At 50.2% G+C, this 282,644-nt stretch overlaps 4 protein-coding genes, 4 long non-coding RNA genes and 1 pseudogene across 27 annotated transcripts; 5 read left to right on the top strand and 4 right to left on the bottom strand.

Annotated features, from left to right (window-relative positions):
• The first annotated feature begins 559 nt into the window (after window positions 1–559).
• On the top strand, window positions 560–831 carry LOC147824702 (U2 spliceosomal RNA; annotated as a pseudogene).
• Window positions 832–1,635: 804 nt separating this feature from the next.
• Dnmt3b (DNA methyltransferase 3 beta) lies at window positions 1,636–101,370 on the bottom strand. 14 transcript variants are annotated; one of them, XM_087188858.1, is made up of 24 exons: window positions 43,781–44,090; window positions 40,904–41,072; window positions 25,840–26,002; window positions 24,903–24,964; window positions 22,325–22,438; window positions 21,278–21,403; window positions 20,439–20,648; window positions 18,956–19,114; window positions 17,099–17,206; window positions 15,979–16,123; window positions 15,462–15,521; window positions 13,962–14,084; window positions 13,775–13,819; window positions 12,501–12,580; window positions 12,113–12,225; window positions 11,495–11,678; window positions 10,655–10,739; window positions 10,101–10,246; window positions 9,450–9,540; window positions 8,989–9,137; window positions 8,297–8,382; window positions 5,713–5,782; window positions 4,771–4,889; window positions 1,636–3,211 (listed from the first exon to the last, which is right to left on the bottom strand). In XM_087188858.1, the coding sequence occupies exons 2-24, from the start codon at window positions 40,949–40,951 to the stop codon at window positions 3,070–3,072; spliced, it is 2,628 nt and encodes an 875-aa protein (XP_087044984.1). In that variant the 5' UTR covers window positions 40,952–41,072; window positions 43,781–44,090; the 3' UTR covers window positions 1,636–3,069. The 14 variants fall into 14 exon arrangements, with proteins under 14 accessions (XP_087044984.1, XP_021102536.2, XP_021102533.2 ...); XM_021246877.2 differs by lacking the exon at window positions 43,781–44,090 and adding an exon at window positions 39,772–39,915 and having other exon boundaries at window positions 40,904–42,436; XM_021246874.2 differs by lacking the exon at window positions 43,781–44,090 and adding an exon at window positions 41,234–42,436.
• Window positions 44,017–44,744, top strand: LOC110346313 (uncharacterized). The gene is made up of 2 exons (XR_015442008.1): window positions 44,017–44,084; window positions 44,319–44,744. It is a non-coding gene; the product is annotated as an uncharacterized LOC110346313 (long non-coding RNA).
• Commd7 (COMM domain containing 7) lies at window positions 58,942–86,386 on the top strand. Of its 2 annotated transcripts, none has more exons than XM_087188869.1 (9): window positions 58,942–59,171; window positions 73,050–73,103; window positions 73,219–73,321; window positions 83,263–83,319; window positions 83,400–83,437; window positions 83,854–83,944; window positions 84,210–84,259; window positions 85,132–85,180; window positions 86,021–86,386. In XM_087188869.1, exons 1-9 carry the CDS (start codon window positions 59,088–59,090, stop codon window positions 86,095–86,097), a joined length of 603 nt encoding a protein of 200 aa, XP_087044995.1. In that variant the 5' UTR covers window positions 58,942–59,087; the 3' UTR covers window positions 86,098–86,386. The 2 variants fall into 2 exon arrangements, with proteins under 2 accessions (XP_087044995.1, XP_087044996.1); XM_087188870.1 differs by having other exon boundaries at window positions 59,010–59,171; window positions 73,053–73,103.
• Window positions 97,638–114,952, bottom strand: LOC147824701 (uncharacterized). Its single transcript, XM_087188586.1, has 3 exons — window positions 114,948–114,952; window positions 114,470–114,893; window positions 97,638–100,301 (listed from the first exon to the last, which is right to left on the bottom strand). Exons 1-3 carry the CDS (start codon window positions 114,950–114,952, stop codon window positions 100,152–100,154), a joined length of 579 nt encoding a protein of 192 aa, XP_087044712.1. The 3' UTR covers window positions 97,638–100,151.
• Window positions 114,953–144,135: 29,183 nt separating this feature from the next.
• On the top strand, window positions 144,136–153,024 carry LOC147824700 (uncharacterized). The gene is made up of 3 exons (XR_015442007.1): window positions 144,136–145,517; window positions 145,873–145,989; window positions 148,857–153,024. It is a non-coding gene; the product is annotated as an uncharacterized LOC147824700 (long non-coding RNA).
• Window positions 153,025–161,860: 8,836 nt separating this feature from the next.
• Nol4l (nucleolar protein 4 like) lies at window positions 161,861–279,420 on the top strand. 6 transcript variants are annotated; one of them, XM_004840574.2, is made up of 11 exons: window positions 161,861–162,196; window positions 204,754–204,909; window positions 210,637–210,748; window positions 218,146–218,255; window positions 251,875–252,016; window positions 267,312–267,589; window positions 269,733–269,918; window positions 270,003–270,194; window positions 270,486–270,608; window positions 271,044–271,245; window positions 274,893–279,420. In XM_004840574.2, exons 1-11 carry the CDS (start codon window positions 161,876–161,878, stop codon window positions 275,111–275,113), a joined length of 2,043 nt encoding a protein of 680 aa, XP_004840631.1. In that variant the 5' UTR covers window positions 161,861–161,875; the 3' UTR covers window positions 275,114–279,420. The 6 variants fall into 6 exon arrangements, with proteins under 6 accessions (XP_004840631.1, XP_021110545.1, XP_087044981.1 ...); XM_021254886.2 differs by lacking the exon at window positions 161,861–162,196 and adding an exon at window positions 197,994–198,434; XM_087188855.1 differs by lacking the exons at window positions 161,861–162,196; window positions 204,754–204,909; window positions 210,637–210,748; window positions 218,146–218,255 and adding an exon at window positions 242,446–242,467.
• LOC110348309 (uncharacterized) lies at window positions 179,874–183,770 on the bottom strand. The gene is made up of 3 exons (XR_015442006.1): window positions 181,469–183,770; window positions 181,333–181,383; window positions 179,874–180,422 (listed from the first exon to the last, which is right to left on the bottom strand). It is a non-coding gene; the product is annotated as an uncharacterized LOC110348309 (long non-coding RNA).
• Window positions 183,806–230,546, bottom strand: LOC147824699 (uncharacterized). The gene is made up of 3 exons (XR_002393420.2): window positions 230,387–230,546; window positions 217,065–217,100; window positions 183,806–184,298 (listed from the first exon to the last, which is right to left on the bottom strand). It is a non-coding gene; the product is annotated as an uncharacterized LOC147824699 (long non-coding RNA).
• Window positions 279,421–282,644: the final 3,224 nt, after the last annotated feature.

Genomic DNA, 282,644 nt, shown 5'->3' with positions numbered 1-282,644 from the left:
AAGTAATATGGCAGTGTGACAGACCCTGAACACAAATCCACCAGTTCCAAAAAAGGCTTACAGTGGATGCAAACAGTGACCTCTTTCCCAGTGTGTCCATCATATTCTCCCATTACCACAGAGCCTGGAAACACTCAGATCCCAGCCTAGCCCCATTCTGGGAAAACACAGTAATAATTACAAGTCCTCCAAAGCATACCTCAGCCTCCCGAACAAGCAGGCCGACACATCCCAGCGCCCCTCACCTGGAGGGCTAGTCCACCTCCTCTCTTGGGATTTCGAGGCCAGAGCTGCTTATTTTGCTTCATATCTTGTGCTGGCATTTGCTACAGAACTGTACACAAGATGGCTTAATTGCACAGCTAAGGCCCCTTGAGTCCCAACACTGCAGAGGAGGAGTTCAAGGGCAGCCTCTTGCTAATTGCCAGTTGTCTCACTATGACAACTCAACTGGGGTGTTCTAGCCCATTGTAATTTTCCCATCTCACATTCCTGAAGCTTCTTCCCTCCCCAGGTAAGGGCCCAGACTCTTTGGGAACCTGACCCATGACACACAATTGCCACTTCTCGGCCTTTTGGCTAAGAAGAAGTATGGTATCTGTTCTTACCAGTTTAATAGCCAATACATTATCCAAGATGGGGCTGGGGATTTAGCTCAGTGGTTCTGCCACCTGCCTTGCAAGCACAAGGTTCCCAGTTTGATCTCTGGTACCAAAAAAGCAAAAAAATTATCCAAGGATGTTTGCAGCATGGAGATGAAATGAAAGCTTGTTCTACCCTTCCCATGAATCAACTTGGTATTGCAGTGCTTCCAAGAATGGTGCATCTTACCTCAAAAAAGAAAAAAGGATAAGCAACTATCAAAGATATAGCCATGAGGGCCAGGTTTTAGCTCAGTGGTTTGGCCGCCTGCCTTGAAAGCACAAGCTCCTGGAGTTCAGTCTCCAGTACCCCAAAAAAACCTTTTTTTTTAATAGCCATGATTATAACCCATGTCAAGGAATGAGGGCCAGGTATAGTGGGACATACCTGTAATCCCAGCACTCAGGAGGCTAAGGCAGGAGGATCACTGTGAATTCAAGGCCAGACTGGACTACTGGGTGAATTCAAGACCAGCCTAAATAAACTACATAGTAAGACCCTGTTTCAACCGGCCAACCTCCACCAAAAACATGAGAGCTCAGAGAAGAACAAAGTCTCACTGCTGTTAAACTGATGAACTACCCTGTATATCCCATCCACATCTTACACCCTTGAAGAGGTTTTTTGCCTCTGGACTCAGGACACTTGTGTAGCTGGCTGGCCCCAGGGTTCTTGAGATGGTTATCTAAGAAAAAGGTCTGGTGAGAGGTGTCCTAGACATTGAGCCTTTAAATGAAGGCTTGGAAACCAAGGTTTAGATATTCAGCATACTCTCTAAACCAGCAGCATCAAATTCCTAGAGCTCACACTACTTTTAGAAGAGAAACTGAAACTGGGTCATAACCAGTTATCAGGAGCCCTGCAGGGGAGGACTCCTGATTCACTGGACTATACTTGAATTAATGGGCTGCCACCAACCAACCCTTACACTTTCACCAGCACGCAGCCCCATCCCACCCACCTGACCTGCAGAACAAAAGGAACATCAGACTGTTATAGAGAAATACTGATTTTAATTAAACAGAATAAGGTAAACTCTAGGTATCCATCATTGTTTGGCCTAAAAATTAGCAAAAACTGTTGAAACAAGGCACAATATTCTCCCCATACTTGTTACGTGGCTCCACTTACAAAAAAAATTTTAATGAAAACCTTAACATAAAAATAGAAGTCTGAGTTTTTAAAAACTGTATATAAAGCCCCACAAACTTGTCAAAGTCGTTCCTTATTCTACGAAATAGCACCAGCAAGAAGAGTAAAAAGGTGTTAAAAACCATTACGACAGCATTTCTGAAATGCAGCTTGTCTAACCTCCCATCCCCCTAAAAAATGATTATGGAATAAAAAAGGATTTTAAAATCTCTGGAAGCAGGATCAAGCTTTTATTGTAGTTCCCACCATCTCTAAGATGAAGGGGCAATGTGAGAAATATGCTTCTGCTCCTGTCACAGCTTCTTGAGTCTAGAAGATAGATGAGGAATTAGGGTATGAGGCTTCTCATCAGAGGACCTGCATCTATAGAGGGCACATCTTTTAGGAGGGGGTGGGGAGTCTCTTGTCTAAACTCCTTCCCTCCTTCACGTCCCTCATATAAAAGGGAGATGGTGAGGTGTGAAACTTGCCCACCTAATACATGGCAGCTTGTACGATAAATTCAGCCACCCTTTTCCTGAGTTCCTCAGAGGGTTCTATTGCAGTTAGGGGGAGGGATTTAGTTAAGGGTGGCCCACACTGCCCTTGGGTCTGTGGGGAAAAGTAGCCCTGAATGTGGTGACGATGACATCATCCCTGCTGAAATCATCATCATCATCATCATGGGAAATACTCTAAAGGCAGACCCCAGCCCTTGCACAGAGGCAGGGAAACATGCTGGGTAAAATTCAAGAAAGACATACACATCACTTCCTCTTCCACTAGCCCTAGAAAAAAGACATCCTGGGCCCTTAAAATGTCCCTCAACTATGTGTCTACAACTGAAAGCTCCTGTACACATGGAGTTGAAGACATTTCTAAAAAGGTTTGCAAAAACTGTCTTGGATTATTTTGCAGCATTAACCTGAGTCTGTCAGCACTGAAGTTTTGGTATCTTAGCTATCATTTCTCTGAGTGGTATACCCAGGAGGGGGGAGAAAAACATTTCACTATCTACTTCAAGTTTTAAAGTTTTAGAAGAAGAAAAATGAGCACCATGTTTGGCTACTCTGAGCAGCCAGGTCTGAATTGTGCACAAGGAGGCGGCACCTCAGGCTCGCCTGCATGAGAGGGTCAGGTGGCTCTGCTCAGACTGAGCAGGAGAAAACTGAGGTACAGTGAGACCCCACACAGCTAAGCTGAGGAAGGGCAGAGCTGGGGGCAGCAGCTTCAGGGATCAGGACACCTCTGTGGCCCTGGCTTTGCCCCCAGTGCCCCAGTTAGGCCTGTGCAGAACTATTCACATGCAAAGTAGTCCTTCAAGGGGGCGAAGAGGTGTCTGATGACTGGCACACTCCAGGACCTCCCGAGCAGCTTCTGGCGGGCACCACGGCCCATGTTGGACACGTCCGTGTAGTGTACGGGAAAGCCGAAGATCCTGGGAGAGTACCGGGGTGAAAAGACAGGGAGTCAGAAGTGCCCGAATCTCCCAAGAACCACTGGAAGTCCTTACTTGGTCAGGTGGCTAGCTATACTCTCTGCTGTGACTTCCCTTTATCCCACCCCTTCAGTCATGCCCACTGGGCCTTCAAATGAGCCCTTTCCTGCCTGCCAGGAGATCCAAGTTCTGCAGAGCACTTGCTCACCAGTGTCTTGTCCAAGAGGACACATGTTTGGTGCATCCCAGCACTAGCACTATGTTCTTGGCACATATTTGGAAACAAGGACTTTTCTTGAATGTATCATGTGAATTAATAACTATGAATAATGCCAAGCAATCCAGCAACCTTACATGTATCTTCCTTCCAATTCCTTGAAGGAACAAGGTCACTCACAGAAACAGACCAAAAGAATGTCAACCATCACAGACCAAGTTACAGTGAGTATTCCTAAGCATCCCTATTTTGTATATAGGTTTGACCAGGCCTGTAGGAGGGTACAGATGACGCTGGATTCCAGTATTACCCAGTTTTACAACTTGATTAAATAAGCATGTTCACTAAGCAGGTGCAAGACCTACACAGTGAGAGCCATCTGTACCATTCTCCTGGGACAGCTCCACCCAAACTTTTATATATTTGGGTCTCAAAATCCAGAAGAATCCACAGCACAGATTGAGCGAAGTTATCTTTCAGTCTTTCTAAGAGATCTATTGTTAAGTCAGAGAAGAAATAAAACCAGAACTGAAATGTCTGGAATGAAAATACTCTAAGAAAGTCTCTGGAATACAGTCAAACATGTAAGAAAAAAATTCATAGCTTTAAACTATAATATCAGGAAGTAATTATTTTTAAAAGTAAAAGGGGCCAGGGATTTAGCTCAGTGGTACCATGCCTGCCTTGCAAGCACAAGGTCCTGAGTTCGACCCCCCGTACCAAAAAAAAAAAAAAAAAACCAACAGCAACAAAAAGTAAAAAATCCAGAAGACCTGAAACCAGACATGACTCTTTGTATTTAAATAAACAAGTTTGGCCTAATAAAGGGCAAAGGGGGCCGGGGATTTAGCTCAGTAGTTCCGTCACCTGCCTTGCAAGTGAAAGGTCCCGAGTTCAACCACCGGTACCAAAAAAATAAAAAATTAAAAAATAATAATAATAAAGGGCAAAGGGAAAAGACAGGGTATGGCTTAAGCAGGAATCAGCTATAGGATTAACAATTTGACAAAGAACTCTTCCAAGGAAGAGCAATGGGGTTGTCTTTAGCTGGTTCCTTCTACATCCTGCAACTCAGCATGTCTGAACAGGAAGATGTGAGGTGGTGCTGTCTCATGATCTCATGTCTCAGATTCCTCACCACCACCACCTGCCATTTCTGCTGGGAAACAAGGGCTAACTGAACAGGTTCTGTATTTACTCCCAGACCCAATCTCAGGTGACTTCTGAGACTATTTAGAATTAAGGTAAGCACCTTAATTTATTTGTGCTGTCAGCCTGAACTATATGTTGCTCCCCTTTCTGTCTGTGCACCATTTCCCTCTCCAAGTGCAGCCTTGCTCACCTCTCGAGCTCAGTGCACCACAAAACATCTTCTTTGCCATTCATGACAACAGGGAAAAGTTGGTTTTTCCCCTGTCTGATCGAGTTCGACTTGGTGGTTATTGTCTGTACTTTCTTTAACTGGAGAACAAAATGATATGGAGTGAGCACAGAAGGAATAGTTCCAGGTGAGGTCAAGACACAGAAGTGCCCAGAGCAGATGAAGGAGAAAGAAGTAGCAGAGCTGGGCTTGCAGGAAGAATTAAAAAAGAGATTTGAAGGGATAAGAATGTTTTGTGCTTCCCACAAATGCCAAGAAGTTTGTGAACAGGAAGGACCAGCCTCAGAGAGAATAAACAAAAAGTGACCATGGGTGAGATCACATGTGGGATAAGACACCAGAATTACTAATCAAGGAAGAGTAAATAAAAAGGAAAAACCACCCAGATACAGAGAATGGTCAAGTGCAGTTTGGACAAATGGATCTTTGCTTGATACAGAAATTAAGAATTAGATTTTAATGTATTAACTGTGACTGACATCATTTTTTCTTTTATTTTTTTGTTTTGTATGCAAAAGTATCAATTATTCTTTTATTAATGGAAGGGACAGCTGAATTCTGTGTCTGTGTATCCAGTGTTAACAATTAGGAAGTCTATGGGCTGGGGATTTAGCTCAGTGGTTTCACCACCTGCTGTGCAAGCGCAAGGACCCGAGTTCGACCCCGGTACCCAAAAAAAATAACAATTAGGAAGTTAGTTGCCTTTTCTCATAATGATTACATATTTATCAAGAATATATCCTACTCTCTGTAGGTGAAAAAGGGATAAACAATTATGTGGGAAAAGAGGGCCAGCACCAAGGAGTCTGTGTGGAGGAGTAGGATCAACTGGACACCACACCAAGGTCACCAAGTGCATTTCCCAGAGAACAGCAGTACAGGCCATTTGGAAGCACATCTTACCTTTGCTGTCCTACTGTATTCCAAGCAGTCCTGAAGCTCGAGTTTATCATTCTTTGATGCTATCACAGGCCTGGGAACAGCCAAAACCCATTACTCTGTGGAGAGGCCTCAGCTAGGCACCTCACAGGGCAAGTAGGGGGATGACCTTCATTGCAAGTGTGCTCTGGCAGAGAACAGGCTACAAATACATTCTCCCAGCGAGTCTGGGGACACCCCACCTGCCAGGATTGACAGAGCAACGAGCACAAGTCTGCATTCCATGTCAGAAAGGGTCAGGCCAATGTTGGGTGCAACTGCAGCTACTGCTAAACTTTTTTTAGACAGAGTCTCACTATGCAGTTAGTTCAGGCTCGCCTCGAACTTGCAGAGATCCACTGGAGGGGGAGCCAGGAAAACTCTCTGGCCCCACCTCCACAGTGCTCACTGGCTGAGTGACCTTGAATAAGTCATGCCACCTGCTTGGGCTTCAGGTCTATTTTGGGGATTTTCTGGGGATGGAACCCAGGGCCTTGTACATGCAAAGCCAGTGCTTGACCAGAAACATCCCCAGGGCTTTATCTATTTTATTTTGAGAAGAATTAACTACATCTTTGTGGATCTACTTGATACTACTAGCAAGTCCCGTCCCTATGATCTGGTGGCTCAGAAGCAAGCTCAGCAGGCTTGTCAGTGGGTGCCATCCTCATGGGAAGGCCATAAAAGGATTCACAAAAAAGACTAATTACACTTTTAACCTTTACTCTAGAAGTCTGTTTTGCAAATGGAGCATGGCGAAGATAATTTAGAAGAGCAAAGAATAGAAGCAAAAGGTGTGTGTTGAGCAGTTCCAGAGCAGAAACCAGTTAAGAGGTCTACAGAGTTGATGAGCATCTCAGTAAGCCTTCTGGGACGTTCAAGGCCAAAAGGACCTCAGAGGAGAGAATGGAAAATACCTACAAGGAATCGAGAAATGAGATCTTTCCCTACACTCCAGACTTCCTTAGCCTCACCTTTTAGGTTTCCAATAGCCAAACCTTCCTGAATGGATCGAAGGGAGCTGAGGGACCAGGGCCAAAAGGACATGGGTCAGTCCAGCCTTGCGTAGGTTTGAGGAATTAAAAACTACACAAACTAGCCAGGTATGGCGGTGCACACCTATTATCCCACCACTCTGGAAAGCTGAGGCAGGAGGATTTACAGCCTGGTCAATTTAGAAACTTAGCAAGACCCTGTGTCAAAATAAAAAATAAAAAGGGAATAGGGATATTGCTCTTCAAAGACCCTGGGTCCAAATCCCAGTACAAAAGGAAAATAAAGCCTGCATATACTAGATTTGGGTTTCAGCCCAAGCAGTGCTCAACATGCACACCCCATTACCTTGCAAGGCTCAGTTGTCACTACCCATACTTTCTGCTCCACCTTCTAATGCATAAGCAAATTATTGCAAGTCCTACCCTTAAAGTGTTTCAACCGTGAGCTTTTCTTACCATCTCCACAGGACTGCCATGCTACAAACCTGAGCCACCACTCATTTATGTTCTCCACAGATGACTTCTCCTGAGGCACAGCACAGTATCATCAGCCCTAAGCTGAGATACCCTCACCAGGCATTCCTATCCCTTCCCTTCTGCCTGGCTCTATTTCTTCATTTAGAGCCCTGCTGGCATGGGACACCCTCACCATGAGCACTTCCAATGCCCACCTGCCCAGACATGCAACTGCAATCCTTTATTGTCTACCTTTCCGCCATGAGCAGGTCATCACCAGAAAAGCCATTGACATCAGTGTGTCTACCACTGAAACGGCAGCAGTACAACAGTGCCTGGCTGGCTGAGCTCAAATTAGGTGAATAGGCCCATTTCATTCCAAACATGGGCATGGTATCATTTGATTAGCTGATCAGCATGTTAAAAGATCATGATACCCAACAGAAATCCCCCAAGCTACCCCAGTGCCCACTTACTCTGTCCATACTTGGCTAAATGCCAGAAAATGATCATGGATCCAACACTACCTTGTAAAGGAAGTGTTCTAGAGAATCCTCAGAAAAGCCACTTGACTTGCTTTTTGTCTAAATGTATCTAACCAAAGAGCACTTATCTTTGGTATGACAAAAAGGTAAGGGATTCTTTTGATTAAGAAAATCTGAAGGAGACAGTATTTGGGCTACCATGCCATCTCAGCCCTACCATCTGGTTTGTAATCACCAGACTGATCCAGCTTCATGTCTGGGACAGGAGGAATGAAACTTTAACAACCTATTTCCATCTCCTACTAAGGTATTGCCTTAGCAGCAGAGAGAACCAAGTAGAGTGCAGAAGCAACAAGTCACATCCTCACATTCATCTGGCCCAAGAATATAGGACCTTTAAGAATCAGTACCACCTGCAGCTAGAACAATTGCGTACTAAGACTAAGGGATCCTAACAGATTTTCATGTATTTCTGCACATCATTAACAGAGATCACAACACCACAGGTTGGTCTGAAGCCCAGGGTGGGAGAGTTTCTCAGCACAGCCATCAGTTTCTAGAAAGCTGGAATGACAAAGGTGATGCCATTGGCCAATACGGCTGTGAGCTGTCCCACTCAGAGCTTTGTGTTACCTGTTCATCCCAGGTAAGTTCCCCCAGAAGTATCGGGCCCTGTGAGCAGCAGAGACCTTGATGGCATCGATCATCACTGGATTACACTGCAGGGAGACAGGAAGGGAGCTGCTAGGAGCCCTCAACAGAACTCAGGCATCAATCAGAGCAAGGCTTGAACCTGTGCAAGTGGCAAGCTGACCCTGCCTAAAGAAAAGGCATGGATCCAAACAATGAGAAAAACAGACCAATTCCCATCAAAAGTCTGGCTAGAGACAGACTCGTCTCCCACATAATCCGTAAAGAGTTTTGATCAGACCCAAATTCTAAGAATCCCCTGGGTCATGTCAAATGACAAAATGTGCTACCAAAGTAAAAGCACTAGTTCTATCACATCAGACCTAAGCTGTCACATTTTTTGGAAAACTAAGTGACTTCAGTGTACAAAAAGTATTTACTACAGGGCTTGATACATATTAAGCAATATATATTTCCTTTACTCTAAAGCAACTATTTTCAGAAAAAAGATTAGAAAAAGCTCCCTAGACTAAGAGCTGAGTTCATGGGTTTTAGCAATATTAGCAATAACTGTTTCCAATGCACAAAAAGGACCCACAGAATTGTGCATTCCCAGATGTAACCCACACCCTCTTGAGCAACAAGGCCTTACCACCCCAGTTGTCTTTGACAATCAGGCCCCTGGGTTCCCTCACCTCCAGGAACCGTGAGATGTCCCTCTTGTCGCCAACCTTCATGGCTACAACATTCTCAAACATCCAGAAGAATGGCCGGTCATCCCCCTCTTTGGGGCGTGAGTAATTCAGCAGGTGGTAGAACTCAAAGAAGAGTCGGCCAGTGCCCTCTGCTCAGGGAAAAAAAAAAAGAATGAAGACCAGGGCTTTATCCATATTTCCTGAGACCCACAGGTCCCAATCCCCAGTGTCCAACCCCCTTGGGGCACTCTGGAATGATAACAGCAAGGACACAGGTACAACAGTGTACTATTTGTTAGTGTCCTTCCTTGGGCCAGGGATTTACAATGGTGCGTGGAACTAAGGACCAAAAAAAGTCCCAGTTAAGGTTGGACAGGAAGGAAGAGCGCCTTGTCAGGAAGCTCTACTCAGATCAGGCATCATAGGGTCTCTGAGGGCCTCCACAAAAAAGAGGTGCTCACCATACAGGCCTTTTCTGGCTGGATTCACATTTGAGAGGTCATTGCATGGGCTTCCACCAATCACCAAGTCAAATGGGCCCCACTCTTCAATCTAAAGGAGAAAAACAGGCTCAGAAATAGGGAAGGACAGAAAGCCAGGATATTCAAGTTATTACCAAGAAACCCAATTCTACAATCTTGGTCAGCAGCCCCACCTCTAACCCAAGAAAGCTCAATGCTGGCTCTGTATCTCAAAGGTAGAGCATTACCTAGCATATACAGGATACTAGATTCCATCCCCAGCACCAAAAACAAACCACACACAAAAAAACCTGGAAGCTCAGTGCTTTAGATTTCCAAGACCTCAATCACTAAATTATTTCTAAGTGACAATTCTTACCACTACAACTTGAAGTACCAGGTTTTATTATACCTACAACCCTGTGTGCTAGGGACAGAGACAACATGCAAAAGAGGAAGGGGGTTCAGTGTGGAGGAGGCAATGGAATCATGGTGGCACATGCCTATAATCCCAGCACTCGGAAGGCCGGGGCAGGATAATTGTGGTGAGTTTGAAGCCAGCCTGGGAAACATAGTGAGTTCAAGCCTGAACTGCACAGTGAGAACCTGTCTCAAAAAACTAAAAGACATAAACAAAAGATGAGTCCTTACATTTTTCTTTGTGATGTTCCTAACATCATTCACATATTTGATATTTCCCTCATGCTTCACGGTTCCAACAGCAATAGACTCTTCACATACTTCTGAGGCGACATACTTCTCCACTTTAATGCCCAATTCTTTAAGCACTAAGTACCCTAGAGGGAAGGCAGTGTGTTAACTCAGGTAGGGCTGGGGATTTAGCTCAGGGGCACCCTGCCTGCCTCACAAGAGTTGGATCCTGGGTACCAAAACAAACAAAAAACCACAGGCAGAGCCCCAAGGGTGCCTTGCCTATTGGCTGGGCTAACTCCATTATTTGGGGAAACCTTGGGAAAGGGGCAGGGGCCAAGGCTGAGGATGGTGATAGTTGTTGCTAACTGGATGTACATGGAATGAAAATTCATTTTTCAGATACATGAATAAAATAAAAAAACAAAATGCAAGAGCTGAGACATGTTTCCTTTAAAGAGAACCAAAGGGTGCCAGCTGGTGAGAAGGCTGAGAAAAACAAGAACGGGTGCACACAGGTAACACTCAAGACTGCCCAGCAGTGAACTACTCACCTGTGGCAATTCCATCAAACAGTGACAGGACTCGAATGGGCCGCCTTCGGGCTGCGGGAATTGCTGGGTACAACTTTGGGGCCTCCTGCCAGATGAGGAAAAAGTGTGAGGGAGATGAAGGAGCAGGGGGAAGTCTCAACATCAGCAGTAGACTGTCCTTCCTTGGTGGGGTTCAAACCCTGCTGTGTCTGTCAGAGAAGCTTTGATGGCAATTGCCAGTGAACATGTAACACGCCAGCCTGCACTGGGCACAGAATGGCCATTCTATCCTGGCACAAGACACAGCTGTGTGGTACAAATGCAACAGGAAAAGACATGGCCAGCAGGTAGCAGAACATGCCTATAACCCCAGCTATTCAGGAGACTAAAGCAGGAGGATCACTTGAAGACAAGCGGGGCAACTCAACAAGATACAGAGACATGTGTGCGCGTGCACACACACACACACACACGACCCTTAATAATGACTGCCTCTAAGAATGGTAAATTCACTCCTACAAAAATTTGAGTGAGGGGCCGGGGATTTAGCTCAGTGGTTCTGCCGCCTGCCTCGAAAGCACAAGGTCCCAAGTGCGATCCCCGGTACCAAAAAAAAAAAAATTTTGAGTGAGGAGCAGGTGAAAAAAATTTAAGCTACAGGCATCCTTGCCCTCTTGACCCAAACTAACCAAGATGGCTTCATTCTACAAGCTTCTCTTAACCAGTTCTGGGAAACCCACACACTGAGAAGTCAGAACTGTGGCCTTGTTAATGAGGCTCAGAGAGGCTCCTCTGAATAATGCATCTTCATTTGCATTAAATCCAGACCCATTCCCCTGGGACCTGTGGGGGTGGGCTTACATAGTCAAGGTCTGCATCGCTGGTGAAAAATGCCTGCAGGCGCACATTCCAGTCCTTCCTGCGCCTTAAGACACCGTGGCAGCGCTGCGGGAGACACATGTAGCAGCTCCAGGGCTCTTGCAGCTTGGCTTCCGCTGCTGTGCCTGTACCCACCAGCACCTCCAGACATTCCACACAGAAGCACCTGCACAGAGACCAAAGGGACACATTTGTCACCAGGCAGCTCTCCCACTTCTCTACAGAGATGGTGACACAATGCCTTACAACTCTTAGGCCTCAGCTACTCCAGTGCAGCCCACCAAGATGAGGTCTAACAAACATCTTCCTTAGGTACGCTACTCCTCTAAATCCACAGGCTCTTGGCAAAGCAATGCTGCCTCTTCACTAGTCAAAGGAGCTGTAAGGAGGAGCTTCCCTAGACACCTCATTCCCCTCCCTCACACACCTGGATGACCATCCTTATGCGTATATTCTCAGTCCTGACACAAGGACAACAGCTGCCCTATACAATGACGGTGTCCTGCCTCCAGTTCAAAATCCTCCCAGTCCTGTGCCTGGGATTGCATTAAACACAGCTGCCTCAGGGCTGCAGAAAGCATAGGATGCAACTGTACTCACCGGCAGCAGCTTGTGTTGCTGCAGAGAAGCAGCTCACGGCCCTCACAGCACACAGTGCAGTAGGACTGATACCCGTCATCATCATACATGTAGAACAGCTCCAGGAAGCGATCCTGATAGGTAGGGAGAAACAAATGCCCATGAAACCAGCAACTAGAGCCAGCCAGCCCCAGCTTGCCTACTGGCTGTGGCACTAGAACATAGCCATGGAGCCAGTAGCAGATAGTCTGCGGCACTTTACAGGGAAAACTTGCCATGTTGTCTGCTGGGGACAGTGGCACCCTGGGAGGCACCACTAATGAATGGGGCAGGTGCTATTTTGGGGGAGTAAAAAGAAGGCTGCAAAGGAAGGAAGGGGCATAAAGTGCAGGGCAGGGGTAGGCCTTACCCGGCATGTCTGGCAGAGCCCACCCTCAAAGAGTGGGTGGAAAGACACAGGGTTTTTCCTGCCACAGGACAAGCAGCTATCTGTAAGAAAGACAGGGTCAGAGATTATGGCAATTATGGCCCTAGCACCAGCTGCTGACACCTTGGGACAGACAGTTCTTGACCATTTATTCCAGCAATGTGCCAAGGACTCTCAAAGCTTTATGCCATGTTCCATGCTTATACTCTATTCTTTACCAGTGTTTCAAATTTCCACCCTTTTTCATAGACTGGAAAAGTCAAGTTCACAAATAGAAGATGACACAAGATAAGCTAAAGGGCTGCTGGGGAGGAAGACCCAAGCCAGGATACTGAGCAGAGGAATGAATTTTAAGGGCTTGCATGTTCTTTAAAGAATAGGACATCTGAAGCATTTGCAGTGACTGAGTGGCTGACTAGCTGATGAAGGACTTGCCCCATCACCATACTCTAGCAACACAGCACATGGATGCAGCCCCAAAGCCCAGATCCTTAGAAGTAGGCTACTCTTGGGCATTATGAAGGAGGGAAATGAGGGCAAATGCATCTTGGGGTGTATGAAGGATCATGGGTCCAACCTCAAGAACTGTCCAAGACTGCTCCAAACCCAAGCATTCCCAAGTCTCTGGGTCAGAGGGTACATTTTCTTATCACATCCAAAGAGACAACTCAAGAAATATTTCTGCATCAAGGGACACAGGGCTGAGAAGCCCTCTTACTCTCTCATTCAATTCCATTAGGTTTGTTCTGGGCAGTTTTTCGTCTAGTGGAAGTTCCCACCTGGGGTCAGCAGAGTTAGCTTGCAAGCATGACAATGGCAAAGCAAATCTGCTTTGCACTGATGCACTAGTTCCAATTTTAGCGTAGGATGACGTGTCAGGATGCCACTGCTCTGAGTTTTACATTTGGGTTCTCTTTGGCTGAAGTGACCCAACCTCCATTGTTACCCTACCTTAACTTCTCTACTCATTTACCTCAGGGGAAAAATCAGTCTCAAAATTAATCACACCCCTCAGTCTACACAATGGAGCAAGTAAGATACGGGGAACAGAAACAGGCTTGATGTGAGCTAAGGCCCAGAGCTACAGGTTAAACCCAGGCAGGGGGCCAGGATTTAGCTCAGTGGCACTTAAGCCTGCCGGGTCCTAAGTTCAATCCCTGGTAAAAAAAAAAAATAAACAAAACAAAACAAAAAATAACCCAGGCTGGGGAATGGGGATGCGGATGCGAAGGTAAGGCTGGAAGGAGAAAAGGTACCTTCCAGATTGCTCTTGTTGTTGGTGACATCAGAAGCCATTTGTTCTGTTGAGGAAAGAGGGAGAAGGCAGGCGATGAAGGCAGGGAGCCTCTGCTTCGTCCACTCACCCATGTTCACCACAACGGCCTACTACAACATGGTGCTCAGTCTGACACTCTATAGACTCCTGTCCAACCCAACAATCACCTCGGCTCTGATCTTCTTCTCTGTCTTTGCCATTGTTATAGCAACTGGTCTTCAGGCGTTTGGGTGGGGGACAGTAGTCAGAAGTGGCAGAGTCATCAGCTATGCGTCTTCGACTCTTGTTCTCTGTGAAAGGTAAGCAGAAGGTGGCCAAGGCTCAGCTGAGGGTCCAGGGAGATGGTAGGACCCGGACAAGACTGTGCTGTGCCTGGGAGGCAGCTGCCATCTGTGGCATGACACCACACTGGGTGTACAGGGCCCATGAAGGGCAGCCCAGGATAGGATCCCACTTGAACCCCTCATACCTGAGAAGTAGAACGATACAGGTGCGTGGGGATTTAAAGATCCACATGTAAAAAACACATCCTTTCGAACCCACCTCAAAGGACAGCAGAATACCTCCATCCACAGCTAAAACTCAAATATCTATGTCTAAGATGCCCCATGTGCTGGGCGACTGCCACACATGTCCACTGAGCACTTGAAACACACCTGGTGACCGAGGAACTGTACTTTACAATGATCATCAGTGTTGATTTTTAAAAATCAACATGTGACTAACAAACTGGTTCAGTTGGACTAACTTGGACTTCTTTTAAATTAGGGTGGGGTTTGAAATGGGGTCTCGCACTTTAATCCAGGCTTATCTCCAACTTGTGGTCCTGCTGCCTTAGCTGAATGAACCCTGGTTAACAGGCATGCACAACCACACTTGCCTTGAACCTACTTCTGCAAGTATAGATTTTATGAATTTAGTTAATATACTCAAAGTCAATATTTGTATTGTTAATATGTATTTAACACAGATGCGATAGTCCCAGCAAAAGTTTAACGTCAGAATTGAGATGTGTTTTGCAAGACATGTAAAACACATTATTTTGGAGACTGTTGAAATGCTAGTATTTTGCAAATGTTAGGTTAGACAAAATATGAATAGTATTCACTTCACCTGTTCCTTTTTCTTTTCAATGACATTATTAGAATATACTTTACTTTGGCTCCTATTCTATAAATGGGACTCTACAGTTACATTTATATATGTATATTTTTTTGGTACTGGGAATTGAACTCAGGACCTTGTGCTTGCCAGGCAGACACAGTGCCACTGAGCTACATCCCCACCCCCATGTATATTTATATTTCTACTCAATCTGTGGAATCCTAATGGGCATGGCTAAATTCAACTCTTCACCTAGGAAAGAATATCATACAGTCATTCAAAATCACAAGGACTCTTTAGTGACAAATGCCATTTGGTAGTGCTTATAGTATTAAGGTTGAGAACAAAGAGAAAGCAGGAATCCCAATGGTGTTCAGAAAAGGCAGGAAGGTTGTGCACCCAGTGTGAGGCTAAGTGTCGGTGGGGACAGGGAGTGAGGTGGAGGGCTAGTTCAAATCACCTCTAAGAAATCTGATTTTTTCTCAGTGACCACTGCACATTCTAAGAAATCAAAAGATAGACCAAAGGAAATAGAACATAGTTAAAAAATGGGAAGGAAATACCGTGTTTCCTCGATCCTAATTTCCTACTGCCTGCACGATGAACCTTCGACTTATTAACCACTTTTTTGGAGAAACAAAACAAAACAGAAAACATCACATTAAATATATGGACTGTTAAGACCTCCTACACTTCAGGAAATCACAGATATAACAGAGGAGATACAGTATTGGACAAAATGTTAGGATATAACATACAGCATTTTTTTTTTGGTACCGGGGATCGAACTCAGGTCCTTGCACTTGCGAGGCAGGTGCCAGAACCACTGAGCTAAATCCCCGGCCCAGCTTTTTTTTTTTTCAACATTTAAATTTTCTCCAATGACCTCAAAAAAAAAAGTGATTATAGTTTTCAGAAGAGATTCAATTATATGCCCCTGACCTTTAACAGGAAAGAGACCAGGGAAGCCAGGGAAGAAGGCTGCATCTGCTGTCAGATGCAGAAACTGTTTTTCATCACCCTGGCTCCAGAGAGCACAAGAGGTGGGCCTAGATCCAGCTGCCAGTTACTCATTCTCACCTGGTTGCTTGCTGTTGGGTTTGAGGCCCTCGATGCCAGTAGGCTTGAACCCCCCCTGGGCCCACTCCAACATGGGCTTCAGCTGGTCCTCCAGTGAGTCTCCAGGACTACTGGGGAAGTTTTTGCCAGCTCGCACCCTGGCTTTCTGTAGAGATATAAAGTCAGAGTTTGTGACAAATGGAGCACAGAAGGCCCCACCCAGGGACCCCATTGCTGAGGCCTACATTCCCCTCACACTGGGCCCTTTCATAGCCAGACAGCTGTCCTGGACTGTGGTATGTGGTGAGGAAGGAATGGCCTGTGGCAGGAGACAGGCATGAGGCCACGGTTGCAAAGCGGGGTTAAGTCTCCACTGAAACCAAGGGGGTAGCTTCTCCGTAGAAAATTAGAGTGATCAGCTTGCTCTCAAAGCCGGGAACCCTTACACAGCTCTGCTGCTTTAAGATACATGAGCAGCGTCAGCCTGTTTTCTTCTCTCTTGTCTACGGCAGCAGACTTGTTTTATTGTCCTAAAGAAACAGGCCTGGTCAGGTGTCCATTAGTAAATGGACTGCGCATTTACGTGTCTAATTAAGCATGTGACAAGTAGCAGAGAGGCTGCCTCAAAATGCTAGTGGGACAAAAGCAGTTCCAATGGAGCTAGAATATGGGACAAAGCCAAATAGCTCACAGGGAACAGTGTTGCCCATGGAGAAGGGGAGGAGGCAGCTGGCCTCAGCTGCTGCCCAAGCTTGGCCTTGCACCCCACATACTACTCGAAGAAAGGAAGCTATGGGCTGGGGATTTATCTCAGTGGTTCCGGTGCCCGCCTCAAAAGCGCAAGGCCTCAAGCTCCATGCCCAGTACCAAAAAAAGAAAGGAAGCTCTGAGGTCTCCCCATCCCCACTTCTAATGTGAATGCCCTACTTCCTAAGGCTTCCTTCTCAACTCAGCAGCCATTGGAGGTTCTGGCAAAGCTTCAAATCCCTTCACAGACAGGCCTAGGAGCCACCTTCCAATGGTGTTCACCTCCTCCCTAGTGGTCCTCTCCCCTCCACGCCATCTTTGGCAGTATCTAGTCTGCAATAGCTACAGGGTTCCTCCCTACTCAGGGCCAGGCCCTTCCCCACTCCCATGTTACCTCTAGGGCATGGTACATGGCCTTCCTGTAAGAAACCAGTTTGTTATAGGTCGCCAGGTTAAAATGCTGGCTGAACAGCCCCAGAGCCACCAGTTTGTCTGCAGAAACCTAAAAGAGAAAGACATCATCAGCATCACCCACACCTGTGCCTGAGGTTGTGTGTGCCCCACAGGCCATCTATCAGAAGGGAGAGCTCTTACACATAGCCTACAGCAGTTGTGGCAAAGCTATGGCATACATGCCACAGCGGGCTATATCACTGAAAGCTCTAAAAGGTTCACTATGACTGTCCTAGAGCCTGTTCCTGGTCAGAAAGCGCACAGATGCCAACTCTAAAGGAAAGAAATGAAAAAGCAGAAAAGAGAAATGGTACAGAGCTCTAATGTACCCTATAGATAAAAACTTGACACCCACAACTCTGCACATGTCTAACTGGGACACTACCAATACAACCACATATGTTCTCCTGCGTGTAGCCTTAATAACCCTGTTATAGAGCAGAGACTTAGTCCGAACTTCACTCTAGATGCACCTGTAGTTGGGATTCTATGTTCTTCTGCTCATCCTATGCTTGAGCTCAAGACTTTCATCTTTAGCCACTTTATTAACGGAATTCATCTCACTGTAACAGAACAGTGCTTGGCACAGAGTGAGCACTTGAGTTATTATGATTACATGATTCTAAGTCTATGTCATGTCCACAGGCCTTACCTGAACAGATCAAGCCACCATGAGTGCAAGAGATAAACTGGGTGTTGGGCCGGGGATTTAGTTCAGTGGTTCCACCACCTGCCTCGCAAGTGCAAGGAACCGAGTTCGATCCCCAGTACCAAAAAAAGAGATAAACTGGGTGTTCAGGATACTGTATTGTGCAGAACTGTAGGACACAAGGGCTCCAGCATACATACATGTGTTCATCTTCACTTCTAGCCCAGAGCCTCACCTCTCTACCATGAGGTGTGACCACCATTGTTAAGAAACAGCCAACTGTTCCACTTAATATGAGCAGGTAGTTTGTTTTGGCCCTCTGTCAGCCAAAAAGCCAGACCTTTATGGTATTCTCATTCTAAAACTATCGGTTCTGATCTGCAACTTATTAGTATCAGACCTTGTCTGCCAAGCACATTTCATTGCTCACTGGGCTCAAGCATCTTCCTTAGTTTCACAGGAGTTAACTGCCTGCATATATCAGCCCTCAGGCACTTCAGGGCCAGTATAGGACCAGGACACTGGTCCTTCTGCTCCCTCTGCTGATCAAAGAGGGGATCTACATGCCATGTTTTACCAGATTTCCTCCATGTCCCCACAAAGCAGCATAATTCAGGGGAAAACCCAAACCTCAAATTGAGTCTGCATCCCTAGAACATACTATTAGGCAGCCCTCCCTTTTTACACATTTTTTTTCCATACTTCCCACCTTGCTGCACATTAGCATTTCACATAATCCCTCTGAGTTCCCAACTCCCCACTTGGCCATACTACTGATTTTGTCCCAGAAAAATAAATGCAATCAATGTGGCTGTAGCTCCAGAGAACTTTCCAACCCTTTACCCCTGTGCCAAAAGGATGAGTACTGGCCCCATAGAACCCAACTATCTATTCGAGCTGGCCATCATTGGTAGTTTGTTTCATACCAGACAGTATCAAAGCCTGGTCAAACCTTTCTTTAGAAAGCTGTCATTGGGCCAGGGATTTAGCTCAGTGGTTCTGCTTCCTGCCTTGCAAGCACAAGGTCCAGAGTGCAATACCCGGTACCAAAAAAAAAAAAAAAGCTGTCATTGAAGTGACTACAAAAGGAAAGGAAGTCAGACTTTCCAGGTGTGAGGGCCAGAGACCCTGCCTTGGCCCTCAACTTACCTCAGAGAACTTGCCATCTCCAAACCACTGCACCCATCGCATGCCGGCCATGGCCTGGCGTTTTGAGGTAGCCTTCCAGGACACCACCATGGCAGGCCACCAAGAGAAGCCCTTGATCTTTCCCCATACGAGGTCCCCTATGCCAAACTCTTTCCCGTCCTGGAAGAAAAACCACATGAAGGAAATCAGTGACAAAGAAAGACCAGCACAGTCAAATTCTGCCCACTCTACTAATGCTGACGGCAATAATTAGCTTGTCATAAAATGTGAGCACCAGGTCAGGGAAGTGGAGCTCAGTGGACATCCACATGCATCTCAGCATCAGGGGGGAAAAAGGGAGATGTCAGAGTGTATCTATTCAGGGGTGGTGGCCATGCCTGCAAAACCAGCACACTGGGAGGCTGAGGAAGAAAGGTCACAAGTCAGAGCCCAGCCTGGCCAGCAGAGAGACTTGGCAAGACCCCATCTCTTAAAAAGTAAATGACAGGGGGTGTAGCTCAGTGTGAAGCCCAGGGCTCAATCCTCGGCACCACAAATCAATAAAGTATATCGACACTACAATGTACTCTGAAGTATTACACAATAGAAAATAGGCAGCTGGGCATGGTGACAATGCCTGGATTCTAAGAACTTCAAAGGCTGAGGCAGGAGGATCCCCAGGAGTTTGAGGCCAGCCTGAGCTACACAGCAAGACCTTGTCTCCAAACAAACAACAACAACAAAAAAAAACCCGGAACCTAAACACCAATATATGTAGGTATGGAGAGCTTCAAGATGCAATGCTTTTGGCTAATTAAACTATGATCCACAACCCTGAATGTACTGGACATATGTGAAACAACTCTTAGCTCTAAATAAAAAGCCAGTATAGGGGCCAGGGATTTAGCTCAGTGGTTCCACCGCCTGCCTCGCAAGCGCAGGGTCCCAAGTTCGATCCCCGGTATCAAAAAAAAAAAAAGCCAGTATATAATCAGATGTACATGGACAGAACCATATTATCTTACATATAGAAACAATACTTCTATCTACAACAAGCAATGTTCAGAAAGTCAGTATTCACATGGTAACGATGGTACTTAGGACTATAGTATAAAGGAAAGGCCATACTGCATATGGAAGCTATTTATAAATATTCAAATATGATAAAAATTAGGAAATTCACTAGGCACAGTGGTTCATGCCCATAATCCTCACATTGTGGAGGCTGAGGAAGGAGGGTCACAAGTTCAAGGCCAGACTACATAGTGACACCCTGTCTCAAAAATAAAATAAGCTGGCCAGCACTTGGGAAGTTGGGACAGAAGGATTCCTTTGAGTTTGAAGCCAGCCTTGTATGCATAGCAAGACCCTGTCTCAGGAAAAAAATAAAAATAGCAATGAGAAAAATTATAGCACCAGTTTATCACTGTAAGTTACCAACAGTAGGTGGCAATTGTTTTCCTTTCCTCTTATTTAAGGTCTTCAGACACATCTTTTTGTGTACCTGATACTCCACGCTATCTGTATCTCTGCCCTCTGCGTCCACCTGTGAGGACTCCAAGCTGTCCTGATGGCTGTCCTGGGCTAGGCTGGTGTAAGGGGTACTGCTGCTCTGGGGTGTTACATCGTCATCTGTGAGATCGATGATGAGGTAAGGGCTGGCAGGAGACGACCATGGTGTGCCTGCAGATGCAGTTGCCCGTCGCCTCAGGGACTGTGGACAAAAGGACAGTTTGGGCTCCAGTACAGCAAAGCAAGTGGGTGACAGGGATCATGTTCTCCCAGTGGCTTCCCACACATGCAGAAAGGGTAGAAGAAACAAGTGAAGGAGGCAGAAACCACCAAGGACAATTTTCCAGGAGCAAATCTCCCTGAAGTGGTAGGAGAAAGTCACTGTAACAGTCCAGAGGTGGACACAGAGTGGGGGTTGAAGGCACAATAACAAGAGGCTCCAAGGACTGAGCTCAGAGAGGGTCACTGGTTGAAGCACCCACTGCATGCCCAACTTGGCAAAAAGCAGATTCTGCTGGACCCTCTGGGGCTGCCCAAAGCCTAAAGGCAGCTGAAGGTGTAAGGAGAGAAAACAGTCCTCAAAATCAGTGGCTTCCAGCTCAATTCCAAACTGAGGCAAGAGCCCAATAAATAGATTCTTGCTCCATCCAGGACCAGGACAGGAAGAGAAGCTGTTGGCCTAAGAGAAACTTACCCACACCCAGGAGAGAATGGAAAAGCAAGATGCTGAAAAGCAGGTGAGTGAGTGCAGAAAGGACACAGGACACCCGCCATAGCTGGGTGTGTGAGGCAGGCAGACTTCCCATCAGAGACCGTGGTAGGGGGACCAACCCTAGTAGCTGGGAACTCCACGGGGGTCTCATCCATGTGACTGCGGCCCTGCCGGCCTCGGGTGGAACGTGGGGAGGGCCTGTACCTCTCCCGGCTGGAAGCACTGCTGTTATTTCGGGTTCGAACCTGGAAGCAAGATAGGATAAGCTCGGGCCTTGGGTACCTGGAGAAATGGGGACAGTGGCAGGAGGCTGAGCATTCGGTCTTGAGGTGGCCAAGGATCCCTGGTGGCCTCAAACCAACTAGAAGTGAGCAAAGTCATTAAGTAAATGGAAACTTCTAGACTGATTTCTAGCCCAGAAATTGCTGTTAAGTGGGGTGAGGGAGGTGAGGTGGTCATGTGACAGTCCAGCCTACAACAGGTCCTGTTCTGCTGTCACAGAAGTAAACTCAAACCTGTACCTACAAACTGGGATTGAAAAATAAAATCCATATTTACTCTAAACTGAACTTTTTTTTCAAAATAGAAGCATAAGGCCAATTATTGGAATATTCAAATCAGAAGCACTTAGGCCCTATGTTTTCTCAAAATGGAATAATTGTAGGTCTTGCAGCCCTATGTTCAAATTCTGTAGATAAGAGTTGATGTGTAAGCTTGGAGAGGTTATTGGAATCTTCTCTCATGTGTCAGGTGAGACACGCCTCATGCCTGGCAGGTGAGATTATAGCCACAATTGTAAATATCTGTTAGGAACTGGATAGCCATGAACAATAATGGCCTTCCTTATCCCAGACCTCAGACCATGGTTCTGTGAGCCATAGAATCGACCTGCAGGAATGAGAGGGCTCCCACAAGAAACTAATAGTGGAGCTATTGCTTCACCACCAAACATCAAACCATCTCTTCCAAGATAGATTCAAGAAAAAACTCAACATCTACCACAGAAAAGAAATGAACGGCATGTAAAATTAAACATACCAAGAACAACGGTGTATGTACCTTGCTGTCATCTTGCTGTCATTTGTGTACCACTCTCACTCAGGAGTGTGTATGTTTTCTAAGGACTGAGTGGTTAGAAGGGCCTTGGCTCAGTGTGTGGAACTTACTGCTGGGCTTTCCAGCGAAGTCCTGGTTTCACGGAAGAGTTTTGGCATCACTGGAGTGTCAGAGCCATCTCCATCTTCCCCTTTGCCATCCCCGTCTCCATCGCCAGTCAGATCCTTTGCAAAGGAAACACAATGAAAATTTTTCTTAGTACTGGGGATTGAACCTAGGGCCTTTTCCCTGAACTGCATCCAGTCCTTTTGGAGACAGGGTCTCACTAGGTTGCTAAATTTCCCAGGATGTGATCTAATTTCTGATCTTCCTGCCTCAGCCTTCTACAGTGCTGGGATTACAGGTGTGCACCCCAAAACCTAGCCACAAGGTTCTGAATTTTTTTTTGGTAGAGGGAATCAAACTCAGGGACTTGTGTTTGCCAGGCAGGCACTGCACCACTGAGCTACATCCCTGGCCTTGAACTATGTTTCAATATAATTGAATTACAAGCAAAATAATTAAAAAAAAAAATCAAACCTATTAAAATCCATCCTAATATTAATCTCATAGTATTAGAGACCCATATTGTCAATTACTTCATTTGTCCAATGAGATATATTTTAAATTGAAAATAGTCAATCATATTGAAACCTATCACAATATTAATTCAACACTCAAAAATATTGTCAGCTACCTTATTTTATTTTGGTGATACTGAAGGTGCTGGGAATGGAACCAGAGCCTTGCACCTATAAGCAAGCACTCTACCACCCACAAAGATTTTATAACATCTCTCCACAGGAACAAACGCAAGTTAGGATTATCTTGAAAACAGGACAAAACCCCAAAGCAACACAGGGTAGAAATGAGAGGAAGGTAACATGCAAGACTAACTGACTGGCTACAGCCAGCAGGGCAACTTAGCAGGTCTGTACTGTTCACAGCACATGAGAAAAGACACAGGTCAATGCTCAAGGGAGATATTTCTTGATATAACAATTACACAATGGCACTAATTCTGCACTATACCATGAAGACCCCCAGTACAAACCTCCAGCCTCACACCAAATCTGACACATCCAGAGAACAAAAATGCAAGCACTGGCTCAGTCTTAAGAATTTCACTTGTAGCCAGGCAGAGTGGCACATGCCTGTAATCTTAGCACTCAGGAGGCTAAAGCAGGAGGATCACTCCAAGTTTGAGGCCAATCTGTACTGCAGAGTGAGCTCAAGGCCAGCCTGAACTACATTACAAGACCCTGTCTCAAAAATAAAACAAAAAGAACTTGGCTTGTCACCAACTCTGTAGCCTTTTTCAAATCCACTCCTCTCCCTTTAAAATAACAGTATTTCCCTTACAGTGCAACTCAAATACTAGGAGAATCAAATACTGTATGCTTAGCCCAGTGCCAGACACAAGGAAATGTTCAGGTTTTGGGCCAACCCAGTGGGTAGTTATTCTCCGCAGCTCTGGGTATCACCTGGATCCCTCACTGGGTGCTCATCTAAGCCCAAGAGAACTCGCCTTCTGGAAGGATGGATTTTCACTGTTTGGGACTATCTCTGGCTGTGCCCAAGGTATAACAATGGCTCTTTGAAAAGAGTAACTAACCTACAAAAGATTAATTATAAAACTGAAGGCCTAAATAAAAAACCATGATATAAAAAGTAACTTTGAAAAACTGATGAAGTACAACTGTTTAAAATCTTCTAAAAGTAACTTAAACAAGTTTTTCGCAACTTACAAAAAATTTTTTTTTAATTTGAGGCACATAGGGCTGGGGATTTAGCTCAGTGGTTTCGTCACCTGCTGCGCAAGCGCAAGGACCCAAGTTCGATCCTCGGTACCAAAAAAAAAAAAAGTAGTAATATAATTTGAGACACATAAACTGATATCAAAACCACACATTTACAGAAACAAAATCCTATCTAAACTTGAATCATGAATAGATGAATTTTTTAAAACTCAAGGGTTAAAGCTGTAGGTAGGTAAGTGGAGGACTTGCCTAGCACACAAGGACCCTCAATTGGATTCTCCTCACTGTAAAACAGGGGGTTTTTTCTCATTTTTTTTAATTCATTAAGTTTATTGGTACATTTGAGCTTTACAATATGATGACATTTATCATGGGGTATTTGTACCTGTACATGATATATCTTGGTTCGTTTTTCCCCCCGTTCTCTTGCCTAAAACAGTTTTATCTCAATGACCTAATAGGGCCTATTCCAGGAATAAATGGGCAGGTTGCTATATTACCATTTAGCGAAGCCACCCATCATCCAGATGGAGCTTTAAAGGTGCGCATGATACAGGCCTATAATCCCAGCACTCTGAAAAGCTGAAGCAGGACTGCAAATTTAAAACTCAAACATGGCCTGGGATTTAGCTCAGTAGTTCCGCCGCCTACCTCACAAGCGCAAGGTCCCGAGTTCGATCCCCAGTACCAAAAAAAACTCAAACCAGACTGAAAAGTAATTTCACAAATATAAGAGGCATCCAGTAAAACATAACTTTCTGATTTAGTAAAAAAATATACAATGTAAGGTCTTAAACTATAGATGCCAATTTTTCTGAGCCTAGGGACACCCATGAAGAATGCTAAAGGAAATGTCCTTGAGCACTGGAATTGAAGTAGAAAGCCTTACCTGAGTGTAACTGAGCAGACTGGAGACCTCCCTCTTGGATAGTCGAGAGCTTGATCTGCGCCCTGCAGAAGAGTCAGAATCTGAGTTTGAGGAGGGATAGGCAGTGCCAGGAGAACAGTTTTGTTGACAGGAACTCCTCTCAGGGCTGTGGTCTGGGATCTCTCCAAATGGCTGTCATCCTCAGGGGTTAATATGTCTTAGCCACTCAGTGCCCCTGGCCACTACATGCATTCATTGTGCAGTGGGGCACAAGCCAGGGACACAAGACACAAACATTCCCACAGATACTGAGAGGAGCCATGGAATTAAGAAAGGTGCTGTGCAATTCAATGACCACAAACTGCAAATAAATAATCATTGCCTGCCCTATGGGCCCACTTCCAGTGCTCAGGTGTGTGTTGACTGGCTATCGCAGTAAACAGTGCAGGAATAGGCTGCTTTCAAAAAAAGCAAAAATTCTGGAGGACACAGATCTCAGTAAGAACAGGAAGAGATACTACAGGGGGTTCCAAGGCAGCAGGTTCTCAGTTGGGAACCACTAAGAAAGGGTGTAGTAGGAACTAAGCCTCAGACCACCCTGCCTTGCTCTACCCTGGGCCATATACCCTAGTGCCAGCTCTGGGGGGGAAGAGCTCACACTGCAAAAGGGCCAAAGATCCCAGCCCATGCCAGGAGCATCCCTACGGAGCTGGCAGATGGCAGGGGACCATCACCTTCAGAGTCGTAACTGAGGTGAAAGTGCAGAGTGGGTGGGCAGAGATGTGTAGGGCTCTGGCTCTGTCAGCACAGCACCTTCACAGGTACTTGTCTTCTGCCTTCTGGGGAGGGTAGAAGGTATCAGTGTACCTTTCCCTAAAAGCAGAGCCTGCAGGAGCTCCACAGCGACCACCCACTGTGTCAGCCCTGGTCCCACCCAACTCCCCACTGGCCCAACCACCTCTGATCTCCGGGGTGCGGATGGCCTCCAGGATTGGGGGCGAGGGGGCGTCCTTGGAGTCGGAAGACTGGTCACTGCAGGCCCCGTTGACGATAATGGAGTCATCCCTCCCGCTGGTGCCCTCCTCTTCATTGAGGTGTCTGGTGTCTCCCTTCATTGTTTCCTGTGGGAGAAGGCCAGAATGATAGGGGAGCAGGCAGTCAGGGGTGCCAGGAGGCAGCACACCCCACAAACTTCCTGTCAGTGGCTATATGTCCTTAGGCACAGAGGCCCATGATCTAATCTCAGGGTGACATCCTGCCCAGGACCCCACCCAGGCTGCCCCCCATTATCCTGTGTCCCCTCACCAAACTCGGAGGCTCTGGACTTGGTTCCATGTGGGCAGGCAGTCCCAAAGGCTCAGACGCCAGCACCCAGGACAGAGGAGAGAGCCAGGGCTGGGGTTTGAGGCTCAGGCTACTCTGTGCAATTAGCCGGCACCTTCAAACAATGCCATTTAGGACCTGCTTGCCCTGGCCTGCAGGCAGCCAGTCTTAAATCCCTGTGCCTGGCCCTCTCTCCCAGCCCAGCCTCTTCAGGGCCTCAGGAAGCCCGTGCATTATTTTCCCTCCTGACCCCTTTGTTTGCTCTCTCCCTTCTCCTCAATCTCCAGGTCCTCTTCCCACCGCCCCCTCCTCCCCCACAGAACAGCTTCTCTCCTCTCCATGGCAGCACAAGCCCCGCCCCACCCCATCCTCAGAGGCCCATTGGTCTGCTGGTCTGTCGCTCACTTGCCTCCTCCTTCACCAGCTGGGGCTCTGTGTCCCAAGTTCCCAAGAAGATGGAGGAGAGGCACAGACAGAGGGCAGGGGGCAGTTAAAAAGAGGGGTGTCCAAGCCTATAGTCTGCTGCAGCCTCCACCCTACCCTATTGGCTTGGTCGCCCCATCACTGTCCCTCCTGGTACCTGCATTATCACTAGGTAAACCAGACAGGACACAGGGCCAATCTGCATAGATGGATTGATGGGCTGTATGATCTCGAGCCTGGCCCATTGTTTGCCAACACTATTGGCACTAATTAGAAATGTGCTGGATACAAGAACCTGCACCTTCCCAAAGGTAACTGTAGGGCCATTTTATAGAAAAAGAATACAGATAGACCAGATTAGTTTCTTAGATTAAAAAAAAAACTATCAGACTGAGTGTTGTGACACACACCTATACTTCCAGCACTCTGGGAGGATGAGATGGAAAGATCACAAGTTTAAGCCCAGCCTGGGCAACTTACCCCATCTCAAAATAAAATATGAGACTAGGGACATAGCTCACCGTGAAGGCCCCGATTCAATCCCTAGTACTGCCAAAAATAAATTTTTTTAAATCACATCAAGCCAGGTGTGGTGCCACATGGCTCTAATCCCAGGAGGATCACCTTGAGTTCCAGGCCAGTTTGGGCTACATAGTGGGGTTAATAAAGGTCAGCCTGGGATATGTATCTAGACCCTATGTCAAAAACACACACACACACACACACACACAAAATCAATTATATCAAAGGCATAGGGGCCAGGGATTTAGCTCAGTGGTTCCGCTGCCTGCCTTGCAAGCACAAGGTCCTGAGTTCGATTCCTAGCACCAAAAAAATTATATCAAAGGTTGATGACATCTCCATGGTAGAGCACTTGTCTAGCACGTACCAGGCCCTTAGTTCAATCTCCAGCACCACACCCACAAACACCCAAGAGGTAAAGCTGGGATCAATTTTAGATCAGGTTAACAGCCCAGAAGCACAATTTAAACCAAAAGTCACTGGCCTTGGCTTTCTTTTATTCCCTTTGGTTGGGCAAAAACAAAGCCTAGGCACAAGAGTGTGGCTCTCAGACACTTATTTTTCCTCCAAACACCCGAATCAGACACTCACATCATATCCTGTCCTGCAATTCTGCGTGGGAAAATCTTGCCCCAAAAAGCTGCTGGCTGTCTACACCAGGCCCTTGCCCTGCCCGACCCACATCTGAGACTCAACAGGCCGCCCAGTTAGAGGCTCTCCTCTCGTTAGAAGCATTAACAGTGGGCCTGGCTACTAGATGCACTTGTGCTGTGTCCACCAGGGGGCGTTGTGGGACGCAGTTTGAAGGGCACGTGACACTCCGGGCGGATTTATAGCATGTCCCACATTTGAAGGACAGTACGTCCCCAGGGGCCCCAATTCCACCCTTTGCGCAGGCCATCCCAAGCAGAGTTCCCCTCTACTTCCCCATCTGGCCAAGGACCAAGAACCCATAGCCTAGCTGCTTCAAACTTCAGAATCTCAGGTACCATCCTACATTGGTTCCATCAGGATTTTAATTAAACTTTACCAAGATTGGGGCGGGGGATTTAGCTCAGTGGTTTCGCGGCCTGCTGTGCAAGCGCAAGGACCCAAGTTCAATCCCCGGTACCAAAAACAAAAAAAAAAACTTTACCAAGATTTCAGGGTGATTAATATGCATATTAGAAAAGCACTATTGTTATAACAGGGGTGTAAATCAGTAAGTACGGCCACTATGGAAATCAGTTAGAATTTCCTCAAAATACTAAAAAGAGCCAGGTGCAGTAGTGCACACCTGTAATCTCAGCACTTGGAAGCCTGAGGCAGAAGGATCATTGCAAATTCAAACCCAGCCTGGGGTACAAAGTACATTCTAGGTTACCTAACTAGTGAAACCCTGTTTCAAAAAGACTAAAAATAGAGCTACCATTTGATCCAGCTCTACAACTCCTTGGTATAGACCCAAAGAAAACAAATTTAGCATACTATAGGAATTCCTGCATACCTACCTATTGTGGCACAATTTACAATAGCCAAGACCTGGAACCAGCCTAGGTGCCCATCAACAGATAGAGCTGGGCATGATAGCCCACACCTGCAATCCTAGCACTCAAGGCTGAGGCAGGAGGATCATCAGGAGTTCGAGGCTAGCTTGGGTTTCATAGTTCAAGGCCATCTGAACTACATAGTGAGACCCTGTCTCAAAAAACAAAAAATCATGACCAAGTAAGTCTTCATCCCAAGGATACAAGTATGTTTCAACATATGCAAATCAATAAATGTAATATATCACCATAAATAGAAGGACAAAACAAAAATCACATGATCATCGATACAGAAAAGGCCTTTGTTGAAATCTAACTTGGTTCATGTTTTATAAAAAAACCTTGAATAGGTACAGAAGAACCTTATTTGATAAAAGCCATTTATGACAAACCTACTGCCAACATTAAATGGGGAAAAACTGAAAGCTTTTTCTCTAGTATCAGGAATAAGACAAGATAACCACTATCACCACCACTATTCAATATATTATTCAAAACTTTGTAAGAGTAATCAGGCAAGACAAAGAAATAAAAGGGATAGCTACAGGAAACGTGGCAGTCAAACTATCCTTATTCACAGATGACATGAACCTTTACATAGAAGACCCAAAATATTCCACCAAGACTCTTAGAATGAATAAATCCAGCAAGGTGGCAGGATATCAAAATCAACACACAAGTATTCCTGTAGACCAATAATGAACCCACTGAGAAATTAAGGAAATAAAACTATTTCAAAAGCTTCAAGAAAAATTAAATATTTAGTAATTAACCTGATGAAGTGAAAGACCTCGATAAGGAAACTAGTGTTTCCTACAAGAGAACATCAGAAAATGAAGATTATCTCATTCCTGGATAGAAGGAATCAATACTGTCAAACTAGCTATACTTCCAAAAGTGATATATACATTTAATGCAATCTTAATCAAAATACCAAGCATATTTCTCACAGAACTAGAGAACAATCCTAAAATTTATATGAAACCCAGAATAGCTAAAGCAATCCTGGGCAACAAGAATGAAGCAGGAGGCATCGCAATTCCAGATTTAAAGTTATATTACAAAGTTGTAATGATTTTTAAAAAACCAGCATGGGGCCAGGGATGTAGCTCAGCTGTGCAGCACTTGCCTGGTAAGCCCAAGGACCTGAGTTCGATTCCCAGTACCAAAAAAGAAAAAGAAAAAAACCAGCATGGTACTGACACAAAAAGTGTGGATGAATGGAACAGAATAGATGATGCAGAAACAATCCCACGCACATTCAGCTATCTGACCTTTGACAAAGAGGCCAAAAACATGCTGGAGGAAAAGTACCCTCTTTTACAAATGGTGGTGGAAATACTGGCTCTATACATGCAGAAGATTGAATCTAGACCCATATCTCTAAACTAAAAATATCAAAATGGATCAGGGCTGGGGATTTAGCTCAGTGGTTTCACCGCTTGGGCGCAAGGACCCAAGTTCGATCCCCAGTACCAAAAAAAAAAAAAAGTAGAATTCAAAATGGATCAAAGATCTAAATGTTTAAACGAGAACATTTAATCTACTGGAAGATAAAATAGGTAAAAAAAAACCTCTTGAAGACATTAAGTATAAGCAAGGGTTTTCTAATCAGAACCCCAGTTGCACAAGAAATAACATCACGAATCAAATGGGATTATGTCACATTAAAAAGCTTCTGCTTGGCCGGGAGCAGTGGTGTAGCCTGTAGTCTCAGCACTTGGGAGGCTGAGGGCAGGAGGCCAGGCTGGGCTACATAGTAAGTTCAAGGCCAGCTTGAACTACATAGTTAGACTGTCTCAATAAAAAAAGAAAAAGCTTCTGATACTTTTTTTTTTTGGTACCGGGGATCAAACTGGGGTCCTTGCACTTGCGCAGCAGGAGGCAAAACCACTGAGCTAAATAAATCCCCGGCCCAGAAAAAGCTTCTGTATAGCAAAGGAAACAAGCCAAGAGTAAAGAAACAAACTACAGAATGGGAAAAATTTTTTTCCAGACACTCCTTGCACAGAAGACTAATGTCTAGAATACATATAAAGCACTCCAAAAATTAGACCAAAGGGCCGAGGATTCAGCTCAGTGGCACTGAGCTGGCCTTGCAAGTGCAAGGTCATGAATTCAATCCCTGGTATCGAAAAAGAAAAAAAGAGACCCCACAAAATATAAGACCCAATCAAAAAATGGGCAACTGAAAAAAGTAGACACTCTGAGAAGTACAATGGCCAATAAATACATGAAAAAATGTTAGGACATCTCTGGCCTTTCAGGAAATGCAAATTAAAACACCTAGATTTCATCTCACTCCAGAAAGAATGGTTATCATCAAATTGCTGGTGATGATGTAGCACAGTGGTAGAGCCCTTTCATACCATGTATGAGGTCCTAGTTCAATCCCAAAAACTGCCTGAAAAAGGAAAGGAGGGAGGGAGGGAAGCAAACAATAAGAAATCCTAGCAAGGCTGTAAAGGGAACCCTTCTACATTACATTGTTGGTGAGAATGTAAACTAGTACAACCACTATGTAAATCAATATGGAGACTCCTTCAAAAAACTACAAATAGAAATTCCATTTGACCCAGGTATCTACCTATTTCCCCTTTTAGCTATCTTTCTTGAAGACTCAGACATCATTAAAGAGTTAAAGACATTATGGCAATAAATCCATACCCATGTTCATAGAAGCACAATTCATAACTAAATCTTGAGAGTGGCCCATCTGTCCATCATCAGATGAATGAATAAAGAAAATGTGGTATATATGCACAAGGGGGTACTACTCTTCCATAAAGGATAATCTTGAGCCATTTGTAGGAAAACAGATCCACCTTGAGAGCATAATGTTAAGTGAAATAAATCAGACACAAGTTATCATATAGCTTCACTTATATGAAACTATAAATAAAAGAGTAAAATACAAGATATGGAACAGGGTGGCAGATCTTTTGCATATAGTAAGGGAACCAAGAGTTGGAGGTAGCAGGGAGGGAGGGTAAGGGAAAGACTTAAGATGTTACATACATGTAGCAACTCCCCATGAATGTGATCCTTATGTACTTCAAACATGCACTAATAAAAAGAATAAGGGGGAGAGGGAGGAGAGCATAAGGACAGGGAACAGGGAATAGATATGGTAAAGATGTACCATAGGAATCAAAACCAAAAAGTGAAACTGGGGGATGGTTGAGTAATGGGGTGATGGGGATTGAAAGTGATCAAAGCAAGTTGTGTGAATGCACAAATCTGCCAAAATGAAACCCATCATCTTTTTTTTGGTTTTTTTGAGGTGTTTTTTTTTTTGGTACTGGGGATCAAACTCAGGTCTTTGCGCTTGCATAGCAGGTAGCAAAACCACTGAGCTAAATCCCCAGCAAAACCCATCATCTTTACAACCTATATGTACTGATATAATAAGATGTGAAAACAAATGGAAATTTCAATTACACTGATAAAGGCCCTGAAGTGTACAGACCAATGCACATCATGTGGCATTTCTGTGCCCCACATGACCTGGGCATGTGTGGTTAATAGCTCCTGGACTCTTCCTAACAAGGAAGTTCTTCTCCTTGCCCCTCGAGGACTGAGGACAGACATGTCAGGATGCAGCCCTGTCCTCTCAGCCCCCTTCTCTGGCCCCCTTCTCTGCCAAGGCCTGACCCAGAAGAATGGGTTGTGACCTGTGGCCATTGCTGTGAGACTGAGCTGCCAGAATTCAGAAAAGCTCCCCACAAGTAGCTCAGAATAATTAATTTCCCAGTATTTCACCTCAGGCAAAAATCAGTAAAGTGGCCTGGCTTGGGTGGGAGACTGTGCCATGGAGTGGGAGACTCCATGAGGGTCCAGCAACTCAAGGCCTTCTGTGTGGAGGATGGCCTTGTAATCAGGAGCTGACGGTGGGTCACAGACCCACCCTAAAGGATAAGGCCTCTCATCCAGCACCAGGGTCAGTGGTGGGTTCTCAAGGCACTGCTGGATTTCAGTCCTTTGGACAACTCCTAACTGTGTCAACAAGAGGCCAGACAAGAGTGTCTCCTCTTCTTAGACAGGTCCAGATGGAGCCTGCAGCCCAGAGCTGACAATAATTAACTAGCACGCACCTTCTCGTGGGGTATAAGCGGTGTGTACTTGCCTGTCTGCCTGAAATATGGACAGCGTCCCTTCATATGCCAGATTCCGACATTCCAGAAAACCTCCTGAATCTAGATGCATACCCATGGGTACTAGAGCAAGTCCATGGAAACTTGCTTACCGGCCACTGTTACCTGGGTGCCCGGGGATGAGCTGCAGAGGTAAAAATGCCTTCTTCCCATTGCACAACTCAATGTGATTTCATTACAAATTCTTCCCCTGTGTGTTTATCATCACCCTGGCGTTACCCTCACTGCCTTACAGGCACAACTGCAGAAAACACTCACCAGCCTCCAGGCCCTGCATCCATGATTCAACTAGGCCCAGCTCAGTTCCTCTCCCATCTGTGTTCTGCACACAGACCACACAAACAAATCCAGCCTCCAGGCGGTGCTGCAGCTGTTCCTGCAGCCTAGAAGATTCCTATCTCTCGTCCACAAACCTCTACTTCTTGGACTTAACAAGCTAGGAAGGGTTCTCCCCTAGGGCCTCTCCAAACCATCTTGTCCTTTCCTTCGTGGAGACAGATACATAAAACCTCATCCAATACGGTGATTTTTTTCAGTGCTTAGGATATATCAATCAGGTGCTATTCTGTGTCTCACCTATAATATTGGTATTAATTCACTTAGCCCCTAATAGTACATATAATTCTTATTAACCCTATTTTGCAGATGGGAAAACAGATACTAGGAGGTTAATCAACATAATGAAGGCTGAGTGTGTAGCTCAGGGGTAGAGCTTGGCTCAACATACACAGGCTGAAAATGCATCCTTGATCAAGTATCCAGGAAAATGAAATATGAATGCACAAATTTAACTACATGCTCTTCAAAACAGGAAGACAGAAATCACCAGAAATGGTGTGTAATGCTAGATAAAATCTTACACTTCTTCCCTTGTGTCTGTTTGGCTTCTAGCAATTCAAACTTGGCATTTTGCAGATAATGTGCCCTCCATCACATGCAAATGGCTTTATCTAATGTGATCAGTCCAGTGCTGAAGGACAACCAGTCTGCTACTTCCCTGAGGGAGGTGGCACCTTCCATGAAGCTGACATGCTGGCTTTAGTTAGGACAGTGGTGATCTACTCCTGCTCTTATCCCTGTCAATAGGTCCCCATCTCCATCCTATCCTGGGGCAGGGCCCATTATCAACCTGCTTTTTTGCAGGCTCAGAAAGTTAATTAAGTCACCCAGCAAAGTGGCAGTGCCAAGTCTCATGCCCAGGCAGTCCAGGGCACATGTCTAACCAAACTCCATGCCAGAGATGAAGCAGCAAAGAATTTTACAAGTTATGAACAATGAATGAGCCATCCCAGGGACTCAGCACTGTCCAGCTGAGCCATGATCCTCCTGCTGAGTACTTCCCTTCCCAGGCAGAAAAGGCTGCCTAGCCTTGTGAGGGCGGGTGAACTTTAACCCTTTCCTAGAGGCTGAGGTCCACCATGTGATGGTGGCTTGGCAGCAGAGCTAGGACCAGGTCAGACATGCTTAAATGTGATGTGGCATATAGAGCAGTATGGGGCACCCCCAATTAGACTCAAAAGAGGAGGCTCAAGGCTCCCCCTCCCAACCTGGAAGCTGATAACTGAGGCCATTCATTTCCTCCAGGCAGTCATGGGGGGGCGCAAAAATATTTCACAGCACCTTGTAAATGGTAACTGTATTAAATGTCACAGATGCACAAAGGATGGGGTCAGTGGAAACTGATGGGGGAGCATCTGGTTATCTCTGCCTCACCTCGAGCCCCAAAGGCAAAGAAAGTAAAATGGTTGAGGTATAAAGATACTCCTATTCTTCCCTCATTTTAAAACTTCCTCAGCCTCCTCAGCCTGTGGAAGGGAAATCTTAACTCAGGATTCCTCCCCTGAACTGCTCCTGTCTTTCTCAGCTATTTCCATTGTCCACAATTCCAATGGGTGTCATGGAGAATTTCCTATGTGCTTCACAAACAGAGAAGTCAAGTTACAAATTTTACAGAGTACACTATTGCTCAGTGGAAATAGATGTTTTGCCCAGGCTCAGGCAGCTATGAAGAGACAAGAGCTTTAGGCCTAACATAGTAGACAGATCTTAAAAGGTATTGCAAGGTAGTTAAGTATAGGCATAATCAAGCCAGGTGTGGTGTGACAGTCTTGTGTAAACTCAGCTACTCTGGAGGCTAAGACAGGAGAGGAGCATCAGCCTGGACAGCCTGTCTCAAAACAAAACAAAAAGTCAGTTACCTGCCTTGCAAGTGCAAGGTCCTGAGTTCAATCCCTGGTACCAAAAAAAAAAAAAAAAAATCTGGGGACATAACTCACCTCTTGAACATCTGCCCAACAAGCACAAGGCCCTGGGTTCAATCCCCAGCACCAGAAATAAACAAGCAAAAATAAATACATCAGAGGATCACTCCTCTTAGCCAAGGGCATGAGGGAAAGAATCCTACAGCAGGCACAGCACATAAGAAGGCCAGAACAGAAACAGCAGGGCACCAGGTCTCAGTTAACTGCTTTTGCTGACAAGAAACCTCCTTGAAATTCCAGGATAAATCAGCCTCCTAGGAAAGAAAAAGGCTTCAGAGATTATCTGAAACCTCAGTTTTATCATTCGTGAAATGAAGTGACCACACCTGATCTTAAAAGGCTGAGGCTCCCCAAGCAGATGACTCAGTCTGAAAGCCAATACAAAAAAAAAGCACTATCTGCTCATCTGCTGTGACTCAGGAAGCACTGGGGAATTGCTTAGTGCCTGTAGGCTACCGTCACATGATGCACCCTGTCATCCTACAGTAAAACTATCCCTTGGCATAGTAATCAGCATTATGAAGAATTTATCCAGTAGAGAAAATTGCACAAGAAAAATGTTGGCCATGATGCTGCCCTTTGCAGTGTTATTCATAGAAGCAAAGTGCCAAAAATACTAGATGTGTCATTGATTGGAATGAAATTATATGTACCACTATCTCTTAGATAATTTGCAGGAAAAAAAATCCTAAGAGAATGAAGATTGAAAAGATATAGCAATTTCAACTGCAGTTTAAAACTTTACGCCCTATATAAATAAAATGTAAGTGACCAGTTCATTTCCTTAAATTGGTTTTGGGAAACCCTTGGAAGGGCATGGTGTGTGATCAATATAGTAACAGAATGAGGGGTAAGGAAGTGTAAGAAGCAGAGGACTCTGGGAGCTACCATGGCCACTTCCTGTGGCCATCTACCCCTTGACAAAAAGGGAGAGTGCCAAGGGCCCATGTCCTTTCCCCAAGGGTCTAAGGATAAAAAGGAACCAATATTCTCAAGGGCCAACCCTAGGCCTCTGCATCCCCCCACAGCATGACCCACACATTTGCTACAATTCAGCTCAAGCCATCTGTACACAGATGCAGCAAGCACGTACAATACACTCAACCTGTGAGAGAGCAACCTTGACACATCATCCAAAATGCCAAGCTGCCAAGCATCCCTATCCTGTTATACAGGACTCTGCACTGCTGGGAATCCACCCAGATTCCTGTGGTGCAAGGGTGGTCTCTGCAGCCCTGCTGGTCAGAGAAAAAACCACAAAGTGGCCACTGATATGTTAGGGAACTGAACTCCCTGCAGCCACCATAGGGAACACTACTAGGAGGGACAAAGAACAAGGCAGTTATTGTTATTATAAAACAAGCAAGCAAGCCTGCATAATACAACAGGGTTGTTAATGTCAGCATATGCATTAAGGCATATTTCTCTGGCATTTTTCTTCTCTCACTGTAAAAATGAACGTCTCAGGAGGGTGACCCTGAACTCACAGCAATCCTCCTGCCTCAGCCAACCAAGTGCTAGAATTTCAGGCATGAGCCACCATGCCCAGCAGAAATCTAGTACTTTCCCCCACAAGGAAAAGTCAGACTCTCTTAACAAGGCCTAGTATGTCCCAACCCCACCTGATCACCTGATGTAAATTACCAAGAAAAATATCAAAATAAAGCCTATAGGAGCTGGATGTGGTAGCACACACCTTAATCCCAGTACTCAGGAGGCTGAGGCAGGAGGATCACCAGCCTGGGCTACATTCTGAGATCAAAGCCAGCCTGAGCTACATAGTGAGAGCCTGTATAAAAATTTTTTGAGTGATTTTTTTTTTTGGTACCGGGAATTGAACTCTGGTCCTTGCGCTTGCACAGCAGGCAGCAAAACCACTGAGCTATAATGCCTGGCCCTGTATAAAAATTTTTTTTAAAGCTTGCAGGTAAGGAAATGGCTTGCTGCAATTAGCTAAAAACAAAATCCAAGATGACTCACAATAACCACCTTTTAAAAACTGGCCACATTGCCTGGAGAGAGGTTCAGATCTGCCTATCTCTTTTTTTTGAGGGGGGGGGTCTTTTTTTGGTACCACGAATCGAACTTGGGTCCTTGCCCTGCAGGCTGCACACAATAAAGTGGCATTAGCACAGACCTGTGCCTCAGCCTCTTGACCTGACTGACACACCTTGTGTACCCTGTAGTTCTATGGGTTTGAGCCTGGTGGAGGCAGAAGCCTAGAAAAGACATTTGCAAGAGTATTTCACTGAAGATTCCACTCCTTGTTAGTTATGGTCTCTCTACCTCTGTTCTGTGTTCATAGCTCAGCACCAAAAACTCTAGGACACAGGTGAGACTTGGAATGTCACCTAAGCACATTGTGGTAAAAGTTAGGGCTCAGGCTGGGAATTTAGCTCAGTGGTTTTGCTGCCTGCTGCATAAGCACAAGGACCCGAGTTCGATCCCCGGTACCAAAGGAAAAAAACAAAAAAAAAAAGATAGGGCTCAACTTCAAGCACAACTTTTGGTCAGGGCACAGCTGACTCCTAGTCATATATATCTACTAGAGTGGCTGTGGGGGCTAAGAGCAGGTGGCATGCCTGGCAGGTAGACACTCATTTTCACCACAGCCATCTGTTCCACACAAGAGGGGTCCTACAGACAGACGGCTGTGAGATGCCCTTCAGTGACCTTCTGCTTCCAAACCACTCTCATCCAGGCTTCGGGTGATGTCTGCTAGACTTCAGGAACCACGCTAGGCACTGGGGATTCAGGCAGCCCAACAGGTGGGGTTGAAAAGAGTGGTTGCATTTGATCAGTGGACACTGCATCCATGCATGGAATACTGCTAATTCGTACAATGAAGGTGTTAATTTAAAAATGATTTTTTAAAAGGTGGGCAAAGATACTTATGGAGCTGCCAAGAAGGTAAGGAATGAGTGGTCGCAGAAAACAAAGACTAAATTAACAAAGTATGTTCAGGCCTAAAACCTACACTGCTCTTTACCTTATAGAGACAGGAGCATTAAGAGATCAAGACTTTGTCAACACCTCTATACAGTACTTGCTCAAGATTTGTCTAACTCTTAATGCAAACTGCCTTCCACGAAACACAGGACAGCCCACTCCTGCCAGCAGCACCTGCCTATCAGGGATCTAACCCTTTTAGTTAACACTCAAAATATCCTACCTCATCACCACGGAGGCTGATTCCATTCAGTTCATCCTGTCTCCTTTGTTGTCAATGCTGCAGCTACTGGAGGCTCACCCAAGGAAATGCCCACTGTTATACCTTTAGATGTTGCACATAGCCCACAAGCATGAAGCCAGGATGCCAGCACACACTGCCCAAGAAGTTACCATCCCATCTCCAGGAGCTGGAGTCCAGTGGAAAGCCTGGGTGTCTGCCCAGGCTCTGGGGCAAGCACAGCAAGCATGCGCACTTGCATGCTTACAACAAGAAGCAAATGTTGATTACTTGAGAAGGTAGGGCTGCACGGGGGCTGAAAAAGTGAAGACCTTCCTCTCCCAGAGCCCTTCCACAGCCTTTTTGCAGACAGCCTCCACCCAGCGTAAGTCCAGGACAAAAACCCAGAAGAGACTATAGATTGGGCCAAAAGGAGAGAACTAGACTAAGGTCTCTATTTCCTAGGACCCTTACCCTGCAACCTTTTCCCTGCCCTTTCCCTGCAGCCAGGCCTGTATCTCTCAGGCAGGGCACTGGAAACTTCCTCTAATCTGGACGTAAGACTCAGTAGTACAGAACTTTTATTTCGAGACCAAAGACAAACTGAATTCACTGCACAACAAAAATGTTCATCAGGCTTTTTGGGAGGCAGTGCTAGGGATGGAACCCATGATACCGAGCTTTTATCCCTAGCCCAAATCCACCTGCTTCTAAATCCCATAAACAATCATTGGTCTAGCTCAAATAGAGGTAGATGTTGTAAAATTAAATATTAAAAATAAAACCAGAAAACAATAAATATTAGAACCAGGCATGATGGTGCAGCCTGTAATCCCAGCCCTCTGGGAGCATGAGACAAGATTGCCAAATTCAAGCCTGGCCTGGGCAACTTAGATCCTGTTCCAAAACTTAAAAAAAAAAGCTGGGTATGTAGCACAGTACAAATGCCCTGAGTTTCATCCCTAGTTCTGCAATCAATCAATATTGAGAATGGCGATGAAGCTCTGTGGTAAAGCAGTTGCCTAGCATGTTCAGGCCCTGGGTTCAATACCCCCCCAATCAATCAATCAACCAAGGAAGGAATATCAAAGATTAGAATGCTCTTCAGTGAGTTCAAGATCAGGCTGACTACACAGTGAGATTCCAGCTCAAAGAAAGCATTAAGTCAGGCACAGAAACTCTGGCCTAGGGCCAAGAATGTAGCTCAGTGGCACAGTGCCTGCCTGGCAAGCACAAGGCCCTGAGTTCAATTCCCAGTACCAAAAAAAAGAAAAGAAAAAACACAGGCCTATAATCCTAGCACTAAGGAGGCTGAGGAAGTTCAGAGCCAGCCTGGGCAACAGTGAGATTCTGTCTGAAACAAAAGTAACAGCTGAGACCAAGTTCCTTGCCAATCTCTGTATTACTTAAGGCATATCCCTTTTCATAGGAAAGTCTTGCCTGGTTCTACCTGCATTTTTCTCCTTTTCTAGAAGAAATTGAGAAGCCCCAAAATGGCAAAACAGTGATTACCTTGAGATGATGAGATTATAGGAACCATCCAAACTTCTGAAGACTTTAAAATTTGAATTTTTACTCATAAAGAAGGGGAAGCCGGAAATTTAGCTTAGTGGTTCCACCGCCTGCCTCGAAAGCACAAGGTCTGGAGTTCAATCCCTGGTACCAAAAAGAAAAAAAGAGGGGGGAGGAGGGACTGGGTGTGGTGGCACGAACCTGTAGTCCCAGGTACTGGGAAGGCTGAGGCAGGAAGACCAAAAGTGAGACCCTGTCTTTAAATAAAAATTAGAAAAGGGCTGAGGGTGTAGCTCAGTGGTTCAGGGCTTGCCTACCTTGTGGGAAGCCCTGGATTCCATCTCCAGAAACAAAAAAATAGGCAGGTGAGTGAGTGTATAGAGCAGTATAGTGCTTGCCTGGCATTGAGGAGGTTCTGGGTTCAATCCCTAGCACCAAAACATAAAGTAGAAAAAAAAATATATTTTTTGGCCCAGTGTTGGGGATCAAGCCAAGGCCCTCATACATGCTAGGCAAGCACTCTTATTGCTGAACAAATCACCAGGCCATAAACATTTTCTTAAAAAATCTCAGCCAGGTGTGGTGGCACAAGCCTGTAATCTCAGCACTCAGGAGCCTGAGGCAGGAGGATTTCGGATTGCTGTGAGTTGGAGGCTAGCTCGGGCTACACAGTGAGTTCAAGACACGCCTGAACTACACAGTGAGACTGTTTCAAAAAAATAAATAAATATATGGAACGATCAGGAATGTAAAGACCTTGGCCCCTTTGGTCTGTTACCTTTGGCCACCTTGGACACCACAAATAATGAATGAGCTTTTCATACTTAGGGCTCCTCCAGCCCCAGCTAATTTTGTGAATGAGCAAATAAAATTTGCTAAGCTAAAAAGCCCCAAATTCCATTTGGTCCTCCTAGCAACCATGCTGGGTAGAGGCGTACTTGTACCCAGTTCACAGATGGGAAGCACTCTTCATTAGTACAGCTACCCCATGTGCGGGCTTCCTCTATTTGCTGGGCCACTCTCCAGCCAGGGCCAGACACATGAGAGTCTGCATGGGGCTTCTATCCTTCTGGAAAGAAAAATGTTGGGCTGCCATGGTGATGGGTGGAAACATGTTCTGAAAAGCGCTCACCACCATGAAGTGGAAATGACTGATCTCGCAGAGCCTCAGTTGCATCATCTGTAAAGGCACCCCGTGACAGCCCTCACAAGAAGGTAGAAGTCAGCCCAGGACCTTGGCAGAAGCGTGGTGTGCAAATGAAACAAGGAATTCCATACTTCAGCCATGGTTCACCATCAACCTAGAAATGAGCCAGACTGTATGATATAAAATTTTAAAACCTCACCCAAATGAACACAACTGGGCAAAGGCTCTGCACAGACAACAGACTGGGGGAAAAAAGAGCACTGCCCACATTACAGGACCCAGGAAGTTTTTCCGATTTAGCAAGGACTGTCTCACATGAAACTGGAGGTTCCTGAGCATGGAGATGTTGCAGCCAGGACGGAAGATGGCCAGGACAAAGGAATCCTGAGGTCATTTCTCCCTGGGGAAGGTATCCAAGCCCCCTCTGGAGGTTAGGGATATAGCTCAGGGATAAAGCTCTTGCCTAGTATGCAGGAGGCCCTGGGTTCCATCTCGAACACTACAAGAAAAAGGAAAAAAAATGGAAGCAGGTCCCTGGGGCAGCAATGAGGGGTACAAGTTTCTATAGGTCACAGGCCCCACGTGGCAGGAAGAGAAGTCAGGGAAGCAGCTTCCCCAACCCCAACCTTGCTCCTTCCTTAGCCCCCTGCAGTGCCAAGATCCTCTCCTCCCCTCCCCCAACCATCGAAAGGGGTAGGAGTTCTGCCTATAGCTTAAAGGAGGATGTGGCTGGCCGCAGCCCTGGCCTCTTTGTCTCAGTCCTCTCTACTCCAATGGGGGGAAAAGTACAGGATCTCTTAGCTCTGCAATTACACCTTACTGTGGGCCCCAAGCTGGGAGCTGGGGGTGGGGGGTTAAAATGGTCCCAACCCATAAAAAACTAAGGCTCCTTTCAAAATGGAACAAAAGCGGTCCTTCCTGCCAACTCCCCAGTCACAGACAAAGATGATTTGGAGAAGCTTTCATGGCTGGGGACTATCTTAGGTAAGGTAAGAGAAGCAGGGGCCAGCAGAAGTGCCTCTTCCTTCTATCCTTAATTCTGGTAAGGCCCACCCTTAAAAGATGGGCTAGTGGTTCATACTGATATTAATATTCACTAAGTACCAACTCCACGGAAGGCACTGTTCCTCAGAGTTGTTATTCAAGCCAAAGGATATTACATCTAGATATCTGAGGAAGATGGAGGGCTGAATAAGTTAAATTATATATAAAACTGGCTTCATTCTTACACAATTTTTCCTATTTCGCAGATGTATTAACTAAGGCACAGAGAGGGCAACAAACTTGTTGAAATAAGACTTAAACACATGCCTGAGACCTATCCTTACCAAAGGAGGCCAGGCTGCCTAGCCCATGTGATAGCTAATGAAGCTAATGAATTGCAAGCTTTTATTGAGTGCTTACTATATTCCAACCCTATTAAAGTAGATTTATCACCTTGGGGCTGTGGGTGTATCTCATTGGTAGAGCTCTTGCCTAACATACAGGAGGCTCTGGGCATGATCCCTAACACCGCAAAAAAAAAAAAAAAAAAAAAAAAAAAAAGCTATCATTTCAGCTCTGAAAAATAATGTCTGCACCTGGGGCTTCCAAGGGCCAGCAAACAAGAAGCCCCAGCAGGTCTGGTGGGTGAGGGCAGAGGAAGGTCAGCGTTCAGAGCCTCCTAAGTGGGACCCCAGCAGGAGCTGTCTCCCAGAAACAATTGCCACCAGTCTGCCAAACCCCACAACATCCACAACTCCGGGGGCAGTTCAAAGTTCATACTCTGCCCTTAATTCCCTTTAATTCATACACATCTCACCGTGGGGGGGGGGAGGCAGAGGGGCCGCGAGCCCCTGCCCCAGAGCAGCGGACCCGAAGGGTGGGAGGGAGATGGAGGCAAAAGCACGCGGAGGCCCAGGACTCTGGCTGCAGGTGAGGCTCCCCCCAGGAACCTGCGCCCCAGGGCGGCCCTCCCTCGATAACTCGCCCACTCTCCACTTTCTCCGCCTCCACTTTCTCCCCTGTAAGCCAAAGCTCTACAAATCCCCCCAAACAACTACATGGGCACCGAAGCTCGACTTCTGGGGTTGCTGAATGCTCCCAGCAGTGAAAGAATTTGGGTAGTGGGGTCAGCCTCACCCCGGAAGAAGGTTCAGAATGGAAAGTGAGCCCCGGGGCAGGCAGCACCGCCCGCGGCCGGCTCCTCCCGGGCCAGGTGCTCGCAGGGCGACCGCGGCCCCTCCTCCGGGGGCGTCCCCTTGCCTGGTGTACCGCGCCCTCAGGGACTCCGTTGCGGGGGGACCCCTGGGAGTCGCCCCTCTAACTGGCCCTAACATGTGGGTGCAAGCAAGCCCACCTGCCGCCCGTACCGACACTATCCCAACGTGTACGGGGTTGGAAAGTTCTCTCGCCCGACTCCCCATCCAAGCCAGCAGGGACTGACGCCCACCTGTACCCCAGCACTTGCCCCTCTACCTTCCCCAGCTCCTCCTCTAGGAGGCTCCCCCTAAGTCAGTGGCCAGGTAAGGACGGCCCGCCCGGTAAGCAAAGCCCCTCTCCCTCCGCTCTTCAGAGGGCACCTCATTCCCCTGATTCCCGACCCCCAAAAGGTTGCATATTTCCTTTCCGCGGACGAACTCCTCTCCTGGGGGGGGGGGGGGTTCTGGAGGGTACCGGGGCTAACCCTTCCCCTCGGGACCCGGTCCCAGTAGGACCCATCCCCGCCTCCCTGCGCCACGCCAAGCAGGGTAAGGGGACCTGCCCCGCGACGCCACCCTGCCCGGCCGGGCTCCGCAGGGGGTCCCCATGGCAGAGCCCTTATCCCCCGCCCACGGCCTCGGCTCCACGGGACCGCAAGTGCCCGGGGCGGCGGGACCTCACCTGCCGCGGGGCTGGTGTGGGCGCGGCGCCGCGGTCACGCCGCGGGTCGGGTCCGGCGGGCGGGAGGCCGGCGGACGGCGGCGCAGAGCGCCCGGCTCGCGAATCTCCGGCGCCGATCGCCGCGCTACGTTTACTTGGGCAGCTTAATTAACCCCCGCACTGCCGGCCGGGCGCGGCCAACCGCGCGCCAGCGGGCCGGTGCTGTCCGTCGGGGGGCGCTCGGCGCGGGTCGTCCGCGCGAGGTGCTCTGGGTTGGGGCGGCTGCCGCGAAGAAGCGACGCTGCGGGCCCAGCGGCTGCAGAGGGTGGGCAGGGGGGCGGCGCCGACTCCCCTTGTAGCCCCGGCACGGCCCTCGCCCCGCCCCCTCCCGGGGGGCCCCCCCCGCCGCAGCCACTCACAGCCCGGCCCGGCGCGGGGGCGGGGGAGCGGGGAGCAGGCGAGGGAAATTTGAAATCACTCCGGAGCCTCCCCTCCGCCCCTCCTCCGCGGCTGCCGCCTCGAGTCTCCAGGCCACTTAAATGGCTTTCCCGGATCACAGGCCCCGAGGGAAACCCAGATGTCCCCCAACATTCCTCTTGAGACCTCGCCCGGCCCTCCAAGCTATCCGGACCAGAGACACAGACAGATCTGGATGTCTGGCCCAGAGAGGGACGGGCCCATGCCGCGGTCACACAGCAGCTGGGACGCCACTTAACTCCACTTCCATCCTCACCTGGACGCTGCAGTGTCCCTATGCTAGTCACCCCGCTGTGGACCCTCTAACTGATCCTTCCTTTTCCCACCCAGCTCGGCCTTAGTCAGCCATCTTGAGGGGTAAGGAAAGAGGCAATCAAGTACGGGCTGCCTGGGTTCCCAGGGCCCGCCAGCATCCACCAGCTGCAGCAGAGGTCCCTTGGTTAGCAAATCTCCGCTGCCTCTACCATTGGGTGGGCATTGAACTATAGAAGCGCAAATTGGCACCTAATATTTATCGTAACTGGTCTTTTTGTTTGTTTGCTTGTTTGTCAGTTAATCTGTCTGCACACATCCGACAGTATAGGATCACAGCAGATGCTCAATAAATATGTCATAAATGAATGAATAGGGCCAGGTATTTAGCTCAGTGGCACCGGGCCTGCCTCGAAAGTCCAAGGCCCTGAGCTCGAGATCCCCAGTACCAAAAAAAAAAAAAAAAAAAACCACAATAAAGGAATGAATGGGAAAATAAATGATTGAAGGCACTTACAGACCCTATAGGAGCTGACCTGGCCTACCTTTTGGGGCATTTTCTACACTCATTTCTGACTTCACTCCAACGTTCTCTATTTGCTGTTCCTCAAAGACAAGCATTTCCCTACACGTGGGCCTTTGGCCTCTCTCTAAGACCTGGACATTCTTTGCCCAGATCTCGGCGTAGCCACTTTCTCAGTACTCAGAACCCACTCCCTATCCCCCAAAAAGGAACTCTCCCAAAATGTCACCTTCAGGAGAGGCTTTTTCCTGACTACTCCACTGAATACTGCCTTCTCAACCACTTCAGTTCTGTTTCATTGGTTCAGGTAGCACTTAGAGCTATCTGAAATTGTTTTTGCATATTTCTTATTTACATCGCCCTTCATGCACACTCACACTGTAAAGTTCCCTCCAGGAAACAGAAACCACATCTGTCTATCTTGGTCCAAGCTGTGTCTCCAGCATGGGGGTGGGGGTGGGGAAGCAAAAGGAGCTCAATATAAATTTATTGAATGAATGAATAAATGAACACAGGTTTCCCACCTCTGGGGCTCCAGCTCTGAGTTAAAGTTATAGCTTTCTCTCTGTATCTCTTACTGGTGAGTGAGTAAATGGTAAATTCTTTGTGAGCTGCAAAACTTACTGAACTTACTGGATTTTGTTCTAAATAAGAGCCCAGGAAGAGGCTAAAGACATACCAGGAAGAAATGGGCTCAAAGCTCTGCCTGAACCCCTAGAGGACCTCACTTGGAGGGAGAGCAGGAATGATCTTTCCTTTTTTCTTTGTGGTATTCGATATTAAACTTACATCTCTATTGAACTACACCCCCAGTCCCTTTTCAAAATTTTATTTTGAGATAAGGTCTTGCTAAGTTGCCCAGGCTGGCCTCAAACTTGCAATCCTCCTGCTTCAACCTCCCAAGTAGCTGGGATGACAGATGTGTGTCATGTTTCATGGCCAGCAGGGACTTACTGGTATTCTGGATAAACATACAAAAATGTGTTCCAGTCACTGGGTACAGGAAGAAGGGGATCTCTTGAGAGGACTAGTGGCTTAGCCTCACCATCCCCTTGCAGTATTAGAGATGAACCCAAGATCTTCCCATCTGGCCATGTCCCCAGTCTTTTTTTTTGGTACCGGGGATCGAACTCCAGTCCTTGCGCTTGCTCAGCAGGCAGCGAAACCACTGATCCAAATCACGCCCCCCCCCCTTTTTTTAAACAGGGTCTCACTAAATTGCTTAGTTGTCTCTAGGCTGGGCTAGAACATCAATTCTCCTTCAACCTCCCAGATTACTGGGGTTACAAGTGCAGGCCACCACACCAGCTAGGTCGTGTCTTTATTGGAAAGAAAATATAAAGGATATGAGTTAGTGGACTTGTGAGAAAGGCTTCTGGACTTCTGCTTTCTGAACCTGAAACCAGGATCTGCCACCTGGCAAAGGACGTCTGTGCCACCAACAAGAATCCTTGACAGGCCTAGTTCAGAAGCCTGTGGGCTGAGTGTGCTGGGCATTTCTGGGATAGCTGACTGCCTGATTCCAGGGAAAAAAAGATAGACGGAACTGTATGAATGAGTTGGTGATCCTGGTCCTGTCATTTGGGAAGATCATAAATATTAGAAAAATGGGTTAGAAGAAAATTACTCTCATGACTTCCCACAGTTCAGAACTTTACAATTTCCAGAGCTCACTGGTCATAGTCACCATCTCATTTAAGCCTCACAGTCACCCACAGGAAAGGAGAGCAAGAAGAACTGGGGGCCCTATTTCACGTGAGGGAACTGAGGCCCTGAGGACACAGGGATTGATTAATACCGAGTCAGTTGTGTAGCTAGACCTGACTGAGCACCTGCCATGTGGGAGTCACCCAGCAGTCTTTCTAGTAAAATGGCTTGTGCCAGATCACAATCGTTATAATCATGATGATAAACATTGCTCAGTAAGGAGATAAAAATTCTGTGATTAGGGCTGAGGTGTAGCTCAGTTATAAAGCACTTTCTAGCATATATGAGATCCTGGGTTCAATTCCCAGCATAGAAAAAAAAAATCAATTAAAGGCCATTTGGTTTATATCACAAAACAAAAACATTTACAAAAGAATGACCTTGCTAGGCCCAGCTTGGTGGCACACAACTGTAATCCCAGCACTAAGGAGGCAGAGGTGGGAATATCACCATGAGTTCAAGGCCAGCCTGGGCTACATAGTGAGACCCTGTCTCAAAAACAAACAAACAAACAAACAGAATGTCCTTGCTCCTGGGAAATAAACACTGAGGTAAAGGGGCATAATATCCCTAATGTACCCTCAAATAGTTCAGAAAAATATCAAGCATGTGTACAGGAAGGGAGATTTTAAAGCAAATGTGGCAAAATACAAACAAATGGAGAATCTGGTTTTTAAAAATTCAAGAGTTCCTTGTACTAGTCTTGTAGTTCTTCTACAAATTACAGATTACATCAAATAAGTTTCCTCCATGAAAAGTACCATTGAAGGGCCAGGGATTTAGTTCAGTGGTTCCGGTGCCTGCCTTGCAAGTGCAAGGTCCTGAGTTTGATTCCCGGTACCAAAAAAAATCCCCCAAAAAACCATATTCTAAAAAGTACCATTGAAAAGGAAAATACATATGCATAATAGATCCTAGACACCCTTCCCTCGTGCTAATAAATCAATACATCCATGGACTTAAACCAATGCTGTGCTTCAACATTGTATTTGCGTTGAATTATGTAATGTTTTCAGCTCTTAGAACAACAACAGGTTTTTTTGGTTTTGGTTTTGTATTTTCCAGTACCAGGGATCAAACTCAGGGCCTCACACTTGCCAGGCAGGCTCAGGACCACTGAAGCAACAGGTTTTTGTTTTTTGTTTTTTGGTATGGGAGATCGAACTCGGGTCCTTGCGCTTGCACAGCAGACGGCGAAACCACTAAGCTAAATCCCCAGCCCAGCAACAGGTTTTTAATAACATTTGCACAGTGCCTGATAAAGATCCTTAGTATAGAGTAGGTATTTTTATAAGCATCTGACATTACCTTCTCTAGCCTCAATCTTTAAAATGGAGATAATAATTTTACCTACTTCAAAGGGTTGTTATGAGAATTATATGAGCTGATACACATCAGGCATTTTAAATGGTGCTTAGCTCATTGAAAAACACAATTAAAAGTGCTCATTAGGGCCGGGGATTTAGCTCAGTGGTTCCACTGCCTGCCTGGCAAATGCAAGGTCCTGAGTTCGATCCCCGGTACCAAAAAAAAAAAATGCTCGTTAAATAAAAACTATATTGCCAGGGATTTAGCTCAATGGCACAATGCCTGCCTTGCAAGCGCAAGGTCCTGAGTTCGATCCCTGGTTCCAATAAATAAATAAATAAAAACTGTATTGTTATTGTTGTTCGACAAACAGGGTCAAGTAGGATGAGCCCCGTTTTAGAACTAAAGAGACAGGTTCAGCAAAGGAAGAGAGTTTTCCCCAGAGCCAGAGCTTGTTGGTGGCAGAGTTGGGTCTGGATCTCCAGCTCAACCCCCCAACTCTGTGTAACCCCCACCCCCATACAATGCTAAGGAGCTTGTGCTCAGTTATCTCCCCACTCTAATTGGAATAATAATAGTAATGCGGACTTCCCAGAGGGACCGCAGGGATCCCCCAGCCCTTGTATGTGAAAGAGCCCCATTGTAAGGTACTCCCTCTTAATCGCAGTGTCATTAGAGGCCACGTTCACTTGCAAAGTGAGTTCTTCACTTTTCATTTTTAACGGAACACCCTGGCCTCTGTTTTCTCCTTTTAAAATCCCAGTTGAACTAGTTTTTTTTCATGTGCCTTGCTAGAGAGGTACATACACGTACATACCTGCAATCTGACCAGGTAGTGTTCATCAATGGCTTTTTTTCCACTTATTTTTCTTTCTTTCTTTCTTTGTTTTTTGTGGAACCAAGGATCGAACCTGGGTCCTTGCGTTTGCGAGGCAGGTGGTGGAAACACTGAGCTAAATCCCCAGCCCTCCACTTATTTTTCGAGGCTCAGGAGGTACACAGGGCCTCATGAACTCTAGGAAAGCAGCTGGCCACTAAGCTACACCCTGTCTCTCCTTCTTGACTTTAATTCATCGATGCATTGAGCTAACTGGAAGCAGGGAACACCTCCATCCCACATTAGGCATCAATAAATGTTCCCTTGAAGCTCTGGCTCATTACCATCTCACATCCACCGTCAGTCAAACCAGTAAGTACCCCTGGACCTGGCTTTTTTTTTTTTTTCACAGTCTTGCTTTGTAGTTCAGACTGGCTTTCAACTGTCTATGTAGTGAAGGCTGGCAATCCTCCTGCCTCAGCCTCCCAAGTGCTGGGATTACAGGTATGTGCCACCACGCCTGGATTTCCCTTATAGTCGGATACTTAGGCATGACCTTTGAAAAGGAAAAGATGGCTGGGGGAAGAATCTTGGCACCCTCAGTTCTGTTCTCACTGAGGGGCCTTGAGCAAGTGTCTCCTCTCCACTGCCACATGAGGCAGATGACAGCATTGAGTGAGCTCCAAACTCCAGTGTCATCCTTGAATCTTTTCTGTTGCTTGGATTCGGGTCCCAGATTTGCTACAGGTCTCCTGCAGAGCACTGGGAGAAGGTGGGGCTGAGCGCTCCCAAATGCGCCTCCTCCAAGGCCTTCATTGTCTAAGGCCTGAGTTGACAACTCAGACTGCTGAACCTTTGTTCATCTTTCAGGCTTACTCAGTCTGCTTCTCCCTCCTCCACTAGTGGGGTTTACCCCACTAAACCTGCTGCCCATCCCACTCTCCTTCCTAGCACTTACTGCTTTTCTGTGTGTCTGTGACTCTTCACAGAGGATGTGTCTTCTGGGTGTGTCTTCCTCTTTAGGAGGCAGCAGTCTCTTATTCACTGTTGTATCCCCAGCAGCTAGCACAGGGATTGGCACATAGTAGGTGCTCAATAAGTATCTGCTGCCTTAATGAATGAATGGATGCCTTTTTTTTTTTTTTCGGATAATGCTAATAGTTTAGAAGGAAAAATTCTCCAGGTGACCGCTCCCCGGTTATACCTCAGGTCCGGTTCACAGCACCCAGCAGGGATATGCATTGCAGTCCTCCATGGGGGCCAGGCCGGGCATTCATTTTATAATCATTCTGAAAAGAAAAACAAAGCAGACAATAGAGATCTGAGGCCTCATTTTCTCAGGCAAAGCCGTTCCTCCATGAATTTGAAAGGAGGACTGAGATTTCCGAAAGGCATTTCACCACACACACACCCCAAAAAAACTAGAAAATGCCAAAGGGCCTTTTGAAAAAACAAATTTCTATAGGTGACAGTCTTAATGTCCTTTGGAGCTTAGGCATGAGAATCTTAAAAAGATGCAACCCGTACCCCAAGAATTCTGCCTTGAAATTTTATCTCAATAAAAATCTTGAAATTTGGAAGATTTTTTTTTTTTTTTTGAGACAGGGCCTCACTAGGTGGCCTTGAGCTCACTATGAGGCACAGGCTGGCCTCAAATGCTCAGTGATGGAAGGGAGATTTTTGAACAAGCAAACAAATTCATCACCAAATCCTACGCAGGGCTCAGAAAATTGGAACTTGTCCTTTAAGTCCAAGAATAGAGGATTCTTTTCGGTGGGAAGAGAAAAACTAGAATAGAATTGACTCCTCTCCCTGCACTGCCAAGAGCCAATTTGAAAGCTAATCAGTACTCTCTACTGCCTCCTATGTTGGTGTTTGCTCCTGACCTGGGCCAGGCTTGTTCTGTTTGTTCTTTTTTTCACATGTGCTGCAGGGGATCTGCCCAGGACCGTGAGCCAAGGAGGCAAGTACTCACCACTGAGATAAACGCCAGCCTCATCTTGTCTTTTTTACTCTCGTTTAATCAGGAATGAGCCCCCAGACTTTATCAGTGCCTTACATGACATAGATGTCAAGAGTCTAAGCCAACTATTATTTTTATATTTTTGTTGTGTGATTTTATAATAAAGGTGCTAATATTGAAGAGTAACGTAAGAATAACAATAATTATAACATGAAAATATCCATCCTGATTTTTAACTCTCATTTTTTGGTAGAAAGAGGACCTGGGGCTTGTCTGCTCTGTGCAGATGCTGGGGCGGAGTGTGATGCTAACATTCTGAAGTCTGACTGTGTCAGTACCTTGCTTGTGATATTGTTGAGTCTCTGTGCATTGAAATACACTGGGTAAAGGGGACACAGGATAGGGGATCTGGGTTATTTCTTACAACTGGATATAAAACTACAATGATCTCAAAAGTGTTTTTTTTTTAATGCCCTTTGGCATTCAGAGTGTGCAGGGTCAGACCTTTCACCTGGGGAAAACTTGGCCCCTGGTGCGATTCCCAGCAGGGATCCTCTGTGCTGGAGAAACTGCTTCCTAACTACCTCCTTTCACTTGCAGGGCAGGGAGGGGTGTGGAGTGGGGACTCCTCCAAGGCCCTCCATGGGGACATTTTAAAGTGAATGAAAGGAGCGTGGTACCTCATTAAGTCTGAAATGGGGGCGGAGGTTCTCTGGGAGGCCTGGCCCTGGCCTGCATTTCCTGCTACAGTTAGCGTGTCATCGGTAGCCCCTTCCTTCGTCTGAGTGTGGATTCTAAAGATCGCTAGAAATGAAATACTTTTTTGGGTTTGTTTGGGGTTTTTTACGTTTTTAAACCTATTAATCCAGGAGCGATAGTGGATGCCTGAAACTTGGGATAGTAGAGAACTTTACATTGTGTTTTTCCCTCTACACACAGACCTATGATGAAGTGGGTTTTATGGGTTGAGATGGGGCCTCACTATGTTGCCTAGGGTGCTCTGTATTCAAGGGATCTTCCCGCCCCTGCCATCTCCTGAGTGCTAGGACTGTCACCATGCTGGGCTGCTAAAGTTTATTTTATAAACTAGGTGCAGCCAGAGCATGGTGGTGCACACCTGTTATCCCACCATTGGGGAGGCTGAGGTGGGAGGATCTCTCAAGTTTGAGGTCAGTCTGGGCTACATAGTGAGACCCTATCTCAAAAGGAAAAAAATAAATAAATAAATAAATAAATAAATAAATAATAAGGCACAGTAAGAAATTAACATTAGTATTAAAATAGGGCAATTATAACAATATGCTATGGAGCCGGAGATTTAGTTCAACGGCACCGCGCTTGCAGGTCCTGAGCTCAATCCCCAGTACTATTAAAAAAAAAAATGCTATCATAACAGCCACGTGAATGTGCGCTCTCTCTCCCTCTCTCTCTAAATATTTTATTATACTGTCTGTACTCAACAGAGCCAATCTGGCCTGTTCTTTCATGTTTCATGCCCTGGTGCCTCCTTTACACTGTCCTGCATGTAGGTTCTCCTGGGCTTCTTCCAGGAGCGCTCAGTGTCTCACATTCGAAGACTAACATTGGTGTTCTTCTCAATCAACATCTACGACTTGGCTAGAAACACGGCAGCAGCTTTTACATGAACAGACCAAAGCTCTCTAGTAATTTTCTTATTCTTCAGTCCAAACCGATTCCTGACTCTGTGTAACCTTATTTGTTTCATGTCATTTATTCCAGGGGAGCCCTTACTAAGCCTTCACACAGGCCTAATGTGTTTTGGTCCAACACATTGCTGCCAATGGAAACATGTTTTCTTTCTTCTTTTTCTTCTTTTCTTTTGTTGTTTTGGGGTTTTTTTGTTTGTTTTTTGAGACAGTCTTGCTATGTAGTTCATGTGGGCCTTGAACTCACTATGTAGCCTAGGCTGGCCTCGAGCTCACAGCAATTCTCCTGCCTCAGCCTTCTGAGTGCTGGCATTGGAGGTATATGTCACTACACCCTGCTGGAAACATTTTCTATTCGCAGGTCTTTCACTCACACACTTAATGCCTCTTCTGTCTTCACTAAGTACCAGTCATGCACTGCAGCTGTAACTTTTTGTTTTGTTTGTTTTCTGGTACCGAGATCAAACTCAGGTCTTTGTGCTTGTGCAGCAGGCGATGAAATCACTGAGCTAAATCCCCGGCCCACAGCTGTAACTTTTGCAGTGTAAAATTTTGTTTTGTTTTGTTTTATTTTGTTTTGTTTTGCTTTGTTTCTGTACCTGTGATCGAACTCAGGACTTTGCACTTGCAAGGCAGGTGAAGTGCCACTGAGCTAAATCCCAGGCTCTTGCAGTATGAGATATGCTGTAAACCTGGCATGAATTCTTTTCCTTCTTAATAATTTCACAGATAAAAGATTTGTCCTTGGGCTGGGCATTTAGCTCAGTGGTTCCGGTGCCTGCCTCAAAAGCGCAAGGTCCTGAGTTCAATCCCCAGTACCAGAAAAAAAGAAAAAGGGCCAGGGATTTAGCTCAGTGGTTTCGCTGCCTGCTGCGCAAGCACAAGGACCCGAGTTCAATCTCTGGTATCCAAAAAAAAGACTCTTGGAATCTCCTAAGAAGGCTACAAGATTTGTCCTTACTATACAGGTCTTAACAACTTCAGCATGCATTTTTTCCGTATTAAATCTGAAATTTTCACCTTTTCATTTCAAGGAAGCATTTTACAGTTTGTTTCTGTTTGGCATATACAAATCGCTACCATCATAGAACTTTTGCACTTTTGGACTTTTTTTTTTCCAGTGCTGAGGATTGGTCCCAGGGCCTTGCTCATACTAGTGCTCCACTACTGAGCTGTACCACAACTGCTTTGGGACCATTATTGAGCAAAACAAGCACTAGAACACTAAGATATCTAAAGTAACCAAGAAGGCTGAGTAGCTAATGGGCAGATAGGATATACAGTGTAGACACACCAGACAAAGGGATCATCATACAACTGAAAACTACAATTTAAAAATTAAAAATTGTGGGCTGGGGATATAACTCATCAGCAGAGCACTTGTCTAGCATGCTTATGGCCCTGAATTTGATCCTTGGTAACACAAAATAATAATGATGATGATAATAATAATAATAGTAGTAGTCATAGTTTATTTTTTGAGTTTTCCTTTTAATGTTTTCAGACTATTGTTGACCACAGGTAACCAAAATCTTAGAAAGTAAAGCCATGGATTCAGAGAGAATACTGTATTGTCTTTGCTAGTTGCATGGTACTTAATCTTTTTTAAAAATGAAAAAAACAGGGGCCGGGATTTAGCTCAGTGGTTTCGCCGCCTGCTGCGAAAGTGCAAGGACCTGAGTTCGATCCCCAGCACCAAAAAAAAAAATGAAAAAATTGCAAGCTGGTGGCACACACCTGTAATCCTACCACTCTGGAGGCTGAGGCAAGAGGATCAGGATCACTGCCAATTCAAGGGCAGCCTGGGCTACATAGTGAGTTCAAGGCCAGACTGAACTACATAGCAAGACCTTCTCAAAACAAAGCAAAACAAACAATAAGAAAGAAAGAGGAAAAATATTGCAAATAAATAAGCAACTATACTGATTCATTATGGGATGTTAATGCAACACTTTGTGATTTTTTATGCAGCATTTATTTATTTATTTATTTATTTATTTATTTACTTTTGGTAGCATTTATGATTGGAGCCCAAAAGGGCATTGTCTGAGATTTTGAGATTTCTTTTAGAGGACCTGGGTTTCTTTCCCCTGAGGTGGAGAGGATGTGAGTTGAAAGGAGGGTGGTCCCCAGAGCCTTGTTTATGGGTGTTCCCAGGGAGACAGTTCATAGTCGGCCTCCCCCCTCCCCACCCCGACCTGGGATCAAACCCAGGACCTTGTGCTTGCAAGGCAGGTGGCAGAACCACTGAGCTAAATCCCCAGCCCAACAGTTTATAGTCTTGTTTCTCCCTGCTTTGAAGACTCATCCATCTTTAAAAAAAAAAACAACTCGAAAACAAAAAGCAAAACTCATCCATTCTCATGATATTTAGAAACAAAATGTCTGAACATAATATCCCTTGTCCTTTCAACCAGGCATGGTGGTGCATGCCTGTAATCCCAGCACTCTGGGAGGCTGAGGCAGGAGAATTGCACATTTGAGTCTGGCCTGGGGAATTTAGTGGCTGAAGGAGACCCTGTTTCAAAATTTAAAAATATAAAGAAGCTGGGGATGTAGCTCAGTTCAAAGGCCCTGGGTTCAATCTCCAGGACCACCAGTATGAAACAGAACAAAGCCCTTGACCTTTCTAGGAATTTCTCCTGAAGGAATAATCAGATGTGGAAAGAGAATTGTGTACATTCTCTTTATAAGATTGAAAAACTGGAATAGTAATAACAAGCATTTGTTGAGCACTTTCCATGGACCTTACAACCTTTGTCTCCATAATGGTTTCCATTCTACAGACAAAAAGAAATAGCACAGAAGGCTTAGTAATTTGCCCAAGACAACAGAATTAGTATATGGGGGAGACAAGATATGTAAAAGACAGCAATAAAGGGCTAAGGATTTAGTTCAGTGGTTCTGCTGCCTGCCTTGTAAGCGCAAGGACCCAAGTTTGATCCCTGGTACCCAAAACAAACAAACAAACAAATGAATAAATAAATAAAATAAAAATAATTTCAATAGCCAGGTGTGGTGGTACACACCTGTGACCCCAGAACTTGAGAGGCTGAGGCAGGAAGATTGCTGTGAGTTTGAGGCCAGCCTGGGGCTACAAAGTGAGACCCTGCTTCAAAAAAAAAACAAACACTTTTTAAATGAAACATTCTTATAATCTTAGCTACTTAGCTACTCAGGAGTTTGAGACAGAGGATAGCCAAGTTCAAGGACAGCATGGGCAACTTAGTAAAATCCTTTCTCTAAATAAACAAATAAACAGGGCTGGAGATGTAACTCAGTGGTAGTATACCGCCGGGTTCAATGCCCCATTACCAAAAAGTAAAAAAGAAAGTTAACAAAAAATTAAAAAATCACCTTACAACAGGTCCGTTTCATTTATTTACTTGCTTATTTACTTTTTTTCCCCTGGTACCGGGTATTGAACTCAGGACCTTGCACTTGCAAAGCAGGCACTGCATCACTAAGCTAAATCCCTAGCTACTTAATTATTTTTAATTTTATTAGTACACATTTACAGCATATGCAATTTATAATCATCTTAATGGTTACATGTACATATACAGCTTGTTTCCTTCTATTTTTTTGGTACTGGGGATCAAACTCGGGTCCTTGAGCTTGTGCAGCAGGTGGTGAAACCCCTGAGCTAAATCCCTGGCCCTAGCTTGTTTCCTTTTTTAAAAAAATCTCCTTCCCCTTCCCTCCTCCCCCAATTTTCCTATCCCATTTTTCACTTTTTTTTTTTTTGGTACCAGGGATCGAACTTGGGACCTTGCGCTTGCAAGGCAGGCGCCAGAACCACTGAGCTAAATCCCCAGCCCCTCATTTTTCATTCTTGTTGCCATTAATAATCTTAGCTCATATTATGGCATATAATGTTTACATCAATTGAGGTTATTGGGTTCCTCTAATCAGGTGCATCTTATTGCATATAAGTTATACCTGAACAAAACTGACTTAACACTTAAAGATATAAATAAATATAATGTCCTGAAAGGGATCTGTTAGAGAAGAATAGCAGGATGTGGTGGTGCATGCCTGTGATCCCAGCACTCAGGAAGCTGAGGCAGGAGGATTGCCCTCAAGTTCGGGGCCAGGCTGAGCTACAGAGCAAGACCCTATCTCAAAAAATAAATAAATTGGGCCGGGGATTTAGCTCAGTGTCACCACACCTGCCTCACAAGCACAAAGGTTCTGAGTTGGACCCCTTGTACCCCCCAAAAAGAAAAGAAAAATAAATTAGTTAATTAAAATAAAATAAAAAATTTAAAAGATTTTGGCTGAGGATGTAGCTTAGTGGTTTTGAACCCTAACACTAAAAAAAAAAAAAATTCCTGGGTGGTGAATATGGACTGTGGGTTCAGTCTCTGTGTCTGCAGCCCAAAGGTTTACTTTCTTCCAGGCACACAGGACTTGGCCTGTGCCCTGTACACATCCTGAAAGCACCTTGTACTTCTTGGCATTAGTTAATAGTGTCACACATGCCTGAGTGTCACGTTTGTGTCTGACTCTCTGAATGAACTCACACTTCTCAGAGACCAAGTACTGCATCTAGTTTTGTCACCCTCTTCATGGTATCTGGCCCACAGCAGGTGCCCCACTATTTGTTAACTGAATGTGTAAGTGAAATAATGGCTACAGGAGATGGGCTTGGCCTCTGGGTAGGAGACTCCTTCATACCTTTCAGGAAGAAATTTTCAGGGAAGGGCAGCAGCAAAAACCTGTCTGTGAAGGTCAGCTGATCCTCCCTAACATAATGCCCCCAGCCTCTGTATGTAGGTTCCCCCTCCATACCCTCAAGCTGGACTCAGGGTAAGGTGTAGCTCCTAGGCTTTGGGGTCAAGTCCTACATTTCAGGAAGCATGCCTCCATTTTCTCATTGTCCAATGGGGTTCAGGATAATGTTCACCTGGGGAAGGAGGGTCCCAGGGAAGAAAGTAAGGGCCTTAAAGACTTTGAGGGCAAGTGGGGTACGCTGTCACATGTCTGTAATCCCAGCACTCAGGAGGCTGAGGCAGGAGGATTGCCGGGAGTTCAAGGCCAGCCTAGGCTATATAGTGTGCTCAAGTCCTGCCTGAACTACATAGCAAAACCCTGACTCAAAAAAACAAAATCAAATGGAATTAATATGAGAAAATGAAAAAATGGAAACAAAGTCTTTGTAAATAGGGAGGGTTGGAGGGGTTGAAGGGAGGCAGAGGAATGAGGAAAAAAATAAGAACCAAGATAGATTACATAAAGGTACAAATTTCCAATGATGAATGTCATTATATTGTATACCTAAAATGTGCCAATAAAATTTTTTTTTAAATCAAGGGGCTGGGGATTTAGCTCAGGAGCACTGTGCCTGCCTCGCAAGCACAAGGTCCTGAGTTCGATCTCCAGTACCAAAAAAAAAAAAAAATCAAAACCCATCCAAAGAAAAAAAAAGAAACCCCAAATTTAACTTAGTGACTGAGACCCTGTCTCAGAATAAAAAATAAACAGGGCTGAAGATGCAGCTCAGTATGAAGGACCCCTGAGTTCAACCCTCCAGTACCAGTAAAACAAAAACAAAAAATTTCCCCTCACCTACCTGCCCCTGACCTCTTACTCTTACAGCCTTTTTTTTTTTTTGGTACCAGGGATCAAACTCTGGACCTTGCGCTTTCAAGGCAGGCACTGGAACCACTGAGCTAAATCCCTGGCTCTCAACAGCCTTTTGAGTAAACTTTAGTGGACTAGATTCTTCTACCTGAGAGGTTCTCAAAGTGCAGTTCCTGGAAACTCAAGGGACTCCACATTGGGCCCTGCTGTTCAGAGACAGGGGGCGGGCCCAGTAATTGGCCTAGTAGCAAGCCATCCAGGTGACTCCTCAGAGGGACTCTGAGTTCGAAACCTTCAGCTTTCCTCTGCGTTCGAAACCTTCAGCTTTCCTCTGCTCTAAGTTCCCAGACCAGCACGCTGGCCTGCTTAGTTCCCTTCCCTTCCCTCTCTGTGGCCTGACATCAGGTCGGGGTGCAACAGGTACTTACTACAGGCTGGGGGTGTAGCTCAGTGGTAGATAATTGGCCTTGCATGAGCAAAACCCTGGGCTCAATCTTCAGCACCGCCAAAAAAAAATAAAATATAAACATTTAAAAGTATATAAAGAAAAATTAATGAACATTTAATAACAAGAGTGATGGGCTGAGAATGTAGCACAGGAGTAGAACACTTGCCTAGCATGCTTGAGGTCCTGGGTTCGATCCTCAGTGCCATAAGAAAAAAAATTTAATATGATTATGATGGTAGCAACCAGTCATTGAATGTTTTGGGGGAATGAACTCTTTCAGTAGCCACCGCCAAGGATCATTTTACAGACAGTGAAACCAAGGCTCGGGACGCCAAGCGCTCTCTCCGGGGTTCCCTGGCCGCAGACCTGGTAGGAACCCCGCGCGTGTCCTCGACACCCGAGCACCCCAGGCCCGTGCACCGGGACGGCGGGGAGAGCGGCGGCGGCGGCGGCGGCGCCCGTGGCGAAAGTGCTGTTGCGGAAGCGCGGCGAGGCCGGCGGGGCAGGAAGCTGGGACGGCGGCGGCGGCGGCGGCGGCGGCGGTGGCGGTGGGGCCGAGGCTGAGGGGTCTCGGAGCGCCATGGGCCGTCTGCACTGCACGCAGGACTCGGTGCCCGAAGCCGTGGGCGGCGACATGCAGCAGCTGAACCAGCTGGGCGCGCAGGTGGGCCGGGGCGGGTTATGGGGTCCCGGGTGACCGCGGGGCGGGGCTGGGGCCTGGGCGTCCAGGCTGTGGAACCCGGGGTGCGTTTGGGGAGTGTGATCTGGGCTGGGAAGGGACTGAGGGCAGTGGGGTCTGAGGAGAGTGTCAGGGGAGTCAGGGACTTCTGGGGAGTCCTGGGACGAGGAGAGTTTGTGGGGTAGAAGAGGGACCAAGAGGAGACCATGGTGAGGCTGAGGAATGAGGAAGAGACGAACGGAGTCGGGGGCCTGAGAGGACTGGGGGAGCAATGGAGTCCAGACTGACATGAGTCTGTTGGCTGTGATCAAGGAGAAAGAACCCAGCAGCCCAGGGCCCTGGGGAAGCCTGGCAGGGACCGGAAGTCTGATGACAGGAGAACTGATGAGAGTATCAGTAATGACTAGGCCCCAGTGGGGCCCCGGGCCGTTCCTGAAGGGTTAGGGACAAGGCTGGGACCACCCCTCCACGCATGCATTTATCAGTGCCCGAAAGACCCCAGGCAAAGAAATTACAAGCACAGTGGAGGACCAGACCTCAGTGGTGGGAGAGCTGGCAAAGCTCCCTCTTCCCTACTAATACTGCAGGTGGCATTTTGCCCATCTGATGGTTGGGATGCCCCTTTATTTTATTTTATTTTTTGAGCAGTGTCTCAGTGTACCTCAGGCTGACTTTGAACTTACTATGTTACACAGGTTGGCTTTCAACTTGCTTTGATCCTCCTGCCTCAGCCTCCCGAGTGCTGGGATTATAGGTGTGTGCTACCATGCCCGGCTAAGGGATGCCCCTTCCAAAGGATCCTCACCGCAGCTTCTCAACCACCACTGTAAAGATACATCTTGTTGCCCACAGTGGATTATAACTTGCCAGGAGATTAGGCCCCTCTCTTTTTGTCTCAGTATCCCTCATAGCTTTTCATACATGTAATAGTAGTCCTGGTTGATGAATTAAAAAAAACAAATTTTTTTCATAAAGTAATGGTAAGGAGGACTATAATGCCAAGCATGATCTAAGACTGCATTGTCCAATAGAAATATGTTGCAGTCCGGGTGGGGATTTATCTCAGTAGTGCCACGTCTGCCTCACAAGCTCAATGTCCTGAGTACTGCAAAAAAAAGAAAAAAAAGAGAGAGAGAAAAGAAAAATTAAGTTGCAGCCATGTGCAGTGGCAAACACATGTAGTAACCTGAACACTTTTAGAGGCTGAGGCAGGAGTCCCAAAAGTTCATAGCCACCCAGGTGTACTGGCTCATGCCTGGAGTCCCAGCACTCAGGAGGTTGAGACAGGAGGATTGCCATGAGTTCAAAGCCAGCCCGGGCTACATAGTGAGTTCAAGGCCAGCCTGAACTACATAGTGAGCCCCTGTCTCAAAAAACAAAACAAGGGCCAGGGATTTAGCTCAGTGGTTTTGCCGACTGCTGCACAAGTGCAAGGACCGGAGTTCGATCTCTGGCACCAAAACAAAACAAAACAAGATCATGGCCAACTTGGGCAAGTTACTGAGACTCTATCTCAGAAAAATAAAAAGAGGTTAGGGTTGGGGATGTAGCTCAGTGGTGCCGCACCTGCCTGGCAAGCAGAAGGTCCTAAGTTGGATCCCCAGTTCTGCAAAAAAATAAAAAGGGCCAGGGATTTAGCTCAGTGGTTCTGCCGCCTGCCTCACAAGTGCAAGGACCGGAGTTCAATCCTCGGTACCAAAAAAAATTAAAAAAAAAAAAAAAATTAAAAAAATTTTTAAAAAGAGCTGGGTGGTGATGTAGCTCAGTGCTCTTTGGGTTTAATCCCCAGTACTAAACTAAAGTAAACTAAACTAAGATAAAAATTGCAAGAGCTGGGGGTGTAGTTCAGTGGTAGTTTTTTTTTTTTTAAGCAGAACCTTTATTGATACATTTTGGATATACATAGTGATAACATTCATCATAGGGAATTTGTACCTGTACATGATATATCTTGCTTTTTTTCCCATTTCCCCCTCCCTTTGACCCTTCTTCCTCTCCTTATTTACAAAAGCTTTGTTTCCATTTTTTCCTTCTGTTTTTTCCTTGTCTCTTCTTTCCTTCTCCCTCTCCCCCCACCCTTGATCCCCTTCTCATTTGAACATTTTTCTTCCCATTTCCCAATATCTTTTATACATTTTGGTCCTTATTTCCACTTTTGGTTTTTCAAACCAGAAAAATGCAGTATTCAACATGTGTCTGGTGTATCTCACTTAAGAGTATGGTCTCAAGGTGCATCCATTTAGCTAGAAATGTCTCAAGCTTATCCTTCTTTATGGCAGAGTAGTACTCCATTGTATAAAAAATCTTCTTTATCCACTCATCAGTTGATGGGCATTTGGGCTGTTTCCAAGATTTAGCTATTACAAACTGCTATTATAAACATGGGATGTGCATATATTGCAGTGGTATGATGCTTTTAATTCTTTTAGGAAGATACCAAGAAGGGAAAGAGATAGGTCAAATAGAACCTCTGGTTTTAGATTTTTGAGGAATCTCCCACACTGATTTCCACAGTGGTTGCACCAGGCTACACTCCCACCAACAGTGGAGAAGGGTTCCTTTTCTCCCACAGTCCCACCAGCATTTATTATTGGTTGATTTCTTGATAACAGCCATTCTTTCTGAGATGGAATCTCAATGTTGTTTTAATTTGCATCTCTCAAATGACCAATGATGTTGAACAATTTTTCATATATTTATTTGCCATTTCTACTTCTTTATCTGAGAAGTGTCTGTTCATTTCAGATGTCCATTCTTAGACTGGGTTTTTATTTATTTATTTTATTTATTTTTTTTTTTGGATTGGGTTTTTATGGTTTTTCTTTTTTTTTTTTTTTTTTTTTTTTTTTTGGTACCGGGGATCGAACTTGGGACCTTGCACTTGCGAGGCAGGCAGTGGAACCACTGAGCTAAATCCCTGGCCCTGGATTGGGTTTTTAAATGTGGGGGATCTGATTTTTTTGTGTGTTCTTTGTATATTCTAGATATTAGTCCTTTGAGAAACAGCTGGCAAAATTTTTTTCCCGCACTGTGAGTTCACTCTGTTGGTGGTTTCTTTTGCTGTGCAAAAGCTTTTTTTTTTCCTCTGGTACCGGGAATCATACTCGGGTCCTTGCACTTGCAAGGCAGCCGGCGGAACCACTGAGCGGATTTCACAGTGGTTTCACAGCCTACTGCACAAAAGCTTTTTAATAAGATGAGATCCCTGTTGTTGATTCTTTGTGATATTTCCTTTGCAGTTGGGGTTTTGTTCATAAAGTCTTTACCTACACCAACATCTTCAAGAGTTCTATCTATTCTATCTTCCAGCAGATTTAATCTTTCTATTTTATTTTAATATTTAGATCTTTGGTGAATTTTTATTTTAGTTTAGTTCATGGTGAAATATATGGGTCTAGTTTTAATCTTTGGCATGTGGAAAGGCAGTTTTTCAGCACCATTTGTTAAAGAGGCTTTCTTCCAGTGAAGGTGTTTGACTCCTTTGTCAAAGATAAAGTGGCTGAGTATGTCTGGAGTTGTTTCTGCATCTTCTAATCTGTTCCCTTGATCTTTGGGTTTGGTTTTTTTGTGGGTGGGTATTGGGAATCAAACTCAGGACTTTACGCTTGCAAGGTGGGTGGGGTGCCACTGAGTTAAATCCCCGGCCCTGTTTTGGGGTCTGTTTTTTGGTTTTTTGGGGTTTTTGCCAGTATCATGCTGTTTTTTTGTTTTGTTCTGTTTTGTTTTGTTACTGGGGATCTAACTCAGAACACTGCACTTGCTCAGGGCACCACTGAGCTAACTCCCTGGCCCTCCGTGCTGTTTTTATCACAGTAGCTTTGTAGTATAATTTCAAGTCAGGGATTGTGATGCCCCCTGCCTTGCCTTTGTTGCTCAGAATTGCCTTTTGCTATTCTAGGTCTCTTCTGGTTCAAATGAATTTTAGGATTGTTTTCTCTAATTCTGTGAGATGTGGTATTGGAATTTTGATTGGGATTGCATTAAATCTGTATAACAATTTTGGAAGTATGGACATTTTCACTATATTAGGTCTTCCTACCCAAGAACCAGGGACATCTTTCCATTTTCTGATATCCTCTTTGATTTCTTTTGTCAGAGTACTGTAGTTTTCATTGTAGAGGTCTTTTACTTCCTTTGTTAGATTGATTTCTAGGTATTTCATTTTTTTAAATGCTATTATGAAAGGTGTTGTTTCCCTAATTTCTCTTGGTGAGTTTGTTATTCATGTACAGGAAAGCTATTGATTTTTGAGTGTTGACTTTGTATCCAGCTACACTACTGAATTTGGTTATTAAATCTAGAAGTCTTTGGTGGAATTTTGGGGTCTTCCATGTAGAGTATCATGTTATCTACAAATAATAACTTCTTCTTTTCCTATTCTTATTCCTTTTATTTCTTTCTCTTGTCTAATTGGTCTGGCTAATGTTTCCGGAGCTATATTGAATAAGAGTGGTGATTTAAAAAGAAGAAAAGAGTGGTGATGGTTGATATCTTTTTTCTTTTTTTTTTTTTTGGTACCAGGGATCGAACTCAGGACCTTGCACTTGTGAAGTAGGCAGCAGAATCACTGAGCGAAATCCCTGGCCCTGGATATCTTTGTCTTGTTCCTGATTTTAAAGTGAAAGCTTTCAGGGTTTTTGTTTTTTTGTTTGTTTGTTTTTGGTACCAGGATGAACTCAGAAGCTTTTAGGTTTTGTCCATTTAGTATGATGGTGGCTGTTGGTTTGTCATAGATGACTTTTATCAGATTGAGATAAAGACCATCTATTTAAATTTTCTATAGGGTTTTTATCATGAATGGATGTTGGACTTTGTCAAATGTTTTTTCTGCATCTGTTGAGATGATCATATGGTTTTTGTCCTTGGCTCTGGTAATATGGTGTTTTACATTTATTGATAGGAGTATGCTGAACCATCCCTTCCTCCCTAGGATGAATCCTACTTGGTCGTGGTGTATAATGTTCTTGATGATTTGTTGCATTCTGTTTGCCAGCCTCTTATTGAGGATTTTTTGCATCTATGTTCATTAGAGAGATTGGTCTGTAGTTCTCTCTTTTGGTTACATCTTTCTCTGGTTTTGGTATCAGGGTAATGGTTGTTTCCGGAATGAATTTGGGAATATTGCTCCCCTTTCACTTTCATTAAAGAGTTTGTGAAGTAGCAACATTAGGTTTTCTCTAAATTTCTTGTAGAATTCAGCAGTGAATCCGTCAGGGCCTGGGCTTTTCTTTGTTGTTCTTTTAAGCTACTAGACTGTGTCATCCTTGAAGTGACATCCACTTCCTTTAAGAACAGAGCTTGACTCATTTTGAAACCCACTCTTAACCTTTACCTTTGTTTTTAATACAGAAAGCATTCTCCTGTTAAGGAATTTACCAGAGTTATTTGGACCACTTTTCCTCCTTTTTAGTGGATAATCATACTTTTCCGAATACCCACTCTTACTAGCTAGATTTATCTTAAAGTCTGAGGTTCAGGCATAGAGGAGCAAAGGACACCTTGTATTAATGTTGGCACCATAATTTATTGATCAGAGCCGCTAAATCAAGTGAGATTTACAAAAGATTTGATGGCCGTAACCTCTTGGGGAAGTTATGCTTTGCTGCAACAGGAAAGAAAATAAGGCAGGCATGGAAGTTGAAGCGGGAGGATCTTGATTGGAGGCCAACCTGAGCTACACGGTGAGACCCTGTCTAAAAAAGAAAGAAGTTAAGGAGGCCTTCAGTACTATGTTATATATAAAATTAAAGAGGCCTGCAGTCATACTAAATTGTACTGAGAAGCAGTAGGAAATTTGGGATTTTGTTTTTGTTGTTGTTGTTCTTTTTGTTTGTTTTGAGTCAAAGTTTTCTTATGTGGTTGGCCTTGAACTCACAGCCATCCTGAGTGCTGTGATTATAAGCATGCACTACCATGCCTGACTTTTAGGATTTTATGTATTTATTTGTTATTTATTTATGCAGTGCTGGAGATCAAACCCAGACAAGCACTTTGCACTTTACTGCTGAGCTACACCTTGGCCCTTTAAATTTTTTAAATTATTTTTTGTTTTTGTTTTTATTTATTTATTTTTCCTTTTTTTTTCTTTTCTTTGTTTTATTTTATTTTTTCCCTGGTACTGGAGGTCGAACTGGGGACCTTGCACTTTCGGGGCAGGTGTGTTGCTGATGAGCTAAATCCCCAGCCCTGTTTTTGTTTTGTTTTTTCTTGGTTTTTTTTGTGGTACCGGGGATCGAACTCGGGACTTTGTGCTTTCGAGGCAGGCGCTGGAACCACTGAGCTAAATCCCCGGCCCCCTTTTTTGTTTTTGAGACAGGTCTTGGTATATAGGCCACGCTACCCTCAAACTCACTCTGTAACCGAGACTGGCCTGGAAGTCATGGTGATCCTCCTGCCTCAATTTTCTTGCTGCTGGGATTACAGGCGTGCACCACGTGCCTGGCTTCCTGTATGTCTTTATAGAAACAAACCAATCTCAATCTGCCAATATGCTTTACAGTTTCCTTTTATGGGGATACAGCTCAGTGATAGACCACATGCTTAAGTATGCACAAGGCCATGGGTTCAAGCCCCAGCACCCCAGAAATAATTTGGTTCTTTTACAAAAAAGAAATTAGTATGTGTGTGTATGTGCATGTGTGTATATTTGTGTGAGGGGAGCAGAGTCTCACTTTGTTGCCCAAGGTTCCTCAAACTCCTGAGCTCAAAGGATCCTCATTTCTCAGCCACCTGTATACTAGGACTATGAGTAACCACGATGCCCAGCTCAATTCTTTCTTTCTTTTTTCTTTTTCTTTTTTCTGGTACCAGGGATCACACTTAGGACCTTGGACTTGCAAGGCAGGCATGGTGCCACTGAGCTAAATCCCTGGCCTCTTTTTTTTTGTTGTACTGGGAGATGAACTCAGGGCCTGTGCCTTGCCAGGCAGGCACTGCCCCACTGAGCTACATCCCCCTGGCCGTCAATTCTTTTTTTTGTTTTTTTGTTTTTGTTTTTTGGTACTGGGGATCGAACTTGGGTCCTTACACTCTCAAGGCAGGCGGCGGAACCACTGAGCTAAATCCCGTCAATTCTTTTTGATAGATGTATGTACAGTGTTCCTTGAAACATGTCTTCTGTAATATTTATTTATTTATTTGTTTGTTTATTTATTTATTTGTGGGTCCTGGGATTTGAACTTAGGGCCTGGTATTTGCTGAGCACATGTTCTACCATGAGCCCCACCTCCAACCTTTCTGTCATAATTTCTTTAATTAGCATCCTTTTAATAGACACTTCAGTTGTCTTCAGCTCTTTGTATGAACAGTGCTTTCAAGGAGGAGTGTTGTGTCTGGAGCATATCTGAAAGGTATTACTAGGGAATTACCAGGTCAAAGGGTGTGACCATGTCAATAGTAAGCACAACCTACAGAAGTGCCTGCTAGCCAGGCTGTGCCCGCACACTGCTGTCCTCATGGTGGGGCCTGTCTGCTTCCTCATCCTCTACCAGTGCTGGAACTTTTGTGTGTGCAGTTATGATAAGTGCAAATGCTGTCTCCTTGTTTGGCTGATTTGCATCTCTGGTCTGTAATGATCTTGAGCATCTCTTTATAGAGTTACTGAGAATAGTTAAGATTTTGATTTTTTAGGGCAGGGGATTTAGCTCAGTGGTTTCGCCGCCTGCTGGGCAAGCACAAGGACCCGAGTTCGATCTCCGGTACCAAAAAGTAAAATAAAATAAAAAGATTTTGATTTTTGTGGACAGTCAGGGATAGGTGAGTGTTACAAAGAGGCAGCTATGCAGGGAGAATTATTCAACAATACTGTGCTGTGCGCTTACGTTATTTAAGATGCTGTGACAATGCAAAACCCTGCAAGGAATTTTCTCTACCAAGTTTGTGTTCTTTATCAAGATTGAAGATTCCAGCTGCCCCAGGCAGGGTTTCAGGAGGAGCCTCAGAAGTTGAGAAGCCAGCTGCATAGTTCCCTTTCTCTTCCCTTCCTTCCTCCTTCTCCTTCCTTTTCTTTTCTTTTGCTCCTGCTGTTTAGCCTCTCTTCTTCTCGTCCTCTTTCTTCTCTTCCTCTTCTTTCTTCCTCTTTCCCCCCCCCCCAAAGACTCAGGGTCTTGCACGTGCTAGGAAAGAATTTTAAATTTTTGAAAAATTGATAAAATTATATGCATTTATCATGTACAACATGATTTGAAATACATATACCTTGTAGAATGGTTAAATCTAAGAAACTAATGCGTTACCTTACAGAGTTATCTTTTTCTTGTTTTTTGTTTTGTTTTGTTTTGTTGAGACAGGATCTCAATGAGTAGTTCAGGCTGGCTTCATACTCACTATATGGCCAAGGCTGGCTTTGAACTTGCAGAGATTCTCCTGCCTCAGCCTCCCAAGTGCTGGGATTACAGGCATGTGCCACTATGCCCAGCCTAAAAACTTTATTTTGGGACAGGGTCTTGCTAAATTGTCCAGGCTTCCCTCAAACCTGTGATCCTCACTGTCTTGTGAAATATTGGTTGTTATCTGCCTTTTGCTTTTTCTTTTGCAAGATGCTAAGTTTTAACCCAGGGTCTCACACTTGCTAGGCTTGCACTCTACCCCTGAGCTATCCCTCAGCCAGTGAGCGCTCAGAAAGGCTTCCTCCACTCCAGCAGATGCTGTGTGTGAGGTGGCCGGCCACACTGGGGAGCAGCTGGGCACTGGGGCTGTTGGGGATCACCAGAGTAAAAAGAAATAATATGAAAACTGAACAGTGAATGCCCCCCGCCCTTTGTCCTTCCTCACTCCTTCCGGACAGTTTTTTACTCCAGGGAAAGGAGACAGATATTTCTGGTTTATTTTCTCTGGGCCTAACCATTGCCAGAGTGTGTACCTTTTTTTTTTTTTTTTTTTTTTTTGAGACAGGGTCTCACTAGGTAGTCTGCAGTGTCCTAGAATTTACTGTATAGCCCAGGCTGGCCTCAAACTCATGATCCTTCTGCCTCAGCTTCCCAAGTGCTGGGATTATAGGTGTTCCATGCCTGGCTGCAGTTCCTGGCTTGCTCTTTTTCTCCCCCCAGCACTGGGGATTGAACCCATGGCCTTTGCACTGAGCTACATCCTAACCCTTCTTTTTTTTTGTTTTTAAATTTTGAGGCAGGGTCTTGCTAAATTGCCCAGGCTGCTCTAAATTTGTAATCCTCCTGCTTCAGCCTCCCAGACTCCCTAGATTAGAGGCATGCACCACCATGCCTGGCTCCACTTTTCATTTTTCAAGAATACATTGTCGTATCATCATTAACTACATGCATTAACTACAGCATTAACCATGCTGCATAATAAATCTCTTGATGTTACTACTCCTATTGAACTGAAATTATATATATATATATGTTTTGTTTTTTTGTTTTGCTTTGTTTTGTTGGTACCAGGGATCAAACTCAGGTCCTTGTGCTTTCGAGGCAGGCGGCGGAACCACTGAGCTAAATCCCCGGCCCATGTTTTGTTTTGTTTTGAGGCAGTGCTCAGGATCAAACTTAGGCCTCCTACCTGGTAGGCAAGAGCTCTATTATTGAGCTACATTCCTGGGCCCCTAAATATCCTTTTATCCTTTAGCTAATGAGACCCCATGCCATCCTACACCACACTGGCCTTTTAACCACTGTTCTGTCTGTACTTCCACTTTTTCAGATTTTACATATAAGCAAGATCATTTGGTAGTATTTGTCATTTAGTGTTTGGCTGTTTCTCTTAATGTCCTCCAAGTTTATTTATGTTGTTGCAAAGTATTCTATTTTTTTTTTGTAATGGTTGAGTGATATTCTGTTGTATATATACCCCACATTTTCTTTATCCATTGTGGATACTTAGGTTGATCCCTATCTTGGCTGTTGTGAGTAGTGCTGTAATAAGCATAGGAGTAGAGCTCTCTCTCATGCATGGATTTCTTTCTTCTGGATGTATCCCCAGTTCCCATCCTCACCTCCTAACTCCAGGGCTTCCCCAGTGCTTGCTTGACAAGCACTCTTTTTTTTTTTTGGTACTGGGGATCAAACTCAAACTTCGGACCTTGTGCTTGCAAGTCAGGCCTGGAACCACTGAGCTAAATCTGTGGCCCTTGACAAGCACTCTTGCTGAGCTACACCCCTAGCCTCTTTCAACTTTTTTTTTTTTAGGAACCAAGGATCAAACTCAGGACCTTGTGCTTGCGAGGCAGGGCCAGTGCCACTGAGCTAAATCCCTGGCCCCTGTGGAGGTGATATCTTATTGTGGTTTTGATTTGCATTTTCATGATGACTAGTGATGTTGAGCATTTTTTTCATATACCTATTGGCCATTTGTATGTACTCTTTTGAATGTTAATAGGCTCGGGGTGTAGTTCAGTGGTAGAGTGCTTGCCTAGCATGCACAGGGTCCCAAGTTGAATTCCTGGTACTGCCAAAATAAGAAACAGAGAAAAAGAAAAATGTCATACCAGATATGGTGGCACACACCTGTAACCCCAGCCCTTAGGAGACTAACACAGGAGGATTATGAGTTCCAGGCCAGCCTGGACTACATAGGGAGACCTTGTCTGAAACATAAGAAAAGAATAGAAGAAAGAAAAAAAAAGTATCTGTTCAAGTCTCTTGCCACTGCTTAAAATTGTGTTGTTTTCTCTCTTTTATTGGGGACATTAACCCCTTATCTGGTACACTGTTTGCAGATATTTTATCCAGTTCTTTAGGTTGTCTCCCACCCTGTTAATTGTTTCCTTGAGGTAGGTCCTTTCTTGTTGGGAGGGTCTGATGTCTGGGCATCAGGGTTTTGAGGGATAAGGATGGTTTGGGAAAGTAGAAATAGCGATGGGGGTCAGTAACAGCCCAAGCCCAGATTAGTTTGAAGTCCTACTGGAGAAGAGATATGGGGGATGGGACCTGACAAGGAGGTGAGAGTGGAGTCCTATACCAGGCTGAGGCCCACAAATGGAAATGTGGATGGTCAGTAGTGAACTGCCCCATTTTTTAGAAGGCCCTGAGTAGCATAGGAAATAGTCAGAGCTGACAGTTCCACAGATTTGCAGGGGAAAAAATTTTTTAAATAAAGGAAAAAATACAGTTTGGGGACAAATTTTTGACCAGTTCTTGACTGCTCAGGTTTTTTGTTTATTTTATTTTATTATTTTTTTTTTTGGTACTGGAGATCGAACTCGGGACCTTGTGCTTTCAAGGCAGGCACCGGAACCACTGAGCTAAATCCCTGGCCCATTTTGTTTATTTTTGAGACTGGGTTTCACTTTGTGATCCAGGCTGGTCTGGAACTTGCTCTGTAGCCCAGGTGGGGTTCAAACTCAAGATCCTCCTGCTTCAGCCTCCTGAGTGCTGGGATTATAGGTGCCCACCACCATGGGCATTGATTGGTGTTCTGTTTTTGTTTTTGTTTTTTTTTGGTAATCTGGTTTTTACTCCATAGAATTAGCAGTTATACAAGGCTAATAATTAATAATGCTCAATGTCTTACATAGTGTAGAAAGAGTATCCCTGGATCAACATTGATTAAAAAATTCCCAGGTAACATTTCCTTAGAATTTAAAAATGCATATATTGGGCCGGTGTAGTAGAACAGACCTGTGATCCCAACCACTCAGGAGGCTGAGGCAAGAGGATCGCTATAAATTCAAGGCTAGTTTGAACTACATAGTGAGTTCAAGGCCAGCCTGAACTACAAAGCAAGACCTTGTCTCAGAAAACCAACCAACTGGGCTGGGGATTTAGCTCAGTGGTTCTGGGGGCCTGCCTTGCAAGCACAAGGTCCCGAGTTCGATCCCTGGTAAAACAAACAAATAAATACTTTTTTAATAAGTAAATTTTTTAATGCATATATTCTTTGACCTAGGATACATTTTTGGGGGGCGGTACAGTACAGGGATTGAACCCAGATCCTTTTGTGTTTTTGTTTTTTGGTACCAGGGATCGAATTTAGGACCTTGTACTTGGAAGGCAGGTGCTGTGCCACTGAGCTAAATCCCCAGCCCTTGTTTGTGTTTTTGGGGGGTTTTTTTGGTACCGGGGATCGAACTTGGGTCCTTGCACTTTCGAGGCAGGCAGCAGAACCACTGAGCTAAATCCCTGGCCCGGTTTGTTGGTTTTCTGAGACAAGGTCTTGCTTTGTAGTTCAGGCTGGGCTTGAACTCACTATGCAGCCCAGGGTGCCCTCAAACTCGAAGCAGTCCTCCTGCCTCAGCTTCCCAAGTGCTGGGATTACAGGCATGTGCCACCACGGCCGGCTCCTTTTTTTTTTTAATGTTAGGTTGTTTCTTGGAAAGTGGATCGAACGGTTTAGTGGCTGTAATTAAGACTACGCTAATTGCCATCATTTGTTTAGCCAGGAGCCTGGCTCTATGCTAAAAGCTTTGCATATTTCACCTTTAGTTAATATATTGCTTTTTGGAGGGGAGGAGTGTTCCTGGGGATTGAGTCCAGGGCTTTTGCACTGAACTAACTCCCCAACCTTATTTATTTATTTATTTATTTATTTATTTATTTATTTATTTATTTATTTATTTTTAAAATTTGAGACAGAGTCTCATTAAGTTGGTAAATTGCCCAGGCTGGGCTGGAACTTGGGATCCTCCTGCCTAACCTTTTCATCTTCTGATAAGGGCGCCATCCCTGTTGGGTTAGAGTCCTAGTCTTATGGCCTCATTTTACCTTTATCACCTCAGCTCCTGCCTTTAAGTACAAGCACTTTGGGAGGGAGAACTTCAACAGAGGAATTTCTGGGAGGCCCAAGTCCTCAATCCGTAACAAAACAGCACTAGTAAAAAGATTAATGTGCATGCACAAAACAACAAAATACATTCCTAGACAGTGTTATAATGAAATGTTGAAATTTACTTTTTTGTTATCCAAGTAACAAGATGTGTATTGTGAAGGGGGCAGAAAATATAGCTAGGCAAAACAGAAAATTAAAATGGTCCACTGTCTTGTCATACAGAGGTAACTGGTTTGGGTTTTGGTTTTTTGTCTGTTTTGTGGCAGTCCTGGGGATTTAACCCAGGGCCTAGGGCCTCCTGTGAAGTGCTCTACTGCTGAGCCACTCCCCACCCCTGTGGTAACTCCTCTCAGTGTTCTGGTGATTCCTCCTTTCAGATCTTTTTCTGTGTGTGTGTTTGGACCTTAGAGATGTATGTGTCCATCTGCATGCTCACACACATGATCTCTCAATATACATCTTTTAAGTATCTCGATAAAATATTTGTGCTTTTCAGGCAATATATTGATGTGGATATATTGACACTGATATGGTAGTATGGACATTTATAACTTCATGGTGATCAGAATAGGTATCACAAGCATGGTGTGAAGTAGGAAATCATGAATTTGAGGCTGGTCTAGGATACATAGCAAGTTCAAAAAAAAAGAAAAAATACAGAAGCAGGTAGTTCAGGCCTCTAATCTCAACACTCTGGAAACCTGAGGCAGGAGGATCACAAGTTTGTTTTCTTTTTGAGACAGGGTCTTGCTTTATAGTTCAGCCTGGCCCTGAACTCACTATGAGGCCCACACTGGCCTCGAACTTGCAGCAATCCTCCTGCCTCAGCCTCCCGAGTGCTGGGATCACAGGCGTGTGCCACCATGTCTGGCTAAGTATCACAAGTTTTGAGCACAGCCTGGACAACTTAGCAAGTTAGACCCTGTTTCAAAAATAAAAAAGAAAGAACTGGGAGTTTAGCTCAGTGTGAATGCCCTGAGTTCAATCCCTAATACCAGGAAAGAAAAACCAAAGAGGAAACAGCAGCAGAAGGAGTAGCAACACCTGTGCTTACTTTCTCTCAAGGATCTGTCATGGGAGGAGACTGGTACACTGGCCCAGGAGTAGAGATCGTACTGACATTCTGTGCTGTTCTCTTTTCAGCAGTTCTCAGCTCTGACAGAAGTACTGTTCCAGTTCCTAAAAGAGCCCAAGGAGGTAAAGTATTTTGTGCTAAGGAGCGATCTGAGCATGGAGATCTGAGCTAAGGAGAGACCTGAGCACCCGAGGAGCTTAGAGAGCAAAGGCCTGGTTTGTGCTGTTCCCTCTTCAGGTGGAGAGGTTTCTGACTCAGCTCTCTGAATTTGCCACCGCTAATCAGATCAGTCTTGGCCCCCTTAAAAGCATCATGAAAAGCCTCCTTCTGGTTCCAAATGGTGAGTAGCCTTCAGAGCAGCTGTGGTGGGAGCTGTTACCTGGACATTCCTTTATTCTGGGGGATCATCCAAATGTGCCCTGGGCACTGCCCCAGAGCCCTGGCCAGCAGGAAAGTGTAGTGTCTTTGGACCCCTGAATCCATAGGTGCAGCCAGCCAAGGCTGAAAATATTTGAAGACTTTTTTTCCTCATTATTCCCTAAACAGCACAGTGTAACTACTATCTATTCAGCATTTACAGTGTATTGGGCATTATAAATCATCTAGAGGTGGTTTAAAGCAAAGGGGAGCTGTGCGTGGGTTATGTGCAGACACATTTTGCATTTTGTGTCTGCATTTTGGTATCCTAGGGGGTCCTGGACAGTCCCTCAGAGGAAGCCAAGGGAGAACTGTCTGATGCAACAGGGGCACAGTGCAGAGCAGCACAGTGCAGCACTCAGTCTGCATCCTGGCCTCAGTCCCCAGATTATTCTTGTGTCTTCCACATAATAGATGGAAATGGAGGGTAATCATTTAGACATCCCCTCCCTCCCAGATTGAACCTAGAGAGTGCCGAGCTACATCCTCAGCCCTTTTTAGGTTTTTAAATTTTGAGATAGGGTCTCACTAAGTTGCTCAGGTGGGGCTCAAACTTGTGATCCTCCTGCCTCAGCTTACAGAGTAGCTGGGCCTCTAGGTGTATGCCACTGTGCCCAGCCACATTATGAACTTTTAAAGCAGTCCAGAGTTCTAGAGAGTCAAGTGACAATCCCAGGCTGAGGGTTCGCTCAGCTGTAGAGCACATGCAGAGCATGTATGAGATCCTGGCCTCTATCCTCAGCACCACTGGAAAAACAGAAGGTGAGAGTCAAGGAGGGTTTTCATGCAGTGTGTGTGTGTGTATGTTTGTGTCTGGCTAAGGATCTAATTCAAGGCCTTGTTCATGTTAAGCAGGTCCTCTACTAGGGAGCTCTACTCCCAGCCCTGGAGCCTTATGTATTGATAGATCAGGTAGCTTTTAGTACTATGTCTCAGAATCACATTATGAGATAAAACTTTCCTTCACTTAAAGTGAGGATCTAAATCATCTCTGACTAGTTAATGTTTGGAAGCTTTTCAGATTCTCAAATTAAGGTCTCTGGTTTGGTTTGGTGTACTTCTCAGCTCTCAATAATTTGTTTCTTTTACTTTCCTTTTCTGAAGGTTCTTCTGGCTTGTAGTCTCCATTTCTTTTTGTTTGTTTGCCTAGTTTTGTTTTGCTTTGTTTTTTTGAGACAGGGTCTCACTGTGTATTTCAAGCTGGCCTTGAATTCACAGCCTCAAACTCAAAATGATCCTCCTGCATCAGCCTCCCAAGTGCTGGGATTACAGGGCTGTGTAGTGAGTTCAAGGCCAGCCTAAACTACACAGCAAGACCCTGTGTCAAAAATGCCCCCCAAGTGGGCCAGGGATTTAGCTCAGTGGTTCCAGCGCCTGCCTCAAAAGCACAAGGTCCTGAGTTCGATCCCCAGTACCAAAAAAAAAAAAATGCCCCCCAAAACGATACTCCTCTTAACATCTTCCAACCAATGGGCAAATCATATCATTTAATCTACATCCACCCCTTCATACTGCTCTCCAAACTGGATTATTTTATTTTTATTAGTATATCTTTGTTGTACACAAAAGATTTTCATCACAGGAAGTCGGTACACATACATAACACATCCTAATTATTTTTCCTTCCCCTCTCCCTCTCCCTTCCACTGTCTCTAGTACCCCAAAGTGGATATTTGAAAGCAAATGTCAGACATATCTTTTCATCTCATCTTGTTATCTCCCTCCCCAGATAACCACCATGCTATTATCGTATCTGGAAGGAAAATATGCAGCAAGTGTTCACAATTCCTTTATTGTCTTCCTGCATTGTGTCTGTGGTTGGCTGTTCCCTACGACCCAGATAAGGCCCCAGATTCCTTTGGTGGCTGGGTGGCCCTCTTGTGCTTACTCACTCAGCTACCTCAGTGGTGGGAGACCTTGAGCCAAGTTAACCTCTCTGAGAATTGGTTTCTTCAGCCATAAAATGAACCTGGGAGAGCACATTGTTTGTGATCATTGTTAGAAGGATGCATAAAGACAATAAATGTAGGCGTTCACTTCAGGGAGTGGTAGCTGCCCTGCTCCTGATATTATGATTGTCATTACCATTATGTGTTCCCTCCTGGATACATTACAGATAACTTGGCAGTAGGTACAATGTTTAAACTTGGTTTTATTTCAATACTTAGCAAGATATTTGGCACTTGTGGGTATCAGTAACTGCTTTTTTTTTTTTTTTAAACTGGGGATTGAACTCAGGGCCTTCCCACTGAGCTACATTCTCAACCCTTTTTTATTTTTTTATTTTGAGACAGGGTCTCACTGAGTTGCGGAAGGTGGGCTTGAACTTGAGATCTTTCTATCTCAGCCTCCCAGATTGCTAGAATTATAAGCATATGTCACCGTGCCATTCTGATTTTTTTTTTTTTGGTACTAGGGATCGAACTTGGGTCCTTGCGCTTTTGAGGAAGGCGGCGGAACCACTGAGCTAAATCCCCAGCCCTGATTTTTTTGGGGGGGGTACCAGGGATCAAACTCAGGACCTTGCGCCTTCAAGCCAGGCTCTGGAACCACTGAGCTAAATCCCTGGCCCTTTTTTTTTTTTTAATGAAAAAATGATAATAATTCTTTCCTACTCCCCAAGGAATTCTTTTTTGGGCTGGACAAAAAAAGAATGGAGCCGGGGATTTAGGTTAGTGGTTTCGTCGCCTGCTGCTCAAGTGCAAGGACCCGAGTTTGATCCCCAGTACCAAAAAAACCCCCCCAAAAAAAGAAGAATCAACATTGAACATTAGTCACAAATGCTCTCTTTCTTTTTGTTTTGGTTTGTTCGTTTCTTTGTTTGAGACAAGGTCTCCCAATGTAGTTCAGGCTGGCCTTGAACTGCCTTGAACTCACTATTTAGCTCAGGCTGGCCTCAAATTCACAGCAATCCTTCTGCCTAGGCCTCCCAACTCCTGGGATTACAGGTATATGACACCATGCCTGGGGGGGGGGGTTGTTTTTTTTTTTTGGTAATGGGGATCGAATTCAGGTCTTTGTGCTTGCGTAGCAGGCGCAGGCGGCGAAACCACTGAGCTAAATCCCCGGCCCTTTTTGTTTTTTAAAGAGGATCTCGCTATGTATCCCAGGACCACCTTGAATTTGCACCAGTCCTCTTGCCTCAGCCTTCCTAGTGCTGGGATTACAGGCCTGTGCCACCACACCTATCTTTTGTTTTTATTAGCAGGGAAAAGAACACACACAATTTATTACTCATATAAGGCATGGGAGTATTAGATTCTTTGCGCTAAGTTTCACAGTACTGCTAACCTGACCCTGCTCTATTAATTTTCTCTCTGACACTTTTCACCTTATATTCTGTATGATTTACTTGTTCCTTTCTTTTCTTTTTCTTTTTGGTACTGAGGATCGAACTCAGGACCTTGTGCCTGTAAGGCAGGCATGGTGCCACTGAACTACATCCCCAGCCCTATATGATTTACTTGTTATGTTACTGTTAAGGTCTTTTCTTTTTCTTTTCAGTCAATAGGCTTTCCCCCATACTGGGAGTTGAACTCAGAGCCTTGACATTGAGCTATATCCCATGACCTTTTTTATTTTTTGTTTTGAGATAGGGTCTTGCTGAATTGCCCAGGCTGGGATTGAATTTGCAGTTCTCCTGCCTCAGCCTCACAGAATACTAAGATTCCAGGCTGGCTTGTGCTTGGTCTCTGGCTAAGTCAGTAAATTTGTGTTGAAGGAATTTCACTTGCTGAGATTCCTTCTCTACCCATCAAGGTCACCTTAGTTCCTCTAAAGCCAAAATTCAAGACTTATCTTCAAGGTAGCCCTTTTTTGATGTTTAATCTGGTTGTCCTATCAGTCTACAACTTTTTTTTTATCTCCTCTTGAATTATGGACATACTGAGAACAGCTTCAAAATCCACCATCTGGGATCTTCAGGATCTAGTTTCTTCAGTCAGTTTACTGTAGGTCACTTTGAGGGTGGATAGATCTGCTTTGTCCTCAGTTCCTGGTACTTCTCTAAACATAGGAATTCCAATTATATTCATGAACAGGGCAGACTGGTACATGCCTGTAATCACAGCTAGGAAGCTGAGGCAGGAAGATTGTCATTTTTTTTTTTTCAGTGTTAGGGATTGACCCAGTGCCTTCACACTGAGCTACAACCCTACCCTTTTTAAATTTTTTATTTTGAGCCAGGGTCTGCTAAATTGCTCAGGCTGGGCTTGAATTTACAATCTTCCTGCCTCAGTCTCCCACAGTGCTTGCAGAGGTTTTTTTTTTTTTTCCTTGGTACCGGGGATCGAACTTGGGTCCTTGCGCTTGTGCAGCAGGCAGTGAAACCACTGAGCTAAATCCCCAGCCCTGAAGAGGTTTGATTTTTTTTTTTTTTTTTTTTTTTTGGTACCAGGGATTGAACTCGGGACCTTGTGCATGTGCAGCAGGTGCTAGAATCACTGACCTAAAACCCCGGCCCAAGGTTTGAAATTTTGAGGCCAGTCTGGGGAACATAGTGAGGCCCCATCTCTGAACACAAAAAGCAAGCAAGCGAAAAAAAAAAAAATTTCAGCCTGTGACCTCTGTTCCACGTGGACTCACTGACCAGCCTTAGGCACAGTGACAGCTGGATGAATGCAGTCACCCTCCCCTCCATTCTCCTATCTCCTGTAGGAGTTTTCACCAAGACTCCCTTACACAGGGTGAAGACAGCATAGCTGTTTTGTGACTGATCTTTGCTTAGGAAAAAAGAATCACCAAAGGAAAAAAGTGAGAAAGGAGTTAAGAACTTGAGGCCTAAGCCAGGCACAGTGGCACTGTTTTGAACCACCGATGGTACATGCTGACTATCCCATTGGGCAGCTTGTATCACTGGTGGTAGAAGTGGGACAGTCATGCATGTACCACTAGTGGTTCAAGTTGCCTGGCAGCAAGACATAGGAATTACGGCCCCATCGTGAATGTGTTAATCCCAGCAGTCCAGCAGCTAAAACAGGGAAATCCTGAGTTCAAGGCCAGCCTGAACTACTAGTGAGATCCTATCTCAAAACATACAAAAGCAACAAAACGTTCAAGGTCTAGTATGAAGCAAATATATTTTTAATGATAACTACTTTTTTTTTCTTTTTTTGATTTTTGAGGCAAACTCACAATTGATCCTCTTTCCTCAGCCTCCCTAGTGCTGGGATCACAGGCACGTGCCACCACGTCTGGCTACTTTTTTTTGAGACAGGCTGTCACTGTGTTGTCCAGGCTGATCTTGAACTCATGGGCTCAAGTAATCCTCCTGCCTCCTCCCAGTAGCTGGGAATATATTTTAAAGTCTGGTTCTTGTCTGTCCAAGGTAACTGATGGAGAACTTGCTTGTTAGCTCCTGAAGCTTGGTCACCTTGTTGTCAGTCACTGTTGAATGACTGCCTGCTACTGCTTTGCCAAGATAGCATAGCAGGATGAAGTGGAGTGAAAAGGACCCAAGTTTGAGGGCTTGCTAGCCTGTATATGTCACTTGGCTCTGCCACTTGCTGACTGTTGTGGCCCTGGAAAAAGTAACTTTTGTGAGCTTTTTTTATTATAGAAAAGTAGAGTACAAGAAAGGAGTTGAGTGTGGTGATGCACACCTGTGATCCCAGAGACAGGAGGATGGCAAATTCAAGCCTGGACTGAGCAAACTTAGACCCTGTCTCTAAATAAAAAGGCTGGGGATGTAACTCAGAGCAAAGGCCTTTGGTTCAAGCCCCAGTAAAAGAGAGAGGGAGAGAGAGAGGAGAGAGAGAGAGAGGAGAGAGAGAGAGAGAGAGAAGAAAAGCCCACCGCACAATTTTACCACCTTGACATTTAAAAATAAAATCTCTGCTTCCACATGGTTAGAAAACTTCACTATATGTTCTGCTGAAGCGAGCACAGTTAGAAAACTTTAGGAGGACAGAAAGGAAGAAAATAAAAGTTGGCTGGGGGTATAACTCAGTGGTGGAGCAGTTGCCTACCGTGTATTAGATGTATGAGGCCCTGGCTTCTGTCCCCAGCAACACAGGAAAAAAAAAATTGAGTGTGGTGGCACATGCCTATAATCCCAGCACACAGGACACTTGAGGCAGGAGGATTGAAAATTTAAGACCATCCTAGTCTACATAGTAAGACCATGTCTGAAAACAAAATGAAATAAACAAAAACTGACATGCACGATAAGGCCTAACTATATAAGATTTACTTTGGGGCCGAGGATTTAGCTCAGTGGTTCTGCTGCCTGCCTCGAAGCACAAGGTCCTGAGTTCGATCCCTGGTACCAAAAAAAAAGATTTACTTTGTATTAGGTATTGTAAGTCATCTAGACATGATTTAATTTTTTTTTTTTTTTTTTGTACCAGGGATTGAACTCAGGGCCTTGCACTTTTGAGTCAGGCACGGTGCCACTGAGCTAAATCTCTGGCCCTATCTAGAGATGATTTAAAGCACAGGAGGATGTGCGCAAGTGACGTGTGAATGCTATGAAATGTTATGTAATGGACTTGAGCATTCATGGGTTTTGGAGTCCTAGAACCTAGATACTAATGGATGACTGTATTTTGCAAAGTGACTCATCAAGAGCTACCTCACTCTTCTTAAAGGATGCATAGTATTTTGTTGCATGGATTTGCCTGGCATTTTTCTAGGAGCTTGGGACATAGCAAAATGAGCCAAATCTTTTTTTAATTTAAAAAAATTTTTTAAATGGTACCAGGGGCTGAATCTAAGTCCTTTATACTAAGCTGTATCCCCAGCCCTTTTTAATTTTTTTAAGACAGAGTCTTCCTAAATTGCCCAAGCTGGCCTTGAACCTCCTGCCTTAGCCTCCCAAGGAGCTGGGATTACAGGCACGTGCTACCACATCCAGCGCCAAGTCCTTGTTCTCACTGAACTGACATCCTAATAGTAAAACTGACAATATATATATGTAACAAAGCCAGGTGGTTATAAATACAGTGTGGGGCCAGGGATTTAGCTCAGTGGCACCGTGCCTGCCTCGCAGGTGCAAGGTCCTGAGTTAGATCCCCAGTACCAAAAAAACTAATAATAAAATAAAATAAAAATAAATAAATACAGTGTGGAAGAACATGGCAGTGTGAGAATATGAATGAGAGGCAGTGCCACTTAAAATAGATGGTCAGGGATCTGTACTGATGAGTTGGGATTCAGGTGGAGGCCTCAGTGAACCAAGGGGATGAGTTGTGTGCAGATTCGAGGAAGTATTTTCCCAGCAGAGGGAACTACAAAGGCAAATGCCCTGTGGTAGGAACCTCCCTGGCTTAATATGAGACCAGCAAAGTAAGCAGAGAAGGGTGTAGGGGGTCCAGGTCATGCGGGTATTATAAAGGCTTCAGAAGTTACTGTGAACAAAATAAGGCATACTAGAAGGGCTTGAGCAGAGAGACACAGTTTAAGTTGTATGTGTGTGCACATGTGTGTGTGTGATAGTGATACTGGAATTTAAACTATATCCCCAACCCTTTTTATATTTTATTTTGAGACAAGATACTGCTAAATTTCCCAGGCCACCCTCAAATTTCTGCCTCAGCCTCTTAGTAACATATTACAAGCTGTACCACTACACCTAGCCATTTTTTTCCTTCAGTACTTAAGTGCTGGAATGGAACCTAGGGCATTGCACATGTTAGGAAAGCGCTCCACCCCTGAGCCATATGCCTAGTGCTGACTTAACTTTTAAAATCACATTGGCTGCCTGTCGTGATGGCGCATGTCTGAGGCAGGAGGATCATTGGGAGTTCGAGGCCATTTGGGCTACAGAGTGAATTCAGAGCCAGCCTGAACTACACGGTGAGACCCTGTCTCAAAAAACTAAAAAATAGGGCCAGGGATTTAGCTCAGTGGTTCCGGCGCCTGCCTTGCAAGCGCAAGAACCCGAGTTCGATCTCCGGTACAAAAAAACAAAAGAACTAAACTAAACTAAAAACTAAAAAATAATAATAACCAAAATAAAATCATGTTGGTCAATTTGGTATTATGGCACATGCCTGTAATCCCACCCCAGGCAGTTTAGTGAGAACCTTCTCAAAATAAAAAATGGAAAGGTCCCAAGTTCAATCCCTGGTACCAAAAAAATAAAATAAAATAAAATTTAAAAATGTAAAGGGCTGGGCATGTGTAGCTCAGTGGTAGACCACCTACCTGCCTAGCACATGCAAGGCCCTGGGCTCAATCCCCAGAACCATGAAAATTAAAAAAAAAAAAAAAATCTCATTAATACACAGGGCTACTGTGAATGCACCCAAACCAACACCCAAGTTGCTCCCTACATTGCTGAAGAGTTTCCCACACCACATACATCTCAGCACACTAATGCTTTAGAAGTTATATCTGTTGTATGATTTCTTGACATTGCAATATATGCATTTACCAGATTTTCTCCTAGAAAAGTTTGATCTTTTTGATCTTCATGTCCTGGTAAATTAAAGAGTACAGTAATAATCCTCACTTCACAATATTTTGGGATCTTCTAGCAAAATCTTGGAACTGGAGTTGGAGGAGAGCACTTAGTTAGAATGTGTGAGGCCTTGGGTTAGATCTCCAACATCACAAAAAATTAAATAAATTTAAAAATTGGATCTGAACTGGATATGTACATGAAATTATGAGTTGATTGGGTTGGCTAGCTCCCATCTCAAGAGCCTTTGTGTCTGAGTATTCCTAGGGTCTTGCCTTTTTTTATTTCCCTTTCTTTCCCTGCCCAGTCCAATTTTGGAGATAAAAGATCTCTTTGCTGGAGCCGGGGATTTAGCTCAGTGGTTCCATTGCTTGCCTTGCAAGCACAAGGACCTGAGTTCGATCCCTGGTACCTAAAAAATAAAATAAAATAAAAGATCTCTTTGTTTATGGGGTTGAGTTTACAGGGCACAACAGCCTTTAGTTTTCTTCTCTGGAGAGAGTTGGGGGTGGGGACTTGGACATAGGTTCACTTCAGAGCTCTCCCCCTTTTTTTGGCAGTACCAGGGATCAAACTCAGGACCTTGCACTTGCAAGGCAGGCAGCAGCGCCACTGAGCTAAATCCCCAGCCCCCCAGAGCTCTCCCTTTATAGTGGTGGGCATCTTCTTATTCCTTAATTAATCATCTTCTGGTAATTGGGAAGCAGAAAAGGTTAAAATGGATGTCAAATTTTTACTCTAGGCCCCAAGTTTAAATGTTGAGGAGCTCAGGTTGCTGGCAAAACTTTGTTTTCAGGGCCGGGGATTTAGCTCAGTGTTTCCAGCGCCTGCCTCTCAAGCACAAGGTCCCAAGTTCAATCCCTGGTACCAAAAACAAAACAAAACAAAACAGAAAACTTTGTTTTCAGGAATTGGAGCCCAGAGACAGAACAAAGTTGTCCCCATGGGGAGCGTTCCCAGGACTTGGAGGGGAAGGCATGACAGCACCCCTGGATGTGGCCTGTGGATTGTACAGGCCAGACTGTTTGGCCCAACTTGTTATTCTACATAAAAGTTGATTTCCTGGGCCAGCACTGCACAGGAGACTTCAGTGTAGATGGAAATGCCCTATAATCTGCACTATCTGGTATAGCGGTCACTAGCCCTATGTGGCTATCAGAGCACTTGAAACAGCTAGTGCAGCTGAAGGTTGGACTTTTAAATTTTAATTAAAATGTAAGTGACCATATTCCGCAAGTAGACACACACTGAATCCGCTGTCTCCTGTGCATGTTAAGAGATAGATAAAACTGTGTTGCAAAGGAACAAACATAGTTTCGGAGGCGGATCTTCTCCCCAGCTTGAGATCTTCATGGAGCTAATTCCTTCTGTCCTCTGTGTCACATAGGTTGTGCCTGTCAAGTCCTTATTGCCAAATGATTCAGTGATTTGCCCTTTTTTGTAATTTCTCTCCCTCCTCCCAGGTGCCTTGAAGAAGAGTCTCACGGCCAAGCAGGTCCAGGAAGATTTCATAACTCTGGGTAGGTCATGGCCCAGGACTGCTGTGGAGAGGGCCTCTGTGGCTTTTCATTATGTTAATAATCCTTCTGTTCCCTTACAGGTCTTAGTGAGGAGAAAGCCACTTACTTTTCTGAAAAGGTATAATTCCTCTTAATCAAGGTTAAGATCCTTGTCTTTTATTTCACAAAAAGAAAAAAATGAAAAATGCCAACCAAGACAAAGCCATCAATGCATCATTTTATTTGGTTTCATAAGAATGATACATATATAGCTTTTAACCAGCACTATATATCGCATCTCTAATTTTTTTCCCTCTGATTTGACTTAGTATAAATGTCATGCAGTTTTTGTTCCAACATGAGCAAAATCTTGGAATGAAAGACAACATTTGTGTGTTTTGCACTGCTCTGTCCCCCACCCACGCCCCAGGTGTGTGTGTACAGGCTGAGCCCTCTGTGCTGCGCTCTTCCCACTGTCTGTATAAATACCAAATACGGCTGGGCAGTTGGACTTTCCAACATGGTTATGACTTTGGCTCTTTACTCTTGCTCCAGTGGAAGCAGAACGCCCCTGTCCTTGCTCAGTGGGCGGTAGGTCAGACCCTGATGATTAACCAGCTTGTCGATATGGAATGGAGGTTTGGAGGTAATAGTCCTGGGTCACTTGGCTTATGTGGGTTGGGTCGCAGAGTCTTACGGGGATCCTCAGTAGGGGACAGGTCCTTAGTCTCACACAGGAGTGGGACATGCAGCTGCCTAGTGTATCAAGGTCCCTCCCAGGGTTGATTTGCCCAAGAGCACATCTTGCCATCCTCATACATGACCCTTTGTGGGCTGGACAGCCGGCAAAATTAGTGTCCTCAGGGAAGTCCCCAGTCAGTCACTTATTATTTTTCTCTTTTGTGTCACAGTAACATCTGGGAGCAGTGAATTGGAGAAAGTGGGAAGTATTTTTTTACAAGTAAGTCTTTTCTTAATCTTTGAAAATGGGGAGATTTGTGACTTGGTAAAAACATATTAAATCTGAGCTGGGTGTGGAGGTGCACACACCTGTGATCTTAGTACTCAAATTCGAGCTTACCCTGGGCAATTTACCAAAACTCTGTCTCAAAAAAGAAAACAATAACAATAGCAAAAAAAGGCTGTGGATATTGCTCACTGCAAAGGCCCTAGATTCAATTCCTAGCACCAAAACAAAATAGAATTTAAATCTAGCCAGGCATGGTGGTGTACACCTGTAATACTAGCTACTTGGGAGGCTGAGGCAAGAGGATAGCAAGTTTGAGGCCATCGTGGGCAAATTAGCAAGACACTGTCTCCAAATAAAAAATGCTTCAGTGGGCTGGGGATTTAGCTCAGTGGTTCCGCTGCCTGCCTCGCAAGCGCAAGGACCGGAGTTCGATTCCTGGTACCAAAAAAAAAAAAAAGGCTTGGGCCGGGGATTTATCTCAGTGGTTCCGGCACCTGCCTCGAAAGAACAAGGTCCCAAGTTCGATCCCCGGTACCAAAAAAAAAACAACACACACAAAAAAGGCTTCAGTGTAGCTAAATGATAGCGTGCCCATAGTCTATCCCCAGTACTGTAAAGTTTGGATGTTCTTATAATCATAGAAACTTTTAGAACTTTTATTGGCCAACAGTTCAGACTGCTTCTGTGAATTCTTAAGTTAGAAGCTGGGCGACGGGGGCTGGGGCTGTTGCTCAGTGGCAGAATACATGCTTAGCAGGCAAGGAGTCCTGGGATGGTTAAATTAGGTGGTCAGGTTCTTGAGCATTTGTCTGCCCAGTTGTCATTATTTTAATTTAAATTTTTCTCTTTTTTTAAATAATTAGTTAAAGTTCGTGGTTAAGAAAGGAAATCAAATTGAAAATTTGTATATAGGTGAGTCTGGATTTCATTTGAGCCTTTCTACTTCTTTCATGTTCTCTTCAGTCAGTTGGGCTGGTGTGGTCAGTACAAACCACCTCTTACAAGAAAAGCTCACCACCAAGCTGTGGAGGAACCATTCCCCTGCCTATCCTCTTGTAAAAAATGTTATTAAGGGGCTGGGGACTTAGCTCAGTGGTTCCGGCACCTGCCTTGCAAGCTCAAGGTCCTGAGTTTGATCCCCAGTACCAAAAACAAAAACAACAAAAATGTTATTAAGGCACCAGCAGGTTGGAGATCACACAGGTGAAGAGGATTTTTGGAAAAGGGAATGGTGAGGGAATGGCTAGAATTGAAGCAGATTGAGGAGCAAGAAGCTCTTGCTGTAGACGTCACATGATGAATGATGTCCTTTCATCCCCTGTGCTGTGGAGTTAGGCCATTTTATTTAATTTTTTGTTTTTTAGTGCACGTTTGTAATACAGAATAGTGATGTTCTTTAAGGGGAACTAGTACATATGTATACTATATCTTGAACATTTTCAATCCCTTAATGAGTTGTGCCATTTAATGCCGCACCCTGCCCCTTTTTGGAGCTGAGAACCTTCAGTTCAAGGCTGTCAGTTGTTTATTCTGATCAATTACTCATCAAGGGCAGCTTATATGCACTAAGCCAAAAGAGGGAAAAATCCAGGCTGGGGTGCAGCTCAGTGGTAAAGCACTTGCCTAGTGTGCCTGAGGCCCAGGTTCCATTCCAGCACTGAAGGAAAAAAAATCTTTGGGTGGAAAATAATTTTCTTGGGTGATTCTGTGAAGTTGGAAACACCTAACTGAAGCTGTATTTTCTTTCCCCAGAATTGACCTTGCCTCAGTTCTACAGCTTCCTGCACGAGATGGAGCGAGTCAGAGCCAGCATGGAGTGCTTCGGCTGATTGCTGTCCACTGCAGTTCCCCAGCCCCTTCGCTAGGGACAGCTCCCAGAGGCATCTCCTGCAGGCCCTTGGGCACTCCTTGCAGTTATTTGGCTTCTTGGGAGCCCAGGTGCAAAAGGTTTCTGAAAAACAACAGGATTAGGTACTTAACAAGCCCTGCACAACTTCCCTGTAAACTCCTTGTCCAGAGAACCACCACCACCTATCTCTCTGGAGAAGTTTTGGATTTTCCAACAGTCTATTGCGTCTCAGATTCACTGGTGAAAATAAAAGTTCCAAAGTAAACAAATGGTCCCATGATGGAAAATGACACATTGATCACCTACCTCTTCCCTCCCAAACGCAGAGCCAGTTTATGGGTGAGGGAGAGGCAGAGTGTAGATGAGGTATGTGGGCTCCATCCATTTCTTTATGTCCTGCATTTGCAGTGGTGGTGCTTTGCCGGTCAGGTATTACTGAGACCCCTGTGTACAGACCTGTTTGGACTTCTCTGGAAAGAACTCTGTCCACTCTTCTGGTTTTGGCCTATTGCATTGTAGTGAGGCAGGCCTTTAGCGGGGCTATCTTATCTTGTTTTGGTTCCAGCTGACCACCTTTGTTGGTTAGATGATGAATAAAAAAGGTTCTAAAGATAAGATATAGAAACCCAGCACTCCAGAGGATGAGGCAGCAGGATCACAAGTTTGAGTCCAAACTGGGCAACTTAGTGAGACCTTCTCAAAAAAAAAGGGGGGGGAGAGGTGGCTGGTGATGTAGCTCAGTGAAAAGGCCCTGGTTCATTCAGATGGTAATGGGCCTGGTGTGGTGGCATTAATCCTGTAATCCAAGCTACTCTGGAGGCTGAGGCAAGAGGATCCCAAGTTTGAGCCCAGCCTGGGCAATTTAGCAAGATCTCATCTCAAAATGGGCTAAACATGTAGCTCAGTGATAGAGCATCCCTGGGTTCAGTCCCCAATCTCTCTCTCTCTCTCTCTGTCTCTCTCTCTCTCTCTGTCTCTCTCTCTCTCTCTCTCTGTCTCTCTCTCTCTCTCACACACACACACACACACACATGTGCACAGACGAGAAGATAAACCAGAAATACCTGTCTTTTTTTCCCTGGAGGAGGAAAAAAGTCCTGGCTGGGGTAGGAATGCCAGGAGGGTGTGTGTGTGTGTGTGTGTGTGTATGTATTCACCTTTCAGTTTTGATTTTTTTTTTTAAATGGCTGTGACAAGGAGAATCCCCAACAGCCCCAATGCCCAGCTGCTCCCCAGTGTGGCAGGCCACCTCACACACAGCATCTGCTGGAGTGGAGGAAGCCTTTCTGAGCGCTCACTGGCTGAGGTGTAGCTCAGGGGTAGAGTTCGAGCCTAGCAAGTGTGAGACCCTGGGTTAAAACCCAGCACCTTAAAAAGAAAAGAAAAAAGAGATAGCTGGGCGCAGTGTCACACACCAGCAAACTCATTGCTCTGGGAGCCTGTGGCAGGAGGATGGCAAGTTTGAGCCCAGCCTGGGCAATTTAGCAACTAAGTGTGACCTCTAAAAATAAAAATTTAAAAAGAGCTGGCATGTAGCTTAGTACAAAGCCCATGGTATGATTCCTGGTACTGCAAAAAATAATGATGATGATTAATAATAATAATACTTTCCTAAAAGATATTTGGTCTTTTCTGAATTTTTTTTTAGTTTTTTGAGACAGGGTCTCACTACAGTAGTTCAGACTGGCCTCGAACTCACAGTGATCCTCCTTCCTCAGCCTCCTGAGTGCTGGAATTACAAGAATGCACCACCACACCCAACTCAGGATTGTATTTTTTTTTTTTAACCTTTGTTTTACTTTACAAAGGCATTTCAGAATTTCTGTGAAAAGTACAATAGATAATCTTGGTGATATCTTGTATTTGGATGACTGTGTTGCCCAGGCTTGCCTTCACCTCATGATCTTCCTGTCTCAGCCTCTCAAGTAGCTGGGATGACAGGTGCCCAGCACTAAATTTACCCTTTTTGTGTGAGTGTACAGTTCAAATGAGGGTTTTTGGCTTTTTGAGTTTTGAGTTTTGTGTGTGTACATATGTGTGTGTTAGTGAGGATTGAACCCAGGACCTTCACAATGAATTACATCCCTGGTTTTTTACTTTATTTTTACATTTTTAAATTTTATTATTGTTAGTTTCTTTTAAATTTGAGATAGTCACGGGTTGGGGATTTAGCTCGTGGTTCCACTACCTCCCTCAAAAGCGCAAGGTCCCGAGTTCGATCCCCAGTACCAAAAAAAAAAAAACCCATAAATTTGAGACAGTCTAAGTCACTGTGATCCTTCTGCCTCAGCCTCCCAGAGTGCTGGTATTACAGCTGTGCACCACTGTGCCAGCATTTTTTTTTTTTTTGAGACAAGGTCTAACTAAATTGTCCACACTGTCTTCAAATTAAGGATTCCTTGTCTCAGCCTCCTGAAGTCCTAGGATTATAGGTATGCATCGCCACATCTGGCTTCTGTTTCACATCTTTTTTTTTTTTTCTTTTTGAGACAGGGTCTCACTGTAGTTCAGATGGCCTTGAACTCACTATGTAGCCTGGGCTGGCCTCCAGCTCACAGTGATCCTCCTGCCTCAGCCTCCCCAGTGCTGGGATAACAGGTGTGCATCACCACACCCAACCTCACAATTTAACTTTCCATGAGATTTTTTTATTTTTTGATGTATGAACAGTAGCCTTTTACCTCCTCCTTTTATTAGGTTTTTTTTTTTTTGGTTTTTTTTGGGGGGCGGTACTGGGGATTGAACTCGGGACCTTTCGCTTGTGAGGCAGGCAACGGAACCACTAAGCTAAATCCCTGGCTAGTTATTAGTTATATAACCAAGATCCATCACTTAGTCGCTAAGAACTTAATGCTGAGAACATCTACTATTTTTGTTAAAAGATTTTTTAGCCAAACCAAGTGAACTTCAGTCCCACTGATGCCCTAAAAAATTGTTTCCAGATGCTTTGTCCCCTCGCCATCTCTGTCCATTGCTGCTCTCGCATCTGACCCTGTGCATCTGAAGGGTGCATTTGATTCAGAAAAGCTTTAGTCATACCACTACTTTCATAAAATCAAACTGAAGGGGTGGGGGGATCTTGTCCTTTTCCTCGAAGTTTCCGTCTCCTCACTGACTGCTTCCTAATAACGTGGTAGAATGAGGCACACCTCACCCTCTGTCCATGGATGACCGGCTGGGGGAGAATGGTCACCATGCACTATGTACCAGCTCCTGGGCCAAGCACCGTGTGACCTGAAGGTCTGCTTCACCTCTACATCTTTGTTAGGAGCAACAGTGTCTCCTTCCCAGGGTGACTGAGGAGCCAGTGAGGTGGTTTCTCTGGGCACTAAATGCCTGCTTTACCACCTCTGTCACCATTTTGGCTTATTAGAACTAAGCAACCACAGATAGCTTACCCACCACCACTGCTGCAAGTTTCACCCAGGACTAAGGGAATTGCTGGACCCCCAAGGCTCAGCATGTGGTCCCTTGACCAACAGCATCGGCAGCTTGCTGGGAACTTGCTAGCAGTGCAAATTCTTAGACCCCACCCTAGAGCTACCAAGTCCTGAATTGGGAACTCTGTGGGATCCAGTGACGTGTGTGTTTGTGTGTGTGTGTGTGTTACTGGGGAGAGAATCCAGGGGTACCTTACCACTGAGCCACATCCTCAGCCCTGTATATTTATTTATCTACTTTTTTTTTCTTGACACAGGATCTTGCTATATAGTCCAGGCTGGCTTTGAACTTGTGATCCTCCTGCCTCAGCCTCCCAAAGCTGGGACTACAGGCATGTGCCACCATGCCCAGCCCAGTGACTTCTTTTTACCAGCCCTTGGAGGATAGTTTCTGATGCATGTTCCAATTTGAGAATCACTGAGCTCCATCATGCCCTGCCTTTGAGAGACCCCTAAATGTGTCCTTAATAAACAGAATCTGACCAGCCATGTAGGAACCGTCAGGACTCTGTCTTCAGCAGAGGTGCTTGTGGGTGGGTTGTGGACATCAACATCAGTGTAAGCTAGGGCTGTTCCCTAAAGCCCCGTGGCTCCCCAGGTAGGTCACAAGGAACACCTTATCAGTTGCCTCTGACTTTAGTGGAGAGTTCCCTTGGATTCTAGGGTTCTTCCGGTCTTCCATCTTGGTGTATGAAGTGGGGGAATGTTTGAGATTTAATGAAGTGCTGTGCATCAGAGGGGAGGAAGGGAAGACAGGTTATCCCCTTCATACCTGGCAAATTCACTTTAGTCAGTGGCTCTTTGAACACAGGGATCCTTACAGTTGTGAGGTCTTTTCTGTAGGTTTTAATTGGGGAAGCAGTGTACCCTCTAATTGTGTACACAGGATGGTGCCAGGGTGATGGGGAGCCGAGGAAACCTGGCCTTTTATCCTCTGGGAGGTTGAAATCAAGTTTTAAAAACTCAGGCAACACACAGGATATCACGAATACACATGGACATCTGTGGGAGGTGCAGAAGAATGATGGGTTTGGCACCCAGTGGGGGCCTCGCTGTGAGCCTGGGATCCCATAGACTGGGTCAGAGGTGAGAGTGGTCTGCTTTGCCTGGACAGGCCCCGCCCAGGGTCTGGGGCCACAGGATGTGTGTCATGACTCACTGTCCCTTTGAGTCTACAGGGAGATCAAGAAGGTGCCTCTGGCCTGTGTGAGGAGGTCTTTTACCTATTGTTGACTAAATAAAGACTTAGCCAGGCTTATGGAACAAGGCTGCTTTCACATCAAAGGGCTCTTACAAAACAGCTTGGTGATGAGTTAAGTACAAATGAATCAGAAACAGATGGACTCAATTTCCTAGGAAATACCCCTGGGCTTCAGCAAGAGAGGGAAAGTGCTCAGCCAAGAGCAGTGTGGGTTTTTGCTGATCCTAAAATATGCTTGATGATTTTGCCTGAAACAGAGCAGGCATTGGGAGTGTGTGAAGCTCTAAGTCCTTGGGAGCTCCAGGCTAGAATCGAGCCAGTCCCTCAGCTGATCCGGGCAGCACCCCAAGGGGAGGACCCTGTGGACCTGGTAACCCTCTTTGCAAGGCCTGATCAGAAGGTGCTGGCAAGCCTGTCCTCTTCCCCCAACTATAATGTGGGAATTTAGATGATCTCTAAAGACCTTTTCAGCGCTGGTGTTCTATGAGTGATAATAACAATTGCTAACATTTACTAATGATACCTTATGCTAAGCGCTCCATTAAAGGCTTTACATTCATTATTTTATTGCTTTTGGCAACACTGAGTGACATCTATAATGATCTCCATTGTACAGATGAAGAAACTAGGGCTCAGAGAGGTTAAATAGCTTGCCTAAAGGCCCACATAATAAAGAGTCTGCATCTTAGCCAAGTGGTCAGGCGTCTCTCTCATCCAGATTTCCAGCTGTCCACTCCCAGGTTCCCACTCCTGTGGCACCCTTCTGGTCACTCCTGTTGGCACTGCAGAGTCTCCTCTCAGTCCTGGCCAGTGCTCTTTGGCCCCTAGGAAATCTTTTGATCCTGTAACCCAAGAACACAGCCTGACCTTGCTTTCCTCTGCTTCCCTCCACACCAGGCTGTGTGTGCTCAATGTTGGGGTCACAGAGCCTTGCCCTGAGGTGGACGCTGCCCAGAGCATCATAGTAGATGTCCACCGGAGGAAGCATGAGGGACCCAGGAGCCCAGGCAAAAGTGCGCCCGACACAGCTCAGGAGGTACCAGCAGGAGAGAGGTCAGCAAGCAGGGGAGGGTGGCACAGCTGAGTGGCTTTGCTTTCACAAGGAGGAGTATGGCACAGTGCATGTCCTGGGTAAGTGTCCTCAGCAAAAGGGGAGGAAGCCAAGAGGCCAGTCAGGGGCAGAGACCACCAGGTGATCCTGAGCACTTGGTCCTCAGGGGCAGACAGATGTGCAGCAGGACAGGGCCTGGAGAGTGCCCTGCCTTTCCGCCCTGTCCTCCTCCTGGCTGCTTCCCTGCTGGAGGGGGAGTAGAGAACAGCACTGTGCCCAGTGCAGCCCATGTAAGTGCTCAGTCAGCGCTCAGTGATGGGCTGGTGATGAGGCTTTGACCCCAAGCAATGCCTTCTGCAGGATAATCCAGGTCCTCTGAGTAGGTTCCACCAGAAGAGTCTAGAAAGCAAGCAAGTGGGCCAGTGGTTTTGTTTTGTTTGTTTTGCAGCACTGGAGCTTGAGCCCAGGGGCACTGCCACTGAGCTACATCCCCAGCCCTTTTTATTTTTTTTATTTTGAGACAGTCTCATTGAATTGCTCTGTCTGAGATAACTTTTGCCATCCTCCTGCTTCAACCTCCCAGGTAGCTGGGCTTATGCACCCCCTTGCCCAAGTACCTTGGCTTCCAGTGGAGTCTGAGTCCTGATCGTTGCTTGGAGATGCTCATTCAAGGTTGATCAGAAACCTTTCTCATAAAGTAGCAACTGGGGACCTCCGCCACTCTTGGCAAGGACAGAGGTGAACAGAAATGATGGCTATTCAAGGACTGTGTTACAAAATACACCATCAGCCAAGATGTACCCAGCTCCTACCCCACTTCGGCCCTCTGAGTGTGTCTCTTGTGAACACAAATGAAAAAAAGGAAAACCTGATCATGGAGGTGGTGAACTCGATGGCATGGTCAGAGGATAGAGGGGCTTGGGTGCCAGCCAGAGGGGTTCTGGTTGTTTATAGCAAAGTCATTCAATCACTCATGCAACAGATATTATGGAGGCCCTGGGGACGCCATGGTGACCAAAACTACCCCTATGGATTTACTCTGCATGGAGAGACAGACAGTGGGTAAAGAAGTACATAATAGTGGGAGCAGTGGTGCATGTCTGTAAACCCAGCACTCTGGGAGGCTGAGATAGGAGAATTGCAATTTAGGGACTTAGCAAGATCCTATTTCAAAATAGAAAAATCGGGCCGGGGATTTAGCTCAGTGGTTCTGCTGCCTGCCTCGAAAGCACAAGTCCTGAGTTCATCCCCGGTACCCTGGCCCCCCAAAACAAACAAAATAGAAAAATAAAAAAGGACTAGGGATGTAGCTCAGTGCAAAGGGTCTGAGTTCTGGGTGGGGTACATAATGAACTTTGTTTTGGGGTACCGGGGATCAGACTCGGGTCCTTCTGCTTTCGAGGCAGGCTCCAGAACCACTGAGCTAAATCCCCGGCCCTACATAATGAACTTGTATGAATTAGGATGGGAACTATCCATGGGGAACAATATGTGGGGGAGGGCTATATGGTTTTCAGGGAATGGCTCTCTGAGGAGCAGACAAGAGACCTACTCTTAGAGTCTGACAGGTAACACGTGGAGGACAGGAGTGATGTGTGCAAAGGCCCTGAGGTCTGTGCATGCTTTGTTTGAGTAACAAGGAGGCTGGAGTAGCTGGAGAAAGAGAGCAAAGGGGAGGTGAATGAGGATGGAGGTCTGTGGGCCCGAGATGGGCAGGGCTTTGATTGGTAATTATATTCTTCAACTGGAGAACAGCCTGAGTTTCACTGCCTAGGTCATCAGGGTTCAGGATGTTATCTGCATTTCGGACTGGACTTGTGACCTCAAAGGGGCAAGCCACTTCCCCTCTGTGGCCCTGCTCCCCTTGGTGGAGAACTGGCCCAGTTATCTCTGCCTTGCTGTGTCTAGCCCGAAGTTCAGGAACCCTCCTCTGTCTACATCTAACCCAAGCATCAAGAATGCCCAGCGCCGGTGCAGCTGTGGCGGTGAAAGCCTTTTGGAATCAGCAGTGTCCCCCACCCCACCCCACCCCCGCTCCTGTTGCTGGTACTGGTTCCTGAGTGAAGGAAGTCATTGCTCTTCGCGGGTGACAAGCACTCATGGATTCACTAGGGCTGAGCTGGCTCCTTTCACTTGGTCCCAGGAGGAGACCAAGGAGGCACGGGAGGCGGGGGAGGGGCTGGAGGCTGCCCGGCTGTGGCTGGGGACAGTGGTTGGGGGAGGTGTCAATTTTTATAAATGCCTTCCTGACAGGTAGGGCGCTGACTCAGCGGCAGCCCTGCCCGGTTGGGCCTGCTTTTCCGCCCGGCCGTGCTAATCTGCCCGGGACAGCCGGCTGGGAAGGAAAGGCCTGGGGCGCACCGTGGGAGCAGCTGCTCGGCTCGTGGGCTCGTGGTTTTTCTCCCTCGGAGCTTTTCTTAGCTTGTCCAGGGTAGGCAGTGGGGTAGGGCACGCCCTCATCGGCCTTCCCTGCTCCTGTCCCCTCCCTCCTTGGGGCCACTGCTCCCACTCCCTGTTGGCTGAGGTCACCAGGAGGCAGAGGCATGGAGATTTCTGCCTGCTCCCTGGTCAGAGAAATCAATCGCTCAGATGAAAGAGCTAAGCTTGTCAGTGTGGGAAGGTTTTCAGGCCCATCTCAAAGCCAGGGCAGAAGACCTGCATCTCTGAGGACTGGCATTTTTGCCTCAGGGAAGGAAAGCAGGGGGAAGGGGTGCCGTCAGTCCGTGGGGTGTCTGACTCCCTCAGCTTCAGGATTCTCTGCTGTCAGTTTCTGACCTCCAGGGGCATGCAGAGTTCTCCATCCCGTGGAGACCAGTTTACAGTAGCTGGGCGTGGTGGCACACGCCTGTATTCCCAGCCCTCAGAGGACTGAAAATTCCAGACCTGGAATCCTAAGTCTCTGGAATTCTGATGTGCCCTGCAGCCGGCAACTATTATTTCATTTTTGATCTTGTTTGTTTGAGCCGAGTTCTCACTAGGTAGCCCAGGCTGGCCTTGAACTCCCTCTGGTCCTCCTCCCTCAGCCTCCTGAGTGTAGAGTGCTGGGATCACAGGTGTGCGCAACGCTAACAATGGCTATACCCATTATTTTGGGAAGGATGTTTTGATATTGTCGGAACAGGCTCCTCCTCTGCCTCAGGTTCCCCTCGTCATAGTGGGGGTGCTGTGACACCAAGAGAGGCGGGATGTCACCTGTGATGCTGCGGGCCATGCGCTTCCTCTCCTGTTCACACCTGCCACATCCTGCACCTGTGGTTTCTGGCCCTCTGTGAGGGCTGATAAAGCAGCCTTGGGAGGCCCAAGCCCTCCATGTACTTCCCCTGGCCAGGCTCTCAGAAAATCTTGACCTGTGGTTGACAGCTCCTTGCTTTGGGGTGGGTTTTCTCCTCGAAGGCACTGGCAAGGTAGACAGGTAAGCTGGCAAGTGGAAGCCTCTGCAGTGTGAGGACATCCTGCGCTGGCACCAGATCGCTCTGACCTAGTGCTGAGCAAGAAGGGTGCAAATTAGAGGTGAACCCTGCTATGTGAGGAGCTGCCCCTCTAGGGGCACACTGTGCTCTTAGTACAGCGAGAAGTGAGGACCAGAAAGCACAACGGGTATTGAGGAAGTGCAGCTGTGGCCAGCCTGACCCCCTGCCTGTCCTTCGAGTACTCAGGAGGCGCACAGCCTCAGGCAGTGTCTGAGCTCTGGCCAGGACCAGCCTCCATGCCCGAGGTGCCCAGGTCTAGTCCACCCACATCTATCAAGGCTCACAGGGCCTCTGGGTATATGACACAGTCCCTACCCTGGGACACCCTCGGGCAGACATGCCACCTGCACATGGTGGCTATGGACCATTCCAGTGAAGGGCTGAAGTAAGCAGCAGTTAGAAAGGCAGCACTCAACTGGCTGCAGAGCCTTATGCAATAGTTGGTTCTATGCCTCAGTTTCCCCATCTGTCAGGCAGTCCTTCATGACTCAGCTTCTCCTTTTGCTTGGTGTCTGGCTGGCCTCTCCTTGATGTCCCTCCCTTTTGCTCTGTGGCCTCCCAGCATAACTCCTCATGAGCTAGCTCTCTGCTCAGGCATCCTCTCCAGAGGCCATGCCTGCCTCCTGGCCTCTAACTCACCCCATTGCATTTTTTGGCTCTTGGAGTCCCATGCAACCATGTATTTACATGTCATCCTTTTCATTGTTTCTCTTTAACCCAGAGCTTGGCTCTGAATAAATATTTGTTGAAGCTGAGCACATGTCTACAATCCCAGCAGGCTGAGACAGGAGGACTGCAAGTTTTGAGTCCTTCCCAGGGAAATTGACATGACATTGTCTCAAAATAAAATTTTTTTAAAAAGCTGAAGATGTAGCTCAATGGGTTCCTTCCCCAGTGCTGAAAAAAAAAAATATTGAATGAATGCATGAATGCTCCAGGGCACTGTGTGCCCTAGGGTGGACCTAACACTTTCCTAAGCCAATGGGCCAGAGCCAGAAAATCCCACACAGACCCTGGCTTCTTCTGGACTCTGGAAGGATGATGGGTGTACATTACTACCTTGGCCTCTAGCCAGGAGCAAGACGGGCCTCTCTGGAGCCCCCAGGATGGTCACCGTCACTCTGGGCCTTATTGCCCTGTGCCCTGCCGTCCCTGTAACCCATGGGCAGCTGTGTGTCTGTGTCCTGAGTGTGGGGCGTGATCCTGGAGCCCTGGCCCTGAAGCCCCTGTCCAGGGCTGAGCAGAGAAGCTGGACACCTGGCCTGGGTGTCACCCACTAGGAGGGTCTCGGGCGTGGGAAATTGGAGATGGGCATGGCATCTGCTCACCTGCCATAGCTGTGAGCAGCCAGGTGGAGGAGACAGGAACAGCCACGGCTGGGGTGACGATACTGTCCAGCCCAGGTTCCTAGGGTCCTCGGCCATCACCCAGGTGCTGTTCCTGGAAGTGGGGAAGGCAGAAGGACTTCAAGTAAGTGGCATCGTGAGCAGAAGGTGTCACTAAAAAAGCCTTCCTGTCACCCTGTAAGGAGAGGAGAAAAAGGGAGGGGAGGGAAGGACCCTCCAGGGCTTCCAGGTAGAGGATTTCCTTTTTTTAGCTCAGAATCTAGTTGCTGCACACACCTGTAATCCCAGTCAGGAGACTGAGGAAGGAGGATTGAAAATTCTAGGCCAGGCTGGGCAATTTAGCAAGACCCTGTTTCAAAATTTAAAAAGGGGCTGGGGCATGTAGCTCAGTGGTAGACCGCTTGTCTAACATGCAGGGGCCCCTGGCTTCCAGCCCCTATACTGAAGAAAAAAAAAACCCTTTAGTTCCTGCTCAACTGCCATTGTAAACAGCCTGGAGGCCAGGAAAGGGTTTCTTTTTATTTTTTTCTTCTTTGAAAGACTAGCTACATGAAAAGCTGCTGTACCATAGGCAAAGCACATCATGCCTGAGCTTGGGAAACTGAGGCACAGAAAGAGGTGCTGCAGGCCAGGAGGCCCCTTTGCATCTGGGGAGGGGTTGGCAATCCCACACCGGAGGGGTTGGCAATCCCACACCAGTGGGATTGGGAGTCTGAAGCGGAACTTCTCAGATTAGCCTTCAGCGGGAAACCAGGCTGGGCCTGGTGGCACACACCTAAGGCAGGTGGATGACTTGTAAATTTGAGGCCAGCCTGGGCTACATGGTGAGTTCAAAGCTAGCCTGAACTATACAGCAAGACCCTCTCTCAAACAAACAAACGAACAAACAAAACCAGAAAACCAGTGCTCTCCTAGGACTCAGGAGGCCTCTTGAGCCTTGGGTACTGTTGGAGACCTGAGACCCCCACACACACCCCAAAGACAGGAGAGAGTTCTAGGCAGGGTGGGGCCCATGTCCCCTGGTCTGTGCAGTGAGGGGCCACACTGTCACCTACCTGATAGAGGAGAAATCCTTGCCCAGACCCCTTCAGGCAGAAATCCAAAGTGGGTGGGGGGGAGGGACAGCAAATGGGCATCATGGGGGGGGGGCGCTGGACCTGAAGCAGACAGGAGACACAGAGCTGGGCCAAGGGAGAAGCAAAAATGGCCCTTTGCAAAGAGCAGGAAAGAAAGATCAGGATTAGAGATGTGGACCATGGCAGAGAACAGAGGAAATGCTGAGGCTCAGCCCTAGGCTTCTGTGAGCTGCAGGTCAGTGGGTTTAATTAATGTAGTTTATTCTAAACTCTCTCTACATTCTGTCATTGTCTGCTTTGGGACCATGGCTTCGCAGAGCCTAATCCCCACCTGGTCATAGGAGAGTGGGATTTACAGCATCTGTTTGTCATGAGGCCAAGAAAGACAAGGTACCAGTGCAGTTCCAAATTCTAATGACCAAGGAGCTCTGAGAGCAGGGAACAGGAGGCGACAGGGTGTCTGGTCAGGATGGTGATTTGTTTTTGTTTTTCTTTCTTGGAAGAGGGGTTGTTTGGGAGGAAGGACCAAAAGGACCCAAAACCTGTAGTTATTGTCTCTAATAAAAGCTTCGAGGGTGGGATGCAGTAAGCATCTGTAACATTCCTTGAGAAGGGTTGGGTATTGTTTTTGTCATTGAAATCCAGGGTTCTAGGCTAACCTGACCAGGCCCCTGACCCCAAAGCGCCCCTTAGTGGCTGTCTCTAGAATACAGTACAATACCGAATGTTTCCTGACTTTACTGCCCTACTGTATTGTGCTCCCCGCCCCCACCTCTGAGTACCAAAGCAGTAAATCCAAATATAGCATACTCTTTTTGTGGGAGTCAAACACAGGTCATTGCACATACTAAGCAAGTGCTCTACCACTGAGCTATACCCCCAGTCCCCTTTGTGCATTTTATATTTTCAGGTCTTATATTTAAGTCTTTAATCCAATTTGGGTTGATGTGTGTGTGTGTGTGTGTGTGTGTGTGTGTGTGTGTGTGTGTTACCAGGAAGACAAGTCTGGATGCAATGAGGAACCAGCCCTCACTTCCTTGGTCCTCTGTTCTTGGTCCTTGATGAAAGAATTCAGTCAAGACACATAGGCCGTGCAGAAGTGTATTACAAAGTAGATGGAGAGAGAGTTACGCCTGCAAGCAAGAAGTGGCAGTGCCACAAAGGCATCCGCATGAGGATACATTTTTATGCACCCAGGAGTTACTCTTGGGGTCTGGGGAACTGGGGTGATTATGATGCTTATCAACATTCCACTTAGAGTTACTTAGGAATTGCAGAATGTCTTCCTGTCCTAATTAGATGGTCAGTGTTTCCTCGGGGGCTTTTATCATGTAAGAAACTTACAAAAGATAAGTTCTTAATCTAAACCAGGTCCCAGCCCAAGGCAGGACGATCTTTAAAGAACATTTCCTTCCCTGATTTCATCGGGCTGAGGGCCATGGCAGCCGGGAATGCTGTGTGCCTTGTTCTGGAGCTGGATGGCCAGGTGGCCTGGAATGTGCACAATGTGTAATCTTAAGATGTCACTGTGCTCTAAGGGATCACTTTGGGCCTGAGACCTAAGAAATGATTATAAATGTATTATACAATCACATCTTTCTTTAATTAATTGGCAATGCATGCTCTTTTGGACCCTGGCCCCCATCAACCCTCAGGGCCGCTAATGTCTAACTACCTCCCTAACATGTGTGAGTTAAGGGCTCGGTTTCATTCATATCCAATTTTCTCAACACTTTTTGTTGTTTGGTTTTAAAGACCTTTCTTGGCAAAGTAATGACTTTTCAGTCCTTTGCAGGTCCCCCAAAGTTTCTCTGGAAATGTTACTGGGCTGTGAGATATGGTGAGACAGATTCTCATAACTTTATTATGATGAGAAGTTCTATTTGAAAGACTAGAGTATGTGGTCCAATTTGCCTCTGGCTCTGATAAGAGGAGGCCACATTCCAGCCTTAACAGCATTTGGTTCCTTCTCCCCAGTCACCATGTAGCCAGCGCTACTGCAGCACTGAGAGTAGACAGCTGAAGCCCTCTGCCTGCATCGTAGAGCACTGTAGGCAGGGCAGGACCAACTCAGGTCTGTCCTGTTGGTCTGTCCGCAGGTATGTCTCAGGTTGGTCCTGTTCTCAGCCAGCTGTCATTTATTTTGTCTTCTTCTATTAGTTTGTTTTGGCAGTACTAGGGCCTTTGCACTGAGTGACATCCACAGCACCCACACACACACACTTAGTTTTATTTCTCTTGCTAAGTTGTCCATGCTGGGTTTGAACTTGTGATTCTCTTGTCTCAGCCTTCCAGAGTGCTGAGATCACAGGCACACAGCCCTACACCCAGCTAGGCTAGCTGTTCTGACTACTCTGCAATCAGCTTGTGCCTATGTGTGCACTGAGCCTTCCTCCCACTTCTTGCCAAGCTGGAGAGCCTCCACGCTGCAGAGATGGGGCTCCTGCCACCTAGCAACTTCCCCACCCTGCTGGCCAGGCACGCAGCCACAGTGTGAAGGTGCTGAGCGTCCAGTGAAAGGAGAGCCATTCAGTACAGCTGAGTGGCAGCTCTGTGTAAGAGGCAGGAGTTAGAAACTTGGATTCTGCTTCCTGCTGTGCCTAAGATTTGCTGTGACACTGGACAGGTCCCTTCCTATCCTAGATCTCAGTGTTTTCATGTGTTAAGAACAGAACAACATGAAGCTGCAAGTTCAGGCCCAGCCTGGGTAATGTAAAGACTTAGTGAGACACTGGCTCAAAAACAAAACAAAACCCTAAAGAACATGTCAGGGGTGCTGCCTATGCATTTTAACACTTGTACAGGTATAAAGCCATTTACCTTTCCCAGTCACCCAAAGAGACAGAGATGATTGGTGTTCTGTGTACAGATGAGGACACAGAAGCCCAGTAGGGCTGAGGGCCTCACCCCAAGTCACACAGCTTGTTAAGGGGCAGCAGGGGTTCACACCCAGGCAGGCTGGCCCCAGACACCACCTAGTCCCTGCATGATGCTAAGAATCTACATATTTCTCTTTCTTGCTCAGAAATACAATGATTCTCTGAGAAACAGGAGCAGCATATATTTCAATCCTAGGCCTTTGGCAAACATTTTCTAGCGGGGTTCTCTGAGGTTTGTTAAATGGTTACCACAAATCTCTTCCTGGGAGAAAGGTGGCTGCAGGGTTGGGGTTACTCGGGTGGAATTTTGGTCGAAGACAGGGAAGCAAGTCCGGTGCCTGTGTCCTTGCCTCCCCCGTGGTCTCTTCAGTGTTCCCTGCAGCTCTGCGGTGCTGGCCTCCTGTCCTTCTTGGAGATCCTGACTACTTTCGCCCTCACCTGTTCTCTGCGGCAACCAATTTCACCTGCTCCCAGCAGCAGCCAGAGCCGGCCTCTAGGGCCATCAGTGGATCGCACCTGCCCCTGTTTAAACCTCCGTTGGCTTCTAGCAGCTCTAGGAGTAAAATCGAAGGTGACCCCTGTCCACCCCTGGGCCCCTCTCACAGCAACCCCCGCGCCCCACTCGCCATGCTCCAGCCCCTCGCTGTCCAAACCAGCAGCCAGGGCTGCTGAGCTCTGGAAAAGGGGCCGGTCCAGCTCAAGATGTGCTGTCCATTTAAAACATACCTGCAGCCGGGGATTTAGCTCAGTGGTTCTGCCACCTGCCTCGAAAGTGCAAGGTCCCAAGTTTAATCCCCAGTACCAAAAAACAAACAAACAAACAAAAAAAACCAAAAAAATAACATTTATGAAAAAAAAATACACCTGTATCTCAAAGCCAGAGTACAAAGAAGGGATGGAGACAATCTCCTTAAATATTTGATTACAGGTTGAAGTAATTTTTTTTTGGTACCGGGGATCTAACTGGGGTCCTTGCGCTTGCAAGGCAGGCAGCAGAACCACTGAGCTAAATCCCCAGTGAAATGATAATATTTTAGATATGTTGGGTTACATGAAACATATTATTAAAATTAACCCCCTCTGTTTCTTTGTACCTTTTACTGTGGCTACTTTAGGATTCTGTATGTGAACTAGGCATGGTGGCACACACAGTCCCAGCAACTGGAGAGGCTGAGACAGGAGGATTGGAAATTCAAGCTCAGCCTAGGCAACTTAGCAAGACCGTCTCAACATAAAATTTTTTAAAAGGGATGGGAGTGAATGTTAGCTCATAGAGCCCCTGGGTTCAATCTCCATTACTACTAAAATAAATACATTTAAAAAAATTCCCACATGGCTTACACTATGACTTGCCTCTGTTCCCATTGGAGAACAATGGCTCTAGCCGTGCTGGCTTCTGTGCCATCCTTCCCAGCCTCAGGCAGGGCCCAGTGTCCCTCTTCCCTCGGCTCTGGTCCTGTCATGGGAACCTGTCACTAAGAGCTCTTTCCTCTGCATGTTCATGGCCTTTCCTCCCTGGGTGGTGTGCCCGGTGGCCCAAGGACCGCCGTCAGCAGCCCCCTCCCTTGGCCTGAAGCTAGCAGGCTGCTGTGGCTGGAGCAGGAGGAGGGGAGAGGGACCTGCTGTGTGGGTGGAACCGGGGATACAAAGTCTCCCCCAGGTTTCCTCACAAGGCAAAAACTAAGTTGGTGGCTGGACCAAACACCAACTGGTGGGGGCATTGCCAGGCCCTCAGCCTGGCCAGTGGGGCCAGATGGACCTGCACTTTGAAGGACAGCCCCAGAGTCCATTCTGGCCCAGCTGCCATGGCTGGGTGGCTTCAGCAAGTCATTTGGCTCTGCACTCAAAGAGGCAGGTTCACTCAGTGGCTCGGTGGTGAGGACAGAGCACAGGCTGTGTGGGCAGCAGGAATGGGACGGCGCAGGGGCAAGGTGCTCTGGCTGTGTGCCTTGCCCCAGCCCCTGCAGCCCCATCTGCAGGCCTAAGGGCTGTCAGGGCACAGGGCCTCTCACTGAGAAGGGGCCTGGAGCTCAGGGAGGACTGTGGAGTCACCGCCTCAATCTCTCTTTCCTCTCTGAACCCCAGCTTGGAGGATCTGGAAGAGGGGGACCCCGGTGGTGTGCAAAGGGCAGCCAGTGGGGTTCAGGGGTGGCCTGCTGCAGAAATAGCCCAGGAGGCAGGCAGAAGGGAGGGTGGGTCCTGGCTGAGGTTGGGGCTGGAAGTCCTGGGGACTTGTCCAGCTCCACCCAGCTCTGGCAAGTGAGGAGCCCCTTCTCTGGAAGCCCGGCCTCCATCTGGGCTTCTCCCTGTGGTGAGCACAAAGGGGCGGCAGGAGGCACTGACCCCCAGGCAAGGCTGGGGCTTCCTGCCATGGTCCTTTCCCCAGCCCTGGTGCAGGATGCCCTCAGGCTGTCATTTCCAGAGTGATGAAACCCAGAATTCTCAGGTCAAAGGCCCAAGGAGACCAGTCCGCCCAGCCCTTCGTTCCCAAGTGAGGATGCTGAGAGCCTGCCCAGCCCCAAGCTCCAATGACAGGGCCAGAGCTCTTTCCCAGCCCTTCCGTGGCACTCAGCACTTCCCACACAGCATGGAGCAAAGGCAAGTAGTGGCACAGGCCTGTAATCCCAGCACTCAGGAGGCTGAGGCAAGAGGATGGCGAGTTAAAGATTAGGCTTACAAAGGCCAGCCTGGACTGCATAGTAAGATCTCACACCCCAGCAACCTCCAAAGAAGAAGAAGGAGGAGAAGGGGAAGGGGAAGGGGAAGGGGAAGGAGGAGAAGGAGAAGGAGAAGAAGATGAAGATGAGTAACAAAGAAGATGGCTTCTCTTTGTACCGGGGATTGAACTCGAGACCTTGGGCTTGCAAGGCAGGTGGTGGAACCACTGAGCTAAATACTTGGCCCAAGAAATATTCTTGAGAGGTTCATCCTGGCAGCGTCCCAGCCAGGAAATTTATGGCCTACAAGTGACCTTCCGAGGCCCATCGCGGGTTCCTCCGTGGCGGAGGTGGCTGGTGAACCCCGTGCCCTCACCGCCGTCTGCCCCGGGCTCCTGTGCCCTGGCTGGGCTGCTGGTGAGGAGGAAGATTTCAGAGGTCGGGGCGGCCAGCTGCCCAGCCCCGGCCCCCTTTCACCGTCTTTTGTTTTATGTCTAATTATAAAAGCAATTCATACTCATTGTAAAATCTGGAAACTACAGGAAAGTAGAAAGGAGAAAATGAAAAACATCCATCACGTGGCACTGCCCGAGCCGCCCGGGCGCCGTTCCGTTTCTGCAGCGCGGCCTCAGGGCTGTCTGCAGCTCTCTGTGACCCTGCGGCGGCCTTTCCCCACACTGCGTGTCCTCAGGACTTCCCACAGCAGTGAAATTTTCTTTAAAGTTGTTTAATGAGGCCAGGGATTTAGCTCAGTGGTTTCGCTGCCTGCCTCGAAAGCGCAAGGTCCTGAGTTCGATCCCTGCCTGGTACCAAAAAAAAAAAAAAAACCCAAAACAGATAAAGTTATTTAGTAGCTCTATACTAGGCTATTAATAATTTATTTACTCACTCTAGTTCCTTTTGTTCATTCTCCTATATTGATTCTCTCTCTTATACTGGGGATTGAACCCAGGGCCTTTGCATCCCTACCTCCACACCCTTTTTTTTGAGACAGGTTCTCACTAGGTATTCCAGGCTGGCCTTGAACTCACTACTGTGGAGCCCAGCCTGGCTCAGACTTCAGGCAGTCCTGTTGCCTGAGTCTCCCAAGTGCTGGGATTGCAGGTGTGTGCCACCATGCCCAGTTTATTTTTTATTTTGAGAGAGGGTCTCACTAAGTTGCCAGATTGACCAAACTGGGTTTGAATTTTGACCCTCCTGCCTCAGCCTCCCAGAGGGCTGGGGTTACAGGAGTGTGCCACCACACCTGGTTCCCTACCCCCTTTAACCAAGGGAATGAACAGTTTTTAAAATTCCAGTTAAAATTTAAATACAGGGTCAGGGATTTAGCTCAGTGGTTCCACCACCTGCCTTGAAAGCGCAAGGTCCAGAGTTTGATCCCCAGTACCAAAAAAAAAAAAAAAAAAATTTCAATACAGCCAAGTGTGGTGGCAATATTCATAATCCAGTATTCTGGGAGGCTTGAGCAAGATGATCTCAAGTTCAAGCCCAGGCTGGGAAATTTGGTGACTTAATGAAACCTTGACTCAAAATTTATAATGAGCTGGAGATGGAGCTTAGTGGGTTCAATCCCCAGTACCTCAAAATCTATCAGTCATGTGTGGTGGCAGGTGCCTGTAATCCTAGTACTCAGGAGGCTGAGGCCAGAGGATCACCATGAGTTTAAGTCCAGCCTGAACTACATACTGTCTGAAAAAAACAAACAATAATCTCGGTTTCCCTTTCCATTCTGTCCTGCCATGCTGTGAGTTCTGTGAGGGCAAAGATGAGCACTGCTTATCTTGGAGCCCTCAATGGCCACCAGAGCAATGGGCATATGGACAGGCTCCTCAGGGGGTAGACAATGGAGAACAGGAGAACTGATGGAAAGTCAGGTCCTGAGCAAGGCAGGCTGGGAACGGCTCCCTCCACAGGGAGTACCTCGTGTGTTTGCTTCCTCTTTCCCTTCCTCGAAGCCAGAACTGATCCCTGAGGAGCTCTAGGCTCCCTGACTGTGTGACTTTGGACAGGTCACTTGCCCCCCTCAGCATCCAGCATCTGTACAACAGCCTCCTGTGTCAGCTGATGAGGGCCTCAGTGGCTTTGGGCTGGGGCTGCTGAGGGGGCAGCAGAGGGCTGGGATCCCCCAAGACCCTGGCAGCTGTCCTGGCTCCTTGCCCACATTGTCACTCTGCCTTTTCTCCTGCTGTGAAGGGTATGTGTTGCAGCTGGGGCTCTGCTGGGAGATGGCCCAGATCCTCTAAAGCGCTGCTCTCTGTCACCCTGGTCCCTTGCTCCAGGCAGCGTTCACCAGTCTGCCCGAGATGGGGCTGGATGAGCCACATCCTGTCACTCAGCTCCCTCAGCCTCCAGGCTGGGGGGCGGGGGGCTGGAAATTGAACCCAGGGCCTTTGCACTAATAAACATCACCAACCCTTTTCATATTTTTTATTTTGAGAGAGGGTCTTACTAAATTGCCCAGGCTGGGCTTGAATTTGTAATCCTCCTGTCTCAGTCTCCTAGAGTGCTAGGATTACAGACATGTACACCATGCCTGGCTTTCAGGCTTTAAATCAGGGGAAATAAAATTCGACTAAAGACCTGAAGGTCAGCTAAGAGCAGCAAATGAGATGACAGCACTGTGGCCACTGTCACTGGCACCACCCAGGTTATGATGATAGGGGAAAATATGTGACTCCCAACCCACTAGATGTCAGACACACCGAGTTTGTGTTCCCTGAGGTTGAAGAATGAATTCTAAGGAACAACAAAGGTTAAGAGTAGGAAAATTATTGGGGAATAGGAATGGAGAGTAGGGATCGCTCCTGACAGACAGGAGGGGTTCCAAGTGGGTTGCCATAGAACTCACTTCTCTGAGAAAGTTTTATAGAGCAAAGACATGAGGGGTGGGTACAACATGAGTCAAATAATAATCAACCAATAAGATTGTAAGCATAGCTGCTTGGCTAATATTGATCCAATAGTGCCAAGGGCAAATGGATGACATCAGTAACCTTGGTCAGTAATCTATAGTCTTGGTAGTCTTAGTCTTAGTGGGTGAGAGAGGATGCCCCACCCCTAATGAGATGATGGTTTATTTATATGGGAAATCTCAAAAGGGCGGTGCCATAATTTAGAGCTTCCTAGAGGAAGTATGCAAATCTGGCCATTGTGACTTTAATCTTCTTCAGATGCACCTCTAGCCAGTTTTTGATGTGTTCTCATCCTCTGCACTGCCTCCCTCCAGGGCCCACTCTGTTTGACTGCCTATATTTCTACCTGACTTAGCTGTCTATAATAGTGATAATACAACAGCACAATGAGCATTGCCTCGCAGGTGGGAGCACGGGGTCCAGCTCTGAACCGGGCCCTGCTTCAGCGCGGGACATCCTCATCTGGAAAGGAGGGCAGCCCCTCCATGGGCTCCTGGGAGGGCCTGCTGAGGTCCCCTCGCCCTAACCCTGACCCTGACCCTCAGAGGCCCGGGGTCCTCCACCACCAGCACCTGGGGCTCCAATTGCCCATCGCCACCACGAAGCCAGGGACCCCACCCATCACTACAGGTCTTGGGGAGAGTGACATAAAGAGAGCCAGGCGCTTCGCCCAGCCCGAGTGCCTGGCGTGCTCAGAGCACTTTCCTCGCTGTGTTAGGTAGGATTCTTTTGTTGTTGTTGTTGTTGTTTTTGGTATGGGGGATCAAACTCTGGACCTTGTGCTTTTGAGGCAGGCGGTAGAACCACTGAGCTAAATCCCCGGCCCTCTTTTGTTGGTTTTTTGCTGGCAGAAGCAAAACCAGGAAAGGACATCCCCCAGACCCCAGGCCTCCTGTCCAGGGCTTCTCCTAGCTCGCATAGGAGAGTTGTGCAGGCAGCAGCAGGGTGACCTTCATTAAGCCAGAGATGCATTTGCAGTGTCCCCGGAGGGAGCTGGGAGGGCTGTGCTGCTGCAGCTGCCACCAGGCACCAGGGAGCCGAAGTGGGGCTGGCCCTCGGGCAAGCAGGTGGGCAGGCGCCCTGATAGAAGACTTTATGGTCCTTTCTGCCTGTAAAAGTAATTCTTATTTATTGTAGCGAAGACAAATTGTAGTATTCAGTAAACATAAAGCGAGAGTATTCCGCATCCTAATCTCCTTATAGGCACACATATGGAATAGAACACTTACAGCTGGGTGTGGTGATGCACGCCTGTAGTCCCAGCACTTGGGAGGCTGAGGCAGGAGGATTGCTGTGCGTTCAGGTTCAACCTGGACTATACAGAGAGACCCTATCTCAAAAAACTGAAAAAAACATAAAACACTTCTGTATATGGGTACATAGAGACTATTTTTAATAATGGAATTCTACAATGCTTGCTTTAAAAAGAATTGGAATGATTATATTATTTTTAAAACATCTTTATTACAAAATATAATGTATGGAAAATACATGTTCCTTTTTTGGTACCAGGTATTGAACTTGGGTCCTTATGCTTTGTTTTTTTTGGGTACCGGGGATCGAACTTGAGTCCTTGCGCTTGCGCAGCAAGCAGCAAAACCACTGAGCTAAAGGCCCAGCCTGGGTCCTTATGCTTTTGAGGCAGGTGGTAGAACCACTGAGCTAAATTCCTGGCCCTGGAAAGTACATGTAAAATAGTTCTCCAACCTGATGACTGATTAAGGCAAACACCCTGGGAGCCAGGAGGGTATGGGACTTGACCGGCTGCCCCAGGACCTGTGTCTCCAGCTCAGTCACAACTCCCTGTGTCCCCTCCTCTGACCATTGCCCAACTTGTTTTCTGGTGCCGGGGACCCAGAGTGAGCGCCACCCCTGAGCCACAGCCCAGCCCCCGCTTTTAAGATAGCCATGTTCTTCCTGATTGTCACCCAGGTGTGCACCTTGACTGTAATTTTATCTTCTGGGTTTTTTGGGTTTTTTTTTACTGTTGTATTGTATTGTATTGTATTTCTGAGACAGGGTCTTGCTATATAGCCCAGGTTGGCCTCAAACTCACAGTGATCCTCCTGCCTCAGCTTCTAGAGTCCTAGGATTACAGGCATGGACCACCATGCTCAGCTATCTTTTTTTTTTTTTTTTTTTTTGGTACCAGGGATCGAACTCAGGTCCTTGCGCTTGTGAGGCAGGCGGCAGAACTACTGAGCTAAATTCCCCGGCCCAGCTATCTTTTTATTTTTTTTTTAAAGGCTTTTAATCTAAAGGCTTATTTGTTTATTACTTTTTTTTCCTTTCAGTGCTGAGCATCAATCTAAGGGCTTTGCACATGCCAAGCAAATGCTCTATCACTGAACTACATTCCCCAGCCTTTTAAACATTTTATTTTGATTGGACCAGGGATTTAGCTCAGTGGTTCCTCAATCTGCCTCGAAAGCCCAAGGTCCCGAGTTCGATCCCCAGTACCCCCCCCAAAAAAAATTTTTTTTAAATTTTGAGACAAGGTCTCACTAAGTCATCAAAACTGGACTGGAACTTGCAATCCTCCTGCCTCAGCCTCTCCAGTAGCTGGGATTACAGGTGAGCACCCTCCATCATTTTAAATGGCTCCATTGTTCCATTGGAGAGATGGACACAACTGACCATTCCCTTGCTGATGGACACTTAAGGTTATTTTCATTCTTTTGCTGTTATGAAGAATACTGTAGAGCTGGGGATGTAGCTCAGTGATAGAGTGCTTGAACACCATGCACAAGACTCTGATTTGATTTCCAGCACTGGAAAAAAAAATCCTTTACAAACAATATTGTAATAAAAAGAAAAAATTTTTGGTGGTTCTAGGAATTGAGCCCAGGGGCCTTCTACCACTGAGCTACAGCCTTGCCCATCTATTTATTTATTTAGCAGTACTAAGGATTGAAGCAAGAATTTTCACACTGAGCTACACCACCTGACCTTTTAAATTTTTTTATCTTAAAAAATAAAAAAGATGGCTGGGGATGTAGATCATTGTGAAGGCCTTGGGTTCACTTTCCAGAAGTGCAAAAATACATACACACATATACACATAAATTTTTTATCTTGAGACAGGGTCTTGCTAGGTTGCTAAATTGCCCAGGCTAAACTAGAACTTGCAATCCTCCTGCCTCAGCCTCCCAGAGTGCTGGGATTACAAGCATGCCCCATGATAACTGGCCTTTGTTTTCTTTTAGCTCTTACACTTAGGTATTTGATCTATTTTGAGTAAATGTTTGTGTAGGGTGTGAGGTAGTGGTCTGGCTTCCTTCCTTTGTGTGTGGACATCCAGTCATCTCAGCACCATTTGCTGAAAAACTGTCCTTTCCCTGCTGAATTGTCTTGGTAGTCTTGTTGAAAATCAATTGACCACAAATGTGTAGATTTATTTCTGGATTCTATTCTATTTCATTGATCTCTATCTCTGCCCTTCTGCAGTATCACATGGTCTTGATTACTCTAGCTTTGTAGTAATTGTTGAAGTTGGAAGTATGGGTCTTCAACAATGATTTTTCTTAAGATTGGTTTTGACTATTCTGAGTATCTTTAATTTTTGTGTGAATTCTATTCTATTTTTGGGGGGGGGGGAACCAGGGATTGAACTCAGGTCCTGTGCTTGTGCAGCAGGCGGCAAAACCACTGAGCTAAATCCCCGGCCCAATTCTATTTTATTTATTTTTAATGTTTTTTGTTTGTTGGTTGGTTTTTTGGTACTGGGGATCGAACTCGGGAACTTTTGCTTTTAAGGAAGGCTGTAGAACCACTGAGCTAAATCCCCAACCCCTTTTGGGGGGGGGCGGTACCAGGGATCGAACTCGGGACCTTGCACTTGCAAGGCAGGCACTGGAACCACTGAGCTAAATCCCCGGCGCCCCAGCCCTATTTTTAATGTTTTTTGTTATAGTGTCTCACTATGTAGTCCAGGCTGGACTTGAACTCTTGATCCTCTTGCCTCAGCCTCCTGAGTGCTGGGATTACAGGTGACCTCCGCACCTGACTTTCTATGTGAATTTTAGAACCAACTTATCAGTTTCTGCAAAGAACCAAACTCTGGGCCTGGGGCTAAAGCTCAGCAGTAGAGCACTTGCAGAGCATGTGAACCCGAGCTCTGGGTTTGTTCCTCAGCACCAAAGAAGAAAAAAGAACCAAGTTGGAATGTTGATGGGTTTGTGCTGAATCTGAAGACTAAAGTAGGGGTTTGGCCATTTTAATAAATATTAGGGTTGGGCATGGTGGTGTACATTTATAATCCTAGCACTCAGGAGGCTGAAGCAGCAGGTTCACTGTGAGTTCATGGCCAGCCTGGGCTACATAGTGAGACCCTATCTAAAAAAAATATTAAATTAGGTCTTCAGATCCATGACAATGGGATGTTTTTCATTTATGTAGGTCAACTTTAATTTTTTTTAACAATATTTTCTAGGTCTGGGGATTTAGCTCAGTGGCACATGCCTGCCTTGAAAGTGCAAGGTCCTGAGTTCGACCCTCAGTACTGAAATAAAACAAACAACCCACAATATTTTCTAGTTTTCTGAGTGTAAGTTTTGTACTTCCTTTGTTAGATTTATTCTTAAGCATTTCATTCTCTTTGATGCTAGTGTATATGGAATTATTTTCTTAATTTCCATATTTTTTTGAGGTAGGGTCTGGTTACATAGGCCAATCTGGCCTTGAATTTGTGATCCTCCTGTCTCAGCCTCTCAAATGCTAAGATTACTTAATTACACTTTTGAAGGATTTATTGGAAGCAAAAAAAAAAAAGACAATTGATTTTTTTGCATTCTGATTTTATATCCTGCAGCTTTGCTGAACTCATTTATTAGTTCTGATTTTTCTAGTGGATTCTTTAGAATTTTGCATATGCAGGGATGGTGTCATCCGCAAATAGAGATCATTTTGTTTCTTCCTTTGTACACTGGATGACTTTTTCTTGCCTAAATGCCCTGGCTGGCACCTCTAGTACTGAGCAGAATCGGAGAGAGTGGATATCTTTGCTTGTTCCTGAACTCTAGGGTGAGGGTCCAGTTTTGCACCATTAAGCAGGACAATGGCTTGTAGGAAGCCCTTTCCAGTGCTTCCTGCAGGACTGGCCCGTTACATCCTCACTTCCACAGAGGAAGGGAAGGAGGCCCAACCCCCTCTCCCTTGCCAGCATGGAAACCCCAAATTCGGAGGTAAGGGCCCTCTGGTGGCCAGGAAGGAGCAGTGTTGCCCGCACAGCAGCCTCCAATCTGCTTCCTCCTGATAGCCTTCCCGTTCCTGCCCAGGATGCTCTGAGAACCTTCAAAAAAGCTCCTGGGATTGACTGATTGACTCATTGATTGATTTTTTAAATTTTTGAGGCAAGGTCTGACTATGTCATCCAGGCTAGCCTTGAACTCTATGGACTCCAGGTTAGTCCTGAACTCGTGATTCCTGCCTGAGGCTCCCGTGCTGGAATTACAGTCATGCATCACTGTGCCCAGCTTATTTGCTGAAGTATTGGAGACTGAACCCAGGGCCTCCTCACTGAGAGTCATCCCAGCACGCAACTTTTTTTTTTTTTTTTTTTTACTAAATTATCCAGGCTGGATTCAAATGTGATCTTCCTACCTCAGCATCCCAGAGTGCTAGGATTAAAGGTGTGTGCTCCGATGCCTGGCTATTTATTTTTACTGACTTATTGTTGTGGTGCTGGGGATTGAACCCAAGGCTTCATGTATGCTAGGCAAGTGTTTTACTATCAAGCTATATGCTAACTCCCCTTCTTGGCTCAGCCACCAGCTTGCTGTGTGGTCATGGGCAAGTCGCTTCCTTCCTTAAGGGGTTTAGGTTTTCCCATCTGTGCACTGGGAAGAGTAGTTCACTCTGAAGTCTTCTAACTCTGTTAACAAACACCCCGCCCCACCCACCGGTGCTTAAATACCCAGCGGCTTCAGCTTCTGCCGTTACCCAGACTAGCCACCAGAGGGCGCCCCAGTCCAGCATTTGGCCCTGCTCATATGCAGGGCCCCTGGGGAGGCCGAGAAGCAGGGCAGGTTTTCCAGGAGCTGCTGGCTTTGCTAGCACAGGCTTCCTCGTGGCTCCACCTGTCCAGAGCCTCACTACGTTCCTCGGGCTGAGCCCTGATCTCTGAGGAGAGAGGGATGGGGCCTCACCCCAAGGCCAGCAGCCTCACTCTCATTCCCGCCTGCTTTGGGTTGGTGCCAGGTTTCCCAGCATCAGGACCAACAGCCGCATAAGGCTGGAATTGCCATGCAGCAGGAAGTCCTCACTCAATGGGTGTCTGGCCACCTGGAAGGGGACATCACAGCCTTGTGCATGTGGATGGCTCCATGGACAGTGTGGCCTCTGACACCACAGCATCTGGGCTTCCTGAATGTCTGGAGTGACAGATGCCAGAAGCACGGAAGCAGCATCACAGATGTCAGTGACCACTGAGAACTTCCCAAAGCCCCAGAGCGTGCTTTCAGCACCCTTTAACCTTCATGCTGATTTCAGCTCCAAGTAAAATCAAAAAGTGCTTTGAAATGTGTTTTGAAAATCCAGCCCCAGGACAAAGCAGCAACCCCCCCCAACCCCCCTCTCCCCCCGCCAGCCCCTTGCCTGGAGGGATGCTGGCGCCCCATCTTCAAGGGCTCCTTGGCCTTACTAGCTCCTCATTTGTGTGTGGTCTCTTCCTTTCCACACTGGGGTCCCCTTGGAGGCAGAGGGAGTCCCAAGAACCCCCCTGGCCCCTCAGCATCCAGCAGCAGCTGTTCCTAGCCCTGCTCAGGCAAAGCTGGCTGTGGCTTGCATGACTGGGTGGCTCTGTGCAAGTCCTTTCCCCTCAGGGGCTGTCCTCCTCAGGGCACAGGCAGGCGACAGGGCTGCTGCAAACTCCATGGAGTACAGGCCACACCTACCTAGTCCCAGGGCTCTCCTAACAAGGCAGACACTCACAGGGCAGGAACTGAAGGCAGATCGGACCTTGGCTGAACCCCCCCCCCCCGGGTTATCCCGGACATCCTCCCTCGGTGAGGCTTCCAGGTAGGCAGCACTTCCATAGCCAGCTTTGCAGTCAGGGAAAGTGAGACAGAACAACTAGGTCCCATGTGGGAGGTCATAGTGGGCAGATGGGGGGCTGGGACTGGAGCCCTAGGGCTGGGCCTCAGAACCTGTGTTCTCAGCCATAGGGCTGAACTCTGCGGGGAATCTACTGAGCGCTGGGCCATCAGTGTGGGACCTTTTTGTCCCCTATATTAGAACCATCAAGGCCCAGAGATCATTTGTTCCAATCGTCCTTTTTCCCAAGACTGGAACAAGAGCTGGACATGGTGGTACACACTTGTAATTCCAGCACTTGAGAGGCTGAGGCAGGAGAATCACTGCAAGATCAAGGACTGCCTGAACTGTATAGTAAGACCTTGTCTCAAAAAACCAAAAAAAAGAAAAATAAATAAATAAACCCCTGGAATACCAAGGGCAGAGTGTGCATCTCTCTCTCTCTCTCTCTCTCTCTCTCTCACACACACACACACACACACACACGCACGCACACACACACACACGCACAGCACAGCATAGGTGTCTGGAAGGCAGCAGGATCCAGGCTGACATCAGATATTAACAGAAAATTTGAGTAATACCCAGGGCGCCTTGGGAGTCTGAGATCTAAGATCCTAAAAGTTGTCTCTGGGTCTTGTTCCCAATAGCCAACCTCCATCTTGTTCAGACTCCTGGGCTCAACTTTGGGATTTCGGGGGTGAGGGTGGAAACAGGCTCCTCCCCCTGCAGTGCCCTTGTCTGGAGAGCGTTTGGGTTGGTGGGGCTGGGGGAAGTCAGAGGCCAGCTGCCCCTGGCCAGGCGGTCAGGAGAGATAGGACAGGGGCAGGGGGCTGGGTCGCAGGCAGGGGCCGCACAGTGGGGGCTTCGGCCCAGCTCCCGCTGGCCTCGGGGGCTTCTGAGCTTCTCTCGCTTCCCTCCTCTCCGGGCGACGCGCACCTTTAATTAGCAAACAGCAACCTCGCCCAATTCATCACAGTCACTGCTTAATTAGCCGCGCAAAGCGCCCCCACCCCCAGCTCTCTCGCACAGAGCTGCTGCCTTTCTCACCGAGGCTGCCGCCACCTCCTGGCATCCCCTGTCACCGCCCCTACCTTTTTCTGCCCCAAGAACGCGACTGGGGTTGCCACGCCTGGCAGCCTCAAGGAGGCGGGGCATCGCCCATGTATTTGGGGGCCCCCGGCGGGCGAGTGTCTGTGCCCCAGATGAGTGGGGCGGAGGGTGGCCCTGTCCCACTGTGGCCTTTCCCGTTGGGGGCCTCTGGGACATCTCTCCGGCCTGCTCCCACATCCAGGCTCGGCCAAGGCAGGCGGTGGTGTGGGGACCAGCCCAGCTCCGTGTCTGCAGGCTCCGGGGAGTGGGGGGCGGGAGTGACCCGCAGTTCCGCCTCTGTTCCCCGAAGCCGGGCAAAGCCAGTGCCCTGGGTGGGCCATGACGCTCTTCTGGGGCCCCGTGCCCTGCGTGCGGGGCGGGGGGGCGGGCAGATCGGCCCCTCTGCAGCCTCAGCGTCCTGGTCACGGACGAGCGGGCCGCCCGCTGTGCCCAGGAAGCTGAAGACCTGCATTTGCTCTGCTACCTGGGGTGGGGATGGGCGCTCAGTGTATCGCGGGTGGTGCACAGGACCCCATCCACTCTGGCACGGCCATCTGCGTGACCTCGGGGCACAGTGCCTCAGTTTCCCCACCACTGGTACCTCCCTCGTGGGTTGTTGTCTTCAGTGACTGGAGCCACGCCTGAGGGAGTTCTCGAAGTCATTGGCTGCCTGCGCCATTATCGCTCCTCCTTTTATCCAATCAGCATCTATTGCCGGGTGAGGGGTGGCAGAGGGAGAGAAAACCTCCTGCTTTCCAGTTTACCTCTAGTGCGAGAGGCAGCTGAGAAGAAGCGAATCCAGAGAGGAAACCACAGTTCCAGCTGAGCAAACCCTGCCGCTTAGCTAATGGTAACACGCGTGTTCATTGCTTGGCTTTGACAATCGTACCAGGGTCCGAGTGGGTCAACATTAGGAAAAACTGCCTTCTGCACTGTTGTCAAAACTTTTCTATGAATCCAAAATTATTCCCTAAAAGACCTTATTGTACAAAAGCCAGTTTCAGGCAATGGTAAATACTGTGAAGAATATAAACAGAGGTGAGAGAAAAAGAACAGGGATTGGGGGACATTCTAGATGGGTGGTCTGGGAGATGGAGGAAGGACCTGGCATGAGGGAACAGCAAGTCCAAAAGCCTGGAGGCAGGAACGAAGGCAGGAAGGGGTTTGGGGAGCTTAGGGTGAGCCCTGAGGGGCACAGAGAGGAGATGGGAGCCAGAGGTGGCAGGATGCATGGAGGGTCCTCAAGACACTGAAGGAAGTGGTACAATGGATGGGACCCTCTCTGAGTTCCCTGAGCCTGCTGCAAGCCCCCTGCTGGGTGTCAATGCTAACCACTGGCCCTGAGAGCAGGTAGGGGGCTGAGCTACTGCTCCAAACTCTGAGCAGCTCCTCCCTGAAGTCATTTTGCCCTTTCAAAGGACAGGAGGGAGGAGAGTCCCTGGGCCAGAACTGGACCAGCACTTCCCATACATTTGCTCTTCATTATGTTCCCCCCAGCTGACCTGGGGCAGTGACTGGCGCCCTGGCCACCTACAGGTGACATGGTGGAAGGCAGAGACCCCTCCTATGTCACCTGGCCAGTAACAGGCCTTCGCTTGGCAGAATAGACTGCCAGGACTTTGTTGGGAGACCGCAAGTAGGTGATAAAGCAGGGCCTGCCCTAGTCTGGGTGTGGCTGTGGGGGTTGAGCCAGGTCCAAAATAGGGGCCTCTGGCCAGCAGGAGGCCAGGTGAGGAGGGCAACTCAGTGCAAAAGTTATATAATCAACTTTGGTGGCATAATAACACATATGTAGCCAAATTTTTTTGTTTGTTTTTTGAAATAGATTCTTGCTATGTAGTTCAGGCTGGCTTTGAACTCACTATGTAGTCCAGGCTGGCCTTGAATTAGTGGCCATCCTCCTACCTCAGCTTCCCGAGTGCTGGGATTGCAGGCATGTGCCACCACACCTGGCTATGTAACAAAATTTGGAAGGGGCAAAACAACATACAGGGTGAATTAGGGCCCCTCTCCCCCAACTCAATTTCCAGCCCCAGAGGTGACTTCTGGAACTTTCTGCCTCTTTCCCTCCTTCCTGCCCTCCCTCCCTCCCTCCCTCCTTCCTTCCTTTCTTTTTTGAGTATTGAGGATTGAACCCAGGCCCTGCAACCTGTGTCTCCAGCTCCCTTCTGGTTTGTTTGTTTGTTTGTTTGCTTATTTGTTTTTTTGGTACTGGGGATCAAACTCGGGACCTTGTGCTTGTGAGGCAGGCGGCGGAATCACTGAGCTAAATCCCCAGCCTTCCAGCTCCTTTCTGGAGCAGACAGGTGGCCTTGCTGGACCACAGCAACAGCAAACAATCAGCAGGTCCTCAGACCTCTGGTGCCACCTGCCAGGAAGCCTGGGGTGCAGGAGTATCTCAACTATCACATGGGCCTCACCATGTGTATACCAAGTGCCCTATTTTAAATCCAAGTAAATGAGACATGTTAAGAAACTCACTTGAGGCCACACAGCTAATGTGCAGTGTAAACTTAGGACTGTCTGATAGTGGTGTAGGTGAGGAAACTGAGGCACAGGAGGTTGAGTAACCAGTCTCAGGTGCCCTGGCTCGGAAGCTGAGGAGCCAGGTTCCACTCTGGGCCATGAGCTCCATCCTGTGTTCTGGGGTCAGTCAGACCCAAGAGTGATGCCACCACCACCAGGGCATGTGGGCAAATCACCACTCCCCCTGTGACCCGGCATCCCACCCAGGGACAGAGGAAAGACAGCCAGCTTCTCGGAGGGCTGGGGGAGCGGTGAGAGGCAGTGGCAGGGCCCTGAGTGGCTGGCTCTGGGACATGGCCCTCCCTCCTGGTCAGCGACTGCTCCCAGGAGTGGGCAGAGGGAGGGGAGTGGGTGGAAGCCTCCCCTGCCCGCACCTGCTGGGCCTTGGTGGCCGACCTGGGAGCTCTAAGAAGTCAGAGTGTCCATCTCAGCTCGGAAACTCTCACTAGGAGGGAGCAGGTCACCAAGGACAGGAGGGAGGCTGGTGGGTGGGTCCAGGCCCACTCCAGGTGGAGTGCCAGGACCCTGAAATGCCTGTAGGCTTGTGAGCAGGATGCTGGGAGGAGGCAGCCTCAGGAGCAGCCAGGCATGACCATTGGGCACAGACAAAGAGGCCAGGAGCCGGCCAGGTGCCAGCTCAGGCTGGGTCCCTGGGGAGGGCTTGCTCTTGTCAGGGCCCCCTCAGCCTGGGGGCTGTGGCTCAGTGTGCTCAGAGCACTAACTGACCTGCCCCCTCCCGGCATTGGTTAGACTATGGGGGCAGAATCTGCCAGATTCTCAGGACATTGATTGAGAAACCAGATGCCAGTTTCTATATGAGCAATGTGTGCCCGATGGTTTGGGGGCGTAGCCTCCCATTCAGTCCCCTTCCTTGTGACTCCAGAGCTGAGCACCTGAGTCAGTAATGAGGAGAGAGGCAGAGCACCAGGTTGGGCTCTAGGCCATGGAGCATTTGTGGGAGATCCTGCCAGGCTGTGACAGAACAGCCCAGTGGGACTGGGAGCTCTGCTGCCTTGGGTGCATATTAACTCACCACTGTGAGCCTTGGCTTCCCCATTTGAAAACTGAGGTTATTGAAAGTATGAACTGAGATCTCATCCCACACACAGTACCTCTTACACAACATACAGTACATAGTAGGTGTTCAATAAACAGCACCTTGCACCAACCAGCAGCTGATTGATCTCATGTTCTGAACCCTGCAGGGCCTCAGAAGAGGCTGGCTGGGAGATGAACCTGGTTAGTGAGACTGAGAATTGCTGAGATGGACAGGGAGGTGGGAGAGGCCATTTGGAAGAGGCACTGTCCCCACTCTTTGGATCCTGAGGTCATAGGGCCTCTCCATTCTCTGACACAACCCCCTTGCCTGAGGCTGCACTGGCTTAACCCACACAGTCTTTCTGATGACTCTTTCTGCAGAAGGCTTCTTGCAGATGCTGCCTTCTGTCCTGATGTGTTGTGGGTGTTCTGTCTGGTCTTCTGGCTGCAGGGGTGGAAAGGGAGCTGAGCCAGCTTGGCCGGGCAGGCGTGGGTGCTGGTTTCCCGAGGCAGCCTCCCATGCCAACCCTCTCTGGTCCCTGGAGCTGAGGACAGTCCCCCAGCATAGTGCTGTCATGGGCTACAGAGGCTGCAAGGTGCTCTCAGCTATGGGGGGGAGGGCATTCAGCTGACCTCCCTGTCTTCCCTGTGAGTCACAGAGGCTTGGGCGAGGAATAACCTTGACCAGGATACTAGGTAGATATTGGCCAGAAAGGGGAATTTGGTGTCAGGAGGTGAGAGAAATGCGGTGTGTGGCCCTCTCCTTGAGTGAAGTCCTAAGAAGCAGAAGCAGCTCTCCAGCAGCACCCAGGCGCCTGCGACCTCCTGGTAGGTCCTTTCCCAGCAAGCCCCTGAGTTCAGAGCTCTCTGGGTGCCTACAGCCCTGTCCTCCATATAGCACAGCTGGAGGGATCTGGGGAACACAAGGAAAGCTGGTCAAAAAAAGGTTAAAGGACGCAAGAGATGCTGTTGCGGGGACTTTTTTGTTGTTTTTTTTCAGACGGTCTCACTGTGCAGTTCAGGCTGGCCTGGAACTAGTAGCCCAGGGTGGTCTCAAACTCATGGAGATCCTCCTGCCTCAGTCTCTCAAGTGTTAAAATTACAGGCATGCACCACCACGCCTAGCTGTTGTGTTTTACTTTATTTCATTTATTTATTAACTATTTTAATTTTTAGTGTTGGTGATGGTGCTAGGCAAGTGCTCCACGCCTGAGCTACCCACCCACCCCGGTCTGTATTTTAAAGCGGAGGCTTAATAGACACTTTATCTGATTTAACCCATTTAAGTATCACAACCACATTACATAATAATCACTGCCGCAATGTCCGTTTTCCAAAGGGTAAACTGAGGCAGGTAGAGGCCAAGCCCTTGCCTGGGTCCACAGCTTGAGACAGGTGGAGCTGAGTGCTAAGTGCTGAGCCTGGGCCACTGGAGCAGGCCTCCCTGCCCGCTGTCCTGTCCTGTCTCCCTGAAGGCTGGGTGTTGTCTCCACAGCTGCCTGAGGGCTCCACATCCCCCAGCTGCCAGCTCACCTGTTCTCAGGAGTCTGTGGCCCCCAGGTCACAGGGCAATGGCTCCTGAGCTCTGGATCTGGGGCCGAGGGATCCCCTGCCCACCTCTAGGGCCGACCTCGTCCCATCAGAGGCCAGGTGAGGTCTCTATCCTCTCCCTGGCTGTCTCCATTCTATGAATGAAGCCGTGAGAGAACCAGGCCTCAGAGAAGGGTGGTAACTTGCTGAAAGTCACACAACAAGGAAATGGTAGGGCTGGGGTTTAAACCCAAGTAGTCAGAATCCAGAACTAGAATGTGTGTGTGTGTGTGTGTATGTGTGTGTGTGTGTGTGTGTGTGTGTGTGTATGTGTGTGTGTGTTTGGTTTTTTTGAGACAGGGTCTCACTATGAAGCCCAGGCTGGCCTTGAACTTAAAGTTCTCCTGCCTCAGCTTCCTGAGTGCTGGGTTTACAGGTGTTCGCCACCACACCAGGCTGGGCCAGATGTTCAAGAGGCTCCACTGGTGATGAAGCAGTGGGTTTCTGGGGCCAGGTTAGGGGCGCAGGTACAGGGCCATGTCCCCTGAACCCCTTCTCTGAGCAGTTGCCTCCCCTAGAGGCCCCCTCCAGACATGGTTCTGAGTTCCCTGCTGATCCCCGGCTGCCTCTTCTCAGTCCATAGTCAGCAGCAAGAATACGGGCCAGATGGGCCAGCACCCTCGAGGTGTGAGGAGCAGTTGCTGGTGGCTCTCACCACTCCCAGCTTTATCTCCACCTCCTGGAACAGCACCTCAGTGGTTTCCTCCTTGGGGCGAGACTGTGGGCTCTGTGCACTTCTTCCCCTTCGGCTCCCTGGTTGCTTGAGATAGAGCTGTGCCCGCCTACCATCTGTGCACACTGGTCCAGGCGGGCTATGCCAGGCAGCGCTTGCTTTTCCAGGCCCTGTTCTGGCCTCACCTGTCCACAGTGGGGATGAGACTCCAAGTGCTTCAAGGTGTCCTTGGAGCTGGGTGTTCACCTGCATGTGCGCAGGGTCTGTGGGAAGGGAGAGAAGGAGAGCAGAAGAGCAGAGCCAGGCCCTGCTTCCAACAACCTCATAATAAAGACACAAATAATCCAATTTAACAGTGGGCTTGGGATTGGAGCAGGCATTTCTCCAGGAAAATGTATAAATGGCCAATCAGCAAATGAAATATGTTCACCATCATTAGCATCAGGGAGATGCAGATGAAAACACAATTAGGCACCACTTCGCACTCATGAACACGGCTAAATAGAAATGGATAACACCAAGTGTTGGCAAAGGTGTAGAGGACTTGCAGCCCTCAAGCAGTAGTGGCGGGAAGAAAGATGGTGCAGTCATTCAGAAGGCAGTCTGGCAGGTCCTCAAACGACTAAGCACAGAGCTACCGAAAGACTCTGTAATTGTACTCCTGGGTGTATGATAGCGGTATTATTTCTTTTCTTTTTTTTTTTTTTTGGTACCAGGGATCGAACTCGGGTCCTTCTGCTTTCGAGGCAGGCGGCAGAACCACTGAGCTAAATCCCCGGCCCAGTGGTATTATTTCTGATAGCCCAAAAGTGCAAACAACCTGAATGTCTTTGAACTGGTGAACTGATAGATATGAAGGAATATTACTGCCTATAAAAAGGAATAAAATACTAATCCATGCTGCACTATAAATGAACCTTAAAAACATTATGCTAAGTGAAAGAAGTTAGTTGCAGAGGCCACATCTTGTATGAATCCATTTCTATGAAATCTCCAGCACAGATAGGAAGTGGTTGCCCAGGGCTGGGGAGAAGGCAGTGGCAAAAATGGGGAGTGAGGGGCAGGGTTTTTCTAGGAGTAGTAAAAATGTCCTAAATGGATTACTCACAACATTCTGTAAATATTCTAAAAACCCTTGAATGAGGTTCTTTAAATGGGTGAGTTGTATGGTATATGAGTTATATCTCAATAAAGGTGCTATTTAAAAACTTAGGAAGGCTGAGGCTGTAGCTCAGTGGTAGACACCTGCCTAGCATGCATGAGGCCTTGGATTCAATCTCCAGGAACACCCCCCCCACACACACACACAAGCAGAAGGAAAAAGGAAAAAAATGGTAAGGCCCACAATCCTATCACCTAGGGATGACTCTTAACATTTAATGATTCTCTTCCAAATTATGCTCTGTTGGCCTATGTGCTGCTTTTTCATTTAATAAGATATTGTGAAAATCTTTCCATGTCAGTACTGAGCAACTGTAGGGAAGGAAACCCTCCTCCGCTGCTCCTTGGTTTGGGGCCTTGGAGAAGTGACTTGGGGGAGCTACCTCATCTCACTGAGGCCCAGTCTCAGTCTCTCCATCTGTAAGGTGGACTAACTGAGGCCCCCACCTTCGGAGGACTGGGGAGGATGAAAGGAGGGGGCTGGACACCAGCCGCACATGGCCCCAGCCCTGGACCTCAACAGCACTCTGGACTCCATGGCCGTGTGGGGCCCTCCAGACCAGGCAGCCCACTCCTGTACTGCTCTGTGTGCTTTGAACATACCGTAATTTAACTAGCCATCTGTGTGTGGGGTGTGTGTGTGTGCGTGTGTGTTTGGTACTGTGGGTTAAACCCAGGGCCTTTGCACTGAGCTATATCCCCATCCCTTTCTAATTTTTTTTTTTTTTTTTTTTTTGGTACCAGGGATCAAACTTGGAACCTTGCGCTTGTGAGGCAGGCGGGGGGAATTACTGAGCTAAGTCCCCTGCCCATTCCTTTTTAATTTTGAGACAGAGTCTTGCTAAGTCACTAAGTTGCCCAGGCTGGGTTCAAACTTGGGATTTTCCTGCCTCGGCCTCCCAGAGCACTAGAATTACAGATGTACACCACCATGCCCAACTTAAATAGCCATAGTTAAAAAGTTGGTGGCTGGAGGTGTGGCTCAGTCATCTGCCTAGCACATGGAGGCCTTGGGTCCCATCCCTAGCACTGGGGGGGAAAGCTGGACCTGTGGAGAGCCCCAGAGGTTACAGGGTCCACAGAGACCCACCCTCCCTGAGCACACCTGCTGTGACCCTGGCACTGCCTGTCACTTCCTTTCATCCGCACAATGATCTGCCCATGGCACAGATGAGGGCAGTGAGGCCCCAGTAGCTGCAGTGTCCTGCAGGGTGTCTCCTGGTTGAAGCCCATTTTCTTGCCACTTCTTGGCCCTCTAAGGCAGGGTGTCTTTGAAAGGCTTTTGACTTGTCCACCTGAGGCACTGTGTTATCAACCCCAAGGCTGGGGCGGAGGAAGGGAAGCCATTGTCACTGCTCTGATATTTCAAGTAACAAGGATTTTCCTGACATGTGTCTGCCTTGGGCTGAGCCTTCTGCTGGGGCGTGGGGCTTCTGCAGGCCTCGAACGCCCCCTCTTCGGGGGTTTGCTACCTCCCTGAGCTCCCTTCCCTGTCTGTCGTGGGTGAGAATAAGGGATAATTTAGAACAGAAAAAAGCCCCTGCCCTGTGGATCTGCACTTGAGGGAAGGACAGCCCCACTGAGGTGTGAGAAAAAGGAAATAAGGGATACATAGGGGGTGCCACTCGGTGATAAGTGCTAGGGGAACAGGCAAGCAGGGAGAGGGGTGGGAGGACTTGGCAGGTGTCATCTGAGACAGGGCAGTGTGGGACCACCCCGCAAGAAAGGTGGTATTTGAGCAGAGATTCGTAGGAAGGGAGGTTACTGTCTGCTCTTTCGTTAATTTTCCCATTCGTTCCTTCATTCACTCCCCCAGGCAGCCAGACACCCTCAGCACTCAAGTCCTTGGGGCTATTCTGTGGCCTGGCTCGGCAGGGTGGGGAGGTACAGACATGGATCTCCCCTGTGCTGGTGCCCCACAGCCTGCTGTCTCCTAGCAGTGACACAAGCACATCCTGCCCACCCCGGAGAGTCAACAGAATGAGGGCGACCAGTCTTCTGTTTGCCCAGACAGAGGGGTTCTGGGACTCAGGGCAGGCCCTGCCAAGTCAGGACAGTCTGGGCAGGCAGGGATGAGAGGGTCACCAGAGCAGGCTGCCCTGGGAGCCAAGGGGAGGAGGAAAGGTCAGTGGAGCCCTCCACTTCTCTGAGCATGTGACATTTGCAGGGATGTGGAGGGGAGAGGCTGGGTGAGCAGGGACAGAGGCTCCAAGGCCCAAGTAGGACAGCATGGGTGGGGACACAGGCCAGTGCAGAGACAGGGCTGTCTTCCAGGGCTGTGTGTGACCAGGCAGGAAGGAATGATAGGGCCTCAGATGTCGCCACAGGGGCCGCACTGACTAGGTAGCTGGTCTTTTAGAAAGAGCACTGCGTGGCCTCCTGGGCTCATCCTGGGGCTACAGACAGAGGGGCAGGGAAGTGTCCTGTTCCTGCTTCTGTTCACTCCAGGGGCCACTGAGCGCCTCTAGGTCCCTGGCCTTGGCCAAGTGTCCAGTTGTCACCTTAGTCCAGCAAGACAGAGTGAGAAGAGAGAAGGCACACCATGGAGAATCCAAATGAAGCGTGCTCTTTGTCCTATTTTCTACAGCTTTGGACATTTTCAAAATGAAATGTTGGAGGGGGGATGAGTCAAAATTAATCCAGGACCCTGCTTGAAGCCTCTGGGAAGGAAAGAGGTAAGACTTATGCTTCCCTCCAGCAGCTGGAGCTGGCCTGGGTCCTGGGATCGGGGATCTCAGAAGATGGAGAGGGAGGGGAAGGGCATCCAGACAGGGAGACAGCAGAAGTCAAAGCACAGTGAACAGGATACGCAGGGCCTGGCAGCATGTCAGTCTGTGTGAATCAGTGGAGAGTTTGCTGGGCTGGGAAGGCCAGCTTGAGATCGGTCTCTGAAAATAAAACAGTGAGCCTGGCCAACTGTTGCAAAATCAATGAACAGGAATATTTTTTGTTTCCAGTGCTAGAGATGCATGCAAGGCAAGTGCTCTATCACTCAGCTACACCTACAGCCCTTTTTATTTTGACACAGAGTCTCACTAACTTGCCTAGGTTGGACTTTAACTTGGAATCCTCCTGTCTCAGCCTGAGTATCTGGGATTACAGGTGGGTGCCACTCTCCCCAGCAGGGAAATTTTTTTTTGAAATTATTTTTTAAAAGGAAATACAGGGCTGGGGATTTAGCTCAGTGGTTCTACCGCCTGCCTCGAAAGCGCAAAGACCCGAGTTTGATCCCCAGTACCAAAAAACAAACAAACAAATGAAAAGGAAATACAGTCCCAAGTTTAGCCCATTACCTGAGAGAACAACTGTGACACATTTCTTCTTAATATCATCCCACGTATATATGAATATATGCATCTCCTAACTTAGAATTGTAAAATAGCTTGTGTCTTGTTGGGTTTTGCTTAAAATTACATCGATGCATTTTCTGAAGCCTGTAAATATTGTGGCCATCTCTCATGGCTGGGCACTGAAAATTTTCCCCCTTGTTTGCTATATTAAATAAATAACAGGTGATAAATAGCCTCCACACATATGTAATTCCATGTCCACCTTGGTGATTATTTTGGCTTTTTGCTGATAAATTCCTAGACGTGAGATTCTAGGAATCTGTGCTCAGCCCAGAGCTCTCTGGGTAGCAAGGGGAGGGGTGGGTTTCCCGGAGCCACATGACCCCATCAGGGGACCCCTGGAGCCCAGCTAGGAAGAGCTTCCATTCTCTGCACAGGTCTCATGCTGTCTCCCTTGGCCAGGGCTCTTTGTCAGGGTGCTGCAGCAGCTGCCCCAAGGCCCTTGTCCGCATCTTCCACACTCCAGCACAGCCCTCTCTGGGAAGCCTCCCCAGAGCCCTCCGCTGGGACCCTGAGCCCAGCCCCTGCACCCCTCTCTCCTCTCCATCAGAGCTGCTTTCTCCGGGTAGCAGATGCCTTCCCCGGGCTGCTTTCTCTGGCCCCAAGGACCAGGCCAGGCTGGATTCGTCTCTGCATTCCCAGCACCAGAGATCAAGTTGGCTCATTTCAGTGTCAGTAAATGTTTGTTGAGATAGGAGTGGAGAGTTGGACAAATGAATGAACACATGAAGACAAGTTCGTGGGGGAGGCTGTATCCAGGGAGCTGACAGGAATGGGGCCATGAGAGAGGGGGAGGCTGGAGCTGGGGGCCGGGAACAGAGCATGCGGGGGGGACAGGCCAGGTGACTACTCGTCAGGGGCAGGAGGCGCTGATGCACAGGACAGACAGTTCTAGAATAGGGAAAACCCTGTCTAGGGTCAAACCCTAACCCTGGTACTTATGAGCTGTGGCTCTGAGCCAGTGACTCAGCTTCTCTGTGCCTCAGCTTTTCTACCTATAAAATGAGGGTAATAAATGTTAGCACCTCATTCATTCATTCATTCACTGTTTTCACTCAACAAACACTTGTCAAATGTCTGCTATGGATCTAGAATGAGAGTCTGAGAGGAAAGTGACTACCATGGTCACACAACCAACGAGTCTGCAGCTGAAATCAAGCCCAGGTTTCCCCATCACAAGTCCTATTCCTGGTGTCCCATTGTCACCCTCCTGGGCTGACATGAGGGGGCACGGAGGAGACACTTGCAGTATAGTAGCTGCTGTCACTGTCCTCAGATGGTTGTGTCACCATCAGGTGGACTTTACTTGGCACTCACGACACAAGGTCCTGGAGAGAGTCCCTACTGCTCCTCTACGCCTCAGTTTCCCTTAGGGCCCACCATGCTGCTTTGCAGGAACTGAGGTGGTCATCTAGTTCCTTTGTGAGGTGGGGACTGCCTACCCCAGGGCTGCTGCACAGAGCAGAGGTGAGCAGATGGGAAAAGCAGAGACCTCGAACCTAAGATTCTACATCCAGCTACCCGGATATCAGAGCCTTTGCTGTGCCCCAGAGTTCCAGGTGGGAGAATGAGCCTTCTCCCAAGTGCTGCTGTGGAGGAAGTGAGATGCACATTTTTGGTGAAAAGGCAAGGTGCAGAGCACTTTTTGTTGTTGCTTTTAGATGAGGTCTCACGAAGTTGCCCAGGCTGGCCTCAAAGTTTCGGTCCCCCTGCTTCAGCCTCCCAGCTAGGATTAGAGGTGTGGGCTGCTGCTCCTGGCTTGTCCTTTCTGGGGTGGCCTTCTGGTAGTGTCACACACACACATGCACACATGCATACCTGCACACATTTGAGCACACACGGGGATTCTCAGAGGAGGGAGCCAGAGGCTGGGGAGGAGAGGTGGAGAAAGCCCTGCTTTACAAGATCTATCCTTTTCCATGGTTTGAATTATGTTAACTCTTTTTTTGAGTATTTGGCTGAAAAACCTGCCAAACTTCTGGGTCAAAAAGAAGGAAAACGGCCAGGGATTTAGGCCAGTGGTGCCACCGCCTGCCTCAAAAGCGCCAGGTCCCGAGTTCAATCCCCGGTACAAAAAAAAAAGAAGGAAAAAAACCCCTAAAAGGCCAAAGTTAGTAAGTAGGAAAAGTGCCTGACTCATGCCTGTGCCCAGGCAGTGCTCCATGGACAGCCTTCTGCCCCTCTGCATGACCTTGCTGGCCGCTGGGAGTTCAGAGGCACAGATGGCCCACCCCTCCCCCATTTTAGGGTCTGAGGGGCTCAAGGACAAGCCCAGCTGGGCGCCACACAGCATCCCGCCCAGAGGCCTGGGTTGGGGCAGGAGGCCCTCACTCACGCCTCTGGCTGCAAGTCCAAGGTCACCCAGGCAAGGCTGAGGCTGAGGCTGCCCTGCCTGGAGGGATGGAGGCGGCCCACCTCGCAGGGTGATTGCAGGTTCCACAAACCTCTGGCCCACAGGAGCCCGGCACAGCCTGAGACCATGAGCAGGCCGGGCCTCCACAGATGCTGCCTCCCGAGAGCTGTGGGTCTCGCCTGCCTCTAGCTCCTGACTGGTTAGCCAGGCTCTTTGCTTTTTTAATTTTGGGCATCATGTACACGTCTTTCTGGAAAAATTCTCACTGCAAAATCTCAATCAAGAAAATGTAGTGGATGAAAGACCAAATAATTTCCCAAGCCCCATTCCCTTCAAACCTTTGTTGTTAACTGGTGGGGAACATACATTTACTGTCACACGCACACATCTGGGCTTAAGCCTATATCATCTAGGCCTGCGGGTGTAGTGATTCGCCGTGCTTCTTACATAAATGGTAACACTCTGCATGTTTCATTCTGTAAAATGCCTTTTCACTGAACAAGTTGTGGAGATTTTTGTGTGTCAGAACATAGAGAACCACCTCCTTTTTAGAAGCTGGAACTGTATTTCATTTTTTCTTTCTTCTTTTTTTTTAAAGATTGGAATTACTTGATTCTATTTTACACCAGGTGGTGTGCACAAAGCAATCCTCCTTAATAAAGTTGACAATTAGCTTCACTCAGAACGTTTTTAATAACTCACATTTTAAAAAGTGTTCATCTTACAAACTGTTCTGCCGTCCAACTATACAATTAACTTGGAAAGGCCATGTCACAGGAGCAGGGGACCAAAGCACTGCTCCCACGACACCCACCTCTTTTTGTTTTTAAGATGGGGTCTCCCTACATTGCTCAGAATGGGCTCAAATGACCCTCCTGCTTCAGCCTCCTGAGTGGCTGGGACTATAGTCACAGCTACCACACTTGGCCTGTGCGGTATTTCATAAGGTGAGCTGGTCCATCATTTCTTTGTCTGGCTCCTAGTTTACATTTTTGGGGGGGAGGGTTTTGAGACAGGGTTTTGCTATGCAGTTCAGGCTGGCCTTGAACTCACTATGTAGCCCAGGCTGGCCTCGAACTCATGGCAATCCTCCCACCTTAGCCTCACAAGTGCTGGGATTACAGGCATGTGCCACCATGCCCGGCTTCCTTGGTTACTTTTATGTGGTGCTGGGACTCAAACCCAGGGTCTTATGCATGCTAGGCAAGCCACTGAGCCACACCCCAGCCCTGACTGGTCCCCTGTAATGAAAATTTAAATTGCTTTTCTTTCACAAATAGCCTTGGAAGGCCTTACCTTGTGCTGCAGCAGTTTGTCCAGGATGGTACTCACTAAGCTTCTGGTACTAATGAAGGGGACAATACTGAACTATGAAAGGCAATGTCAAATTGCTCTCTGTGAAGTCTGAGCTAAGCAGTTCTTACCTTGAGTTCCAGCTACTCCCTTGGGCTCACGTTCCAACCATCTTTCCCTCTCTGCCGATGAGAGGGAGAGGTGACCTCCCACTGGGCTGCTTCCAAGGGGAAGGAGAGGAAGCCCTAGCCCTCAAATTCCTGAGTGCCCCAGATGCTGCCCATCCTGCAGCTCCTCCACCAAGAGTGTGGTTGGTGACAGCCCAGCCCCCTGGGAACCCCAGTGTCCTGGGCTTCCTGCCACACCAGCAGCAGGGGGTTTGAGGAGTGAGGACAGAGGGCTTGGGAGGTACAAAGCACAGGGGCATCCGAAAAATAAGAAACAGGGCCAAAATCATGGCCATTCTTCAGCATGCACCAGCGCACACACCCCAGCAGGCGCTGTAATTACCCACTGCAAGCCTGCCTCCCTGACTCCTAGGAGAGCAGCAGGATGTGAACTTGGGCTCTGCAGCCCAGCCCAGCCCATGCTCAAGAGGGACTTCTGTGTGCAGAAGGGAGTGCTGCCACCTGCCCTGGAAAGCCTGAGATGGGATGTGAGGGGAGGATCTGGGGGAGGAAAGGACTCCCAGGTGGGAGGAATGGTCACTGGAGCAGAAGCTGCAGGGGCAGTGATCGCAGCCTGGCCTGTGGGTGGAAGCAAAACCTGGCCTAAGTCACTATGCAAGGGACAGGGTTGGACGCCAGAATCTAGGCCTACCCTGTGGCTGCCAAGGCCACAATGGGGTGGCTCCAAGCTGAGCACAGTCTTCCTCATCCTCTATGGGCAGTGACATCTCCAGTACTAACACAGCTTCTGTCATGACTCTACCCCCACACACCTAAGCTCACCTGTCCAGTACCCCCCAGGATATGGGCACCCCAATGTCCATGGAACAGATGACACCAACGAGGCAGGGACCCCATGGGAGCAAGGCTAAGGCCACTAACTCCCCCTTGAGAGCCCTGTAGCTAGCTCTGGATCTGCCCTCCAGGAGGGAAGGATGCACAGATGGGAGGAGGGAAGGAAGAGTCAGGGAGGTGGATGGATGGATGGATGGATGGATGGTTGGATGGAAAAATGACAGTGAAGCATAATGACCTCCTGACATGGGCCAAAGGGGGCAAGGTGATACCAGGGGTGTTTCAGAGCTCTTAACTTGAGCCTTCCTGAAAAATAGCCAGGCTGGTGGGATGCTGGGCGGAGGTGGGGGCACGGTCTAGAAGAGGTGGACAGGTACTCGATGGAGTGCAAAGGGGCCAGTGCCGAGGTCACATGAGCTATGGGTGTTTACTTTGGTCTCAGGTTAGAGGCAGACAGTGGGCACAGGAGACCAGAGGTCAGGGATATAATATACATCGTTTACCAACTCTGACCTTGCGTGGGTGAACTCTCATTTCTGACTATCTACTTCTTAGTCTCTAAACTGGAGATAATAATAGAGCCTCCCTCACTGTCCTGTTGGACACAAAATGAGAAAAACTCAGGAGAGATACCTGGTACAGAGTGACAAGAACAATAGCAAAAATTAGAGCTGGGAGTGTGGCAGTAGGAGATGGTTTGTTTTTCTTGTGTGAGGCCCTAGGTTTTTGTTGTTGTTGTTGTATTTGAGACAGTCTGGTCTCAAACTTGTGATCCTCCTACCTCAGCCTCCCTAGTGCTGAGATCCCAGGGATGCACCACCATGCCCAGTGAAGCTCTGGGTTTGATTCCTAGCATTGAAAACACACACACACACACACACACACACACACACAGTTGTGGTGAGTGTACCTGGAGGGCCAGTGTATGCCAAGCACTCTTTGGAGAGCCTCACCTTCATCTCACTATGGTACCTACCACACATCACCATTGTCACTTGCACTAATGAGAATCCTACAAATGCCTGGTGCTGGCTGCCTCATCACTCCTCAGACCAATCACTTTAACCCAGCGACCTGCCCATCCTGGGGTCAACATTATCACTGCAGGGCTGGCTCAGAACTCTCCTGAATTTGCATCCAGGGTTCCTCGACCATGAGTTGCACAGCCAGCTGGATCCTAGAGAGCTCTGAGGATCAATGGGACCTGCTTACTCAGTCTCGGCTGCTCCAGAAGCTGGGATACGTCAAGCTCTTTGAACCTGAGGCTGACCAGAGCCTCAGTTTTTCCATCTGTAAGACAGAGGTGTTTGCAGTCAGATTGGAGAATTCCTAAGGGAATTTCTATTTGGCTCAAGACCCTGCCTCTGCTCTCTGGGTTCTAGTCTCAGAAAAGGAGCAGGGCTTGGCCTCTGCTCCTGTTCACCTGTCCTGTCTCAGGAGGGTGGGACCCTTAGACCAAGGGATCAGCAGGAAGTTCAAGTTCTATCCTGATGGGGATAAGCTGCAGCCTCAAGTTTTGAGTGCAAGGTTCCTGCTTCATGAGTACTTGATAGGGACCCTTCACCCCCTTTCTCTGCCTGGGTGAGTCACCTACTTTCTCTAAGTCTCAGTTTCCTCACTTCTCACTGGCTGCTCATCTCTGCTGGCCCTACTGCTCAGGCTGTTCAAAGGCAACGTACAATGCCAGATGGGGAGAGCTTTGCAGATAGAAAACCCAGGCCAGTTATGAGGACCAGAGGCTATGAGGGCCGAGATACTCCCTACCCAGGCTGTGTAGGGGCCTGGCTGTTCTCCTCCACCCTCACTTACAGAGTAGATGACCTACCCTTGGGCCTGCAATGTCTGGCAGCATGCGGGCTGGGCTCTCCTTCAACATACATTTCCCCTTTCATTTCAGCAGGTCTTCCCCGCTCCAGGCAGGGCCCTGGCACCCTCTCATCACCACCTCTGTCCAATCTCCTCTCTCACCTCTGCCCCCCATTTCCCTGCCACCTTTCCCACTGTGCCAGATCTGCACTGGCCTATCCTGCCCAGCTCCTTCCCAGTGGGCCCTGTGGTGTCAGCCTGTGCCACCCCAGTGGCCTGGAGGAAGTAGGAGAAGAATACAACCTACTCCTTCACCATACAAAACCATGCCTCAGGCTACCCCCTGCCTGGACCCTCCATCCCAAAAGCACCCCCTTGCCTCCATCAAGCCTCCCTTAGCCGCTCTCCTGTGGTGTCCCCTTGAGGCCCCAAGTAACATCTGTATATGTCTGGAAGGTGAGGCACACCTGCTTCATGGTGGGTACCCTGGGTCCAACAGGGTTCCTGGCAGGGACAGAGGGTCCTAAATGCTGGGACGAGGATGCCATGGAGAGGATGCTGCTTGCCGCCCTCGTGTGGCCACCCTGGTGCTTAGGCGTGTGTGACCTCAAGCTCAGCCAGGCCGAGCTATATTTAGACACCAGCTTCTGGGGCTGAGGAGGTGGTGGGGCCCATGGCAGGGCCCAGTGGACTCTTTCTCTAGGGGACGGTCTCCGTGTGAGAGGCCAGAGCCCCTTCCCTCCCATGGGCCCCCAGTGCCGGTGGAGAGGGCAGGAAGCTTTGTGGATGGGGGCGCTGGCTATGTCGTGTGCAGTGGCGTGTGCTACAGCTAAAAAAAATAAGTCCCAGGCTGGCTGGTCAGCTGCAAGGGTGGCTATGGCGGGCAGGGGCAAAAGCAGGGTTTCCTGTGCTCACATTGCCTGCCGGCTGTCCTCCCTTCTATACCTCAGGTGGGCATGGCGCCAGGCCGGGTGTGGCCACCGGTGGCTGAGGAGGGGCTGTCCTGGCCCTGACTGCTCGCTATCCGGCACTCGTGGTGGGCAGGAGGCAGGATGGATGTACGCAATAATTACCCAGCTGCAGCTTCCCTAGAGCTGCCGCCATAGCAACGGTGCCGGTGCCCCAGCCGAGCGGCCAAGTGGCAGGAGGGGGATGTGGGCGCTCCAGGCAGGTCGGGGAGGGGGTGGCACAAGCCCCAGGCACAGCCCTGCTGGCTCCCTTTGTGGCTCCCTCACCCTCCCGCCCCCTCCCCAGAGGCAAGGGAAAGGCTTTGTCTGGGCACATGGAGGCTGGCATGGCCCAGGGGAGGTGCCAGAGATGGCCCATTCCCACCCCCAGGGCCCCTGGGGCAAGGGGGAGCAGGTGTTGGGAGGGCTGGGGCACTCAGGGTACCAGTGCTCAGGGCTCAGTTTGGGGCGTGCTAGTCCCTCCTCTCAGCTGTCGGCTACACACCCACACACGGGACACCTGGCTCTAACCTCCCCCAGCGCCAGCTTCTCTCTCCAGAGGGCCCTGCCCATGTGGCCGCTGGGCACTCCTCTTGGGAAGGGTGTTTATGGTTCCCACCCTGCCGGGTCCTCTGGGACAGGCAGCAGCAGCTCTGAGCAGGACTCCTTTGGTGGGGGTTCACCCCAGGGAGCCCCCGAATCATCCCACCACTCTACAGCAGGACCCCTCCCTCTGGTGATGTTGGATCTGATGAGGAGACTGTGTTTATCTGTTTTACAGATAGAGAGACTGAGGCCAGAGAGGTATGTGAGCTAAGGTCACACAGGTGAAAAATATGGAGCTGTGGCCCAGTTCAATCCCATCACTATGCCGTCTCTGCCATGGAGCTCGTTGTGATTAATCCAGTGCTGCTTGTTCCTCTCAGTCACCTGGCACTGCTGCCTAGCGGTTAGCTGAGAGTGCAGCTTACCTCTGGGCAAGCCAGGCTTCTCTGGGAGCCGGGGCTGATTTGATGCTGAGGGAATCAAAGACAGCAGCGTGGAGAGCACAGCCCTGGCTCGTGGGAAGTGTGAGCCACCGTTATTGCTGAAATGATTGTTCTTTATTGCTGTCGTTACAACAGGGCAGGAGGAGCTCGATGCTCATGGAGCCCCCTTGGGTTTTCCGGGCCGCTGCCTGCCGGCCGCAGGGTGCCAGGCACACTGGGCCATGGGGAGCTCACAGCCCGGGGAGGGTGACCATTCGCCCTCTGATCCCACAGCTCCATGTGTCATTGGGTTGGAGGCCGGTGACAGTGAGGAAGGGGACTGATGGGGCTGAGGCAGGGGTGGGGTTAGGGGCAGGGGGAGACCCCAGTGCAGGGGCATCAGGGAAGACTTAGGGTGGCCCGGAAAGGTCAGAAGGATGTTCCAGAAGCCGGCCTTGCAGGAAGAACCATGGGGAGGGAAGAGATGTGGCGTAAGAGGGGAGGGGACAGGGGCCTTGAAATTGGGGGAGTCACCTGAGGTTGGATTCCTGGGGATTTGAGGGCCACACAGAGTGGAGTTCTTGGATGTGATTTGAAAGGTTCTAGAAAGCTAGCCAATGGCCCAAAGTAGACAATATGTATTTGTTGAATAAACAAACGATCCACTGACCCAGAGCCATGCCTGTGCTGGCCATCTTTCCCTCCTTCCCCTCTCACACCCTAGCCCTTCTTGGCTGGATAGGTTTAGTCATTTATCAGCTGCTGCCCCCGTGAGCCCAGTCGTGTGGCAGGAGATCAACAAGTCAATAGAAAAATTCCAGCTGAACAATCCAGATAACATGGAGGAGTGTTCTGAAGGAGAGAGCGGACCCTGGGCCTATATCACAGAGCTGCCCGAGAAGGGTGCTGAAGGATCAGTAGGAGTTTACTGCCAAGGCAAAGGTCACAGAACCTGCATAGGCTCTGACAGGAAACAGCACAGCACAGTGGGGGATGTTTTTAGTTGTTTTATAACAACAGTGATAATAAGGATAGCAACATTTATTGAGCACTGGCTACATGCCTGGCCCAGTGCTACAGGCTAGAACTCATTGGAACCACACAGTTGAAACCCTGCTCCCCTTGCAACAGACCTATTTCTCTTTTCTGCATGAGAGATTGAGGCTCAGATAAGTTAGGTCACTTGCCCAAGGTCACACAGCAACCACAGAGCCCATGTTCCCACTCACCCAAGGAGTTAATCTGGGGTAGGTTTGGAGAGACAGGCAGAGCTGTACCATAAATGGCCAGCTAGGATGTCAGACCCGGTCCCAGGGCCCCTGGAGAGCCACAGAAGGGCTTTGGGTGGAGAAGATGGACGAGGTGGCCAAGATCAGCTTGGAGACCACTGTACTAGTCCAGGTAGAGATGATGAGGGCTGACCAGAAGGGGTGGGTGCTCCGGGAAGGAGCAGAAGGAAGACCTTTGAGGGAAGCAGAAAGGCAAATTCAAGGCTGGAGAGTAGAGGGGGTTGCTGGGTGGAGATGTAGACGGAGCTCAAGTCCAATGAGTCTCACAGGAGGTTGATTCGTCCTCCTCCTCCTGCTGGCTACTGCTTCCCTGGTAGGTTAGAGGCTTCACCTTCCTCCCAGTGAGATTATGGACGCATTGGAAACAGAAGAAAAGGCAGGTGAGACAGGGCAGTTCTCAGCCCAAGAAGATGCTGCTTAGGCTGCCCGCTGGGGCACAGGGCACCACTGTGGATCTCCTGAGTTGCCAAGGCCCCCAGTAAGCCAGGCAGAGGCTATGGCAGTTGGTGGTGGCGACCCTTGAGTGTGCATGTCACAGGGCCCAGGAGCCAGGCTGGCCTGGATCTGTTCCAGAAGCTGCTGGGGCTGCAGAAATTGGAGAAGCTTCTGGAATCCTGGCAGCAGCATTCCTGAGCCCTCTCTGGGGGCTTCCCAAGGCTGTACAGTAAACTGAGGCCCCAGACCGACTGCTGCGCTGCTCTGGGAATATTGTAGCCAGTGGCGGGGCAGGTGGTGGCTGAGTTGCAGGTGTGGTGTCACCTGAGCCAGGGCACAGCCGCTCCACAGGGAGGAGGCACCACTCTCACGCCTCAGCCTGTGTCCCAGCCTCTTCCTCATCCCCCAGGAGCCATGGCCAAGGCCTTCCCTGCCCAGAGCTGGCTGGGGGTGGGGGCCCAAACCGATCAAAATCACTAGAGCCTGATGAACCCAAACAATTCTGTGTGAGATGCCTGGCCCCAGCCAGACTTGCTGTCAGCATGGTGTCCAGGTAGGCACCCAGAGCAGGGCATGTCTGGCCAGCTATGCATACTGATGCCAAAAGCACAGGAGGCCAAAGCCACGTCTCCAGAGCCAGAGCTGCGACTGCAAGGGACAGCAGTGGAGGTGGCTGGGCTCCCTTGGCCTCCAGGCCCTTCATTCCTCCTGGGGCTGAACCCTCTGCAGCCCATCTCCTTGGGGGCAGCTGCACTGCCCATCTTTTTCTGTTTCTTTTCTTGGTACTGGGGATTGAACCCAGGACCTTCATACTGAGCTCTGTCCCCAGAGAGCTCTTTTTTTTTTTTTTTTGGTACCGGGGATCAAACTCAGGACCTTGCACTTTTGAGGCAGGTGGCGGAAACACTGAGCTAAGTCCCCAGCCCAGCCAGCTCTTTTTAAAAAATTTTGTATTCTGAGCCGGGGATTTAGCTCAGTGGTTCTGCTGCCTGCTTCGCAAGCCGAGGGTCCTGAGTCCGATCCCTGGTTCAAAAAAATAAAATAAAAATTTGTATTTTGAGACAGGGTCTTGCTAAGTCATTAAATTGCCCAGACTAGGCTCAGACTTGTGATTCTCCCGTCTCAGCCTTCCAGAGTTCTGGGATTACAGGTGTGTGCCACCGCTTGTTCCCAACTTGCACTCCCCCTCTTGATGCCAAGCCTCCCCAGGCTTTGGGAGCAGACTTGATCTGGAAATTTGCTCCCAGTGACTGGCAGACAACAGAGGGCCTGGGGCTAGCAGCCTGAGCTCCATGCCTGGAGGTGGCAGAGCAGGGATATAAACCCTGGCTTCTGTCTGCATGACCAGGTCCCCTCCACCACAGCCCAAGGTCCTCGGAGGATGGAAGGTCCCCTCAAGCCTCATAGTTTGGGATTTTCTTTTCCCACATTCTCTTGTGGGGCAACCTGTATCACGGAGGCCATCACAGCCCCACCCCACTGCTGGTCCAGAGGTGTCACCTTCCTGCACTGGAGGCAGGGACAGAGGCCCCCTCAGCTGACTGTGGTCCCTGTGGTGACCCAGCTCTCCTTCTGCTCATCTGCTTCCTCTTTTCCACTCCAGAACAACCTCCCTGTACTCCTGCACCTGTGATGCTCTCCCCGCCAACTCCCATAGGGCAATGCCCTACTTCTTGAAGCCTCAGAGAAGGCAATTGCCCAGCCCCAGACCACACAGCCCCAGTCCTTCCAAGGAGGATACCTTTGTTTTCCTCCCTAGCACTGGTGTGACTCATGGTTGGGAGCTCCATGCAGCTGGGGGCTTTCTCACGTTCAAGGAGGAATCCCAGGGCCTGGCACAGTGCCTGGCACAGAGGAGGTACCAGATGCTTGCTGAGTGACTGAATGAGTGAATGAACAAATTTATCACACAGAAAATATCTCTGAGCATACTGTGGGCCTCAAGGAGCACTTTGCTGGGCAGATTCCAGGACACAGAACAGAGAACAGAAAGGAGAGGAACCCAACAGGCCCAGGTTCCCATCCAAGCCTGTGCTGCATTTCCCAGCTGTGCGGCATGGGGCTTAGCACATGCTCTCTCTGGACCCCAGAGTCCTGGTCTGTAAGCAGAGCTAAAGGCATCCACCCAGCCACCCAGCCACTGCATGTGTCTATCATCCTTTATCTATACCACAGCCAGCTGACCTTCCTCTTTCATTTTTTCCTTTTCTTCTTTTGCTTCTAAAAACATTTATTTATCTTTGAATAGATAACAAATTTGCATGCCTCAAAATTCAGAAGGCGCAAGAGAATTTGGAGAAAGAAGAGTGTCCTCTCACCCAGTCCCAGGCGGCCAGGACGCCTCCCCAGAAGTACATGCCCCTTCCCCTTCAACCCATCCATCGCACCAGGCATAATTTGCTGCATATACAAACCCATACATACCCTCATCTTCTTTTTTCAGAAAAACAGCCAGTAGTGTACTGTGCATGTGGCTCTGCCCTGTGAGTTTTCACTTGACCATCTAATTTGGAGAATTTTCAGGGAGTTTTTTAAAAACATAACCAGTCCCTCCCCTGCAAAGCAGTCCCTGATGAATCTCCATCATTCACAGAATAAACTCCAAACTTCCACAGGTCCTTCAGGATCCTCATGCCACCACCTCTGCTATTACCTCCCACCTCATCACTCCACACCAGCCACACTGGCTCCTCATTCTGCTCCAGCAGGGCATGCACAATCCCACCCCAGGGCTCTGCACTTGCTGTCCCATCCTCCTCCTTCCTCCAGAAATCCTCTCAGCTCCCTCTCTCTTTTTCAGGTCTCTACTGAAATGTTACTGCCCAGAGAGGCTCTCTGTGATTATCCTAAAACGGCCTTCCTCCTACTTGCTCCCTTTTCTCCTTTACTTTCCTATTAGTGCCGATTAATACTTGTCATGGGGTGCATTTGTTCATCTGATTTGTGCTGGGATGGAACTGAGGCCCTGTGCATGCTAGGCAAGCTCTCTACCTCTGAGCTACACCACAGCCCTTCCACACTGGATTTTAATGAGCTCTCCATAAATATTTGTTGCCTGAGCCAGGGATTTAGCTCAGTGGTTTTGCCGCCTGCTGCTCAAGCGCAAGGACCATAGTTCGATCCCTGGTACCAAATAAATATGTATATTTGTTGCCCTAGTGAATAAATGATCCCCATTTTACAGATATAGAAACTGACTCCCAGAGAAGAGAATCCCTAGCCCAAAGTCAAGGTGGAATCTTTGAAATTCTACCACTCTCAGCCTGGGACCTTATCCAGCCCTGGCCTCTGTTTCCTAACTGTGTGGTCAGGGGCTGGGCTTTTGCCCTCTCTGAGCCATGAAATCCTTACCTCCCACCCAGGGGTAATTGAGGAAAGTGAGCTGGATCTCCATGGTGCTCTGCTGGGGAGACGAACTTCACCTGCACTCGAACTGTGTCCCTCTCCTTTGCCTCCCCCTGGAACTCCTCCCCAGGCTGGCCCATTAGCAGCCATCCAGTGCAACAGGAAGGTTCCTAGCCATTAACAATATCTTCAAACAACAATCCCAAGGAAATATTTTTTTCCCAAGGAAAATGTTTTTAAAATCCTGTGTCATGCTGGGGAGCAGCTCTGAATTATTAACTATCCAGTGGCCCTGCTATATCTCTCCACAGTTTATTCTGATGTGTACAATTTTTCCCCTGGTAATTTATGACAAGCACATCTTCTTCATGAAAACTCTTATCCTAAGCTCTGCACGCCAACTGGAATGTTTACCAAGTGAACTCAACGAACTTTTATCTTAAAAAGCATCTGTTGGACTCTTGTCTGATATCAGAGGACATTTCCTAGGGATGGTCCACAGATTTCCCAAATGTTCAACTCAAGGTTCCCAAGGAATTCAGTGAACCTTGTCAATCAGGATGCATTAGTCATCAGCCTGTTCATGCTCGCAGCCCCAGCAGGGGTGAATGTGTGAGGGCCACCTGCTGGAAGATCACACACTGGCTTCGTGTCCAAAGGCTTCTAGGTTCCAGCCCAGTGGGATGCTTCTTTTCTGGGACCCAGGTACTTTGGCTTCTGTGTGGCCCACCTTGCCCCAGGTGGCATGAAGTCAAATGAACCCGGATGTAGCGGCAGAGGTCCAACTTTTAGTCTGTGACCTTGGCTAAGTCACTGACCTTCTCTGGTCCAGTTTTTATTTTTCCTCGCTCAGTTTTCTCATCCATAAAATAAGGAATGATGATCCAAATTCAGAGCCATCCAAGGACCCAGTGGGCAGATCTGAATGGAGCAGGTGTGCTACAAGGAGCTCCTACCGGAACTGCCCCTCCCGAAGCCGCTTGCAGCAGGACCAGACCAACCAGGGCTGCTAGAGAAGTGTCAGCACTAAGAGCCAGTGCTGGGAGAAGTGAGGCTAGGTGCTATTTTCAGTAAAGGTCCAGGACAGAGGTCTCTGTCCCCCTCTTCCTGCAACCAAGAATGAATGTGTCCCCCAGGAGACACTGAGCAGTGTCCAGAGACTTGGCTGTCACAGCATAGGGTAGATGCTGCTGGTGTCTGGTGGTAGAGGCCAGGGATGCTACTGTGTCCTTTGGTGGGCTGGACACCTGCACAATGAGTCATGGGCCCAAGGGCCACCTGTGCTACAACAGAGAAGCCCTGCTTGGAACCAGGGCCACCCAGAGGCCTTGGAGTTTACTCTAACCCATCCAGAGGTCAACTCAGGTTCTCAGCCAAGGGAGGACTCGACCAGCTTTGAAAGCAGCCTGCTGGGCAGCAGATGTTCGGTGTCAGGGAGCAGAGGTGGCAGATGGCCCCTCAGACACCTGTGCAGGGTCCCCCCAGCCTCTCCTAAAACAGTATTCACTTACCCGACCAGCACCAAGTGCTGGGGACACACAGCAAATGCAACAGCCCAGGGCCCGGCTTCCCTGGCTTGTGCTCTGCACAGCAGAAAATCTGAGGGAGCCATTGCTCTGCCTGGGCTCCGCCCATCTCCCTGGGGATGAGCTCCAGGGTCCATGGGCTCTACTGACCCCACTGACCAGTCTGGCCCCAGGCTCCTCCTCACTCCCTCCTGTGTCCTGTGGATGTACCAGGTGTGTGCTGGCCCTGGGGGGGTGGGGGATTGCACAACATCCTGTGCTTGGACACCGGTGGGGAGGCCACCTCCTCTGTCCCCAACCACCCTGTCTAACAGCTTCCCCTAGTCCTTCACCTCCTGGCTCCAGATTTGGCTTCTGTCTATCCATGCTTCCATCTGTTCATTTGTTCGTTCATTTACTCATTCTACAAATATTCAATGAGCACTGACTCTGCGCCCAACTCCAAGTGAGGTACAGGGGACCCAGTAGGGAATGAGACTGACAGGGGCCCACGCAGTGCAGGTCTGTGCAGATAGGGGACAGAAGTTACTCACACAAGCATATGCCTGCCACTGTAAGAAGAGCTAGGAAACAAAAGTCTGGGCTGTGAGCGCACACAGTGGGGGTCTGGTTCAGGCTGGGGAGGAGGAGAGCTTGCTGGAGGAAGGGGCTACTGAGCTGAGGTCAGAGGGGAGCAAGAAAGAAGTGGTAAAGTGTGGTGTGTGGACCTGGGCTGGGGGCAGGAGGTGAAAGAGCATCAGAGCCTCAGGGCTGGGCCAAAAGGCTGTGCTTGTGGTGAATGGCCAGGCCAGTCAGGGCAGGGCACAGAGAGATGTGAGGATGCTGTCCAGAGGCAAGTGGGGGCTTGATTGTGTGAGGGCCTGTGGGTGGAGTAAGGAGCTCTGGGAGAGCCAGGGGGAAAATGCAGGCAGTGGAACATGGGACTAATTTCTACCTTAACTCCTCCTCCAGCCCTCAGAGAATGACCTGAAATAGGTAAGCAGTGGGGAAGCCGGGAGTCCAATGAGAGGTGGACAACCGGGCTGGGGAAGGTGAGCCCTAAGTAGGAGGTACTGGGAAGATGGAGAGAGTGAGAAGTAAAATAGATGGTCCCCATGGTAGAGTGGATGTAAGAGGGACTCATTCACCCACTAAGCTGCCCCTTACCCATGTGGAGACAGGCAGGACTCATGCTGGGCACTGAGGACTCCACTGGCTCAGGATCCTTCCATCCATCCATTTGTCAGTCCATCCATCCTCTTATACATACACATACACATCCACCCTCCCGTTTATCTGATCTTCCATCTATTCACCCTCCTATCCATCCATCCATTCATCCATCCATTCATCCATCCATCCATCCATTCACCCTCCCATCCATCTTTCTGTTCTGTGTTACTCAGCACTTGTCGTGCAGCAGGCTGAGTGTTGAGATTCAGGAGCCAGAAGGCCCACTGGGAATCTGGAAGGCCCACTGTCACTGGGAATCTGGAAGTCTGGTTTTAAGCAGGGTAGAAGGGGCCTTAGAGGTCACCAGTGCTAGATACCATTGTTCCAGGGACACTGAGGCCCGGAGAAGTTCAAAGCCGCACCGAGGGTCACATGGCCAGGCAGCAGGAACCAGAAGACCCATGCCTCTTGTGGCGGCCCTTTCTACAAGTGTCTTGGAAGTCCTGCCTGGGGCCTGTTGATAACTAAGAAGAGCCTGCAGCTGGACCCATAGCCTCCTCCTTGCAGGGCTCCTTGTTCTACCTCCACTCACTACCCCAAGGACTGCAGGCCAGTCTGTCTGGGAAAATGCTTCAGTGCCTCCCAAAGGCCTCTGGGATGCTGATTCATGGCCTGTTCAATATGCGGAGCTAGGCTGTCGCCTGAGTTGGTCTCTTTAAGGAGGGCCTGGGCCTCCCTGCCCACAGCAGTCCCGAGAGGCTGGAACTAGGCAGCACCCGTCTTACACCCACGGCTCCAACCTGTTCAGACAGCCTGGGGAGGGCCTGCGTGGGGCTCCAAGGGAAGGGAGGTTACTGATTTGAATCCCAGACCAGGGAGCTAGATTCCAAAGCCTGGATTTGCAGCATCTGGGCTAAGGTGACCAGCTGTCCAGTTTGCCTGGGATGGGAGGGTACAAACTGTGACGACCGGTTTGTCCTGCTTTCTTGGTCACTCTACCATGAGCATTCCATCAAGGCCAAAGCTGTCCCCAAGCCTGGGCAGGCAGCCTTCTCTGCTGACTGAGCTCTGTGGCTGCAGATTTCCTAGGCTCCAGGGCTGCCCTGCGTGGGACATAGCTGCGTGACCTTGGCCCAGCCCTAATCTCTCTGAGCTCATTTCCTGAGCTGCTAAGGAGGGTATGGCCACTGCCCTGCCCATCACAGGCCAGTAGGAGGGGCAGTGGATACTGGGCACCAGCGTGACAGTCCTGCATTTGATTCTGAGGGCCTCCAGATGGCCGGATGAGAGAGGGGGCCTGACAAGAAGAAGTGCTGAGTACCTACTGAATGAATGAATGAGGGAATGAATGAATGAATCTATGAATGGGTGAGCAGAAAGTCAAATGCATATCTTCGCCTCCTCTGTGCACAGAGCTGGGGAGTCAGAAGAACCTGACACTTCTTGGTTCTCCAGGGGGACATCCTGAGGGGCAGGAGACAGAGAAGGAGTCGGTATCCAGAGTGGCCCCGTTGGAGTTTCAGGCTGTACCACCTGCCAGCCAGGGACCATGGGAAGATCCCTCTGCTGCTCTGTGCCTCCACCCCCTGAGCAGCATTGCAGTGGCCCCTTCCTTGCTGGGTGTCCAAGGAGGCAGAGGGAGCGCTTGGCCCCCCTGCACCTGCTATGTGAGGGACGCAGGTGGGAGGAGGGGAGAAGGTGCCAGGAGGAGGGGCCAGTGTTGGGGGTGACCTTGGGGAGGGTGCCCGCCCTGTGTCTCAGAGACGGCCACAGAGGGGGTTGGAAGCCTGCCTCTCTGAGACCTAAGAGTCCGGACAGAACCTTTGGAAGCTGAGCTCCCAGGCTCGGGAGGAGGGTGGTGACCCTCCTGAGTGTAAGCCCCTCTGCCTCCCCCCTGCTAGGCTGGGAAGGGGTTGGGATCTGAGCACGTAGCATGCAACTGGCCACCATGCCAGCCATGGGGACCACATTCTATTACTGCAGCCACTTGAGGCTCACCAGCTGCCCACGGGTAAGTCTGGGGCGGCCATTTCCTGCCCCACAGCCACCTCTTCCTGGGCCCTGTCCTGCTCAAACTCCTCTCCATGAGCAGAGGAGGAAGCTGAAGCTTGGGGACAGGAGCCACCTACATAACCCAGCAAGTGGGCAGAGCAAAGAACAGGATGTAGGCAGCCTCTTGGCCAGGACTGATGACAAGGCTTTACCCCAGGGGCAGGACACAGAGGCACTGGGGCATCATCAGAGCCTATCGCAGGGCCAGCAGGCCACTGCCCTGGGGCTCCAGTGCCCAAGGCCACCAGGGTCAACCCAGCTGCAGCCTTCCCAGAGGCTCCTACCAGGCCCACTCCTTACACAGAGGCCTTGGCGGCTCTTCCATCAGGAGCCCAAGCCTGGGACAAAGCGTCAGCTGGGTGGGCAAGGGGCCTGATCAGTCACTTCCAGGCACCACTCACTCCTCAGCATTTGCCATAATTATCCAGCCATCCCCTTCAAATGTACGGCAACCATAGCAACAGACAGATGTTCGGTCCCAGCCATGGTCCGAAACAAGCCAGGAGCCAAGCACAGAACTTAACCCTTCCTGCTCAGGCAGGCCAGGGCCAGGCTGGACATGACTCAGGGGCCCCCAAGGCCCCAGGCCAGGCACCCACCCTCCTGGAGTCTGTCAGGTGGGACCTGGGAGTCCTGAGGACCCTTCATCTCTGACACTCACTTTCCCTGGTTTGCCCCTTCCACTTTTTCTACTCATTTCTTCTTTCTCCTCAGAACCAAGAGAGAGGTTAGAGGTGGAGGTAATATCTAAAAGTGGAGGGTGAGGCTGGCTGAGCCATGAGTGCTAGGTACAGTGTAGCTGAAAAGCATTGGGCGCAGTTGGGTGAGCTGACCCAGGCTCCAGCTGTGGTTCTCTTTTTGGTTTGCTGTGTGACCTTCAGCAAATGACTCACCCTCTCTGAACTTCAAGTACTGCCTCTGTATAGTAAAGAGGATAGACTCTCAAATTCCACAGTTTATTTCTCATCTAGTCTATACCAGGCCCTGTGGTCATCTACAGAGACTCCAGGGAATAGAATCCATGAAGAGTTTACAACCCAAGGAGGTGAAGGCACTGAACACACAGGCCAGCAATATTTGGGGTGACAGTCTTTTCTCTCTCTCTCTCTCTCTCTCTCTCTCTCTCTCTCTCTCTCTCTCTCCTCTCTCTTTCATACTGGGATTGAGCTATATCTTCAGCCCTTTTTTATTTTATTTTTTTATTTTTTTATTTTGAGAGAGAGTCTCAATAAGTTGCTAAGTTGCCCAGGCTGGGTTTGAACTTGTGGTCCTCCTGCCTCAGCCTCCCAGAGTGCCAGGGTTATAGGTGTGGGCCACCATGCTTGATTGGGGTGACTGTTACTTTTGTCACACACCATGAAAGACCCAAAAGGGCCCCATGACCAAGAGTGAGGTCCAGTGCAGGAGGGTCTGCTTGGGACAGGTGTCCAGGGATGGCCTTGTGACATTGGAGCTGCTGCCTGTGCTGAGCAGGAACTAGCCACCCAGGGCTGGGGTAGCATCCTGGCAGGGGGCAGTGGAGCAAGACCCATGGGAGGGAGGCGGGAGTGTGGCTTTGGAGTGGTGGGTGAGCAGTGTGGACACAGGGAGCCCCAGGGAGGGTGCTGCAGTCCTGTGGCTGAGCAGGGCTCCCTGGCCTGACCAGCCCTTGCCTGGGGAGGTCCCTGAGGGCTGCCTGGCTCCAGCAAATTGTGCCTCCTCTGCCAGAGCATTCAGCTGGAGGCCACCAGGCTGAGCCAGCACCTGGAGGCCCTGACCCGCAGGGCCCCATCTGGTTAGCTATTCATGAGCAGTGTCACTGCTGTCACCGAGGGCCTCCTGTTCGGGAGAGGAGCCTGCATCTCCTGCCCCACATCCACCAGGGCCAGGCTTGGTCCTTTTTTGTACCTTGGATTTAGCTTTTTCAGGGGCCTCAGTTTACCCTCCAGGAAAAGGACTCAGTAAGCTTCTCCCCACCATGGCCCATTCACCACGCTCTCTCAATTCTGGCCTTGCTCACTATTTTTTGTACATCCCAGGCTCAGGGCCTCTGCAATCTGCTGCTTCCTCCTTGGGGACCTTCCTCTTCCTTTAAGTCACTGGGTCTCCACTCCAAGCCATCTCCTCAGAGAGGCCTCCCGGGTTGCTCCGTGTGCCTTTACCGAGCTCTCCATATTCAGTTTCTACACATTTCATTCCCACAGTCAGTATTTCCTCTGTGCCTGGCACTGTCCTGGGTGCTGGGCTCAGGGCAGGGGACAGGATGTCCCCTTCCGGCCTGCCCCTCTCCGAAGGCAGACACAAAGAGAGCAGGGAGGGCTGGGGAGCTTGGGGGAACCATGGCAGTTTCAGACTCAGTGGTCAAGGGAGGTTGCACAGATGGTAACATTTGGACAGGGAGAGAGGACGCAGACAGAGGACAGAGCCCCTGCCTCCTCCGGGGAGAGCCGACTGCAACTTGAGACATCAGTGAAGTCCTGGGATTGTCCTGGGTGCCCAGGGGGAGGGAGAAAGGGGGATTGGAGCTGGAGCCTAGGCACAGGGGTCCCCAGGAGACCCAGAGGAAGCGCAGATTCGGTGGAGAGCACTTTCCAGGGTGGGAACGCCCTGTGCAGGGGTGCAGACGGGAGGGCCAGGCCTTTGAGGAACCACTTCCTCCCCCAGTCTGGAGGGGCTGTGGGGCCACTGCAGGGACACATGTCACCTCCTCCAAGTGGTGTCCCTCAGCTGCCAGTGGGAGAGCAGACCATGGGCAGCAGGGGCAGAAGCCCCAGACAGGCAGCTGGGAAGAAGCCCCACGTGAGCGCAGGGAGGGGAGGGAGGGCAGGTGTGCAGAGATGGGTTAGCAAGTTAGAGCCTGGGGGTTTGCTGACCGGCAGAAGGAAAGGAGGGAGGGAGGGAGGGAGGGAAAGGGAGTCAGAAAGATAGACAGCAATAGAGAGAGAGAGATAGAGAGACACTGTCAGAGAGAGAGAGAGAGAGAGGCCGAATTAGAGTCAAAGGCAGAGGCAGACAGAGATCAGGACGTCAGTGGTCCTGCCTGGGATGCAGGAGGACTGAAGCCCTGGGCTCTGGGGAGATGAGACCCAAGCAAGGAGTAGAGCAAGAGGCCACGGCTCAGCTCTGGAGGTCAGGTGAGATGTGTGCTTGGCAGCTGGCAGAGATCAGGACGGTGGGTGTGAGGGACCGAGGCCTGGCCCATATCACAGACTGGAAACCTGAGCCCGGAGAGGTTGGTTCTCCTGCCCGAACTCACACAGCCCAGTGACAGGTGAGTCACATGTCCCGCCATGGGCTGCAAAGAGGTTCGGAGAGTAGTGGGTTCACAGAGCAGAGTGGTGCCATGTTAGGAGGTCCATACAACAGCCGCTGGGGAGAGGCAGTGGGAGACAGTGAGGGTGACCCCAGTTCTCAGCACAGACCTTCGGGGTGTCCGTGCCACATCAGCCTCAGTCTGGGATGGATTGGAGTTTTCCATCTGTACCAGGAGACTCATTGCCAAGGTGGCCACTCCAAGTTCCTGGGAGACCCCGAGGAGCTGCCGTTGTGCAGGGGAGAGCAGAGCCGGCCCTTGGCGAGCCACGGAGGGTTTGTTCTCATTTCCAGCCCATCGGGGCAGATGCACAGCAATGCAGAGAACAGGAGGCAGAGTGAGGCTCTGGGTGGGTTCTCTGGGCTTGAAGACTTCTGCAAGAGACCCAGGAGCCCTGAAGAAGCCCTTAAGGGGCTGGGTCTGGTGGCACACACCTGTAATCCCAGTACTCTGAGAGGCTGAGGCAGGAGGATTGCAAGTTGCCCAGCCCAGGCCAGCCAGTGGCTTAGAAGACCCTGTCTCAAAATGAAAAATAAAAAAGGACTGAGAATATAGCTCAGTGTGAAGGCCCTGTGTTCAAACCCCAGTACCAAAAATAGAAAGGAAAAAAAGAAAGAAAGAAAGAAAGAAAGAAAGAAAGAAAGAAAGAAAGAAAGAAAGAAAGAGAAAAAAGAAGCCCTATGGGTGGATTGGGGGGACTCAGGGATGAGAAGGGTCCTAGGAGAGACCTTCTCCTTTGAGGCCGGACATCCTCCTCTCTTGGGCAGCTGGCCTGCTTCTCAGGCTGTGTGTTATCACAGTGGTAAATGTGCCCTGAAGACCCCAGCCCCAGAGTGACCGGCAGCTTCCTCGATGGGTGGAGAGGAAGTCAGGGGCCGGGCATGCTGGCTGCTCTACCCAGTTTGCTGTGTGGCTTGGACAGGTAGCCTGGCATCTCTGGGATCCATCTGTAAAGTTTGGGTGATGTAAGCCCCCTGGCAGGCCATTGGCTGAGCTCAAGGACATTCGTGGCTGACAAGTTTCCAGGTGTACCTGTGAAGTTTTTCTGCTTCTCACCAGGGCAGGGGCTAGAGAGGGGAGGATGTGGAGGACCTGCATCTGAAGAGTCCCTCCTTGGGGCTGCCTTTCCCCCTACACACTCTGAGCTGTCTGAGACGGCATCTTGGAGGTTTTCGTTTTTGGATTTCTGAGGCAGGGTCTCGCTATGTAGCTCAGGCTGGCCTTGAACTCAAAGTGATCCTCCTACCTCAGCCTTCCAAGTGCTGGGATCACAGGTGGCGCCACCTCGCCTGGCAGAGGTAGCATCTTGTGTGGTGCATATTTTATTGACCTGGGATAGAGAAGCTGAAGGTCTCATTTCCAAGTGTTCCCATGTATAGGCTAATACTCTACCTCTGAGCCACACCCTAGCCCCAGGCACCCCCATTTTACAGAAGGGCAAACTGAGGCTCAGGGGACACAGGACCCCCCTACTCTCAGAGCCCTCCTCTTGCCACAAGTCCAGGCCGGCCCAGAGAAGTGGGGTCTCAGGTTCCAACTCCATCACGGGCACCTGCCGGCTGCTGCTCCTGTGCTCCCTGTCCAGTATGTGGCACCTCCCACATGCCAGGCCCTCAACTGGGCCCTGAGACACCGAGAGGACACAGGAGGAGTCTAGCAGAAAAGGTGCCTGTGAACGGAAAGAGTTACAGGGGCCAGGGACACCCGGAAGAGAGAGTCCTGACCCAGGAATCGGGGAGGCTTCCCAGAGGAGGAGGCAGCAATTTGGATCTGGAACACTTGCAGCAGTTTCGGGGCCTGGTCTCACCACACCTTGGCTGTCTTCTGGGAGGCAGTCACTACCCTTAGTCCAAGTTTACAGGCAAGGAAACTGAGGGTCAGAGACCTGCTGTAACATAGTTAGTGTCTCTCGGCTTTTGAGAGGGGCCCCTTCCCAAGCCCCAAGGTCACCAGGCAGGGAAAACCACCACCAGCAGCCTCACCCCAGAGGCCCAGGTCTTCCTCCAGTCGACTGTCCCCAGCACCCAGTTTCACTTCCCCAGCCCCAGACCTATTTTGGATCCTGCTGACTTCCTCTCTCGCCATGGCCGTTTGGGGTCTGAGGACCAGGCATCTACAGAAATGGACCTGGTGCATGGCCCATTCCCAATGCCCTCTTGCCCCACCCCAGGGCAGGCTGGCTACGGCTCCTGGGGAGAGGACACTGGGAGAGTAGCCACCCTGGTGCCTCCTCCAGCCCTGCCACTGACCGGCCCACAGCCCAAGCTCAGCCTGAGCTGGACAGAGTGGGAGGCTGGGGCGGGTCCAGGCCTGGCTGCACCGTGTCCTTGCCTTGTGACCTGGAACAAACCATTTCCCTCCCTGAGCCTCGGTTTCCCTCTGTGTAAGAGGAGTTCGGGCAGTTTCTTCCCAGGAGCTCAGAGGACAGACCCCAAGGTTCAGTGGAGTTGACAAAAAGTCACCAAACCTCTGCTCCGGGCCACACACTGGTTTGGGCCCAGGTGATACAAAGATTCTTTTTTTTTTCTCAGTAGGAGGGATTGACCTCAGGACCTTGCTCATGTGAGGCAAGCCTGGGGCCATTGAGCTAGATCCCTGGCCCTAAAGATTCTTTTTTTAAACCCACATGTGGTGGTGCATCTGTAATCCTAGCACTTGAGAGTATGAGGCCGGAGGATTGCCAGAAGTTTGAGGCCAGCCTGAGCTACCCAGTGAGTTCGAGGCCAGCCTGGGCTACACAGTGAGACCCCCTGACTCAAGAGACCAAAACCAACCAAAACAAACAACCAAAAAAACCCCCAAATATTCTTTTTTTTTTGAAACAGGTTCTGGCTGGCTTGGAACTCACTGTGTAGCCCAGGATGGCCTCCAACTTGCAGTGATCCTCCTGCTTCACCCTCCAAAGTGCTGGGATGACACCAAGCCTGGATGATTCAAAGATTCTTGCCTCCAGGAAGCTGAAATCCTCATGGGTGTGAGCTGAGGACAGCAGGATACATGAGCCCATGACACAGTGTGGTCAATAGTGGGGCTGGTTTTGGAGAAAGAAATGTGTTTGAGAGGAGGAGGGGGTTTGCCCTTTTTATTTTATTTTCCTTTATTTCTGATACTAGGGATGGAACCAGGGCCTTCAACATTCGAGGCAAGTACCCTCCCATGGAGCTACACACGGTCTAGGTTTGCCATTCTAACTGGAATTTTCTGAGAAGACGACAGCTCGTTGACACAAAGTAACTGGCCCTGCAGACCAGGGGGAGGGCACTGCCAACAAAGGGTACAGCATGTGCAAAGACTCCGGGACCAGAACACCAAGGAGGGCTGTGAGGACCAGCAAGGAGGACAGTGCCACAGCAGAGCAGATGACAGGGAGCAAGGGGGCAGAGGCCAGGCAGGCCAGGGAGGCCAGGATGTGAGGGCCCTGAGGACCGAGGTGAGGACTTTACTCTGCAGCAGTGGGGGCCACAGGAGGCTCTGGGGAGGCAGAGGTGTGGCCTGACTTGTGCTCCAATGAGCTCCCTCCTGCTCCCTGTGTTGGGTAGGCAGGACCAGGCTGGAGGCCAGGAGAGCCAGAAGCTGGCACAGCCACCCTGTGGGGACCTCAAATCAGGGAGCAACAGGTTGGTGAACGGTGCTCAGACCCCAGCGAAGCCAGAGGGATTTGCTGATGGACTGAGCCAAAGGGTGGGCCCAGGACACCCTGGGCTTTTGGCCCGGGGAGCCAGAAGGACAGAGGCAGGTGGAGGGCAAGCAGGTGGCACCCAGAATTCAGGTTCAGACACATCCTTCCCAGGTGCCCATCAGGCCCTGCTCAGCCAGGCTGAGTCACCAAGGGGAAGCAGATCTGGCTGGAGGTCTGGGGAAAGGACCAGGGTTAGGCACTGTGCCAGCAGCCTGCCAGGGCTCCCTACACCCAGCAGCCAGAGAGGGGTCTCTTAAATACCAGAGCCGGATGTGTCTACACCTTTCCAATCCAATGCCTTCCCATTGTTCTAGCCAAGAATCCAAACTCCTTGCCTGGTCTGGCCCCAGCCCACCTCTCCAGCCTCTTATGCTGTAGCCCTCTCTGGCTTTAGTTTACACTTTGTGCCAACCGCAGACACTTTGCACTTCTTATGCTGTGTTCTGATCTGTCCCTCTTTCCACTGGCTGGCCTTGGGTGTAATTCATCCTTTTTTAAATTGCCACAATTTCTCCATCTATAAAAAGGGGAGCATAGATCCCTTGAGTACTAACAAAGATCCTTAAGTTTCTACATTTCAGGTTTTGGGAGCCCTGAAAAACCTGTCCCTCTCCACCTTCCTCTTGCCTGGTGAGGCTTTGGGCCAGGGGCCTGTCGTCCCGACTCCCTTCAGTTCTAGCTGCCTTCTCAGATCTCTGACAGACACTTCTGGCTAGATGAGGGGAAGTCTGGTCTCTGTGTTCACATCCCTGGAGGACAGTGAAGATTCAGACAGACCTAGATAGTCCTGGGCAAGTCCTTTCCCTTACCTGAGCCTCACCTGTCCTTGAGCTGTCTGGTGACAGTAGGTAGAGGCCCTGGTCACTCGCCGACCACTTGCCCGCAATGGGCACACAGTATGATTGCCCGACAGAGCAGACCTGAGGTCCAGGCATGGGGGATGGGACCCACACCCCTGCCAGCCCTACCTGCTGGCACTCTACTTCCTGGGGCCAGCACCTCTCTGTGCCCCCGAGTCCCTGGGCCCCTCGGAGCCAAGGTCACAGGAGCAGGCTGTGGGCATGGGTCCCGCTTCTGCCAGTCACCGCCCATGGATATGGACAAGCTGCTTGCCCAGGCCTCGGTTTCCCTGTCTGTAACGTGGGATGATCACAGAGCCTGCTGCCTAGGCTGGTGAGGGGGATCAGGACAGCAGAAGCAGTCACTGTGATATGGGAAGGCCCCGAGGGCCACCCCCCTCAGCCCAGGGCTCGGTGCAGAGGGCCCATCGCTTTGTTTTGGACCACTCCCTGCTCTCGTGGCCTTACTCTCCATATGCTAACCCAGATTTCCTCCATTTTACACATGGAAGAAACGGAGGCACAGAGAGGGAAAGGGACCCAGTCAAGGTTACACAGCTAGTGAATGGCAGGACTGGGGTTCAAACCAGATCTTCAGGGTGCCTCCTACCAGCTGTGCCCACTCCCAAGACTACCCCACGGAGATGGTTGATCTGAAATCTGCAGGCACGGGCTCACCTGGGGCCCAACACAGGGATCTTCTCCCTCCACCCCCCAGAAGAAAGGGGCAGGAGTGCAAGCATTACAGATTTCAGTCAAGCAAGGTAGGGCACACCTGTAATCCTAGCAGTCTGGGAGGTTGAGGCAGGAGGATTGCAAGTTTGAATTCAGCTTGAGCAATTGAGCAATTTAGCAAGACCTTGCCGCAAAATAAAAATGGGCTGGGGATGAAGCTCAGTGCAAAGGCCCTGGGTTCAATCCCCAATACCACCACAAAAAGAAAAAAAGAAAAAGAATTACAGATTTCATTCCTACCTTGCTGCTGACTAGAGGGGAAAGCAGCTCAGATGGGTCTTGTCCAGGGGCAAATAGGAAACCTCTCCAGCTCTAGCAAGCCAGGGTCCTTCCCCAGCCGGGAACCAGCTGGTTGGGTGGCCGACACCCACGTTCCCGGGGGCTGCTTCCCTGTCTGAGGTTCCCTGCCCTGAGGGACTGTAGGGTCAGTGCCGAGGGCACTGTGTGTCCTGCACCTCAGGGCTCCTGCTGTTCCTCCAGCTGCCCGCTGAAGGCCTTCCCCAGCTCAGCTCCCCCCGAGGGAAGGGACACTCAGGTCCTTCCCTCCCCTGTCAGGTCCACTCTGCATGGTGCTTGCAGGGGGAGCTTTGTGAGCAGCAGTGGCCTGGTCCTGCTCCCCAAGAATGGGGGTCATCGACCCCTTTGACAAGCAGCCTTTTGTTGAGCATCTTCTCTGTGCCAGGCCCTGTGCTGGGCATCAGGGACACACCAGGGACTGAGGTAGCTTCACAGTGGGGGGAACTATGTCAATGTGAAATGCATGTGGGTTATGTGTTACAAAGGCACAGGGCTCCATGGGAATGAGTCATGGAGGAGGGCACCTTGGGTGCTTTTCAGGAGGTGATGAACCAAGGTGCTGCACGGATGAGTTGGAATTGATTGGGTGAATTCATGGCAAGGTGGGAAGGGCTTGTGCAAAGGCCCTGGGGCCAGAGGGAGCTGGGAAATTCAAGGAAGCAAAGGAAGGCCAGCACATCAGCAGCCTTTGGCAATGGCCAGGGAGACGAGCAGGGGTCAGACTTCACTGAGTCAATCACGGTTTTCTAGCACCAAGAGAGAGGGGATGTTGAAAAGCATCCAAACTCCTCATGCCATAGATGGGGAAACTGAGACTCAGCTGGGTAAGGGACATGGCCAAAGTCAGAGCAAGTCAGGGCAGACCCAGGGTTGGAACCCAGGCTTCCTAACTTCTGCCCGGGCTTCTTTCTACATCTAGCAAGTAGCCCTAGAGAAGCAGGAGAGACCAAACATTAAGTTAGCATCTGCTGTGTACACTTCCCTACTAGTTCTCTTCCAAAACAAGAAGAAAGGGAAAGTGGGGGGCATTTGACCCCCAAACGCACTGACCTCCACCCACTGCCTTGTCAGAAGTCTCTGGCGAAAGGAATTCTAGTCCCCATTCTGCGGATGAGTAAACCAGGGAAGGAGAAAGCAGGCCACTGACCTCAGTGCCACGGCAACCCTCATTCGCAGCTGTCCTGACTTCCTGGTTAGTGCTCTCTCCTGGGCCACCGTAGCCTCATTTTGGCTACTAGCAAGCAGAAGTCCCTCCTGCTGTCTCACTGAAATCTCTCTCGCTTTCACATGGCAACTGCTCCTGTTTGGTGGCTGAGGATGTAGAGAAGCCCTGAGACCCACCCCGTGGTGCCTGATGATCCTCCTCAAGAGGGGCAGAGCTGGAGACAGGAGACTCAGAGATGCCACAAACTAGGCCTAGGGTGTAGTTGGCTGGGACTTTACCCCTGGAGCCTTAGCCTTTAAGGGAAGGTTCTGAAAACCTCTAAAAAGAACTCTCCAGAGAGGAAGGCCCCCTGGATCACCCCAAGGCCAAGTGCTGTCCCTGGGACGTGGCCAGCAGCCAGCAAAACCCAAGGCTCTCCACACACATGCAGGGTGGACTTGCGTGTCAGGTAGTGCTCAACAAAATCCAATTTCTAGAGCCAAAATGGAAATGGGGGGGGGTGTCCTCTGAACAAAAATGCCTCCTTCCCACACAGGGAAGAGAAAGCCCAACAGCGGGGCTTCTGCTGGGCAGACCTGGGAGGGACACTGGTCTGACCTCAGGCTGAGCTGGGATCCTTCCCCGAGGGCACCAGGGACCAACAGGCTCCAAGCTCCATCTGTGTTTCCTGAGAAGGCAGAGGTCACAGCAAAGCCAGTGGTAATTTACTGAGGACCTACTGTGTGCTGGGCAGCATGCCAAGTGCTTTTATGTGGGTGATTTCAATGGAACCCTGACAGCTTCCGCATGAGGGAGGTGCTGTCCCTGTCAACACCTGACAGATGAGAATATTGAGACTCAGAGAGGTTACTTACTCAGCCACAGTCACACAGGAGGAGAGAGAGGGTGCAAGACTCAGATGCAGACAGTCTGGCTCCAGAGCCCCACTATTAAGTTTTGCTCCAGGGGTGACTTCTTCCTAGAGAGTGCCTCAGGCAGGGGTGGTGGACAGGGGACAGCTCTGGCTGAGGGCCAGGAGTCTGGGCCCAGGTCTAGCTCAGCTGTCAAGTTCCTGGGTATGTTCCTGTCTCTCTCTGGGCCTCAGTTTCCCCATCCTTGAAGTGGAACAGTATGTAAGAGGATCTCAAGCCAGCAGCTTGGGACACTTTGGTGCTTTCTTCATTTCATGGAGAATTAAAGCTCACTAAAGGCTCTGAGAAATCCTGAAGTGAAGAAAACCCAGTGTGTGGCTAACTAGAGGAGCTGCCAGGAAACACACTTACCTAATGTCACAAAGCCTTTGGGACTATGACCTTGGATCAAGTATCCGACCTATAAGTCGGTGGACAACTAGATACCAGTAGGCCCTTTGGGACAGCAGAAACAAACAAGACATATGCCTGTTCCTGAGGAATGCTAAGGTAGCCACACCGAAGAGACCAACCACACTGTGTGGTCATTCCTCTGAGGAAGACTAGCTAGGGTCCTGGAGGTGCCAGGCAGGAAGAGACTTCTCACCCTGCCTGATCAAACAAGGTCTTGAAGGATGAGTAGAAGTTCTTCAGGAAGAGAACTGGTGGGGAAAGGTAGTACCAGTGAGGGAAATGGCATATAAAAGTCATAGACTTGTTTAGGGGAATGGAAGATTCTGGGCAGCTGGCACAGAAAGGGGTACTTAAATTCCAAGCCAAGGACTTAGGACTTGATCCTGGTGTGATGGAGGGTAATAACAGAAGTCAGAATTGAGAGAACAGACCTTTGCCTTAGAGGCCAAGATCTGGTAGGAGGCTGGTACAGGCTAGATCAGAGGAGACTGGACTTGACCCACATGGGTCCTCCTCCAAGAGGAGGGCTCTTGGGTTGCAAGAAATTCAGCACCAGGACACCGAGTGAAAAAACGAAGGGCCTTTAGACATGGCTGACCTCAGGGCCTCAAAGGGTGTGGCCAGGGAAGAGGTGGGATGTTTTCCTTGGCGGGAATTCAGGTCAGTCCTGCTCTAGCTGCACACTCTGAATCTCTGGAGGAGGTAGTTGAGGATGGTCTCTGGACAGGCAGAGCATCACTGGCCACTGTGCACAGGAGCGAGCACTGTGGCTTTGGGGGAGGGCAGGTCCTTGCCTGCCAGGCCCTGTGGCTCTGAGCCCGAGGCATCTAACAGGGCTGGAACAGCCCATACAGGCTTCCAGTAGGCAGTGGGGCTGGAAGGGAGGCCTGGGTAAGGGGCAGCACTGGGGCAGATGGCCTGGGTGCTGCAGAAGAGTGACCTAGGACAGCTGAGGAGGTGAGCAGACAGGCCCAGAGGGCTGGCAAGGGCAGGGGGCCAGGTGAGGCTGGGACTAGACAGTGCCTGTCCTAGAAGGCCACACCCTCCGACTGCCTGGCCCCTTAGGATGTACAAGTTGGGGAAACAACGACTTTGTTGCTGAACAGCCCCCCGTGGCTCCTGGTGGCCTACCCAGGGAGACACAAAGCCTGGCATGTCTAGGGCCCCTCTGCCCCCAAAAGGGACATACCCACCTCCCCCCATCCTGCCTGCTCCACCTCCACCCCTGCCCCAGCTGCTTCTACAACCCCGATGTCAGCAGACAGTCTCAGCCACCAAGAGGCTATCAAGGAATGGGCCTCCTCTCACACATGGCCACCCAGGGCTCTTTATTTAGGTCTGCTGGTTTGGTTATTTTTATGTGCCCCTTCACCCCACTCTCACCTGATGAGGACAGAGTGGTTGTGACATGCCTGTGGTAGAGCAGGGCAGATTGGGTTCAAATCCCCCCGCACTCCCACTCACTAGCTGTATGGTGTTCAGCATACCATTAACCTCTCCCCAGTGCTGTTTCCTGGCCTTAAATATGAACAGGGCCTCTGATGAGGCTTAATATTATAGAAACAAAGTTCCCGGCACATAATAGGCCCTCATGCTGCTCTCGCTATTTTTGTTCAAATTCTGCCCTCCACGGAGCTCAGGCCAGGCACAGACCACACATGGTTTTCCCCAGTTCCCAGGGCCTGGCACACAGTAGGGGATTTGTAGGGCAGCCCACCAGTTTTCCTGCCCCAGGCAGACCCATGCTCCGCACCCCTGCCTGCCTGCCTGACCAGGGGCTGGGGTACCCTGCTCCCTGAGGCTGACCCAGGCAGCTGCCAGGTGCCAGCATCCAGCATCAATAAATTACCAGCGAGTTCAGGTGTCAGGAAAGATCCAGTGTCAGCTTCCTTTGTGTCCTGCAGGGAGCCCCAGGCCTGGGCTCCCTTCCATGAGCCTGCCCTGCCCAGGCTCCATCAGCATGGCAGGACAGCTCACAGGGCACCTACTGTGTGCTAGGCCCCATCTGGGCACTTTGTACCACATTTGATAGACGTGGCTGCCAGGTGATTCTGCAAAGCAGTTCTGGCTCCATTTCACAGCTGAGGAAACTGAGGCTCAATGAAGGGAAGTGACTTGTCATCATCATAATTAACAGAAAACAAAGGCCTCCTCTTCTCCAACTCAGGAGAAATCGTCCTGGATCCAGTTGCAATTTATAGTTTTAACACACACATCTCCTCATTCATTCACGTATTCAACAACTCCATAGTGAGCTCCTCCTGCGAGCCAGGTGCTGTCCTGGACATTGGAGATGCCGCAGTGGACAGAACAGTCCCCTGCCTCAGCAACGCACAGTCCAGCAGTGAGCCGAAAAGAAACTGGCGTGCATCTGTGTGGCGACAGAAGGCGGTGCAGAGCCAAGCTGAGGGATGACACACTGGGGGCTGTTTCTGAAAGGGCAACCAGGGAAGGCTGCTCTGTGGAGGTGACATTTGAATGAAATCCCCGAAAAGTTCAGTTCCATTCCCTTACCTCTTTATGCTTTAGCTTATTCTGGACCTGATGGGTGGTCAAACTGCAAGATAGGCCAACTTCTCCCCACTTGGCAGTGTTTCTGTGGGCAATGTGGTATGGACATTGTAGGAATGGAGCACTTTCCTTCTTTCTCCTTCTCTGTGTCCTGAGCACCTCCATCTTATTGTCCAAGAGACCCTGAAGGCAGGGATTCCCAGAGTCACTCACCTGAGCTCCCTGTCCTGTGTTCTCATGCCCTTTGGGTTTTAATTCTCAATCCTTTGGTCATGGTTTTTTAAAAAGTCACCCAGGGCCATGGTGGCACATGTTGGTAATCCCTGCACTTGGGAGACTGAGGCAGGAGGATGGCCATGAGTTTGAGGCCAGCCTGAACCACACAATAAGACCCTGTCTAAAAAAAAAAAAAAAAAACCCAGGGATTTAGCTCACTGGTTCCACCGCCTGCCTTGCAAGTGCAAGGTCCTGAGTTCGATCCCCGGTACAAAAAAAAGGCAACCAGATTCATGAAGTCTGGGGCCACATCCACCTTGTTTATTCTATATTCCCATGCCAAAGGTGACATCTGAGAAGCAGAAGATGCTAGAACAAATGTCTGAATGACCAGCAGACAGACATAATGATAATAGGAGCTGACGTTTATTGAGTGTTTATTTTCTCACAACAGCCTTGTTGAGTTGGAGATCATTATCAATATCCCCATTTTACTGGCACAGAAAAGTAAGCCTTGGAGAGATGGGGGAGACACATGTCCAATGACAGATCTTGGTAGAGGAGCACAGTAAAGGTTGATGGCCTGACTGGGGGCATGCAGAGCAGTGTGGTAGTAAATGCTGTAGATTCCCACCTGACACTTCCTTTCTGAGAATTAGCCCATTCATTCATTCATTCATTCATTCATTCATCAGTTTATTCAATAGTTATCTATTAAACCTCAGCCTTTGACCTGGGCACTCGTAGGAACAGGGAACCAGACAACCATGCCTGCAATTGTGCAGTCACAGGATGGGGAAAGCCCAGGAGTCTGTGAAGGACCAGCCCAAGAGGGCAGGAAGCCTTACTGGATTAGGTAGGCACAGAACAGCAGCCTGATGGCCGGGTGGGGAGAGGGGCTTTGGGATACGGCAATGGCAATGGCAGGTGGTTTGATGGAAAGCCCTTGATGAAAGGGGCATCAGCTCTGGCATTGGAAACCACTCACTCAGCTCTGGTATGGGACTCCCCACCCCCATACTCTTCCCAGCCCTTTGGTGGAAGGTTTCTGGGGCTTGAGTCACTCCACCCTGGACCTGGAATGTGCTGTGGACAGACTTAGGGACACCTCATCACTGAGTGGTAGACATCTGGCCTGGCAGAAATCAGCAAAAAGCAGGTGATCAGGGCCAGGCCAGGCAAAGGAAAGGTGCCAGCTCTGCCTGGAGGCTCTGAGCCTGCTCCCTTCTGTGAGACTCAGTTTGCGCATGCTGACTCCGTGACCCAGCACATTCCCAGGAGCACTGGAAATGGCCATGAGCTTCAGAGGTTTGGACTCCAGCCTCCCTTGGATATGTGGGTGAAGAATTAAAAAAGAAAACAAAACAAAACAACAGGGCATCCATTGGCCTTTCATTCACGGGCAGCCTACTTTGTCCCTTTGCCAGGGTCTGGAAGGGAAACAAGAGGGCAGCAACTGTGCCCTAGGATCATGATTATTCTCCTCACCCACATACACCCCAACCCCTGCTGTGGACAGGACCCTTCCTGCAGGATGCCACTGACACAGACAAGGCAAAGGTCTGGCAATCTGACCCCTCAGAAGTGAGGGTGTTCTGCAGAGCTTCTGCTTAGCCTCCTCCACTCCTTCTGGCACCTCTGGGGACAAGAGACTGGGATGTGCCCAGTGTGGAATAAGCTGACCCTGGAAGGAGAAACTCAGGCCTCAGCCCTCAAGCTCTTTGACCACAGACACTGCCGACTGTAACTGCCCTCTGCCCCTGACTTCCTCTCTGTTCCTCAGTCTCTCCCAGTGGCTTCCACAGCACCCAAAATGCAACCCAAAGTTTCCCCTGTGGACTCCCAAGCCCTCTCCACCCTCCTGTCTAACCACATGGCCTTGTACCATATTCCCTTGTTCTGGGAAACACCATCACCTTTCTATCTCAGGGATTTGGCCCTTGCTATTCCCTCTGCCTGAAATGTTCTTTGTTCAGATCTTAGCATGGCAAGCTCCTTGGCACCCATCCTTTAATTCACTGCTCCAATGCCATTCCTCAAATTCCTCTAAGAAAGCAGCCCCTCACATGCATCATTGGCCATCACAGATCCCTGTTGCCATCATGGGCTCTTCCCCAAACTGTAATGATCAACAGCAGCTTTGTTCAATGGCCATCTTCCCCCACCCACTGGCCTGCTCCAGGAGGACAGAGACCTTGGGTCCTGTGACCATTTCCCTACACCTGTTGCATAATGGCTATTCAACAAACATTTGCTGAATGAATGAAACATAAAAAAGTATCAGCAGTGCTCCTCTCACTCCTTGAATACTTTGGAGCCCTAGGAAAAAGAAAATGGCATTTATTGGGCACCTGTAATATGTCAGATGCTTTCACACATATTATCCTCTGGAATCTTTATATCCACAACATCCTGCCTATTCTGTAGATGTTTCTTCTTCTTCTTTTTTTTTTTTTTTTTTTGGTGCTGGGGATTGAACTCAGGGCTTTGCACTTTTGAGGCAGGCAGCCGAACCACTGAGCTAAATCCCCGGCCCTATTTTGTAGATGATAAAGTTGGGCTTTGGTGATTCGCAGAGGTCATCCAGTAAAAGGTGGTCTGATGGATTCATTCATTTGGGAAGTAGCCACGTGGGACTCATGAGCATGAAGAATGCCAGGGCAAATAGTCATCAGGGTTAAAGGCCAAGTCTGTTTTGACTCTATCCAAAGCCTACATTCTTCTTACTATACATAATACACCTTCTGCCACACCAGAATGCAGTCCCAGATCAATAACTAGGATTTTAGGTTCTGAAAGGCGAAGACCCAGACTAGATGGACAGGTGGTCTGGCTTAGTGTTTACTGAAGTGAGTCTTGGAATTGAGCAGAGAGACCTGGGCTCAAATAGGAACCTGACCACCCGGCCAACAGGGGACCCTTGCTAAAAGTGGTCATTGGCATCACCAGGCTAGAGCACCTTTGCTTTCAGGAGGAGAATCAGAGGAAGGATAACTGTCTAGGGGCACTTTAGAAAAGTCAGATATGGCTGCTTCCAAATCATGCAGAAGCCTCTGTATCCCCAGGGCTGGTGGTCTTTGGGTAGTAGCTTCCCCTCTTGGAGCCCCAGTGGTCACCTCTTTAAAGTGGGCATGCCAGTATGTATCCAAAAGGAGCTCTTGGGAGGTTAAAGAGGAAAATGAATGTGGAGTTGGTGTATATATATGGAAATGTAAATTATCTAAAAATAATCTCCTATGTGAAATGCAGAGAGAAGTTGGGGCTTGGAAGACCTCTTAGGTTCTCCCAGCATTTATTGGCATCTACTCTGTGCCAGGTGTTGTGCTAAGGCCTGGAATTACAAGGATGAGTCAGCTATAGGCCCTGAGCATCTGGGGTCCCCTGTCACCTGGGGGAACTGAGCTGGGTATGTGCAGTGTGAAGTTCCCTCCCAGTGGGTGAGAGGGGTAGACTTCGTGCATGACATGGCAGCAGGCACCAAAGAGAACCGAGCTGAAACTCACTCCTCTTTGAGACCTTGAGCAGGTCAGGCGCTCTCCAAGGCCCAGGCCCTCATTTCTAAAATGGGGATGTCCCCTCTGCACCTTAGAGTTGCCAGGGCATGGCACACAGAAGTCTTTGGGATGGGGCAGGCAGTAGTTCCTAGGCAGAAAATGATTCTGCAGATCCAAAATCTGAAGTTCAGCCTCTGAGTGGTGGCTTGCTTGCAAGACTGGCTTGGAGACATGCAAGTGGACCTCGGGACAGCAGGGAGGAAAGGGCAGCAGTACCTCATAACCTGTTAAGAAAGGAGGGCAGAAATCCTGTGGGATTGGGTTGTGCCTTTATTTGTGTTAGTAACTTCATTAATGGGAAGGGGCCAGCTCTATCCAAGGTCAGATCTGCCCAGGTAGGAGGGGGAATGTGTACCACTTGAGTGTACTCAGTCAGAAATTCTAGTCCAAGGTGTGCCCAGAAAGACAGGATGTCCCAGGATGGGTTTGTGGGTGTGCCCAGGGTCTTCTGAAGTACGGTGGGGGTTGACCTAAGTGAGGTGGTGGGCCAATGTGACTTCTTTGGGGGCTGAGGCTGCCCCAGAGCAATGAGGCTTGCAGAGGCAAGGCCGGCCAAACTTTGGGGAATTTGGGACGAGACCAAAGGAGAGGAAGTTTGGGGCCCCCAAGGACGGCGGTTTGGGGATCCCCAGGGAAACACTGGACTGGGATACTGGGCTAACAAAGAGGTCTGGCCAGTTTCACAGTGGGGGAGCCTGCCCTACACTGCCAGGCCGGGCTTAGTCGGGAGGGGCGGCGCCGGGAGGCCGCGACGCCGGTTGCTGGGCCCGGGTCTACACCTTCCTCCCCGTTAGACTGCTGAGTCTGGACGCAGCGCGGCCTGCGAGGCTTCAGGTCCGGCAGGCCAGATGGTCCGTGGTCCCTGGGCTGGGCACTGCGCGGATGCGGGTGCGGCGGCCCCCACGCCCCCAAGGGCCAGGCGCGCGGGCGCTGGAGGAGGGGGGAGGGCGGCGGCGAAGGCTGCACCGCTCTAACAGGTGGGATCCCGCGGCGCAGTGGAGGCGGGCGCGGGAGGAGGAGGAGGAGGAGAAGAGGAGGAGGAAGAGGAGGAGGAGGAGGAGGAGGAAGAGGAGGAGGTGGAGGAGGAGGAAGAGCAGCGACAGCGGGAGCCCGAGCTGGAGCAGGATGAGCCGCGCAAGCTGACAGCCACCGCTGCTGCCTGCGCCCAGGCTCAGTCTCGCTCCCCGCGCCCGGGGCCGCTCCCCGCCTCCCGCCTCCCCCGGCCGCCCGCGGGGTGGCCCGCCCCCTCTGCACCTCCGGGCCCGGAGCGGCCTCCATCGCTCCTGCATCCCGGCCGGGGGGAGGAGGAGGCGGAGCAGGAGGAGAGCCGGAGCCGCCGCCGCCAACGCTGCGCCGCCGCCGCCCGAGCAGGACAGAGCGCGCCGCAGCCCCGCGGGTCCGGCCGCCGCCCGTGCCCATCGAGCCGCCGCGCCGGAGCGACCCCGCGGGACAGCCCAGGGCCAGCGCGCCCCGGCCCGGCTCCGTCCCCCACCGGGCGGCCCGGTGGCCGGGCCGCCCCCGAGGGCGCCGGGCGCGGCGGGAGGATGCCGAAGCCGACGCTTCTGCTGCGCGGGGGCTGGGAGCGCGAGCGCAACCCCGGGGACTCGGAGCTGGGCCGCCAGTTCCGGGACTGGTGCCTGCGCACCTACGGCGACTCGGCCAAAACCAAGACGGTGACACGCAGCAAATACCAGAGGATCGCTGAGGTCCTGCAGGGCGGCGGCGGGACTGGCTCGGGCAGCGGCCCCGCGGCCGGCGAGAAAGGCAAGTTCCAGTTCTGGGTGCGCTCCAAGGGCTTCCGCCTGGGCAGCGGCCGGGAACCCAAGATGGGCCAAGTGGTGTATGTGCCGGTCAAGACGGGCTCGGTGAGTGCGCGCGCGGCGGGCGCGGGCCGGTCCCGCGGCGGGGCTCCGGGCGGGAGGGCGGGGGCGGGGTGGGTGTGGGTGTGTGTTCGCACGCGTGTTCCCGGGGCTGTCCGTGTGTCTGGTCCACCCGGGGCGCACGCGTCTCTGCTCGCTCGCCCGGTTAGGCAGCGCTCCGGGTTTGGGGTGTCCCTGCCCCCTCTGCGCCGCTGCCCGGACCTCGGCTGTGCGGGCGGGCCGTCCCGGGCTCCTCACCCCAGCATGTTCTGTCCTCCCGTCCCCTCCCCCCGCCAGCAGGCGGCTGCTCCGAAGCCCGAGCCTCCCTCCGCCCGCCCCGGGGCTGCCTGTCCCGGGCGCCTCGCGCTCCCGCCCCCGGGCCGGCTGGGCGGCGTGTGTGTGTGTGTGTGTGTGTGTGTGTGTGTGTGTGGTGCGGCGAGGGTGGGGAGGCAGGGGCAGCCCCGGGACGAGGAGTCCGCGGGGCCTCCCAGCGCCAGGGGAGGAGGCAGCCGGGGCACTGTCGCCCCGACCCCACCCGGCGCTGGCCCGGGGAGGGGTGGCCGGAGCCGCAGCCTGGCGCAGGAGCAGCCTCCCGCCGGTGGGTGGGGCGCGCCCTGCGCCCCCCGGGCCCCGCGCTCCCCCCTCCGTGGGACGGGGGCGGCCTGACCTATCCATCCCCTCCCCTCCCCCGTTCCCGGGTCGGCCCGGTCCGGGCGGGGTGGCGTGGGGGAGGGGACAGGGAACCGCAGCCGCCGAGGAGGCCGGCGGCCGGGCGGGGGCGTCCCCTCCGGCCCGGGGCGCCCTGGAGAGGGCGTGCGGCGCGGGCCCCGCGGCTCCCCCGCCGGGACCTCATTGTTCTGCAGAGGGTGGGGGCTGGGGGGGCGGCCGCTCCCGGGGCGCTGCTGAGCTTTGAACTTTCCCTCGCCGAGACCCTCCATTAGTGCGTTCCGCCCCCGGCCCGGCGCGGCGCGGCCAGCCCCCCCGCAGCCCCCCTTCCTCCCTGGCCTCGCCCGGCCGGAGCGCGAGAGCGGGGCGGCCCCGCGCCGGCCTCCCTCCCTCCGCGCTCCCCCGCTCCCCCCTCCGCCCTCCTCCCCTGTCCGGCCCGCCCGCCCCGCGCACAGCCCCGTCCCCAGCCCCGTCCCCGGCCGGAGCGGGCTCTTCACACACAATTGATTCGGTCGTTACGAAAAGTGCACTTGTCCCCTCCCCCTCCCCCTCCGGCGGCCGCCCAGGCCCGGCCCGCCGGGCGAGGGGGCCGGGAGGGAGGGAGGCGGGAGCCGGGGCGCGGATCCGGAGGCGCCTCCCCCCGCGCCCAGGGGACGGGGCTGCAGGCCGCGGGGAGCGGGGCGCCTCGAGCGAGCGCCGAGGGCGGGCGGCCCATCTGCGAGGAGCGCTGATAACCACGCCGCTGCCGCTGCGGCCGCCAGCAGCCCATCTGCGCCGCTGCCGCCTCCGGCCGGACGGGAACAGGGGGCAGGGCCGAGGGGCGCGCCCTCCGGCGGCTTCCCGGAGCGGGAGGCTGAGGCAATGTCCCACTGCGCGAGTCGGAGATCCTCTCCCCCTACCCGAAATCAGTACTCTCCCCCAAACCCAGGAGGCCTGGGTCATTGTCCCCCTGATAGAGTCGGGGACCCCTCCCCCATCCCGAATAGGAGCCACTTTCCCAAATGGGGAGTATGGGTCATCGCCTCTTCCAGCTCAGGTCAGCCCCCTCCACCCTGCCAGTTTGGTACCCACCTGGGTTCTCCCTGTCTTAGGTCAGCGCCCCTTGCCCAAGGTGGCTTTTTCTGGGTCAGTGACCTACCAGATGGTTGGCTGGGTCTGTCGGATACCCTAGGTCAGTGCCCTTTCCCTTCAGGGCTTCCCCAGACTGTCCCCCACCCTACCCCTGATCCTGGTTATCCCTCCTGAGGAGCTCAGAGTCGGTCCAGCCTCCTGGGTCCGAGGAAGGAGCCCCCAGAACACCCCTGGCAGCTGATTACTGGTTCTCTGTGTGGGTCAACTTCTTCCCTGGGGAGTGGGCATCAGAAGCAGTCTGTCCATCCCTTCCTCCCCACAGCTGTCAAGGCAGAGTCCCTCACTCCCTCCCCCATCTGGGCCACATGCAGAAACTGGGTGCTGGGCCTGGGCTCCAGGTTCTGCCAGCCCAGCTGGTTGCTTCAGATCCTGCTTAAGGCCCACATTGACCCACCCGGCCAGCCTCTGGCAGCAGGAACATCACAGACCTCCACACTGCCTCTCAGACCAATAATAAACCCTCCCGCAGGAACCACCTGCCTGGCAGGCAGAGAAAGGGGACCCAGGCCTCCCAGCCCAGGCTGCCAGGAGGACGACAAACAAAACAGACATGCCCTTCTTCGACAGCCCCCCCCCGCAAGCTGCGTACACCCACCTGCCTGGCCTGCTGGTCCCCAGAGAGCCTGTTAGTTACCTGCCACTCACCCAGCCAACCGGAGCCATTGGAGATGCCCCGAGTTTTGCCACCCCCATCTACAAGTACCTTCCTGGGGCTCAGTCATTATTTTTATTATTTCCATTTTCCTTTTCACTGATTGAAGAGGAGCAAATCCTACTGGGAATTCTTGGGCAACCATGGCCTCTCCATGGAGGGGACTGAATGGGACCTTCTTTGAAAGGTGAAAAGGACATCCCCTTCCTTCACTGGCCTGCACATACACACACACACACACACAAATTAAAGTTGTCATTGCTGCTGGTGCCAGTTGGGAGAGATCCTGCAGTTTTGTCCTGGGTGGGTTTTTCTGAAGGTCATTGGGCCATAAACCCTTGTCCCAGGCATTTATTTCATACTTCCAGGCCTCGTGGTGAGCACTGGGTGATTGGAACTGGTGGGCCTCAGGTACTCAGAAGGTGAGGGAGGTGAGCATAGCTGGGGAAGTGATAAAGAAGCCCCAAGAGGCTTGGACAGAGGACCAACAGGCAGGAAAATATCAGGGAAGAGGGGATATGGGAGCTGGGTCATTGAGCAGCAATGGGCCCCCTCCTGGCATTGGTCCCAAGGGTGACCATGGTGTGGTGTGTCATCTCTCTTCCTGCCCCCACCCTGGGCCCCCTGTCCTCCCCCAACAGCCATATGCGGTGCTGTGGTCAGGGCCCTTCCTAGTCCTGGCCGGCTGCGGGTCGATGATCTGACACCACTTGTCCTGTCCCATCTGGCCCTGAGCTTTTCTGGGTGTGTGTGACAAAGGCTTAATCTGTCCGGACGGGCCCAGGGCCGAGAGGAGGGCACAGGGAATTACACTCCACAGGGCCTCCTGCAGCTGGGGCCCACATGGGGGTGGGGCGGGGTGGCCTGGGTAGGTGGGGAGAGGCCTGAGTGTGGGGGGAGGCAAGTTGGTCTTCAGTTTGCAGGTTGTCACAGGAAGTAGAAGGTGGAGGCACAAGACTGAGAGGAGGAGGGCGGAGTCCTCCACAGGGTGCTCGTGGGGATAAGATCTTTTTATGACAAGAGCCAGCCGGGCCTCCTGGCTGGGCGAGGGCCTGTTAGGATTGATTATTTCTGGTGTTTAGCCTGCTGGCCACCGTGGGCTGCCAAGCAGGGGAAGCCAATGGCTCAGAGAAAAGACTTTCAATTCCGTCCCCCACTGCCTGCTGAGAAGTGAACCAAACCTGTTCCTTTTCCCCAGCCACCCAGAGTAGGGCTGTCCCCAGGGCCTGTGAAGGCCACAGGCTATGGTTGGGCCAACTATCACTTCCTAGGACCAGAGAAACTCCAGAGAGAAAGATGTTCTCAGCCCAACTGTGCCATCTTCCAGGTGGGAAAACTGAGGCCTTTGAGGGAGAGCAGTTTCCACTGGCAGGGAGCTGGGACTGGAGCACAGGTCTTTAGCTCCCCTGTGACTTGTCCAGGGCTCTCGTCACATGCCAGGAATCCCACCATTAGAGCCCCCTTCCTCAGGGGAGCCTCTGACATTGCCAAACTCCACTCTCCACCCTGGGCTTCCTGGAGCTGGACCCCAGGTGTTCCACCGGCCAGATTGACTAATGGTGGTCTTTTCCCAGTTTGCAGACAGCATTCATTTAGTGGAAAGCATTTTCACAATCTTAAGTCTTTCTCCCCAGGGCTTTTGTGTAAACCTTTGGCACCTGCGGCCACTGGTCTGGGCGGGAAAGGGCCTCTGACTTACTATGGCGGCGTAATACATGCCGTGACCTTCTGTTAAATACCTCAGTACTTCCTGGTATTCTCCAAATTATCACCACAGGTCACCATTTCTGAGTTACCTACTGTGTGCTTGTCACTGAGCTGAGGGGGTGCTACACTCTTAACTTGTGATATTCTCACAGCAGCCCAAAGGTAGGTGCTGTGATTATTGCTGTCAGACTAGAAAACTAAGGCAAGGAGGTTAAGAAACCCCACTAGCCACACCCCAGGCAGGGGCAGGTCCTGAACCTGAGTACCACCTTCCCTTCTGACCTTGTGGTAACTTACGACCTGATCCAGTTTGAAAGCGAAGGTCCTTCATGACAAGCTTTCAGCTCATTACACCTTAGTCTAAATTAGCTTAGAAGAATCCCTGTGGTCAAGATGTCAGTATCACATGGTGTTGCCTGGGGTCATATAAAATGTCTGGGGGCTTTCCTGGGGCTTATTAGGGTGGGTGTGGGGTAGAAAAGAGAGGAGAGACCTCTTTTATTCTTGGTCTTGGGACACTTTCAGGAGCAAGTAGACAGTGAGGTCGGGCACAGGCCCCATTTGGATTTCTCATGAGTGGCATATCAGGTCTTTTTGTTAATTAAGCCTCTGTAATTCAAGTGACATGGTCTTGTGGACTCTGGAGGGCTGCATTTGTGAGCCAGGGTGTTGCTGTTGGGTCAGGCTCTGCCTTCCTGGGGACCTCCCATCCAGATCCTGGGTCACTCTGCAGGGGTGGGGTGGAGTGGGCAGCATTCACTCTTCTCCCTTGGCCAAGACCTGGAGTGAAAATCCTCTCCTTTATGACCCCTGCAGGCCCCCTTCCTGTCCATGGGTGTCTAGAAAGCCAGGAGGCTCATCTGAGACCCTGAAAATTCTGGGAGGGTGGGGGTAGGGAGGCCAGGCCTGGGGCTGTCCAGGGACAAAGGTCAAGGGCTTCAGGCACACCTGGCCCTCTCCAAGGTTGTACCCTTGTTTGAGTACCCAAGGTATAATACATGTGTACAAGTGTGTGGAGACTGGCTATGTGTGGATGTGTACCTAGGGAGGGTGTGTGCACAGATGGAAGGGAGTGGGTATCCATGGGATATGTGTGGCTGTAATCATGTGCATCAGCAGATGTGGGAGCACCTGGGGCATGGGCGTTGGCAAACCATAGGTGTGACTGTGTGCATGCACACGTTTGCAGGGCTCTGACCGGAAACTCTCTGATAGTGTGGTGCTGACCAGGTGTCCTTTATTGTGGCCCTGGCAGCCCAGGCTGGTGCCCTAGTCCTGACTGTCTCTGGGGTCTGGGCAGCTGGCTGAAGCCAGGTATGAGAAAAGGAGCAGGCAAAGAAGTGGTACTGTGTCCCCATGTCTTCATCCAAACACTGCCCCCACAGGGCGGGGGATTTAGCTCAGTGGTTCTGCCACCTGCCTCGAAAGCACAAGGTCCCGAGTTCCATCCCTGGTACCAAAAAAAAAAAAAAAAATCCCCCCCCCCAAAAATAAGAAAATCACAAACACTGCCCCCTGCCCCAGTTATGATCTTTGCTGTGATCATACCACAAGCCCAAAGCACCTGAGGGGAGGATGGGTCCTTTTTCGAGACAGGGCTCTGAACTTGACATGAGGGGCAGGACCCACAGACCCACTGCACCACTTCCTTCCAGTGTGACCCTGGGCAAGTGGCCTGCCTGGCCTCTGAGTCTCAGTTCTTTCATCTGGAAAACAGGCTCCAAAGTTCTACTCCTTGGCAAACTGGAAAAGGTGCAGCTGCCATTTGCAAGTGTTGGCTAAGTAATGTGCTCAAGGTCACGCTGCTAACTCATGTCAAAGCCAGGTCTGGCCCCTAAGCCCTAAAGCAGGCAAAGGAGGAGGAGGAGGCTGGGCTATGGCTTGCCAAGGCTGGTGGCTAATTAGGACAAGGACTCCACTTTGACATAGAGGAGAATTAAGGGTCTGAGCTTTCAAGACATAAGGCCTTGGGCTCACATCCCAGCTCTGTCCTTTTATCAATTTGCCCTCAATTTTCCCATCTGTAAAATGAAGCTGATAATCTGTCTTTCTCATAGGATTGGAGTGAAAGTTAATTTTTTTTTAAAGTTAATGTTTTAATGCATGCAGAGACCACTAGATGTGGCAATCTTTAGGAAATGTTAGCTGCTGTGTGATCTCACTGAGCCTCAGTTTCCTCATCTGGAGAATGGGGATGGAGATAAAAGATGTTGTGGATAACAAATGGGACAGTGGGGATAAAGCACAGAGCCAAGTTCTTGGTTTGGAGTGGGCAGCAGCGATGAGTTCCCTAGAGATTGTGTCTGAGTCATTTCTGTGTCTCCAGTGCCATCAGGGGCCTAGGAACATTTGCGGTGAATTGAATGGACACCTTCTCAGCCCCTCCCTGGTGCCAGGAAGAGTGCTGGGTGAGGGCAAGGACACACTGAGGCCTGGCAGGCGCCTGCTGAGCAGGACCAGCCTCTCACCCCACCAAAGCCTCACCCAGTCCAGCCCCAGCAGGAGCCCTGTGGGATGGCTGCTTCCTTCACCAAGGGTCTGAGCACAACTCCCAATATTTCAAGTCCCTGCCATGTGCCAGGTTCTTTATATCATTTCATCTCCCCTAGGTTCTGCCAGGTAGATGAGAACCTGGTGGCAGAGAGGCCAGGGAACCTCCCCAAGTCGCACCGTGAGCAAGTGGTAGGATCTGGGTGCCAGGGCTCCAAGAAAACCCTGGGAGGAGTGGCAGGCAGCCACCCCTCACTGCCCTCCCAGGATCACAAAGGCCCCGGCCCTCTTGTACTCAACAAAAGCTGCCCAGAACTCAGGCAGCCCTCCTACCTGTCTGCACCCAGCCTGGTAAGAGGCAGATGCCACCTCTCCTAGCCCCCTCCCTCTCCACCACAGCTGCAGACCTGGCTTGGCTGGGTAACTGGGGTCAGGGGCAGGGGGAACAGAGCAGCAGGGAGGCTGGGCTCATCCTCTCACCATAAGTACATGACCTGCCTCTGCCTCAGTCCTCTTGGCCACTCTGGGACATGGAGCTCCTCTGCTGCAGATGGGAAAACAAAGGCAGAGTGGGGGGGAGGGAACTTGTTCAAGGTCGTCCCACAGCAGTCCCAAGCAGGCTGTGAGCTAAAGTCAGCTTGCAAAGCCTATGCTATTTATGCATTCATTCATTCATTCATTCATTCCCTCACTCATTCATTTGTTCTTCCCACTGTCTTGTTCACCCCAGCAGGCAGCTTCATCCTGCCCCTTCCTCTGGCCTCACCTGGGGGACATATTTGACTCTTTCTCCTTCCTCCTCTCCCTCCCTATCCACCTCACTTGCAAACTCTACCTTTGAAGTTTACCTCAACTCCACCACTTGTCACTGTCTGCTGACTCCAGCCGGGCTCAGCGTGGAGAGGCATCTGCCTTCCACTAGGCTCCTAGGGTTCACTTTGGCCCCGGAATCATTTCTTCTTCCAGAGGAGACTTTACAAAAAGCAAACCACATCCCCTCCTCTGCACAGAATCCCCCAAGACTCTGTCTCACTCACAGCAAGAGTCAGAGTCTTGCCAGAAGCCTGCATGACCTGACCTCAGCTACCTGCTGTCCTCACCTTCCTGCTCTCCCTCCGTCATTTGGCTTCACTTGTCCTGGCCTCTTTGCTGTTCTGCAAGCAGACACCTACAGTCCTGCCCCAGGGCCCTTACATTGGCTCTTTCCCTGTCTGGAATGCTCTTTCCTCAGATCTCTGCCTGGCTGGGTGTTTCTCCTTGAAGTCTTTGCTCACATTTCAGCTCCTCTTAGAGGTCTCTTGACCAACAGTAAGGACTACCTTGGATCCCTTGGGTCCCCACCTCTCTTTCTGCTTAACTTGTGTTCTGTGGCTCTAGTCAGCTCCTGACACGATATGTATTTTACTAGGTCTGGGTTGAGGATTTGTCTCCTGGTGGGCCCCACCAGGGCAGATTCTGCCTGTTTGGTGCCCTGTGCCCCTGCATTTAAGGGGCTCCTGCTGGGCAGGGGGTTGTATATGCCCCAGAGCAAGAGTCTGAGAACTATCCCTTTGGGTTTTGGGTCAGTGAGCTGTAGGAGCCCCAGGGTGCAGACACACTTCCTGTCCGAGGGTGTGTGGGAAGTCCCTGAGGGACCTGACATGTGAACTGGTCCTGGAGGGCCAAGAGCCAACAGCGACTTGGGTGAGGGCTACAGGGTGGGACAGGTTTTGGTGGGGGCAATGCCAATGGTGGAGGATGGAACCCAGGGTGACTTTCCTGGAGAAGAGCTTTCTGTAGAGCATTCCGAGTAGGGTGGGGAGGGACAAATGGTTCAGCCAGCCTGAGGACTGCCGTGGGGTCCTGACAGGATGTGTTGGTTAAGTTGATTGGGGCCAGATGGAAGAGAAGGATCTGGACAGCCACGAAGAGGAGCCAGTGCGTCACTGCCATGGAGAGCATGGAGCCTGCAAGGGCGTCTGAGTAGAGGGAGGTGCAGTCAGACCTGGGTTTTATTTTTTATTTATTTTTTGGTACCAGGGATCAAACTCGGGTCCTTGCGCTTGCGCAGCAGGCGGCAAAACCACTGAGCTAAATCCCCGGCCATAGACCTGGGTTTTAGAAGAAACCTTGGTGCTGTAGCCAGAGGGGCAAGAAAGAGCTATAGGGCCTGGCTGGGTTCCTGGAAGGACAAGAGGGGGTGTAGCTGGGACAGGTGACAAGGGAGGTGGGGTGGAGGAGGCCTGAAGATTGCAGCTGACCCCTGCATCCCGGGCTGGAAATAGGGGAGTCCAGGAGGCATAGGTTGCAGGCAACTGGTGTGTGTGTGTGTGTGTGGGGTGACACTCAGGGACCAGGGAAATGGGCAGAATCCAAGAGGTGCCCTGGGAGGCTGAGGAGGGAGCCCTGGTGAGGCGGGCTCGGTGGGCCTAGCTCCAGAGTCTCATGTGCACAGGCCCCTTCCCAGCCTGGAACCTTCCGCCTGCCGGGACCCACCACAGGCTCCTGGAGGCCTCTGCTGGGGTGGATGACTCATCGTTTTCTCTGCATCCCGCATCCTGGGGCTGAGGTGCTGCTCAAGGAGACACCGGCCCTTCCTTCACAAGCCAACCCTGACGGCATGCTGGCCCTGACTTCGTGCTGGCGGGGGAGGCAAAGGCACGTGGGCCTCAGGCCTGGCCTCAGGACATCCCGTTGGGTTGTCTCTGGGAGTCCCAGCTTATACAGTGGACCCTGGACTGGCCACTGCTTCATTTGAGAGGCTGTTATGACCCCATTCTACAGGTCAGCAAACGGAGGCATAGCCTCTGCTGGGTAACCACTAGGAACTTCAGTCCTTCATCTGAAAAATGGGTCTGAGGATTGTCTCTCTCCTACAGTGTCAATGGGAATACTAAAGGAGAGACTCATGTGACATGCTTAGGTGGAGAAATTGTTATTCTCATTGGGTCTATCCCAAAACGGGCTCTGGGCTGGGCAGAGCTGCCACAGGGAAGGCCAGAGGGCAGCACGGCCAAAAACAGACCTGCATATGGGACCCAACTCCACCACCCGCTGTGTGGTTCTGCACAGTGCCTTGTCTGCCCTGACCCCTGACCCTTCTGTATATGTGGGAGATAAGCCTACACTCCATGGGGCATAAAGCCAAGGCTCCCAGGCAGGCCAGAGTAGGGGCTGCTGTTCCATCCCCAGGTGCCTCAGAGGGACTCCCCACTGCAAAAATCCCAAAGCCACTCAGCTGTAACCTCCTGCAAGTGGACAGAGCAGCGGGGAAGATGGAGGCAGGGGCTAAGTCCAGGCTCTGATGTTTACTGCTGTGCAGTCTTGTGCAAGTCACTTCCCTTTTCTGAACCTCAGTTTTCCCATCTCTAAAATGGAGTGTTAGTAGCTATGGACTCTGTTTCCCCACCGTGTACACTATAGTGTGTGGTATAGAAGCATCTGTACTACAAGCCCTCAGTAAAAGGGAACTACAATCAAGATTCTGGTTTGGATGGAACCCATAACCCTGGCATCTGAGTGTCCTTCTGCTCTGAGTTGGTGCTCATTTGGGCCCTGGGTTTGAATTGAGCTCCATGGCTCGCTCCCAGAATGACCTTGAAACAAGCTCTCTCATCACTCTGAGCTGCAGTCCTCCCTCCTGTAAAATGGGCCTAATGTCTCCCCTGTGCCATGGGGCTGTCTTGGGAGGTGCAGAGACAGAGACAGGAGTTGTTCTTTGCTGTGCCCGTGGTGTGCCCAGTGGCAGGGAGACCTTGGGACAGGAAGTTGAGGGGAGGTCCCACTGGGCAGAGATGTAGAAAGACAGCAGTAAGAGGTGGGAGAATCTGAATCTGGAGAGGATGAAGGGAGATGGCTCTGGAAGGAGGGGTTACAGCTGTCTGCCTCCTAGACAGATCTGGCCAGGGGAGGGCCGTGCTGGAAGCCAGGGCAGAGGGAAGGTCTGAGTCTGTCAAGAGTTCGGGGAAGGACAGTGGGCTTCATGAATTCAGGCTGCCTATGGGGTATAGGAGCAGGTTTCCTCCCTGGGGTCCAGTGTCCTGGGTTCAAATCATGGGTCAACAACCTGCTGTCCAACCTCAGGCACATCTTACCTTCTTTGAGCCTCCATTTGCACATCTGTAAAATTGGCATAATGACATCAGTGGCCTCATAGGGTTGTTGTGAGGATGATTTGGGGTACATGAAATACTCAGTAAATGCCTGCTACAGAGAAAAAAAAAATGACAGCCATGACATAGCCCATGTTTGCTGAGGGCTATGAAGCTGAATGACCTTGGGGAAATTAATTTACCTTTCTCGGTCTTAGTTTCCTCCTCTGTAAAATGAACACAGCAATTCAACCTGCTGTGCACAGATGTTGGGTGCAAGTTAGAGACCTGGCTCAGGGGCCTGTGTTCAGCAGGATCATTATTTTATTTATTTATTTATTTATTTTTGGTACCAGGGATGGAAAAGGATCATTATTTTAAGGAACTCAGGCTGACCTGAGGAACTACAGTGAGCAATGCCACAATCCTGTCCACACATTCACTGATTTGTGGCACCTGCTGTGGACCAGGTCCTGCCTGTCACTCCACAGGAATTTTCTGGGTACCTCCTGGGTGCCAGAAGCCATGCCCAGGCAGCCTCCCAGAGCATGGAGTCCCAGGTGAGGGGTCAGCGTGCAGCATAGGCCCAGGTGGGCTGTGCAGCCCTGTCCTGCTTGTGCTGGGCCTGCTGAGCTCCAGAGGGCGACTTCTGCTTGGAGTTCCCAGGGCCAGGCCTGTTGGTCCCTGTCAGGCTCTCCTTAGCCCCCCTTTCCCAGGGAAGCAGAACTATAGGAGTGTGGGCAGTGCAGCGCCTTTCCTGTCACCCCCTCCCCAGCAATATCACTCATTGTCCTTCTTCTTCCTCCCTCTTCACGTTGTGGCCAAGGCTCTGTTAAAAATGTGAACCCAGGGCCGGGGATTTAGCTCAGTGGTTCCACTGCCTGCCTCGAAAGCGCAAGGACCCAAGTTCGATCCCTAGTACCAAAAAAAAAAAAAAAAGAAAAAGTGAACCCAGGAGGCTCTGGGCCCATCCCTAGCACTGCAAAAAACAAAATAAATAAACATGAGGTGACTGCATTCCTCCTCTTCCCAAAGCCCTCTGTGGCTTCTGTCTTTCTTAGAGCAAAAGTCACCAGGCCACACAAGGCCCAGCACTTTAGCCCTTGGTCACTATTCTTTAGTCACAACGACCTCCTGGCTGTTCCCCAGAGCCTCAGTGGGCTCTGTGGAAATGTTACCTCTTCAGGGAGGCCACCCTCCCTGAGTGGCTTTTCAAAATGCCTTCTGTAAGCTGGGCATGATGGCACATGCCTATAATCCCAGCACTCTGGAAGGCTGAGGCAGTAGGATCGAACTTTGAGCCTAGCCTAGGCAGTTTAGCAATTCACCAAGACCCTGTCTCAAAGTAAACGTTTAAAAACAGGCTGGGGGCTGGGGATTTAGCTCAGTGGTTCCGCCGCCTGCCCCTGCAAGCGCAAGGACCTGATTTCAATCCCCGGTACCTAGTGAGGTCAAGGCCAGCCTGAATTACAGAGGGGGACCCTGTCTCAAAAAACAACAAACAAAGAAACAAAGAAAACCAAAACATATGCTGGAGATGTATCTCAGTTTGAAGGCCCTGGGTTCTAACCTCAGTACAAAAGGGAAGAAAAAACAGCTCTGTGTTCCTGTCATTTCCAAGCCCCTTGCTGTAACTTTGGAGGCTTAGCTACACCTGACAGATGTGAGCACAGTGCTCTGTCTTGGTCACTGCTGTGTTTCTGGTTAAATGGCTGCCTTAAGTCTCTTCATCCTTCTTTGTGCCTCAGTTTCTCTTTGCAAAATGGAGGAGCAGAGCTGTTTTGGGGCGACATGAAGACTGGCATGATGGCCAGGTCCCATGCTCCAGGGGCCTGCAGTCTCATCAAGGACTGTCTGATCTTCCCAGCAGCAGGCTCCGCTGGGCCTGGGATGGAGGGAGTGAGTCAGGCCAGCAGGGTCAGCAGGGCTGCTCCTGGAAGGCTCACTCTTGGCCATGTTGGGAAGCCCCAGGGAGGCAGGGACACAGGCTGTCCTGTGTCCCTGAGGAAATAGGGAGAGGAACTGGCCTGAAGGAGAGCTGGGGAGATCTGGCTGTGTGATCTGTGATAGAACTCCAAAAAGCTAGATCCCAAGTGTCATAGAAGAGGGGCAATGTGGGGAGGGAGCCAAGACCAGTCCAGTGTGTGCAGGGCTCTGGAGCCTGAGGTCCAGGGTGGCTTTAGGCTCTAGGGAGTGCACCCCAGATTGAAGCAAGATCTATAGGATCAAGAGGGAAGGACTAATGGAGTGACTCTTTGTCACTTCCTCCTCCTCATAACCCCTGCTTTGTTCTCCATTTATTTAACAACTTGGAGAAGGCCTTCTGGGGTGCAGTACTGAGCTCCACAGGTGTGGCTTCTGCCCTGGTAGAGTTTGGGGCACAGTGCCAGAGATAGATGTTGTATGACATGATTATGATGGTGATGGTGATGTTGGTGATTTGTGGCAGTAATGGTAACATTAAGGATGCTTTGGTGGTGATGGTGGTGATGAAAATGATGTTGGTGATGATGTTGGTGGTGATGACGGTGATAATAGTGATGGTGGTAGTGACGGTGATCATGGTGATGTGATCACGATGGTAGTGGTGGTGACAGTGATGATGATGGTGATGGTGGTGGTGTGATAGTGATCATGATGATGTTGATCACAGTGGTGGTGGTGATGAAGATGATGGTGATGATGGTGGTGGCATTGATAGCGATGGTGGTAATGATGGTGATGATATGATGTTAGTCGATGGTGATGGTGATTGTGATGGTGAGGTTGGTGATGATGGTAGTATGTCAGCTCACATTTAGCAAGTCTCACTGGGTGCTGGTCTGTTTTTAGTGCTTCCTGTGTGCTTGCACATTGGGCTCCTACAACAAGCCTACAAAGCACTGAGATCTTATGCAACTTGCCCAAGGCCCCCCATCCCAAATGTGAACTCAGGCTAGTTGACCATCAGGTACGCCCAGCTATGGCCACTGCCACTTCCAGCAAGCAGCTTACTCTGTCACTGGCGGTTCCTTCCTTGCTTCTTGAAGCAGCACAGGGCCCAACACAAGGGAGAGTTCATGCAAGCAGGGTTTGAACAAGCTGGACCAAGCAGTGCCCTGGTTCCTTGGCCTTCAGCATCTCTTCTTTTTAAAAAATTATTATTTTTTATTAATAAATTTTATTTTATCCCATTCCCCCCCTCAATTCCCCTCCCCTCCCTATATACAAAAGTTTTCTTTCCATTTTTTCCTTCTATTCTTCAGCATCTCTTCTGTGAGAGAGAGAGCCATCCTCCCAGAAAGGTGAGGAACTGCCACCCTTGCTGTGGCAGCTGACATTTCCAGGGGGAGGTCCCACTCCATAAGTCAGGAGACAAAGAGACAAGAAGGTTGTGTTCATGGCCCTCAACTAGGAACTGGGTGGGAGTGGGCAGGCGGAGGCCAGGGCCTCTGGGTGGACACACTACACCCGCTTGCTGTTGCCCTTACACAGGCCCCAGGAAAGGCTGCTGCCCGCCCATTGCTGACTCCCACGTCTCTCAGGAAGGGAGGAAGGCAGTACCTAGGTTTCTGCATACCCAAGCTGATCCCATGCCAGTAAGGAGGGAACAGAACCAGGGCCGGGGACAGAAGGCCAGAACACAAATGCTGCTTTTTACTTCCTGTGTGGCTCACGGCCCACTGTGTTCTGACTCTGGGCCTCACTTTTATTCCCTTGTTCAGATATCTGCCAAGCATTTGCTCAGTTCTAGTCTATCCACTCTGGAGGGTCAAAGGAAAATCCATGTCCTGGGAGAGCTGGCGTGCCACGGGGCAGGCGCGCTGTGCAGCAAGCAGGGTGGCAGCCAATCTGCCAGGTTCTGGGGATGGTGCAGAGAAAAATAAAGCAGAGTGAGGGTGTTGGGAGGTGGGGCTGTTGGAATTTTAAACATGGTGTCAGGGAGGGCCTCAATGAGAAGGTGACTTTATTTTCCCTCTTTTTTTTGTGTGGTGCTGTCGATGGCACCGGGGCCTCACACATGCTAGCTAGGCAAGCACTCTGTCACTGAGCTACACACCCAGCCCTGAGAAAATGACATCTTGAACAAAACCCTGAAGGAGGTATGGGAGCAGAGAGTGGAGGTATCTGGTGGAAAAGCATTCCAGGGAGAGGGAAGAATCAGGGCAGAGGCCCTGAGGCAGGGATATGCCTAGAACAGTGTCCCCAGCTCCCATCACCCCTTCCATTTGGGAATCAAGATGCACCATTTTACCCTTCAGTACCTTAGGCCTCAGAATAGAGATTTATGACCTCACAGCCCATCTCTAGGTTGAGCTGGGCTTGTGGCTTTGCGGCTCATTTCTTCAACTTGAAGACTGGGTTTTATGACCAAAGGTGACTTAGGACAGGGAACACCATCCCCCTAGCTTCTCACCCTGTGTGGCTGCTTTTTACCTGGCTGGGTCTGCCACTTCCCTGTGTGATCTTAGGCAAATTATGCTGTGTCAGTGTCCTTCTCTACAAAATGGGGATGGGAAGCCTGACGATTAGTGTTGCCATGGCACTTACAGGAAGTGTGTCTGAGAGCCCACCCCTGACCCTGGCTACAAGAACTGCTCAGTCAATGCTTAAAGCCAGCACCTGACATTCTGGTATGACTTTGAGTCATTTTCATAGTTATTGGCAGTTTGTCTTATCACTTGGGTCTTCTAAAGAAAGAGGGGAAAAGATAACATCCCCATCCTATAAACGGGGTAAACTGGGGCCTGGAGAGGGTAAGTGACTTGTCCAGGGTCCCAGTGAAGCAGAACCTATGGAGGCTGAGATCAGGGTCTCCCAGTTTAGGGACCAGGAGATAGAGGGTGAATGGAGCTGCCCAGTGCCTACTGTCCCACTAAGTGTACCAGAACCCATACACACAGTACCACTTCCAACAATAATGACTTTCAGATTTGCAGTAATGAGCAAGTGTCAGGCTTGGCTTGGTGCGTCAGGTCTACTGCAAAGGTGGTGAAAGGCCAGAATGGGGGAAGCGCAGGCTGTGGGTGGGCGGAGTCTGGGCCAGGTCCTTGGAGAACAGGAAGAGGTGCCTCATGTGATTGTCCACTCGGACTGTCTGTCCATCCGGTGTCTGGCCTTGCTGGGCAGGGAGGGCTGGGTCTCCGGACACTTCTTTTGCAGCCCCGCACCCACATGCCTGTACCTGTCAGCTTTTCCAAGCCTCAGGTCTGCCCTGGGAAGAGCCGTGTGGAGGAGGAAACTCAGGTTCAGAGGGGCTGCCTGGCTGGGCAGTACCAGGCAGCTGAGCCAGGATTCAGCCCCAGAGATCAGGGCTACAGCCAGACAGGAGCTGGCCAGTGGACCTTGCAGAAGGACTTCTCCTTTTTTGGGCTTTCCTGCCCATGGTCACTTGGCACTTGGCTTCCCAGCCTTGGTAGAAGGCCCCACCCACCAGTCTGTGCTGCAGCGTCAGCTCTCCTCTCATGAAGCTCCTGGCCCCAGGTTCCTACCCCACTCTGCATTAGCTTTCTGTGGGGAACCAGACTGCTGAGCACTCAGGTGGAGAAGCCAGGGAGCCCACTTCTGTTCACATCTGGAGGTCCTAGACATCCTTTCCCTGTGCACGCAGAGCTCAGATCATTAGACTCATTTCACAGATGAACTGAGGCACAAAGAGGAAAGAAAGACTATGACCTCAAGCACACAGGTCGTAAGAGGTAGAGCTGGGTCCCCCACATTCATGCTTTCTGTGTTCTGTAGCCATCTGCCCCCCTGCAACATACATCAGAGCCGGACAATCTCAGAGTGCGGTGGAAACAGCACAGCTGCCTGAGTTCTAGTCCTACCGCCTTCACTCCCCAGCAGGGGGCTGGGGTTGTTGCCTCATCTTCTGGTGCCTCAGTTTCCTCACCCAGCATGGGGCTGAGAGCAGTATCCACCGTGGAGTTTCAGAGATTTTTGGTGAGCAACAGAGTGTCCAGAGAAAGGTGGGATACTGTTGAGTGTTATTTCAGTAACTCAATCCCTGTCCACTTTCCCTATGGGACTTTTGCTCTTCCTGGGGTGTGGCCGGGTGACACAGGGAATGTGTGTGGATGGGTCCTGGGGACAGAAAGCCATCTAGGGAGCCACGGTGTTGGATAGTGAGTGGCACGTAGGTGTGGATGTGAAGCCAGTTCAAGCTGCACCCAGCAGCCAAGGGTGCCTTTGTCCCCTTTGTCTCCTCTCCTGCAAATTAGCAATTACCTTTCCTGCTCCTGCAGCCTCTGCCTTTCCTGGGAGAATTACTCCAAAGCAGCCACTGAGCAAGCAGAAGCCGCCTGGCCAATTAGGAGGTGGCCACCAGGGAAAAGCTCAGGGCTTCTTGGCCAGAATTGGGGCCACAAATGCCTAGGGGCTGGTGCCAGCTTGGCAGGGAGACCAGGCAGTGTACTGGGCTCCAGAACATCATGGCTTTTCTATCACAGGGTTTCAATCCTGGTTCTAGGGCTTTGGGGATGTGACCTTAGATAAGTCACTTTGCCTCTCTGGGCAAGTTTCCCCATCTTTAACTTCACCTAAATAAATGGTGACTATAACCAGTAGATATCACTACTGTTGTCACCACTGTCACTGAGTTGGGCCTGTGCTGGCTTGGGTGAGAGAACACAACAACAGCCCTGAGGACCCCATGTGCCATGTTATTGGAACAAGTAGCAGAAGCTCAGTCAGGGCTGTCTCTTAGTAAGAGAGAGGCTTGATTTTCCAAGTCTAAGCCTCTTTTTTTTTCTTTTTTTTTTTTTGATACCGGGAATCGAACTCGAGTCCTTGCGCTTTCGAAGCAGGTGGTGGAACCTGAGCTAAATCCCCAGCCCACCTAAGCCTCCTTTTTGCTCTCTGTGGAATGGAAAAATTGAGATGCTATGTGGCCATGTGCCTAGGATAGAGCCTGACCCAGTATTCAGGAAAGGTGAAAGTTCTCCCCTCCCCCCCTTCCCTCCCTTCTCTCTCCTTCCCCATCCTCAGGAACCCCAGAGCAGCAGCCACCACTGCAGAGGAGCTGGGAGCAGGACCGCCATCCTATGGCTTGAGTCAGTCAGGGAGGATGGTCAGCCCTGATTGGACAGAGCGGATGCTGAGCTGCATGGGGTGTGGGTACACTGGTGCTCAAGGGCCACTGAGGCCATGCGCAGGATGCAGGCACAGCCTGGGTCCATGGAGGGTGAGGGAGGGTCAGACTGGGAGATGGGGGTGTCCTTTGCAGCTGGGGTGTACAGAGCCACATCACACAGGACTCTAATGCCCCCCAAATTAGCCTGGATTTCATCTGGGCACTGTGGAGCCAAGGAAGGTTCTGGGCAGATGGGCAAGGTCCTGCTAGTCAGGAAGGTGGAGATAGGACAGAAACCTGATGGGCCAGAACCCTCCCTGGTGAGGGCTAGCCGAACTTACTCTCTGGATCCTCACTTTCTTCGTGTGTCCAGTGAGTGGCTGTGGACCTCCTGCCTCCTGAGGGCTTGGGGCAAAAACAAACTGCCCTTCTGCCAGGCCTGCTGCCAGTCCCCTGTGGTGTTCACTGAGGAAGAAACCAAGACACGGAGAGGAGAGATAACACCCCTGTCCCCAAGCTGGGCAGGCTGGGGCGTGGCCCCGTCCCCAGCCAGTTCCCCCAGGGCCCACCAGCAGGATTAGTGCCTGTGTGCTGGGTGTGCCGCACCTGTCCTTGTCCCTGTCTCCGCCCTGCAGAGGTGGCCCCGCCCAGATCCTCCCGCCCCCTCCGCTCTACAGGCGGATGCTTCCAGGACTGCGCCAATAGGAAAAAGGACTCCGGCTCATTTTTCGTCAGGGAAGCTGGGAGCAGATAAAGCCAGCCAGAGAAGTGTTCCAGTGGCAGGGTGTTTCCAGCCCTGCTGGGCCACCCGCGAAAACCTGAGTCCCAGCCTGCCTTGCCTCCCTCTCCCCGTCGTGTTCCCTGGTGATGGTGACGGGGCTGCCGATGCGGTGGCGTTGGCTGCAGTTCCTCACCTGCGCGCGGGTCTGGCTCCCGCAAGAAAGGAGGAGGAGGAAAAAAAGGTCCTTGAGATGGTGACAAAGGTCTGAGTGTGGGCCGCGGGAGCAGTCTGTTTCCAGGCAACTGCTCTGCCCTGGGCTCCCTGCGGCGGCGGGCACATCCGTCATGCCGCTGCTCTGCTCTGTGAGGGAGCGGCTGCCCAGCAGCCCAGGCACACGTTCTGTGGCCGTGGCCTGGAGAGCTCCAGTCTGCTGAGAAGGTGAGGCCCTCCTGCAGGGCCTGTGTTACAAAGAATGGTCATGGCTCCTGCTGTCCAAGCACCTGCTAGGTGCCCAGTCTCAGGCCTGGTGCTCCTAGGGTAGAGGTCCCACCCATTAACCTGTCTGTCTGTCCGCCCATCTACCTAGGATAGGTGGCAGTTTAGTGGGTAGATTCTGGATGGCTGGGTTGAAACCTCACTCTCTCGTATACTTACTGTTTGTTCTTAGGTGTGTCATTCTACCTTGCCAGGCCTCAGTTTCTTCATCTGTGAAATGGACACACTAGTTCTCATCTTGTAGGGTTGTTGTGGGATTAAATGGTTTATAGGAGCCAGGTGTGATGGCACACACCTGTAATCCCAGCATTCGGGAGGCTGAGGTGGGAGGATTGTGGTGAGTTCAAGGCCAGTTTGAACTACATAGCAAGACCCTGTCTCAAAAACCAAAAAAATTTTAATTAAAAAATAAATGAAAGGCTTATAGATAGATAATGCCCTAGGTACAATGCCTGGCATATGGTAATGTTCGGTAAATGTTGTTTCTATTTCCTTATTAATTATACAGAGATGTTGGGATTGGTGGGAAGTTTACCCTCTCTTGCTATCAGTGGGTTCCATTTGACTCATTTTTATCCTAATGATTGTAGGTAAGTTGCTCTGTCCTCTGAGCCTCAGCTTCCTCTTGGTGAAACCAGGGAGTTATTTAATAGATGCCTCAATGCCCTGGTTGGCTTAGGTGTGAAGCTCTGGCTGTAGTTGGGAGGATTATTGATGCCATGTGCCAGGCCCCACCCTGGCAGCACTCAGGACCCAGAATGCTTGTTATTCAGCAGAGCTCAACTGGCACCCACTGGTGCCTTGTGGGGGCAGGGAGAGGAGTCAGACCTGCCAGGCTGTGCCCTCACCAGCCCCCACCCACCTGCTGTCAGGCCACTCAGCTCTACAGGACTGCCCTGCTCTCTGTATCTAGTTAACCTGCCCAATAATTCTGACTGCTCCAGCCTCTACCCTTGGGGCTGCATAGCCCTGCCCCCCACCCTTCCCTCCACCTCCTTTGTGGAAACAACCTCTGTGGGTGCCCTGTAGCAAGAAGAGGAGGAGGAGAAGGAGGTGGCCCAAGTGCCAGGGAGCCAGGCACACGGCTGGCCTTTGTCTGGGCCAGGCAGCCAAGGGAGGCTCAGTCCCATGGGGCAGGTCTTGCTGCCTGCCTGGGGGAGGCTCTGGGAGGCAGAGTAGGCGGCAGGTTCTGGGCAGGCCTGGACTGGCAGCGGCCCCAGGACGGCCTTGCCCACTCAAGCAAGAGGGAGGCCTGCAGCTGGGAGTAGAGAGGGCTTACACTGCTGCTCCCTATGGCAGCCAACCTAGAAGACAGTGTCCTTTTGGGGCCCGTTACAGACATCTCAGCACCTACTATGTGTCAGGAGCAGTAGCAGCCTTCAGAACCAGACCATACAGTCTGGTGCTGAGGCCTGACAGCTTGGATTCAAAGCCTGCTGACAGCCTGCTCAAGTCTTTGACAACTACAGGCAGACTGCCCCACTTCACTAGGCCTCCATTTGCTGGTCTGCAAAACAAACCTAGCCATAGGCCTAGCTCAAGTGCAGAGAGCCCTACAGGGAATAAAGAGAGCTCCCAGGGCTGCTGCTGTTGTTAGTATCCTTGACTCTGCCCTTGAGACGGGGCTAGTTCTTACTGTGTGTCAGGGATGCCTGCCCCAGAGAGAATCAAATTCAAGAACTATCTCCTGAGCACCTACTGTGTGCCAGTACCTTGAGCTGGACATTCAGGATACCCAGCAGAAAGTCCTGGGACCAAGAAGGGAGGAAGGTGATGTATGAGGTCCTACTGTGTGCCAGGCTCATTGCCGAATGCTGGAATCGGGGTGGGATAGACACAGAAATCTAGAACCCCAAGATAATTTGATGGAGGAGGCCCACAGTGCCTGCCTAGGGTTGGGGCACAGGGAAGACTTCTTGGAGGATGTGACCTGGAATCTTGGCACTGGGATCCTCACTCAGCAGTTCCTCTCTGAAACAGCTCTGTAATGTCGTGATCCTTCCTCACTTCCAGAGTTCTAGGACAGAGACTCACTGCCCAAGGAGGAATGTACATTTCCACCTGCAGTCAGCTGGCCTGTTCTCAGACCCATTCTCAGCCCCCTCCCCTCCACCGAGCCCAGGCCTGCTTGGTCTGGTCCAGGTGGCAGTGGCTGCATTGGCCTGCCTGCTCCCTCGAGTCTCTCCAGTCCTCTCCTCCAGCAGCCAGAGCAATCTTCTGAAACATAAATCACACAACATCAGTGCCTAGCCTAAAACCCTTCAGCAGCTCCTCAGGGGCTCTTAGGACAAAGACCAGACTCCACACTGAAGGCTTCAAGGCCCAGCCAAGCCCAGTGCTGTCGATCCTCCAGCCTCAGAGGGCAGAGGAGGGGGCTGTGGCCAGGCCAGAGCCTCCACCTGCCTGTGCAGCTTCTTGAGGGTGCAGGGATGAATTGAGTGCAGATGGTGCCCCCGCCCATGGCTGTGGAGATATGGAGGGATGGAAGATGAATAACACAGGAAAGTAGGGTAGTATGATCTCAGCACAGAGTCCCTTTAGCTCCATGCCTCAGTTTCTCCATTGGTAAAACAAGGAGGCTGGCTGGGTGATGCCCCCAGTAGTGACACAGAGAGTGCTGGGGTCCCTTGGGCTTTTCACACACACGATGGTTCCCATGATGGAGTGTCTCTTGCCCTCCCCACACAGGGGCCACAGCAGAGGCCAGAAAATCAGAGGTAGGTTACTGTGTGCATCTCAGCAGCTCTCGATACTGAAGAGACACAGAGGCCCACCAGCACTGACACTCTTCCTTGGCTCTCTGTGTCAGCCAGGCCCCCTGTGACCAGCAGCAGCAGTGACTGAGGACAGTGACACAGGGGACTCTGCATGGTTGGTCACTCAAAGTCAGCAAGCTGGGGTTTTAATCCCTGGGGATTTACATCCCTTGGGAATTTACATTTTGTTATTTTTATTTTCATATTTGTTTACATTTAGGCCACATTCACATTATTCAACATGCAAAAGTTTAAAAAGATTCGGTAAAAATCTCCTTCTTACCTCTTTTCTTTTTCTCAGCCATTCAGCTCCTTCTCAGAAGGTGCCACTGTGACCAATTTGTCTGTCCTTCCAGATATATTTGATGCCTGTATGAGCAAATTCAAGAGTAGAATTGGTCAGCATCTGAGCATCCCCCTGCCCCTGTAAGAGTTGCTTCCAGGCTGCACCTCACCAACCTCTCCCTGCCGGAGCACTGGGCAGCCCCAACTGAGGACATTCCAGGCTGGCATTGCTCTGAATTCCCCGGAGTAGGCCCCAGAGATTCTCTGTATAAGTAGTACATAGATACCAAGGACACGTTGAGAAAGTTCTAGTTAGCCACACTGAGCACCCTCAGTGCCATCACCAAGCAAGTGATGGGGAAGGTTGGTGCTGCCACTCAGCAATGGGAGCTCAGGGCAGCACCACTGCTGCCAGGAGGCTGATCCATGGCAAGGTGGTAGTGTGTGAGGGTGGACGTGTTTTCTGTGCTAGACCGGCGCTGCGACCCAGGCGTTGCAGGTGATGTTTCACTTAACATTTACCCTGTGCACTCCAGGTAGACACTGTTACCTCCAGGACTGCATCTCGGCCCCTCCCTTCACGTGCTGTGTGGCCCTGGGCAGGTCACATGCTCTCTGTGCCCCCGGGACCTCTCTGCTGCCCTGAGGCCAGCTCCTGCCAGTCCCTCCTCAGATAGGATCAGACCCATTGAGTGGGCTGAAAGGAAGGGGTACAGCAATTTCGTCTGAGGCTGAGGTGAAACTGTGTTGGCAGATGCCATAGCTGATGACCCAGGAGATGAGACCAGATCAAAGCTGAGAGTCACATGTGTCCCAGCCTCTTGTGCAGCTACTCATCCCTCTCTGGGCATCCACTTTGTGTCTCTAGGCTCCTTAGGGTGAACTTTTGGTGGAATCAGTACTGGGATCTAGTGGAAGCCTTCTGGTGGCACTGTGAGGAGCAAGAGAGGCTGGATGTCAGCAAGGCCTGATGAACTGTGAAGTGGAGCTCCTCTATCAGTCTCCTTGCTCTCAGAGCCACCTGGCCCAGCCCATCTCCTGGCTGAGGTCCAGTAACATATCATTGGTTTGGCTTTTTTTCAGAGTATAACATTTTGAAAGGTAATAGAATCTCATTAAAAAATTTTTTTTGTCAGGTATCTGTAGTGAGAAAAAAATAAAATGCTTCCCTCTTTCCTACCTGCCAGACAGGTAAGGGCCCCTTTCCAGAGTCACTAGTTATATCTTAGGCGTCCTTCCAAAGATATTTTGTGTGTGCATTACAAATAAGCACATACATTTCAGATATTTGTTTCTATTTTTACACAAAATATGTTGTACATTGTTCTGTAGGTTGTCTTCTTTTTAATGTAATGGCTTTATTGAGATATAATTCATGTACCACAAAATTCACCCATTTAAAATACAATTCAGTGGTTCTTAGTATATTCAAAGCTGTGCATCCATTACCACAATCAATTTTAGAACATTTTCATCACTTCAGAAAAAAAACCCCAGCTAGTTGGGAGGCTGATCTTCCAGGAAGGTTTCAGCCTAGGAGTTTGAGGCCAGCCTGCAAAACATAGCGATATCCTGTCTCAAAAAAAGAAAAGGAACCTGTACCCATAAACATTCACTCCCATTTCCCTTAGCCATCTCCCCTAGTCTGAGCCAGCCACTATAGATTTATAAATTTGCCTTTTCTGGATATTTCCTATTAATGGAAGTACACAATATATGTTCACGACAGACTTTGTGCACTTAGGTTTTCAAGGTTCATCCATGTTGCACCATGTATCAGTATTTATTCCTTTTTATTGCCAGGTAATATTCCATTATATGGTCATATCACATTTTCTTTGTTCAGTAATTGGTGGACATTTGAGTTATTTCCATGATTTGGCTATTATGAATAAAGTTGCTATAAACAGTCAAGTATAAATTTGTGTGTGTGTGTTCAGTTCTCTTCCACCTTGTTAAGAAATTGCAAGGTCATATGATAACTTTGTGTTTAACCTTCAGAGGACTTGCCTGTTTTGTGAAGCACTGCACATTTTACATTTCCACCAACCGTTCAGCCCCACTGAGTTGAAATTTCTCTATATCTCTCCAACAACTTGTTACTCTCTTTTTTATTAGAGCCAACCTAGTGGGTGTGAAGTAGAATCTTACTGTAGTACTGATGTGCTAATAATGTCATCTTTTCATGTGCTTATTTACCATTTTTATCTTATTTGGAGAAATGTCTATTCAGATCTTTTGCCGTTATATTATTGAATTGTAAGTGCCCTTTATATATTCTCAAAATAAGTCCCATATCAGACATATAATTTATAAATATTTTCTAGTTTGTGAATTATCCTTGATGATATACATTAAAGCATAAAAGTTTTAATTTTTTTTTTTCTTTAGTACTGGGGATCGAACTTGGAAACTTGTGCTTTCAAGGCATGCAGTGGCACCGTTGAGCTAAATCCCCACCCAAAAGTTTTAATTTTATTTGTTTCGTTTTGTTTTTTGTGGGGGAGGTACCTGGGATCAAACTCAGGACCTTGTGCTTTCGAGGCAGGCAGTGGAACCACTGAGCTAAATCCTTGGCCAAAAGTTTTTGATGAAGTCCTATTTGTCTAATTTTTCTTGTGTTACTTATACTTTTTTTTTTTGGTACCCGGGATCGAACTTGGAACCTTGTGCTTGTGAGGCAGGCGGTGTCACCACTGAGGTAAATCCTCGGCTCTGTTGCTTATACTTCTGGTGTCATATCTAAGAAACCATTGCCTAATCACAGTCCCAGAGATTTATCCCTGTATTTTCTTCTAAGAGTTTTATGGTTTTAGCTCTTAACTTCTTCTGGTCGTCATTCTACTAAACAGTCCTGTAAATTGCTGTCATTACATAAGTGTGTCAGAACATAAAAGAACTGTCTCATTCTTTTTTACAGCTGTATAATATTCAGTTTTGTGGATATACTATAATTTATTTACTCAGGCTTCTGTTGATGGACATTCAGATTGTTTCCAACTTTTGCTTTCACAAGATTTCAGTGAGCATCTTTGAACGTAAATGGCCATTTCACACACAAGTGAGTGTGTACCAAGGAGAAGAATTGCTGAGTCCAAGGACGTATGCTTTGGGACTTGATGGCAGATTGGTTTCCATTGCCAGGGTACCAATTTTCACTCCCAGTAACAACTAGAATGTGAGCCATTCATTAATTACCATGGTGGCCATGTATTGAGCACTCAATGTATACCCTGCACCATGCATTCTTGCACAATGACCCTGAAGGCCAGAGTTAAAAGCTCTATAGGGATCTAAGGTCACATGGTCTGACTTCTGACCCTGTTCACTTTCCACGTCCTATTCAGCCTGTGTCTTTAGAGGGCCTCAGCCACTTATGAAATAACCAGAAGAATGCAGATGTGTCAGGCAGCAGCTGGGGGTCTCTGTCCAGGATACAGTAACGCACATGCACAAGGCAAAGGGGTGGTCACTAGGAAACAGAGTGAGCACCTTTGTATGCCTGCTGCTGCACAAGGATCTGGGGTGGGAAGGCTCTGCCCCGTCACTCCTGGGAAGACAGCTAAGACCCTCAGCCTGGGGTGTGATCTGCTGGAGGGGCTTTTGTTTGGCAGTCCTGCAGGTGGAACCCAGGGGCTCAGGCATGATAAGCAGGTGCTCTACCATTGAGCCATAACCACAGCCTGGACATCTGGCTTTGAGTCATGCAAAAGTGGGCTCAATCCTGAATCCATCCCATGCACCTTTGGAGAATTTACTTCCCTTCCTGGTGCCATGACTCAGTGTCCTCCTCTGTAAAATGGCATATCCAGAGTGCTTACTATTGGGCCAGGGATTTAGCTTAGTGGTTTTGGCTGCCTGCTGCGCAAGCGCAAGGACCCGAGTTCAATCTCCAGTACTAAAAAACAAACAACAACAACAAAAAAACCGGAGTGCTTACTATTACTGCCCCTGTTGGCAGAATGTTATAGGAAGTCAAAGGGAGGAAATATAGATGAACATCAGGGAAGGCTGCCTGGGAGAGGAAGGACATTTGAATGAAACTCAGATGGCGCAGGAGCCAGGGGATGACACTTCAGGCATGAGGAGCTGTGTGCATCCAGGCACAGGACCGTCCCCCAGGCCCATGGTGGGGAGAATCTGCCTGGGAGGCTGCAATGTCAGGTTTGTGCTGGAGCCTGTAGCAGGGGAAGACACCCAGCACTGCTTGCAGGCATGGGTGTTTGGGTGTGGTCCCATGGGCAATAAGGAGCCTCAGAAGGACAGCTGAGCTGGCAGCCCCACCAAGAGCATCCCCACAGGAACTGGGGCTGCCTCCTCAAGGTGAGCCTCCCCACCCTCATTTCTTGAGGGACAGCTTGGAACCATGTTTAAGAGTGAGGGTTCTGGAGCCAGGCTGCTTGGGTCATTTTTGTCACTTAACCTCTCTGTCCTGCAGTTTTCTCACCCATAAAAAGGAGTAGTTCATAAAGCACTTAGACCAGTACCTAGTACCTGGAAGAAGAGAAAATCAAGGCTGTCTGAATATTCAGGTCCCTTTGGAGGACCAAGAGGATTTATTTACTCATCACATATTTATTTATTCCTTCAACAAATGTTTCCTGAATAACTACTCTGCCAAGCATTTCCAGCATATACTAGGGATCTATCCCAGGGAGCTATTACCCCACCACCACCAGGAATCAATCTCAGGACCCTGTGCTTGCCAGGCAGGCACAATGCCACTGAGCTACATCCTCAGCCCAGGAACTCGTTTTTTTGAGACAGAGTCTCACTTCATAGTCCAGGCTGGCCTTGAACTCATGGTGATCCTCCTGCCTCAGCCTCCTGAATGCTGGAATTACAGGCATGCCTCACCACGCCTGGCAATCCCAGGGTGCTCTTAGCCCCAGGGTGTTGGATGTCAAGACTGTCATTGCTACAGATTGCCCATATCCTCCTTCTGTGTCCCACCTGTGTCTTGCCCAGGCTAGAAAAGAGCATTTTAACTCCAGTGTCTTGTGAATGAGGCTCTTGCCATCTCCAAAGTCTGGACAAAAGGATAATGGGAATCAAAATGGCCTGCTGTATCCCACCCTTTTTACGGATGAGGAAACACCCAAAAAACAAGAGTGGGAGCCAGGCCCTAGGATACTCAGCAGCTAACACATGCCTCTCCCCAGCCCCCATGCCCCTGTGCTTGGTACAGGAGGTCAAGACGGTGGAAGTGGTAGAATGTGGTTGGATTCTGGGTATAGTTTAAAGGTAGAGCCAACAGGAATTGCTGATGGATGGGATGGCACATGTGAAAGAGGGGAGTCAAAGATGTCTCTGGTGTATCTGGCCTCCACACATGGAGATGGAGAAGACTCCTGGTGGAGGAGGATGGGGGCACTGGGGCCATGGGTGGGGAGAGAGGTACAAATGCTTGTTGCATGAGTAAATGGATGCATTTTTCCTGGGCCCTCCAGGGTCACACTGGGCCTGCACCTGCTTTCTGACAGGTCCAGCTGGTTGTCTGGAGGCAGAGGAGAGGCCCAGGCTGGTGGTGTGCACTTGGCATCACCCACATGTGGGTGGCCATGAGACGGATGAGGTCCAAGGACTGAACCCTTGGCAGCAGCAAAAGGTCCCGTCCAAAGCTCAGGTTTTCTTCTTCCCTGACATCTCCCAACTTTTAAATCCTTGCAATAAGTTAAACATTGTAACAACTCCCTATACACACTCAGATAGGTCTATGAGCCCTGTTTGGTCTGTGCCTCCTGGTTAGGACCTCTGGGGTGTGGGTGTGAAGTCCGACTGCCTGGATCTGAATTTCCAGCTCTGTGCCCTAAAGAGTGCCTTACCCTCTCAGAGCCTCAGTTTCCTCGTCTATAAAGTGAAAACAGTAATAGTACCTTCTTCCCGATGTCATAGTGCAGGTTCTGTGGTTGACAGTTATAATGACAATCTATTCATGATGGATTTTGTTAGTGATCAAGGCAGATGATGCCAGAGGGTGGAAAGAGCACTAGGTTTTGAGTTTGCCCTGGAGTGGATCCTATCTCTGCCATTGACAAACTGTGTGACCTTGGACTGGTTTCAAACCTCTCTTAGGAAGCAGTTTATTTCTCTTGGAGTTGGGAGATGTCCTGATGCCAGATGAAGTCTCTGAGGCCCTAGCCACCCTCCCTCCTTGCCTCTCTTCTCCCAACCTCGCCCACCTGCCACCTCCCACCCCGCTTCCCTGTAGCCAAAACAATCTTTCAGAAGCACAGATCTCAGCGTGCTCTTTCCCTGTCTGCAGAAAAGATGTTGGTGCCATCACTGCCTTCAGGAAAAAGCCCAAGAGCCTTAGCCTGGTGTGGGTGGGGGAGGGTGGCCCCATCTCTCTCCTCACCTCCCTCCACCAGCTGCACTCAGGCGCTGTTCCTTGGCGCCCCTGCTCTGCCTCTTCCTCCCCATCCCGCACCCAGCAGTTACTTGGCCCTGCTATTTCTGGGATGGAACACTTCCCTTCTCCTGGGGACCCATCCACATCCCCAAGGACGACCTGCTTTCTCTCTTACCGCTTTTGGCCATAACTCACTTTACATGAGCAATCAGAGGATCCTTGAAAAACATAATTCGGTGGTGTCACCACTGCTTGAAATCCCTCTGTGGCTGCCTCCTTCACTGTGATAAAGCCAAAGCCCCACCCTGTCCCTCCAGCCACATTTGCCACAGCCACTGTCCCACTCCTCCCTGAAGAAGCCCCTGGCCACCTTTCTGCTTGCAGGCCTTGGCACAGGCTGTCCGCCTCCCATGACCTCAACATCCCCACCAGCAAGGCTCCTGGCCATCATGACCCTGGCTGGTGTGAGTCACTGCTTCAGGAGGTGGTGCCAAATGACCACCACTAGTTTCACCCTTTCTGTTGGCAATATGACATTTATCCTCCAAGGCCCCGCCTAAATGTCACCTCCTCCATGAAGCCGTCTCACACAGCCTCACACCTGGCCCTGTTCCCAAGGCTCTTTGGGTCATTCCCTCCCGTCGCATCCCCTGACAGCAGCGACAGCTCCATGGCATCTGTCTTTGAGCTTTATTCTCTTGTCTTCCTGTACCCCGTGCTCAGTATTATAATTCATGCTTAGCCAAGTGTGGTGGCATACACCTGTAATCCCAGCACTCAGGAGGCTGAGGCAGGAGGATGGGAGTGAGTTAGTGAGTTTGAGGCCAGCTTGGGCTACATAGTGAGTTCAAAACCAACCTGAACTGCGTAGGGAGACCTCTCAAAAAAAAAAAAAAAAATTCAAGCTGGGTGGTGAGCTGCTTGAGGCCTGGAGCACCAAGTAACAGTTTGTGTTGATGCCACCCAGCCTCTCCTTAAATCCTCACAATGCTGGGTGGTCAGTTCTCTTAAAGGTCCCTTTATTGATTGATTGATTGGGGTACCAGGGGTCAAACTCAGGACCTTGTGCTTGCAAGGCAGGCTCAGTGCCATTGAGCTAAATCCCTGGACCTTAAAGGTCCCATTTTAAAGAGAAGCCAGTGGAGGTTTGAAGTAGTTAAGTCATGTGCTCAAGGCCACCCAACCAGTCTGCCATTAGAGCTGGAGCTTTTAATGAATAACAGCACTTTTGATGAATATAGCACCTGCCACATGCCAGGTACTAGGCTGAGCCTTAGTGAAGTGCTTTATTCTCATCACATTTTCTACTGCACCTCCCTTTGAGGGCTGGGAAAACTGAGGTACTGGGGGGTGAAGTTACCAACTGAAGCCCGGGAAGCTAGTAGAGTTGGAGCAGGATTTGAGCCTGGTCACACTTCACACACTGTGCTGTAGGAGCCATTGCAGTCTCCTCTCTGACCTGCCCAAGAGGTCCCTTTTATCTCAGCATCCTGCCCCTGGATCAGCAGCAACCCTCAGACCGACTGGTTAGTGAGTGTGTGGTGAATGGGGAGCAGGTGAGCCAATGGGCAACGACCTTGCCCCAGCTGTCTGAAAACCCTGTGTCTAGAAGCTCAAAAATGTGCTCACCCCTCTTCCAGACTCTGTGATCCCACCACCACCCTGTGGTCCAGACAGCCCCAGGGAAGGACCAGATCCATAAACATGAGGCTCCATGAGGGCTCAGGAGGGGCGCTGGGCACTGTACAAGTCCTCAATATTATTGCTTTATTGTCATTTAAATGGAGCCTGCCTCAAACAGGCCACCCAGTTCTAGCCACCAGTGCTGGACAAAACCCCCATTGAAAAGCCAATTACAATCACTCCATCTAAATTGTCATGGATTTGTATAGAAAATTACATCTCCATTTAGTCCTGGAGCGACGTTCTGGGCATGGAGAGGGGAGGCTGGCCCATTTGCCCTGCTGGCTCAGTGCTGGTGCCGCAGGCAGAGAAAAAGCCTAAGCTGCTGGGTCTTGGCCGGCCTGGGGAACAATGGCCAGTTTGTGGGGGCCCAGAGAGAAGCTGGGCCTCTGAGGGCGTCTCAGATTCCAGGCCTGGGCCCATGGACCCTGCACTGCCAGCTGGTCTCCCCTGCTGGTGGCTCTAGCCAGACGAGCTCCTGACAGCAGGCTTTAGGGAGTCTGTTGACCCTGCCACCATCAGAGGTGCCTGGAGCTTGACTCCTGTCCACACTGCTAGGAAATGAAGGTTAGCCCAGGGGTCACTGGGCTGAGGTCTTGCACTCCTGGGTTCATCCATTCATTCACATGCCCTTAAGGGGCTGCTGGTAGCCTGAGCATCACAGTGACATAAATGAGCCCCATATCCCCAGATTTTTTTGTTCTGGGTTCAACTCTGGACTCTATCCTGAGTAGCCATGAGGCCACTTTGTTTATTCTTTTTTGTACCAGGGATCGAACTCGGGACCTTGTGCTTACAAGGCAGGTGGCAGAACCACTGAGCTAAATCCCTGGCCCATTTATTCTTTTAATTCATACCTACTATGTGCCAAAGAGCAGGATGTGGCAGAGAACAGGACAAAATGGCACTTACTCTTGGCCCTTCAAGTGCCATGTTTCATGAATGATAAATGCTCTAAGAGGAGTACACAGGGGTGGCCATGGCTGTTGGGAGGAGGTGGGTAAGTAGGCAGCCACAACAAATGCAAGTGGAAGGGCAGGGAACAGTGTGTGTGAGTGGAGGGGCAGTGAAGCAGGCTGTGGCAGCAGCGTGAGAGAATGGCCTCAGACAAGATCAGTGGGTCCCTGTGGCCTGTGTGGGCCTCTCTGAGCCTGCTTCCCCACCGGTAAAATGAGGTCAGTGGCTCCAGACACTAAGGGCTTAGGCAGGCACTTGGGGAGGTACTGTGTTCAGATGCTCAGCACAGAGCCGGGGCACTATATCTGGCTAACTAGATAGCCTCACCTGGACTGGTCTGCATGGGCCGCCTGCCAGCCAAGAGCTTGGCATGCACCAGCTGCCCAGTCTTCCCAACATGCCCTGGGCCAGGGCCCATCCCATTCCACAGACGAGGGACCAGAGGGAATGAAGGCCCTGCTAATCATTTGACACTATGCTCACAGTTCTTATTATGCATTAGCCTGTGGCCTGGCACAGAGCAGACCCCAAGGAGTACTTGTTGACCCCCCTGGTGACTACATCTGGAAGGGGGGTTCAAGGCAAGTGTGGTGATTGGGGGGAAGAGTAGTCTATATGTAGGAGAGCAGGTGACCCTGAGACCGTGTGTCCTTTGTGGGGCTCTGAGTATGACTGTACATCACTGTGTATGAGACTGTCCCTGACCGAGTATGGTTGTATGTGTGGCCATGAAGCTGTGTGTCTGTGTATGTGACTCTGACAGTGACTATTTCTGACAGTCACACATGTTATCTCCCTGTGTACTCACCCCACATGCCCAGTAGCTGCAGAGGCTCCGTCTGACTGTGTGGCTATGTCAGACTGTGTGTCATGGCCTGTACACTTCTGTCTGGGTTCAGAGGGACACCTGGCACCCTTCCTGGGATAGCTGGTGGGGCCAGAGGCTGCCTCTGGGTAGAACAAGCAAGTGCAGAGATGAGGAGGGCAGAGTCCCCATCCTCCCCTGCCCAGCCCCACCTTGTTGACTGGAAAAAAGAAAAATATTCACACTTGGGATAGCCTGATGGGATTGCTCTGTGCACACAAAACAAGTTCTTCTGGTATCAGCTCGAGTTTGACAGGAAGTGGCTTTTGGGTGGCAGGAAGTTGGATTCAGCTCATATCAGCCCCAGCTGAAGGGCAGGAGAGCAGTTATCTAGGGTTAAACAGAGTTACTGAGAAGCAGGGCCCCAGTACCCCAGTGCTAATAGAATTGAGGGGACAGCCCACTCCTGGTCATTTGGGATGGAGGGGTAAAGAAAGCTGCTTCCCATCAAGTGCCTATAGGGCCCTGGGGCCCAGAACTCATCATCCACCTCTTATTGCCCCCATTTAGCAAATGTGCAGGCGGAGACTCTTAAGAGTCAGTGACTTGTCCAAGGTCACCAAGGTAAGTGGGGAAAAGGACTGGGGATTTAGCTCAGTGTCACTGTGCCTGCCTTGCAAGCACAAGGTCCTGAGTTTGATCCTCGGTACCAGAAAAAAAGAGAGAAGAGAGACTGAGAAATTCACAACTGTGTAGAGACAAGAAACCAGGATGGAGGAGCAAAGAGATGAGGGTACAGGACAGAGAGACTGGGCAAAGGATCTTAGCAGTGTGCAGACTTATGTTTCTTCTGCATGCAAGGCCGTCATGTTGACATCACAGCAGACCCTGAGATCCCCAATCCATTTCCCAGATGTGGGGAGTGAACCCAGAGATCCTCACTGGCTAAGCCAGGCCTGGTCTTATTCTGAAGCCCAGGTTCTTTCAAGTCATTTCCCTGTGCCCACCTTCTAGGGAAGTGGCTGTCCTAAAAGGGATACCCAATTCCACTAGCTGTTTGCCTAGGTGCTCTGTTGAGGATTTACCTAGTTGGCCAGTGGACAGCAGGATCAAACCTGGGCAGGTTGGCTGCAGAACTCACAGGGTTATCCAGGCAGGGAGTGCCTAGCACTGCCAGAGCAGGCACAGAAAGCCACAGCCTTGCCCTTGGGCTGAGACCCAGAGAGTTCAGACATAGAAATTGAGTCCCACAGCTGTGAAAAAACTGTCTCCCACGGCCCAGCCCTGGATACCCTGTGCCCCACCTCCCAGGAGTGGTCTGCTGGTCCTGCTCTCATCCTCAAAGCAGCACCAAGCTGTTCCCTGGCTGAGATGCTGATTTGAAGCTCAGTTTGCATGTCGTTTGCACATTACTCAGTGCCTGTCAGGAGATATGAACATCTCTCTTTCCCAGAGAGGGCTGCCTGACGGGCCCCCCTGCCCTCCTCCAGACAGCAAAAATGCCAGCCGGCTAGACGGAGCTACACCCTGGCCTCTGACAGCACCCGCCTGCCGTCACCTCCCCCATTCCCTCCTTGAGCCAAATTTAGGCTGCTCTGCTACTGAGCGATGGGGAGAGCAGAGGCAGGAAACGGTGAGGTTGGAGGCAGCCAGGCCTTGGCCCATGCAGGGTGGGGCAGTCCCAGGGGTGTCCCTGTCCCTAAAGCTCTGGGCCCAGCCTCCCCCCCCCTTCCTCCCACTGGAATGTGGGCCAGGCTGAGCTGAGTTGGAGAACACTGGGTTCTCAGCTGCAGCTGGGGTGCTGGCTACCCCAGCCATGAGGGAGGAGGGGGGTGAGAGAGGGAGAGAGGGAGAGAGGGAGAGAGGGAGAGAGGGAGAGAGGGAGAGAGGGAGGGAGGAGGTCATGGCCAGGGCAGTGGGGAAGGGATCAGATAGCCTCCTCCTGCCCCAGACACTTGTTGCCACTGGGCCAGCTCTGCTTCTCTGCACTTCCTGCCTCTCCTTGGTGTGCCCCCCTAATTGATAGTGGGGTGGGGCATGGGGCACAGCTGGGCCTCCACCAGACCATCTCCCCATGGACCAACTTCTTGCCTTGGTGGTCTTGGTTTTCTTATCTGTGAAATGGAGAGGCTGGCCGAGAGAAGGACCTCCAAGGGTCTGCCTGTGCTGAAAGCAAGGGTTTCTGGGAGGCTGGACAGGAACTAGGGATGTGGCAGTGGCTTGAGGCCTGGAAACCTCTTAGATTTCTCAGGTATGGTTAGGAGAGGCTCCTTCTAAGGATGCTGAGACAGGACATGGGTGGGCTGAACAGAGGAAAGAAGGAAAAGACGGAGGCTGCATTTCAGCCACCACAATCCAGGGGCGGGGTTAACAGAGAGCCCCCTAATGAGGAGATGGGTCCTGAGGTTTGACTGCCTGGCTTGAATCCCAGCTCTGCCACTCTTCCTGGTGACTGTGGGTACGTTGATGGGGTAATAAGTCTCTCAGGGCTGGTGGGAAAGGGAAATGAGGCATTGAATGCTTGGCACACAGTAGGTGCACCACGATGCCAGGCACCAGTGAGACTGTTTTGTTCCCCAGAGTGGCTGGGAACCACCTCGCCCCCAGCAATAACGGATGTGGACTCAATGGGAAGAAGGCACTGTAGCTCTGTGGTTAAATGGGCATGGGGAAGGGTGTTCAAGTCTGTATAACCCTGGGCAAATGGCCACACCCTGCTGCGCCTTGGACCGGCAGCAGCAGAGGCGCCTACTGCAGAGGGTCTATGAGGATTACAGGAGATCAGGCTTGGCACAGAGCCTGGCACATAGCGGGCGCTCCCAGTAGGCGAGCTTGGCAAGATCACATGGTACCGCCCAGCACAAAGGACAGGTGGGCAGCGTCCCGGGGGGGCGGAGCAGGGCAGGTGCGCCGGGAGCGGGGAGGCGGGGCCCGGAGGGGGAAGACGAGGGCGGGTAGGCGCGCGCGCAGCAGGTGCGAGTGCGGTGGGCGGGGCCCCGTGCAGGCGGTGTCTCCAGGTGAGCGAGCAGTCGCCGGAGACTAGGGGGCGTGGGCCGCGCCGCCACGACCCACTGCCGCGGCACCGCAGAGCGTCCCTGTATCTTTAACGCCCTCCTCCCTGCGCCCCCCCCCCTTTAGCTGGGCAGCAGCCACGGAGCCGTCCCTCCTGCACTGACAGCTGGTATCTAATTACTGTGTGAGAATGGAAAGTCAGGCTGTCCCAGCTCCGGGGAGAGGGGATTAACGTCTCCAGCAGAATACACTTCCTCTGGTGGGTTGCCATGGTTACTCTCATTACCTGCCTGCCCGCGAGGAGCCCGCACGAGCCGGTCCAGCAGGCCCGCCAAACCCGGGCCGGCGCGCGCGCGCTCGTCTTCTCGGGCCCTCCCTGTCAGGGCGCACGCGCGTGCGCCGTGGGGGAAGCTTGAGCAGCTTCACCCCCGCCCCCCCCCCCCGCCCTGCCCCGCCCGAGCAGCTGTCCTCGGCGCGCGCGGCCGGGTCAGCCCCAGCGCGCGCTGTCAACAGTCATTAGCGCAAGCGGCCAAGCCCCTCCCCCCACCCATCCCGGGGTGGGGGCCGCACCTGGGGCTCGGGCTCGTTAGCGCACCCCTGCCGCCCGCTCTGGCCCCGGAGGGACCCGCCCGCCGGGCGGATCTGGCTCTGGGCCACCACCTTCTGCCTAGAACCCCCTCTTCTGCGATCCCGATTTCCTGGTCTAGGCGGGAGACTGGGGGGAGGTATCCCAGAGTCCTGGAGAGCGCCCCTCCACAGTGGTGGTGACAGCATTCACTTATGGGTGTCTCACCTAGGGTGAATGTATTTATGCATCATTTAGGTTCCCACAGCCTTCCTGAGAGGTGACAAAAGCCATTGCGTATATGGTGTCACTTCACACAAGAGGGAACTGAGGCCCAGGCAGGAGCCCCTTGCTTAAGGGCAGGGCTGAATTGTGCTTAGGGCTATGACTCACCTCTAGAAAACCCTTCTGGGCCTGCTGGTACTCCTGGGCCAGAATCCTGTTGCCAGGCCTTATGCCTATCCTGTCTGACAGGGAAGGCAGGAGAGTGCCTCCATCCATCCTGTCACTGTCAAAAGGGTTTGCACTTGCCTACCTCCTCGCCTTCCCTTAAGGGGACACTTTGGTGCCCTGCACCCCTTTTTCTTCCTATGCTTTCCCTATACATCCATTTCAGATACCCCAGATTAACAAGAGTGAAAGAGAAAGGGGGGGGGGCACAAGCTATTGGAGCTGCTTGAAGGATATGGCACCCCTCAAAGGTAGCACTCTTGTTTGAGGGCTGGTTCTAGGAATGTTTTCCTGTGTCCCAGGATGGGCATTTTGGTCCCCAGAGTGATTTGAAAGAAGATAGAGGTTCAGCGAAGCAGAAAGGAGGTCTTGGAATATGTGAGGCTGTTCCAGATGGTAGGTGCGACTTGGTAGTGGCAGCAGCTCCGAACTAACAGTTGGAGACTGAGTTGGAGGCAGGTGCTACATTGAGTCCTCCGCACCTTGTTTTTGTATTTATTTATTTGGGAGCCTCATCCCTGTGCCCCATCCAGGCCTACAGAACTCGATGGGACTGTGGGTCATAAAATTCCAGTGTGAATCCTTATTTTGGAGGTGTGTGGTGGGGGGGGGGTTCCAGTCCACAGTGGATAGTATTCAAGGCAAGAGAAATTAAAATAATGTCATTGTCCCATTTAAGCAATAACCTCCTCAATCATTTGATTGCCCTTTACAAATCATGGCCAGCTTCTCCTGGGATTTCAGAGGAGAGACTTCTTGGATGCTCTACATTCTACTTTTCTTTTAGCTTTTTTGGTTTCATGTGGTTTTTAAGTTTCCTCTCCAGCTCTTTCCTTTTCCTCCAGGGCCCCTTTGCAGGAGGTTGACCCCTCCTGCTTAGATCTTTCAGCCCCACCCACCTGAGTAAGACTTTGCTTGGACTGCCCCCAGACTTTCAAAACCCCAGTCCTGGCTTAGTGTATTAAAGCAGGGTTTGGGGAAGAAAGAACCACAGTTGCAGAGGCTGAAAGGAGCATGTTAATAGTGTGCATCATCACTCTTGCCTATAACTTCAGCCACCTCTGGCTGGCCTGGATGGGATGGAGCGGCATCCTCACATTTACCAGGGCAGTTACCCCCTAGAGTCCTGGGCTCCCACACAAGTGGTACCAAAGGTTTGTTTCCCTGGGGAGGGCTCTTTTCCTTCTAATGTGCCTCCCTCATCAGGAGCGGATTCTGAAATGCACTAAGAGGGTATATCCCAGGGACTTTCTCTGTGGTTTCTTCCTCTACCATAGGAGGAACCCAGCTGAAGAATGGCTCCACTAGTAGCTACATCCTTTCAACCATGGCCTTATTGGTGGTGGGAAGCATATTCCACTAATATAGTGATGGGGGGCACTAAATGGCACTTTGGTGGCCTAAAATGGTGAGCCCACCTTGAGAAGTATATAACTTATTACCAGCAAGTGAGTTTAAAGTTATAATGGAGATGACAGTTATAGTCCATTAGCTACTGGACTACACTTGCCATCAAGGGCAGGGGTTCATTTAATTGACTTCTGTGGGGAGACAGGCAAAATTCTGTCAGATTCATGAGCCTACCTGAGGAATGACTCCCAACAACAGCTCATGAGGCCACCCTGGCAGGAGCTTGTCTAATGGCCTCCTAGAAATGCTGATCCTCTTATTGATCTGCAGGCCTGGACATGGCAATCTCCTTGTCTGATTGTTCAGATGATTTTGTTTCTTGTTTTTTTTTTGGTACTGGGGATCGAACTCAGGTCCTTGCACTTGCGCAGCAGGCGGTGAAACCACAAAGCTAAATCCCCAGGCCTTGTTCAGATCATTTGAAGAAACTGAGGAAACTAGAAAAGACCTGCTAAGGGATGACCTTCTCAATTATTAATTAACTTTCCCAGGGAGGACATGAAATTCCAATGTCAGGATGCAGTGGGCTCCTGCCTCTTCCATCCATAATCCACATTCTATAAGTTTCTGGGTAGATGTGTTGAATTTATACTAGTATTGCCCAATACCATTCTTTTGTTGTCACTATTAAGAAAATTGGCCTTCACTAGAGGTCAAAATTTTAATGTATTAGACCTGGAAGCACAGAGCATGCCTGTCTATACTTTATGAGTCAGTGACAGTCTCCCAACTAGTTACCTCCCCTTTCTCAATCAGAGATATTCCAATCAGGAGTTCTCAAAATCTCGTGCACTGGAATCATGGGAGTTGGGGGGGGGCATGACACTGCTAAAACCTCTAGAGCATCAGATTTGTTAGGCTTGAGGCAGAATTTGAAATTTTGGATTTTAAATAAGCTCCTAGACACTTCTGATACTCCTGGCTGGTCTAAGGGCCACACTTTGAGGACCATTGTTGTAAGTATTTGGAAATACCAATAATATTTAAGTAGACATTTGGTGATTTCCTAAATGACTTGCAACTCTGCCTTTACATTAGTATTCAAATGCGCTGATTTTAAGGGAGTAGGCAATGTCCAAGAAAGTTAGTAGCTCTATAAATCTTTTAAACTAGAGCCATGTCTGGTTTCGCTGGCCTGGATCTGATGGGCTGTTTTGGAGTTGGATGGTTCAAATGAATGGAGGGTGTAACCATGGCAATGTTCTTCCCCACAGAGAAAGGCCCCAGAGGCCCATCCTGCCCAGCCCAAATGTCCATGTGTTTTTCATGGCTTTTCCCTTGGGGCACTACAGGGTTCCTTTCCATCTTTCCTTCTGGGTGTTTTGGGGAATCTGGGACAGTCAACAGACTCCAGTCCCCTCTTGGTCCTGCCTTATCTATAAAATGAACTCCCTTTGTCAAACCAGTGTGCAGCTTGCTTAGAGCAATGGATTAGATGAAGCACATTTGGGTTTGAAGCAGAAGTGGGTGGCCGGGGCATCCCACAGCTGTGAAGAAGGTGCTTTCTGCTTCTTTGATTAGCAGCTCTGGCCTTGTAGCACTGTCTGCATTCTCAGCTAGGGAAAGCATGGCTTTCCTGCAGCATTTACCATGAAAATTATTATCTCTTTGGATGCAGGGCATGGTAGAGACATCCATAGCCCATGACTGCTCTCAGATCCCTTTGTTCCCATCTTTCCAAGGTTCTCCCTGAAGCCCACCAGTTATCCTGGGGTTCTTCCCTTACAGTGTTACATGCACAGTGTCCAGGTGGCCACAGCTCACTAGAGGACAGTTCAAGGTGTGGCTCTGCAGACTTTTGAACTCTGGTTGTTGCAGGCCCTCTCCCTCCTGTGCACATCTGCTGTAGAGCTAGGCAGATTACAGGAACCAAGTTTGAACATCAGAGGAAATAATAATCCATTTTTAAAGAAGGAGTTACTCATAATTCCTGAAGAGTTTCTCTGGGATAATTTTATTGTCACGTTAGACCAGGGTCAAGCTGCTGCTTACCCTCATCTACCTAAGGATGGAGACAGGAGGACAGGACAAGGCTGGGATAGACAGGCCAGGTACTGGGTAGCATATTTCACTGTTTTATCTGGGTCAGTTACTTACACTTTGAATTTGGGAGAACTCAGTCCAAGTTTGGGGGACAGCCTTATCATATTATTTAAAAATCAGTTAAGATTACATGTCTCTTCTGATGGTGGACATTACCCCAGGGACCCATTTTGTAACCTGCATGGATCAGAGGGATAGGAGATAAGAGCAGATTCCTAAACACAAAATGCCCAGACTCCAGGGGTCGAAAGGGAAGAGATAGACATTTACCGAGCCTATATGCCAGATGTCTGACACACATTCTTACTGGATTCTAGGAAGGTGCAAGTAAGACTTTATAGGCCTGTTTTGCAGGTGGAGAACCTGAGTAAGGAGTAAAAAGCACCATTCATTGTGCTGGGTAGAAAGCACTTTTCATCTTGCTTCTCTAAAATGTTGTCTCTTCATTGAATTGTCTTCTTCATTCCTTCCCACCAAATTACATCTTCCTTTTTTTCAGAAATATGTGTGTTCTGGCCTAAAATAATTTTATGAGTAGAGATCTGTTTCCTTTTAATCTGCTAATCCTATCATCATGCTTCTGGATTCAGATTATCAAAATGTGGAACCTATCCTTTTATACTTTTAAAAAAAATTTTTAAAAATTAAAAGTTGAGTGGGGGTGGGGGATTTAGCTCAGTTGTTCTGCCGCCTGCCTCGCAAACACAAGGACCCAAGTTTGATCTCCCCGGTACCAAAAAATTAAAGCTGATATATATATATATATATATATATAGACGAGCACACTGGTTATAAGTGTTCAATTTAATAGCTTTTTATAAACTGAACCTGTATGTATAATCACATGCAGGTTAAGAAATAGAATCCCAGTTGTATTTATTCTTAAATTTCCTTTGTTTTTGCGAATGTGAACCTCTGTTTAGACATGTATTGTAACTGACCTATTGTAGTATTGCTCCCATCTCAACTGTCACAGCAGTATTTGAAGATCGCCAAACCATTGGTAGTAACAAGCCAGCTAATGAACAGCTAGTCATTGATGAGCCCTTTCAGAAGGCTTAGGACTTCAGGGAGGGGGTTCCTCAAGAAAGAGGCGAAAGTAACTCCTGGAGAGTTTAAAACTGCAAAGTCACAGAACATTACAGCCTGTCTCATAAGTGAAGCTCAGGGAAGTTGAAGAATTTGCCCAGAGCAAGGAAGAGCGACAGCAGACAACTTCCCTAGACATATGTACAGAGAGAGAGAGAGAGAGAGAGAGAGATACCTGCTATCTGAGGGGACCCCATTGAAATGGATACTGACCAAGAAGGGAGTCATTACAAAAAGGCCTGTACAGGGCTGGTGAGGTCACTACTCAGAGTCACCATGCAGGAACACCTCCCACTAGCTGTAAGGTTCAGTATCCCACACCCCAGACACCCAGCTACCCTTCTTCCTCCATCTGCTTTCTGCTGTCTGTCACACAGACAGTGGCAATGAGACAGCTCTGCTAACCCATCACTGCATGTTGCAAAAGCTGCTGGATAAAACCAAACTGTGTCTGTGGCCAGAATGTGTTGTGAGTGAGTGTCCCATGCCAGCAGGGCCTGTACTCTACTTGGACCACAGTCTGAGGTTCTAAGCCACCTCTGCTACTTTCCAGCTACTATTCCCCAGGCAGGCTCAGGCCCTAACAACCTCCCAGGGTTGTGGCCACATTCAGGTATATTATATCTGGGGAAGTTTGGCTAGCTGCAAGACAGATTTTTTTTTTTGGTACTGGGGATCGAACTCAGCACCTTGCACTTGCAAGGCAGGCGGTGGCACCACTGAGCTAAATCCTCAGCTGTGCAAGACACTTTTGTTGTGTGTATGTGTGGTGCTGGGGATTGAACCCAGGGCCTCAGGCTTTCCATACAAGCACCACCATTAGTCCTGCAAGTGCTTTTTAACAACGTTTATGGAGCAGCCCCTGTGTGCCAGGTATGCCACTCTCTCCCCCAGCAGCTCATGGGAAAGGGGCCTCTTTATCTCCATTTTATAGATGAAGGTCCTGAGGCTCAGAGAAGCACGATAACACTCCTTAGAGCCACACAGTCACTTAAAAGATGGAACAGAGTATGTCTAAACTGTCCTGCCCAGCTGCCACTTATAACCAACCTCTCATTCAGTAGTTATTTATCAAACACCTATTATGTGTCGTGCATTGTTTGAGGTCCTGGAGAGACAGCTGGAGGGAACAGATGAAGCCCACATCAGCAGTGCTGATGTCCTCCAATGGGGCTCTTTTGGGTAGGAATTACCTTGGCGATGTGTCTCTTGGCATTTTTTGAGAAAAGCCTGCCTCTTTTCCTCACATCCCCTCCACACTGCTTGCTCTTGATCTCTGAAACTGCCTGGAGCCCTCCCAGTCTCCCAGAGGGAAATGATGTCTGAGAGCCGGGTGTCCCTTGGTCTGTGCATCCCAGGCCCTGGGAATCAGGAGCTTGTGCCCTGAAGCACTGACCTTGCCCCTGCATTGTGCCCTGGAGTTTTTTCTGCAGCCCCCTCTGTGGGTGGGGAGGGCAGGTGCCAGCCCAGCAGCTATTGGCTCTGAGAGACTCATCTGGAGGGATCCAGGGGAACCTTGTCCAGGCCAGCTGCAGCAAGAGCCTGATAAGAGACTGGGAACCCATGGCCACCTTGCTCCCAGCCCTGCCACCTCCACATGGCCTAGTGCCTGTTATTCTATGCATCTCCACACACAAAGAGCCTGGGGGCTGTGGATGCCGCTCAGCTGCTGGAGTGGGGAGGGCGGCAGTGGTGAAAAGCTTTGCAGAAAGGCCAGGGTGGAGGCAGGAGCCACCCAGGTGATGGGAGCTGGTCCCCTGGGATCCCAGCCCAGGACCACAGTGAAAGGTTACTGCTAATTGGTGAGCTCCTGATGGGGCCGCATCTATTTAGCACTCGCCCCTCCCCAGAGACTCCTACGATGGTCTTGGCACAGTGTGTGATTTGAGAGCTCCCCGCCCGAGTCTGGCACAATCTGTCTGAAATTGTGAACATGGAGCCTCTTGATTTTTTAATTTGTATTTTCGTGGTCATGGTTCTCTGCCCATTGTTGCTGGTAGATTTAGTAGCAGCAGCCACCCTGCCTCGAGTGCCCCCTCCCAACCCCATTGGAAGCCATGCTGGGTCAGGGAGCAGTGCCATCCCTGGCCCCTGACCCATGGCCCCGGCCTCAGGGCCCAGCTCTGCCCAACATCAGCCCTGACACTAACACAGCTTGTCCACCCTGTCGCAGGGGGCAGATGGCCTGTCGGAGCCCGAGGGCATCTCTCTGAAGCGGGTTGCTGTGGTGGAAGATTTCTTTGACATCATCTACTCAATGCATGTGGAGAGCTCGGCGGAGCCAGGCAAAGCCCCCAAGCACGCTGGGCAGAAGAAAACCTACCGGGCGGTGAGATTTCTGTCTCTGCCTCCTCTGGCAGCCCCAGGCCTTGGCAGGCGGCCATGGGCTCCACACATGTTGGGGGTGGGGGGGCTGAGGCATAATGAATCAGCCTTTGGGGACCCAAGGGGGCACAGGGCAAGGGCATGGCAGCCAGAGACAGCTCACAGGGTGAGGGGCGGGTCCTGTGGTCTGAACACAAAGGCGAAGCAGGTTGAAGGGAGTGTGAGGGAGGGAAGGAGAGGGATGGAGCAGGGAGGAAGCCTTCCTCTTCCCAGTTTCTGCCTCACCCCCTCCCCAACCCCTTGCAGCCTGCTGGGGGGGGGCAGATAATAAGCAAAATGGGTGTCAATGCTCCCAAGGCACAGCATTTACTATGTGCCAGGCCTGTCCTCCAGCTTGTTGTATGTGGGTTCATCTAGCTCCCCATAAGCCTAGAATGTCAGTACAGGAGTCCCCAGGGCAATCTGAGGACCTACTTCCTACCCTCTAGGAGATCACAGTTAGATTTGGGGCAGGAAGCAGAGGGCAAAAGCAAGACCCACAAAAGTAGAGGTGTCTTCAAGGTTAGCTTTGAGAGAGCAAAAACCCAGCCACTCAGGGCATCAGCAAACACACTGCCACCCCCAGGTGTCAGTGCTAAGCTTGGGGGGGTGCTTTGTGAAGAAGGTGGCATATAAGCCAGCCTTCTGTGTTTTGGGTAGATGGGAGGGAGTGGGAACAGCAGTTCAGAGTGGGAACCATCACAAATGAGGGGGTGGGAAACAAGCAGACTGTGGTCAGAGCAGAGGCCTAGCTCTGGTCTGCAGGAAAGCCTCGCTGTGTTGGACTCCATCCTTATGTTGGTCCTCACATCTGAGTCTGTCACCATGGCTCATTCCCAGCTCTGAGCCCTTTGTCCAATGCTCACCATTTTTTTTTTCAGTGCTCACCATTTTATGCTCCTTCAAGCCTCAAAGTTTTCCCACGGTCCCTGGTCTGTGTCCCTGTTAGAGACAGCCCAGAGACCTGAGCCTCCTGTCCAAGGTCACACAGCCCTTGAGTGGGAGTCAGCTGGCCCACATACCCTCTTCTGCATTGACTTTATCTTCAGAATCTTAGACATGGGCCCTCTGAACCCAAGATCCCCTGCCTAAGGCAGATGTGACCTCACTCCTGTCCCCAGGTCTTTCCATAGACACCCAGGGACTATAGTGGAGGTGGCCTAAGTTCATGATTTCCCCATATGGCCTCACTTTTAAAGAATCCAACAGTCTGGTTGCCCTTGTCCTCAGATGATGGCCATACCCTGAATGGGATAAGGAGGGACCCCAGCCCTAGGGCCTCAGACAGAGAGGAGCCCTGCTGAGGGCAGCAGGAGATGCTCATCCTGTTCCCCGCCCTCCTGTTGCTCAGTGTCTGTGCTTCAGGACATGACTTGGGAAAGGAGTTGAGGATCTTTCTGCCAGAGCATGTAGAAGGGAGGGCTACAAGGCTGGAGTGATATGGTGCCTTGGTACTGATGAGACTGGGGAGATTTCTTAAGCATTGAGTTTCAAGTGGGACTGGGCACTTAGACATGCCAGGCTCTGCACTCAGCATTCCCCCTGCTAACTTCATTGAGCTCTACACATCTGAAGGTTTCATGTGTGAAGCAGGTACTTTAAGATGAGGAGACTGAGGCTCAAAGAGACACACAACATGCCTGAGGTGACTCTGCTGGCCCCAAGCCTGTGCCCTGACCAGTATACATCTTGCTTCTCTGCAAATCTCCTGCAGTCAGCAGATGGCCCTTGCCCATGTGACTTCCCTGGCCCTCAGTGGCCTGCACCAAGCCTTTCCTGCAGGCTCTCCTGGGCCTGGGTCTGTGGCCTCCCTGCTGTGAAGAGGGCAGGACAGGACTAGGCTGGTCCCACTGGCACTTGCATCCCTGGGCCAAGTGGACATCCAGCCCTTTGGTCTGTACTTCCTGACTTCTTGTCCATATGCCTGCTGCATGCCCCACTTCCTGCTACCCAGCCTGGGGCTGGCACATGACTGGCAGTGAGCCTGCTGGGCTGTGTACAGAGCTGGAATTTCAGCAGCAGGGCCAAGGCTGGGCTGAGCAGGCCAGGGCTCTCCCACCATGGATGTGAGGCGAGGAGGCTGCACCCCCACCATGTGCCTCCTCTCCCTTCCCCCCTTCCCATCTGTCACCTTTCTTATGCCACCCTTTTCCTTTTTGGGAGCAGGGGTGCTTCCTGGATGCTTTTGTCCTTCTCTTTTCACCCACTCCCATTTTCCTCCACCCAGGCCTTGCTCTGGCCCCATCCTGTCCTTAGTTTTGGAAGGAGCCCCTAAGGTAACCTGTGCTGTTAGCTGCAGAGAGGCACAACCTGGTACCACAGTGTTTGCAGGAAGCCCTTGCCTGAAGGAGTTTTGGATCTGTCCCTGTGTGTCTTGCCAAAGCTGAATTCTGGGGCTGCCTTACAATCTTGAGGACATGAGGGCTTTTCTTACAAGCCTGGGGCTCCTGTAGGGATGGTGAGGGTCCTGGTAGGGAGATGGCCAACCTGTTCATGGCACTAAAGGAGGTCAGTTCTACAGTGAGGAAAAGAACTTTTTAGCACCTTCCCCTGTCTACCAAGGGATCAAAGAGGGCAGGTAGTGAGCTTTCTAAGCCTCCAGGTATTTGAGCCAGGGGTAGATAGCCATTTACACTGGACAGTGCTGGGGTATGTGTGTGGGGGGTGGAATTCAGATTTTGAAGAGGAAGCCTCTGATGTTGGTGACCTGAGGTTCCAAAGATCCCAAGGTATCTCACTAGTGAAGAGTCTGGGGAAGGTTCCAGGTAGTTCTACAAAGTTCCCTGAACCCACACGTAGGACCGACCCTTTTTCCCAAGGGGCTTTCCTGCTTTTCTGAAGTTAGTGAACGCTTTTGCTTCCTCTTTCTCTCCCAGAGTCCTGGGAGGTCAGATTAGTTTCCAGAGCCACTTTGGAGTTGAGGCCAGATGTGGTCAGCAGCTGCTCCAGGCCCACCACGTGCTAATCCAACACAGGGCAAAAGGAGGATCTTGTAAAGTGGTGCAAATCCCCCCAATTGGCCTCATCTGTCTTTGTCGGCCTCTGAGTTGGAGAGTGAACACAGGGCCTTTCAGGCCAGCAACTCAGCAGACAGCTTCCACAAAGCCTTTCTCAGTTTTTACCACTCAGAAAAACGGAGAAGGCAAATTCACATGTGGATCTCAGTGTCCAGGCAGGAGGCCCTGAGAGCAAGGCCATAGACAGTGCAGGGCAGCTGGGTGAGACTTGGGGGAACAAGGGTCTTGGAGCTTCCCCTCCTTAGACACAGAAACTTCATCCTTATGTTTCATGCTTTGGGCTTCAGCATGGACAGCTATTTCTAGAACAGGGTCTGTCGCTCTGAAATCACTTGAAAACCACCATCCTATTGATGAGAGTATGTTTGAGGACTGTCCTTCTAGTTTCAAGTCATCTTGCGGTCTTGTGGCCTGGGACATCCACACACTCAAATAGAAATAGTGGTCCCATTTCTAGTCCTGGGCAAGACAAGCCAGGAGGGTGAACCAAAAGATGCCTGCAGAGGTGGGGTGTGTCCTCCTACTGGTCTCTGTAGCAGCAGAGCGAGGCTGCAGACAGTCTAGGTGTGTCTTTCCAGCCATGGCCAGCAGGGCCTTCCCACCCCCACCCACCCACTTCCACTCCACCCAGCTCAGAGGATGCCTCACCTCTTTCATCCCTCTGGGGGACCCACACCCAGGAGGTATTGCCCAGTGCTCCCCTCCCCATGGCAGGCCAGCAAGCTCTGGTCCACTGCTGGGGTTCTTGCCAAAGCCAACAGAGCCACCACTCCCACCCCTGGAGAGGAGATCATTCCTGTGCCCTCAGCAGGCCAAGTGGTGAGAAGGACCCCTGCCTGTCCTATGTGCAGCCCTCAGGAGAACAGCCAGGCCAAGGCCCCTCCTTGAACCCTTTAAAAATGCCTCTGCCCAGGGTAGATGATCAAGCAAGCAGGCAGGCAGGCAGGGCTGCACCTCTGGTGTGAACCTTGCCCTCTTTTCCCTGCTGACTGGGCACCCTCCTCCCCAAGTTGTCTGCTCAGCTCTCGGAGCCCTGCCCTGGGGTGCTGTCTCCAGGAAGTCCATGGGGTCATCTGTTGGCCAGAGTCAGCCACAGCCCTCCTCCCTGCCCAGCATGCACCAATCCCCCCTGCTCCTACAGCCATCAGCTCCTCAACTAAGCCCACCTCCCCCCCAGCAGGTGTGTTAGGAACAACCCAACCCCAAGACTTCCAGCAACCCTAGGCTGAGGTGGAAGATGAGCCTGTGCCTGGCAGAAAAGCCTCTATCCCTCGGCCCTGCCACCCAGGGGACTGGTTGTGGTCTTCCCATCTCCCACCTCCACTCAGGCACCGGGATTTACCCTTGTCCCTGACCTCCAGAGGAAGGCAATCAGACAGGGAATTTGGAAGGAAGATAACTCATCAAGGAGCTTGCCTCCTCCAAAGAGCATCAAATCAGCTGAGAAATAACAATTGTGTCACCAAAATTAACTTGCCTTTGTGGAGGGCAGGAGTGGCCCCTGGAACTCCACTGGCAGGCTGAGCTGGGAGCCTCTGCTCCTAGGGCTGGCCACAGCCAGGGGCACCCCCAGCCTTCTACGCCCTCACCCCCACCTGGCGGCCACCACAGAGGTGGAGCAGGCATTTGTGGGCCCAGATGGGAGGAGACCTGTGCTGCCCACAGGGAGGCAGGGCGGGCACATCCGGAACAGCCCCACGCCCTCCAACTTCCCCAGCCCCGCTACAGTGAGGGTGGGGAACACTTGGGTGATGCTGCCCCTTAGTGGAGAAGAGTGGGAGGACCGGGCTACAGAAAGCAAGTGTGACACCTGCAATGGGAACCTGGGGCTGCAGGGACCCTTGGGGCCCAAAGACAACAGCCATGGCCATCAGGCTTCCCAAAACCCAGGGCAAGGAGAGAGGGCTGGACTTCTGGCCCACAGCCATTCTTCCTCACCCACCACCCAGCTCTTTCCTCTTTCTCTCTCCCTTCTATGTCTACGTTCCCTCCTGCCCACCAGCCCTTTCTCCTCCCTGGGGTACTGCCTCTAAAAAGCTGTGTGACCTCAGATGAGTTGATTTACCTCTCTGGGCCTTACTCACCAGGAACATAAGGGTCCCTAAAAGCCCAACAACTTTGAAAAGTCTGATTCCCTGGTGCCAGCCTTTCACAGCTCTTTCCTAACTTTGGTTTCTGTTTATAGGCCAGAGCCAGTGAATTTATAAGTGGGTCTCAGTTTATCCATTTCCAAGAGGGAAAGTTTCTCATCCTACTGTAGAGTGATGCTCACTTTGCAGAGGCAGCATTAAAATGTTCTGAGAGGAATATTACTTATTAGAACAGGCTAAAGACTAGATGATGTGTAAATGCTTTGCTTTTGCAATTCTTTTTTTTTTGGTACCAGGGATTGAACTCAGGACCTTGTGCTTGTGAGGCAGGTGCCAGAACCACTGCACTAAATCCCCAGCCCACTTTTGCAATTCTTAATCTCCTTTATTCAAATTTTTTAAATAAACAGCTTTCTGCAAAAGTACAGGTTCATTCTCACAACTCAGAATAGCCAGTGCTTGCCCCTGCTGGACAAATCCCTGCCATTCCTGGCAAGGTCCACAGTGCCTGCCACCAAAGCTCAGATCTAGGTGACCCCTTTGCCCCCATGGATTGACATGATGAGCAAACTGGTTCCTCCCCAGATCGCAGAGACCTACGCCTTCCTCCCGAGAGAGGCTGTGACCCGCTTCCTGATGAGCTGCACCGAGTGTCAGAAGAGGATGCACTTTAATTCCAATGGCCTGGAACCCAAAGGTAGGGACGCTTGGGTGAGGGCTGCTGGAGCAGATGCTCCCAACTGAAAGGGCCTGCCCTTTGCTGGCACAAGAAGAAAGTGCAGGCTGAGCAGGTGTCACCATTCCCAGAGGCCAGTGTGAGTCTGTGACGTGCCCAGAGAGACTGGTTTTGTCTTAGTTAACTTCTTCTAAATGTTAAGTTTCACTTAGAAGCCAGCAACCCCATTCCTCCTATTCTTCAAGGCACAGGCCAGCCCCTTCCCTCTAGCCAGGTTCCAGTGGAAAATGGGCATTGACCTTAAAGCTCTGTTGTTCTGGCTGCCTGGACCAAACGCTTGCCTCTGTTTCCACATGGGTGCCTCTGGGCAGCATACCCCTTGATTTGTGTGTCCTCCTGCCCTTTGGCAATAAGCCTCCTGGGTCTCAGGTCAGTAGACCTATGGGTATGGATTAGAAGCTAAAACAGAGCACTTGAGAGCAGTTGAAGTTGGTCCCTGGCATCAATGTCCATGCTCCCCTCCTCTGTCCTGACCAGCAAGACCAGCAAGGTCCTCACTTCAGTGCCATGTCCCCCATCTGCCCACAGGTGGCTTGGGCTCAAGGAGATGGGCTAGCACACTTGAGCTGGTATGGTTATCACTCTGCCCTGGGGAATGGTGCCCAGGTAGGCCATTTACCAGGGTTTCAAGGCCTCCCCATGTACTGTACCAGCTCTTGGGCATGAGGTTGGCAGGTGTCACTGAAGCTGAGGTCCTCTGTCTGAGGATGGGAACAAAGTGGGAATGGAGGGAAACCTCTTATCAAGGTGATGCTCAGGGAGCATCCACAGGCTAGGGTAGGAAGTCAGCCACAGAGCTGAGCAGGCAATGACCTCAGCGTCAGAATATGGCCATCGGCGTTTTCCTCTCATTCTCGAGGCCCCTGATACATGTAAGCAATTTCTGATACCAGCTGACTCACCAAATCCAGAGGTCACCAGGCCATGACAGCCTCATCCAGGCACATCGGCCAGCTTCCAAACCTCAGAACACTGGTTCTGGTGTCAGAGCAGAGCTCCAAGGTAGTACTGTGTGGATACGGACTGTTCCTCAATTGCTGTGTCTTGAGCAAGTAACTACACCTCTCTGAGCCTCAATTTCTCCTCTGAAATGGATGGTTAATAATGCCCCCCCCCCACCCTGAGGCAGCTGAGATTTGAGAGGTAGTCCACGTGCCTGCATGGGTCTACTGAGTGGAAAGTGTGAGCTGTGGCTGTGGTGGTCACTGTGATGAGGTGGGATGTCTGAGTGACTCTGAGGATGCTGTCCATGTGGCCTGGCCCTGGCTGAGTGGCAGCAGCTCCCCAGACAAGATGGTAGGTGGGCTGGGAGGACTTTCTCCTCCTTGCTGCCCACTCTGCACAGTCTAGGCCCCAGGGGCATGTGCCCTGGTTATGCCTGCCTGGATCCTGCCCACCCTACGCCTGCCCCCTCTTGTTCCTGTCCTGTTTCCATAGCAACTGGCGGAGTCAGCTAAAGAACTGCTGCCTAGAGGAACAGAGGCAGGGCCAGGAGGGGCTGCGCCTATAAGCTGCCCTGGGTGACTTCAGGCTCCACACCCCACTCCCCTGCTCAGCATCCCTGATAGTGTGAGGTCCTCCTCACCTCCCCAGCTCCTCACTGAAGGCTGCAAAGTCTCCCAGGGCCGTGCTGATCACAGCAGCAGGCTGCTTCTCTCTGGCTGCCACCACTGCGCACCCACACCCAGAGAAGAGGAGGGAGGGAAGGAGATCACAGCCAGGAGCTGCCGAGGATATAAACCAGCTCAGTGGGCTCTGTGCTGAGCCTCTTTCAGGGGCTTGTGCCTGGCAGAGGAGAAGACATCCCTGCCCATCCTCAGGGCAACACCATTTCTGGGTCCCAGTACCAGACCTTCCCATCACAGGCCGAGGAGATGTTGGGGGAGCAGGAGACCATGTGGCCCATGAGAGTGTAGGCTCAAGGTCAGGCAGGTCTGGCTGTGCAGCCTAGTCCCCTGCTGTGTGTCCCTGGGTAGATTAGGGAACCTCTCTAAGCACCTGCTGCTCATAACAGCTATTAACAGAAGTGCTGGGTGAAGTCACTCATGCTGGCTCTCCCAGGAGGCAGAGATAAAGGCAAGAGAATTCACATTCTCATCTTCAAAGTGGACAGAACACCTTCCTCCTGAGGATGCAGATGAATGAAACAAGCCATTCCATAGGGTACCTGAGTGCCCTTTGCCTGTTTCCTGCCCGTGTTGTTGTACCACTGCCAGTGTCCAGGTGACCCCACAGAGAGATACATAGCCAGCCTCCACCAAGGTGGGCTCCACGATGAGCCCACCCCACCCAGGTGAGCACATCGTGTCCACATCCTGGACACAGTGTAGCAGGGAATGGTTGGTTTCTGGCAGCTGCCTGTGGCAAGCTTCAGGGTCTGAAAGGCTCCCCTGTCTGCTAAATGGCCAGAGGCGTCAGCCTACTGGACTGACCTTGCCAGCTGGCAGGTGCCCCCTCCTTTTTCCTGCCCCAGCGAGGGCCTGAGCTCCCATCCCTGCCCGCCATGGTGGCCTCTGGCACGGCAGCTGCTCTCGATTCCTCAGGCACCCCTGCCATGCCAGCACCAGGCCCTTCCCCTTTCCACACCCCTGTCCCAGGCAGCCCCCCCTCCCCCCACAGGGGACAGGATGGAGGCTTCTTGAGGAAGGCAGGGAGAGTGCCTTGCTTCCCGGCCTCATGTTAGAAAGAAAGAGAGGAAGCTAAGCGGCCTCTCCCTGGCTCAGCGGTTTGTCACTAGCATCGTATGGGGGCCTGGACAGCCCTGTGCCCCCCCCACACCAGGAGTATAAACAAAGGAGGCAGTGTCATCCTGAAGGCCTAGGGTGGGAAATTCCAGGGCCTCCCAGTCAGGGTGAAGGACAGGAGAGCCAGGTGTGCCCTCAGAGCAGCCCGTGCTCAGAGAGGGACTGTGTGTCACATTTCAGTTTTCCTGATGTGACAACTTGATGTTGCATGGTTGTTAACCCCAAGTTGGCAGTGGGCACAATGGTTCTGCTTCCTCAGGGAACAACCTGTCCATGTGGGTGGTGACTCCTTCGCAACCATGCCCAGATGCACCTGTGTAGTCCCCAAGGCCCCTCCGTACCTGGCCCTCCAGATGCCTTTTCCTGTCCTTCTCCACCCAGTCCCTTCCAGCCTGTTCCTTTGCCCCTGTAGAGCCTGTCCTTTCTGGCCCCACATGCTGGCCTATCCTCTCTCAGTTCTCACACTCCCTGTGTGACTGTGGGAAAGTTCCATAGCCTCTCTGTGCAGTGCTGTCTCGTCTGTAAGATGGGGGTATTGTTACCAGCACTCACCTCATGGGGTTCTTGGGAGCACCAAGCAAAAGGATCCACATGGAGCACTTTGAAAAGTGCTCGGTAGTCCATTGCTGGGAGATTGAACACAGATCCTTTTGATCCTCTTCACAAAGCTTTCCCAAGCTACTCCTGGGCCCTCGGTCTGCCCTCCTCCAAGCTCTAATGGACTCACATCCTGCTCAGTCTTTTTTGGTTCCTGAGACCAGAGGCCCCCATATTCTATTTCCCCATCTGCCCCACCGAATGCAGCACACAGTGCTCCTCAAGTGAGGACTTGCTTGCCCAGTTCGCTTCCCCTGGAGATCATCCTGCCCCTTCTGACTGGCCCCAGGCCTGGGAGCAGTTTCCAAGTCTGAGCCTCATGTACCAGACCAGCTGCTGTTGTGGCCTCCCTGTGCCTGGCCCTTCTTGCACACCTGTCCTTCCACATATCACTGGCGCCACCAGGGGATCTTTCCCAGCCTTGCAGTGGGCACCCAGAACCCCTGCCATCCCAGGAGGAGGAGCTCTTTGGTTCAGTAGGTGAGAGTGCGTGAGTAGTGCCACCTTGTATCCCTCCTGGAGGGCATGAGGGCCACTGCCCCTCTGCTGAAGCGTTTGTGACTGATGGGCATTGGTTTGTGACTGTGGAGGTTGGCAGTGGGCTTGGGTTGGGCAAAGCCCTACATCACTGATTATTTTCAAGGGCATGGAAAACTAGGTCCAGCAGTTGGGTTGGTTTCAATTTTCCTTGGCCAAGAGGTGTTGAAATCTTGGGGGCACCTCCTCCATCTCTCTTCCCAGCAACCTGCTGGATTGTTTAGCCCCCATGACCCTCACAGGCTCCTAACTCACCCTCTCCATGGTTTGTGGTCTTTTTTTTTTTTTTTATACAGGGATCGAACTTAGGACCTTGCACTTGTGAGGCAGGCAAGGTTCCACTGAGCTAAATCCCTGGCTCTCCATGGTAACTGTCCACTGTGCTGGTGGTGGTGGTTTGTTTGTAGGCTTGGGCATGGCTGCCGCCTCCTCAGGGAGCCCCAGGAACCCCTCTTCCTTGTTGGGCTTCTGCCTGAGTTCTCCTGTCCTGGTGCAGATCCTGCCTATGAGCCATAGGCTCCAGGCCTACTCCTTCCCATTAATGGGGTTCAAAGATTGTGGGGCTCCCACTGCCGAAAACCTCTTCTGGCCTTCTCCTCACTGTGATGACCAAGCCCTGGGACCTCCCACTACCATGGCTCATTTCCTGACATGGAATGTCCCTTGCCCTGCAAGGTGCCACCACCAAAAGATGTTGTCTGGTGGATTTGTGTGTTTGCCCAGGATCAGGCATCCTGCCTTCCCCTACCTGGCCCTGGAAATGGCTTCCGCTCTGTGGAGATGCTGGGGAGGGGAGAGACCTGTGACGACTCCTTCTCCTGCCTCCCAGGAATGCCATCCTGGCCACTGTGTTTTGTTTTGTTTCATTTTCCTAAACTCAAGTATAACTGACATTATTATTATTATTATTATTATTATTATTATTTTGAGATGAGGTCTCACTATGTAGCTTAGACTGGGCTCAAATTTGTCATCCTCCTGCCTCAGCCTCCAGGGTCCTGGCGTTACAGGTGTGTGTCACCACGCCCATCCTATAACTGGCTTTGTGAATAATACTTTCTCATAAGCCGTCATGGCATTTCAACCAGGACATGGGTGACCATCAGGGAAAGAACACAGCGAGCTCCCTGCCTCTCTGGACTTTCACAAGTACCTTGTAGTTCAGTAACCTCTCACCAGACAAGCTCCTCATCTTTGAGGAAATGAAACAGAAGCAGCGGTTCTCAGTCTGAAGCTCCACAGTCTGCAAACGGGAACCCCAGCTCCTTTCAGTGGCCCCACCCCAGTGAAATCCTAGAATGTCTGCTGATATTGCCTCCCAGCCAATCGATTTGGGGGAGCCGGGGCCTAAATGACCCCTGGTACTGAGGACTTTAAGTCTAGGATGATAGTTGCTTGGCCAGAGAAAGGCACAAAATGCACCTTATTTTTCTTACACACCAGCTGTCTGTGCCAGTAACTTCCTGTCCCCAAAACAGGAGGGAGCTCTTTAAAAAGAGAGGTGGGGAGGGTGGACCACTTGAAGCCAGTTTCTGAGACCTTCCATTAAGTGACGCTTCTTCCCTCAAAGAACAAAAATGAAACACACTTTGTGTGTGACAACATAGCTAAAAATCAAGACAAACTTCTGCATTTTTATAAAACTTGATAACTGTAAATGTGCCTGGTAGAGCCCTGGTCCTGGGGGCCCATATGACCCGGAGTCCTGCTGTCTGCAGGCTGTTCAACCCTGGCCAAGCTGGGTTTCCCCTTGTCCTCTCTGTCCCCTCATGTTTCCCGGCTTTTCTTCTTTTTGGTAGTAAAATATTTATAACATAAACTTTGCCATTTTACTGTTTAATCGTACCATTTAGACACATTAATTGCCACTATCTATTTCCTGAAGTTTTTCATCACCCTAAACAGAAACTCTGTACCTTTTTAAATATAATACCCCCTTCCCACTGCCAGGTAATCTCTATTCTACATTCCATTTGTGAATTGCTCATTCTATACATTTCACACAAGCAGAATTGTACAGTGTTCGACCTTCTATGTTGGCTTCTTTCACCTGTTTTGCATGGTTGTGGTGTTTCTTTGTTTTGGGTGCTGGCTCTGGAGGGCCAGGTGTAGAGAGTCATCCTAGGATAGGTTGCATTTACTTCCCCGACCCTGTCTCTTGGGTGTGGTGGTGATGGAGGAGGGCAGGCTTTGGATAATCAGGAAGTCATTCCCACTTCCCTCACCCCACTCAGATCCCAGCCCACCAGTGGAACAAGGGGATCTTTTGATCAAAGGCCTGGGATTACACAAACCTGGCCTGAGGTTCTTGGAAGCAGGAGAAAGATAGAGAGCAGGTAGTCAGCACTGTTCCCCCAGCAGCTTGACCAGAGATTTCAGGAGTTATCAAATATTCCTACCTTTGGACCCATTAATTCCATTTCCTGGAATCAGTTCTAAAAAGAAAAAGATCAGAAATACAGGTCAGTATTTGTACACAGAGATGTTTCCTGCAGTGATGTTTATAATAGCCCCAATAGGAAACAACCCAAATAACCAATTGTAAAGGAATGACATAAGTAAATTATGATAAAATATTATACAGCTCTAAAAATTATATCTGCAATGCAAAACAAGAGTATTGATGGTTACAAACACCCATGACAAAATGTTAAAACAAATCCCCAAAAACCTCCAACCCCTTTCTTTAAGCAGACTATAATTCTTTGTGTGCATTGTGATATCAAATATGTAAAGAAGAAATATGGAAAGGAAAAAAATAAACAGAAGCATATGCTGAGCTGCTTGGTACAATTATGTCTTTTTAAACTTTTCTTTATGTCTCTCTGCACTTTGCAGATTCTCTACAAAAAGAACATGCATTGCTTTGATCTTCTGGACAGCAAAGCAATACATGGGAGGAACATGCCCCTCTGCATGTGATTAAGGAGGAGCCAGCATTTGGGAGGGCGGGTGTGCTAGAGGCTTGGTTTGGACCTGTGAGCCATATGGGACCTGGGAGGATGTTGTGGGGCCTCAATTGGGCTGGGCTGGGGTGCATGGCAGGTGTTCACCAGGAAGAGAGCTGATTTAGACCAGAGTTGGAAACTTGAATGCCTTCAGCGCCCTAGCAGTTATCCTAATTGAGCAGAGGTGTGCAGTAGGATAAGGACTGTGTGCGGGGAAGGGGGTGGCAAACAGTGCCACATTGTCTAGGGGAAGTGGCTGCTGCCATCCACTATGGGAGCTCTGGGTGCCCACACCTTCCATTTTTCAAAGAAGCTAAATTTTCACATCTTCTAACATGTGAAATGTCTTATTATTGAGCACTGACTTGGCCCCTATTGGCAAGTGTTTTCAACACCATGCAGCCCACTACAGGCCAGTCAGTGGCCTCTGGCCTACTCCTTCCTAGAGGCAGCCTCCTCTGGGTTGAATTCTGCATGCAGGTGACAGGCCCCAGCACAGACTGAAAGGATTTCCTTTTGTTCTTCTTGCCAGAAAATGAGCCTCCATCTCCTCTGGTCTCCGGGATCATTGATTACAACATGCCCCTCACCTCCACCTACTTGAAGCAGATGAAGCTGCGAGTGATGAATTCCCAGGAGCAGGTAAGGTGGCTGTCCCCCTTCACCACCTAGAGGCATCCTAACTCTCCTAGTTGTGGCCAATGCCTTCCCCAGTGTGGGGCCAGGCCTGAGTAAACACACTGGCAATCAAAGAGGCCCTTATCTGGTCATCTGGGCGTGCAGTCGGGCACAGAGGGAAGGAAGGAATGTGTTCCTCCTCTGAGGATCTGCTGGGCAGACAGCTCTGATGGGGCTTCATGAAACCCCAGAAGTGCAGGCTTCACAAAGCTGTCCCCAAGGTCAGGTAGGGAGGGGTAGGCAAGACTTGGACTCTGGTTCTGCACTTTGTCTGCTGTGTCATTGGCCTCCTTTCCCCAGGGAGGTGTGAGAGAGAAGTCCTGGCCACATGCCTGTGGCCTGTGTCATTCTTGGGGCCCAGACAGGCCAGGAGGATGGGCCTTGGAGGGTGGCCCAGGCTAGATAAGGCCCTCTGGCTGTCTGGGGCCCTCTGGCTGTCTGAGGTTCCCAGCTGTGGTTTGCCAAGGGCTGCCAGGCACCATGGAAACAGGCAATGAAAGAAACTCCCTCTCCCTGGCTCCTTGTGCAGTACACCTTCTAACTCTAGGCAGGCAGCAAAAGATAGAGCAAGTGCCACTCTCTCTTGCTTCCATGGCCTGGTAATAATTTCTCACCTCCGGTTTCAAGCGCTCTCATCTCTCGTGACATCTGAACCTACCAAGTCCTCAGGCCTGACTAGGGGAATGGCTGTCCTTCCTCCATGGCAGGACAGGGCAGGACTCCAGTCTGACAGCCAGCACATGGCACTGTCCTGTACTATTGGTCACCTTGACAATGTGTGTGTGTCGGGGGAAGATAGCTCTGGGGTGATGTGGCAGGATGGGCTTGGGTTGCCCTTGGGCCTGTGTTACCACATTGGAGGATTTAGGCTGGTTGGCTTGAGCACGTGACGCTGTGCCCTCCAGTGCCCATGCTATGCTGGCCCCTAGAGGCCAAATGAAGTCAGCTTTGCTCCTGAAGCCAGAGCTGTTTGTGTCTGTGTCTCTCTGGGCTTCTTTTTTATTTTGGTACCAGGGATCGAACTCAGGTCTTTGCACTTGCGAGGCAGGCGGCCAAACCACTGAGCTAAATCCCTGGCGTCTCCCTGGGCTTCTCGCCTGAGTGCCTGTCCTGTGATGGTTGCATCAAAAGTTATCTCGCTCGGAAAGCAGTGTTGGGGTTGGGTTTCCAACTCACAAGGACCACGTTGTTTGTGCTGCAGATCTGCCGGTCACCAGGGTGTTGCTTTTATTAATAGTTAAAACATCTCAACCCTACTGCGCAATCTCCTTTGATTACTGCTGAGGAGTAATTCATGGATTTTTCTCTTCGTATAACCATCCACACTGTTACTTCTTACCTACTCTTCACCACCATGCTCACCTGTTGCCACAAACAGCAAGGCCCAGAACCAGCCCTTTCCTAGGCCTGGCTGCTGGGTTCAATCCCAACACGACCAGCAGCTGTCAGTGAAGCACAAACTGTGATCCACCTAATGTATCCTCTTAGGCTTGATTTGGTTTTTAAAATCTTGTATTTTCACATGTGTGCATATAAGTCAGGTCCTTTAATAAGGATTCAGCCATTCACCGACTACTTATGGAGCCCTGTTCTATGAGCCAGGCTTGGGGATGAGCTAAACACCAGCATTCCTAGGTCTCCTTATGACCCATGGGGAGATGGACACTAAGAGAAAAATCGAACGCAAATGCCCTGCTCACGGTAGGTGGCTGTAAGCAGCTGAGGAAATGACACTTCAGTCATCTTGGTGTGGCAGTGAGGAGTGTCAGGCAGGGGACATGGCCCTATGGGCACATGGGTGGGGGAGGGGGCTGGGGCAGAGGCCGTGAGAAGGCTTCCTGCAGAAAAGGATGCTGCAGCTGAGTTAAAGATCTGAAAGGAAGAGCACTCCAGGCTGAGGGAGCTTATATAAAGGCCCTGTGGTATAAGGGAGGACAAGGCCCACAGAGATTAGAGAGGTTGAGTGTGGTTAGAGGAAGGAATGAGGTGTCTGTTGCTGAAGAACAATGAAAAAAACAAAGCACTTGATGAGTGAGTGAGAAAAAACTAATATTCATGGGCCGGGGATTTAGCTCAGTGGTTTTGCTGCCTGCTGCGCAAGCACAAGGACCCAAGTTCAATCCCCGGTACCAAAAAAAAAAAAAAACAAAACTAATATTCATGAAAGATAGGGCAGGTGGAAGCATTATCCCCAGGGTGCTCTGAAACACCATCTAGGGCTGAGGTGGGCGTGGCCTCTGGGAATATCCAGCTTCTCCCTTGTGCCACAGCTGAAGATCAAAGTGCAGACCCTCCTTGCAGCACCTGGCAGGTGAAGCGCCATCCTGTCCCCACCTCGGGCCTCCCACCTGCCAATCTCCTGCACTCCGGCACAGCAAGGGCTCTCAAGGCCTCAGTCTCGTAGGGAGCACTGTTACCCCTGTTTTGCAGCAGGGCACAGGGCAAAACAAGAGATTGCACTGCTTGCCAGATTATTTATCTGCAGCCATGAGGAGGGGCCACGGACCAGAAGCCTTTGATTCTTCAGCTTGAGTTGGAACTAAAAATATATATCCTTGAATTAGCAGCTTCTTTCTTATACAGTGCCAGCAGAGCAGGGCTGTCCTTGGAGCGGGCACACAGCCCCATCCCAACCCAGCCTGGCACAGGTTCTGCTGCTGGTGTCAAGTCCCATGTCCCAGGACAAGGCTTTGGGCCGGGGATTTAGCTCAGTGGTTCTGGCTTCTGTCTTGCAAGCGCAAGGTCCCAAGTTCAATCCCTGGTACCAAAAAAAAGACAAAACTTTGAAGGTGGTGCCGGTATGTCATGATGACTCTGACCACAAATGCCAGCTGAGGACACCTGGGTGTTTGCAGATCACTAATGCAAGCTGTGTGGAAAATGAACCCAATTCTAAAGGAACTGGTGAATGATGTTAGCACTGCACAAAGCCTTACAGCTAAAACTCAGGATGAGATAAGTCCCTTTTTTTGTGGTACTGGGGATTAAACCCAGGGACTTTGTGCTATGCTACATCTCCAGCCTTTGTAAGTTTTTTTTTTTTTTTTTTGGATACCGGGGATCGAACTCTGGACCTTGCGCTTGCTAGGCAGGCGCCGGAACCACTGAACTAAATCCCCAGCCCCCTTTGTAAGTTTTTTTTGGTACCAGGAATGGAACTCAGGACCTTGCACTTGTGAGGCAGGCATGGTGCCAATGGGACAGAGTCACTAAGTTGCTAAATTGCCCAGGCTGAGCTCAAACTTGGCATATTCCTGCTTCAGCTTCCCAGAGTGCTTGTACTTTGGCCTGACTTCTTTTCTTTGGACACTGCACACCCAGGAGATAGTGGTAATACAAAGAGAGCACCTGCCTTCATTTTGCTTTGGTCAGACAGAGAAGGGACAGTGGGATTTTCTTGAGGGCTGGATAGGATCGAGTAATTGTAGTCCAGCTGTGTCAGATCAGTATGCTGGGAAGTGAGTCCTTCTCTATGGAGGGTATGTGGTCATGTGGAATCCAGAGCAGGGGCCAGGGTGGAGCCGAGTGGTGGAGCCCCTGTACATGCAAGGCCCTGGGTTCCATCCCCAACGACCACAAAACAAAACAATCTAGTAACAACATTCATACAAAGGAAAAAGATTCTCCTCCAGGTCCGGTGCAACACAATAAATACTTTTGGTGTCCTCAAAGTGCAAGATGATGAGAGTCAGACCTCCCCTAAGACACAGGCCCCAGGAGTTGTCACCAGAGTGGCCACAGTCAGCTAGAAGCATGGGGTTGTTTCCATATTCAGAGGTAAAACTGATACTGCATTCAGTTGTGCAAGTGAAGAACCCGTCTTCTTGCAGAGGGCAAGCGGGAAGCTTTGTGCAGTGTGGGCTGCCTCAGGGAAGGGCTGGGGACACCATCTGAAGAGATGAGGCCCAGGCAGAGTACAGGCCACACTCTCAGGTACCCAGTTGCTGAACTCCCAGGTCCCCTTTGCAGGGCAGTGCAACACTCACTGAGTGGCACCCTGGCATTTCTTCTTCACACAGCTCTGGCTTTGTTTTCTGTCTCATTTGGTTTTCTTTCATCCTTGTTTTTTGCTAATTACACAAGTAAACACATGACTATAGTAGAAAGATCATTAGCCAAAGAGGAAGAACATGATAATAAAAATCACCACTGTCCCTGTTGAGTGAGATGGTTTGTGTCTGTAATTCCAGTAATGTATTCAGGAGGCTGAGGCAGGAGGATCACAAATTTGAGTTCCACTTAGACAACTTAGTGAGACCCCGTCTCAAAATACAAAGTAGAACAAAAAGGCTGGGGGTGTAGCTCAGTGGTAGAGCAGCCTAGTGTTCAGTCTCTGAGTAACACACACATACACACATACACACACACCCCACCATCATCCCACCACTGAGATCACTGTGAATACATCCCTTCCACACTGTTGAGTAAAAAGAGGATTAACCCGCTTTGCTTTTCTGCTGCTGATTTCCCCTGTTATTCTCTGTCTCATTGCCCCCCGGGTCTTCACATATCCACCTATCAAATAAGCTGACCCTGTAGTTCTCCTGTGGTTGCTCACACACATCCACCTGTCCATGCGCATGTGCTGTGCCAGGCCCTGGTCCATGTGCCAGAGGACAGTGGTGAGCAGGGCCAAGTCCCTGCCCTCTGAGTCATACAGTTCAGTGACAGGGACAAGGAAAACTCAGACTCCGTGGCATGTTCAGGAAGAGCTCAGGAGCAGCTGAGCAGGGAGCGAGCAGGTAGGTGCTGGTTTGGGCAGAGGGGTTGGTGATTGGCCACCTGTTCTGTTTCCAGCACTCCACACCCTTGGCTCCTCACCCTCCGGACTCTGTGGGGTCACATTGCCCTCATTCTGCAGATTTGATAATGAGGCTCAGAAGGGTCGAGCCCTGGGTCGAGGTCACACAATCACTAAAAGAAGAAGAAACCCCGATCTCCTCCATCCCCAAACCTGAGTATCTGCCAGCCTACCTCGCTGTTTCTCCCATATGGCCCAGCAGAGGCTGTGCAGGTGAGAATCTGCAGCAGGCTCACAGGCAGACATAGCCCATGGGCTTGGAGAGGAGATGTGTTTGGCAGAGGTGCTGGCCTGGGACCCGGGGGCTGCCTTAAATATAGGGGAAATACAGAAATAGGGAGAGGAGGCTGGTGGGGGTGCTGAGTAGCACCTTCCCTAACTTGTGAATGTCAAGTTGTCTGCACACACGTGTGTGTGTGTGTGTGTGTGTGTGTGTGTGTGTGTGTGTGTGTGTGTGTGTTGGCAGGGATTGAATGCAGGGCCTTCACACTGACCTATATCCCTATCTCTTTAAAAAAAATTTTTTGAGACAGGATCTTGCTAAATCATTAAGTTGCCCAGGCCGGGCTCAAATTTTTTATCCTTCTGCCTCAGCCTCCCAGAGTGCTGGGAGTACAGGTGTGTGCTACCACACCCAGCTTACATATACAATTTGATGTCCACCCTATCCTGCTCTTCCTGAGGTCACATTGTGTGACCCAAGACCCTGTTGGAGAAATCGGATGTGGAGGCAGAGCCAGCTGTGCTCTGTCCCCATGCATCCTCCATTTTACACAAGTGGAGGCTCTGCTTCCTGCTCCTGCACCCCGCAACTGGAGCTGTGTCCCTGTAGGCTGTCAGCACCTGCCCCCCTCCCTCCAGCTGGGGAGCAGCGCTAACGTCCCGCTAATGGTTTTAATGTCCTCCCAGCAGCCTGTGAAGTGGTGTGCTGCTCCATTGTGTAAGCCCACGTGATGCAGGAGGCTCTTGCTTGCCTCCATTAACCTCTGCCTCCCTCTTCTCTACTGTTCTGTCCTGGACCAGAGTTTCCTAGGGTCCTGGAGGGTGGAGGAGGTGAGGCAGACCCTCCCCACAAAGGGATCACCTCTTCCCACCAGACCCACTTCCTAACAGCAAGTCAGCTATAAGCCCCCATAATCCAATCACCTCCCCAAAGCCCCACCCATAAGGCTTTGGGGGGGATCTAGATATAAACCATAATATCACCCCAAACTGAAACTCTGTACCCATTAAACACTGGCTTCCTATTTCTCCCTTCCCTGAGCCCCTGGTAAATCTCCGTTCTACTTTCTGTCTCTGAATTTGATTGTCCTTGGGACTTCATATAAATGGAATCACATGGTATTTTTCCTTTTATGTCTGACTGCTTTCACTTGGTATAACACTTTCAAGGCTCATCTGTAACATGATATGTGCCAGAATGTCATTCCTTTTCATAGCCAAATAATATTCCACCATCAGATTCATCCTGTTTTGTTTATCTATTCATCTGTCAGTGAACATTTGAGTTGTTTTCACCTTTTAGCTAACCACAATCACTTTTTGTTGGGGAAGGAGCTGGGAATTGAACCCAGGGCCTCATGCTCTACAACTGAGCTGCATCCCCAGCCCTTTTTAAAAATTTCATTTTGAGACAGGGTCTGGTTAAGTTGCCCAGGCTGGCCTCAAATTTGCCTCAGCCTCCTGAGCAACTGAGATTACTGGCATGCACCACCACACTCAGAAACCATATTCACTTTTTAATCATCATCATTTGAACGAGGGAAACACTAAAGCAGGATTCTGTTCCTTAGCTCTCTCTGAGCCCTTCCCTCTCTTTCTTTTCTCTTGAACCTCTGGACCTCTGCCCTGCTCAGAAGGACCCCAAGAATGCAGGCTGGCCCATAGGAGAAGTGCCACTAACCAGTCACAGTGAGGACCTATCGCTTACCCAAACAGTGCCTGACTCACAGGTCTGTAACCCAGGGAGGCCCACGGTGCTGCCCTGGACAGAAACGTTTGGGAGCCCATAGCAGAGATAATTCCTCTTTCCTGCCTCAGGATTCCCATAGCCAGGGGAGGTGAGGGTTTGGGGGGGGGAGCAGAGTGGATACATTGGCTCATCTCCTGCTGTGGCTCAGTGTATGTGGCTAAGGATGGTCCCTTAGAATGATCCTGCTAAACCTGTGGAGAAAAGAAAAGAAACAAAGAAAAGTTCAGTCCAGCAAGAGGGATTACATGGGGGAATAAAAGCAGAAATCACCAAAAGGAAAGCTAAGAAACAGAGAACAGGAGGTAAACTAACAGGAACAAGACCAACATAAATCACAGTAAGTGTTCATGGGCTAAATTCTACTGCACAGAGTCAGAGACCCTCAGACTGGCTTTTATAATGGCAAAATCCAATCATGTGGTATTTCCAGAAGACTTTTTTTTTTTTTTGGTACCGGGGATTGAACTCAGGACCTTGCACTTTCGAGGCAGGCGCCAGAACCACTGAGCTAAATCCCCGGCCCAAGAAGACATTTTTTTTAAATGGCACAAGAAAGAGGAAACTGAAAAGCTGGTCAGTGCTATTAATGTCAAACAAGTAAATGTTTGAGGAAAAAAAAAAATACTAAATGGGCCAAAGTGGGCTGTTTTATGATGACTGAAGGCACAGTTTCCCAGGAAAGTCTTGGCCTCCACACTGAGACAATCTGCCTATGGGGAGGTGGGAGGTCTGTTGGTCTGGCTGAATGCACCCCATCAGGTCCAGTGTCTTGCTCTTGTAGCCCTCAGCATCTCTTTGCCAGTCCCATTCCACCATTTGCGTTTTTTGTTTTGTTTTGTGAGACAGGCTATCACTGTATAGTTTAGGCTGGCCTTGAATTCACTATGTAGCCCAGGCTGGCCTCAAACTCACAACAATCATCCTGCCTCAGCCTCTCCCTAAGTACTGGGATCACAGGTGTGCCATCATGCCCAGCACATGCAGTTTTGCTTACTGATTGCACATTTATTTCCCTGGACCAGTCTCCAGCTTGGGTACCTGCATCTGCTCTCTAGAAACGCACTGAACAGTGTGGGCCTGAAGTCCTCTGTGAGCCAGCAGGGTACGCTGCCCTGGCTGCCTGGACTTCCATCCCATCCCTCTCCTCAGGGCTCCCCAGCTGAAGCACATAGAAGCCGCCTTCTCATTTTCCAGCCTCCCCCTCCCCCACTGCCCTCCTCTTCCTCTACCTCTCAGATGTGCTCCATGCCCTGCATGGGCCTCTGAGATCAGCTTGGTCATTGCTGTACAGGTCAACAGAGGGGACCCAGCTTGCTGCCCCAAGAGCACAGGAAAGGCCTGAAATTCCATCGGCCACATTTTCAAAATCTAAGAATCTATAGCCCAAACCTTTTCCTGTCTCCATAAATCCCTGGCCCTGAGGAAAATCTGTGCTGCAGCAAGAAAAACAAAAAGCAACTGGGAAACTGACCTTGACCAAGGCTGCTGTTTGGATTTCTCTAAACAGATGAGTATCCTTGGGGCATTTCCGCCTTGGAGGACATGCAGTGCAGTGGACACTGTTGGGGCCCACCTCACCCCCTCAAGGCAGTGTGTGTGTGTGTGTGTGTGTGTTTTATTTGTATTTATGTTTTATTGAATAAATTTTTTAAAAACTCATACAGGAAAGGGCAGACCCTGGCCCAGCCTCCCTGTTTCATCTTCTACCCCCCACCCAGGCTATCTCTTGGCTATTTTTTTGGCTATCTCTTCTGTACCCACCTCAGGCTTCTAAATATCATGCTTATACCACTAGTTCTTGATTTTTCAATTCAGGCTTTTGTTGTTGTTTAATTTCTTGCTCCGGGAGATAAGTATTTACATTCTTATGGCCTCTCCCAAGGACATTTATTCCTCCTTCGTCCATCTCCTATTTAGCTCTCTACTTAGGGTTATAAATCACTATTCATTGTTTATATTATTAGGACTGCAGACGGCATTCGTATGATTCAGGCCTAACCCATTAGCATACCTTGATTACATTTCCTTTCTTTGGATTCCCCAGAGTTAGCCATTGCCTCTTTTTTTTCTTCCTTAGCCTTTTCTCTTTTGATTCATGTATGCTATGTGTTTGGTTATTTTTATAGACTCAGATTTATCAATGTTTTTCTATAATGGCTTCTGCATTTGAGACTCAAAAAGGCTAACTCCATTCCACCCCCATGTGTTCTTTTGGTACTTTCATGTTTTCATTTTTGTCACAGATCATTTTTGAGAACAGTTTTAGATTTATAGAAAAAATTGAGAAGATGAGATGGAGTTCCCACATGACCCCCTCCCTGCCACATACACAGTTTCCTCTATTATTGACATCTTATATTACTAGGATAATTTGTTCCAACCAATGAACCAATATTGATAACTGAAGTCTCCATTTAGAGTTTCTTAGTTTTTATGTCCTTTTCTGTTCCATGATTGCATTCAGGATACAACGTTTCTTTTGTGGGTATATAGGGGTGGGCATTGTTACTGGAGATTGAATCCAGGACCTTTATACAGATCCACATCCCCTCCCCTTTTTTATTTTTTATTTTACATTGCCCAGGCTGGGCTCAAACTTGCAATCCTCTTGCCTCAGATTCCCAGAGTACTGGAATTACAGGCTTGCTAGTTATCATATCTCTTAAGGCTCTTCTGGGATGTGACTTTTCTTATTTTTTATGAACTTGACAGTTTTGAAGAGTACTGGTTATATACTTTGTAGGATTTTTGGAATTTATCTAATGTTGTTCTTGATATAAAACATAGCAGTATTAGGTTATTAAGAGGAAAACCACAATCATAGAGGGCCATTTCATTGTGATGTGTTAAGCCTACAAACTTTCAACAAGATGGATGACTTGATATTGGCCTAGATTACACCTGGCCAAGGTAACGTTTGCTGGGTTTCTCCACTCTGAAGTTGTGCTTTTCTCCCTTTGCACACTGCACAGTGGCACAAAGTCAATAACATGTACGGGCTGCACATGCAAAGCAGCAGTAATTCTCTCCGAAGGGAGGGCCTGGTGGGCAAAGGGTCCTCAACAGTTTTTTGGGATTCATGTGCTTGGGAGATTTGCCTCTCCTCCCTTGGTATTAGCTTAGTCATTTGTTTATATCAGTATGGACCTGTGGCTATTTATTACATACTTGGGTTATTTTATGGATCAAATTGATGAAGTTTTGGTCATTGGGAGCTCTTTCAGTTCTGTGCTGTTTTGACATGCCGCATCACTGTTTTGGTTTTTCTGTTTCTTGGGGTTTTATTTATCTATTTATTTAGTACTTCCTTCATTTCTGGCACTATCAGGTGCTCAGACTCATTTTGCATACAGTGATACCTCAGTTATTATTGTTTTTATTCATTTTGGGAAGTGCAACAAGAACTATGAAAAACGATGGGTACCAAATTGTTTTGGCTGGAAAGGCAAGAAAATCCTGAGGTAACCAATACTGACAAGTTCTAACCTGCGTGTCGAGTGCCAAGCCAATGACTAGTACCTGAATAAAATTTTCACATCATAATGCACGGAGTACCAAATCTGACAAGTTTCAAAGCAACTGAGTACCAAGGTATGACTCCATTTCCTGCCCCAGCCCTAGACTCAGCCATTTTCCCAAGGAAGTCTGATTTCCTTTACTGGAGACTCATATTAAAAACCAAGCTATAGGGCCAGGGATTTAGCTCAGTGGTTCCACTGCTTGCCTTGAAAGCGCAAGGTCCTGAGTTTGATCCCCGGGACCAAAAAAAAAACAAATGGAAAGAGCCTGAAGCCCCAGGTGCTAGGTGTGCTTGTTACTGGGTGTCCTTTCCTCCAGTCCTCTTAGCCAACACAGCAAAAAGCATGTGGTTTCATTTTCTTTCTTTCTTTTTTTTTTTTGTTACCGGGGATCGAACTCGGGTCCTTGCGCTTGCGCAGCAGGCAGCAAAACCACTGAGCATCCCCGGCCCTCATTTTCATTTTTGTATTAGATCTTTGATCTATTTGGAGCTTAACCTGGCATTTTCTGAAGTATGGATCCTTTTGTCTCATTACCTTTTGTTCCAAGTTGGGTTTTTGTTTTTTGTTTTTTCCGTACCAGGGATCAAACTCAGGACCTTGCGCTTGCCAGGCAGGCATGGCGCTACTGAGCTACAGCCCTGGCCCTATCATTACCTTTTATTATATAATCTATTTTGAAGGCTGGGGTTACAGTGCAGTGGGAGCACTTGCCTAGTATGTGCAATTTCCTGAGTTCAATCCACAGCACTGCAAAATGATAATAATAACAGTCACAATAATAAAATCTGCTTTCTCCCCTCTAGCTTCAGATGCCACCTTTATATCAAACCATCTGAAACAGGATGTATTTCCATTCAGTCCACTGGCCTCTTTGACTATTCGAGTTTCAGCATCACACTGTTTTATGATTGTAGAATGTGTCTTAATAGGGCCAGGGATTTAGCTCAGTGGTTTTGCCGCCTGCTGCGCAAGTGCAAGGACCAGAGTTCAATCCCCGCTACCAAAAAAAAAAAAAAAAAAGAATTTGTGTGGAATATGTTTTAGTATCTAGAAGGATCTTCTTTTTAAAAGTTTGACTGGGCTGAGGGTGGAGCTCAATGGTAGAATAAAGCCCCAGGTTTGAACTCCATCACCACAAAAATTTTACTGGCTTGAAAAAAACAGTCACTTTGGAAAAAAAATGTTAATGCCTAACCCCTCCCCCCTTTCTTGGTTCCCGGCTGTCCTGACCATGTAGGACTTAAGCCAGATACTTCTACTACAGGGTGTTTGTTCACCCAATGATCAGGGTAGATGCGAGCCAGGAGCATGCTGATCCTGGTGTTGGACTCTGGGGGCTGGAAAAATGAATAGCACTGCAATCCCACCCCTTAAAGATGGTATCCAGGAGGACATCTCCTTTTCCAGAGGACAAAGAAAAATGTGAAGAGCTCATTATTAAACATCCTTTGCAATGGAGGCATTATTTTCATGATCAATATGTGGTCTGGAACATCCCTGGGTGCTCCCCAGAAACTTGCTGCAACTTCCAAAGACCCCAAGAAAAGCAGCATTTCCACTGTTTTCCAGGACTGCCTGGGTCCACGGGGGCTGTCTCTCTTCTTTGCTCCTGCTTCCCTGAAGCTGTGTGGGAAAGGAGTGGAAAATACCCCACATCCTGTTCCCAGGGCCACTTCCTGATGGGGTCCATAGATAAGGGGGACCTAAAGGGCTCATTGTCCCCAGCAGCTCCCTGAGGCTCACTCCCCTCCCAGGCCACCCACACCCACCCCAAGAGTGGAGATGTGAGGGTGACCTTTACCTTCATCACCTAGGGGAAATGCACGCCTTGCCCATCGGTCACCCATGCAGGCAGCAGAGCAGGGCAGCCTGGGTGCTCTGTCTGTGGAAGGGAAGAGCTGGGTGGAGGCAGGAGCTGCTCCCTGGCTCTGTAAAGTGAGGGAGCAGCTCTGTCCTCTCTAAACCAGCCCTGCCTCCCGGCCTTGTCTCCAAGGACAAGAGCGCCCAACAGGAAAGGAGGCATCTTTCCTGGGCTGAGCCAGGAAGGAGCAGCTCAAAACATCCAGATGGTCACTGAACCCATGGCCGACCTTGTGACCCCGATTCTGGGGCCCGGCTGACTCAGATCCAGAGGGGACTTGTTATCTTCTGGCTAAGACCTACATTTTGTTTTTATTTTTGTAGTACTGGGGGTTAGAACCCAGGGCCTCCTGTGTGCTAGGGACACATCCGCAACCCTTTTTAAATTTTTATTTTTATTTTGAGACAGGGTCTTTCTAAGTTGCCTAGCCTGGCCTCGAACTTGCAGTCCTCCTGCCTCAGCCTCCTGAATGGCTGGGATTACTAGTGTGCAACAGCAGCTTTTTATTTTATTTTTTGTACAGTCAATATCTGCATACTGCCCTTGGTGGGAAAAAACTCCTAACCTGGTTTTTGAGGTGCTTCTTTCACCCAGAGCTAGTGAGATATTTTCTGCAAGGTGCTTTCTCAAAACAGTCCTCTCTGGCTTTTGTTACTTTTTTCTTTCAAGGGTGAGACCTCCAGTGATTTTGTCAGGCCTTTCCTCTTAAGACCTCTGCACAGGCAGCTTATTGAGCAGTGTGGCTTTTAACCAGTGTGGCTTTTGACCCACCCAGACCCTTGTCAGCTGTAGGGGCCCAGACAGGCTCTGTTTCCCCAGCAAGGAGGGCCTTGGGCTCTGCCTCTCCTCTGCAGGCCAGGCCTTGTAACCAGACCTGGAGGATGCAGAGGGGCTTCAGACGCTCTGGCAGCTGATGTCTGGAGATCAATTAGAGATAATGGCTTTGGGTGGACTTGAAGAAGCACAGCCCGGCTTATTTCTGGTTGTGATTGTGTTTACCTCATTAACGGGCACTTTTTTTTTTGAGGGTGGGAGGGTGCAGCACTGTGCTGTGGATTTGTACTGGGCACTTTGTTTTGCTGAGGGTGACCGAACTTGGACCTTGGGCAGGCTGGTGGCTTCCCACCCCCATTCAGACTGAGGTATGAGCCCCTATCCCGACCCTTGCCCTCTCTCCCACACCATGTCGTGTGACTCTAAGGAAATCCTCTCCATTGACTCCGAGCTCATTCACTAGGTTCACACTATGTGCTGGATGCCAGTCTGTGTGCTGAGAATACAACAGTGAATTAGACGGATAACACATCTACCAGCAGACACTCATAGGCTGCAGAGGTGATAAATGAGTCAATAAGAAAAATGTAGAAAAAGGAGAAGTTTGGGACAGAGAATTAAAACAGAATGAGGTGATACAGCTGCTTCTGAGGAAGAAGGCCTTTCTGAAGAGGTGGCCTGTGAGCCAGCACCTGATGGCCAAGAAATGGCCAGTCCTGTGGAGATGAAGGGGATGGGCTTTCTAGGCAGAGGAGACAGCAAGTACAAAGGCCCTGGAGTAGGCAGTCGGAGGGCTGGGGTGGAGGGAGTGAGGGAAACACATTTGGGGCTTGCTGGCTGGGTATGGAGCTTGGTGCATGAAGCTTTGTGGGGGATCTGCTACTGCCAGAGGGAGCAGGGGCTTTAGTGGGTAATAGCAAGTGGAGATGGGCCCCCAAGAGAGGGACACTGGCAACTCTGGTTCCTGACACACCCCTGCCCCAACCAGCTGTCTACCTTCCCCTCTCCAGCTGCAGCTTCCCTGTGCCTGGAACTGCAAGGGAGGCTGGAACGCAGCAGTTTTCAAAATTTGCTTTTTTTCCTCCTCAGATGACATGACTTTATATGTAGAAAATCCAAAAAAGTCTGTTTAAAATTTGCTTTTTGATAGAGAAGTCTCCTTCTCCAGGGGAAACAACTCCCAGGAGAAGTCTAGGGTGCTGAGGGTTCACAGCAGACAGGCATGTCTCAGGCACAGCTGGGCCAGGGCCCCTCTCAGATGTGTGTGGCTCTCCTCAGCCCATCAGCTGGACCCCATCCCAGGGCCAGGCGGGGCTGAGCTCAGGTGGATGCTGAAGACAGCCAGGCAGGGCCACAGCCCAGTGCGACCAGAGCAGCCTCCTCAGCAGAAAAGTCACAGAACCTGTGCCCAGCTAGCCCATGGGTGTTGTTAATGCCCAGGAGGGTTTGAAATGGTTCTGTCAGCCTCAAGAAAATGTAAATAGAAAGAGTGGACATCTTTGGGCAGGGTGTTGCCACAGCCACATAGGCCCCAGCACTCCTAGGCATGGCCTTGACGTGTCCTCCATCCCCTCACAGTCCACAGCTGAGAGCTCAGCACTCCAGCTCCACAGTATACACAGCAGGCACCCTTATGTCCTCTCACAAGAGCCAGCACTCTAGAACAAAAGTCACAGGGGAATGCAAAGATGGGAGCCCTGCAAATCAGTCAAAACCCAGCCGACCACACAGCAAAACATGAAGTTATTCTGCTCCTAACAAGAAGAGTGGGGAGTTACTGTTGGTACTAACATGTACAATGCTGAGCTGGTATCTCTGTGATGTTGTTAACCTCTTCCTCATTGTTGCAAGTTGGCTGCTATTGCTCCAACCATCTTATTCACGTTCAAGGAAGAAGTAGTTGGGAAGGAGTCGTGTTAAGTCTATTTTAGCAAAGCAAAAGCTTTCCCAGGAAGTTGCCAATAGACTTTATTCACATCTCATTGGCCAGAACAAAGTCACATTCCTCCCCGTCCCCAGCCATATGGAAGGCTGGAAAAGAACTTCATTTTTCTACCCTCTGTAGTTGAGAGAACAAGGGAGAATATCAGTTTAGGGTATCTGCTGTAGTCTGGGTGCTGTCAACTGAACTTGAAGGCCACATACTGGGCAGAAACAGAATCCAGTTCTTCACATCCTAGGGAAACTGAGGCTGCATTTCACACTTTGGAAACTTGTTAGAAGTCATGTCACTGGTGAAAAAGAGCCCTATTCCTTCCAACATGAATGCCATCACTTCCCAAGGAAAGGAAAGGGAGAAGAGAAAGGCAAAAGAAAGCTGTCACCCTGCCAGGGGTAGTATCACATACCTAAAATCCCAGCACTCTGGAGGCTGAGGCAAGGGGATTGCAAGTGAGCCCAGCCTGGGCCCAGCCTGGGCAGCTTAGCAACTTATTGAGACCTTGTCTCAAAATAAAAAGGACTGGGGATGCAGCTCAACATGAAGGCCCAGGTTTCAGTCCCCAGTACCACAGCAGAAAGGGGTGGAGTTGTTATCAGCGCAGGAATAGGTGAGGCTCCTGGCACTGGTACTGCCAGCTTCAGCCCAGGTCTGCAGATTTCAAACCGTGGTCTGTGCACCCAGACCGGGCCCTGGAGCACAGCAGTGGCTCATTAAATGCTGTCTGATGACTGTGTCCCCAGTGATTCACTTCCACTCTGTGTTACCAGTGCTACTCAGTTTGGGCCGAGCTCTGTGTGGCACCCACTCACACCCTGCAAGCCTCACTGCATTTCAGCCTGCTTTTTGTCCCCAGTTTTAGAGATGAGAAAACCAAGTTTCAGAGAGGTTAGTTACCTGCCTGAGGCTACACCGAGGAAGGTTCTGGATCCAGCAGAAGGCACCCCAGTGCCCTGTTCCCCAGCTCTACCCTAACCCTAGACCTTGGAGACCTGGCCTCCAAGCACACACATCCAGGACTCCATGTTACCCACCACGCAGGGACTTAGGGCCCTGCACACCTGTCCCTGTCTTAATCACTGGCCCCTACTTCCTAGTGTGAGCCCCTCAGAGCAAGGGTGAGTCAGTGTCTTACAGCTCACATTGGCTGCCACCTCTCCTGAGTCACCTGCTAGGAAGCCAGCTGCATCTGGTCTCATGGGGCCTCCCATGCCCAGCCCTCTCTCTCAGGGTGCAGCAAGCAGTGAGTGGGGTCTGGCCAAGGAGGAAGCACTGTGTCTGCAGCCTGAGTTCTTAGTTCTGCTCTGTTGACAGTGGGTAAAGCGTAGCATCACATGGAAGTTCTGGCTTAGGGTTGCATCTTTGTGGGGCCCACCATGCACCCTGGAGACCCACATTCCTAGCTTCCCACCCCAGCATGGCATGCCCCCTGTTCTCTGAGCACTGTTTCCTCCCCATCAGGTGACTGGGTGAGTCACTAAATCTTCCTCCAGAGCCCCTCATCATGGTGTGCGTGGCATATGCCTCGTCATTAGCATCAGCCTTGTCACCTGGCTAAGATAGCAAACCCATGTGGCCAGCATGGGGCCTGCCAGAGTGGTTGCAGAAATGGATGATATGTCCCCACTCTGTCCCAACTTTTATTGAACATTTTCTGTGTTACTACCTTAGCAGAAAAGAGCAGTATCATGAAATGGACAGCTCAGTAAAGGCTTACAGACTAACCTCACCTCCTGTGAGGCTAGATCAAGAAATCCTATATCCAGATCCAATATCCAGATCAAGAAAAAATTGTTGCACCCCAAAGACCACTTGTGCCCCTTCCAGTCACAGCTGCCAACCAGGGCAACTGCAAACTTGACTTCTAACAGTGAAGAACTTTATAGAACTTTGTAGTACATTCTAGAACTTTATAGAAATAGACTTGTACAGCATGTACTCATTTTCACTCACAGGTAAGCTCATAGAGTCATCACATGGTAGTGCACATCACTAGTTTATTTCTTCTTATTTCAGATCATTGTACTGTGGTGTAGACATACCACTCTTTGCTTATCCGTCCATTGGTGGCTGTTGGGCAGCTTTTCACTGGAAGCTTTTGTGACTGGTGCCCTATGATGGGTTGCACTGGGATGTGTCCTGGTTTGGCTATGCACCTACCCATGAGTAGAAGCACAGGACCACAGCTGGCCTTGGCATTTGGTCTGTGCCTTGTCCATGGGGCTAGGACAGAAATGAGAAAAGGCAGGAACTACAGTGTGGCTTGTGTGTGGATGATGGGGTTATGCAAACCTCAGGGCCACAAGCAGGTCAGGTCCCTGCTGTGTGCAGAATGCCATGGGGACTCCGCTTTCTACTAACCTGCTCCAGCCCCTCAGAGCTATGTCCACTTAGGACAATGAGGCATAATACAGGAAAAAGGAAGAGCCACGAGCACATAAAGTGACAGCTGCCAAGCAGGGGTGTCAGTTCAGAGCCAGCTAGGTGGCCTGTTCATTAGACACTCTGAGTTGAGAGGAGCCTGGATTTTGTGAGGGTGAACAGCGTCTTTGTTGACACTCCAGACACCTTTCCACCTTTCCACCCGTGTCACCTCCTCCAGAATTCATGGAGGAGCCCTCCAGAATTCACACATTCTTCTCATAGCCCAGGGACTTCCTTCCTAGCAGGTCCCACACCTGTCAGTACAAACAGGATCCATCTCCTGTGACCAGAATACAATCAAGAAACCACGTGGTCATTTGTTAGTCTCCCTCTTCTCCACTGCTCTGCAGAGATCAAACTTGGGTCCTTGTGCTTGCACAGCAGGCGGCAAAACCACTGAGCTAAATCCCCGACACTCTGCAGGCTTTGCAGAATGTCTGCACTGGCCACTGCTGTCACCTGCACTTGTCATGATGCCTGGTGCATGATGGGGCCTCATATCTGTGAGGGGAATATGTGCCTGAAAATGTGCATGGCAGGGGTGACACATGAGTGAGTAAGGGACAGGAGATGGTGAGTCTGTCACAGTAGGGCTCCTAGAGAGGAACTGAAGGAGAGGAGCCCTGCAGGGCTGTGCAAAGCCTAGAACACCAGGCGAGAGAGGGGCGTAACTTACTCTGCCAGCACCTGGGAACTACTGAAGGATTGAGAGTAGGACAGTGGCATGACCAGAGATTAATTGACATAACTGACATTAACAAGACATTACTGAAAAGGAGAATAATGAAATTGTAAATTTACCTTTTGCCAAGGTCTTCGGGAGAATGTTTTTCAACAAGCCAGGCTCTTTTAGTTTGTTCATAATGGGAAATTTCTCTAAATAGAGAAGGAATGAGGGTATTGGCCTTCTAACTTTGAGCAAAGGTGTAAACTGGCTATAAGAGTGCATCCAGCTATGCAACAATCAGCTAATGTGAAGAATAAGTGGATGCACTGACCGCCTACCCAGCCCATAGAGGAAGTGCTCTGACCCCCTCATTTTCCTGCTGAGCCACCCTCCCCATGTCCCACCTGGGTCATTCCCTATGCCCTCTTTGGCTCAGAGTAGTCACCACTTTGAGAAACTTTTTTGCCAGCCCCCAGCCCCTTAGGAGAAATTCCTCTCCTTTCTCCATAATTGCACTGTGACACTTTCCATAGTACAGGCAGGGACAGTTCATGGAGGTGCCAGCACAACCAGACATCAACAGATATTTTAAAGCTATCATAGCAGGACAGAAAATGACAGATCAACAGACTAGACATTTCTAAAAATAATGAGAAATTAGTATATCATAAAGACATTTCCAATCAGTGGATAATGATAAGCTATTTTAAAAGACAGTATTGAAGGGCTGAAGGTGTGCTGCTGGTAGACCACAAGGCCCTGAATTCAACTCCCAGACACACACACACACACACACACACACCATTTGGAAATAAACTAGAAACCAGGCATAGTGGCACACACCAGTAATTCCATCACTCACTCTGGGAAGCTATTGTTTTATTTTGTTTTGTTTTGTTTTTTGAGTACCAGGCATCAAACTCAGGACCTTTCACTTCTGAGGCATGTAAGGCACCACTGAGCTAAATCCCCAGCATCTAGCACTCTGGAAGGCTGAGCCATGCCTGGGCAATTTAGTGAGACCCTGTCTTAAAAAACAAAAAAAACCCTGAGTCTGTAGCTTATTGGAAAGGTCCTGGGTTCAATCCCTAGTACCACAATACAAACACATAAATAAACTAGATCCTCACTTCACCACTTATATGGAAATAAGTTATAGAAAGAATTACAGATGGGATAAGATTTAAATGTAACAAACATGTCATGAGTGGTGCTACATTCCTGTAATCACAGCACTTGGGGGACTGAGGCAGGAGGATCACCATGAGTTTGAGGCTAGCCTGGCCTGCATAGTGAGTTCAAGTTCAGCCTGTACTACATAGCAAGACCCTGTCTCAAAAGCCAAATAATAGTAATAATAATAATAATAATAATAATAATAATAAATATATAAGTAATCCAGAAGAAAGTATAGGTGAATTTCTTTTATAATCAAACCTTCAAAGGTAAGAGGGAAACCATTTGTTTTGATCTGCAACTCCAAAGCCCCAATGGGGAAAAAAATTAACCAGATGATGTAAAATTTAAAAATTTCCTTGTGGCAAAATAAATATCCTATCCCAAACAAAAGAAAAAGACAACAAAAGGAAAACATTTGCAAAATGTCTGACAAAAGATATTCTTCATTTCTAAAGACATCTTAAAAAAAAAAAAGACCAACAAAGACCAAATAGAGAAATGGGCAAAGAATATGAATAGGCTCTTTTCTAACCTGAGAAATACAAGTGGTCAGTAAATACCAAGTGCACATAGACATATGCCCACATTCCCAAGTGGAGAGGAGAAGGGACGTAATAGTGGGGGGGGGGGCAAAATGGAAGAGACTACTGGTACTCAGCACTGCGGTGACTAGGAATTGCCAATATTGCTAGTGGCAGATAAGTTGGTGTCGCTTTTGTATAGAGGGTCATGACTGTGATCAGAACCATTTACAATCTCACTGAGGATGAAGATGATGAAAGCTACTATTCATAAAGTACTTCCTCTGGGACATCAAGCTGTCTTTTACGATCTAGCCTCAGACATCTCACACCCTCATTTCCACAATCTTCCATTGGTTCAGCCCTGTTTGTTGTTATAGGGGGAGGGGGTGACACCTAGATGTGAGGACCATCAGGAGCCATCTTGGAGGCTGCCTATCCTGCTTTCTAATTTCAATAGAGAAAATTTGATGCCAAATATTGGGTTAAACATCTTATGATCAACTTTCTAGATGGGGAAATAAGGCTTACAGAGGCTTAATTATGGTGCCTGAAGTCACTTGGTATAATTTTTTTTTTTTTGCAGACAAGAAAACCTTTTATTATAAAACAAAAATAGTCAGCAGGTGGCCACAACTATCCATGTTTCATTAAAATCGCATAAAACCTAGGTACAAAAGCACCACTGATTATTGCTCTAGAAAAATTGCATGAAAAATTCAAATATGCACAGTAAAAACACTACAGTATGCACAGGACTAAATTCTTAAAGCAGGTGCATGGACTGCTCAATCAGTTTTATACACAGCTTCCAATACTAAGATGGTATTTATTTTACTTGATAATAATGAAAACTTTCAAAAAGCATGACTATGAGAGGGTAAAATATCCATCCTTATGTACTTTGTTTGCCTCCTAGTAGAGTCCTAAAAAATTTGCATGTACAAAATACTTGGTAAAAATAGCTTTTAAAGGGTGTCCCAAGAGGTACATAAAATCACCCCCAACTTTTTGTGACAATTTCTTCTCCCTCGTTATCTACAGATTCAGTTTTCTGTGCCTCTTCAGCTTTAGTTTCACCATTTTCTGATGGTGTAGTACCTTCCTTTCCAGCTTCTTGCTTTTCTTCCTTCTTCCCTTTAGCACCTCTGTTAACCTTTGTTCCAGGTTCTTTCTTAGTAGATGTTTTTCTTGGTTTAGGTTTAGGTTTTAGTGGAGCAGGTTTCGTAGACAATCTGGCAGACTGTCTTGTGGGCTCCTGTTTAGTTACTTTGGATCCATCTTTGCCCTCTGTATTCTCTGAAGACTTTCCTCTTCGGCATAATGACTGTCAGGTCAGCGGAAAGTACAGTGACCAGCTCGGACTGTGGGCTCCTGGATGACACCTAGCCGCGCCGCCGCTCCCATGCCCACTTGGTGTGATATTAAAGCCATAGCCAGAAGTAGTCTCATTTGGCTAGACACCCCACCTCCCCCCAGCCCCTGTTGTTTTTTTTCCAGCACTGGGGACTAGAGCCAGGACCTTGCACTTGCTAGGCAAATGTTCTACCACTGAGCCACATGTCCAGCCCTTGGCTAGACCCTTCGTATTTAACTTTCTCACTGGTCTCCCTGCCACCTGTCTTGCTCGTTTTATGTTTTTGGTTTTTTTGTACCAAGGATCGAACTTGGGACCTTGAGCTTGCACGGCAGGCACCGGAACCACTGAGCTAAATCCCCAGCTCTTGCTCATTTTAATCTCATCTTCCTTGATCTAAAAGCAATTTAGATTGCATCATCTCCACACTCTCAGAATAAAATCCACACACCTCACTGGATTTGGCCCTGTTTCTGTTATCTGAGGACAGAGGGCACGTGTTGCTATACTACTTGTGGGGACCCTCCCCAACCCCTCACTTGGCCTCCATCCTCTGCCTCTACCCCACCCCTTTTTCACCTCAGAACTTGTCTCTGGGATCCAACCAGAAGTCACACATTGCATTTAGCTGTTATTGCTCTTTAGTTTCATAATTTAGAATAGGCAAATTAATGACAGTGACCATTTTGAGGAGTGCAGGATCATCATATTGAGGGGGAGTCTCTCTGGATTTCTTGTCTTCTTGCAATCAGATTCAGGCTAAGCATTTTAGGGGAGACCATGCCTAGGGGAGCATCCCATATGGCTGATACTGTATTCTACTGCATCCCTTTGGGAAGTGTGCACATTATGTCAACTGGCCCCACTTTGGGGGTAGCTGATTTGATTGTGTGGTGGAGAGGTATCTTCTGGATTGCTCCACTTGGCAGGTACACCTTCCCCTCTGTCATTAATAAGTAATTTGTGGAGGTAAGTGGCTTTTTAAATGCTTTGAGATGCCTAACCAGTGTCCACTTTAGTCACATTAATATTCTGTTATTCCTGGGGCTGAGGATTTAGCTCAGTGGTTTAGGCGCCTGCTGCACAAGGGCAAGGACCCGAGTTCGATCCCCGGTACCAAAAAAAAAAAAAAATAATAAGATTCTGTTATTCCTAACAATAGCCAACACTTCTGGGTCCCTTGGCCAAGTCCCACTTGCAAGACATACTTATAAGAGGCTGCCCCAAGGTGTTTGTTCCTTGAGCTGCTCCACAGAGCATCTGTCTGCAAAGGCATCCACTGTCTGCAGAGCCTAGAGGTGACCCGAGGCAGCACTGCCCACTCCAACAGGCAGCAGCAGCTTTCCCTGCCACTGTCTCCCTCCCAGGCTGGGGCCAGAAGGGACACATCACTAGGAGAATTAGTGGTCAAGAAACTAGGTCACCCAATTCCTTGTGGGGACCCATGCTGTGGCCAAAGATGGAGTCGTCCAGAGGCACAAGGACAAAAAACACAACCAACACAAGGATATTCCAACTCCTGCAGGGACAAGGACCTGGGAGGCTTCTGTGGCCTCGGCCACACAGGAAATCTCCCCAATTCAAAGCTCAACCAAACAGACGGCTTCCTCCAGGGCTCTCAGCTGCTCACTGAGGGTTGAGCAGGGCTGAGCTATTTTATCTCAGGGATGGTGAATGAGTTCACATTGCTTGCCTAAAGAAAATCACTACTCTGCACTCCTGGGTGGTACTACTCTCTTTTATTAATTGGAGAAGTGGTGGGTTATCTGGGTTCAATTCCACCTTTGAACTTCTGCTGGATTTGGCTTTATATTTCAAACCCAGATGTCCACCATTGCTGTGAAATAGTGACTCAGGGAGGAAGAAGTCAAAGGTCTCTAGAAATGTGTTGGGAAGAGACAGGAAATCCTGAGCCTAAATGATCTCATTCCCAGAGTGAGGACAGTTCCCACGATGGAAACACCCACATTTCCCTGGCTGCACTGAACAGTTGTGGCTGCTAATTCATTCTAAAAATCATTACTGGGCATCCACACATGTGAGTGTTGAGGTGGTGAAGCCTCCAGATTCCCACCCACACCCCAGAGGATAAGAAGTAAAGATCTAATTGAGAAATCTGGGGAGAGTGGATTGGTTTGAAAATACTTGATTTCAAGAGTAAAAGGTGCTTATGAGTAACATGCTTCAACCCTCTTTCAAAAAGAAACCACGGCTTTTATATTGACAGTAAAAGCTGTAGCATATGCGGGACGAACTTGGTGTGCCATTAATTTGAAGCGGGTCTCTTCATTTTCCTAATGGGTGAATACCGAGCTCCGAACCCGAGGTTTTGTATTTCCAGCTTGCACCTGTAGAGGGAGCCTTGTCTACCTTAGATTGTTCACAATGCAAAGCCTTCAGAGGAAGAAAGAAAAAGGCTTGTTACAGAAAAAAAGTTGGAGGGTTAAAGGCAGTCTGTTGCAAAATTGCAAACAATCGCGGTGGCTGTCTCCTTTTCTCTTCTCTGCTGATCCCACTGTGCATGAGTTGGTAAAGAAGGCAGTACAAATTGCCCTTCCTTTTCGGATGTGGCCAGAGGATACAGGAGGTGGGATTGTAATTGGTGTTTGGGGGGGGGGTCGTCCCCCCCGGAATTCTACAAGAGTATTTCTCTATCCCTGTTAAAGCACAAGCTTTACCCGCGCTCAGCTGTTGTAACCGGGCGCTTGGATTTAGGGGGAGGGCATCTGCCCCTGAGCCAATATTTCTGTCGGGGCTGAATTCTGCTGTCTGGGGACTACTAGCTCGTTACATTCTGGACCGAGTCTGAGGTTGCCAGGGGTCCAGAGCACCTCACTCCCCACCCTGAGACGCCCCATCCCGTCCCCTCCTGCATCTGAGGCCGAGGACCGTTTGCCCTGAGGACAGTCCCCGTGATCCGAGTGGGTCTTCCCTTCCTGCGGTGCTTGAGTCTCCGCTCAGTGTGCGCCCAGTCAGGGATGCAGTCGAATTCCGGTTATCATCCCGTGACTTTACGAGTGTAGCCTGCGCGCCGTAAGGAACCAGCACGGTGTGCTCTTGTGGAGCACAATGACCGGCGGAGTCAGCCGGGCGACGGCCCAGTGAGCCTGGGGGGCGCGGGCGGCGAGCGCTCGGAATAGCCGGTGTTTGGGTCGAACAGGTGAGCGCAGCCTGGACGCTTGCTCGGGCGCCTGGGGGGCGGGGAGGCGGGGAGCTGGGCGGGTGTAAACTAAGTGGTGGGAAAGAGACAAAGGAAGAGTGAAGAGGGAGATGGTGCGGAATAGAGGGAGGGAGAGGGGAGGGGAGGAGAGAGGAGGGGGCGGCCGGTGGGTAGCGTGCCAAGGAGATCGAGCTTGAACTTGATCAAGGAAAGGGGGGCCCTGAACTGGGGGGGGTGGGGGCCGACAGCCGGCCACGTGCCTGGCTTCCCCTGGGTAGGGTCTCACTCCGACCTCCTGGGACCGAGCCCCCAGGCCCGGCAGCCCCGCCCAGCGAGGACCCACGTCTCCCCGGAACCGAGAAACGCTTTGGGGGTTGAGGGCTGCCCGAAGGCCCTGGGGCACCGAGAGTTCCTGACGTGCCTGAGTCACTTTCTTTGGGCCAAGTCTCCCTTTCCTGGCCTAAACACAGCCAGCCTGACGGGTGCCCCCACCCCCGCAACCCCAGGACCTGCAGACCGCGGCCTCCGGGAGCTGGGGAAGGCAAAGACCCCTTCGCCTTCTTTCCCGGGCTCAGTCCCCACCAGGACCGTGCTGTAAGCGCTTCTCCCTTAAGCGCGCTCTCCTCCCGGAGCGCACGCCGGCGCGTCCAGCGCGCCCACACCCCCTACCTGGCCTTGCGCCCCCTCCTTCCTCCGCGTCTCCCCTACCCTTCTTTCTCCTTTCCCCTCTACCCTCTCCCTGGGTGCCTCCTTTCCCTCCCTCCTCCCCTCCACCTCCTCCCCTCCACCCCTCCACCTCCTCCCTCTGCTGCACCTCCTCCCCCTGCTGCTCCTCCTCCTCCCCTGCGTGCGTCCTCCCCGCGCTCCCCTCCCCCCGGCCCCCGCCCCGTGCCCGGTCCCGCCCCCCTCTCCCGCCTCCCCTTGCCGGTGCCCCCTCCCCCTTCCTCCCTCCCGGCCGCGCCGCCGCCGCCGTCGCCGCCGCCGCCGCCGCCACCGCCACCGCCTGGGCCCTCCCTCGGCCACCCCCGCCCCCGGCCTGGCCGTGACGCGCCGCGGCGGTGCCAGCCCCTCTCCCCGGGCGGCCGCAGCGGCAGCAGCAGCGGCTGGAGCCTGGGGCTGTCACCGCCGCCTGCCGCGCTCACTCGCGAGCCCGGCCGCCGTCCCCGCCTCGCTGCCCGCCCAGGTATGGAGTCCGCGGGACCCGGCGATCGGGCCGTTTCCGGGGCCACGGCCGCCGCCCCCTCCTCCCCCCCCCGCTGCCGCCGGCCGTTGAGCTGCGGTTGGGGGGCGGGGTACTAGGGGTTTGGGAGGGGGGCTCTGGGGCGCTTCCTGTGCGGGGCTGAGGAGGGGGCGCGGCGAGCGCCTTCGCCCTGAGCTGAGCGGGGCGGGGGCGGGGGCGGGGGCGGGCGAGCGCGCCCGTGAGTGGGGGACCGCTGGGCCAGAGAGGTGCGCCCGACCCCGAGTGCCGGGCTGTGGGCGCACCCCACTCGCGGGCTGTGCGCGCCGCCGGTCCTGAGGTTGGTGATTGTGCGCGCCGCGCCGCGGTATTGTGCAGCTGCCGCACGGTGTGCAGCGGGATCTACCCCGCGTCCCGGGGAGGAAGCGTCCGCGGGCGGCCGGGCGGAGGCTGGGCTCGTCCGCCGCCGCCTAGGGGAGAAGGGAAGTGGACAGTGTTTGGGGCTGTGAGGACGGGAAGCCTGGAGTGGCCGGGAGGGGCCCCCCGCCGTGGCGCGGGGAGTTGAGACGCGGTTTGCAGAGTTGAGCCCACTTTGGCCGGCTCCTGTCCCTCTCTGAGGGGAATGGGTACCCCTCTCAGGTGCGCCACCCAGGTGCAAGCCGCAGGCATCGGCGACCCCTGGCGAAGGGGCACACGGCGGGGGCAGCTGGCCCGTAGAAGGGCGCGCGCAGGGGTTAAGTTGGATTTACACCTCCGCCTGCCGCCGCTCGGGTTCTCCACCTAGTCCTCAAGGGCCGGATACTTTGGCTGGCGGGGGCGGGAGGAGGGAGTGCAATCCGCGTTTTATTCCATCCGCTTGGTTCCGAAGTGACCCTGCACCCTCTCCGAGCTGTGAGCTGCGTTTGCCCACGTCTGGCTGCCCCTACCGGGCCGCGCTTCCTGGGGGAAGTTCTCATTAAGCCTCGCTAATTAACATTATTCCTGGAGAAAGGTTAAGGTTAGACCGTCCTTTTCCTTAATGGGAGCCCCCCCCCCCCCCCCCCGTCCCTTCTCCCTCGGCTTCCCCAAGAGCACAAAAAGCAGGAAAAAGAAAGTGTGAAGAGTCGCAGATCAATGGAGAAGCCACAAACCCATTAATTCAAACGGACCCCCCCCCATAATATTGATTTTTCTTTCTGTCTGCTCTGAGGGGAGATGAAAACCTCCTGATTTCACCTGAAATGGTGTTTGGACTCTGTGATTTCCTCCTTTTTCTGAGGATTGTGGCCTGAAATAGACTCTCCCTTGAGATAAAGCTCTGCTTATCCCAGAATCAGCTGGGGACCCTCCCCCACACCCCATCCCCACACACAGATCAAGTGGAGAGTCTGGGAAGAGGTGTTGGGATTCTGAACATTACTCTTCTGGGGAGAGTCTCTGGGGATAGGACCAGGTCCCCTGACTGGACCCTGAAACATGCTGGTTCTGGGCAGTGAGTTGGTTGGGGGAAAGGCCCATTTATGGCCCAGGCCCTAGTGGGTCGTTTAACCCCCAGGTAGCAAATTACCCCTTCATTGGAAAGCCATTAGAGCCTGACTGTATCCTTGAATAATACATAGCCCCTGTGTAATCCAGGTTCAGGTTGAGCTTGTTCCAAAAACCAAGATTTTAAGACCACTTCTCCTCCCCTGACCATTTAGCACCTTCCTGCTGAGCTTGGGCAGGGGAGTACCCTAGGGCCTTCCTCCCAGCTGAGAAGGACAACTTTGAGGAACTTATCCCATGGCCTTGACCACCTTAGGGTAACAGGGAGCTGGTCCACCCGTGAGTTGCTCAAGAACTTTTTGTCTTGTCTGCTTGTCTGGGTTCTTTTCTTGGAAGGACAGTCCTGCCCAGAATTAGCTCACAGTGGTTCCCCTCCAGCCCTCTTCCTGGTTGGAAGAGCCCTGCCCACTGAAGCTTCTCTCTTCGGCTTTGCTTCTAAAGAGACCCCTATTAATGGCAGGGGCTCTGGGTATCAGTGAGGCCCTCATGGTGAGAAGTGCTGGGAAGACAGCCAGTTGTCTTTGCTTAGGAACAAAAGCCCATTTTACCCTTGATACACTAGTAGGAAGGTGTGGGGAATGCTCACTCCTACACCCATGCATCCATTACTACCACAGACAACAGTGTGCACATGTGTGTGAATGGTTGTGACAGACTGAGAGGGAGGGAGGGAGAGAGGGGGAGAGGGGGAGAGAGAGAGGGAGGGAGGGGGGGAGGGGGAGAGAGAGAGAGAGAGAGAGAGAGAGTCCTGAAATATGCTAGGTGATTGGCTGGCTCAGCCCTCCCCACTTCCCATTTCCCAGAAGAGCTTGTGCTTGTGTGGCTGGTGAGCAGAGGAGGCCTTAGCAGGAAGGAGTGGAATTGTGCAGGGAGTGTCCCCAGAAGGCTGGGCTTCTCCCTTAGTGGCCAGGTGAAGCTTAGGGTGTAGCATGAAGCAGCAGCCCTGGGAGCTTCTAAGGACCAGTAGCCACCTCAGACCACCCTGTTTTGTTCTCCCATCATAACAGGGATCTGAACCCATGCTCCTTGGGATCTTCAAGCTTTTGATTTCCATTGATAAGCCTTCTGATGAACTGAAATGGTTAAGTTTGGGTCGAATGGCTCCTTGGCATGCTCAGAGGCTATGTGCCCAGTGCTTGCAAGCATGGAGACTGACCCACAGGTGCTCTGGAAGGAGGTGCCTGACCCTGGGTAAAGAAGCAGGACCTCCTTCCACATCTTGGTGCCCATCTGACAGGTGTAGAGCTGGTCTGGGGCAGCTGCCCCAGCCTGGTGTCCTTTCTGGCTGCCAGCAAACCCAGGGGTTGTGCAGAAAGGCGTCTGTTTCCTGCCTGGCCTAGAAACATCCCCTGCCCATCCCCACCCCGGCCTTTTCATCTGAAATGAACACTCAGGGCTCCTGGTCAGGGCTTATGGCTTACACTTGCACTAAATTCTCTGCAAATCCTCCCCCTTTTCTTTCTCAACCAAAGGGTAAAGATAGAGTTACAGTTCAGAGGAAAGGCCTGGAAAATATTGTGTGAGGCACACCCAAGGATCCCAAGTCCTGGATACAAATGGCTGGACTTCAGAGACACCAGGAGCCCAGTTCCAGAGAAATTGACCCCAGTTGTAAAATAATCAGGATACTGATAGCACCTGCCCATAGTTACAAGCCACGGATACAGGCCCGTTTTCACCATTTCCCTCCTTCATCTCCCATTTTCCCCTCCTCCTGGGCTGGGCAGTGGTTAGTACTAGATGGCCTGCCCAGGAGGAAGGGCCTCAGAGCTGGGTGGAGAGAAGCTGAACCTGCCTGTGAATTTTGGACTGAAGATAAGAGCAAGGGAGAGTTTGGTCAGCTCCTCTCCCTCTGCCCAGAGTCGGGGCTGCCAGGTTGAGGTGTGTCCCAGAGACTGACCAGGTGCCACCTGCCTGCCCAGCTAGGGCAGTTGGCCTCGTTGCCCTGTGATCCAAGGGCTTAGGCCCTCTGATGCTGAATATATGATGGACTTTTATTGCCAGGTGGGCAAGGCCATAGGCTTCAGAGTGTCCAAGGGCAGAAACTAGAGAAACCAGGGGACCACTGCTTGGACAGTCAGTTGTGGATCAGAGGACCCAGAAGCAATGGAGCAATGGATTGTACAAAGTTTTCTTTTTTTTTTATACTAGGGATCGAACTTGGGACCTTGCGCTTTCAAGGCAGGCGGCAGAACCACGAGCTAAATCCCAGGTCCCTATAGTTTTATTTTCTAATGACAGTTTCATTGAAGTTTGATAACAGAAAGGGAGAAGCAAGGAGTGACTGATTTATGACCTCTCGGTGGTGGTGGGGGACACCGTGGATCCCAGCATAAGCCTGAGGCCTCGTCACTCTCCATCCTGCACTGGCTGCCTCCTGCAGGTCCCTCTGGACTTGGGTGATGGCTTCTGAACCATGTGTGCTGGTAAATGCCCGGGGAATTAGCTTGTTTCTGCAGCCCTGCTCAGTGTGGGTGGGTGCCTGGACTTAAGCCTCTGCCCCTCTGCAGTAGTGGACCTGTACCCATAAAGAGCTAGGGCTCTGCTATAGCCAGCAGGGTGCTGGGGGGGGGGGCTCTTGGGAAGGCTGCATCTCCAGGCCAGCCCTGAAAATGTGGGTGTCCAAGGTGTCTGTCATTCTCACCAAAAGTGATCTGGTTTTTGGAGTTTGTTTTCTGAAAAGTTAGATTTAATAGACTTGATTTCTCACTTAAAAAATTGCTCCTGGGCCGCGGATTTAGCTCAGTGGTTTTGCTGACTGCTGCACAAGCGCAAGGACCCGATTTCGATCCCCGGTACCAAAGGAAAAAAAATTGCTCTAGTAGCCAGGCGTGGTGGTGCACGCCTGTAATCCCAGCACTTGGGAGGCTGAGGCAGGAGGATCACCATGAGTTTGAGGCCAGCCTGGGCTACATAGTGAGTTCAGGGCCAGTCTGAACTACATAGTGAGACCCTGTCTCAAAAAAAAAAAAAATTAGGGTATCAAAATCTTAGATAGACCCATGTCTGACAAAACTGGGGATCCTGTGGCAAAACTCTGGGAGCTATGGGAAAAGTCTATTGGGTAACTGGATAAGGATCCCATACCCCCCTCCCTACCAAATGGGTCCAAATTTTAATTGGTCCCTGTCTGTAGCTAACAAGGTCTGTAGGAAAAGAACCCTATCTTAGTCATCTATGTCCCCAGTGCAACACTAGGATAGTAGATGCCCAATAATATGCATCAGCTGGTTGGAGGGAGAGTGAGCAAGTGTATATGCGCACATATAGCCCCATGGGCCATGATTCCCTGTGGGTCTCATCTTGTCATTAAGGAATTGAGTTCCTTGGGTTGAAGGAGGTATGGTGTGGTGTGGGACACTGGATTCAGACCCCCACTCTGCTACTGGTGCTGGGCCTCTGGGCAGTTAGTTGATACAAGCTTTTGAGGGGCAGTTACTAGATCTGGAGATGGGTCTGCCCCAGGTGCCAGCTTTGTGGGGACACAGTGAGGAAATCCATAAAATTCCTGCCCCGAAGTCCCACACATGTGGCCACTGGATGCTCTTTATTATGGGGTGACTTCCATGACAAACAGAGTCCACCTATTCCCTATGGGACCTGGGGAAGGTCCAGGTGGGGTCTGTTTGGGTGGACAGTTCAGCCATCTGAGCCAGAGAAGCTGTGTGTGGAGTGGCTGGCAGCTGCAGGAGGGCCCAGGTTTTCATATGGCCCCCATTCAAGAACTGTGCACTGGGACTAGAGTCCTTAATTGTCAAATTAATGCAGCGTCCTCATTAAACACCAAGATCATGCCAAGCAATTCTGTTGATTCAACAAGTCTTGCCAGCCTCGTGGGGAATTCAGAAAACATGCAGCCTGGTTCCTGCTCTTTTCTTTTCTTTTCTCTTCTCTTCTTTTCTCTTCTTTTCCCTTCTTTTCCCTTCTTTTCTCTTCTTTTCTCTTCTTTTCTCTTTTCTTCTTTCTGTGCTGGAGGTGGAAGCCAGAGCCTTGCCCATCTTGGGCAAAGGCTGTGTCACTGAGCCCCAGCCCTTGGTCCCACTCTTGGAGAGGCATAGGGTTTTCTTGGGAAAGACACAGCTGAGAGCAATAGCACAGTGGCTGCTGTGCTGGGCGAATGGTGTGGGCCGCTCCAAACAGGGGTAATAGAGAATGAGCGGGAATGACGGAGTAGTGAATTGGGAATGGGATTTGGAACATAGCAGTGGGCTTTCTAGGGAAAGGACAGCTTTGGACAGAGGTGGGGGTGGGAAAGAGGGCATGTCTAGGCCTTGGCAATGGCACAGATCTGGCTTTACCACTTGCAGGCACATGTGCCTTGGGCAAGTGCCTTCAGCTCTTGAAACCCATTTCCTCGTCTGTAGGATGGGCTAAGAACTGTGCCTACCTGGTGGGCCTGTGGGGAGGGTAGAAAAGAAGGGAAGCACTTGGCACCTGAAAAGCTTTGGCCTGTGTCCTCATTGATGTGGACTTGGCCACGCAAGGGTGGCAGAGTACGAAGCCTTCACTGCACCCCAGCCATCCACCTGCTCCTGCTCCCCATGAGGCCCCTTAGTTTTTGTGGGGCCTTAGTTTAGTTTTCACAAGCCTTTGAGCCTGCCAGAGGGAAGGTACAGCCCTGCCCAGTGATATGCAGTTTGGGAGGGGCCGCTCCTGTGTGGCTCTGCTGCCCACCCTTGACCACAGAAGCCTCCTTGTCACTACAGACCCAGCAGCTGTGCCCAGCTAGTGTTGCCTGTGCCTGGGTTGCAGGCTACATGGACCCATGCAGCCCCTTCCTCACTTCCTGCAGCCTTTGCTCAGTACCCCTGATCAGTTGAGTCTTCTCAGATGTCCTGGCAATCCTGCCCTATGGATCACTCTCCCCCACTTTCTCCACTTTATAGCCCTTGTGACCACTGGTATTAGGCGTTTTTCTGCATATTGTCTCCTCCACTGGTAGTAAGCACCAGGAAGGCAGCGACCGGTCTGATCCACAGCTCACTTTCCCACCACCTAGCCAGTGGTTGGCCCATAGTCAATGTTCAGTAAATACTTGTTGAATGGATGAGTGGAGAGTTTAAGCAGGTGGTGCTTCCCAATGCTCATAGGATGCCCAGTCTAATTCATTCCAAAAATGCCCAAGCATCTTCTGCTTCTGCACCATGCAGAGATGAGGATGTCCTGTTCCTGGCTCCCAGAATCTGGCCATCAGGGAAGAAGGAAAGGAAACAACTTGCCCAGTGGTCTTCCTTTGTTGTTTCCAAGAGACCCACACACACTGCCACCCTCCCCACCCTGACAATCCTAGTGTTGGGGAGAGTTTTGTCCCTTTGTACCCTTCCAGAAGAGAGAGTCTTTTGCCTCCCATGAGTGAGTGAGCAGGAGTAGGTTTTCAGGAGCAGACAGCTTGGGGGCGGGTGAGCAGGAGTACAGGGTGTGTGTGTGTGTGGAGAGAGAGCACACAGGGGCTTCGAGCCCATGTGGTGGCCCAACTCCTGTCCTCTGGACTCAGCATGAAGGGTCCTCCCTAGCTGTACGGAAACTGTGAATTCCAGGAAACTCCCTGCCAGCCATCAGTGGGGGAGGGCATGGAGGCTGATGGCCGGTTCCCTAGTACTCAGAGCAGATGTGTCTGCCCCAGGGACAGCAGCCCAAGAAAGTTCAAACCAAAGTGTGTTTTCTCACTATAAAAGAGACGTCTGTGAGGGCCCTGGAGGGGAGGCTTGGGGTTGCTCTGCCAGAGCCCTGACTGGGCCCACAGAGGCCATTGTATCTTGCTGGGGCGGGGGGAGGAAAGGGGGCCAAAGCCAGAACTCTGAGAGTGGAGCTGCTGGGTCATCTTTCCTGCACTTTACAGCCAGCTCCCAAACACAGTTGCTTGCTGCTCCTGAAAGAGGCTGGGCCAGAAGGAGGTGGGGTCCCTTCCTGCTGGAGGGCTGGATTGAAGGGGCCCCGCCCCGGGGGTTCCTGGATGACTGGCCAAGGGCTCACTGAGAGGGGAGAGGAGGCAGCAGGCGTGGTCCTCTCCTGCAGGCCATCCGGCTGTTTGTAAGGCCCTGGAGGCCCCCCAGGGCCTTGAGCCTGAACCCCCTTTGCAGTCTGATGGGAACCCTGGTCTGCCCCACCCCCTTCCTCCTCTACACTTCTAGGGCTGGCCTTTTCAGCCCTGGAAGCCACCCAAGAGCATATCTTTGAAGCACAGCAAAGGTTAGGAAGGAGGAAGACAGAAATGTCCTCTGGGCTGGGGGAGTGGGAGAAAGGAATTCCATGCATGCTCCACAGGAGTCAGAGGCAGGCCTGGAGGGGGCAGCCACCTCCCCTCCTTAGTGCCCAGCCGGTCCTGCTACCCACTGAAGGCTGCCTGCTCTGTTCAGAGGGAGCCCTCTTCCCTGCCTTGGGTAGGGAGCAGTGGCCCTTGTTTACAGTGCTGGTTTCAACCTTGGCTCACAAGGGTAAGAGCCAGGCCCTGCTATCCGCCCCTACAGGATGTAAGACCTCATAATTGTCTTCAATTACAGACAGTGAGGCCGACAGGAACCAGAGCCCAAGCTGCTTTCATAGGGGTGGGGGATGTGTCACCCAGCCCTCAGTGCAAGGTTTGGGGGCTCTCTGTGCCCCCTGAGATCCTTCCAAATGCCCTTAAGCCCCAGAGTCTACCAGAAGGCTGCGTGGGGCCCTGGGAGAGCCATCCCTGATGAATGCCGGCCCTCTTTGTCTTCCTCAGGATGAGACCTCTGTGAGCAGTGAAGACTTTGATATGAATGACTCCACATGGATGTCCGCTGACCCACACCTGGCCTCCAGCCTGAGCCCCAGCCAGGACGAGAGGATGCAGAGCCCGCAGAACCTCCACAACCAAGAGGATGGTGAGTGCCCCTGGGCGGCCGGTGGGGTGGGAGTAAATTGTCTTGTGAGTGGCTGCACCCATTCTGGGTGGGGGGATTTGGGTGAGGACTCTGGGGGTGGTGCCGCTGTACTTAGAGCCACTTCCAGTGTTTCCAGCGTCTCTGTGGGTCCCACTGCACCCAGCCCCTGGTTCTAGAGACAGCAGGTCACCCCTTCCAAAGGTGACTGGGGAGAGCCCTTGGGCTGCAGCCTGTAGGTGTCATGCCTATTTGATTATTGTAATGCTCTAGAGCTGGTGTGACATGGATTTCAAAGTTGTCAGGATTTGGTCTTGGAAGGTAATAATGTGCCTGCCCCAGAGCAGTACAGCTGCCCAGCACTAGACTCAAGGGCTGTGTTCCCACAGCTCCAAGAAAGCTTACTGTGGGATAGGGTCACCTGGTGAGTGACCGGGCAGTGCAAGTTGCCATTGCATGCCCTGGCCTTCACAGCCATCCACGGCTGCTCTGGAAATAGAGATTTTCTTCTCGGGGATTGGAGAGTAGGTCAGGAGTCAGGTTCTGAAGAAAACCTGGAGGGTTGGGCTCTGGGGCTCTGGTGTCTACCTCAGTTTGAAGCACTGTGAGCATGGGGTGGCACCTATGATCATAGTACCCTGGTGGGGCTCTTATTTCCAGGGAGGACATGACTGGGATTGGGGGATAGCCTGAAGCTAGGCCTCAAGAGAACTGGGGTGTAAGAGCTGGCAATTAGAAGGGGTTGAAGGTCAAGGCCTGGAATGTAAAGGGAGGCGCAGGGTTAAAAAGGGGTGTAATGTTAACTCTGTGAACCGAGTTAGCCTTAAAGAGTAAATAAGGGATAGGAGCCTTGCAGTTTGGGTCAAAGTTCATCTCCATGGCAGAACCCACACGCCTGCCTCTGCCTGCCTCCCAACTGCCCTCCCAGGCTGAATCCTGCTTTGTCTGGGAGGAGACCCAGCCTTCAGGCAGCTGAAAGTGTCTGGGGCAGGGGCTAGGGAGCCCAGGGGATGGCTGTGTGAGTAGTGGGGTTCGATGCTGCTGGGAAAGAAAAGGCCTTTGTGCCTTCATGCCTCGTGAGGTCAGCGAGACCCTGTGTGCTGTGAGCCTCACAGACCATTGCCACTGCCCAGTGTTCCCACGGGGTGGGGACCCAGTGGGGGCTGCCACATGCTGCTGGGGGCTCTGGGCTAGGATGTCCCCAGATGTTGACCTCCTGCCTCATCTGAGCTGATTGAGGGCCACACCCCAAATCACCAAGGGCTATGTCAGCAATGCTCAGGCAAGAGCCATCGGTTGTATCTTTCCAAGAAGGATCCAGAACATTTTCTCAAAACCCAGAGTTTAAGACAATATTCCCCCTGTGCATTCCCAAAAAAGTCTCATACTGCTGTTCCTCACAGCCACTCTGTGGGAGAGGGGTCACTGTATGAGATACTTCCCTGGGAGATAAGGTGGTCCAGGGCCCTCAGGACCAGGCACCAGACAGCAGAGTTTCTGTGAGGACCATGGGGGTCCTTGGCATGTTGCCAGTGGTCCAGAGCTTGACTGATGATGCAGATGAGGAAGAGAGCCGCAGAAAAACTCTGGGATAGTTTTGTCCTTCCACTGTCTAACCCTGGGGGTGGGTGCAGGGCTGAGGCAGGCTGGCTCGCTGACAGGACAGGGTGTTCATCAGGGTGGACAGCCAGAGCTGGAGACAGGAGGAGGTTGTTGACCATGGTACTAACAATTTAATTATTTAATCAGCAGCTGTGTCTGGACACTGGATTGATGTGCTGGCCAGAGGCTGGCCTAGGCCCGATGCAGGGTCCCAGGCCATGAGGAGGTCCAGATGGCTGGTCTGGTCTCTGCTGTCCCTTCTGGTCCCTTGGGCCTGGTGGTGACCACCTTGTCTGGCCAAAGGGTTGCCAGGAGGATGTTGGCTAGGCATGAACATACCACCTGGACTCTGAGTCTCAAACGCTAGTTCCTCTCTGAGCATGTGGACAGGTCAGCTCCCCTGAGTGAATCTGAGGAGAACTTCAGCACCTTCAGGGTGTGTGGTCACGTTCCCTGTTGTTATTAACAAAGGCCTAGGGTAAGGATAGGGTGAGGGCAGGCCGGGTAGGTGGCTCTGGAGGGTGGGCCCTGCCCTCCACACCCAGCCCGAGCCCTGCTCATGCGCCTTATTCTGGAAGTCTCCCCAGTCCACTGACCCAAGGGGAGGTTGGTGTGTGGCCGGTGGCCCTCATTCCCCCATGGACACTGCATGTTGTAAAGATGGATGTCTAAGGCCCCCATTGTAAACTCTGCAAATTGCACCATGTCACTTTGGTCTCTGCTCTGGTGACTGCAGATACAGGGTGGGTATGTGGTAGGCCCTGCTAAATACCTGCTCCCCAAATGAACAAACATTTATTGAGAGCTACCCCTGGGAACCCCATCCAGAGGAGACAGAGGCGCACTCCTTGTTGGGGACAAATTGGGTTCTTTGCTGCTGAACACCTGGCTCTTTTCCCTTGGCTAGAAAGGATAGGAATCCCATGGCCATGTCATTCCCACCCCTGTTGACCACTACTGTAGCCCTTTAAGAAGCCAGGAAATTGGCATAAATTCATACCTGGTAGCAGATTTGTGAAAGCCTTTCTTGTTTTTAATTTTTTATCAAAGGCAGATGGGGACTAGACCATCAAGACCTCTGAACCTGAGAGTGATTGGAGAAGGTACCTGCTTTCCCCCCGGAGCTGGGCTGAGTCACCTGGCTGGCATGGGGACCAGCTTGCCCTGTGCCACAGTTAGGCTTTGGCCACAGCCCTGTCCCTGCTTGCAAGCCTTCTGCATAGACCTCATTATGGCTGTTTCCTGGACCTGACACTGAGGTCCCGTTTCTGGGTCCCCAAAGTCATAGGTGGTGGTGGCAAGCACCACTCCCTCACTCAGGGCAGTAGCTGCATGTGTGGGAGGTCATTGCTCTTGCTCTATCTGCAGAGGAGGAAACAAGAGTGGGAGAGGCTGGGCGCCGGGCAGATACAAGAGCAAGGGCACCACCGCTCTATCTTCCTCCCTGCTCTGGAAGGTATGGGGTCACTGTGCGAGGGTCCCTACCTCTCCAGTCCTGCTACTGAGCCCAGCTGAGACTTTGGGCTGCTTTTGGGCTCTGTGCAACTTGGGAGGCACCTGGGAAGCCACTGCGGTCTGGCAGCTGCCTTTGGGTGTGGAGGGAGCAGGCCAAGGAGCAGCTGGCTGTGAGACTTTGTCCTGAGACACTGCGGAGTGGCGTTGCCTGGGGGCTGATGTCAGTTTGTCACAATGCCCCATCTTTGGAGTTACCTGTTTCATGCTTGTCTTACACCCTACTGGAAGCACACAAGCACCCAGAGCAGATGCCGGGCATGTGGCTGGTGAGTGAATGAGTGGGGGAAACAGTGCAAGGCACTCACACTCGGGCCTGCGAACCACAGGCTGGCGGGAGCTCAGGTACATGGTGCCCGTCCTGACCTCACACACTGGACCTCCTCCTGTTTCCCTTGATGTGCTCCCCCAGGCCTCTCACTCTGCCCCTTCCTGAATGGAAAATGTGAGGCCTGGCCTCCAGAAAGGATGCCTGGGTTGGGGAGCGGACATTACTCACCTCTCAGGCAGACAGGAAGCCAGCGCCAGGGAGAGTGGAAGGTCCTGCTCACATGGGTCCCAGCTTCCACCTTCCGAAGCATAGGTGACTAGGGTTCCTGGAAAGGAGCTGAGGACCCTGGAACGTTCTTGGCTTCTGGGACCTACTGGCCATGGGGGCTTATTTCTGCTACGAGGATGGACTTCCTGTCCGAAGAGCAGAGGTCTGGGGCTCGATGCCTGCTGCCAACCCCTCTGGTGCCTGAGGCTGGACCAAGGGAGAGAGAAAAGGACCTTTGGCTTTCTCTGGCTCTTTGTCCACTTTTAGTGATGCAAGTGTTGAGTACCTTGCTGTGCAGGGCCGATGAGCACCTACTGCCTGCACATTCAAGGAGACCACACCTTGATGGAGGAGGGACAGCAACATGGAAGGTGGGGCTTTGCCAGGCTATCAGCATTCAGAGGGCAGTAGCTTTGTCTTTGTAGAAAAGCATATTGGCAAGAGGCTGAGGCAGGAAAATCTTGAGTTGGAAGCCAGCCTAGGCTACATAGTGAGACCCTGCCTTAAAAGGCAGGACATCTTGGTTTTCTTCTTCCCAGGTATCACATTCATTATAGAAACTTTAGAAAAATGAAGGAGCAAAAGAAAAGAAAAAATTTAAAATGCCAATGTTGAGGGTATATATTTTTCTCAAACTTTTCTGTGTATGTGGTCAAAGCTTCATTTTCTTTTTCCTTTTTTTCCTGTGTGTGTGTGTGTGTGTGTGTGTGTGTGTGTGTGTGTGTGTGTGATTGGTTTTTTGAGACAAGGTCTCACTATGTAGTCCAGGCTAGTCTTGAACTCACAATCCTCAGTGTCCCAAAATACTTTGTGTTCTTTTAAAAGAGGGTGGGGGATCATGTTATGTGGCAGCTCCCTCCCCCACTTGATGGCATTCACCTCCCTCCCTGTCACTGATGTGGATCCACCCCAGTCTTATAGGTTGTTCTGTCCACCAGTGCCTGGAGGTCCTTCCCTCGAGTCCAGCATTTACCCAACCCCAACCCAGAGCTCAGACTGACTGTTCCCATCCCACAGAGGAGGAACCCTCTCCAATGGGAAAGTAACTTGCCCAGGCCAAGGGGAACGAGGCTGTCTGGGGCCAGCATTTGGGCCACGCCTGTGAAGAACATTCAGGTCTTTTTTGCTACTGCCAGTGGGGCTGTAGGAAGCATCCTAAACTGCCCAGGTCCCTGTCCTGGGCTTCATCCCAGCCCCACTGAAGCATAGGTGCTTAATATATGGGGGAGGAGACCCATGGACAAAGGAGCCTGGTCAGCCACGGTTCAACAGGAGGCTGAGAGGAGGATGCGGAGGGTGGGCCTGGGGCTTCCTAGGCCACATGTCTCCAAAAGTTCCCTATGACTCCAGGCTGCAGCCAGGAAAGGCAGAGCAGGGAGGCCACAGTCAGGCAGAAGGATAGAAAGGGGTCAGGGCCTGCTCTATGGGGCTGGGGACTCCACTGGGGACCTGGCCTCCTAGAGGTGAGTCCTGGCCCTGCCCTCTCTGAGCCTCAATTTTTTTTAATTTTCTAATTTTATTGTTTTTGGTACCGGGGATGGAACTCAGGTCCTTCCACTTTTGAGGCAGGCGGTGGAACCACTGAGCTAAATCAGCCTCAATTTTTATCTGTGGCATGGCAGGCCCTCTCCCTGGGTTCCCTTCTCCCCTCTCTTTGGGGAGGTGCAGGCTCCAGCTCTGCCACCCTAGCCCAGGCTCAGGTTGTCCCTGCTTTTCCTCACTATGTGGCCTTGGGTAAGTCACTTCCCATCTCTGGACTGGGGGATAGTCCTGGTGCTCTTGAACCAGATTGTGCATGGACAGCATGAACGCTCATAGGTGGCCAGGCTAGTGGCGGGGTTCTTGGCCTGCTGGCACCCTCAGACTGAGAGCCTCTGGCAGAGTGTCAGGGACCCATAAGGACTGAGAGGACTTCCACCTCACCCAGATTTTTGGAGCTCCTCACCAGGCCCACTTGCCCCAGTCCTGCCTCCCCAGGCCTTGGCCTTGTGGGCCCTGACCTCCTTCCCACCAGAGGACTGTGCTTCTCACCCTGCTCTTGCCTCTTGGGCTGGGAGGGCCCATAGTACCTGCAGGCCTGAGCACTCACAGCTTTTACCCTAGTCTCCCAAGGTCCCGTGCCATCCATCCTACATGTCCAGGAACCCTGACTTTCTGGAGTCTGCTGCTGGATCCAGCACACCCCGCCTACCCAAGGCCCCAGGATGGCAGACAGGCATGCAAGTGCAGCATGCCTCCTGTGCTGGGTGTTGAGGATGCCACCAGAGCATGGGGTTAGGCAGGTCTGTGTGGCCAGTGGGGAAGGCGTGCTTGGGCATCAGGATCATGCCATTTGGACTCTAAGATAGCCAGCCACCTGTGTCCCCCCTAAACCTGGGCCACTTTGGTTTTTACCTCGGTCAGAGCCCACTCTCCCCTGGGTCCATCCCAGGGGTTAAGGCAGCTCTTGCACCAGGCACCAGAGGTCCTGGCCTGCTGTAGCTGGGTCTTGGTGGACCCAACACTTAAGGTTGTTACCACCCTGTTTTTTGTCACGTGAAGTAAGGACTGAGCCCTTTAACTACTGTCTCATTGGGATGGCTTCAGGGTGGGCTTTTTTTCTCTTTTTTCTTTGTTTTTAAAGACAGAATCTTGTTAAGTTGTTTGTCTTAAATGCACTGTCCTCCTGCTTCATCCTTTGAAGTAGCTGGGACTATAGGTACACCCCACCCCACCCGGCTATTGCAGTGGGCTTTCAGATCATGCTTCCTGTCCCCATACCCACAGAGCCTGGCTCTGCCTATCACTCTGGCCTCCTTTTCTAAGGTGCAGCTGGAAGCAGGGCCTAGGCCCCATTGATCCTGTCCTTCCATAGCAAAGTGTTTTTTGCCTATTCAGGGCCCCAAAAGTCCACACCCACACCCGTAGAGAGGCAGTGGCCTCCTCCCCTTCCCTCCCCTGGGAGCAGAGAGCTGGGGCCCAAGCCCTTTCCAGGGATTGGCCATGGGCCACGAGGCAGTCCTGGGTCACAAAGTGTCCATCATTAGCTGAGCTTCAGGCGGCACAGACAATGCTGGGCTATGCTGGCCCCTGGCCCACCAAGGGACAAGAGAGGGTGGGAGACAGCACCAAGAGATCCTTTTATCCCAGAATCAGGCGGGGCCTGCACAGCCTGGGCCTTGTCCAGGCTACTGAGATCCCAGATGCCTGATGAAAACAGAGGGGCAGGACAGGTTGGGTGGGGGACCTGCTAAGAAAGGGGCAGAGAGACCACATTCTCCCCACCCTGTACACTTGCAAGGTTAACCTGGTCCCCTGGGGCCCACTGGTAAATGACAGCCCCTGTCCCTCGACCAAGGCATACAGGACCCCTCCTGACTGGTCCCTGCTAAGCAGGCCCCGATGTGCTGGCAAGGAGGCAGGGAGGGCTGTGCATAGAGGTACCACTGCCCTGAGCCCATCTGAGGGCCACTTTCCCAGAAATCAGGAAGTAATGGGGGCCATGTTGGCATCATCACCCTGACCTAAGGACTGGGATGCACCAAACTTAGACCAGCTTCCGGGAGGACTGGTGGAAGGCTTGCCAGGGGCCCTCAGATGCCACATACACACAGACTCCTGGGCCAGGCCCTGCCCCATGAATCATTCACACATGGTGGCCTGGAGTGGCTCTGTTTGCACTTGGAACACATGGTGGGGGTGGGAGTGGCAGGCAGTACATCTTGGCCAGAGCACTGCATGTTGAATTAGTTTATTTCTCACTGCCTATGCTTGCTGGGGTTAAGGGCATGGAGAATGTCAGGCCTGGGAGGACACAGACCAGGAGGGCTGTGCTGGGGTCATTTCCCCTGAGCATAACTGGCCAGGGTGTGTTGGGGGAGTCCAGGAAGTAAGGCAGGGCAGGGCTGGGGCACAGGATTAGCCCTTAGCACAGATGGGCAGACGAGGCCTGGAGAGGAGCCATCTGGGTGCTGCTGCTCACTCTGGGGATGGGCTGGTGACTTCCCTCTGGAGCCTCTGGCTCTTCACTGGTGTCTGATATTTGGGGTGGTTGTGCACATCAGGTGTGATGAGCTACCCAGTGCCTGACACACAGGCTCTGGTACATATTTGGTGTCCATCCCACCAAAGGCAGCATCTGTGCCTGGAGCCTCACAACTTGGGCCACCTGCCCTAAGACCTGAACTCATCTGCAGCTTGGATGCCTCTTAGATGCCTGGACCCCAAGCCCCTTGCAGAGATGTGATGTCAGTTTGAGGGAAAACTGTTGCACTGTTGGATACAGGTACCACTCCCAACTGCCAAGTGCTAGAGCACAGCTGATACAAATTATGCATGGCGGGGGGGGGGGGGGGGAACGACATGGGGTGGCAGGGCCTTAGCACAAAAACAGTTGTTTTGGGGCCGGGGATTTAGCTCAGTGGTTTCGGCGCCTGCTGCGCAAGCGCAAGGACCCGAGTTCGATCCCCGGTACCCCCCCCCCCCCAAAAAAATATATATATATATGAGCACCAGCAAACTTAACACCATATATATGGCTTGTGCTGTTTCTTTTGGACAGTGCTGCTTCTGACTCTTGAGGGCCTAGGTCAGTGGTGGGGAACCTATGGCATGTGTGCCACAGTGGGCTGTTTGTATCTCCTAAAAGGTTCACCATCACTGGCCTAGATGGTGTTGGCACCTGTGTAAGGAGCCAGTCACACAGGTCCAGGAGGAACCCAAAGACTCCTGGAGAGAAGGTGGATGCTATGGAAGAGAGGTGCTCTTGTCTCAGGGTTCCTGATCCCTTGCTGAGTCTACAAGGACAGAACAAGGGTGTTCAGGAAGGGTAGCTGGGAAGGCAGTGGAGGCCTGAAGGCCAAGCAGAGACTGAGGGGCTCATGCAGTGGGCAGGTGCCCTATAGGGCCTCATCACCCAGGATGGTGGCATCCCGTGTCCCCTGTCTGACCCCTGGGCCCCTCCCATCTTGCTTTCCTGGAGGAAGCGCTGGGTCGCCCACCAGGAGCCTGGTGCTCCTTGGAACTATGCATCATATAAACTCGCCCCAGGCCACTGGCCTTTGTCAGAGCAGCCGGGGAGGGGAGACTGGTAAGGTGCCCAGAGCCCCGCTCCAGGCATTCAGCAGTCCTGCCCTGGCGTACACACCTCCGTGCCTCCCTGGTGGCTGTTCGGGTTGTGGGCTCCAGCACTCTGCTTCCCCTCCTCCTCCCTGCTCATCTCTTTTGTGTGTGAATTATTGATGCCCCCTCCTCTCCCCTGCCTCGCTGCTGCAGTGATGGCGATGGGAGCCTCGCCCAGGAGGCTCACACTGCCTCCAGCAACCGCACCTCTGGCCACAGGAGGTAGCCGCCCGGCAGCCATGTGGGCTCCTGTGGCTTTATGCCCAGCCTCTCGTCCCACGGTAGTGGGCCTTCCCCCTTTCCTCAGCCTGGCCAAAAGGTCTGAGTGGGTCACCCACTGGAGAGGGTGCCACTGGCGGTGGCCCCAGAGCCCAGTGTGGCAATTGGCGGCTTGCACAGAGCCAGGCTTGTGCGGCTGCAGGGCGCTGGCTCCCACATAAGGGCATTGTTTGCCGAGGTAAAAGGAGTTTTTGTCTCCTTCTGGAGACGAGACAGAGGGAGAAACAATTTTCCCCATTCATCACTAATTCCCCTATTCGAATAGCAGCACATTGCCCATGACAGAGTAGATGGCACGACAGGCCTCCCTGCCCGCAGGCATTCCAGGCACAGGTGGTGGGCTCGGGTCCTGCCTGGACTTGGGAGTCCCCCTTTGCCAGAGCTGGGGGGCCTCTGGGAATGTTTCTGGGAATGTTTGGAAGGGCCATTTCCTTGGCTGCTTTTCTGAGGCTCCTCAGGTACCTCTCTGTGCTATCTGCATGGTCACAGGTTGGGGCAGACTGGCCTTAGGTGAGGTGCCCATCCTGGAGAGGCTTCCTGCCACAGCAGCAAGGTGGGGACCAGAGAGTCCCCTGGGCATGCTTAGGTTCCACTTCCAGCCCCAGTTCGGGACCAGGTGCAACCAAAACACCTGCCCTGCACCCCCACGAGGACTCAGGTGCAAGGCCTTCAGTGCTGTGGGTCCAGCTGCAGTTCTCAACAGTCATAAAGTGTCAGAGCCTGAGAGGGCGTCAGCGGCAACTCCCTGGACCCTAGATAAGAGGAGCCCATGAGGTGGCTGTGTCCAAGGTCGTGTAGACAGTGAGGCCCTGCAGCCACTCAGCCCGGGCTCTGCCATGCATCATTTAGGCATGGAGTCAGGTGCCTGTCCATCTCTCTTGTGAATCATTTTTTGGAGACTGAGGGCCCAGTCTCTGCTTCCTCTTTCTCTAAACAGTGACAGGAGGGGCAAGGAGGCCCTCAACCAGCCCCTATGTGGGTACTGAGCAGGGCAGGAGAGGGAGCCCAGCTCCCAGGTCCTGTCTCTCAGCCCCTGATTGCTTGAAGACCAAAGCACATGACACAAACCAGCCTACAGCTAGCTTCAGCAATAAGGAAATTACTGCTTCCATAGCCAGATAATCTAGGGCAGTGGTGGCAAACCTATGGCACACATGTTGTTTTCTTTTAAGGCAAAAGATGTTAATGTGTGAGTTGTTTTTTCTAAACTAAAACCTCAGTATTCAGGTTTAATTGGAGGGTTGGCACTGTTCGATAAATAAGTGGGTTTTGAGTTGCAGTTTGGGCACTCATCTCTAAAAGGTTTGCCTTTTAGACTATCACTGGTCTAGGGCCACCTTGGGTTTTAGGTCCAGATGGATTTAGGGGCTTGTCTGTGCAGCCTGTCCCCTGCTATACGCAGGTTAGAGCCCCTGCTCAGCAGGCTCAGTTGTCCCTGGGTAGAGAAAACCTAGGACTGAGTTTCCTAGGCCCGCTCGGGTCACATGCCACCACCAATCTCTGTGGTCGGTGGTGCTGATTAGCCAGGCCTGGGGCATGTGCTGGCCCTGGCCCTGGGTAACACTGGACAATTCAGGTGCCCTCATCCAAGGAAGGGTGTGGCTTCTGGAAAGCCACCTGAGGTAGCTTACATGGCCGGGCACAGGCCACAGGCACAGTAAATACAATAGTATTGTGAGATGGTCACCATGCCAGGAAAAATAGGCAAAGGGGTCAGTGTGTCAGAGCAAGGGAGGGGGCTGGCCAGGGAGGTCTTACTGAGATGTAAACTTTCAGCAAAGCCCCAAAATCAGAGAACAAGCTAGGGGTACAGCCAAGGACAGTGTAGCAGGAGGAGGGGGAAGCAAGTACAAAGGCCCATTCTACAGCTGGAGCAGGGTGGGAGGAGAAGTGGGCCCAGGGAGGGAGTCAGGATGCAGCCAGAACCACAATGGTATCCTTGGGACCGATGGCCCCGCCACCCCAAGCAGCATTTTGACCCCTCGCCCATTTGGGGCTTCAGCCCTCATGCAAGTGCCAAGCCCCTTGGGGTCAGCCTTCAGGCTGCCTTCCCTCAGGTGGTTCTACAGAAGCTGGATCCAGAGCTTCTGCCAGGATGGGACTGGGGGCAGACAGAGAGGGCTTCCCTGAGGAGTGGGCTCAGGCTGGCAGGGGGTCGGGGGATGGGTCAAGGGTGAGAAAGTAGGTACCCTCCTCCTTAGAGCCCAGTTTCCTCTAAAGCCCTTGTGTTGAATTCCTGCTTAAAGAGGAAGAGCCCAAGAGCAGCAGCCCGTCTTTTTTCTGCTGGTGCCCAGTGGCAGCTTGGTCTGTTACCCAGCAGGTGCTGAGGAAAGCAAGGGACACAGTAGGAGCACATCTCTCAGGCTTTTTGTCCTCCCCCTCTCCCTTCCCTGTGCCCACCTCCCATTTGGCACCGTGCTGGGCTCCCTCTGGCCTGTGCTCCAGTCTGGGAAATACTTGAGGGTAGGAAGTGAGTAAGTACAAAGTGAAAAAGTGTGGGGTGTGGGAAACTGGCCTTTTTCTTGGTGGGGGGCATCTACTCTATACCAGAAATTATTAACACCTTATAAATCCTATTTTACTGATGTGAGAGCCATTTTGAAGGGAAATTGAGGCACAGGGAAGAGAAAAGTTCTCTTCAAGTTTATATAGCTGGTGTCCACACAGCTCCTCTGCATCCTGCTAAAACCTATAGGCCTCCTCAGTTGGCAAAATGGGGGGGTCCCTTCGTAGGCAGCCCATGTAGGGTGGCAGTTAGTGTCCCAGGTTGGAGAACATTGGCCTGTGACGTTTTTTGTCACTCTGACGCAGGCTGTGTGTGTGGCGGGGTTTCTCCCAAGTGCAGCATGGGTAAATTGGGTGGCAACAAATGGAGCTTGTATGTGGGGACCCATGGACCTGTTCAAGGTTTTTATTTTTATTTTTTTATTTTTTGTACTGGGGATCGAACTCGGGTCCTTGCGCTTGTGGGGCAGGTGGCAGAACCATTGAGCTAAATCCCTGGCCCTCAAGGTTTTTGTTTTGTTTGGAGTTTTTTGTGGTAAACTATAGTATAAAATTTTGTCATTGTAATCATTTTTAGTAAACACTTCAGAAGCATTAAATGTATTTGTAGTGCTGTGTACTAGGACCATTTTTTTTTTTTTTTTTTTTTTTTTTTTGGATACTGGGGATCGAACTTGGGTCCTTGTGCTTGCGCAGCAGGCAGCGAAACCACTGAGCTAAATCCCCAGCCCAGGACCATTATTTTTTAGTTGTACAGCATAAACTTCTTCATGACCCCAAAAAGAAGCTCTGCTCATTAAGCATAAACATCCTACTTCCGTGTCTCCCCAGTCCAAGGTAACTTCTTATCTACTTCCTGTCCGTATAAATTCCTGTCCCTATTCTAGACACTGTGCGCAAGTGGAATCGTTCAATACTTACCCTTTTGTGTCAGGAGTATTTCCCTTATCATGATGTTCTTAAGTTTCATCTACATTGTAGTATGTATCCAAGTTTCATTTGTGAGTATGGCTGGCCAATATTTCATTGTGTGGAAAGGCCACATTTTACCTATCATTTTTTACTTAACGTTTTTCTAAAATGTCATCAAGGTAAATCAGTCACCAATATTTTAAGATCTGGATATTTACATAATGGTGTAGATTTCCGTTTCTTCTAAAAACTTGGCATACATGGCTACATGAGGTCCCAGCTCCTGGTGTCTTGGGGCTCTCACCTGCCCAACTGTTTCCCTTACGAGACTGGGATGACATCTGAGGACAGGGAAGAGGGTGCCACCACTGGAGCCAGTGTCTGTTCCCTGGCCAGGCAGCACAGGTTCACAGCCTAAGGCGGAGTCGCTGGCAGCCGCTGCCATGACAGCTTGAGGAAGCAGGATGTGGTCCCTGCCAGGCAGGCTCCAGGAGGGGAAGGGGCTGCATCTTTGTTGGGCAAGCCTGGTTAGGCAGATGGTGGGGTATGACACTGCAGCTGGCCTTGGGCCTGATGCCCATGGTGCATGTAGTGACCATTGCCCTGGGCTGCACCGAGGAGCAGGTCTCTAAAGGAGGAATGTAGGGCTCTCCAAGGTCAAGCAAGTGGCCTCCGGAGAGAGGGGCAGAGTGGGATTCATACCTGCAAGGCGGGCTAAGAATGTGTCCCTCAGAGAGTTCATGAGAGCTGGGCATCCCTTCTTGTGCCATGGCTGTGGGGGCTTCTCCAGGTCAGCTCAGCCCCTGCCTGGTGTGGGGGTGACCCTGGCCAGGGAAGCATGGTGCAGGAGACATCCTTATAAGAACTGATGCAACTGCCTCCCTCCCTGGGGCAGCAGAGGAGAGAGGCCTACTCTGAGGTCACCCTGAAGGCCACCTGGATGTCCCAGCTGGAAGGAACATGGCAGGCAGAACCCAAGAGATTCTAGGTCTGGCAGGACTGGACAGGCTGAGAGCACACAACAGGTCCTGCACTTGATGTCATGGGATACCAGGGAGCCATGAGTAGGTAGGGACCAAGTGTGCCAGCAGGGCGGGCAGTGGGGAGAGCTGGGTGTGGTTTGGCAGGTTGAGAGCACTTGACACCCTTCCCATAACTCACTTTCCAAGTTACCCATGAGGTTCAGTACTGTGTATCTGGCCTTCCAGGAGAACTGACACCCTAGTTGTGGTCATCACTTTGTTTCTCTGCCTGGGACAGGGCCAGAACACAGTAGGTCCTCAATAAATACCACCAGGTAATTTGTTCATTCCACAAATGTCTAGACTGGTTGCTGGAAGTAGTGCCATAAGAAAACCAGACTCATCTATGAAGGAAGAGGAGGAGGAGGGGTAGGTGGTGAGGACCCAGAGGTAGCTCCGAACCTGCCAGGGGTGAGTGGGCCGAGAAGGAGCTGCGGGGGAGCCGCGCTAGCTTAGAGCGGAGCCCACCGGCTGGAGAGAGCCTTGGAGCCAGGCTGCCCTGAGGAGGAGGTGGTGGAGGCAGCTTAGGCCGCGTGCGCAGCCTGGCCCAGGGGACCTGCCTTCGCCGAGGGGGAGGAGTGCCACTGCTCTGCTCTTTTCCCATCCCCCTCAGCCTAGGGCCCGGGGTGCTTGATGGGCAGCCCGGTCCCACCCCCAGCCAGCTAGGAAGTCAATGATTGGTTGGGGCGCTAGAGCCGCTCGGTAGCCATGGGGACGCTCAGGAGGTGCGTGTGCCCAGCACCAGGGACTAAATCTTCATAATCTGCTGGCTGGGAGGATGGGGGTGGGGTCGGGTCCAGAAGGACCCTGGCCTGGGGGAAGGGGCGGTCAGAGCTCCCAGTGGCCACCCCTCCTCCACTCAGGCTGGGTGCTGGAGCAGAGCCACCAGGGCACCTGAGCGTTACTGGGAACCACACGGGTGCTCACCTGTCAGTGACCCCCAGAGTTCCTAGTGTAGCTTCGTCTCGGCTGATCAAGCAGGAGGCTGGGGCAGGTGGGAAGAAAGACCTAGAATTTATCTGAAAATGTCTAGTCCCCCACAGTTAAAAGTTTATTCTTCTAGGGCCGGGGATTTAACTCAGTGGTTCCAGCGCCTGCCTCGAAAGTGCAAGGTCCCGAGTTCGATCCCTGGTACCAAAAAAAAAAAAAAAGTTTCTTCTTCTAGATCTGGCAGGCAATACAGGACTCTGTCCAACAGAGGGCGCCCAACCTCAGGAAGCCTCAGGAAGGCAGGGACGACCCATCGAGGCCCAGGGATGTAGACTCCAGGCCTTACAGCCCTGGCTTGGTATGCTGAAGGCCACCTGGATGTGCACAAAGGACCGAAATGCAGGGCACTATGTCTGTGGGTAGGCTGCCAGGATCAGCCTGGGCCTGAGTGTATCAGGGCATGGGTGGCTGTGGGGTCACAATGGAACATCCTCCTTCCTCAGGCAAAGGAAGGAGAAGCTTTGGGAGGGGGCTGTGAGGATCTGAAAGAGTGAGGCAAGGACCTCAAGGCTGAGCAGAGGACCAGGGTGGCTGTCCAGGGACCACCCACAAGCCATTCCCAGACCCTGGAAGTGGCATTTGTGGGTTTGCAGGCCAGGAGGATCCTCCATGCTTGCACACCCCTCGTCCCCATGGCCACTCTGCTCTTGATAGCAGAGCAGCCCTGTCCCCAACTGTCCCAGTCTGTGGGGCTGGGTTGCAGCTCATGTCCCAGAGACTGTGGTGTAGAGCACAGCACACACCTGCTCTCCAGGAGCCTCGTGACAGTCACACAGCAGACACTGAGGTCCTAGAGAAGGGCCAGTGCTGGGCCTCACACCCCCGCCTCCCATTCCAGATGATTCCTCCTCCGAGAGTGGCAGTGGCCATGGCTCCTCTACCCTAAACCCATCCACATCAAGCAGCACACAGGGCGACCCCGCCTTCCCTGAATTGAACGGCAACGGCGCTGCGGCCCCCATGGACTTCACTTCCACTGCTGAGGATCAGCCCATCAACCTGTGTGACAAGCTCCCACCAGGCACAGCACTGGGCACACCCTCCTACTCCTCCGATGGCTGTGGCACTGATGGGCTGCGGAGCCGTGTCAAATATGGGGTGAAGGCTACTCCTGAGGTATGTGGGGCCATGAGCTGTGTGAGCCTCTGCATCTTTCTGTCAATAGCAGGGTTGTCTTGAGGCTGAACAGAAATCATATATATGGAATTTAGCTGGAGCCAGCCCTGTTGTGACAAGAATGGTCACAAGGGCAGTGGTGTGGCAACTATGTTATCATTTTCTTGGGGAGACTGGAATAGGAGATGGCTCAGTGTGTGGTACTGGAGTAGGGCTCCTGCTTCTCTGAGCCAGGTTCCCATCTATGAAGTGGCATTGGTGGTCCCTGCCTTGGTAGAGATGGCAGGTAATGTGTGTCCCCTGGGACAGAGTCTGCTATGAATAACAGCAGCAAGTAGCACATTCAGCACAGAAGGTTCAAGGCCTCAGACCTCCTGGTTGCTTTGCCTATCTGTCTCCATTTTACAGATGGTACAGGAAGAGGGTAAGGTCCCAAGGATGCAGCGAATGGAGCTCCTCCTTGAGCAGGCTGATGGGAGGAGACAGGTTGCCCACATACTTCCACCTGAAGCCTCAGGGACACTTCCTGTGGTAGCACAGTGCAGTGCTTTGGGGCACCAGCTCTCCAGACCATCTTCCCCAGCCTTGCAGCCTTGAGTTCCAGCCATGAAGCCCTGGGCAGGTTCTTCCTCCGCCTTGGGCTGATTTCTCTCCCACAGAGCAGCCCAGTAGGTGCCAGGGATAGTTTCAAGTTGTCCCTGTGTGACTGGCTCAGGCTGCATGAATTTGGCTAGAAGCAGATCTTAGCCAGAGCTGCTGTTCCATAGTGTGGCTAACTTTTGTTTGGTGGGTCCCTCTAGCCACTGCCACAAGGTCACATATTAGGAGATGGCCCCGGCCTCAGGCATCAAGGAAGTAAGATAGAGAACATAAATGCCCCCAGCCATTTCTTACAGTTTGTTTTCTCTGTCTGTGCTCTGGCCCTGGCTGAGGATTTAGTTAAACAGTAGCTTGGAAATGTGACTTGCCTAGGGCCCCATGGCCATCTGTAGCCTACACTATGTCTGGCTGGTCTTTTGACCCTGCATGGTGACTTTGGGGACCTGATCCCCTGGATGTGGGCATGGGGAGAGAGGCTGGAGGGGCAGCAGTGGGGGCCAGGGTACCGGGCCATGTGCATCTTCATTGATATGACCCTCAGTGAGCCCTGGGGTCCCTCCAGGCCATGTAGTAGCCACATTACAGTGTCTTGATCATGCAGGTTGTGTTCCCTGGGCCCAACTTACCCACTAATACCAGCCCCCTTCAGGGTAGGGGCCATGATGTCAGGACTTGCCACAGGTGCAAACTTTCTAAAGGGCAAATAGCAAGGCCCTGAAGGCAGGAGGCAAGAGACAGGTAGCATGGAACCTGGACCATGAGGGGCAACAGGATTGTTAGCAGAGAGGAAAGCAGGGAGCCACCCTCTAAGGAGAGATGGGTGAAGGGCCTGTCCAGGGAAGAACGTAAGTGGGAGCTGAGGGCAGGGACCCACCTTGGCTGTAGGACAGGCGGGGACAGGCAGGCTAGATCTGGTTCCCTTTCCCATTTTTGCTCACAGTTTTCACTGGGGCTTACAATGTCTCCTTGGTGGGTAGACAGGAACAGCCCAGCCCGCGAGCTTTAGGAACACACTAATGGCTCTGTCACCTTGGCTAGCTCCCTCTCCCAGGCCATCTGTTTCTCTTCTCTGACAGACAGCACATCCGTGGCTCTGGTGACAGCTCAGTTGTCAACTCAGGGCTGCAGCCCCTTGGGGATAAGAGAGGAAAACCCCAAAGCCAAAACAGATCCTGGCACCCAGAAGAGCTCAGCTGGTGGTGGGAATCCTTTCTGCATCCTTCACACAGTCAGGCAGGTTCTGCTGTGGGCACTTCAGAGAAAAGTACTCCCCCGATGCCTGCTGCTTCCAGGAAGTAAGATCCATGTGCCCGTCAAGCACTGCCTCATTTGTCCTCCTGAGCAGCCAAGGAGTTGCCCCATGTCACAGATGAAGGAAGCAGCAAGGAATAGTGACTTGCTCAGGTCCTCACAGATGCTGCTCACATGGCAGCTGAGTATGCTTGCCACCCTTGTCCCCAAGCTCACTAAGGCCTACAAGAGGCCAAACAAGAGCGACAGGCAGCCATCTGATCTGCCCCTACGCCCCTTACCCTTCTTGCAGTCACCCCCCTACAGCTCTGGGAGCTACGATTCCATCAAGACAGAGGTCAGTGGCTGCCCTGAGGATTTGACGGTAGGCCGGGCGCCCACAGCAGATGATGATGATGATGACCATGATGACCACGAGGACAATGACAAGATGAATGACTCTGAGGGCATGGACCCTGAGCGTCTCAAGGCCTTCAACGTGAGTACCAAACAGGACCAGGTAGGGTGGGTGCTGGAGCCATGGTAGTGAGGACGACATCCCTATGGCCTATATCTCCCACAGATGTTTGTGCGTCTCTTTGTGGATGAGAACCTGGACCGCATGGTGCCCATTTCCAAGCAGCCCAAGGAGAAGATCCAGGCCATCATCGAGTCTTGTAGCCGGCAGTTCCCTGAGTTCCAGGAGCGGGCCCGAAAGCGCATCCGTACATACCTCAAGTCCTGCCGACGTATGAAGAAGAATGGCATGGAGATGGTGAGCCCCCCTCCAACCCTCCCTTCCCAGGGCCGCCACTGACCTCAGCCACCCTCCCGGGATTACTGGGTGCCCCTTGCCCAGACACTTTACCAAAACTAACCAGTAGCCTCAGAAGCCAGTAATTAATTCCTGTTTCATGAATGAGGAAACTTGAGGCCCAAAAAGGTTACACAGCTCTGTAAATAAGATGCCAGAGCTCAAACCATAGGTATGCATCACCCATCTTTGGGCCAGGGTTTCTGTACAAGCCTAGGGCCCCTGCCAGACCCATCCCTGTTCTGCCCACAGACCAGACCCACGCCTCCCCACCTAACCTCGGCCATGGCAGAAAACATCCTAGCAGCTGCCTGTGAGAGCGAGACAAGAAAAGCAGCCAAAAGGATGCGCCTGGAGATCTACCAGTCCTCGCAGGTAGCTGCTCACAGCCAGCCACCTCCCAGGGGCCACTCCTGAGGGTAGTCATCAGTCATCTCACAGACACGGGCCCATGGGAGCAGGGAGGGGAGTCCTCAAGTGGGAGAAGGGGACAGAGGGAGGGAGGTGCCAAGAGGTGGCGAAGGCTGGAGGAATCTCTCAGAGACCCTGCTGCCCTCATAAAAGAAAGTCTGGACCTCATCCCGAGAGCAGAGAGTTCCAAGAAGGTCTTTAGCAGAGACATCTACAGAGAGATGAGCCAAATGAGGGGAGATTCCTGGGGCAAGGTGACCAGGGAGAGGGAACAGTCAGGTCCCACAGGTCAAGCTACAGTGTTGGGTCCAGGAACCCAGCCTTTGTCTACCCCATGTCCAAGGATGGTGGAGCTTTCTACCCGTTGGGTTCCCCAGCACCACCTGCTTGCCTCTGCAGGATGAGCCCATAGCCCTGGACAAGCAACACTCCCGGGACTCTGCAGCCATCACCCACTCCACCTACACACTGCCAGCCTCCTCCTACTCCCAGGACCCTGTGTATGTCAACGGCGGCCTCAACTACAGCTACCGTGGCTATGGGGCTTTGAGCAGCAACCTGCAGCCCCCTACTTCCCTCCAGACAGGAAATCACAGTAACGGTGAGTGGGGGAGGCTCAGGCTCCCTGACTAGCACCTAGCTCACACTACATAGCAGCCCAGAAAGGCAGCATGGGGGAAGCAGAAGCCAGTGACCCCATTTCAAAAGCTCAGCTAGTCCTCAGACTGGAAGGCCAGGAGAACTTCATCTGATTAAAGGGAAGATCTCCAGCTCCCCTCTTACTTCCACCTCCCTTCTCACCACCACAGGTACTTCACAGCACTTCCTGCAGCTACAGCTGCTTCCCGCAACCTGTCTCTGGTTCCATTCTCCACAGGACCCTGCTGAACCCCAGCCCAGGGCCTGTTCTAGATTATCTGCAAGAGCACCCCCATTTTACCCACCTGGTTTAAGAAGGGTGCCCTGCATTTTCCCAGGCCAGCCCCCATTTGGCTGTGGCCCAGGTGGCCTTCTAAATGGTTCAACAGGTGTCTCCAGGCGTTGGCCATGGTCCTTTCACCCATGGAGCCCATATCCAAGTCCCCTAGGTGATGGTCATACATCCATTCCCTCAGCTCCAGGCCCTTAAGCTGGGCAACTTAGCCGGTGCTTCCCAGGTGGCACTGCTGTGGATGAGACACAGACCATGACAACAAACCAGTCCTGGCAGGGAGCCCCTGGCAGGTTTGAGGCACAGAAGGGCTACAATTTGTATTTAGTCTGTATCACTCTGCGCCTGGGGTGAGAGGGCAGGAGGCAGAAGCAGGTGCTTAGGGGTTACAGTTTAGTGGCCAAGTGAGAGAGGAGTTGAAGACATCCAGTTGCTGCTTGAAGAGTAGGTTGGGGAGCCTGGTCTTGGCTGAATATGCCTGAGAATTCTAAAGCCCTGCCCTTGGCTGCAGGAAGACCCTTCACTGTCTCTGGGCAGAGAGGGAGAGGCCCAGTCTCTAACCATAGTAGAAAGCCCAGGTCACTCCCTTCCCATCCCCTGTTCCAAGCCTCTAGCCACCCCAAACCCCCATGCTCACTGCACTTATGATTAGGGAGCATGTGCAGGTCCCTGGAAGATTCTCCCTGGGCTTAATTTCTCATCCCTTATAATGCTTCTTAACCTAAAATAAGAGGCTGCCTGGCCCTAATCCCTGCAGCCAGGCCACAGTGGCCAGCACAGCAAAGTATGGACAGCCATCCCAGGTGGCTGTTGTCCCTCAGAAAGAAAACCATCCCACAGCCCTGCCAAGCAGACCCCTTGTTGTGTGTGAAGCTGGTCACAGTATCAGAGAGGTTAGAACCCCCTTTTCAAATACATGTGGGGAGGGCTGGGTATTTAGCTCAGTGGCACCACACCTGCCTGGCGAGCACAAAGTCCTGAGTTCGATTCCCAGTACCAGGGGAAAAAAACCCAAAAAAACAAATATCAAATACACGTAGGGAGTCTGGAGCCCAACATGAAAGGTAGGGATGACCTGGTACCTGGTACACTGTCTGAAGCTGAGCTTAGTGGTGGATGCCTATAATCTCAGCGCTCTGAGAGGCTGAGGTAGGAGGATCACAAGTCTGAGTCCAACCTGGACAACTTTTTAAAAAATGGAAAACGGGCCATGGATTTAGCTCAGTGGTTCCACCACCTGCCTCGAAAGAACCCGAGTTCAATCCCCAGTACCAAAAACAAAAGCAAAAAAAGGGGTGGGGGATGTAGCTCAGTGCAAAGGCCCTGGGTTCTATCTCCAGCACCAAACATACTACCACCAAATTTTTTTTTTTTGGTATCGGGGATCGAACTCGGGTCCTTGCGCTTGCAGAGCAGGGGGTGAAACCACTGAGCTAAATCCCCAGCCCCCACCACATTTTTTGAGTCTTAAGTCCAACAGGTTTTGAGAAAGACAGCAAGCCACATAGCAGCAGAGCCACCCAGTTCCACTGTCCTCCACCTGCAGCCTTTCAAGTGATTGTTAAATCAGTTTGGTACCTTGGTTGTGCTGCTGTATTAATGGCTCAGAGCTCCTCACTTTGTTTATTATGTTGTCATCTGGAGATGGAAATCAACTTAGATAGAATCTCACTCTGCCTGTTTTGCCCTGTGCCTGTCTTGTCCTATCCCTCTACCCCCTGGCAATCACCAGCAACTTGAGTAGCTGGCTGTATCCAGAGCCTGCATGAGGATGTCTCCAGATCAGACTGGTGGCAGAATCCAGGACCTTCTTTTCAGGCTTTAGCTACAGTCCAGGGGAGAAAGAAGGAATATCTAGTGTAGTGAAGAACAATAAATGGGACAAAGTATGGGGTTGGAGGAAGGAAAGTGTGGAACCCTGGGGCCACTGCTTATGTTGATGCAACACATGGCTTTGGCTAACCCCAAATATTGCCTGGAGGGACAGAGCCACTCAGAAGGAACCTAACCTTCTCTTCCCCATCCCTCTGGGGATCCCTCTGTTGCCCTGGCAACATCCAGAAGCTTGTAGAGATGGCCAACGTGGAGTCATCCCCTCCTTGGCTGCTGTTTTCAGCAACACATAGCCCTGCTCCTTCCTCATATATCTAGTGTTAACTTCCCTTAACTCTCAATTCCAGGGACATTCTGTAGGAAAACAGTTCCTAGGACCTCCTCCTCCATGTCCACATTCTCTGGTTAGAAAGAAAATAACCCCATATGACAAACTATCCAACCATAGAGCCCAGCTTCCTTTTCTAATTGGAGCTGCACCAGTTTCTTTTTAGCAGCAGTTGATTTTCCCTAATTTATCCCAGGATGTTACTTCTGGTCTAGATGTTTCCAGTGACAAGAGCTTGTTCACCTCTATAGCTTGTAAACACTGTCACTGCAGGTGCAGTAATCAGCAAGGCTAGCCATCTGAGCCATAGGGTAGTGAGGAGATGGTTAATAGCTCAGCACAGCCTCACACACCTATAAGATGCCCACTGGGACATCCACGCAGGGAAGACCCTGGAAGGGAGAGGAAGGCAGAGAGCAGCTGGGAAGCTGAGCTAGTCAGGGCAGCAAAGGAACCAGCTCCCACACTGGCCAGATCATTCTTCTTAGTCTGTGCTCATACTGAACACCTTGGGAGAAGGCCTTTGCAAGCTCTAGGTGCTTTCCTGTCTGCATGACCCAGTGGGCTGGATGCAACAGTCAGTATTGCTGCCTTCAGAAAAAAGAAAGTTCTTCCCTGGTACCCCAGCTAGTGCTGAGTGTTTCACAGGCTTCACTGCAATTCCTGCTCACAAGAATGGATCTGAGACTTAGAGAAATTAAGAACTTGCCCATAAAGTGGCAAAACATGGCTTTAATCCTCCTGGGGATTCCAAAGCCAGCAGCCCACTCTTCAGAGTTGCTTGGGAAAGGCCAAGAGAAAAGATGGCCTAGAGTCCCTTCCCCCAGGACACATACCATGGGTCGAAGACCTTGGGCTCCCTCTTTGCTGCCACCATCTGCAGGCAAAGGGCAGACAGCAGACAGTTTCCCCAGAAAGCCTCTCTTGGTCCTGTCCTGCCTGGTCCATTCGACATCTCACAACCACCCCACACCCTCTCCTGCTGCACCGGCATTAACCTTCTGCCTTACCCAGGCACAGAACTCCTGAGGAGGGAGATTTGAGGTGCCGAGGCTTGCCAGAGATGTATATGGCAGTCATGACAAGGCAAGGGGTCTATCTCCTAGGCACCAGGCAAGGGGTCTGCTCCCTCCTTAGCATCTTTTCTTCTCCACAGGGCCCACAGACCTCAGCATGAAAGGCGGGTCCTCCACCACCTCTACCACGCCCACACCCACCCCCTCCAGCAACAGCACCAGCAGGACCATGCCCACTGCCCAGCTCAGCCCCACTGAGATCAGTGCTGTGCGGCAGCTCATCGCTGGCTACCGGGAGTCAGCGGCCTTCCTGCTGCGCTCTGCAGATGAACTGGAAAACCTCATTTTACAGCAGAACTGACCCCTGGTACCAGGCGCATTACCTTAGAAAAGGAGAGTGTCCCAGCCTGGACCCAGCTTCCTGCCTCACCAGTTGGTACATTTTGTTTTCTGAAAAAGGTGGGATCCAAAAGAGCTGTTTCTAGCCACACTCCAAGCACCTGAGACTTTGGGCACAAGGACACTTTTTTTTGGAATCTCACCACACGCCACACGGGTGCTCTGACCTGCTTGGAAGAGGCCAATGGGGCAGCTCTGGAAAGGTTGGGGCTCCCCTAACAAGGCGCTGGAGCTGCAGCTCTGTTTAGAATCACCTATCTGGACCCTGATGTTAGAATTCCACCCCCAGATAATTACCTTTCAAGTCTTAGGTGAGCAGAATTGCATATTTATTGAGAAAAACAAAGTGGACCCTTTCTTCCTCTCCCCTTAGTAATTTATTTTTCTGAAAATGGATTCTTTTGTGTTTGTACAGATTGCCAGTCTGTGTCTGTCTGATCAGAAGGATGTATCCCTGTACCTAACATTCCATATCACTACACTGATGCGGGCTGGGGACCGGTAGGGGCAGGGTGGGTGCCAGGCTGGCTGGCCATCTGAGTGCCCTGCGCACCCTGGGGAAGGCCACCACCCCTTGGCCAGACTGTCCTGTTGCAGATCCCAGTGCTGCCACAGGGACACTGCCAGTCACCATCAAGCAGGAGGACCTCGTCCACACCCACTGCAAAGTAAAACAAAGGCATTCCACCCATTCTACAGAGCCCCAGTCACACGGTCACCTGTATTCTACCTCACACTCGAGCGTGGGCTTTTTCCAGGATGTGCTCTGAGCCTGTTCTGAACAGTTGTCTCCCCAAGTCCCCCACACAGTGTGTTTGCCTGGGAGGTAAGTCAGACTGGGTATCCAGAAGCCAGAGCCCAGGAGAGGGTCCTGTTCCTCACCTTGTTGCTGGGGAGCCAGGTCTGAACACTTCTCTGCACAGGCTAGGACCTCAGACTCCTGCTGAGAAGAGCCTTCTGCAGGGTAAGCCCTGGCTGTCAGACAGCTATGAGCCTCAGGTGGACTGCAGCTCCCACCCCTTGCCTCGTGGTTGGAATAAAGGGATCATCAATAAAGTGGAGAGACCACTTGGGTTCTCCTAGGACTGGCCTTTCTTCTAGAAGGTCCAGTTCTGGAAGAAACTCAGTGTCTTTGAGTGTGAAAAAGAGCAAAAAGAAATAGTTGGCCTGGTTTCCTTCCTCCCTGATAGGCACTTCCTCTTGCTCAGTGCAATACCTACTAGTGCTGCTAAAACCAGGGATTCACCCAGACCTCAGTAGGCCCATGGGGCCTCTCCACACAACACTCTGTAGCCATGACAGCAGCTCTCTAGAGCTGCTTGCCCCTGCCGAGATCCGGCAGAAGCCCCGTTGCCTTTTGTCCTGCATAGCAAAGAGGCCCCAGGGGAGCCAGGGCCAAATGGACCCTAGGACAGCTGCAGAGAACCACTCGATCCCAGAATAAGCGCCCCTTCCCAGGACAGCTTTTCTGCAGCCAATTGCTCATTGCAGCCATGGCCCTGCCTCCTGGCACTGTGGCAAACCACCCTTCAGGAGGGCTGGGCAGGCAGTGCTGGTATGGGTACCCCACCCTCCTCAGATGCTCCAGGAACTGTAAGGCAGGGTACCCCATGCACACTTCCACCCCAGGGTCAGGGGTGGTCTCAAGTGGCCTGCGACACGAACCCAGCCACACCACCTCTGCCTTCCCTGTGACCAATCCCCAGGCCTCTGGTCAGGGCAAGGATACCTGAGACCCCCTCAGCACAGCACAAACTCCAGTGCCCAAGGCCTCTCCCCACCAGCCCTCCATGTGTGCAGTCCCTACCTGCTCAGTACAACTCTGAACATTTGAATTTGTGTAAATATTTATTTTTGTGTGTGAACAATAATACAAAGTAATCAGTAGATCTTTTGCAAAATGTTACCCTAGGCAATTTGTGAAAATCTTAATGTTAAAAACTGGCAGAGACAATCGCCGCCCTAGAATTCCTGGTATCAATTGCTTAATGTGTCATTTCTCCTCCCCAGAGGCAGTATCTAAGCAAGACACAAATGGTTTGCATTTCTTGGCAGACTGGAGTGTAAGACTGGGAAGGGCCTCCTTCCTCTACCGCAATAGGACCCGAACTAAAGATCAGCATAAGCAGCAGCTGGAAGCTGCATGTTCTTGAGCGCAAGCTATCTGACCACCTTCAGCCTGCCCCTCAAGGCTATAGTAAGCATAGATTGTATGCATTTTAAAGAAAAAGAAAATAAATGCCAGTGGTGGTGGTCCAGGAGCCTCCAGGACAGTGGATTCCATCATGGCGACCCCACTTATGAGGTGGGTTCCTATGGAGAAGCTATACCTGAAGCCTCAGAGATGGCTGATTCAGGAGCAATTAACTGCGTGGAAACAGGATTCCATTATCTAGTTTTGTCAGGGAACTTGTTCTGTTTTTGCTTTTGTTTTTAAAGATGCAGCTTCAAGCCCCCCGCCCCTCCACTCCACACTGGGAGAGCACCACAGCTGGTCTTGATGGACCTTAGCTCAGAGCTGTCTCATCCTCAGAAACTGTCCTGTACCAGAGGAGACTCCCAAAGCCTTGTCCCACAGCCACTTACATCTTATGGAGGGCCTCAGGTACATCACTGGGAACCTTAAGTTAAAAAGGAAATGGAAGAGTAGGGCATATCAGTCCTAGAGTCTTTACAGGGGGCCAATCCCAACAAGAAGGGTAGAATTGGAGAAGTGGGCACCTTTGTCTCTCTGGCAGGTCGTCTAACAGACTAGTAACAGTGTGTGTGACCCATCTGACAATTTTTCTGTCACCACTCAAAGATGGACAGTTTATTCCCAAGGATGGGGGAGAGGGACAAACAGGGCTGGAAGGGTCTCAGAAGATTTCCAACAGATGGAACCCATCTGTCCCTCCCTATTCTCAAGGGCCACGTATGACTCCAGGGGTGGTTATAGGATTAACTACCAGTTCATTTTCAAAATGCTGCTTTGAACTCAGAGGGTTGATACTTTTAATTTGTAATTTTTTGTAAAACTTTTTACACAATAGTAAAGTATTTCACCAGAATACCAGTTTCAATCCGTCCGTGGTCTGATTTTTATATAATTTAGTGGTGCTTTAGAAACTTTGTTTTTGTTGTTTCTGAGCTCAACAGCTCAATCCTTTTTCACCTGTATCTACCTAAGACCAATGTGAACCTTTGTATTTTTGCTCCTGATTTTGGACTCAGTGAAAGTGTACTGTTTACATGTACAGATGCCCCTAGTCCCCGTGTGTTCTGCAAGACTCACCCCTTGAGGAGGAAGATGCACCTCACTAAACTCATCTGTTTAGCAAAGCCACACACACACACACACACACACACACACAAAACCCTCTCTTTTTACCTGTTTCCACTTAAAACTAAACACAAAAACCTACACCACATAGAACTCAGATTTTCTGGAAAACACTTTCTGCCTGGTAAATCACCCATCCCATCTGCCTTTATCATGTGTCTCTTAGGAGCAGGGATCAGAATAGACCTCCTGTAAGCCACATGGACAGCTGCAAAGTGAAGGCTCCCAGCTCTGGGATGAACATATTTTTCTGAGCAGCCTGGCAATGGAAAGGTCAAGATGATGCCATGGCCTTCAGGATCAAGCCAACCAGGATTTAGGGACAACCCATGAGGTCACCAATCTTCTGGCATAATTTTGGCATAATTTAGGAAGAAGATAGTCCATGTCTGAGACGAGATTTTTAACTTTCAGTGCAGATAGTAAAAGCAGGGTTCCTCTGGAAGCACTCATTTGTGAGCCACCGCTTCTGGGAATCCAGACTTAGTATATGGCACTTATGGCAAGCAGTGAATGGCACCAACTTTTAAAGGTGACTATTAATCAATGGCTTCACCTCTAAATTATATTTTTACAGATATGCACCTATGCAACTTAATGTGGCTCTTCTAAGCAGGTGAGGACTTCCTCCTCAATGCTCTCTATAAAAAGTATTTGTGTTCTGGATGGTGAGTTTTTCCAGTAAATGTGGCTTAATATTTTAATTCTTAGAATGTGTCTTCTATGTGATGCAACTAAATTCTGTTTTGTTTGTGGAATGACTAGCACAGGCCGACTCCCTCTCCCTCACTTAACAGAAGACCAATGAGCTGTTAATCGAGCTGTTATCTCCATGGTATTACTGCTAAATGCACTGATTTCATATGTATGTGGAACCTTTTCCTTTTGAATCTGTATATCATATATAAGACTGAATCTACTTAATAAACAATGAACAACAAACCGAACACTGTGCTTCTGTGTCCCATCAACAGCAGCCCTGCCACCCAACTCTTGTCCTTCCCAAATCTAGTTTGGCATGGGAATAATATCTATTGGTAGATTTCACCTTTTCCTAACCAACAATCTGGCATACCAAAGTTCCTCACTAAGTTGTCTTCAACAAATAAACTTCTGGTTCAGCACCTAGCCTGTTAGAAAGTGAAGAAACTTTTCCAGGATGCTCAACAGGTGGCCAGCACAGGTAGCAAGCCCTCCCTGCATGATATTTTCTCTCACAACCACCTTGTCCCCACTTAAAAGACAAACCAGCAAAGGTGCACTGGGTATAAGGTCACACTACTGTGAGACCAGCTGACTGAAACCAAATTCCTATAGCAACCCCAGGTGCTAGTTTTGGAAAACTGAGCTAACATGATCCCTGATTCTGAACCATCAGTACCTGGCATTTCATTCTAAAAAACCCCTGAATCCTACTGGAAGGAAATTAAAGGGTCATTTTCCCCAAATTTACCTGTGCATACATTTTCCATTCATACTACATGTATCACAAGGTTAAGCTTCAAGGAAAAATTGCAAGAATATGGTGGGAACAAACTGATTGTCATGGGTTTAAAAACAATTTGAGGGCCAGGGATTTAGCTCAGTGTTCCGCCGCCTGCCTCACAAGCGCAAGGTCCCAAGTTCGAGCCCCAGTACAAAAAAAAAAAGATGCTGAGTTAAAAGCATAGATTTTACGTCCAAATTGTGTGTATATTTGCACACACCTATATTAGCACTTGTTAATAAAACCTCTTTTTTAATAATGGCATAAGAATCCTGGAAAATTCTGTGGCTTAGCACTCTGAAGCTCTGGGGCAGGCGTAGATATGGCAAGAACAAGATGGACCTCTGCATCTCACCCTTCCCATGGATGTAGGGGTCAAGGGATACCAAATCCTTGGTGATGCCAAGAAAATTCCTGTCCAGCTGGAGTTACCACTGTTGAGACTCACTACACTAAGGGACCCTTAAAGCTCCAAAATCTAGGATAGCATCTCCAGAACACACAGTGGCTTCGTGCAGACCCCAGGGGCCTCCCCACCAGCTCACACTCACCTCCACAGAAATGCCATTCATGGCTCCCTGGAGCACTGGGATCCCTTGGAGAAACTGCTTGAGGACAGAAGAAATGTGCCGGTTGTTTCAGTCTGGCTTCTTCAAACAGCACTCCAGACCACTGCTGTTAACAGTGGGCACAGGACATCATCCAAAGGGAAATGTCCCCTTAGAATAGTTTAGTAAAATTCACTTAAAACAGGCAAACCTTCCTTTTACTCAATGAGGGGAAGGGGAGAATATGCACAGGCTGCCTTTAAAAAAAAAAAAGTCATTTAGGCAGGTGTGGTGGCACATGCCTGTAATCCCAGCACTTGGGAGGCCAAACTTGCAGTGATCCTCCTGCCTCAGCCTGGAGGATCACTGCAAGTTCAAGGCCAACCTGGGCTACATAGAGAGTTCAAGGCCAGCAGTCTGAACTGCATAAGGAGATCCTGTCTCAAAAAAAAGGTCATTTAAAATGCACTAGGAAAGCTTAGCAGTTGTAAGAAACCTTAAAAAAAGTCCTTGCAAAGTCCCATCACCTCTTTATTGAGCTTTTGTACAAATTCAGATGCTATTAAACCAGGTTTATCAGCCAGTGTTGTTAAATGAAGGACACCAGCTGCCTTGGGAACCTCTGTACCCCTTTGAACAGTATGCAGCTTTTTTTTTTTTTTTTGATACTGGGGATTGAACTCGGGACCTTGCGCTTGCGAGGCAGGCACTAGAACCACTGCGCTAAATCCCCGGCCCCCAACATTTTCAATACACCCAGAAAGTGTCTCCAGAACAGTGAAGCCCACCGAGGAAAGCAGCAATATCAATGGCATTGTGCACACCGAATACTCATCTACGTCTTGGAGTGGAGATGCACTTTCCAGGCTTTCAAATTGATGCACAGAGACAAGAGGAGCATGAAAACTGTCTGATTTGGGTTTCAAATTGCAATCTCCAAGGTCACAATTCCACCCTCTCTCCAGCTTCAAAGCATACCTGCCCACAAGGCCAGCCCTGGCATCTGCCTCTCACAGCAGGCCAATGCTTTGATCCACAGATGCAGGCTCCTCTGTTCAACACATATGGCATAATAAATGGACACCCTGTCACAAGCAGGGTCTTACTTCTACAGCAAGTTGTCCCAAATTAATAGTATTACAGCAAGCCAATAGGATAGTATTCTTTTCATACACAGAAACATCTGGTTTCCTTGTACCATTGGGTAAGCAAGCCTCCTTTCCCAAATTATTGTCTCTAATCTCAGCACTACACTCAAATGTAGCCCAAGACCAAAACTCAGGTGTCAGCTTCATAGCCTGTACCACCAATCCTCAGATCCCAAAAGCTCCCTCTGAGCCAAAGGTGAAGCAGGTGGCAATTAGCTGTTCAGATTTCTACTACTGTCTGGACCTAGCACAAGGTAGGTTAGCACTATTTCCTAGGTAGTAGGCACCAATCACCTGATGCAGAACATCCACCCACAGACAGGGGAGCTGGCACTCAAGGTTAGTACCGTGACCCAAGTCCACAGAGTTGGCCTGCAGCACAGCCTTACTCTAGCCAACTACACTGCTTGCCTCCTGGCTGAGATGTAACTGGGAAGGTCAGGTCCCCACCCTGGATTCAGAAGCATTTTAAGCTCTTGCAGATACAAGTGGACAAAGGGTGTTGAGACACTAAGGCATAAGTGTAGACCACCACCACTGGGCATTCATCTAGTCACCAGGGCCACCTAACATTTTCAAACAGCATCACTGCAAAATGGCAACTGAGACTGGCCCCCTCAAGGAATGTCCTGCCACACTGGTTTATTTTCTTCAATTAACAGTTAATATAACTGTAACTTTTACTTCTATTATTTGGCTTATTTATGTTGTTTCTGGTAAGTGCAAAACCATGTATTTTACATTAAGTCCTCCAAAATCTGGAGACTTTAACTGAGAAGCTAACCCCAGTAGCACCTGGCACCCACTCAGGCTCCCTTGGGCAACAGCCAAGCAAGTACTTGCTTCAGGTCAAGGCAAGGACTGGTTACCTGCCTGCAGGTCACAGATTAATTACTTGAACTCTACTGGATGTCAACCTCAGATAGACAGTTTGGATGAGCAAGTTGCAGACAGCATTGAGAGGAAACCACTCATCACTTCCTTTAGAT

Source organism: Heterocephalus glaber, unplaced genomic scaffold (assembly GCF_053883595.1).
Source record: "Heterocephalus glaber isolate CG9 unplaced genomic scaffold, H.glaber_assembly_v1.0 deba00001532, whole genome shotgun sequence".
NCBI classification, from domain to species: Eukaryota; Metazoa; Chordata; class Mammalia; order Rodentia; family Bathyergidae; genus Heterocephalus; species Heterocephalus glaber.
This window is presented reverse-complemented; position numbering and strand designations above follow the sequence as displayed.

Coding starts and splice junctions, on each gene's coding strand:
- LOC147824701 (XM_087188586.1), bottom strand. Junction 100,302..114,469: donor TGCCTTGGCCGAGCCTGGAT/GTGGGAGCAGGC, acceptor AGCAAATCTTAG/GCACAGCAGGAAGCAGAATC.
- Nol4l (XM_004840574.2), top strand. CDS start 161,876: ATGCCGAAGCCGACGCTTCTGCTGCGCGGGGGCTGGGAGCGCGAGCGC. Junction 162,197..204,753: donor TGCCGGTCAAGACGGGCTCG/GTGAGTGCGCGC, acceptor ACCCTGTCGCAG/GGGGCAGATGGCCTGTCGGA. Junction 271,246..274,892: donor GACAGGAAATCACAGTAACG/GTGAGTGGGGGA, acceptor TCTTCTCCACAG/GGCCCACAGACCTCAGCATG.
- Dnmt3b (XM_087188858.1), bottom strand. CDS start 40,951: ATGATGCAACTGAGGCTCTGCGAGATCAGTCATTTCCACTTCATGGTG. Junction 22,439..24,902: donor GTCTGCTCAGTTACACTCAG/GTAAGGCTTTCT, acceptor TCCTTTGCAAAG/GATCTGACTGGCGATGGAGA. Junction 12,581..13,774: donor CAACAAGAGCAATCTGGAAG/GTACCTTTTCTC, acceptor TCTTTCTTACAG/ATAGCTGCTTGTCCTGTGGC.
- Commd7 (XM_087188869.1), top strand. CDS start 59,088: ATGGGCCGTCTGCACTGCACGCAGGACTCGGTGCCCGAAGCCGTGGGC. Junction 73,322..83,262: donor CCTCCTTCTGGTTCCAAATG/GTGAGTAGCCTT, acceptor CCCTCCTCCCAG/GTGCCTTGAAGAAGAGTCTC. Junction 83,438..83,853: donor CCACTTACTTTTCTGAAAAG/GTATAATTCCTC, acceptor CTCTTGCTCCAG/TGGAAGCAGAACGCCCCTGT.